Source organism: Musa acuminata, chromosome BXJ1-7, assembly GCF_036884655.1.
Source record: "Musa acuminata AAA Group cultivar baxijiao chromosome BXJ1-7, Cavendish_Baxijiao_AAA, whole genome shotgun sequence".
NCBI lineage: Eukaryota > Viridiplantae > Streptophyta > Magnoliopsida > Zingiberales > Musaceae > Musa > Musa acuminata.
Genome location: NC_088333.1, coordinates 43096225 through 43381963, shown reverse-complemented (window position 1 = coordinate 43381963; position 285739 = coordinate 43096225). Strand labels below are relative to the sequence as shown.

The 285739-nt window shown below is 39.1% G+C and overlaps 26 protein-coding genes and 1 long non-coding RNA gene across 74 annotated transcripts in view; 14 read left to right on the top strand and 13 right to left on the bottom strand.

The window, feature by feature from the left end:
- The first annotated feature begins 4269 nt into the window (after positions 1-4269).
- Positions 4270-6389, top strand: LOC103992923 (ninja-family protein AFP3). The gene is made up of 2 exons (XM_009412848.3): positions 4270-5328; positions 5943-6389. The coding sequence occupies exons 1-2, from the start codon at positions 4620-4622 to the stop codon at positions 6290-6292; spliced, it is 1059 nt and encodes a 352-aa protein (XP_009411123.2). The 5' UTR covers positions 4270-4619; the 3' UTR covers positions 6293-6389.
- Positions 6390-22962: 16573 nt separating this feature from the next.
- On the top strand, positions 22963-23372 carry LOC135679790 (uncharacterized). The gene is made up of 2 exons (XM_065193773.1): positions 22963-23029; positions 23098-23372. The coding sequence occupies exons 1-2, from the start codon at positions 22963-22965 to the stop codon at positions 23370-23372; spliced, it is 342 nt and encodes a 113-aa protein (XP_065049845.1).
- A 19059-nt stretch (positions 23373-42431) lies between these two features.
- LOC135679789 (uncharacterized) lies at positions 42432-42845 on the top strand. Its single transcript, XM_065193772.1, has 2 exons — positions 42432-42501; positions 42601-42845. Exons 1-2 carry the CDS (start codon positions 42432-42434, stop codon positions 42843-42845), a joined length of 315 nt encoding a protein of 104 aa, XP_065049844.1.
- An 8312-nt stretch (positions 42846-51157) lies between these two features.
- On the bottom strand, positions 51158-61276 carry LOC135679612 (uncharacterized). Of its 6 annotated transcripts, none has more exons than XM_065193569.1 (10): positions 61063-61276; positions 60094-60207; positions 59853-60011; positions 57206-59749; positions 56962-57083; positions 54529-56598; positions 54322-54370; positions 53980-54227; positions 53674-53781; positions 51158-51675 (listed from the first exon to the last, which is right to left on the bottom strand). In XM_065193569.1, exons 4-10 carry the CDS (start codon positions 59543-59545, stop codon positions 51450-51452), a joined length of 5163 nt encoding a protein of 1720 aa, XP_065049641.1. In that variant the 5' UTR covers positions 59546-59749; positions 59853-60011; positions 60094-60207; positions 61063-61276; the 3' UTR covers positions 51158-51449. The 6 variants fall into 6 exon arrangements, with proteins under 6 accessions (XP_065049641.1, XP_065049637.1, XP_065049640.1 ...); XM_065193565.1 differs by having other exon boundaries at positions 60094-60190; XM_065193568.1 differs by having other exon boundaries at positions 60094-60185.
- An 11024-nt stretch (positions 61277-72300) lies between these two features.
- On the bottom strand, positions 72301-75981 carry LOC135580923 (biotin carboxyl carrier protein of acetyl-CoA carboxylase 1, chloroplastic-like). Its single transcript, XM_065193563.1, has 7 exons — positions 75641-75981; positions 74812-74859; positions 74563-74729; positions 73712-74033; positions 73443-73514; positions 72728-72793; positions 72301-72641 (listed from the first exon to the last, which is right to left on the bottom strand). The coding sequence occupies exons 1-7, from the start codon at positions 75800-75802 to the stop codon at positions 72618-72620; spliced, it is 861 nt and encodes a 286-aa protein (XP_065049635.1). The 5' UTR covers positions 75803-75981; the 3' UTR covers positions 72301-72617.
- A 344-nt stretch (positions 75982-76325) lies between these two features.
- Positions 76326-82697, bottom strand: LOC135679611 (microtubule-destabilizing protein 60-like). The gene is made up of 9 exons (XM_065193562.1): positions 81764-82697; positions 81599-81647; positions 81380-81457; positions 79559-79678; positions 78146-78244; positions 77549-77608; positions 77363-77457; positions 76852-76917; positions 76326-76648 (listed from the first exon to the last, which is right to left on the bottom strand). Exons 1-9 carry the CDS (start codon positions 82558-82560, stop codon positions 76627-76629), a joined length of 1386 nt encoding a protein of 461 aa, XP_065049634.1. The 5' UTR covers positions 82561-82697; the 3' UTR covers positions 76326-76626.
- A 9485-nt stretch (positions 82698-92182) lies between these two features.
- LOC135679608 (UDP-glucose 6-dehydrogenase 3-like) lies at positions 92183-94974 on the top strand. Its single transcript, XM_065193556.1, has 2 exons — positions 92183-92340; positions 93230-94974. Exon 2 carries the CDS (start codon positions 93236-93238, stop codon positions 94676-94678), a length of 1443 nt encoding a protein of 480 aa, XP_065049628.1. The 5' UTR covers positions 92183-92340; positions 93230-93235; the 3' UTR covers positions 94679-94974.
- Positions 94975-95125: 151 nt separating this feature from the next.
- LOC135679609 (uncharacterized) lies at positions 95126-104658 on the top strand. 3 transcript variants are annotated; one of them, XR_010515307.1, is made up of 8 exons: positions 95126-96781; positions 96909-97011; positions 97249-97837; positions 100185-100320; positions 100408-100575; positions 100776-100886; positions 103674-103822; positions 103943-104079. XR_010515307.1 is itself a non-coding variant. In XM_065193557.1 (7 exons), the coding sequence occupies exons 1-7, from the start codon at positions 96770-96772 to the stop codon at positions 104162-104164; spliced, it is 1341 nt and encodes a 446-aa protein (XP_065049629.1). In that variant the 5' UTR covers positions 95126-96769; the 3' UTR covers positions 104165-104658. The 3 variants fall into 3 exon arrangements, 2 of the variants coding, with proteins under 2 accessions (XP_065049629.1, XP_065049630.1); XM_065193557.1 differs by lacking the exon at positions 103674-103822 and having other exon boundaries at positions 103943-104658; XM_065193558.1 differs by having other exon boundaries at positions 103674-104076.
- A 10877-nt stretch (positions 104659-115535) lies between these two features.
- LOC135586212 (mitotic spindle checkpoint protein MAD1-like) lies at positions 115536-124263 on the top strand. 16 transcript variants are annotated; one of them, XM_065193548.1, is made up of 9 exons: positions 115545-115675; positions 116577-116628; positions 116812-116895; positions 117023-117125; positions 117363-117951; positions 119372-119507; positions 119595-119762; positions 120505-120615; positions 123669-124263. In XM_065193548.1, exons 3-9 carry the CDS (start codon positions 116875-116877, stop codon positions 123846-123848), a joined length of 1308 nt encoding a protein of 435 aa, XP_065049620.1. In that variant the 5' UTR covers positions 115545-115675; positions 116577-116628; positions 116812-116874; the 3' UTR covers positions 123849-124263. The 16 variants fall into 16 exon arrangements, with proteins under 16 accessions (XP_065049619.1, XP_065049620.1, XP_065049616.1 ...); XM_065193544.1 differs by having other exon boundaries at positions 116577-116633; XM_065193546.1 differs by having other exon boundaries at positions 116577-116661.
- A 5254-nt stretch (positions 124264-129517) lies between these two features.
- Positions 129518-157153, bottom strand: LOC135580905 (uncharacterized). 3 transcript variants are annotated; one of them, XM_065193560.1, is made up of 27 exons: positions 156610-157153; positions 156154-156510; positions 151600-151732; positions 149110-149285; positions 148137-148210; positions 146911-146946; positions 146692-146782; positions 146090-146149; positions 142443-142671; positions 141920-142116; positions 140704-140805; positions 140253-140363; positions 139887-139952; positions 139679-139777; positions 139474-139564; positions 139289-139365; positions 138994-139164; positions 138803-138907; positions 134310-134624; positions 133471-133655; positions 133293-133410; positions 133033-133178; positions 131548-131627; positions 131297-131463; positions 130567-130690; positions 129880-130105; positions 129518-129803 (listed from the first exon to the last, which is right to left on the bottom strand). In XM_065193560.1, exons 1-25 carry the CDS (start codon positions 156907-156909, stop codon positions 130607-130609), a joined length of 3570 nt encoding a protein of 1189 aa, XP_065049632.1. In that variant the 5' UTR covers positions 156910-157153; the 3' UTR covers positions 129518-129803; positions 129880-130105; positions 130567-130606. The 3 variants fall into 3 exon arrangements, with proteins under 3 accessions (XP_065049632.1, XP_065049631.1, XP_065049633.1); XM_065193559.1 differs by having other exon boundaries at positions 129519-129803; positions 129880-130120; XM_065193561.1 differs by having other exon boundaries at positions 129519-129803; positions 129880-130120; positions 133293-133395; positions 156610-157150.
- A 1102-nt stretch (positions 157154-158255) lies between these two features.
- Positions 158256-162898, bottom strand: LOC103992912 (uncharacterized). Of its 8 annotated transcripts, none has more exons than XM_009412821.3 (3): positions 162738-162896; positions 162400-162671; positions 158256-160348 (listed from the first exon to the last, which is right to left on the bottom strand). In XM_009412821.3, the coding sequence occupies exon 3, from the start codon at positions 160286-160288 to the stop codon at positions 158435-158437; it is 1854 nt and encodes a 617-aa protein (XP_009411096.2). In that variant the 5' UTR covers positions 160289-160348; positions 162400-162671; positions 162738-162896; the 3' UTR covers positions 158256-158434. The 8 variants fall into 8 exon arrangements, with proteins under 8 accessions (XP_009411096.2, XP_009411097.2, XP_065049609.1 ...); XM_009412822.3 differs by having other exon boundaries at positions 162400-162664; XM_065193537.1 differs by having other exon boundaries at positions 162400-162664; positions 162766-162889.
- Positions 162899-163881: 983 nt separating this feature from the next.
- On the bottom strand, positions 163882-166865 carry LOC135679603 (uncharacterized). Of its 6 annotated transcripts, none has more exons than XM_065193527.1 (3): positions 166281-166865; positions 165945-166040; positions 163882-165185 (listed from the first exon to the last, which is right to left on the bottom strand). In XM_065193527.1, the coding sequence occupies exon 3, from the start codon at positions 165066-165068 to the stop codon at positions 164262-164264; it is 807 nt and encodes a 268-aa protein (XP_065049599.1). In that variant the 5' UTR covers positions 165069-165185; positions 165945-166040; positions 166281-166865; the 3' UTR covers positions 163882-164261. The 6 variants fall into 6 exon arrangements, with proteins under 6 accessions (XP_065049599.1, XP_065049601.1, XP_065049602.1 ...); XM_065193529.1 differs by having other exon boundaries at positions 163882-165106; XM_065193530.1 differs by having other exon boundaries at positions 163882-165097.
- A 148-nt stretch (positions 166866-167013) lies between these two features.
- On the bottom strand, positions 167014-167692 carry LOC135679604 (nodulin-related protein 1-like). Its single transcript, XM_065193533.1, has one exon. The coding sequence runs from the start codon at positions 167562-167564 to the stop codon at positions 167151-167153; it is 414 nt and encodes a 137-aa protein (XP_065049605.1). The 5' UTR covers positions 167565-167692; the 3' UTR covers positions 167014-167150.
- A 1066-nt stretch (positions 167693-168758) lies between these two features.
- On the bottom strand, positions 168759-174490 carry LOC135679602 (uncharacterized). Of its 4 annotated transcripts, XM_065193524.1 has the most exons (7): positions 173805-174490; positions 173411-173549; positions 172686-172747; positions 172021-172159; positions 170999-171200; positions 169798-169949; positions 168759-169377 (listed from the first exon to the last, which is right to left on the bottom strand). In XM_065193524.1, exons 1-5 carry the CDS (start codon positions 174392-174394, stop codon positions 171054-171056), a joined length of 1077 nt encoding a protein of 358 aa, XP_065049596.1. In that variant the 5' UTR covers positions 174395-174490; the 3' UTR covers positions 168759-169377; positions 169798-169949; positions 170999-171053. The 4 variants fall into 4 exon arrangements, with proteins under 4 accessions (XP_065049596.1, XP_065049594.1, XP_065049597.1 ...); XM_065193522.1 differs by having other exon boundaries at positions 168759-169949; XM_065193525.1 differs by having other exon boundaries at positions 168759-169949; positions 170999-171188.
- On the top strand, positions 169217-170235 carry LOC135679605 (uncharacterized). Its single transcript, XR_010515306.1, has 2 exons — positions 169217-169354; positions 169783-170235. It is a non-coding gene; the product is annotated as an uncharacterized LOC135679605 (long non-coding RNA).
- A 3911-nt stretch (positions 174491-178401) lies between the features above and the next one.
- On the top strand, positions 178402-183989 carry LOC135679601 (pentatricopeptide repeat-containing protein At2g03380, mitochondrial-like). 8 transcript variants are annotated; one of them, XM_065193520.1, is made up of 4 exons: positions 178402-182004; positions 183168-183425; positions 183495-183549; positions 183623-183989. In XM_065193520.1, the coding sequence occupies exon 1, from the start codon at positions 179180-179182 to the stop codon at positions 181613-181615; it is 2436 nt and encodes an 811-aa protein (XP_065049592.1). In that variant the 5' UTR covers positions 178402-179179; the 3' UTR covers positions 181616-182004; positions 183168-183425; positions 183495-183549; positions 183623-183989. The 8 variants fall into 8 exon arrangements, with proteins under 8 accessions (XP_065049592.1, XP_065049589.1, XP_065049587.1 ...); XM_065193517.1 differs by having other exon boundaries at positions 178402-178638; positions 179097-182004; positions 183168-183989; XM_065193515.1 differs by having other exon boundaries at positions 178402-178860; positions 179097-182004; positions 183168-183989.
- Positions 183990-184515: 526 nt separating this feature from the next.
- LOC135679600 (probable WRKY transcription factor 3) lies at positions 184516-192755 on the top strand. Its single transcript, XM_065193513.1, has 4 exons — positions 184516-185085; positions 187513-188213; positions 188294-188434; positions 192259-192755. Exons 1-4 carry the CDS (start codon positions 184591-184593, stop codon positions 192434-192436), a joined length of 1515 nt encoding a protein of 504 aa, XP_065049585.1. The 5' UTR covers positions 184516-184590; the 3' UTR covers positions 192437-192755.
- A 3109-nt stretch (positions 192756-195864) lies between these two features.
- Positions 195865-205865, top strand: LOC135580892 (protein IMPAIRED IN BABA-INDUCED STERILITY 1-like). The gene is made up of 9 exons (XM_065193511.1): positions 195865-196624; positions 198276-198560; positions 198683-199000; positions 201331-201558; positions 203327-203424; positions 203821-203932; positions 204057-204581; positions 204661-204790; positions 205341-205865. Exons 1-9 carry the CDS (start codon positions 196256-196258, stop codon positions 205358-205360), a joined length of 2085 nt encoding a protein of 694 aa, XP_065049583.1. The 5' UTR covers positions 195865-196255; the 3' UTR covers positions 205361-205865.
- An 811-nt stretch (positions 205866-206676) lies between these two features.
- LOC135679599 (uncharacterized) lies at positions 206677-214274 on the bottom strand. The gene is made up of 10 exons (XM_065193512.1): positions 213986-214274; positions 211571-211948; positions 211086-211169; positions 210728-211003; positions 209272-209407; positions 208998-209160; positions 208756-208884; positions 208477-208671; positions 207991-208113; positions 206677-206924 (listed from the first exon to the last, which is right to left on the bottom strand). Exons 2-10 carry the CDS (start codon positions 211923-211925, stop codon positions 206796-206798), a joined length of 1590 nt encoding a protein of 529 aa, XP_065049584.1. The 5' UTR covers positions 211926-211948; positions 213986-214274; the 3' UTR covers positions 206677-206795.
- A 4126-nt stretch (positions 214275-218400) lies between these two features.
- LOC135679598 (formin-like protein 20) lies at positions 218401-233647 on the top strand. The gene is made up of 18 exons (XM_065193510.1): positions 218401-218780; positions 219369-220072; positions 220143-220364; positions 220445-223764; positions 223871-223997; positions 225998-226069; positions 226803-226901; positions 227010-227051; positions 227487-227567; positions 227643-227693; positions 227775-227856; positions 228008-228102; positions 228647-228718; positions 228798-228914; positions 231244-231312; positions 231401-231467; positions 232712-232854; positions 232944-233647. The coding sequence occupies exons 1-18, from the start codon at positions 218708-218710 to the stop codon at positions 233031-233033; spliced, it is 5526 nt and encodes a 1841-aa protein (XP_065049582.1). The 5' UTR covers positions 218401-218707; the 3' UTR covers positions 233034-233647.
- A 3537-nt stretch (positions 233648-237184) lies between these two features.
- Positions 237185-241846, bottom strand: LOC103992903 (protein argonaute 7). The gene is made up of 3 exons (XM_009412802.3): positions 241169-241846; positions 239339-240590; positions 237185-239164 (listed from the first exon to the last, which is right to left on the bottom strand). Exons 1-3 carry the CDS (start codon positions 241503-241505, stop codon positions 237718-237720), a joined length of 3036 nt encoding a protein of 1011 aa, XP_009411077.3. The 5' UTR covers positions 241506-241846; the 3' UTR covers positions 237185-237717.
- Positions 241847-246685: 4839 nt separating this feature from the next.
- Positions 246686-250767, bottom strand: LOC135680068 ((+)-piperitol/(+)-sesamin synthase CYP81Q2-like). Its single transcript, XM_065194057.1, has 2 exons — positions 250577-250767; positions 246686-247308 (listed from the first exon to the last, which is right to left on the bottom strand). Exons 1-2 carry the CDS (start codon positions 250742-250744, stop codon positions 246694-246696), a joined length of 783 nt encoding a protein of 260 aa, XP_065050129.1. The 5' UTR covers positions 250745-250767; the 3' UTR covers positions 246686-246693.
- A 38-nt stretch (positions 250768-250805) lies between these two features.
- LOC135679788 (cytochrome P450 81Q32-like) lies at positions 250806-251500 on the bottom strand. The gene is made up of 2 exons (XM_065193771.1): positions 250993-251500; positions 250806-250930 (listed from the first exon to the last, which is right to left on the bottom strand). Exons 1-2 carry the CDS (start codon positions 251498-251500, stop codon positions 250806-250808), a joined length of 633 nt encoding a protein of 210 aa, XP_065049843.1.
- A 3685-nt stretch (positions 251501-255185) lies between these two features.
- LOC135679597 (uncharacterized) lies at positions 255186-257013 on the bottom strand. The gene has a single exon (XM_065193509.1). The coding sequence runs from the start codon at positions 256894-256896 to the stop codon at positions 255325-255327; it is 1572 nt and encodes a 523-aa protein (XP_065049581.1). The 5' UTR covers positions 256897-257013; the 3' UTR covers positions 255186-255324.
- Positions 257014-257282: 269 nt separating this feature from the next.
- LOC103992900 (uncharacterized) lies at positions 257283-264582 on the top strand. 2 transcript variants are annotated; one of them, XM_009412799.3, is made up of 15 exons: positions 257283-257609; positions 257709-257806; positions 257895-257995; positions 258081-258159; positions 258346-258406; positions 258931-258977; positions 259088-259180; positions 259327-259417; positions 260869-260917; positions 262132-262248; positions 262332-262479; positions 263310-263402; positions 263483-263551; positions 264116-264158; positions 264242-264582. In XM_009412799.3, the coding sequence occupies exons 1-15, from the start codon at positions 257552-257554 to the stop codon at positions 264340-264342; spliced, it is 1248 nt and encodes a 415-aa protein (XP_009411074.2). In that variant the 5' UTR covers positions 257283-257551; the 3' UTR covers positions 264343-264582. The 2 variants fall into 2 exon arrangements, with proteins under 2 accessions (XP_009411074.2, XP_018684062.2); XM_018828517.2 differs by having other exon boundaries at positions 257405-257609; positions 263532-263551.
- A 4486-nt stretch (positions 264583-269068) lies between these two features.
- LOC135679596 (indole-3-acetic acid-amido synthetase GH3.8-like) lies at positions 269069-271317 on the top strand. Its single transcript, XM_065193508.1, has 3 exons — positions 269069-269451; positions 269529-269630; positions 269739-271317. The coding sequence occupies exons 1-3, from the start codon at positions 269132-269134 to the stop codon at positions 271117-271119; spliced, it is 1803 nt and encodes a 600-aa protein (XP_065049580.1). The 5' UTR covers positions 269069-269131; the 3' UTR covers positions 271120-271317.
- Positions 271318-283426: 12109 nt separating this feature from the next.
- LOC103992898 (uncharacterized) overlaps positions 283427-285739 on the top strand; it is a 2593-nt gene continuing 280 nt past the window's right edge. Inside the window, exons 1-3 of the mRNA XM_009412797.3 lie at positions 283427-284119; positions 284444-284794; positions 284918-285739. The exon at positions 284918-285739 is cut by the window's right edge and continues 280 nt beyond it. Of these exons, the coding sequence (XP_009411072.2) occupies positions 283601-284119; positions 284444-284794; positions 284918-285589 (1542 nt within the window). The 5' untranslated portion in view covers positions 283427-283600 and the 3' untranslated portion in view covers positions 285590-285739. The remainder of the gene's footprint in view (positions 284120-284443; positions 284795-284917) is intronic.

Sequence of the window (285739 nt, the reverse complement as noted above, 5' to 3'; positions counted from 1 at the left end):
CATAATATGTTTCTTATACGGGTCGAGTTTTCCCAACTCTACACTCTGACACATTTTATCTTTTGCCTTTCGTGATGACGGGTTTCATCCTACGCAGGTAGGGTTTTGGTGACTCATGCATCTCAGATATATTTTATATTATGCCTCTTGTCATGGTGGGTTTCTTCCTACGTGAGTTATATTTTCTTAAATTATGTATCTCGAGGCACATTTTGTCTTATGGGTCATGGTTAGGAAAGTTGAGTTTTCCTAACCTCTATCTCTTAAGCAAGCCTTGCTTCAGGTGGGTTGGGCTTTCTTGACCTGGTTTGACCTATGCCTTTAAGGACTCTCTTTCGGTGCGACGTATTCTTTTGACTCATGTGTCTCAGATACATTTTGCCTTCTACCTCCTATTGTAATGGATTTCTTAACACATGGGTCGGGTTTTGCTGATTCATGTATCTTGGGCACATTTTGCCTTGTGCTTCCCACTATGACAAATTTCTTTCTATGCAGTTGGATTTTTTAGGCTTATGCATCTCAAACACATTTGCCTTGTGCCTCTCATCATAATAGGTTTTTTATATGGGTCATGTTTTCCCAACTCTACACTCGGACATATATTATCTTTTGCCTTTTGCTATGGCGAGTTTCATCCTACGAAGGTGGGGTTTTGCTGACTCATGCATCTCAGATATATTTTGTATTATGCCTCTTGTCATGGTGGGTTTCTTCCTACGTGAGTTATGTTTTCTTAAATTATATACCTCGAGGCATATTCTACCTTGTGCCTCCCACCATAACATATCTCTTCCAAGGTGATTTTCGTATATCGATCACTTTTATACTTTTCGAGATGGTCCTTCATCAATTAGTATCTCTTCATATTCGACCTAAAGGGACACTTATCTTCAATATGAGAGGAGATAGATTGATCCCCTTCCTATAAATTACCTTGAGCCATGAGGGTGAGGCTTATTCTTTTATTTGAGCCTTCATGGTTTCCCTTAAGAACTTCTTCTTCTTAGCATTAGCTCTTTTTTTCAAGACAAGTTAGTCCTTGGTCCTCTTCTTGAAAGTGGGTCGGTTCCCAAGTGTTTTGTCCTCTAGGCACATCAGCTTTCTAATATATCTAACATCTAGCACCTCAATCCCGAAGAAATTCTTCTATCTTTATAGTTTGAGATGTCTTTTTCTCACACAAGCTTCTCCTGATATTATAGTTGCTGAATGGTTGAGGAGATTGACACTCCATCCTCGGACAGCCTAGTGGCAGAGGAAGTTCCAACCTCTCCTTCGATGGGAGAGTTGGTGTTTGACCTATCCAAGGACAAGTCATTGTTATTCATAATACTAAAGATAATTAAACTACTAGACCCAATTCTAGACACGCCATTGTAGCCAAGATAGAAGGGCCTACAAGGAGGGAAAGGAAATATGAAGTAACATTGGAGCCACAGAGCAATACTACTAAAGGTCCCTGTGCTCCGGGGTAGCAAAGCAAATTTATCATTCCCCCTCTGAGGTTTTGCTCGACATAGTCTACTGATTAAAGTGTTGGTAAGTCAAGTCAAAGCTAACCCCTTTAGTACCTTATTGTTGTATCATTGCTAATTTCTTTATCTTCGACTTGAAGCATCATCATTATGTCACAGCCCTTTTCGATCACGTATGAGATACTAACTCTATGATTAATCAACAGTCCCTTAAGATTGACAATCTTTGGGATAAGGTGGAGGGATTGAAGAGGGATAGGAGAGATCTGGCACTTATTATTGAAGTAGATGCTCAGGGAGTCAAGTTGGCGATGCAACTAGAAGAGGTCGAGCGGTGCTTTATTGATCAAGTCGAATAATTGAAGATGATCCAAAAGAACAACTACAACATGGAAGATAAACTGCTACAACTTACCCAAGGGTTAGGCTCATTGAAGACCTACAAGCTTTGAGCTTGTCAAGCAAGTTGTTATTGCCACAGAGTGAATTATGAGTATGACTAAGCAACTAGCCACCTTGAACGAGTAGATTCATAGTTTGGACAATAAGTTGGTGGCTTTTGAAAAAGACATTAGAGGTTGATAGAATCATGATATTGAGATATCAAGAGAATGAGGTCAGCAACTACAAAGCCTTTGATGAGTTCATGAAAGGTCTAAAGAGGTTAGGGGTAGACTCGTATTAGTATGGATATTTTATCGTCTTAGCTTGTGTTAAGGTGAGGTGCCTCAAGATAGAGATTGAGGAAAACCCATTTATCGAGTACTTCAAAGACTAAAATATTTTGATGGCTACCTAGGTCCCCTTTAACATCGACCCTAACTCGCCATCTCGTCCTAATGCTTAGTCAGCCATCTTATCATATTATATTGGCCTTCACTAAGTCATTGGGTTTGTCTATCAGATAATTCTTATGTCTTTACTTTGTCACATCATCAAGCTTATCCACTCGATCAATCTTCTACTTTAGTAGGTCGAGTTCTCATTTTAGATATACAGGCTTGACTAAGTTTGTATAGTCTTTTAAAAGTAATGAAACTCTTTCCCCAACTTTTAACATCTACACCTTTAAAATATTTTTTTATAATTAACGCTAAAGACATAGAGAATAAGACTTGACGTTTAGGAGATAGTTATCTCGACCTTTAAAACATCGACCCCGAGGGATGCCTTACAAGTAGAATTTCCTTAAGTTTGCAATGTGTCAAATCCTTGGTAACACCAACCCCACTATTGAGCCCTTCCCAAATTGGTGCTAGCTTGCCCTATGATCTAGTTGGGTTGTTGACTTCAGCTTTTCAAACTATAAATCTCCCAATCAATTTCTTGAGAATACTTCGGTTGTAAAGCTTTACCATCTTTTTTTTTAATCTCAGTGCCCTTAAGTATTCTTCTACTCTACCTCACTAATTAGGTTAAGTTTAACCCAAAGTCCTTCTTCGAATGTTTTTTAATAAAAAATCTTAACTGAATGTATTGAAAAGACTATTTTGATTGACAAGATACTTTTAAGTGTCAAAGGTTAAACTAAATAATACCTGTTGCAACCTAGTTTTAGATATCATTTGAGAGTCTCAATCAAAAGATACTCGATAATTCATATATCCAAAATATCTCTTGCTTCAATATTTTTTTATATTAATATTTTTAAAATAATTTTATTAATAAATTCGACGAGACCATTAGTATGAGAATAAACTATCGAGTTGTACCTTTGCTAAACTCATTAAAATTAATAAAACTTTATATCAATATTTAATATTAACAAATCATATAAAATTTATTATATCTGCTGCTTCGTCTCTGCATTAGTACGAGAATAAACTATCGACTTGAAGCATCATCATTATGTCAAACCGGTGACGGCCGTCCTCCCGTTATCTGGCTCGGCCGGCCGACCGACGTGCGGGTGAGACGTAATCCGTCTCTAGAATTGGACCGAAGCGCAGGTGGGGTTTACCGTTCCGGCCAACCGTGCGCGAAGTCCGTGCCTGGGTTGGTTGCCCACCGGACGCTGCCCCACCTCCCTGTCGCCGTCCCGCCGTGGCGTCAACTACGGTGACGTGTCCCGGCAGGCCGAATCCCAGGGAGAGATCGCGTCCTGTCGCACGACGGCGACGTCACCCCCGCCCTCGTCCTTCCCCGCCCCTCGCGCTTCGAAACGTGTCCGCGAGCGGCGCCACTTTACCTGCTCACCCGCGTGAGCTGTCGCGCCCTGACCTCGAGTCGCACGTGCCCCGAGGTCGCTCCTTCTCCACGTGGCGACGCGTGCTGTTCCGCTCCGTCTTCCGATGTCAAGTTGGGGCCAGGTGGTGGCCTTTCTTGTGGACCCCACACTCCAGGGAATGGCACGTGGCTGGCTGGCCCAGCGATGGGCGATTCTTTTGACCGCAAGTCAAAGTTCGGCGCCACGCCGCAACTGGATCACCGTTGTGGTTGCCTCGGACGGCCGTTGATCGTTTATCTAATTTGAACTCGGGTCGCATATTAATCTTATGGGGGGAGGGGCGTCTTCGAAGCGAGAAACGTCGTGAACTCAGGGGGCCCATATGAGGTCACGCGAACACGTGTCCAGTACGGCGAGTCCTGGTCCGCTCGACACGCGTCTCACAAAGCCGCCCCCTCGTCGGACCCCCTGCGCGGCCGAAGAGTCGCGCCGATTGTTTCCAGACAACGCAGGCTCTTCCGGCCCTCGCCACGTGTGTGATGCGGGGCGGTCCGAGCTGGACGCGTGTCATGTCGCGGGGGACGATGGGGGCATATTGGGGTAGCCCGAAAGCTTCGGGAAACACTAAAGCGATGAGTTCTCTTCCTCCTCCGTTACCCCATATCCTATGGCTTCCTCCGTGGTCGCTCTTGCAACTTCACATTCCAAAACGCTCTCTTATCATCAACCTGGGAACCCTTGCTAGCCCTCGCTAAAGATCTTCCTATCGTATGCTTTCTTCCCACGGTTTGGTTTTTGTGCTCTTTTTTTCGTGTTTTCGCGAGATCTCGAATCAAACGCGACCTCACATCTGGTTCTCGAAAGTATGTCAACAAAAAGATCGAAACTGTGAGAAAAAGTTGACTTTTTGATGGAAATTTGGCGGTTTTCTTTCTCGAGTCTTCGGTTTCTTTAGTTTCGGTTCGGATCTTGCGATGGATCACGAAGCAGGGGTGGAGAGGGAGAGGAAGCGATTATTATCAGGAAAGGATAGGCTACCGAAAGATCTGTTGTTGAGGTTTGTTGGAAATGGCTGCGGCGACGAGACCATGGAGGCGACGGAAGGGGACTCCGACGAGATTGAGCTCACCCTCGGCCTCTCCCTCGGCGGGTGCTTCGGCGCGGACCCCAAGGAAAAGAAGCTATTCCGCTCTTCATCGACCGCATCCTTTTCGTCGCTGTCCTGTGTGCCTGAGTTCCAGGTCGTGGCCGCGGCCGTCCTGACGAGGACGAGCTCACTGCCGGTGGAGACGGAGGAGGATCGGCGGAAGCGGAAGCAGATGCAGAGCTTGAAGAGGCTGGAGGCGAAGAGGAAGAGATTGGTGAGGAAGAACTCGATCAGGTCAGGGGCTGCAAAGCCCGGAGAGAAAATGGAGGAGGATGCCGACGGAGGGAAGGGATCGACGGCCGTGGAGCAGACGATGGTTGATAACGTAGAGCTCACAGCACTAGGGAGCAGCCATTCCGGAGGCGCAAGAAATGGCTTTCCCCCACCCGGATTACCAGCGCGGGCTGCTGTATCGAAGAGGGTGGCTGCCGCGCCGGTGGACGTGCCGGGGTGCTTTCCGCTGGTCTCGCAGGGGTCTATTGGGTCGCAGGGGAGCATCTCCTCCAGCAAGCGCGACGACACTCGGGCAGCACGAGGTATTGATCGGTATACTTTTCTTATACTTGGATTCAGATATTTGCAATGACATTTACAGGAGTTTTCATCCTCCTAATGATCAAATTTAACCGAGTAATTGAAGTAGATAGATTTTAATTTAATGACATATACTTGATGGATAAAGAACTATGCTTCTCTTATTATTCTTGTTATTATTTGTTCTTCCAATAATTGAGGAAACATGTTCAATTGGATATTATTGTTGCTAGTCTTTTGCCAATGGATAGCTCTTCAGCTGATACTGACTACTTGTTTGCTGAGTGCCAAGTTTTCTTGGCTTGTGGATAGCATATTATCTGGTAATTACTGTTCTTGCCTGTTAAGTACTAGTCGATTAAGGACAGTGATGTTGATGAACCCTTGTGGATGTGTGAGTCCACAGTGATGCATAATTTCCCACTTGACTTCATGGCCTCCGATTCCAGCTACTAGTTAGCCGTCATCTAGTGTTGGGAGAGAACACACTTCCATGTTTTGGCTTGGCAGGAACTCTTGAGCAATTGATGTCTTTTGTTTCTCAACTAAGGTGCTATAATCTAAGAAGAGCATGTCTTCAAATTCGCCTAAACTTAGCCACCTTAAATTGTTACAGGCTTCGGCATGGCTGGCTATAGCAATCATGCAGAGACGAAGAGCGGGAAGGCTACAGTTGGAGGAGATGAAGGCATTGCGAAGAAGGTGGCGGCGCAAGCCAACTGGATGAAGGAGACGGAGAGGAGAATTATGGAGGAGATGCCGTTCGTGTCCGCCAGAGGCGATGGGCCCAACGGAAGGAGAGTCGAAGGCTTCCTGTACAAGTACAGGAAGGGGGAGGAGGTGAGAATAGTGTGCGTGTGCCACGGCAGCTTCCTCACACCTGCTGAGTTTGTCAAGCACGCGGGCGGTGGCGACGTCGCAAACCCGCTCCGCCACATCGTGGTCAACTCTTTCCCCTTCTCGTAGTGATCATGAACTTTGATCTCACGCAAAAAGAATTCAAATTTGGTTTGCTTTCGGATCAAACACTCTTCATCAATCATATGGTTTTAACTTCCCTTCATCTTTGTTGGTCTCAAGCTTACAGGGGGGGTGTGCTCCACCATGACACTTTTGATCCATTTTATCAAACCAAAACCAAATACTATGACAAATTGTCGTCAAATGTAGAACAATTCAGCTAAATGTTCAAGGAAAGAAGAAAAAGAATGAGGCATTTCTTCCTGTAGATTGCTCATTGTAAGTTAAAATGAACATTTAGCTGAATTTTGATAGCCAGCATAAACAAAGAGACAGGCATCCTACAAATACAATACCGATCAACCATAAGCAATCAAAAGGTTCCTAGATGAAGTTCCCATTGAAAACCTGTGATCCCAACGCTTAACTTTCGTGGATCCGATCACCAAAAAGTGTAGCTTTCAGATCATAGAAGACAGACTACTCCTGCCATTGGAAGCAAACCTCCGTTACTACCATCCCTGCTGCTTGTTGTTCCTGAAGGATTGATGCCTCCGATTATTTGGGGGAGAAGGGGCGCCTGCTCACAAATGGGGTCCTAAGATAGCGAAATTTCTTTGTCATGTAAGTTCTCACCCGCACGAAAGGCGTAACGATCCATCCGTCGTGTTGCCTGTTGTTGAGCTGAAAGTGTTGGGAGTTGCTGTGCTTGATGTGGTGCTCGTGCTTGTTGGTGTGCTTGAGGTTCCTGCAGCACCGATGAAAGAACCAAGAATGTGGTTTAGAAACATCATATTGGCAACTAATGAACTGAATGCAGTTCATCAGCTTGGCGTGGATCAAAGGAACATGTCTTAATTCAAGCGATTTAATCTCTTCTCTAGCAAAAGTCCAACGTTCTCTACACAGATTAAACAGAGAAAATAGGTACCTGGGAGTTGCAGGACAGACAGCCATTTGCACCTGCAAGAACACACAAAAAGAAGAGAGGATCATCTTGTTTGAGCATTCTAGTAATTTGATTTGATTGAGCAGGCTTTGCTCCGTGGATCTGTGGAGGTAAGCATGGCTGTTGCAGAGTAAGTCACGAGCTGTTTGAGCCTGGCCATTCCTCTGGTGGAAGCTATTGGCACCATAAGAGCAATCGAACAGCACTGTGTTGGGGTTATAGCATGCCCCATCTTGCAGAATAGGGTTGCAGTCAGCTCCAGCCCAACAAGCATAGTCCATTGTCTTTTGCAGTGCAGTGGTGCTCACATGAGCCTGCCAAACACACCAAGCAGCATCTGCCAACATGAAATGGAAACAGAGATGAATACTTTTGGTTCATATGTCTACTGGTGCACGAATGAGCAAAGAGCATATATATATATACAACCTTTGCCAAAAAAAATAAAGAGATCTTAAAGAGAATGTATCAGAAAATAAAGCAAGGCTATATTAGTCTCATGTTGGCCTCTTAAGAACATTATATGTCGATACTTGTGAACATGAAGCATAACAGGATGTAAAGGTTTAGACATTGCAGATCGAATGTTATTGAGGCCAACAAAGGAATTGCATAATGCAAAAGCAAAACAAGGTGGAAAGGGAAAGAAAAAGCAAAGGAAAAGAGATCATTTTCCACCAATTTGTATATAGTTCAGGAAGAAAAGCAAAAAAACCTATGAAAAGGTTGCTCGAAAACCTCACCTGAACCACCAAATATTGACACAGTAAGCATAAGGAGCAGTAAACCAGCAATGATCATTGAAAAGAAGGGGGAAAATAGGCAGAAAAGCAATGAGCTTAGCAGCTCTGAGAATGGTTGTATTGTATCACCAGGTTGTATTGTATCTTCCCTCGTACGCTGCAGGGACGAGCCTTGGGACGGGGTACGCCAGGAGAGCTGCAGTGTGAGCCCGTAAGCCTCCTCCATGGCGAGATTCTCCGGCCTCATTCCCGCCGGCAAGCTCCAGTCGAAGGCGTGCCCCTGCGCAGACCCTCCGGCCGGCCCCGAAGGGGATGAGCTCGAAGTCCTTCCCCTTGACGTCGACGCTCTCGTGTCAGCCGCCGGGGAGGAACCTGGCCGGGCGGAACTCCAGCGGCTCCGGCCACGACGCCGGGTCGTGGGTGATCGCCCAGATGTTGACCAGCAACGTGGCGCCCTTGGGAATGGAGTAGCCGGAGACCTCGCACGCCTCGGGCGCCATGCGGGGGAGGGAGAGCGGCGAGGCGGGATCGGCCGACCGCCGAGTCGGGCTCGATCTGGGCTCGCTTGAGCACGTCCGGGTGGCGGATGAGCTCAGGCAGGGCCCACTCCACCGTGCTAGATGACGTGTCTGTCCCGGCCGTGAACAAGTTCTGCCACACAAATGTCGATACATAACACTGCTGCCGAGGAGAGAGGGATTAATCGACTATTCATCTGAAATAGTATTATCAGGAAAATGATGGAAGTCTTCTTGTAATTAAAAGCGTTACAATGACAGTTGTAATGACAGTTGTAAGGTAGTCCACTTCGATTAAAAGTTAATCTCTATCGATATATGATTCTTAAATGAACACATCATTTGTCCCGGCAATGTGTCACCACCACCCAGAAAAAGTTGACATAGACAAGCCATCCGTCTGCCTATGCCGATCGATGTCATTGGAAGTAACATCTTATGTCATCCAACCGTGTGATCTGATTAATGACGTCCTTTAAACTTAAATTAATAACAATAGTAATAAACCAATTTAACTCAGTATCTTAAGCTATTATTTTTATAAAAAATAAATGATAAAAATAAAATTTATATCCAGAACTATACCATATACTATCAAGTCTTTATTAAATAAATTAACTGACATTTTCAAGTTTATCATCATCTTCAAAATATGTCAGATGATATTTTAAAAGATTTCAAACTTCAATCATTTGATAAATAAATCTATTATATCATCATCATTATAATTATATATATATATATATGTATATATATATCACTAAACTAAAATCCAAACAAACAAATGCAAAAAAAAAAAAACTATGTACATATATCTGACTTTATCAATGATAAGGACATCACTTATATATCATTTTGTAAAATATTGGAAAAATCTTCTTTTTTCCATGTAAGTTCGTTTTGTTATCTTATAACACATTATGATGTTGACAGGGTTTTGCATCAATAAAACAAGGAATTTGTGATATTTATTCTTGAAAATGGTTATATTGATTTGGAAAACACATTAGTTGTAATCTCCATTCAAGTATTTTAGCAGTAAAAAAATCTACTTTTTCATAAACAATATATATAAATTAATTAATAAAATTTGAAATATATTCAAGTAATGAAGATTGAGATTAGTTTTGGTAATCAAGAATGACTTATATATTCTTTTCCTTTTGTTGATGATGAAGCAGGAGAAATAGTAATTTATATATATTTTTTATGATAAAATGAGAGAAGTAATGACTTATGTTTAGCTTATATTTTGGATAAGAAAAATTATAATGCTTTTATAATTTTTATTTTACTTGTGCATTATATCATAATAATGATTGAATATTATTTTTTAAATTTAAAACTTAATTGAATATTTGAGCTTGAAATGATGATATCAACAAGATTGAATTTATTTAACTTGAATTCAAGACTAGTGTTGAAAAGATATATATTTTTATTTTTTAGTTCAAGTTCATGGTAGTCTTTTTAGATGACTTATATATAGGGAGAGTCTTATTAACACATTATCATCAATTGATTGTTATCGTAAAAATAAATAATATTATTAAATTTTGATAATAAATTAATTGTTAAATTATTATAATAATATATTTTTAAAATAAGTGATGCAGAAAATACTTTGATCATTTATTTGGACTATTGAAGGGATAAATATCAAGTCGAAAGATTGATCAATATGTAGAAGAATGGGCCTTGTACTAGATGTTTGGACATCATGTCGGAAGAAATGAATATCGCATTAAAAGATTAGATGTCATGGTGAAGATGATGTGTCAGACAAGTAAGCAATATTTTGAAGATAAGACGATGTGCCGACGGTTCGGACGAAAGGTCATAAGATTAGAAGATATGTCAAAAGCTTTAATGTTGTGCTAGATGAAATTGTTGAGTTAAGATCAAGGTGTTCTACGGTTATTTTGGATCGATATTGGGTAAAAATAGAGCTCACTTGTTATGATAGTCATTGGGCTTAAAACTTAATTGAATTAGGTCACTAATAAGGCTAAACTAATATCCTAAATTAGGCATGAGTAGTGGTATCGTTAGGCCTATGTGGTGATAGTCTTGTTTTAGTTTGCAAACACTTTCTAGATTTGTCAACCCTATCGATATCACCCAAATCCCGATGATATGGCCACTAAAATCTAATAGCATACTAAATTCTAATTGCTTTGAATGGCCACTAAATTTTAATCGCTTTCGTAGTAGTACCATTCAAATATCAAAAATTTAAATTTTGACTCAATTCTTGAAGACTTTTGGGGCTATAAATATCTTACTCAGAGCTTGGCTAATGGTACATCCATTAATGATCTAGGGCCATTAAGATATTTTTTTGGGTGTGGAGGCAAAGTTTATATCTTCTAGTTTTTTCCTCTTTCACAAAAGGTACATTTGAGATCTAATATCATAAATGAACATAAATGCCAAAGAAGTTGCTACCCCTTTGCTTTATTAAGTCACTCAAACTATACGATGATATCCTATGGATTCCATATATTATTATCAAATATTTAATTTTCTATAGTACTTATCTTTTACTCTTCCAGTTATTTCATTTGTAATAAATAAACTACTATAATTCATATATTGATCCTCTACTATTCATTAGTCTACACTAAAATATATCTTACGATATCTTAAAAGAACTCTCAATCATATATTTTTTTATGAATACTCATTCTTTCAATTTCATATATTCATCGATGCTATTGGACCAATAATATTGATGATATAATATCCACATAGGACTACAATATCTTTCTCGTATTAAACATAATCATTTGAAGTTCAAGAAATATATATTCATAAAATCTATCACGGAAGCTAAGTATCTAGTCATCATCATCATTGCTATAGAACTCAACTAGGTCACTCACTTTCTTTATAAATTTCACTTCCCAATCCACTCTAATAATATATTATGACAATATTGTTGAATCTCGTATTTTGATGATGAAACTACTTGATATATGTTTATGATTTAATCTGCGTTTTGAGTGACGCAGGATGCTTCGATCAGGATGAGACAATTAAAGCAGGAAAATCATGTTGTGCCGAAGGAACATGTCAGAAGATTGGACGTCGGGCCGGTGGATCGGTCGGCGTATCGACAGAAGGATTCGGGCCGTGGACTCGGGCATCGGGCCAAGAATAGCGGGTATTGTGCCAAGGATATCGGAGTTGCGGAGTCAACTGGCCGATTGGGCAATAGGCTGCACGAGAGGACGATGCGCCGAAGAATCGGACGAAGCGTCGAGGGACCAATGACATGTCGGACAACTTGGTTAATTGCTTAGGATTAATTGTCTCGATTGAAGTTTTGTTTTAATTGTGCAGGATTAACTATGATAACGATGAAGACATAAAGCGAAACAAAGTGTCGGAGTCAAGCGCGAAGGATTTGTTGCGAGTTCGAGAGTTCGACGGAAGTCCGAAGATTCGTTGGGAGTTCGCGGAGCTCGCCGAGAAAGATCGGAGCTTGCCGAAGAAGCTCGTTGGAACTCGCTAAGAACAAATCGTGAAGTCTAGGAGCTTGCCGGGAGTCCGCAGAATGGTTTCCGAGAGTTCATCGAAAGACCGCCGGAAGTTTGCCGGAAGCTCGCTAGAAGAAGTCTTGACTTGCGGACTTTGTAATAGCTTAGAAAATGTCTTTAAATTCATAGTTAGCACGTTAATTAGGGTTAGGATTAGGTGTTAATCCTATAACCCAAGTAGGGGCCAATTAGGCCCAAGTTCGGACTGGTTTGGACCAAGTTTGGAGCCAAACCAAGTGAGCTGGAATAGTGAAGAGGTGCCACCGCCAGGGTTGGAGGTAGCACCGCCCAGGCTATGTCTTCCTGCGAGGTTGGGAGGTGCAACCGCCCCAGCCAGGAGGTGCAACCGCCAGGGGTGCGAGGCTGGGAGGTGCAACCGCCCCAGCCAAGAGGTAGCACCGCCAGAGCTCAAGTTTCGAGCTCTGCCAGGCGATGCAACCACCGAGCTCAGTCTTCGAGCTCTGGCAGAGAGGTGCATCAGCCTGAGCTCAGTCTCGAGCTCTGCCAGGTGATGCAACCACCAAGCTCAGTCTTCGAGCTCTGGCAGAGAGGTGCATCAGCCTGAGCTCAATTTCGAGCTCTGCCAGGTGATGCAACCACCGAGCTCAGATTTCGAGCTCTGCCAGGTGATGCAATCACCGAGCTCAGTCTTCGAGCTCTGCCAGGTGATGCAACCATCGAGCTCAGTCTTCGAGCTCTGGCAGAGAGGAGCAATCGCCTGAGCTCAGTCTTCGAGCTCTGCCAGGCGGTGCCACCTCTCCAGTCAAGAGGTGCAACCGCCTGATCCCAGAATTCTGGGATTTGATCGATTTGATCGTTTTGAGCTCGAATTTTGAATTGGGTTGGGGCCTATAAATACCCCACCCATTCAGCACTGAAAAGATACAGACCTACACCGAAATCTTGATCTTTTCTGTGATTCTAAGAGCTCAAAAGTGTTGTAAATCCTTTAAGTCTCCTCCTTCTGTTCTTCAAGTTTTCAGTTGTAAAGTGAGGAGAGAAAGGTCTGTAAAGGTTGTCTCCTGAGCCTGTCAAAAGGAGAGAAATTGTAAAAGGGCAGTTTGGCCTTCGCCCATTGAAGGAAGGCACCTAGTTGACGTCGGCAACCTCATTGGTGGAGGAAGCCAAAAGTGGAGTAGGTCAAGGCTGACCGAACCACTCTAAATCTCTGGTTTGCGTTTATTTTCGAGCACTTTATCATTACTGCAAACCTCCCTCATTACTACTGCTCTCTGCGCTTTCACGAACAAGTTCTAAGTGCTGTTCTTCCGAATCTGCATTCAGACGTAAATTCGTATTTTCATACATTACAGTTTACGTTTACGTTTGATTCTGCAGAACTGTTTTCCGTGCTTTTACGAACGAGCTTCTTTGCAGTTTACACTTACATTTTAATCCTATTGATAACTGCAATCTGTCCTCTACAATTTTACGAACGAGTTTCAACATTTAGACGTAAAACTGCATTCAGACGTAAATCGGCTTTCCTCGCTCAATCATCAGATCTCAGTTCACGTTTACGTCTTGATTTCAACTGCATACTGCCTTCTGCGAGTATACAAACAAGTTTCAAAGTTTAGACGTAAATCTGCGTCTAGACGTAAAACTGCGTTTAGACGTAAATCTGCGTTTAGACGTAAATCTGAGTTTAAGACGTAAATCTGAGTTTAGACGTAAATCTGCGTTTAGACGTAAAACTGCGTTTAGACGTAAATCTGCGTTCAGACGTAAATCTGCGTTTAGACGTAAATCTGCGTTTAGACGTAAAACTGCGTTTAGACGTAAATCTGAGTTTAGACGTAAACTGCGCTTAGACGCAAAACTGCGCTTAGACGCAATCTGCGCTTAGACGCAAACTGCACTTAGATACAAACTGAGAATTTGCTTTTGCATCATAATAGTTTTTGAACGAACGCAGCTTTTGGTTTTTAATCGCTGTAAGATTTCCGCTGCACTAATTCACCCCCCCCCCTCTTAGTGCTCTTGATCCTAACAATTGGTATCAGAGCGGGGTATTTCTCATTTCGGATTTACACCCGAGAGAAATGACTTTTCAAGAGGGCTGTTCGGTCTTTCGTCCACCGTTCTTTAACGGATTGGACTACACTTATTGGAAAACTCGAATGAGAGTTTTCTTAATTTCTCTAAATCTGGATTTATGGAATATCATTGAAAACGGTTTTCAACTTCCCTCCAAACCGATGAACGAATGGTCGGTTTTGGAGAAGAAGAATTTTTCTTTAAACGCAAAGGCTATGAATGCCTTATTTTGCGCATTGGACAAAAATGAGTTCAATCGGATTTCTACGTGTGAAACGGCTTTCGATATTTGGCGCACTCTTGAAATCACGCACGAGGGAACTAGTAGAGTCAAAGACTCGAAAGTTAATATTCTATTGCTTGATTTCGAGCTTTTTCATATGAAACCAAGCGAAACCGTTGTTGACATGTACACCCGTTTTACGGATGTCGTCAATGGTTTAAAATCACTTGGTAAAAGCTTTTCGGATTTTGAACTCGTTAACAAAGTTTTGCGCTCACTTTCTAGAACTTGGGATTCAAAAGTAACTGCTATTCAAGAATCGAAAAACTTGAACCATTTTCCACTTGAAGAACTAATTGGTTCATTGATCACATATGAAATGACGTGCAATGCACGTGAAGAACTTGAGAACCACCTTCCAAAGAACAGGAAGGATTTGGAACTCTGGACAAATGAATGCCACTTGAGCGATGACTCAAGTGATGAGGACAATGATGAACAAACCAACCTTCCAAAGAACAGGAAGGATTTGGGACATAGAACATTTGAAGACCACTCGAGCATAAGCTCAAGTGATGGTGAACTTAAAATGAAACGAAAATTAAAAAGCAAAAAGAATGGAACTACTTGCTTTAAACGCAAGAAGAAGAACAAAAATTGGGATGAATCGAGCTCATCTGAAGACGAGAAAGTCAACAAAAGCGAGGCGACAAAATACGCCTTACCAGCCTACGATGTTGAGGTAATTAAAATGCCTTTGGTTTATTTTGAAATTACTTGATGCTTTCATGATATATTTTCTTTTTAGTTTAGAATTAATTTTCTTGAAAATTACATGTTTAAAAATAAAAATACAGAAATTATGATCGTGCTGATAATTTCAAAAATAATATTATGATAAACAAACAAAATGATTTTGATCATGGTTAAGAAGTAATAATGTGTATCATGTTTGATTAACATTGTTGAATGAAATCACGTTTGATTTAAAGTAATGCATAAAGATGTAATATGAAATGGTTATTAACAATTTTATGCATGTGATTTTAAGTTATCCATGATCATGAGCTTGTTTGATCTTCTTGACTTAATTTTAAGATCTATAGCAAAAATCATGTTTGAATATATGAAAGTGTTAATTTCATTTTCGGATTCAGTTAATAATTGGTATCCTAACAATCGGATTTTCTCATACACTTATGAAAAATATTTTTCTAAAATGGATTTGATAAAATGATTCATGCTTATAAACTCCATCTTGAAATATGAATGATAGTGTTTTTGCTTGCAAAGATTTGTTTCACATTCATATCTCCTATGATTCGTGTGCAGAAAAAGAATTTATAAATCATAACACAATGTGATTTCTTATGCAAAAATAAAGTGCTTTTGTGATTCTTTGCTAAAGAGAATAATTATTAAAATCATGATCTTGATAACATGAAGCTCTTTATAAATCAAGATCGTTCATTATGCTCCCTACATTTATCAAAAAGGAGTTTTTCAAATGAAATGCAATTCAATGAAGTGTCATTTTGATATCTTGAAACTTGGAATATTTTAAAATGTGATCTTTGATAAGAATGTTTCAAGTTGCTCCTTTTACTATATCTTTTCAAATGAATCATAAGCCTTGATATCATATATCTTATAATACAAGATTTCTTTGCCTTATGCTTATCTTAATTTGGCATATAAAGACTAAGGCATGCTTAGATGAAAAAGAATCTCTTAAAAAATGCTTTTCCCATTTGATCGAGATTAATGATTTCATGATATTTTATGAATCTCGAAATTAATTTTAATGACTTGATTATGAACTTCAAGTTAATGATTTAATTTGAATAAGTTTTATCTAAATCATAATCTTGATCTTGCAAAATTGAAGTCACAAATAATATCTTGTGGTAGTCATGAATTGATACTCACAATATGAAAACATTGATATTCATGACTTAAAATGGATTGAAACATTGTATGCTTAATTTAATCATTCTCCTATGTTTCAAAAATTCCTTAAATGCCTTATGTGATGATTGAAAACTAATCTGCTTTATGATGAATTACGAATCATGACTTGATCTATGATATAAATGCCTTGAAATGATTGAAATATTTAACACTTTTATGCTCTTCCCCCTACTTTCTTCTTGTTTTCAATGATAAAATGGGGAGAAGTTTTGATCATGCATGGTAGGATATAATTTGACAAAATTGATACCATCATGATATGAAACATTTATGATGTAAATCATGATTTAAAATGCTATGAGTGCCAAGTTACACATTTTGAGAAGAAATTGTTATATTGAAACATTAATGTAATTATGAATAGTGATATGATATCATGCAATGATGCATGTAATGATAAAATATTCATGATGAAAAATTGTCTTGACATTCATAACTTGATTATTCATCCTTTGTCATGATTTTGAAATCATTGTAAAAGGAAAAAAGATCTACAAAACCGTATTCTCTCTTTCTTTTTTTACAATGACAAAGGGGGAGATAGCTAGCTTGTACAAGTCAAGAAGATGCAAAAACTTGATTGCTAGCTTGCCTATTTTAAGTAGCAAAGTTTGCTAACTTGCTTATTTCAAAGAAGAAAAATTGTCTTCTTGAACATCACTATCTTGAATATCTCAAGAAGCAAAACTTGCAATTTGCACATTGCAATAGGAAGCAAGAATCATGAGCTTACACAAGGAAGCTATCTTGCATTTGCTTTCGAAATTTTTTGCTAGCTTATATATTGTGAAACTTATATATCATAAAAATTGCTAGCTTGTTGGTCTAAAGAGAAGCAAAAAGTTGCTATCTCAAAAGAAGAAAATGTGCGATCTTGCCTATCTCAAGAGGCAAAAATGCTAACTTGCGCATCTAGCAAAATGAGCAAAATTTTCAAGAAGCAAGAGTTGCCTTCTTGAACATCTCTAATTTGCTAGCTTGCATAATATAGAACTTGCTATCTTGAACATTACCAAAAGTGCTATCTTATATACTATAAAACTTGCATATCTAAAACTTGATAGCATGAATGTTCTAAGCATGATGTAACACTTGCTAAATCTTCTAGCTCCAAGATTGCATGATGATAAAACTTGATACTATGTTTTTCATGCAATGAGTTAAACCAATATCACACACACTTGATTGTAGTACTTCTCCTTTTTGTTGATGACAAAGGGGGAGAAGTATGTTGATGACATGACATGTGATGCATAAAGTTTATGCATATGTTCATGTTGACATGTTGCAAGTATTCATGATGAATATTGCAATGACTTGAATTCAGTTTGAATTCAAGGTTCTATCAATATGGCATATTGATAGGGGGAGTTTGTTTAAACTCCGGGAGTTAAGGTTAACTCCGTCATCAAGTAGTTGTCATCATCAAAAAGGGGGAGATTGTTGAATCTCGTATTTTGATGATGAAACTACTTGATATATGTTTATGATTTAATCTGCGTTGATGATGACATGACATGTGATGCATAAAGTTTATGCATATGTTCATGTTGACATGTTGCAAGTATTCATGATGAATATTGCAATGACTTGAATTCAGTTTGAATTCAAGGTTCTATCAATATGGCATATTGATAGGGGGAGTTTGTTTAAACTCCGGGAGTTAAGGTTAACTCCGTCATCAAGTAGTTGTCATCATCAAAAAGGGGGAGATTGTTGAATCTCGTATTTTGATGATGAAACTACTTGATATATGTTTATGATTTAATCTGCGTTTTGAGTGACGCAGGATGCTTCGATCAGGATGAGAAAATTAAAGCAGGAAAATCATGTTGTGCCGAAGGAACATGTCAGAAGATTGGACGTCGGGCCGGTGGATCGGTCGGCGTATCGACAGAAGGCTTCGGGCCGTGGACTCGGGCATCGGGCCAAGAAGAGCGGGTATTGTGCCAAGGATATCGGAGTTGCGGAGTCAACTGGCCGATTGGGCAATAGGCTGCACGAGAGGACGATGCGCCGAAGAATCGGACGAAGCGTCGAGGGACCAATGACATGTCGGACAACTTGGTTAATTGCTTAGGATTAATTGTCTCGATTGAAGTTTTGTTTTAATTGTGCAGGATTAACTATGATAACGATGAAGACATAAAGCGAAACAAAGTGTCGGAGTCAAGCGCGAAGGATTTGTTGCGAGTTCGAGAGTTCGACGGAAGTCCGAAGATTCGTTGGGAGTTCGCGGAGCTCGCCGAGAAAGATCGGAGCTTGCCAAAGAAGCTCGTTGGAACTCGCTAAGAACAAATCGTGAAGTCTAGGAGCTTGCCGGGAGTCCGCAGAATGGTTTCCGAGAGTTCATCGGAAGACCGCCGGAAGTTTGCCGGAAGCACGCTAGAAGAAGTCTTGACTTGCGGACTTTGTAATAGCTTAGAAAATGTCTTTAAATTCATAGTTAGCACATTAATTAGGGTTAGGATTAGGTGTTAATCCTATAACCCAAGTAGGGGCCAATTAGGCCCAAGTTCGGACTGGTTTGGACCAAGTTTGGAGCCAAACCAAGTGAGCTGGAATAGTGAAGAGGTGCCACCGCCAGGGTTGGAGGTAGCACCGCCCAGGCTATGTCTTCCTGCGAGGTTGGGAGGTGCAACCGCCCCAGCCAGGAGGTGCAACCGCCAGGGGTGCGAGGCTGGGAGGTGCAACCGCCCCAGCCAAGAGGTAGCACCGCCAGAGCTCAAGTTTCGAGCTCTGCCAGGCGATGCAACCACCGAGCTCAGTCTTCGAGCTCTGGCAGAGAGGTGCATCAGCCTGAGCTCAGTCTCGAGCTCTGCCAGGTGATGCAACCACCAAGCTCAGTCTTCGAGCTCTGGCAGAGAGGTGCATCAGCCTGAGCTCAGTTTCGAGCTCTGCCAGGTGATGCAACCACCGAGCTCAGATTTCGAGCTCTGCCAGGTGATGCAATCACCAAGCTCAGTCTTCGAGCTCTGCCAGGTGATGCAACCATCGAGCTCAGTCTTCGAGCTCTGGCAGAGAGGAGCAATTGCCTGAGCTCAGTCTTCGAGCTCTGCCAGGCGGTGCCACCTCTCCAGTCAAGAGGTGCAACCGCCTGATCCCAGAATTCTGGGATTTGATCGATTTGAGCTCGAATTTTGAATTGGGTTGGGGCCTATAAATACCCCACCCATTCAGCACTGAAAAGATACAGACCTACACCGAAATCTTGATCTTTTCTGTGATTCTAAGAGCTCAAAAGTGTTGTAAATCCTTTAAGTCTCCTCCTTCTGTTCTTCAAGTTTTCAGTTGTAAAGTGAGGAGAGAAAGGTCTGTAAAGGTTGTCTCCTGAGCCTGTCAAAAGGAGAGAAATTGTAAAAGGGCAGTTTGGCCTTCGCCCATTGAAGGAAGGCACCTAGTTGACGTCGGCAACCTCATTGGTGGAGGAAGCCAAAAGTGGAGTAGGTCAAGGCTGACCGAACCACTCTAAATCTCTGGTTTGCGTTTATTTTCGAGCACTTTATCATTACTGCAAACCTCCCTCATTACTACTGCTCTCTGCGCTTTCACGAACAAGTTCTAAGTGCTGTTCTTCCGAATCTGCATTCAGACGTAAATTCGTATTTTCATACATTACAGTTTACGTTTACGTTTAATTCTGCAGAACTGTTTTCCGTGCTTTTACGAACGAGCTTCTTTGCAGTTTACACTTACATTTTAATCCTATTGATAACTGCAATCTGTCCTCTACAATTTTACGAACGAGTTTCAACATTTAGACGTAAAACTGCATTCAGACGTAAATCGGCTTTCCTCGCTCAATCATCAGATCTCAGTTCACGTTTACGTCTTGATTTCAACTGCATACTGCCTTCTGCGAGTATACAAACAAGTTTCAAAGTTTAGACGTAAATCTGCGTCTAGACGTAAAACTGCGTTTAGACGTAAATCTGCGTTTAGACGTAAATCTGAGTTTAAGACGTAAATCTGAGTTTAGACGTAAATCTGCGTTTAGACGTAAAACTGCGTTTAGACGTAAATCTGCGTTCAGACGTAAATCTGCGTTTAGACGTAAATCTGCGTTTAGACGTAAAACTGCGTTTAGACGTAAATCTGAGTTTAGACGTAAACTGCGCTTAGACGCAAAACTGCGCTTAGACGCAATCTGCGCTTAGACGCAAACTGCACTTAGATACAAACTGAGAATTTGCTTTTGCATCATAATAGTTTTTGAACGAACGCAGCTTTTGGTTTTTAATCGCTGTAAGATTTCCGCTGCACTAATTCACCCCCCCCCCTCTTAGTGCTCTTGATCCTAACAAATATTGGTATGATGTATCTATGCTCCGACTATATTGGTATTATGACAATACACTAACTATATGAATACCACATCTATACTTTGACCAATTTGCTAATTCTCTCATAAATTCACTTGTTTGTTCATAAGGTGTTCCACTTACATCATTCTAAGATTGACATGCACGACATAATCTTAATTTTATGAAAACATGATAGTGAATCAATTGATAGAGGATCAAGATAATCTTGTATTTCTAATATGTCACGATCCTTAATCAAGCCCCCGGATACTAGGATCAATTACTATGATACATGTATATGATTGAGGTTAATCTCACCCACATCAAATATTTATAAATACATTGTATCTCACAGGAACATCAATCTTTTATAGCAAATCTTTTCATATGCGTCATGAACAAGGTAGCATGTGAGAGGCAAAGATAGAGATGATGATCTATACAAGCTCTTGACACCCATCGCATATGGCCATCTGCAATCAAATACCCATTACAGGGAAAGACGATTACTTGATCACAAAAGATTGATCTGCCACAAACATTCTCTTCTAAGCAAGAGAAAGAAGAGCTCCCTCCCTCTCTCTCTCACCATAGTTTCCTATCGCCATGGGCAATAACGCCAACCTCTTTCTGATGCTCGCCATCCTGCTTTTCGCTATTCCCTACAGAGGTCATCCTTCATCTTTTGATATGATATAACTATAGCTTTTACACTTAAACTTGTTTCTTGATACCTGCATGCAGGAGCATTAGAGACAGGAACACACTCCAATGATGACGACTACATACCAGTTTTCTCTGTCGAACATCGACCTCTCGGCGACCAGATTAGCGCCTTCCATGATCACGAGTTGATTACTGTGCCACTGTGCTCGGATTGCCAGTGTTGTTCCGGTAGTGACCCCAGCAAGTGCCGGATCACGAAATGTTGTCACAAAATCATCTGCGATCAGCCTGGTCGCTATTGTTCTCTTAAGCCGGTTTCTTGCAACTGCGACAAGTGCATATAAGAGCTCGGCGTGCTTTCGTGGGTGCAGACTGGTAGAGATGTAGAAGATCAAAGGAGACATTTCTCCTTTTGCGTTCACTTCGTGAGATTAGAGAAGAAGTCAAGTATGCCTTTTGTTTTTTTTCTTGCTAGAGGATATGGTTTTAATTCTGTACTGAATTCAAACTTATCTACTTCTCAATTCTTATCGTAGCACTATTTATTTTATATTTGATTTTATTAGTTCTGGAACATCTTCAAGAAATTTTCACAAAGCTCAGTGGATCTGTACGCAATCAATCGTATGTTCGATAATTCTTAATTATTATATCCGACATAGTCTATTTGGTAAGGCCAAGTTAGCCTCTTAATTAGTGCAATGTTGGTGGCCGTGCTATCCGAATGAGATTGAGGTCCCAACAATAGGTGTGTCAACAGCCATCCATGTCTCATAAACTTGGCCTCCGTCATCTCTTAAGACACAAAGCAAAGGTCAGAACACAAAGTAGATTCTAAAGAGATATAAATCTTTCTTCACTAATTATTCTAAAATTATAATTCAATGATCATTATTTATTAATCATAAAATTATGAACACAATATATAATTTTTTGAAAGATAACTAATTATTCTAAATTTATAATTCAATGACCATTATTTATTAATCATAAAATTATGAAATTAAAATATTATTATGCATCATATAAATTATAATAATTTTAATATTAAAGATTTTAAAATATAAATAAAATTAATAAGAAATGAATAAAGTATCCTAACTCTCTTCGAGAAATTCTCTACTCAGTCCTCTTATTGTCGAGCTCGGTGAGAAATAAAAAAAAAAATGGAGCTCAACTCTTTTCAAAAGATAAACAATAATTTAATTTTAATTTTAATTTTACTTTCATATACAAAGGTAGAATTATGATCTTTATTTCTTATGGTTAACATACAAACATAAAATTTAAACTATTTGCTTTCTATCATTCGTTAGAAAATAAATAAATTAATAATTTAATTTATTAACAAAATAAATTAAATAATACTTTTTTAAAAAAGTATTATTTTTTAACCGTATTATATCAAATAATAATAATTTAAATAAAATTACATATTATTTATAATAATTTGATTTATATTAAGAGGAAAGAAAAATCGATGAGTACATGTATATGCATCTCTCTCTAAGATTGTGAGACATGGAGATATTATAGATAATCCTTTTAAAGGTATTAATATCCAATAGAAACGGCCACTTCGTCTTAAAATCTCCATAATAAAATAAAGACCCACTTTAAACCCTCCTCTCTTCGAAGCAACGCATAGCGAGACGTTCCTGTACAACTAACTATATAGACACCTCTCTCTGTCTTCCCCCTTCCACAGTTTCCTACCGCCATGGGCAACCTCAACGCCAGCCTCTTTCTCATGCTCGCTCTCCTACTCTCCGCTCTTCCCTACAAAGGTCGTCGTCTCATCTCACGTCCATTCCAAGTTTATGATGATGACTCGTTTCTCAATGCTTGCATGCAGGAGCATCGGACAATGGAACTTTCCCCACCGACGATAACATACCTGTTTCTCCTGTCGAACACCAACCTGTCGCCGGCGAAGTGATCAGCGCCTTCTACGGGGGCGTGCTGGCACCGTTTCATGTGTGCTCGGAATGCCAGTGTTGTTCCGGCAGTGACAGGAGGAATTGCCAGCAAACCAAGTGTTGTCACAGAATCATCTGCAACCAGCCCGGCAAGCCGTTTAACTACTGCTCGCTTAAGCCGATCAGCTGCGGCTGCGCCAACTGCAACTGAGAGCCGGCACTCTTCCGCCGGTGCAGACGGGCGAGATGGGACAGAACAACCGTTACCTTTTCTTTCTATGTGTGAGCAGCAGTTTCCCTGTGCACGTCGATCGATAATTAATGCTACCCATGAAGGAGTTCGTACAATGTTTGCGAAGAATGGCAATTATAATTGCTTAATTGAAAATTGGGCATACTTGCATTGCTTCCGTTCTTTTCTTCTCTTTGATGTTACTAGAAAATTATCTAATGTTTCCACGTTAAATTTAGAAGAAGAACCAAAAGATAACGAAATCTTTTCACGCTGATATCGACGTTGACACCATTCATGTTCGCCAGGAGAACACTATCTAGGTTGACTGAATCACCCAGGAGACCTTACTTGGTACTGAGACGTGGAGATTAAGGTATCAATGCTCACTAGTAACGGCTACATGTATTCAGACCTCCAATCCAAGAAAAAATAAAGAGACCCACCTTAAACCCTCTCTTTAGAGAAAAAGAAGGAAAGACAAAGGGAGACGTTCCTTTACCTATATATACCTACAGTATCTGACCACCATGGGAAACCTCATTCTGATGCTGCCTCTCCTACACTCCGCTCTCCTCCTCGAAGGTCATCCTTCAGCTGTTCCTTCTAAATTTCCTTCCTTTCTTTTAGTTGTAACTTATATACTGACTCAGCTACCGGACGCTGCAGCGCAATCCAATGCCGAGTACGTACCCATTGCTCCCGTGGAGCACCGGCCTGTCGGCGATGTGATCGACGGCGTGCCGGCTGCTTACGAGCAGTGATCGGACTGCCGGTGTTGTTCCGCCACCGACCCCAGGAAATGTGAGAGCACCAAGTGCTGCTACCAAATCATCTGCAACGAGTCCGGCTAGCCGGTCGCCAACTGCTCGTTTAAGCTGGTGGCCTGCAACTGCACCAACTGCAGCTGAGAGCATTCACTCTTCCGAGGGTGCAGATTGGTGAGATGGAAAAGATCAAAAGAGGCTTTTCTCTATCCTCAAATAAATGAGGAATCAATTGTATATAATATTTTAAAGAGTTTTTATGTTAATAAATCACGTGAACCGAAAACAAATTTTAGCTAATGCAACGACGTATATAATTAAGCATATGTTGTATGTTGTGTAGGTGTACACGTATGTGATATTATTGGGATTGGTGAGGGACATTTGAGACATTATATGTGATAGAGGACATAATGTCTACTATCGTGGCATCGAACGATGGAGGATAACATGAAACTTCTTGTCATTTATGATAAGGTAATTGTAAACTTATCATTTACGATGAGAAAGCTAATTATAAGCTTACTTTTCGGTATTTATATGGAGAAATATAATCACAAGCTTTCTTCGTAACTTTTACTATCAAATATAAAAGTTTATTTTTATCTTAAAGAAAAAAAGAATCTTTTGGAACCACTCTCATTTGCACTCGAAGACTTAGGGTTACTAATTTGAGTGTCAGAGAGATCGAGTTGAGAAACTTTTTTAATCTCAGTCTTCGTGTCGATGACACCATAAGAGCTTTGTGTTTTCACCCCATAGTTACCTTGGACAATCTTGCACATATGGGTCCAAACTATGTCGAGCTGACCAAGATGTCAATGATATTTTCCCCCAACATTTTGGGGCTAGAAGGAGGACCCGATGTCACAAGAGCATTCACCTACCAACTCTCTTGATGAATGCTCAAGTGTGGAGGTCTTGCCCCCGACCCATAACACTTTCACTCAGGGGACAGCAACCACCCTTTCCATCTCGATGCAAACATTAACGCGATATTGTCATCTACTCAATGACCTGGGAGCCACCCTAAGTCACCTACTTATCTCCACTAAAGCATTCCTAAACCTCTCTCAATAGGTGCAAACACTAATGAGTATGATGTAAGCTATTGCACCGCCCTTGCCCAAACTAACCCAATAAGCAATGCCACCACCTCAATCATAGTTAGCAGCTTAACTGATGCTAGTGCCTGATTCCCCCACACCCATCACAATACCAATATCTCAAGAGCACATGAGGCCCTTTAAGCCACCGGTCGAGCAAGTACCTCATTTCTTAACTATGAAATTTAACAAACTACCACACCACCATTCTGTTCTACTTGAATCCCAAACTCAATTGGCAGATTCGACAAATGATTCTTGAGGATCCAACTATGACAAATAGACCAATGCTTGAAAAAAACACGATGAGAATTTCAACAATCCACAGAGAAAGGGTCAACCAACCCCATCTCAGGTTAGTCATCGTTTATCAAAGACATCAAAGAGGACTTAATACTTGCCAACTTATGTTTCTCATTATTGGAGACCTTTAACGATAATATCAACCTGCTATATTATATTAATACTTTTCATGCCTAAATATCACTCTATGACACTTCGGATGCCCTAATATGTTATACCTTACCAATTATATTAAGAGGCATGCCACGAGAATGGTATACCCCTCTGAAGCTGCTCTCTATCAATTTCATCATTTAGCTCATCAGGAAATTCAAGCTTCATTTCCTTAAAAATATATACTTGAAGTCATTGGCGATAATACTTCTCTGACTTAGGCAAGGAGAGGAGGAGATGCTCTCAGACTTTGTCACTCAATTCACCAATTAGATCTGAGGCATGCAAGATATATATCAATCACTTGTCATATAGACATTCATAATGGAACTCAAGCCCTATTATTTTTTTTTGTCATTGGTAAAGAGGTCACTAGCTACAGTACCTAAAGTACTCTAGTTGGTCAATCAATACATCACTACTGAGGTAATTGTCTTGGGTAATAAAAAGCAACATACAAAAGATTGAGACAATACCAGATACAATCCCTGTTAACCCTAAGGTCACTATAGCAAAGAAGAAATGACCAAACCGAACTACCTTGCTCAAGGCTCAAGTCAACTCCTCTGAATATGATTAAACTGAAGTCTTTTTATAAATAAAAGAAAAGGGACCCTTAAAAAACCCTCAACTGATAAAGACTCTATTAGCAAAGAGAGATAGATCCAAGTATTGTTGGTTCCATCGAGATTACAGATATGACACAAAATATTATCATGACTTGAAAGAACAAATTGAAGAACTCATTCATTGAGGACACCTCGAGCAGTTTGTTCGAAGGTATTTAGAACCTTCACTACAACCTCAGGGGCTAGTGGAAATACAGATTGACATCATCATTGGTGGACTTGTCTTAGGAGGAGATAGCTCCTCAAGTTATAAAGCTCACAATAATATTTGACTTCTTTCCTCGCTTGTTGGTGCTAACATGGTGGCCGGACCGGAGTTAGACATGATGCCTCGAGTGGTGGCACATTGATAGAGGCTGGAATCGACGAGGCTATCATCATGCCCGAAGAAGAGCCAGGCTCCTTCATCTTTAAAGAATGCAGATTCATATCCATAAAGGACCACAATCACAAGGTTGTAGAGGATTAAAAAGAGATATAAGATAAAATAATGAGAGATTTGAGCCAACCCCGAGGAGCTGAGCTAAGACTCGTATCGATCAATCAGTACTTGTCCATCTTTCGAATGGCCATAAAAGAAGTAAGTATATCCCTTAGTCAAAGCTCTTGACCCACCTCATTATCTGATAAGAAAGAGGGGGTGTTATCTATGTAGTGCACTGACCAACTTGAATATATGATAGTAGTCATTTCTCCCCTTACATAGTTAAAAATAAGCTGTAAAAAGTTTATGAGTCGGAATAATATTGGAGCACCAACATTCCCTGATAAACACTACTATAAAGCACAATAAGTTGGGTATCATTTGAGAATGTGATATCTTTCACTATTGTAGACAGGATATTATCATTGGATGAAGGGGAAGATGAAGTCTTACCTTGAAGAAGTTATGGGACAAGCAAAGAGACCCCGACATGAGATCAAACAGACATTGATCGGGTTGGAGGACTTGTAAGTCAAACTTGGTCGGGAAGAAATACTTAATTCATAGGTGATCGATAAGTGATGCACTCACCACTGAATTACAATCATGTAAGCTTTTCATTGACTCTAAGTCCTAAAGAATTTTTGGGTTCACAGGAACTGCCTCCCTTGACGAAAGGGAGGTCGGGACTTCCTCCACCCTTAGGTTATCTAAGGACAAAGTATGGATCTCGACTATCTAATGACAAATAGATTGAGAGAAACTTGTATAAGAAAAAAGAGACATCATGACTTGAGAAGACGAAAGAGCAAAATGGTAAAAGATCGATTTATTATTGAACCGATGCCGAGACTACGAGTGACTCAAGAATCAACTCATCCTACAAAGAACCGAGATGTATGAGTAAAAGAAAACCAACCCACACGAAGAAATCTGCCATAGCAACACAAGGCCAATGTGCTCGAAAAATATATTAGAAAATCCCAACTCATAAAAATACATCTGTCACAATAAAGACATAAGGCTAACATATCTAAAATGCTTGAGTTAGAAACCTGACCCAAGAAATCTTTGACAATATCAACACTGATTTCTTTCCATATATCCAAAACTAGATCTTTTGATTGTTGTCATGGTTATGGCAAGTCGTTGAGCGAGGAAAATCTGATTGGGATATTTGACCTAGATATGCTATTCATCTGGACGATTGACTAACCTGCACCTAGAAGAGATGTATCGAAATCCACTCCTGGGTTTCGCACGTCATCATATCGAATGGGGTGCACGTAAAAACTACATGACCGATATAGTATGGGAGATTTTTAAGAAGGTATTAATACCAATGCGCATCGCCATACGTGGGAATCACCTAAAGAACGATCGGCCAAAAACATCCTCTATATATATTCTCCCTCTCTCTGTCCCCCTCTCTCACCCTCTTTACAGCTTCCTACCGCCATGGGCAACCTCAACGTCCGCCTCTTTCTCGTCCTCGCTCTCCTGCTCTCCGCCCTTCCCCACAAAGGTCATCCTTCATCTCATCTCCATGTCCCTTCTAAGTATATATTGTCTAATTTCTCAACGCCTGCATGCAGGAGCATCGAACACCGGAACGCCCTCCAATGAAACTTTCGTACCTGTCTCTCCCGTCGCCGGCTTGATCACCGTGTCACAGGACGAGTTGAAGATGTGCTCGGAATGCAGGTGTTGTTCCGACAAGGACCCGAACAATTGCCAACAAATGAAGTGTTGTTATCAAATCAAATGCAGAGAGGGCAAGCCGTCCGGCCAGTGCTCGTATAAGCCGATAGCCTGCAACTGCAACAACTGCAAATGAGAGGATGCACTTCTTCCGCCGGTGCAGATGGGCGAGATGGGGAAGATCAAACGTTGCCTTTTTCTTCTCTTTGTAAGCAGCAGTCACGTATGATTATTATGCACTTTGATGCTCGAACACTTACTTGGTAGTATGTTGGTGAATAATAATGATCAATGAATCGTATGCTTTTGTTTGTTAAGTCCAAATATTAATGTCTGATTTAACGATGCTAACTTTTGATGTCATCTAGGTTCGTCTTTAATCTAAGATCGCTATGAATCTGCAAAGAGGAACTAGATTCTTCTTCTCTCTTTCTATCATTATGATTTAGGGAGAAAAGTTCAAAGAGACACTATAATCCCTCAATAAGATGTCTATTTATAGGCGAGAGTAGAGGGTTTAGGATAAGTAATTATGAGATTTTCTCATGTGGACTTCCTTTCTATTGGACAATATATTTCATCAGAATCAAATTAGTTATATTATATATATCTTATCCAATTATAAAGGGTCACAAAATCTAATAAGAAGTTCTAAATCTTATACAAACAAGACTTTTTCCACCAAAAACTAAAATGAAACTCGCAACACATGAATGAGTCTTAGGATGGATTAGCTTTGCTACACCCTTGTTCTTATATGGAGTAATCCTCGGCAGAAGTGAAAGTGAAAAAGATGTTTGTGATTGGGATAACCAAACCTTAAAGCGTAATTCTCAAACCTAAATTGAATTGATCAGGTTGGATATTTGGCTATGCAATTGTTTTCTATATTGAACTCTTTTGAGGTGGTTTCTAACATTAACATAAATGATTTTCTATTTTCTATAAAGAGATGATTTCCGACACTAAAAATGTTGATCCCCCAAAGAGGTGTCACTTGACACCAATGGGGTTGAACCTCACGAAGAGTTGGTTCTTTCAAAGAGGTGGCTCCTAACAGATGATCGATCTCGATACCAAAGAGGCAGCACTCGATGAGCTTGTAGGTGCAGTGTTGTAGGCCCAATGTTATCAAGTCATCAAGACACATCGACAACTCGACTTTACCCTTGTCTCCAAAAGATATAGGTCTTCACCAACAATAGCACGATACAAATGCCACAACCATGCGATAGCGAGCTACAATATGCTTCAACGTCACCGCTGAGGTTCCAAGCAAAAGCAAATAGACTCAGACATATATAAGGGAAGTATTTTCACTTAAATAGTCATTATATATTCACTACTTCCGTGGCTGATCTCCAAAGTGCGGTGGCAGCTCGATATGCTTAGGATTAACTTGGCAAAGCCCAAGATAATAATTGGGTTGACCAAAAGCATGGAGACTCCCACAAGAAGATTGGATGAGGGTGTGTATTAGCACAACACATATCATGTCGGATCATCGAATCACCTTCAACGATCATATCCATCAATCACAAAGTAGTATCCTTTTTTAACACAAGGTATGCTCAAATGATCCAAAGTGCTTCATTCGATAATAACACGATCAAACTAACCTAATGTGCTTCGACAATAATGTAGCTAAAATGACTTGAAATGCTCCATTCAATGATAGAGCAACTGAAACAGCCTGAAGCACTCTCCTTAACTACAATACGATCAAAACAGTTCAAAGTGCTCCATACGAAAAGGTCCGGAGCATTCCATTTGGTAATAACATGATCGACAAATAACACCAATGCAACCGATGAGGAATAGCAGTATATTTTATTTTTAAAGAGTTTTTAAGTTAATAATTCATGCGAATGGATTTTGTCTTACGATTTCTGTCTTTACTCAATTTGTTATTTGTCCTTGTGTCGCTGGAAGAGGTTTGAGAAGTCTAAGCATTTCTTCTTTTTTTTTAGAGAAAGAGAGGATATGTTTTTAACTCGATACTCGAGTCAAACTTACCTACTTCTCCTTTTTATCGTAACATTATTTATTTTATATTTCGATTTCACTAGTTCTGGAGCATCTTTAATAATTTTCATAATACTCAGCGGATCTTTGTAATCCAATCATGACATCATATTGCCCAAGAGATCATCAAGTTGATTGACCATATCACTCAAGATATTTTATTATATTCATGATATCAAGAGGGGGTATGTAAATTGCATATCCAATCTATAATCTATTATAAAGTAGTAGGTTATTTTAAAAATAAATATAGGATAAAAATAAATCAGTAACCACATGCTAATAAAAATCTTCAAAAAAATATAAAATAATCTTTAATATTTGTAATATATATATATATATATATATATATATATATATATATTAATAATTTAAAATAATAAAATAATAAAATATCAATTTATTATGTAACTCATGTATTAAAAATAATAATAATTTTTATATAGTAAATAAAATTATGGATGGGTCATATGTAATACATTTTAATGACATACATGACAGTCAGATAACAAAAGCGTATATCCTATTTGGTTGTATACTCTCCTAATAACGAATGGAAAAATATACTTTACAAGATGAATTCCTACCAAGAGTAGATAAAGAGAACTCCTATTACACTCTCAATAGCGGATATAGCGATTTTTCTTACTCGCTCAAGTAGGGACATGTTCCTCCCAATAGCAAATTGAGGAACCATCTAACCGTCACGTTTAATAGTTCACCAATCCCCAAAGAGAATCACTCGACTTGCCCTTAATAGAGATCCATAATCAACCATAATCATTCATTTATTTTCATTCATTCATTCATATATTCAAGAAGTAGCATAATAAAATATTAAAAGGGACTATGCTTGATGTATGATTTACTAGACTATGTCCATTGGTGACTCCACATTGTGATGAACTTATAGCTTCTTTCATGTGTTAAACTTCCAACATAGATCACTTAGTAGTCACATATACTACAAAGTAACGATCATAGTAATATTATTAATTTAAATAAAAAAGAGAAAATTAATAATCATTTTCAAATGATGTCTTAAGATAAAACTTTTAAGTTTATCAAATCATAAAAATATGATATATTAATTTTTTTAATAGTACTAAATCAATCAAAATCTTAATTAGAATAACCTAATTTACTTAAATCAAACTCAATTAAATTAGAGCATAATGACACCTATCTCAAATCCTTATCAAATTGATCTAGAACTATCCTAGATTGGTATAATATTAATTTCAATTCAGTCAAGTAGGCTTGAATCGAACAATGTGGAATCACCTTGAATCGACTTAAACTGATTAGATCAAAATTGTTTGATTTAGTTAATTAACAAGCTCAAACTAATAAATAAAAAAATAGATTATTTAGCATAGTGCTAGCCTAGATAAAATCGACCCACTTAAGCCTTGGATAGGTCATGTGCACTGAACATATCTATCCTAGGTAACAGGTCGGGCTAAGGTACAATAAGCTAGATAAAGGGGCAATGATACATCTAGCACCAGTTACGTAGCTAAGCAGGTCTAACTTCATGAGTTGGGCTAAGTCTCACTTATGAGTTGGGCTAAGCCTTAGCATTGAATTAAGCCACACATGATTCTTGTGTTAGGTTATGTATAGCCATACAAGTTAGGTCATGAGACCATATGGGTTAGGTTATGTTTAGTCACATGAGTTGAATCATATTTGGCAACATAAGGTAGGTTATGCTTGGCCATATGGTTACACCATACCTAGCCACATGGTTTATACTTAATCACATAGGTTGAGTTATGCTTAGCTACATAAGTTGAGTTGAAACTAGCTACATAAGTTAAGTCATGTCTAACCACATAGTTTAGATAATATTTTACTACGTCAGTTATATTATGCTTGACCACATATGTTAGGTCATACTTGACCATATGGGTTGAGCTAGTCTGATCGACAAACTTAACTTTGGTCTAACCCTAATTTACTCTTTTTTTATGAAATTAGATTTTAATATTTTTTTAGAGGTACTTAAAATTTTATAAAATAATAATTAACGTCAAATCCATTCCTTTTGATAATTTAACTAATTTAACTTAATGATTCTAAATTTAAAACTAATTAAATCATAAAAATTTATAAAACATAAATATGTCAAATTAAATGAATTAAATATATTATTAAATTAACTAATTATTCTAACATCATAATTCAATGATCATGATTTATTAATCATAAAATTTTAAAATTAAAATATTATTATATAACATATAAATTATAATAATTATAATATCAAAATATTAAAATTAAATTAAAACTAATAAGAAAAGAATAAAAGATCCGCCCCGCAATCCTCCACTTGGTGAGGAATGAAAATGGGGAGAGCCCCCTTTGTGAGATCTCCGAAGGTAAACAATAATTTAATTTTAATTTTAATTTTAATTTTATATAATATTTATTTTTGATTCACACATAAAAAAAATAAAATTTAAACTATTTACTTTCTGAAAATCATATCGTTCATCAAAAATAAAATAATTAATAATTTAATTCATTGACAAAATTTCTAACATGTCCTTATGATTAAAGAAATCAATTTTAATAATTTCTTTAACCCTACTACACAAATAATTAAGTTAATAATTTAAATAAAATAAAAAATTATAAATGATAATTTATTTTATAATAAGAGAGAGAAAAAAAGTTCATGGAATGTAATTATGCAGCATGTCCAATCTCGATTCTCAGACGTGGAGATATTATCGATAATCCTTTTTAAAGGAAATAATTTCCAATAGAAACCGTCACATGTTTTCAAGTGTCCATGATAAAATCCTCTCTTCGAAGCAACACATAAGTGAGACGTTCTTGTACGCCTTTATATACACCTCTGTCTCTCTCTCTCTCCCCCTGCCACAGTTCCCTACCGCCATGGGCAACCTCAACGTCAGCCTCTTTCTCAGCCTCGCTCTCCTGCTATCCGTGTTCCCTTACAAAGGTCATCCTTCATCTTAGCTCTATGTCCCTTCCAAGCAAACTGGTTTCGAAATATATATTGACTGGTTTCTCGACGCCTGCATGCAGGAGCATCGCACAACGGAACGCCCTCCAATGACGATTACGTACCTGTCTCTCCCGTCCAATATCGAGCTGTCGCCGGCGGCATTCTGTCGGAGCCGGCCAAGGTGTGCGCGGATTGCACGTGTTGTGCCGGCGGTGATCGGAGCAAATGCCAGACAATGAAGTGTTGTCACCAAATCAAATGCAACCTGCCCGGCAAGCCATTCGGATATTGCTCGTTTACGCCTGTAACCTGCGACTGCAACAACTGTGAGTGACATGATTCAGATGGGCGAGATGGGGAAGATCAAACGTTGCTTTTTTCTTCTCTCTGTGTTGCATGATTATTATGCACCTTTAATGCTTGGTTGGTATCCACTTAGTTGGTGGTATGTCGGTGAATAAAATTTACCCTATGTTGCGGTATTTTGGCACTTTTTATTCTGTCGTTACTAGAAAATTTATCTTAACATGGGTGAAATCCCAATTAAGCTATATATATATATATATATATATATATATATATATATAAAAGTCATGACGAGATTCTCCTTATATCAAATACTATATCGATTTTGATACCAAATATCAAGTTAATTGACCTATTTTGGTTCGAACTATTGATCAAAATATTTAAACTGAAGTCAATAATATACTTATCAAGTCATTATAAGTCAATCTTAATAATATCCACTTCCGATATTGACATATATCGGATTCATATTTGAGATATACTCATGCCATCCGTGTGATTTGCATACGAGGCATGAGACCAAAATGATATCCAATGTCCAATTCATGATATGGATCCATGCACAGCCACCAGAGTTGCTTTGCATGTTGTCCTGCCCAAAGAAACCATCATATTTAGAATTTGATAGGTGATGATTGTAGCACCAATGTTCCTATCAGAGTCAAGGTGATGAGTGTAGTACCTGTCTTTCCCGTTCAACACCAAGCTGCCGCCGACGTGAACAGCGCCTTCAAAAGGACGTTGAAGGTGTGCTCGGATTGCGAGTGTTGTGCCCGCGGTGACCAGAGCAAATGCCAGACACTGTAGTGTTGCTACCAAATCAAATGCAATCAGGACCAGCCATACGGCTACTGCTCGCATAATCCGATATCCTGCGACTGCAACGACTTCAAATGAGAGAATGCACTCCTTCCGCCTGTGGAGATGGGGAAGACCAAACATTGCCTTTTCTTCTCTTTGTTAGCCGCAGTCAACGTACGATTGTTATGCACTTTGATTCTTGATTGGCATCCACTTAATTGGTAGTATTTTGGTGAAGAGTATTTAGCCTATGTTGCAGTATTTTGGTACTTTTGTTACTATAAAACTTATCTTAAATATAGAGTGCCGCTTGGCATCCATATTAAGCTACAAATGTGCGATCAAAATAAGAGAAAATAAATAGCCATGCAAAATTTGATGTGACATTAAGGGAAAACCAAAAATTTTGTCTGTGCTGTTTCTCTTACGATTTCTGTCTTTACTCAATTTGTTATTTGTCATTTTGTCGTTGGAAGAGATTAGAGAAGTCTATGTATTCTGTTTTTTTTTTTAGAGAGGAAATGTTTCTAACTTGGTACTCAACTCAAATTTACCTACTTCCCATTTTTCTCTTAATATTATTTATTTCATATTTTGATTTCATTAGTGCTGGAACATCTCCAAGATTTTTCCACAATGCTCAGAGGATCTTGACCGATCGTATGTTCGATTTTGGTTATTCAGTCAACTAGATTGACTGAATCACTCAAGATATTTTATTATATTTATCATATTAAGAGGGGGCATGTATATTACATGTTTAAATAAATATATGATGAAAATAGTAACAACATGTGTGTATCTTCAAAATATCATAAAAAAAATCTTTAATATTTATGAAACATATACAAATATCAACAACAACCTAAAATGAAATGATAACGTATCATCAATTTATTATATAATTTATATATTAGAAAATAATAATAATTCTTATATAGTAAATAAAATCATCTATCAATCACATACAATACATCTCAATGATATATATAATGATGAGATAATAAATAAATAAATAAATATATATATATATATATATATATTACACCCGATGGTGGTGCACTCTTCTAACAATGGTTGGAGAGATGTATTTTGTCGGATGAATTCCTAACAATAGCGGATAGAGAGAACCCACATCGCACTTTCGATAGAGGAATGAGTGATATCCCTTACTCGCCCAAGTGGGGATATGTTCTTCATAATTGCAAATGAAAGAATTATCTAATTATCATGTTTGACAGCCTGTTAATCCTTAATGAGAATCATCCTATTTGCCCTCGGTAGAGAAATATAATCAGTCATGATCATTTATTTACATTCATTCATTTATGTATTCAAGAAATAGTATGATAAAATATTATGAGGGACCATGCTTAATATATGATTTGCTAGACTATGTTCATTGATACTCCACATTATAATGGATTTATAGTTTTTTTCATAGTTTCCACTTCAACGTGGATCACTTAATAAAGTCACATATATTACATAATAACAATCACATCAATATCATCAATTTAAACAAAAAAAAGAGAAAACTAATAATTATTTTCAAATAACATATTTAGATAAAACTTTGAAGTTTATCAAATCACAAAGACCTAACTGACTTAGACCAAACTTAATTCAAGATATAACAAAACTACTCTCAAATTCTTATAGAACTAGTTTGAATTCACCTTAGATTGATCTAATATTGATTTCAATTAGGTCTAGTGGGCTTAAATTGATTATATTGGTTTGGAATTACCTTGGATCAGCTTCAATTCATCAAACATGTCTGATTTATTTAATTAATAATCTCAATTCAATAAAAAGAGAGAAAATTATATTATGTCGTATAATATTAGCCTAGATCGATTCAACTCACTTAAGCTTTGGACGAGTCACGTGTGTTATATATACCTATCCAAGGTAGCAGGATAGGTTGAGGGATAAAGGGGGCCAACAATTAATTGAACTACAGTCACATAACTAAGTAGGCCTAGCTTCGGGGCTTGGCTAAGCCTTACCATCAAACTAGGCTACACTTGACTCATGAGTTGAGTCACATAAAACTACATGAGTTGGGATATACCTAACCATATGGGCTGGTAGTGCTTAGCTACATGAGATGAATTATGTTTGGCCACATAAGATAAGTTTGGTCACATGGGTTACGTTATACCTAACCACATGGATTGCACTATACATGATCATATGAGCTAAGTCATATTTGGCTACATGGGGTTAGGTTATGCTTGATTATATGGTTGAGTTGAAACCGACTAGGGTCATACTTAACTACATTATTTCGATCATATTTTACCACATCAATTGGGTTATGTCTGACCACATAAGCTGATTTAGTTAATCAACTTAACTTAGGTCCGAATTTGATCAATCTTATTAAATTAGATTTTAATATTTTTAAAAATATTTTAAAATATTATAAAATAATAATTAACTTCAAATCTAATTTTTATAATTTAACTAATTTAGATTAATGATTCTAAATTTAAAACTAATTAAATCAAAAAAAATTGTAAAACATAAATATGTCTAATTTAATGAATTAAATCTATTATTAAATTAACTAATTATTCTAACATCATATTTTAATGATCATTATTTATTAATTATAAAATTTTTAAAATTAAATAGAAACTAATAGGAAAATAGTAGAGGATCCTCCGATTGTCATATTCAATGAAGAATGAAAGAGAGAGAGAGAGAGAGAGAGAGAGAGAGAGAGTCCGGCTCTTCCCAAAAGATAAATAATTATTTTATTTTTATAAAATTAAATTTTTAATTATTTATTTTCTAAAAATCACATCATTTATGAAAACTAAATTAATTAGTATTTTAAATAATTAATAAATTTTCTAACATGTCCATTTGATTAAGAAAATCAATCTTAATCATTTCTTTAACCCTACTAAATAAATAATGACGTTACTAATTTAAATAAAATAACAAATTATATATGAAAATTTAATTTATATTAAGAGAGAAAAAAAATCATCGAATATAATTATGCATCATGTCCAACTTAGATTGTGAGACGTGGAGATATTATAGACAACCCTTTTTAAGGTATTAATATCCAATAGAAACTGCCACTTGTCTTCGAATCCCCATAATAAAATAAAGCCCCACTTTAAACCCTCCTCTCTTCGAAGCAACGCATAGTGAGACGTTCTTGTACGCCTATATATACACCTCTCTCTCTCCCCCACCTGCACAGTTTCCTACCGCCATGGGCAACCTCATCGTCAGCTTCTTTCTCATCCTCGCTTTCCTGCTCTCCGTCTTCCCTCACAAAGTCATCCTTCGTCTCATCTCTATGTCCCTTCCAAGTATATATTGACTGGTTTCTCAACGCCTGCATGCAGGAGCATCGCACAACGGAACGCCCCCCATTGAAGACTACGTACCTGTCTCTCCCGTCCAACATCGAGCTGTCGCCGGCGGCATTCTGTCGGACCCGGCCAAGGTGTGCTCGGATTGCACGTGTTGTGCCGGCGATGACCGGAGCAAATGCCAGACAATGAAGTGTTGTCACCAAATCAAATGCAACCAGCCCGGCAAGCCATTCGGCCATTGCTCGTTTACGCTTATATCCTGCGACTGCAACAACTGTGAATGACAGGATTCAGATGGGCGAGATGGGGAAGATCAAACGTTGTTTTTTTCCTTCTCTCTGTGAGCAGCAGTCACGCATGATTATTATGCACTTTGATGTTTGATTGACATCCACTTAGTTGGTGGTATGTTGGCGAATAATATTTAGCCTATGTTGAGGTATTTTGGCACTTTCTTTGTCCTCAAATAAATAAGGAATCGATCGTATATAATATTTTAAAGAGTTTTTTTTATGTTCATAAATCATGTGAACCGAAAACAAATGTTAGCTAATTCAAAATTGACGTATATAATTAGGCATATGTTGCGTAGGTGGGTGCCCGAGTTTAGATATTTGGCAACATCATTACTGATTTCTTTCCGTGTTTAGATATTTTGATTGTTGTCATTGTTATGGTGGGTGGCCGAGTGAAGAAAATATTGATTAGGATCTTTGACTATTCATCTCGGACGGTCGACTTACTTTAACGTAGAAGAGATTTTATTGGAACCCAACGTGGGTTATCGTATCGAGTGGGGTGCACATAGAAATATACTACTACATGACCGGAAGACGTAGAAATTAATGTGATATTTTTAAGAGGGTGTTGATACCCAATTCGTAACTCCAATACGTGGGAATCACCTCCCGTCTCTCCCTATATATTCTCCCTCTCTCTCTCTCTCTCTCTCTCTCTCTCTTTACAGTTTCCGACCGCCATGGGAAACTTCAACGTTGGCCTCTTTCTCATCCTCGCTCTCTTGCTCTCCGCCCTTCCCCACAAAGGTCATCCTTCATCCCATCTCCATGTCGCTTCCAAGTATGTACTGACTGGTTTCTAAACGCCTGATGCAGGAGCGGACGATTACGTACCTGTCTCTCCCGTCGAACACCGAGCTGTCGCCGACGTGATCAGCGCTGTCCACGAGGAGACGAAGGTGTGCTCGGATTGCACGTGTTGTGCAATCAGTGACCCGAGCAAATGCTCGACAAGGAAGTGTTGTTACCAAATCAAATGCAACCAGGACAAGCCGTTCGGCCATTGCTCGTATAAGCCGATATCCTGCAACTGCAACAACTGTAAATGAGAGGATGCAGATGGGCGAGACGGGGGGAAGATCAAACGTTGCCTTTTTCTTCTCTCTGTGAGCGGCAGTCACGCACGATTATTGTGCACTTTAATGCTCGATCGGTTTCCACTTAGTTGGTGGTTTGTCGATGAATAATATTTAGCCTATGTTGCGGTGTTTTGGCACTTTATTCTGTCGTTACTAGAAAATTTATCTTAAATATGGAGTGCTGGTTGAAATCCCAACTAAGCTAAAAATAAGGCGATATGATGTTGAACTAAGATCTCTTTTTGCAAAAAATTCACCAAAAATAACATATATATACATATTCGAAGTCAAAGTCAAAGTCAAACAAACACATGCTGACCACCAACGTTGCTTGCAACTGCACTCTTCCGAGGGTGAAGAAGGGTGAGATGGAAAGAGGCTTTTCTCCATTTTCTATTAAATGAGGAATCAGTAGTATGTTTTATTTTGAAGAGTTTTAACGTTAATAAATCATGTGAATGGAAAATAAATATTAGTTCATGCAACATTGACGCATACTATTAGGCATATGTTACACGGATTTGATTCATGTTCGTCATCTGGCTCGTGCCATCTCTGTGATTTGCATAGGATATCCAATGTCTCTACCACAAATGTATATCTTAATGATTCATGATATGGATCCACGCACTGCCACCAGATTTGCTTTGCATGTTGCCCTATCCAAAAGGAACCCCTATATTTAAAATTTGATAGGTGATGATGACAGCACCAATGTTATAATATATATGAATGAGTTTAATGTGATAGATTTTATTTGAAAGATATACATGATTCAGATGCCTAGGGATGGAAATATTGAACTCTAGTCATGGAGATAGAACAAGTTGAAGAATTATAAAAATCAGATTACATATACTGAGTTTAATCACAACTTATAAGATTAAGATTTTAGGTTGAAAACTAGAAAAAACATGCTCGCCCTCCGCTGTTACCTCTCAGGTTTCTGCTAATGACAACACCGATGATTTAAATAGAACAAGAGGTCATAAATCCCTCTATATCGTCTCGGCTACATCAATCTTTTATGAGCGAGCTTCGAGTTTTATGTGCGCAATATCACCAACGAGTAATAACGAAACCTTCCTAGGATATCGGTCCCGCAATATCTTTCTTGATTCGTCGGTCATATTTGTCAGGACTTACACTGCTGTTTGCTCCACTATGGAAATTATGGATCCCAAATCATTCGAGGTTGGTCATGATCAATCAACAGATATAGGCTTGATCAAGACGTCAATTGATTTTTTGCCATCAGTAAGTATATGAATCATCTTAGGCTTGACCAAGTTAATACCCAATTCATAACTACACGTATGACAACAAAACATGGGTTAAGAACACCAAAAAAGTATGATTAACCTGCCGGTAATCATGTAGGAGATTGTAGATGATCGTAATGCTCCAATATATGGCCACCAGTATCTAAATCTCCATTTTGAGGAAAAAGGTGATAAGTATATGATCATATAATAAGACCTACCTTAAACACTCTCATCAAAGGAGACCATCCTCTACCTACATGTATAAGTATCTTTCTCTCTCTCTCTCCCCCTCCATAGTTTCTATCCACCATGGGCAACCTGAACACCAACCTCGTTCTGATGCTGGCTCTTCTACTCTCGCCTCGTCCCCTCAAAGGTCAACCTTCTTCTGATTCCACGTCCATGGCTTTGCATCCACTGACTCACTTCTTGTTCCGTGCATGCATGCAGGAGCATCGGACACTGAAAAGAAGTCCGATGCTGAGTACGTTCCTGTCACTCCTGTAGAGTACCGGCCTGTCGCCGACGTGCCAGGCGGCGTGCGGGCTGCTTACAAGCAGTGCTCGGATTGCCGGTGTTGTTCCGCCACCGACCAAAGCAAATGCGAGACCACCAAGTGTTGCTACGAACTCATCTGCAACGAGGCCGTCAATCCAGCCGCCAACTGCTCGTTTAAGCCGACGGCCTGCAACTGCAACAACTGCAATTGAGAGCATGAGCTCTTCCGCTGGTGCAGATCGGTGAGATGGGAATGGCTATAAGAGGACTTTGGACGTGGACGCATGGTTTTTGTATCCGCTAATAAGAGGAGACAGTATAGCAATAAAAGTGAACTTTTACGGGACTTCTCTCTCAACAATTTTATTGATTTTTAAATGCTGCAAAAACCTCTGAATTTTATTTAGTAGAAAATAGACTTAATTTCCAAGGATAATATTTAGCACTACGAATTCGTGTGACTAAAAATATATAGCTCTAACATTTTCTTTTTCTGTTTCATGGCGACAACAATGTTTGTCAAAACACAATTCATTCTATGATGAAAAAAATGCCATGTATGATTCAGATCTGATACCACGTCAGAATTAAATTGAGATTAAGTACCAATTTAATCTCACAGTCGTAAATCCAAAGACCGGAGAAGAAAAAGAAAAATGCCAAAAGTATGATTAAACCAACAGTGATGAAAGGGTGAAACAATGTAGGCACTGTGAGAACATTGTCAATGACCATTTCAAGAGGTGCATGAAGATGCTACCATTCTCCAATCTTGAAACTGTGAAAGGTTCACGTAATATTCTTTGATTTGGATTTCTCTCTTTGGATTTTTCTCTGATGTGTATCTTATCCTATAATAAAGAACTGCCTTAAATGCACTCTCTTCCGATCGGTGGCGGAACAACATCGGCAGTCCGAGAGCTGCTTGTAAGCACCCAGCACGCCGCCGGGCACGTCGGCTATCGGCCAGTATTCGGCAGGAGCAATAGGTACATACTCAGCATTGGAGATCGTTTTAGTGTCGATTACACGCATGCATCCACCGAGAAATGAGTCGGTACATAAAGCTACAACCAAAAGAAACGAAGGAGACTTGGAACGGACATTACATCAGATGAAGGATGACCTTTGAAGAGAGAGCAGAAAGTATCTGAGATGACAGATGCTCCTTGTGAAGAAGGTGCTGATAATGCCCGATAGATATGGCCACAAGAGGGGACGAGTATTTGATCTTAGAACAAAGATCTACTTTGCATACTCCTTTGAAACCAAAAGAAGGAAGACAAAGGGAGATGCTTCTATACCTATATATATCTCTGTCTCTCTCCCCCTCATACAGATACCAACCAACCATCATGGGTAACCTCAACGCCAACCTCGTTCTGCTGATGCTGGCTCTCCTGCTCTCTGCTCTTCCCCTCAAAGGTCATCCTTCACATCTGATCTGATGTCTATTTCAAATCTCCTCCCTTTCTTTTAGTTGTAACATTATATACGGACTCATTTCTCGGTGTACGTATGCAGGAGCATCCAACACTGATGAGTACATACCTGTGACTCCCGTCAAGTACTTGACTCTGGCCAATGTGCCCGGCGGTGTGCTGGCCGGTTACAATCAGTGCTCGGACTGCCGGTGTTGTTCCGCCAACAACCCGAGCAACTGCGTGACGACAAAGTGTTGCTACAAGTTGATCTGCCACGAGGCCACCAATCCAGCGGCCATATGCTCGTATAGGCCGGTGGCCTGCCACTGCGACAACTGCATTTGAGGGCATGCGCTCTTCCGCCGGTGCAGATTGGAATGACTAAAAGACGACTTTGGACCGGCATGATTTATGTATCCGCTTATAAAAGTGGCTGCTAGCATTTATGGCAAAGAATGACAATAACAGAGACCATTTTAATAGGACTTGTAGCTCAAATGACATCCCAAAATATGCCAAGTTCAATGATCAAATGGCTGATATACTCGTGCACATGCAGGCCAAGACTCATACGATCTACAATCCGTCAGTTTCGGATCCCTCACTTTCTCTTAGCTCTATCCTATTTCTCCTCATAATTACATATATAAAGTATTATATAATCAAAAACTCAGATACCGCAACAGGTTGGACTGCTTTTGTTTCTTACGGTACATCGAGCTACTAATATAAGAGAAAGTCTTGACGCTCTGCTTCTGCTTTGTATCGCCCGTCACTGCTGTCTGCAACTGTTCACCTGAAGCAACTCTAAAAGGCACCGTGTGATCACAACTAATCAAAGTAGTACTATCATGAAGACACATCCACGGTGAAGTTCCTTTAGAACATCGCAAAGCAGCCATAGAAATCCTCAAGTCAATGTTAACCTTGTTTGAGCAATTCCTTCATTCGGGGAATATTGCCCAGTGAAACCGGTTAATCTGTAGATTGTAGCTTCTGTGCCTCCACTGCGATGACTCTCTGTAAAGTAGTATATGTTATCACCAAAGCACCATCTTACCTTGGAAGCAATAGAGAGACAAAGCATTAGTAGTGTAGAAAATCAACCAAAAGCACATGATCATAAGCAAAGATATGAATGAATCGATTCACTTATCAAAGTAGGAATATCATGAAAACATATTTATGGTAAAGAAGTTCTTTCTTTCCAGCCAGCACAGAGTTTTTCTTTGCACCCACCATATACAGGATTTGCTATATCTGCTGTGGTTTAAACTACTTGATGTATAATCATCTCCTGAAACCATTTGCAGATCTTTCTTGTTTTTATGGCCTGCTGCTTAGTCTTTTGCCAGTGTCAGAACTAGTTTTTGGTCTCCCACTGGATCGATTATAGTTTCTTCCCACGGTTTTTATCACCACTAGTTTCTACAGCTACACATGTATCAAAGTCAAGAATTTTTACCAAAAACCATCTGCCATGAATTGGTGATTGCTAGCTGGAAAAACACATGAGAAGCTCCACCTTGCACCGTCATCGGCCAAAAACACAATACGAAGCAACTGAACGAAGAGGGGAGGCAGACTTTTAGTTCCATTACTCCAATCGGTAAACACATGAGAACACTGTCAATGACCTTTACAAGAGGTAAATGGAGATGCTACCATTCTCCAATCTTCAAAAATGTGAAAAGTCCATATAATCTTCTCTGATCTTTTCCGATATACAGACCTATAGGAAGAAGAGACCGAAGCCAACATCTGTAGGCTACCTAAATCAGACATTATACGAAAAAAAAATCTGCTGTTTAATTACGAGTCAAAATCAGAAGGTAAAGAATGTATGTGATTCTTGACACTATACTTTGGTTGACTGAATCACCCAATAAACTTTTATAGGTTGATGTGGTCATTTATACATCAGATATGATGGGATCTACACACAACTCCCATGCATCGTATCGAGACGGGGCATGTACGCGGAGATAAAAGATGATCCTTCTGAAGAAGGTGCTGAAGCCCAATAGATATGGCTACTAGCATCCAAATCTCCGAGCTAAGGAAAAAGGTGATACGTATCTGATCATTCAATAAAGACCTACCGTAAACAATATCTTCAAAGCCAAAGAAGAAAGACAAAGGGAGAACCTCCCTATACCGACAATGGTAAGAACATATTGTAAACATAAAAATTATCTTTACAAACAACTTTAATGCTAAAATCTAAAATTAAATAATAATAAATTAAATTTATTATGTATATCTTTTGATACCTTTCGAAAACCTTTTATCTGATTTGTGTATCCCCATATTCATGTATTATATTTTTAGATCTTTAGGAGATTCTGTTTGTTTATAGGTGAAAATAGAGGTTGATAGAGGATATTTTGGTACCACCCAGCTAGTAGCCATCTCAGATCATACGTGGCACTACTCTAACCGAAGTCATGCATGCACAACCTCACTCAGAAATGACTGCATTCCAAAGTGACACCACCTCGCTCAGAAGCGATGCAAAACAAAATCCACATTACTTGAAATTGCACAAAACGATACTCGAAAATGAGAAGATAGCCCCACACAGCACAGGATCAGAACAATTGCCCTAGAATAGATAAACTGCCTGCTTAAAATATCGACGAATGCTAACAACCTATAGACGGTAGATCGCCAATAAGGTATAAAAAATAACCCCGAGCAAGAGCTAAGGGAGGCTCTCTATACACTAACTTAATCATACAACTTACATTATTGTCTTCTCCCCTTCGTTAACTTAAGTATCGAAGGGGCCACGCTGAACAATCCCTAGCGCCGGCCTATCATGTAGGATCGCTGGCCGCCTAAAGACATCTGGATGACCCTACCCAATCATCCTGAACCGAGTCCTCAGTAGCAAAAAGGCTTCTGACCGGGCAACCTATACAGTCTCACCTTACCAAGTCTCCCATGTCAATTAGGAAGAGGTACCTAGATGAGCCTACACCTTCGGTAGTAGACCAATCGTACCGAATTATCAACCGATGGTACTCATGACTCTATTATTCTGGCATTAAAAAGAGGGTCAAACGTCGCAGGCACATCTTTCTATTACTCCTCCTAACAAACGTTCGAGCGAAAAGACATTATCTCTGATCTCAAGCCCCCTCGGGAAGAGAAGGCATGTACCCCATTTCAACAGAACGAAGCCTCTGCTAGTCATATGTCATCTAAGAAAACTATAAGGAAGATTGTAATTTACATTTTTAAAATTCTAGATAGAACCCTCATATTAGTCAATCCTATTTAATTGAGCAAACTTAGAATTAGGTTACCCAAATTGGGCTCATAGATTTGGACAAATCATTTGCTCAATTAGGCCCATTAAGATTAAAATTGATTAAAATTAAAAATTAATCAAAATTTCATTTTTTTTTTCCTTGAATTCAATCAAAACTTGATTGATCGACAAGTAGTCAAAATAAAGTCATAATCTAAGTCCGATCAAAGTATTTGATTAAAATAAATCAAATTAACTAATTTTATAATTAAGGATATGAGTCAAAAATTTTAATTTTTAAAGAGTAAAACTATAATTTTAATTAGGATATATAATAAAAAAATTTAATTTCTTAAGGGCATAATTGGAAAGTAAACTTAGGGACACAGATTGAAATTATCTAATTTATGAAGGGTAAAACTATCTTTTTATTAAAAACCTTAATTGCCACTCGCTTTTTACGATCTTTGTGTGAGACGTGACCGTTGTCGTGCACGACAGTTGACTACGTGAGGTGCCACAACCATTGTTCATAGTCATTGGATGAGGCATGGTCATCACCACCAAGCGTAGTCACCGCCTACGTGTGGCACCCCTGCCCACAAGCGGTTGTATGCGTGCACTGCCCGGTGACCCCACGATTACCATGACACGGTTGTGTACACACATGCCGCCCAATGACCCTATTAGCTTAAGACATCCAATGACATGGTCTTGGCCAGCAAATGCCTTAACGGTGGCATTGCTACAATCATTGCAATCGTTATAGGCAGCCGCCACACGTAGCAACACTACACAGCCGCTGCAGCCACCACAAGCAACAACGCTATGCAGTCATCACACCCACCACGGGCAGTAGCGGTGCTATAACCATCCTAAGGTTGTCACACCCCACAGTGCTTGCACTAGGTATGTAGCCACCCAAATTGGGTTACCGACCACCAGAGGCCGTCACCCTCAAACAATACTATCATTGCTAGCAAGTTATCGATAGTGATCCATCAATCAAATACGAGGAACCTTGCATCGCTTGTAAGCGATATGATAGACCGGATAGAAAAGCAGATCGATAATATAAACAAATGGATTATGCATCGCAAATAAAAACAGAATAACAACTTTTCACAAAATAAAGGTGCTAATAAATAGACCTAAAGTATTTGATTTGACTCTAATACTAATTGTAAGCATAAAAACCATCCTTATACTTTTGTTATGTAGAAAATTTTAATACCAAAATCTGAAATCAAATTTATGATGTGTACCTTTCGATGCTATTCAAAAACTTTTTATTTGATCTGCAGGTGCATTATCATTGGATCCATAAGCTATAGTGATATCGATCTGCAAAGAGAATTAGAGTCATTATTTATCTCTCTTCTTATCCTACATATGACCACTATGAGTGATGGATCAGGGACAAAGGAGAAATGAGAGAAGATCTATAATCTTTCACTAATATCAAGTATCCCCGTTTTCTCATATCTATATTTTCTCAAATTTATATATTATGTTTTTTAGTCCCTAGGAGATGTTATCTATTTATAGGTGAGAGTAGAAAGTCTAAGATAAATAATTAAAAGAGTCCCTCCTATCAAAATCATCTCCTAAAAAATTTTATCATAATTAAATTTTAATTAATATCAAATTATATTTATAATATATCTTACTTAATTAAATATGATCGTATAATCTAACACATATGGTTCGTTGCAGAGTATATGGTAGCAACACTTGGTCCATTCGCATTTGCTCAGGTCGGTGATGCAACAACACCGGCAATCCGAGCACTTCATATAAGCAACCAGCACGACATAGCCGGCAAGTTTCATGGCCGGCCTCCGATAATTGAAGGTAGACTAACAAATTTGACAGATCAGTGAGCACTGTTGTTAGCCTCACGGAATGCATGACAGAATTTACATCAAGTAAATCCATCAGCTATACCAAATATATTATATTAAGACAACATCGTACTCTGTACTTCCAGGTTTATCTGCACTATGCAAATGAAATATCAGGGTACAGAAAATTAATTTGACTCATAATCCAAAATGAGAGGCAGGGAACTCCTACAGGAAGGTTTCCCGGCAGTGAATATGCAGTCATATAACTTTGTCGAAATGCTTAGCGAGGTGGAGCTTCTGAATTGGAAGAGCTATATATCTGTAATCATCGGATGCCAGCTAAGTTATGAAGAACGCATAATTCAAATCTAACACGAGAAACAGTCAAGATCTTTACCAGCTAAGCTAGCTGACACTTTCTAATAAAACCATAGTTGTCAACTGCAAAATCATCAGCTTGCACCGGACTGCCAATTTTAGATTCAACTGGTTGTTCTCCGCCATTTAATTTGGTCCATCAGCATTTCATCGATTGAAGGTTTTTGCTCTTGAGGGCCGCTTTGGTTTCTGCTTTGAAACTACTTGCGGTTGTCTTCTCCAGCAGACAGCTGAAAGAACGCGTCAGGAACAGCTCAACTTTGTACCGTCATCGGCCAAACACACTTTATATAAAGCAACTGGAATGTAGAGGGAGGCATACCCTCTCGTCTCTCGTTTCTCGTCTCTCTCTCTCTCTCTCTCTCTCTCTCTCTCTGCAGCTTCCAAGCAACCGCCATGGGTAACCTCAACGCCGGTATCCTTCTCATACTCGCTCTCCTAGTCTCCGCTCCTCCCTACAAAGGTAATCCTTCAGCTCATCTTCTCACGTACATTCCAAGTTTACACTGACTGGCTTCTCGACGCTCGCATGCAGGATTATCCCACGCTGGAACGCACTCCGATGACGATTACATACCTGTCTCTTCCGTCCAACACCGACCTGTCGGCGACGTGATCGACTCCTACGGCAGCGTGCTGGCGGAGCCGTTCCAGGCGTGCTCCGAATGCATGTGTTGTTCCAGAGGTGACCGCAGCCAATGCCGGCAAATGAAGTGTTGTCACCGAATCATCTGCAACCAGCCCGGCAAGCCGTTCGGCTACTGCTCGCTGAAGCCTATATCCTGCAGCTGCATCAACTGCAAATGAGTGCATGATGCGCTCTTCTGCAGCAGTCTTACCGGTTATATATTATGCTCGCCGAGGGTTGACTGCAATCCACACTAATAAAAGAAAAGTTGATAGTATGTTCTGTTGAAAGATAGCAATTATAATTGCTTAATAATAATTGGGATTATGTTTCGTTATTTCTGCAAATCCTAAAGCCACATCCTACGAAAAATACCAAAAAAATGATATATATATATATATATATAGTGACGGCTTATATCATGCTAGTTAGTGTATGCATATGTTGAGTGAAATTCAGAAACACCTCAACGAAGGCGAGTAGGTGACTTGAGATCATCCGTGGATGTGAGAGACTGTCGTTTAATAGACGTCAATATCGTATTAGCATTTGCACCAATTTGGATATATCCATGTGTGGAAAGGATGACTATTGCCCTTCTTAAGTGAAAATACTATAGGTTGGAGGCAAAGCCTCCTCGCTCAAGCTTTCATTAAGAGAGTAAATGGATGGACATTCCTACAACATCGCACACTCTATTTAGTGTCAAAAATATTCAGTGAAGAAGTTATTAACATCTTTGTCAATCTAACGTACTTTGAACACATATATATAGGGTTGTTCGAAGTGCCTCCAAGGTGAAAACGCTAAGCTACCAAGGTGCTATCTATACAAAGATCGAGGTCCAGAGAGATTTCTCGACGTGACCATTCTAATGATCAGGTTAGTAACTTGAAGTATATGAGTATATACATGAGTAGTCAAAAAAGGTAAACCTCTCCCCTCACCCCTTTCATTGTATTGAAGATAAACTTTTATACAAAATATTATATAAAATATATTACGAAAAGACAACCTCTAACTATTTCTAATAATCATTTCTTAATCTCTTATTTATGTGGGCGATAAAGAGAGGCAGCTTATAACCGTTTGTCTTGCATTTTTACCCACATGTGTAGACGATTGGGAAGTGGAATTTGTGTTCTTTCATTTCAGAGATCACATGATAATCACATGTTAGACGAAGATTGATCGATGATTACTCCCTATCAAAATAAACTACTGTTTAAATATGAGCCAAAAGAGGAACCTGAGTCATGACACTGTAGGTTGACAAGTCACCCGACAAACTTTTATAGGTTGATGTGGTCATTTACACGCTAGGTATGATGGGACGTACACGTAAGTCGCATGCACCGTACCAAGAGGGGGCTCGTATGTTGCGTGGCCGATGGTCAATCTACCGTCGTGACGCGGAGATGACAAAGGATCCTTCTCAAGAAAGTGCTGATGCCCAATAGATATGGCCACAAGCATCCGAATCGAAGAGGTAGGGAAAAACGTCATGTGTATCTGATCGTTCAATAAAGACCTACCGTAAACAATCTGTTCAAAGCAAGAGGAGGAGAAAGGGACCCTCCTATACCTATATATATATATAGAGAGAGAGAGAGACCATATCGCTCCTCGCAGAGCATATAGTAGTAACACTTGGTCCATTCGCATTGGCTCGGGTCGGCTTGTAAGCAACAGGTACGTACTCAATATTGGAGGTCATTTCGATATTTGATTGCACGCATGCATCGTGAGAGTTGGATCATACGTTAGATTCGCTGAAGAATAACCTTTTAAGAAAGAGCGAAGAGGATGAGAGGCATCATGAGACCGAGGTTGGTTCTAAGGTTGCCCTTGGTGGGTTGCAAACAGTGGTGATAAAATATTATGGAGAGGGAGATAGATCGAGAACGATCCAAGTACCCGTGCGTAACTCTTCGTCATCCTTCTATTGCTCTTAGTTCTTAAGATACGCCTTCATTCTCCGGTGATGTACTCATCATCCTTGGTGGTCATATTTATAGATCTATCTATAAATATGACGACCAGAGATGATACTATCTCATTATAGAATGATGACGTATCTTAGAAACTCCTTTTAAGAGCAATAGAAGCAGGACATAGGGGGACACTCCTGTACGTGTATCTATCTCTATCTATCTCATTCTCTTTAGTTTTTAGTCGCCACAGTTTCCAACCAGCATGGATACTCTCTGCCCTTCCCCTCGAAGGCCATTTTTCATCTGATCTTTTCATATCTCATTCCTTTCCTTTTGTTGTTGTAGATTTCTTTACTACTCATTTCTCGATGCACAGATGCATGCAGGAGCATCAAACAAGGAAAAAAACTCCAATGATGAGCATGCACCGATTACTACCGTCGAGTACCCGAAAGATGATGTGACCTGAACATATTACATTTTTCTCGAGAAAGATCATATTTTATTAGAGTAGAATAAAATAGACCATTTCTATCTCCGAAAGAAGAATGGATAGATCCAACAGGTTTGGCTAACCAGTGAACATTGTTATTAGCCTCACAGAATACAATCCATCAGCTAAACAGAAATATATTGTGTTAATCTTCTATGTATACAGACCTATGCTTCGGGTTAAAGAAACAATGCAACTCTTTCAATACAAAAAAAAAGAAGAAAATGAGCCCGTAGGCTACGTAGGCGAAGACAACGAGGGGCCAGCCCTCCCCAAACCAGGCCACCAAACTGACTCCAAATATATGCCAATACACATAAGGAGGCAGCTCACTTTTCAACATCACACCCTATACTTCCAGGTTTATGTGCTCTATGCATATAAAACATCAGGGTATAGATTTGATTTATAATCTAAAGTGAGAGGCAGGGAACTCCTTCAGGAAGATTTCCAGGCACTGGATATGCAGTGATGTAATTTTGTCGAAATGTTTTGCAAGGTGGAGCTTCTGAAGTGGAAGAACTGTCTTCGATTATCGGAGGCCGTCCATGAAACTCGCCTAAACGGTTAACGAGAGAGAACCTTTCCAATTCGTGGAACTCCATTCGGACGTTTAACACTGATGACCTCTTGTCCAATCTTACAAATTGAGCAAAAAAGTAAACTGAGTATCAAAAAAGTAATTTTTTAAGAAACATGACACGGACATCTATAATATGAAGGATAAAAAGATTGCAGTAAAAAGGAACTAAAATTCAGGCAACTGACAAGTATTGTAGGTCTATAAAGTTAACATTTGTAATTTGAATAGGTTGTACCAGCTATTCAAATAATCAAATCATATACATAAGGCATGCAATCAAAACACTGTTCAAATTTCGTGTAAATATCATAATAGGTCAGGTTTATCAAAATTGAGGACTCTCCCTTCCATTTCTAGCTTAAGTATATGCACTTTAAAATAGTATCTATATTAGATAGTTCAGATATAAATTTCCAGAAGGTTGAATACTTAGTTATAAGACATGAGACATGCAATAAAGCACTGCTCGTTTCAAGCATATGTCACAAGAGGTCAGGTATACCAAAATTCATGACAATCCTTTCCATTTATAGGTCAAGCATATGCACTTTAAAATAGGATCGATATTAGATAGCTCAGATATGAATTTCAAGAAGGTTGAATACTTAGTTTTAGTGCCAATCCCTTTACTTCCAGAAGCATTCACAGCTTCCATTCCAACTAGGTTATTCCTCACCACCCAATACAGTGACCATCATCATGTATCTCTACTATTTATTGCAGTCCTGTACTTTTTTGTCTAGGACATAAGGTTTAATCAACTACAGCCAAAACCATCTTCCACATGTGCAGCTTCACAGAAGTTGCCACCATAAATAATGTACCTTTACATCTATCTACCTGCTTCTAGCAAAGCAAACAACTACGCAATCATCACAAAAGCATGTGCAGAAATAGTTATTTGGAAAATACATTTTGTCAGATGCATCAATGGACAAACTACGACTAAATCCGAAATATGCCAGCACTCTGAAGTACTGGATCCTTCCCTACCATTTAACATTACAAAAAGGCAATTCTCATACAATCCAAGCTCTGATAGGATCAAATTCAGGATTCATAATAGGATTGAGGATCAAGACTTGGCAACATCAGATCAATGGTATCAGTCTCAGAATAAAAGAATAAAGACGAATATCAGTAAAACATCATGCATAATGTTTATCTTTTTACATAAATTTTTGTAAAGAAAAAGTTTACAGGATCTAATTTTTATGAACTTGCTTACCTGAAGGCATGCCATTCATTGAAAAATAATCTTTCTTCTGCAACTGCATCTTCACCTGCGACTCGCATAGGCTATTAGATGTAGGCAAATTCCCCATCCACTACTAGAGGCATATCATCCACGTAAAATTCTCACTTAAAAATCCAAACAATGTGCCAAGAGAGGCAGCCAGTGAAGTCCCCAAGATGACCAATGTCCATGATCCATTTTTTTTCCCCTCCTCTTACGTCTTCTGTCCTCTGCCCCTTCCCCTCTCTCTTCTCCTAGCTCCCTTTCTAACAGATGTAATTGTCATTCGTCAGAACCTGATCAAATTTGGTTGGAATCATCCGATCCTGATCAACCCAATTTGGCTCAGGTTCAGCCACAATCACAATATGCATCAGGTCCAACTAATCCTGACCATATGGCCATATTTCTGAAAAGCTTGGTTCAAGCACCATTATATTTATTCAATGACACAACAAAGTCCTACTTGCTTTTTCTCTACATCACCTGGTACCTTTAGTTTAACTGAAACCTTCTCATGTTCTATCAGTGTAATTATGGTAATAAATCTCAACAATATTGTTTGAACCAAGCTACACCTCGGATGTTACTTAAAACCAAGCTTTCAATAATCCTGATTTTAGAGTTGTCATGTAATTATGGACTGGTAAATAAGATCATCGTTGGCTGATACAGGGCTTAGTTAAACTAACTTTACAAAAATATCAGGTCAAAGCATGGACTTACATTCAAATATAACCAATTTTTTAATAAAGAACAACACATCAGAAGAAGGAAACCAATGATATTCAAACCAACCACCGGATTATGTTCATACCTTGAGAAATCACACTCAAGCTTCTTGGATCTTTGAATAAAGACTTCCATGATTTTTGAGCAAAGATGGTCTCCTGCCTTCTTACAAGAGGTAACATTATCAGAAAACCTGAAAATGTAGTTTTCCGAAAAAAGAAGAAATTAGAAAGACATGGTTCTAACTTATGAAAATAGATGTTTAAGTTGTTAATACATCCACATAATGTTTATTTCTTATATCCAGGGTAGATGTAGCAAGCAGACTCTATAGCATCTTGAAGTCATTCTATGACTTTCCCTTTATTGAGGTCACTCGGGCAACACTTACGTATTCTCTTTTTCCAAATGAATGTGATAATCTCTTCCCAAGGAAGAGATCAAGCTGCACACATCTGCAAGTGCTGATTTAGCAATGGAGAAGGTAACATTTTCATAGGCTGAAATGACCTCCTTATTAAGTATTCGAGATGGTACAGCTGGAATGAGTTGATGCATCAAGTGAGTAGTCAAAATTAGCCTTCTTCGTGGTTGAGTTGTTGATGGGCCATTCTCCAAAGCTTCAGCTCCATCATGCACCTATCATTATAAAAGCAGGGTCATAACATTCGACACCATATGTGATTCAGCACAATGAAAGAACAAGGAAGGTCAAAACAGATTATAAACAAACCTTTTCAAACAACTTATTGGTAACCCGAGCCCAGTCTAGTTCTGCAATACTGTACACAATGTGAAAACAGGTTCAATAAAAAAAATTCATTTGAAGTTCATATTGCAACGGAAATCAAAAGCACACAATCAGAATGCATCAAGTGCTACTTATGCATTAGTTCATGTTTTCTTATAGTAGTTATGGGAGTACTACTGAAACCCCCACCTGATGCTTCTTAACCTCTGCTGTCCTTGTGCGACCTTGTGCCATGGCAGAAGCTCTGTAATTGTGCTTTTCCGCTTCCTTGATCTTATAACTGCATCCTGGTCCACAATAGTAGGAAGCAGTGAATGGGTAGATGGTCTATCGGAAGATACCTCTGCGATTGATGAACTTGGCCAAGTATATGTCTGACTGTTTCGAATTCTGTGCTTGACCATAATGTTTTCGGCTGTGCTCCCAGGTATATCTGAGAAAAAATTCTGCTGAGAAGTAGGTTTTGTAATCTTCTGGCCATCATGTTCAGCAATTACTGCATCATTTTTATACATTTGATATTTTTCAAACCAAGATGGAGACACTTGAGAGTTCATACAAGTGTGCTCATTTCCTCTGATTAAATTAGCTGTTGAACATGTACTAAGAGAGGATATATCATTTTGAAGACAATGCCCTCCTGAAGAAGGTGTGCTTGCATTTTGTAACACATTTTCTTTAGAAGCAAAACTTAGCATTTTTGCATTCGATGGTAACAAACTTTGTGAACATGCACCAAGTTCACCATATGCAGGAATTTTGAAGTCTGAATCTTGTTCCTGAACATTTCCCTGATCATTGTTCCAGTACACAAAAGAAGAATTAGAGACAAAATCAGCTCCCCTTAGCCTACTTTGTACCTTGTTGCTTAGATCAGAATCAGCTTTCCTCCTAGCTTGCATCCGGTGCAGAAGGGAACAATTTTTCTGTTGAACATCTGAAGGATTTGAAGTAAAACCAGGGAACCCAATTTCACTGCTAGAAGAGGCCATTCTGTTAATGGAAGCATGTACTGCTTGAGTGTAAGGAGTTGAAGCATGCCAACTTTTCCCCTGGTCCATGCCCTTCTGATGCAAATGGACCAAGGATGGAATGAATGTATTCAAACCCTCCTCAGCATTTCCCACTAGTTCTGTCCATTGGAATTCAGTTTCTGCCTGGGTAATAGAATCTATCTTCTCAGTAATTGATGGCTTTAAGGAAAATCTCTTATTTGGATCATCTCTGTTCATCAAATGAGAACTTGTGCCTACTTCGGAAGAAGCACTCTCTCCATTACTTCCTTGATCATATGTCTTTTGCAGGCCCAAAAAACTTGTTTCCCTAATATTATGTGACTGAGGTATCTGTAGGCTGAGACTGTCAGGGAGAAGGCTAGCTTGATGTTGTTGGGTTGATATATTTGTCCACATGTATGCCAACATTGACGATGGGTCAACTTGATAAGAAATGCCTGCAGTAGAAGGCTGGATTGATATTGTTTCTGTATTAGAGTACATTGAACTACTAATCTGAGAGAAGTCCTGGACAACCTGCTTCTGCTTTGTATAATCCATCTTTGTTGTCTGCAACTGTTCACCAGAAGCGACTCTAAAAGGTGGAACTCTGCCAGCCAGAGAAGGAAATGATGTCTGAATAGATCGATCAGCTACCGACCCATCATGAGATTTATATGGTTGTTGAAGTAGTGAGGTATTTTTGACAAAAGCATTTGCATTAGCTTGGCTAAAAATGGTAAAATTCATTGACTGATCTAATGTTCCATATCCAGTGGAACTAGGAATATCTTGCTCTTTCTCCAGATAAACATTCACATTAGGATTACGTTCCTGTGACTGCTGCCCTTGTAGGTGGTTCCCCATATTACAAGAATTACGAGCTATTGCGGATAAGGTATTTTGCTTATCACAGTATAAAGCTTCTTTATGCTTTTGTTCTGATATGCTAGATATCTTACTCTGATTTTCTCTTTGAGATGTTTCATTCATGAGAGATTGAACTGATGGTGTAGAAATTGACCATATCTGGTCTTTATCTCCTGCCTTGCTGTCTAAGTTCATAGGATTAATATTTAGACAAGTATTGGAAGGTAACACAAACTTCGAAAATTGTTGAGATGGTGGGGCCAATTGCAAACCAAAACCTTGCACAGCAGATGGTTGACAAATACGAGGAGAAGCAGTATCAAAACCAACTTGAGCAGGGATATCAGTATTCCTTGACTGATCAACCTTGTGAAGAAGCTCAAGCACATTTTGACTGCACACATTCACAATAACTCAAGAATTACGAGCCAACATACAGTTGTATGGAAAATGTATAGAATTGGTCACTTGTCGTCAAACATTGCAATGGCAAGATTGGCAGTGAAAGAATGGAAAATGTACAGAAAAGAAATTAAATAGCTGGTTTCAGATGACATATAGACAAGCTCATTTAAAACCCAAAAGACAATATCAAAACCATGTTTCCTCAAAATGACTGGCAAATGAGTAGCTAAGATATGGATTAATCTATTCACTTATTGAAGTAGTCATATCATGAAAATGTATTCATGGTAAAGTTCTTTCCAGAACATCACAAAGCAGCTAAGTTCATAGAAATACATAAGTTGATGTTCACCTTGTTTGAGCAATTCTTTTATTTTGGGAATATGGACCAATGGATCCATCAAAGGAAGAAGCCGAAGCATGAGTCAAGATGTTATCTCTAGATTGTAGCTTCTGTGATTCCACTGCAATTCTCTGTAAATTAGCATATGTTAACACCAAAGCGCAATCATACCTAGGAAGTAATAGAGAGACAAAGCATTGGCAGTGTAGAAAATAAACCGAAAGCACATGATTAAAAGAAAGATGACAGTTACCTTAACAAGGTTTTCAACATTGTTTGAATCAATATGATCTGCAAACTTAGACTTTTGAGCATATATCTGTTCCTCTTTTTTATATCCTTGAATAACTGATTTGGGCATGCGCTGAAAAATAAATGGATGATTTTTAGGGAGCAAAGGTTCCACATCCATCCCCAAACTTCCTGTTAACCGCTTCATTTTAGAACCCACAGTATGTTGACCAGTTTGGATCAATGAATCTTGGATCTCGGATACAAAAGATTTCTGGTCATTAGCAGCCAACACAGAATTTTCCTTTGCACTATCTATAGTATAGCTATATCGGCTGTGATCTAAACTACTGGATGTATAGCCATCACCTGAAACCATCTGCAGATCTTTTTTGTTTTCATCGGTGCTGCTTAATCTTTTGTTAGTGTCATAACTAGTTTGTGGTCTCCCACTTAATTGATTATAGTTTCTTTCCACATTTTTGTCACCATTAGTTTTTACAGTTACACATGCATCAAAGTTCAAGTTTTTACCAAAAACCATCAGACCTGAATTGGATGCCAGCTGATTCATCTCATCATTCCACTCAAAGTTGTTTGTGTTCACAACAGAACCATAGTTGTCAACTGCAAAATCTTCAGCTTGCACCGAACTGCCAATATCGGATTCGACTGGTTGTTCTCCGCTGTTCACATGCATGTTACTACCACCAGGCTTCCCCATATTAACATCATTATCACAAACATCTGAGACACAATCCCCGCCAGGTGCCATAATATAACTACTGTTCCAGAAATTTGGTGTATCACTAAACTCCCCAGGAAAATTCACCAAGGCCTCATTTTGTTGGTAGGTCCAGCTTCCCTCAGTATACTGCATGTCTACAGAATCATTTGCACACTGCTCATATGACTGGTCCACCCACACTTCATTGGTTAAAGGTATCTGTGCTTGAGGACCACCTTCGAAGATTGGTTTCTGCTTTTGAACCTGATGAAACTGTTTGTAATTGTTTCCGCCAGCAGACAGCTGAAAAGACACATGAGGAGCTCCACTTTGTACCCTACTATTTCCATCATGTGCAAATGAGTTATGAAAACTAGGGGAAGTGCATGAATTCGAACATGCATCAGCATCATTATACAAAGGAAGATGTCTTGAAGTTAATGAGGATGCACTCTGCAGGTAGCTGTCATCCCAAGTGGTTGGCTGCTTGGCATTATCATTAGACACAACTGAATCCATTACCATTGGACGTTCCATTTTCTGGTAGCTCAAACCACTCCACTCTTCCTGGATTCCCTTATCACTGCTGCAAGCCTGTACAGCCTCCTGCATAAGAGCGCTCCAGCTTCCACTTTGCATGGAAGGAATAGCACCAAAATGGATGTTCTCCAAAGAAGACCCACAAAGAAAGTTGCCTGAACAAGTGTTCAGGCTCCCACCTAAGGGAACTTCCAAACTGTGGCCATCATCCATACCAAACAAAAGCTTCTGTTCTGTAGGGTCTAGGTTAGCAGCCACATCATCGGATGTCTCTACTTGCATTGATGGATTTTCCTGCAAGTTACTTGACAAGTCAGCTTTGTCCTGATTATCTTGGACTTCATGAACCCGAACACTGCATTTTAGATTATCTATTTGTTGAAAGTTTCCTGATGTAACATCATTACTCAGAACTTGCACTGAAGCATTATCAAGTGAGCCTTTGCCATGAAAATTACACATAGCAAATGTTCTTTCTCGTGAGAAGTTTTGTGCAGGAGAAGACTGATCACTCTGAAGAGAGTTAAATGGAACCCATGCTTTTACTGATTCATTCCTGGCTCCAGTAGTTGTCAAATCAGTGCAATTACTAGATGCCCCAAAGAACTGAGGATGTTGACATATAACCCCTTTGGCGCTTGAAACAGGAATGCCATGAAAAGTCTGGTCAAACTGTTGTGGGATGAAACCCATAGATCGCATTGTTTGAATTTGATTATTTGAAATTATGAAACTACTTGCAACATTTGGTACAGTAGGATTGTCATTTAACTGCAGCCAGTTCATGTTGTCCGCAATAAATGGTTGAGAGTTAATAGGCACTAAAGGCATGCTCGGAACAACAGTTTTTGGCCAATTACAATCGGACACATGATTAATAGGGACATCGTCTATCATTGCAGGTAACTGATCCACAGGTGCTGGTTTTGCTGAAGCGGACAATTTGCTAAGTGAATTTCGCTGTCCTGTACCCGGATCTAGCTGCTTAAATTTATTCTGGCTCTGAGGCTCTTGTATCAGTTGGCACATCAATAGTTGTTGCCATGGTTGCAGGTTATTAAGATCAGGCTGCTGCCCTCGACGAGGTTGTGACATTCCAAGTGGAGACACAAATTGTCAGTACCAACGAACAGGAGACCCAGCAACCTTCAACCCTCCTGAATATCCTTCAAGACCAGTGTAATCAAGATCACCTGTGGACAAGTATTGGTCCACCAGGAAAAAAAAGGAAAACCCTCTAATATATTCTGCTGATTGGACCTTCTTGGATATGAATGATCAGATTTCTTTTTTCTGGTTCTGCAAGAAGAAAAGCAAGAAAAATCAACAAGTATAAAATATCCAGCATCTAAACAAGCAAATAATAATAATAATAATAATAATAATAAAATTAAGCAGGTACCACTATAACGTGTCCCTCTTATACTTGTATTCTTCATCCAGAGGAAGATGCAGCATAATGCTACTCAAAAAACATGTGACAAGTTGATTCCAGAACTTGTAGTTCCATTACTAAATCTCTCAGAGTTTTGTGCTCTTCTAAGTGGGTGACAATACCTGACTGAGCAACAACAGCATCGATTAAGATCTCACAGCAACATAACTGGACAGAAACACATGAAAATCATGTGTAATTTGCCAACCTCCTATTCATAAAAGATTGGTGATAATAGGGCTACTTTCTTCCCCAACACTGTACTTCTTAGCAACTTGATTTTCAAGCACAGGATCCTGCCTAAACTGAATTGGCATTGTTACTAGAAATTTAATATGTATTAGGTATTGGGCACAAAAAAAAATGAGGTCTTGCAAGCATGATGAGATCCGTGTGCATAAACATTTCAAAAGTAATCAACTCTGAAAAGCAATCGTCAAAGTTAGAACGATAAACAAAAGATAAAGGGGAAAGTAAATGAACAAAGCATGTTAAGAAAAGTTAAGCTAAGTACTGTCAACAGAAACCTAATGGTCGTCGATCACATTCCAGGAAACCAACCCATCAAGAATCAAATTTTCACATCTCATTATGTATTTCAGGTCACAATTCGATCCTAATGGGTAGTAGCTTAACAAGAAAACAAAAGCAAAACATGGTAAAAAGAGGTTCGATGTGGAAAAATGTCATGTCTTAAAAGCCACAGTCCCACAATCCATTGAAACTTTTACTTTCTCTTTAAGCTCGTGCAAAACAGACCAAATGAAAAGAATACACTCGTACACAGCAGTATATTTCAACGCATATTCAGACGAACTAAAAACATATCTACCACCGACGTACTGAAAGGTTGCTTTTTTCGCTCGTTTCTCTCACATTTCCACAAAACCGTACCAATTGACCAAACCCTAGAACTGCAGCTGCCGTCCCAACCTTACACAGCACATCCAACTCCAAAACCAACCTCTTAATAAGGAAAAAGAAAACGATCATCCCTCCCAAGCCTCCCTACACCATTTCACGAAACTCCAAAACTCCACGAGCCACTGAACCGAGAAATCCACCAAATCAGCACGATAATCCGGGAGCCAAAGAAATCAAAACCTTAAACAGTTCCACGGAATCGAAGTGGCGAGAGAGAATTTGGGATTCTCGAGCGTGGGCGAGCGGGACTCACTTGGATTTTCATGGGCATGAGCAAATGGCGACGAAATCGGCTCCCTCTTCGGGCTAGGGTTACGGTTCCAGTGCTGGTCGATTTGTCCTCGACGAAGGCGAGACGATCCATTGGAGCTTCCTCTGCGTCTCCCACTCTTCCTCCGCGAAAAACGGGAACTTTTTTGGGACCGACGATAAAAAGGAGAGCGACGAGGAGACAGACGTAACAGCGTGCGAACATTTCAACGTACTGTCGAGGAGAAAGACGCCACCCCGCCCTCGGCGTATCTGCGAATCGGGCCGACCTGCTCCGAACCGAAACTAGTGGGCTCCACCGCTGTTTATACAATCTTTGCCGTTCATCACTTTCTTCTTTCGTTCTCGACAAATCTTGACCGTAGAGTAGATGGACCCATGTTGCCCCTCGGCGGGCAAGCTTGCTTTATCTTCTGACGGAGCTCGTAACGGACGTTAAAGTGGATCCGGAACAATAATTTTGCTACTCGACTAATCGTTACACGTTTCTGAATTTGTGTTGTCATTGGTAGGTTCGTGGGACCCAACAAATTGCAAGCCAGGTGGATTAGTGAGTGAAGTTGGTACATGAATGTATAGGAGGTAGTTGCTGATTTTTTTTGGTCCAATAATTAAACTTTTATTTATCTTTTGGGTAAATTCTCCGTGTGTATATATGTATATATATATATATATATATGTATATATATACATATATGTATGTATATATTTATATGTATGTATGTATGTATGTATGTATATATACATACATACATACATACATATATATATATATATGTGTGTATATATGTATGTATATCTGTATATATATACGTATCTATATATATACATGCATACATACATATATATATATATGTGCATATATATACATATATATATATATATATATGTATATATATATATACATATATTTTTTTTTCTATTTTTCATATATATTTTTTTTTTATTGTTTTACCCTTGGTCTCTATCCCACCATATTGTATTTTGCCTGCTTTCTACTTTTGTATTGATCACTTTATCCGCACGAGTAATCACTTTCATTCGTTTATTCTCATTCAATCAAGAGAGAAGAGCAACTCAAAAGGAAAGCATAAATGATGCTTGACGTGATGGGCTAGAAAAGGTTTCTCAATCCAATTCCTCCAATGGCCGAGTTAATAACCCGGGATATATAAGTATGAACATGAGTGGTCAAAAAAGGTAACCTCTTTTCACTGTGTTGAAGGCGAGCTTTTATACATAATCGTAAAGGGGTAAAATATTTCATCGAATATTATATTATGAAGCAACGTTTAATTACCTCCAACAACTTCCCCTTGACCTCTTGTCTACATGGGTGATAAAAGGGGACAATTTATATGTGTAGACAAGTGTGGGTGACCTCCATTTTCTCCTTCCACCCCAGACATCACGTGGTGGTTATATGTCAAATGATGATTCGCTGACAATGTACTCCCTATTATTTATCCCCCCCCCCTCTCCCCCCCTAAAGCATGCTTCGAGGCTCTTGCAAAAGAGATCCAAAATGTGATGTCTAGTTCCTCTCGCATGTTAATCTTATATCTCTTTGATCTATTATTGACTTGGTGGTACATTTAATTCATCTAGCACAAGTGCGTCTAGCACATTTGTTTGAGATTATCTCCCCTAGCGTTGTTGGTGGTGATCCAATAACAACTTGCCTCTTATATTGTTGAGGGATGCATATTGGTCAAACGAGATCACATTTCTTAACCTCCCCATCTCTTTTCGACCTCCACGCCTTAGGCGGATGCAAGGGTTGGACTTCCCAACCTTTCCATCTCTAGCGAAGGCAAAGATTGAATGTCTTGACCTTCACACCTCGAGCAAAGGCGATTCTGGCCTTCAATGCCTCAAGCAAAGGTGGGATTTAGGCTTTTTTGATTCATGTGCCTTAGATATATTTTGTCTTGTGCCTCTCATTGTGACAAACTTCTTCTAATATAGGTTGGGTTTTCTTGACTCATGCATCTCGGGCATGTTTTACATTGTGCCTCCCATCATTACAAGTTCATTTCGATGCAGGTTGGGTTTTCTCGACTCATGTGTCTCAAGCATATTTTGTCTTGTACCTTTCACCATTGTTGGTTTTTTCTGACACCCCTAATAGGAGGAATAAGAAAAAATGTCTTGAGTTAGGAAAATCCAACCCGCATTAAAAGAAATCTGTCACGATAAGAGGCACAAGGTAAAATATGCTAGAGACATATAAGTCGGAAAAACTCGACCCGCACTAAGGAAACTCATCACAACAAGAGGCACAAGCAAAATGTGCTTGAGGTGCATGAGTTTGGAAAGCCTGACCTCTGCCTCCACTTAAGGCGTGGAAGGTCGGGATCACCTCTGCTCGAGGCGTGAAGGTCGAGACTGCTACTTACATGTACTCTGCAAGCCAATCATGTGTGTGATGATACTTGTGATCCACTACACAATCTGTTTTAGTTAATAATAATAATAATAATAATAATATTTTCTTACTCTATATAGCATGATGAATATATATCATGATGTCCTTGAATTTATGCAATTAGAATTTGGATCATATTGAGATCATGAAACTAAGACCAATTATCTTTAAACACAGATCCTAAATATTCCTGGTGATATGTTACTCGAAAATGATATTGAGATAACTGAACAAACTAGTATATTATATATTGGAGGTAATTGGTCTCATAGCTACTTGTGTGGGGACACTAGAGATATAGTATAGGTGCTCATTGGAGAATGAGTTCATTGAATAATCTACTTGCGAAATGCTAGATGACTAATAATACCCCATCGTCAAAGAGCAATTATTTAGTCTTAGTTATGTATTTGGTCCTTAGACTCGAGATATAAATAATGCTTTGTTTGAGTACTCTATTCTTTGATATCAGACTTATATGTATGTAAGTTTCAAATCTAGTGTAAACTGTCATTGAAAATGATAGTCAACCTTACAAAGGCAATTATGTGTCAATAGAGGATCATCTAAGTATTATAAGAGAAATATCTAGTATGTTCTTATCTAGGCAAATCCCTAGCTAGGGTCATTCAAATTAAGAGAGGAGTTATTTGGGAGAATCCGATAAGAGTGAGACTTTGATGGATTTCATATGGGCCTGACAACACCATGCCCAATATACGATCTTTATGATATTGGATACATAAGGGACTATAGATACACAGTAATTAAGAGTAGATAAGTCTAATAGATTATATCCTCCTATGCCATCTGGGACCATGGTGTAGTGGCCTAGTATATCCATAATTGATAAGTTGAGTGAGAAAGAGTTCTAATAGGTACAACTCATGGCAACTCCATATTGAACCTAGAGGGTCACACACAATATGTGGATGATGTGACAAACAAAAGATTAGATATGAGATATCCAATAAACTCTTTTTTTAATAGATCCATAAGGTGGGACCCAATAATACTTAGCTTGGAGTGGTTATTTAATAGGGATCTAATACCCATTAAGCTATTACATGGGATCCATTAAGGTTAGCAAGAGGGATTCTCTATAAATAGGAGTTGGTCTCGATGAGTTATAGGCTAGACTCATTTGAGTTGCTGGCCTCCCATCTCCTCCTCCCCATCTCTCTCAATCGACGCCTCCCTTATGTGAGAGGACAGCAAGAGGGTCGCCCCATCCTTGCTAAGTGTCATTGCTGCCCTGCTATGTGGTGAAGCGTCGTCACGAGGAGAGAGAGTCTACGGTGAGGAGGTGTGTCGTTGTTGCCATCCACCAAGTAGACTTTTGCTAGAGAGGAGTTCACGAGAGCTTCTTCATCTAGGTAGACCAAGATATGTGTTTTAGGGGATATACAAGTTCCCTTAAGCGAGAACATTTCACTCATCGATGAAGTTTTATCATTTTGAGTTTTATACTCCTGGTTATCTCTCAACGATCCGATACATTTTGCTTAAGAAACGATTTTTGTTTTAATTTTTTTGCTACGCATGTGATACTCCCTGATGTTTCCCAACAGAGATGCCTAATCCCTACCTTCGTTAGAGAGGAAAGGTTGGAAAGCTCAACCATAGGATTTGCCAAGGCGTGGAGGTTGAAAAGAGATAGGGAGGTTAAGAAAGCTAACCTCGTCCGACCAATGTGCATTCCTTGACAATGCGAGGAATAGGTCAACAATGGATCGCCATTAGTAGCACTAGGGGGAGGCAATCTCAAATGAACATGCCAAATGAACTAAACATGCCACCAAGTCAATAATGGATTGAAGATGTATAAGCTTGACATGTCGGATGAATTAGATGTTGCACTTTGGTCCTCTCTCATAAGAGCCCCAAACACATCTTAGTAGAGGGGGACAAATGATAGGAAGTACATCGTCAGTTAATCGTCATCCAACACGTAATTATCAGGCTCACGTGGGCAAGGGTCTAATGCAGGTGGTTACGGGATGCCCCCCCTCCCTCGCCCTTTGGTAAGAGGCCATGCGATTAGAGATTGCCTCCCTATAGATTTTTTCATGAAATATTTTACCCTTGGGTGTTATCTTTTTTAACCATTTGCATCTATACTCATATATCTCAGGTTACCAAATTATGTATCGGAGAGACTAGATTATGAAACCTCTCTCGACCTCGGTCTTCATGCAGGTGGCATCTCGAGAGCTCAACATTTTCAACTCGAAGGCATCTCAGATAATCCTGTGCATGCGAGTCCGAACCACATCGGACTTACCAGAACATCAATGGCATCTTCCCTCAATAGGAAGCATATATATTTTATAGCATGTAAGTAAATAGAATTTGAGATACTTTTAAACAGATATTTTATGACTTAGTTATTAGGAATCAAACAAGAAAATGACCTTTTCTTAGAATAAACGATTTTTTTTTTATTTCTACCGATGCCATTCATAGGAAAATCTTACTAAAAATTTAAGATACCAATAAACTAACAATGTTCCAACTATTTAGGATGATTATAAAGATCCTTTCCGAGTATTGAATTTATGAAATGCAATATCTCTAATTAAATTAAGAGTATTTATATATTATTTAATTATTTCTTGAAGAAAACTCTTTAAATCTCTCATCATGTCATTAATCATGATCAATTCATATTGTCTTACTATATCATCTATAGATTAATTTTGAGTATATCCATATCATCATTTTTATTTTTTATTGGGGAAATGCTTAATTATTCTTGAACTAAGACATTCCTAGTAACTTCATGGATTCATCTCAACTCAATTTTTTTATGCATATTGTTTCTTAATTGCCTGATCTTCAGATCTATAAAGCATGATCAGACAACAATGTTGCATAAAACCCCAAACTGTCTTATAACAATTGAATATAAATTAAGAGAAGTATGTGGAATATAAGTATCTCCAAGTAATATAGCATGCATGTACCTGAGAAGTTTCAAAGCCTCGTGAATCTTATCTCGCTCAATTTCAATTCTTATTATCTGAATTAACAATTATACATATTCAAATGCCACTCTCAAACACTGCTCATAATTGTTTTGATGCTTGTTCTATCCATGCAAACCATAATAGAACAAGGAAAGTTTTGGATGAATTGTTTCTACCACACTGTCAGTGGAGCAGCTAAACCAACAAAAAGGAAACATATTGCAGCTTCATGCTCTGCATGAAATTTTCATCAAACTATCTTATTTCCTAAGTTCCATAGCCAGATCAAGTCATGGCAAGTAAATCCACACCTGAAGAGACTGCAGCATTCTCCAATTTCCTGCAACCAATGCAAGCATTTATGGTTACCACGTAAAAATAGAGTCCCTGCATGGCTCTGTTTCCAACAGCCATCACATCCCCCTCGCGGAATGTTCTTGAGATTCTCCTTCAACCGGAGCACGGCCACGAAAGATCTGCCACGTGATGCCAGTCCTCAGCAAAGATGCTCGTCTTCCTGCAGGAAAGTATAAGAAAAGAACGTGCGGGGACGATGGATCGAGAGCTACTGAGGAAGCGAGTGTTCCAAGAACTCCGGTTTCTGAGCTTTTATATATTTCCATCTATACAGTTTTAGGGGCCTAAAGATCACATGAGTTGACTCAAATCATTTTCCGAGGAGTGTCAGTTGTCAGTCATACGACAAGCTAAGTGGATTCTGATGGTAGATGATGACAGTTGCAGGGAAAGATATCGGACAGTGACGAGAATGCATCATGCAGCTAATGCTAATACTGGACCAGATGGAGATGCGGCACTCAAGGAGCTATCACATGTTTTCTCTGGGACAATGTTGCATCTTGTCCCACATAATTTGGATCAGAACAGAGCAACATCAATCTGTAATGGTGAATCCGAAGAGTCTCCAATTATCGTTTGGTTTCAGTCTGATCGGACCATCTGGGTTCGACAAATCCATGTCCAACCCGCAAGAAGATCTGGACGAGCCCAGAAGGTCCACTTCACTTTTCAAGTCAACCTCAGGAGGTCCACGGTCCAGTCTCAGTCTCGAGTCAACCTGGTAAAGCCTTCGGCTTGGATGCCGAGCGAGTTGCAGCAGAGGAAGAATGGTTTGCTGTGGCACTTCCCAATGTTGACTTGTTGATGGCCATTATTTCATCCGATAGATTGTGTTCTAATTCATGTGTCCATCAGAAAATTGATAGACGAAGCAAATAGAAGACGACAGTCAAAGTTACAGACGTCGAAGTCCCTGGTTGCCGAGGAACTAAAATTTTCATCCTGAGGAAACATCTGCTCGAACTCTGTGCAGGAGCATTTACGAGACAGGAGAGGTTCCAGCCCGGCCCTGGCTGTCACTCATGAATGCAGCTCAATTTTCTTGCAACAGAGATGGAACTGGAGCTCAACCATGGAGGTAGCTGGGAATTGGGTACTTCTCGTGTGCCGGCCATGCTTCGCAGACCACTTCCTCCATTGGAGTGCAGGTCAAAGCTTGATACATGCCGAGAGTGTGATAGTCAAACCGGAAGACATGAGAGTGAAGATGGAGGATTTAACTGCAGGAGAGCGAAGTCTTCCTTCGACAATCTTCATGGTTTTGTTGACGCCATGAATCCTTCGGATCGAAACTTGCACTGAGAAGAATTAATTTGAGTGGAAATTTTGAGACTTTAAATTGCTATGATTTGGAAAAGAATGTATAACAGTTCTAATCGATCAGAGTGCAGCAGTCGTGCAGAAGTTATTCAAACTCCAATGGCTTTTTCTTCTTAGAATCCATTTGTCCAAAGGCTGTGACAATAAATCTTCCAAAGATTGATGCATTGCTTGAAGAAATATTCCTCATTGTAGTTTCTATTCACTATGGATACATAAATCACTTTAAATCACCAAGTAAAAACCTTGGCCCAGTCCACAGCTTTCCTTCTCTCTCTTTCAGGAAAAGAAATCTTAGATTTCCTTGGAAACAAGAAACAACTAAGACATTGCACTCATAGGAGAAGGATAAGAAAATTTGATGGGGAAGGGTGTTAGCACAAAATTAGTGTTCAACACGATCTCATGGAGCATGGAGGATTGACTTGTGTGTTCCCAACTGAAATATAGATTTCTTTGGAAAATAAAAGAACAAATTTATCTTAACATGACAAAACCAAATGATACATTCTTAGAGAAGGTGCAGTACAGGACTTCCTTGTGTTCCGAAAAAGTAAAACAAGAGGAGCTGAAGTGCTGTCTAAGTTCTTCCATAAGCTATTCACTGACACGAGCAACATGGCAGTTCATACTCAAACAGCCTGAATGCTTCAGTCAACCTTAGTAAAAGAGAGGTAATATTTCTTGCAATGCTACACAAATGCATGATGCATGGTAGCAGCATTGGAGATCGAGTCAACAAGACAACAAGTGTTGGTGGAACAAGTATATCAATTTCTGTTCGGAGGAAAAATGGCTCCACTCCACTAATTTAACTTGAACATTAGGATAAGGAAGGAGATCACAAGAGAACATCACAGTTAGCTTTTCCTAGTTTAACAAAAGCCTAAAGATGAACACCAAACACAACAATGAACAAGAAGCAGCAAACAACAGGAACAAACCAAAAGCCATCCTTGTAGCCTTCACTCTTGTATAGCATCATCATCATATCATGCACTGCCGCTGCTGTTGTCAATGCAGGGGCTGTAGACATCCACCAGCCGCTTCAAGACCTCCACTTGGGTCCTCAGAAGAAGGATGTAGTCCGCCGTCTCCTCGAAGAGCCTGTCGGCGGCCGCCTCCCTCTCCTTCACGCCGTCGTTTTTAGGCGGGATGAGATTCCTGAGCGCCTCCAGCCGCTCCGCCACCGCCTTCGACGCTGCCTCCCGGCTCTGCTTTCTTCTGCCGCCTTTGTAGCCGCATCTCCTCGCGTTCTTCAGAACTCTCGTGCTTCTTCTCCTCCTGCTTATCCTCAATACCGGCCTGTAGATCTTGCGATCGAAGCCAAAGCTCGTTGGCATCGCCGAGAAGAAGAGATGAGAACGAGGCCGCCGGAGATGGGAAGCAACGCGACTCGTTCGACTCCTACCCAGCCAAACTTTAAGACTAAAGATTCAGGTGAAATGTCCTTGTTTTATCCAACAATTACATTCACACCACAACGTGGATCATTCGTAAGCGACAGCCAACGAGAACGTGATGGTAAGCTCGTAATAGTTTAATCAAAGGAGGGTTAAGAATGAACGGAAAAGTTAAAATCGATAAAGCCCAAGGGGAAGCCCTGGCACGGCGCACGTGGGAGACCGAATTCCTCACGTGCCTCTATCACCGAAGTACCCGTCACGTAAAAAAGCATCAACTATTTTTCACACCCAATTCGTTGTACACACAAATAGTACTCCGATGGATGCCGACTCCACGTGAAACGTGGACGTGATCGGTTCCGTACGTGGGTGAATTCATGGGTAAAAGACAGAATGTCGATGTAAAACGAATCGCTTTAACAGTAACCGCCATGATACCTGCACGTGGGTGTCAGCGCTGCTTCCCCCCGAATCACGGCACACGTACTGGGCGATCGATCCAACGGCTCCGATTGCAGGATGGGCACCATCACGCCATCTGCAAAGGCTGCATCACGCACGCGGTGGCAACCGTTACACGAAAGGTTTTCATGGCTCAAAGCATGGCAATAATTTCCACCACAGTGGAAAGTAATTGCATCGTATACTTGAATTAATGTTGGCCTCCACTTGATGTCTCGCTGATGCACAAATGACATGCATGTGGACCATGTGACAGGGACTCATGTGAGATCTGTCCTCCGCCTTCGCCGTGAGCCGGAGAGATGTTACATGGGAGATATCTCGATGACATGTCAGTGTCACCAAGTCATTGGAACATCTGCATGTGCATCTTGCGTACATTATTTAGCAGTGCGTTGGGTGTCTGCATGCAAGTTCCATATATAATTAGAAGAAGACAAGAGTCTCGTATACCCTCTTGAGTTGAGAAAAAGAATGACGAATTTTTAAAACAAGTTTCTAAGTTTTAGAATTTCCTATATAGCTCTTGTTTGAAAATTTTCTCCAAAGCATCTTTAATTGTGTAAAAAAATGATTTTATCTTTATCTTTTTATAAAATTCTTGTCCTAACCCTAGTCATGCCTTCATCCAATCAACGATACCCCTTTGCCTCTCGTGTGTTGTCTCATCCGCTTGTTAATGTTCAGCTCGTCATGAGGTTAAGCTGATCCTCTCCTTTCTCACTCGTGGTTAATGACAAAAAAGGATTACAAGGACATAGCATTTACGAGGAATGAGTATAAGAATGTTACACGATCCCATCAGACCCTCGATCATTATTATCATTGGCTACAAAGATATCATGTAATATCATGTGCACCTTTGCTCATACAAGAGAGACGAGGATCATTCGAGATAACAATGCAACCAAGGGTTGAGTAGAGGGTAATGATCGATGGAGCAAAATAATCATTTGAGGAAAAAAAAAAAGTTATGCTAGAATTTTCTTTTTTCAAATTTGGGATGCTATACAATTTTTTTAATTTAAATTTTCTGAAAATTCACCAAAAACAAAAATAGACAACGTGTTTGTGGTATGCATGTATAATGGATGACACCGCCATGCGAAGTGTGTTAGCGATAGGCGTGAAAACATTTTGTTAAAGATTAATGATTAATGTATCATCAAATGAATTAAATTAACGAGGAAGGATGGGTTCTCACTGCCGAGGGAGATGGGAGAACAGTTGAAGGTACAGGAAGGCCACGCACTGCTGTAGAGGGAAAGATGCCAATGGATCTGAGGACGCCACTTGGAGGAGCAGGGTGGTGGTGGTGGTGGCGGTGGGCTCGTGGGTGAGGGATGCTGTAAGGCAAGAGTGCACGTGAAGATGGGAAGCGTGGCCTCCCGCCAGCGATACATCCGCGTTGTTCCTGCAGCGAGGAGGAAGGGCGTACAGCGCGGAGAGAGAGAGAGAGAGAGGCACATGGGAAGGCGAGAGAAGGGGGGCTGCACCACCATGTGGGAGGGAGGGCGGAGAGCGAGGCGGTAGGCACGGCGTGACGTGCCCTTTTCGCGTGTCCCTGCAACATTCGATTCACTGACGCAGCACCAGAATTGACCTGCGGCATATGCACTCTGCGGTGCGTCGCTTTTCCTCGGCCACCGATCGCCCGCTGCTCCCCCACAAGGCCCGGAATACGTCCAAAACACACGGTAATAAACACCGGCCGTTACCGCTGGTCTGCAGTAATTTCGATGGACACCCACAAATTTCATTTTATTTATTTCTGAACACAATTAATTACTTAAAATCTGATTTGGGCATATAATTTTTTTAGTACTCATCGAATTATCATTCACTGTTATTAATCACGTCTCAAATAAAACTCGAATGCTTAAATCTTGATAAGTGATAAAAGACGGAATTTGATTCCCTACCCTTAACGTAGTCTATACCCTATAGCAACCTTGGTAATTCAGCCTCCATATGCGCGTATGTTTGGCACGGATTGATTGTCCCTTAAATAAGGCTACAAGCTTACAAAGCCAGGTCTCGTTATTTCAAAGAAAATAAAATGGCTGCAAGTCCAGAGTAACGATCACTCTCACAAAAGACAAGTAGAAGAACATCTTGTTCAGAACAACTCAGGTATGTCATCCTTCATGTTTAAGTGCCTGTTCTTGCCAATCAACTATTCCATTTCCCGTCCACGATTTAATGAGCATACATTTTATTTGAGTGGTAAATGGAAGGCGCCAAAGCTCGTATGCCTTTCTTCGACCATGTCCATCTTCATAAATTTTCATGCATGTAACGTATCTCATATAACACTCAAGGCAACAGAAATTACAAATTGATCTCGTCTTTGAATCTTACATAACAGGGTTTCTTTAGTAGAAGATATTTGGAACAAACTGTTTTCTTGCAGATTTCGTGAAGCTTCCACGACCTAGCTACCAAGCACATTGGACCATCATTTTACCTTAATTCTTGAGTAGATTTGACAATGAAATCAAACAAGCAATTGCGATGTGCAGAACTGCACAGCGTAAGTTGATAATATAAATGTGTGACAGATAAATGTAAAACTAAGTACGCTTCTGACCTTTCAGGGCTGAATTACAAGTAAAGGCTGCAAAAGAGCAACGCACACAACTTTCAGTAGAGTGAAAGAAGAGGGAGGGTCGGGATTCTTGAGGGAATTAAGAAAAGAGGTACCGTGTCAACGCTAACTGGCTTTCCATCCTCTGCGAGTATCTCGACTACTGTTCCAGATTGATCAGCCTGCGCGATGAAAAGGTTGTAGATATGAGACACCAAGTGCTGCATGATATGCTCATTTCATCAAAGGCCCTAGCCTGTTTCTATGGAGCCTTTGTATTTTCAGGTTACTATACGTTCGTATTTCTTTGTCTTTTCTAGTTTTTGAAACAAATATTTGTTCCAATATTTTCACAGGCTTTTCTAAATAACAAGTCTCCCTAAATTTTCAAAACTGATAGGGGAAAAGGAATCTAGTTCTGTTCATAGACCAGTTATTTCCATAGGACAACTTTCTGCGTGTATTTACAAACACCCTTGGATCATCCAAATCAGTAGAGGTAACATGGTGACTGATAAGTATAAGACTAGTAAAGTCCTGTAGCCAGAGAAAGTCGACAAATAATAAATGATAATTATCATATTTTCAAACACCCTTGGATCATCCAAATCAGTAGAGGTAACATGGTGGCTGATAAGTATAAGACTAGTAAACTCCTGTAGCCAGAGAAAGTCGACAAATAATAAATGATAATTATCATATCTTCACCAAAATCCAGAACAACTGAATTCTATTTACCACATTGATAGCTAAAGTTAGACTATCTAATTGTTAAAAACATAAAGTTCAATAAACAGACATTGGAAATTGAAGGAGTGGAACAGAGAATACCTCAATCTCATTCATCAATTTCATAGCCTCGATGATGCAAACCACCTGTCCTTTTTGGACTTTGTCCCCAGCCTATATATGATGGTCTCAGATCAGTTTGAGTCTAGGCAGGATATTTACCAAGGTAAATGTTGAACACTAAACAAGATGCACAATGGACAAAAGTGTTCATTATAATGAACCGAGATTTAAAGAAAAATGCATCAGCATTACTTAAATTAGGCAAAATGTATAGCTTTAGAAGTCAAGGGCTATTGTTAGATAGTTACCTTAACAAATGGAGGCTCCCCAGGAGCTGGGCATCTATAAAATGTGCCTGCCATGGGGCTTTTCAGGGGTGGAAGTGATGACTTGCTTCCAGTTGTTGGTGGAGGCGGAAGTGCTGGTGCTGGAGATGCTGCAACAGGATTTGATTGTGCAGAAGGAAAAACATGAGCTGAAAGCTGAGGTGGAAGCATAGTTTGTGGATACTGCATTATTACAGGAGCGGAGGCAACTGGCGGCTGAGGCAAAGCCTCCTTTTTTCGTATTAGGAGATCGCATGCTTCCGTCTTTAGATGCAATTCTGTTATATCTTTTGAATCCACAAGCCTGCTCAGAAATATAGTAAAGATTGTTATATGCAACTTGATCTAGAGTTTTATAAGCGCAATTCCTACAATGTTGAAAAATTGCTAAATATTTATTGTTGCTAGAGACTGTTGGACATCTGCAAATAAGGCTTGGGCCTGTTGCAATCTATGATTGGCCATGGTTGTAGTTCCAAGTACTTTTGACGACGGAGTTCTGATCCAGACCTTGAGGCTGGTAAGAGATTAAGCTTATTATACATGATATCTCTGTGGGATAACATTGCTTATCCACCACCTGGAGCTTATTGGAAAGGTGAATCCACAAAGACAGAAATGACCTATGGTTTTCTTATAGACCACTCTCAGTAACCTACAGGTTCAAACATCAAACAATTTGTAGATGTTTCGTACTTATCATGCAATGACAACCTTCATCTCACAGTCTTCTACTTGTTTGCTTCATCATTTATTTTCCAAATAAATTTGAGCATATGAGAGAAAAAAAGGGTAACATTTTTGGAGAAAAGGAAAAAGAAGGGTTATCTTACTTAACAAGATTTGAGACTTCAGCCATAAATGCAGATATGGTGGTATCTGTTACCGCATCTTCATTAGCAGATTCCTCCACCATACTAGAATCTTCACCTTTAATTGGTGTAGACTCTGACTTTGTTGATACCAAAGACGAAGAATTTGATGAACTCACAACAGCAACCTGGTATAATTACAGACATAAAAGCAAATGAAATATTCTTTAGTTTTGTTTAATAACCACTAGAATTATAGTCAATTAATACCTCCTGAAAATGGGCCTTTAGAATGGGAAAATGTCCATGACTAGGAACCTGTAGGAGAATTGTAATTCTTATAAGAAAAGCTTATCAGAAAAAAAATGATCAAAGGAGTTGCAACTGGATTTGCTAAACAGTAAGAAAAACACAAATTAACATATCTTCATAACAAAGAAAGAAATGTCAAAACAAGTCAAAAATTCTACAGGTGTGCATGTAATAACAATAATTGAACACATGATGCAACAGAGATTTTCCCTCTTCAACTATTACTTATGAAACCTTAAGATCACAAAGCCTATAACTGCTTTCAGATCTTGGTCCTTAATCTTCAAAACCATTGAAAGCATGGATTTTCCACCAAAAATATTGCCATTGTATCCAAGTTATCTCGACAATGTTTCACATGTTTTTACTAAAAGTCAACTACTAATATTATTGTAGTTTTCTGAAATAGGCTAAATCTCCTTTTTTCTCTAATTCTATCCTTAGAAGTTGCCCGAATCGCACTAACTTTTGGAAGAGACCAATTAGAAATGTCTTCTAATTGTAGGTAGATAAACTGCTGATCGAATTGCCAAATTTGTTGTTAGTTCTAATATAAATAATTATATAACTACGTAAATGGAAAATTTACTGAATGCTCTCAGGGCAACTGCTAAACCTCTCATGTCCATAACGATGACAAAAATTGGAAGTCCAACTGATGATGTATGGTTGATGTATGAGGCTAATAATCCTCGTACAGTTCCCTTTCGACAATAGGCCTTGAGAACAAAAACTTTCGATCGAACAGTGAAAATAAAAACCTGAAGATCTAAAAAGAGGAATTCACCTTTGACGAAAGAACCCAAGCAGATCCAGAAAGAGAAGAGGGCTCGGGCGCTGGCTTCAAAAACGAGTCCGGCGGAGTGGGCTTTCTAATCCAATTCCGACTCCACGCACCATACCGAGCAGTCACAGAGCACTTGGGGCAGGGAACAGAGATAGACGCCATCAGACCAGGGCTCCAAGATCTCAGCGAGGAACAAAAGGAATTCTGATCAATAACGCAAACCCTAACGCCAGGATCGAAAGCAGAGGGAGAGGGAAGAGACGAGTGACAGAACGGAGCGAAGAGATCGGACCGGGGGAGCAGCGGAGATTTCAAGAAGGAAATGGCGGAGAGACCGAAGTGCGAGGGGGACGGGGGTTGGGAAAGCGCTGTGTTTGGACATGATGATGAGATCTACGCCGTCCGATCGACGGAACCGATGGGAATGATGGGCCCGAACGCACTAAGTTTGTGAGCTCTCACGTGCTCAGCACGCCCCCGTTGAGAGAGACCTATTTAAACATTGTAAGAGTCACCACAATATATTTTTTAGTTTTATATATCTTCCAGTACTTGAAAGCTTTAGAAAAAAAAAAAACACACTCAAAATATAATATCTTAATATATTTGAGTCACTCATAAAATTACTTTATTGTTTAGCTGTCTTATTCTTCAATATATAGGGATAATTTTGACTATCCAACAACATCTCTTGTTATTGGAAGAATATATATATATATATATATCGTGAAACCTCATGCAATTCTGGCGAATTGGATGCAGTACATAGAGAAAGAAGATAGCTATCATTGGCTCACCTCTTTCTTTGGTTCTAGAGATAAAACCATACTAAAAATTTTGGGAAGGAACATGATTCGATCCTTTATGAAATAGTATAATTCCTATATACAGATCTGATAAAACCTTGAAAGAATTAATAATAGTTCCCCGCTGGCTGCACTCCGATCTGCTGAAACATGGACCAGCATAAACTTTGTAATTGTCCATCATCTTCCTAGCATCGGAGCACTGGAGTTGACCAACAACAGAAGTATCAGTCTTGTTGTTATGCCAAGTCATGTTTTTTTTTTTTGCCTTCAAAAAAACAAGAAGCCTAAACCATAATAATAAAAAGAATTATCACTTAGAAGACAACTAATAAGTTTCTTCATGGTACTTCAAAATGAATATAGTCAATGTGGTAATGTTATTAGGGAAAATAAAAACTATACCATGAAGACTTTCTTGGACGGATATGAAATCTTGGCTCCTTTGGGATTGTTCGAGGCCTTTCCGACCTTTCACGTACAAAAAAGAAAATCAGTTTTATTAATAAGTAATTAATATGAATAACTAAATAATTTTTAAAAAGTTATTGTATTTTAGATGGATAGAACGAATGGTACATTAAATGTCAGGGGTAATGTCACTGCTCACAGAATTGATATGACTGGGGCTCATATATGTAGGTCCCTAATCATGACTGCGAGAGACCAAATCACTCCTAAAAACTTTGATCATTCAGTCAGTCCACCTATATAGCATTTTCCAAGAGAAACGATAGACTACGAATGTACTAGATTCAGTTAATTGGTGGCAACTGTATATATAAGCAGTCACCTGTCTTGCTCTTTATGAAGCTTGGCTAACAAACAACAAAATCATTTATAAATGTCTATAAAAAATTTAAAGAACATGCTAGCAGAAATCATGGAATGGATTTGCTTTGGACAGAAAACTTACTTTTTAGGGATGAAGGGTCGATCAAAGTATGGCATTGGCTGAGCTTTAGGCACAAGCTCTCTTCTAAGCTGACGTATTTCTTCTTCTTCCTCTAACTATACAATTTGTTGAGTATGTATAATAAATCTTGATATAACATACATTAATTGACAAACAACATAGCTAATTCTTGTAATTTAGGAATACCTTTTGCCTCATCTCCCTTTCCAATCTTAGTTGTTCAGCGAAGTTCATCCGCTTGGCAACCTGAAGAGAAGTCAAATTTCGTAAGTAAGCAACAAAAGCATCTTAATGTCTTGGCATAGTCGCTAATTCAATGTCTATGGAAGTATGCTTGATGGGCAACGGGTTGGGTACCGACAGATTTCACTCAAATCTGAATAATCATCAAGTATTCATACTGGCAACCAGCATTCATACCTACTTTCCTATCAAACCCATCCCAGACCCGATCAAACTGGTACTTGAACCTGATTTAAGTGATGGATAGGCTTAACAATAAAAAATACACAATCCTATCAGTCCTAGGTCACATTAGAAATGACAATAGGTAGGTACCAAAACCTGACTACCTAGTTACCTAAACCCGAACATAACTCAGGTGCCTGCCTACTCTACCATCCAGACACGTTCTAAAACCTATCAAAGCGTTTTCAGACCCAGTTTAAGCAGGTCAGAAGACCCAACTACCTGAGAAAGTTTGACCTGCTGCCATCCCTTAGTATGGTAAAGCATTTCTACTGATTTTTCACTGATGGTAATAGAGTCGTTCAGAAAACTTACGAGTTGATCAAACTCAGCCCTTTCCGCTGCACGCACATCGCTACGCAAAACAATGTCAATTGGCTCAGTGCCATCCTTTACAGGGGGCTTCACCAAGTGCTAAACAACATTTCAGCAATAAATATGTGAGCAATAATCAAGAATGTGATGTCACAGAATTGAAAATTCTGTAATCTGTAAACAGAAACTAGTTATCCAAGTGTCTGACTTGGAAAATAAATATTCAGTTACAATTTCATATCAGTCCAAAATTATTGTAACTTGTGGGAATCCTAGTCTGATTCCAAAGATGATAAATTTTAGTACAAAATCTCTACATACTCTGACTAAACTTGCTGAAAGCTATCATATATTAGACTTGACAAATCATTCAAGTATACTATGCATATATTTGATCCCATATAGTTTAATTGAGCCGTCTGTGACTATTCTTTCTAGATGTAAATGTCTTGTTGTATATGCCAAATGATCTAGATGGAGGTGTCCTCGAGTTGGAAGATATGGCAGTGACAGTAGCAAGCATCTCTTAGGAATTTCAAAATAAAAATTGAGTTCAAATCAATGTGCTTGGTGAATGTAACAAATTCAACAAAAGAAAAAAGTACATTGGGGGTGTGTAGTTCTTCTGATGGAAAATCACTATGGTGTATTTATGATTAAGATAATAAAAATTTTTAATTTTGGCTTAAAGAGGTTATACTTTGCCATTAACTTAAAATTCAAATCCTAGAGTTAATCATAGATGTGATAGCCTTGGTATTACAAACAAATCTTCGTTGTTGAAAATTGAGAGACTTCACAACTGTAAAAAACTAAATGAAAACTGAGACAGTCTATAATTCACAAGCAAATGAAGCATTTAATCTACTATGAGTCTTAACTTCCTACGTATACAAAGTTATCTCAATTCAATTCTTCTTTTGATAAAAGTAATCACAATCACTTTGTGTGCCCTAGAATTCCCACCTGGTGTGCAAGGCCAAGCTCAATTCCATAATATATTTAAATTAGAAAAACAAAACTACATCCCACTGAAACTGGAACAGATATCTTCAACTTCAATGTGAATATAAGAATCTAAAAGCTTGTGAAATTGCAGTACATTCAAAAAACGAAGCATTATGGTAATTGGACAATCTTGCCAAGATAATTTTTTAGCCACCATATGAAATTGTCATTTAGAACTTTGTGTTAAATTTCTGAAATATAGTATACAACAAGGACACGTTGTGAACAATAAAAATGATTCAGTTTGCTAAATATAATAAACATAGAGAAAAATTAAAAATGATTTATTATTACATATAGTTGTAGCATGACCACCACAAAGTCAAACATATTGTTCTTTTTAATGAAATAGAATGTTACTATTAGCAACTATTTTAAATACTTGAAGTTAAAAGAGGTTGTCACCTCTGGTTCATCTGTGGTCCATGGAAGGCCCTGAGCAATAGGTATCTGTTGCTTCTCCTCTTCCAACAGCATTGCTTTCACTTTCTTGACAAACTGTTCTTCCTTAATCCTTCCTCTTTGCTGTAAACAGTAAAACACATTTCCTTGACTTGGATTCCTACATACAATAATAACAACAAGAAGGAAGGTCCTAGATTACTTGTGCTAGCTTATATGCTTTGGCTGAAATTGGTCAACCTCTATCAGAGATAGCATGCTAACACAAAAATGAAGGGAAGTCCGTAGTGGATACATTGACTCAACTTTCACTATTTCAGCCTTGGATATTGTGTTGTGACTGAGCTGTATAATTTTCTTGCAAGCCTAAGAATAGGAGATTGAGCATAACAAAACTCTATGTCCTTGATGGTACAAAAGCATTCTATTTAAGATTAGTTGCATTCCACATATACGATAGAAGTTGTCAAAACCATTTTATCTAGTCATCTATGAGGGTTCAAAAAGATAATGACAAATTTAGTAGAATAAGACAATATTCAACCTTGAGGATGGGCCTGTGCTGTAATAGAGTTGTTCTTTTGCAACTCGAGTGGCCAGGTTTTAACTAACAAAAGATGTCGTTTTGCTTATAGGGATAAGACTGTGTATTACATTATGTTGGCATAAGCCTTGTGCATTAAGCAGCATCTCATATTGTGTTGTGACTGAGCTGTATAATTTTCTTGCAAGCCTAAGAATAGGAGATTGAGCATAACAAAACTCTATGTCCTTGATGGTACAAAAGCATTCTATTTAAGATTAGTTGCATTCCACATATACGATAGAAGTTGTCAAAACCATTTTATCTAGTCATCTATGAGGGTTCAAAAAGATAATGACAAATTTAGTAGAATAAGACAATATTCAACCTTGAGGATGGGCCTGTGCTGTAATAGAGTTGTTCTTTTGCAACTCGAGTGGCCAGGTTTTAACTAACAAAAGATGTCGTTTTGCTTATAGGGATAAGACTGTGTATTACATTATGTTGGCATAAGCCTTGTGCATTAAGCAGCATCTCATAGGAGAATAATCAGCCATGACCCCTTGTTTATCATTCTAGCATAAATTCTACTTATGGAGGATAATGTGAAGGATATAGTTGAAATGTCATGACTCTCCATGGTTTTACTACAGAGAAATTTATTTTACTGTAGATGGCTAAACAAATAAGAATCTATGTACAAACAGTTCTATATCTCTTGAGAAACATTACCGTTCAGAAAGCCCAAACCTTAAAAATCAAAGAAAGCCATGTTATGGCCATTTCAAGCATTTAAACTTCCAGAGCTTGCAGTATCAACAAAACTCTAACACCATCAGATCATCAATGTGAATCTCATCCTGCAACTAGCTTCATATATCTAATTTGATATATATTTTTTTCATAAGTCAATCATAATACTTCTTTTCCAAATACTCAGTCCAAATTGCATCCATTTAAAGATGAATGCACAGTGAACTAAAACTAGCAGGTGAACAATTTATAGAATTTGATTGCTAGTGCAATTGTAGTACTGATTCCAGGCCTGAAGTCAGATAAGAGACTGATTATCACCGAAGGGCCTGATCAAAACCAGGTGACAATCCATTACGTGTTTACAAACTCAAGTTTCTGCCTCACTGCTTGTATAATCATGTGCATTTTATTTCGACAAACATAGTGACAAAGCTGTTAAATATTAGTTTTCATTCTTATAGTGAGAAAACTGATAAAGTAACCATGGTTGCTTCTGTAGGTAATTATAGATATGCTTTGCTAAGGAAATTAGTGTGACAGTGTACCTCAGTTCTCAATTTGAATGGATGTTGGCTGGTCACTTTAAGCTTCTTATTCCAGCTCCTCCTCAGAGATTCAGAACTCTGGCAAGTAGAAGCATTTTCGATGTCAAAGTCAATATTCTTTTGCTTGAGATCTAATTTATAAGGAAAAACAGCAAAGGAAGCTCTATTCGACATTGTAGAACTGCTAAAGAAAAAATGTAGAACTGAATATTTTCTTACATTACGTTTATTCCTTCCTCCTCCGGATGTCCTTCTCCCCCAGCTGAACCTAAATTCAGAACTTTGGCCAATTAAGATTCAATCCTTAAAGGAAGCCCAAGAATACTCAACAAAACAGCACAGAGTAACAGAAAACTCCAATCTCACAGTTTAAGTATCACTAACCTGTCACCATTACTCTCCACCGAAGAATATAACCTCAAATTCTTCTCAAGTTCTCTGGACGGAAAGAACTCAGCTGAAGAGAAAATGGACGTCGAAGAAGCTACTGCCTCCGCTGCTGCCTTGGTTGATGGTTGAAATCCCGGCAATGCCCAATTCAACACCATTGGCTTCCTATCTTCGTGCTTATCAGCCTCATCATCCTTCGAAATGGATAGGAAGTTCTCAAATGCCTTGACCAAATGTTTCACACGGCCAGACCCCGGCTCAGGCATGCCACTCATCGCCTCCTCCATCACCAAGCTCCTCATGTTTCTCGCTTCTGAACAGCCCTCCAGATCCTCGACCACTGAATCCAAGGCCTTCTCCGTCACATCCGTTCCGTCCTTGTCACCTCCATCTATGGATCCGTCGGCCTCATTGATTTCCGAGTCTGCTACCTCGGCGACATCGGAGGAACGATCTCTCCTAAAGAACTCTTCCTGCGATGCTCGGAGGGCCTCGTAGGCTTCTTTCCGGCACCTCTCAAAATCGAGGCCGTTCCCCGCCCTCTTCGAACTCTTCTTGGCGACGATAAACTTCCTGGCCCGCTCTGGCAGGGGCAGCGGCGCGAAGATCCGACCAGGGGTTTTCGGAATTGGCTTATTCGACTGAGCCGACCCAATCGACGGAGATTTAACCGGTTTCTTAGAAGGAAGAGGGGGCGAGATCGGGATGTTGGGATCGGAATTTTCGTAAATCTTCAGCATCTCCGAGGCGTGAGGTCGAGAGGCTTGCGTCTTCTTCGGGGGCGTCGCCATCTCCGGGTCCTCCAAGGCCGGGAATCGATCGGGGAAGGATTGGAGTGTGAAGGAACGGTTGAAAGATTGGTTCTTCCACCTAGGCTTTCTGACGGACGAAAACAGCGATCGGTTCCAGAAATTAAAGGGAGAGCGGTGCTCCGGGAAGGCGATTTGTAACGGCTAGTTCTCGGTACGGCTCCGATTCACTATATTTTGAATTAATGATCAATTCCCAGCCGTCGGATTGAGTTTCGAACAATTTGCAAGTAATGCAAGGGAGTAGATCTTCTACCGGATCGGTTTCATTCATGTCACATTTATTTGGTTCATTTAAAGATTTTAAATCGGCATAATATCTTGTCATTTAGATACTAGGATAAATCGGTATAATTTTACCTTTCAATAATTTTAATATTTTAAATTTTCAATCAATATAAAATGTGATCCGATCGTTATATCTCTGATTTTTTTATCAACATATGGTAAGCATGAGATTCATCAATGGTCAAAATTTTTAGATTATTGGGATTAACATACTGTCACGACCTTAGCTGGTTTTGCCTAAGGCGTGCGGCACCCTCGCGCGTCCGTCCGCAAAGGTCAGCCTCCCCGAAGCCTCCCATTGTCCCTTAGGACCAACAAAAGAGAGAACGGGTTAAAGAGAACGCCTCAATCGGGATCCACAAGCAAACATGTCCGAAAAACACTTCATAGACAATACAAATTACAAACAGACTTTACAAGCTCTGAATAGTTGCACAACAAAGGGTAAAATGGTCCATTACAGACCGAAAAGCTCTCGAACGTGTCCACATGACACAACCTTTATTTACAAGCCTAAAGAGGCCACCAACCCAACTAAAATGGGACTTATAAGCCTTCGGCCGCCCCTCTACCTGCTATACAAGGCATGAACATGCCAAAGACAACGGACAGACATAAGTATTACATCCAACATCTTGTTTAGAAGTTTGTCCGTTACATTCTCCCCCACTTATCCCTTCGACGTCCTCGTCGAAGCCTTTGTGAACACTGCAACTCTTCGCCTTTGCTGAGTCTTCAATCTTCTGCTCCAGCTGCAATGCGCCTCCTGGCTCCCAGCTGCTCTACGCTGCTGTTTTTGAGTAGTCGACCCTTTAATCCGCCATGCTGCTACAACTCACCAATGACTCTGACTCTGTTGGGGGGGTTGGCTGAGTTGTGTTGATCCTGTCGATTCTTGCGGATCCACCAAATGAAGGAAAAGACCATCTTTACTGTGCCAGTCTCTAAAAATTTCCACATGCTGCTTGAACTGGGTGGATGCTTGTTGGAGCTTTAACGAGCATCGCCTCGCAAACTTCTGAAGTTTTGGGTCCTTCCTCCACAAAATTTGCTCATTGACTCTTCTTTCAGTTAGTTGTCACATCCAAGTAGGTTCGCATCAGTTCCGCTTTCGATTGGCATTTCGTTGGGAAATGAAGCGGACGATCTACTCTCAGTAGCACTGATCACCGTTGGTGAGGATTTGACAACTATTGTCTTCCATTATCTTCGAAGGGTCTTTGAACTTGTGCAGAGCTCCTCTGCTGGATAGATAAGAGAACTGGGGTACTCGGTTTCGCCCATTCTCTTAAGAGTTGAGAAGGCAAAGGTTACTTTGACTTCGCCCGCCTCCTCGAGGTTGTACTTCATGCATCGAGCTGGTTACTAGTCTTCGCCTGCTCTTTGCTCACACTTCTGAAGCACTTGAAGTGTTTGCACTCCTTGCGTTGAGTTGGCTACTGTGATTCACCTTCTTAATGCCATCGAACTTCTGGAATGCGGGAAGTTTTCACCCCAACTTGGAGTAATTCTCTGATAGATGAGGTCGCCTTTGGGATTGTACCGTCTTCTCCATCAACCCTGCCGCCTACTCCACTGAGTAGTAAAGGTACAGCACCGCGTACTGCCTGCTTCGTTCCTTGGTCGTGCACTCTTGCATGACCCGAAGTCCTTCACTTACGGCTATCTTGATGAGAAACTTGTTGACACTGGTCTTACGAAGTTTCTTGGCCTCTGCCCTTCAGCCTTGTCTCGGTACTTGGAGATTGCCTCTGCATGCTCCACCTCCTCGGCCCCTTTCACGACCAAGCGCTCTCCCTCCATGAGAGCAAGGGATCAATGACTTGCACGGAAGTCCCGCCTCTGCGGTACCATGGCGCTGCCATGCCCATGGCCCTACTTTCCGTCGCCTCGCCTCTGTATCCCTTTTCTTCACAATCAGTAGAGATGTCTCCATGGCACTCCTCTGAGTCCACCTCCATTCTAACTGATGCTTGATTTTGGGTAGCTAAGTCCCTCTAGACTCGTCGTCGCTTCCTCGCCCCTTTCGACCCCCTGCTTCAACACCACTATGTTCTCCAAGCAGTCCGTTTGGTCGATGGAAAGACAGACTGCAACTCCCATGCATGGCCTCTGCCATCACGTTGTAGAGTTTGCAGCGATTCTGTTCTCCTTAGCTTCCTTGGTAGCAACGTTCGCTTACTCGACCTTGTCCTCTGACTTGTCGGGCTCCCTTAAGCGAATATGAGCTCTGGAGCAGTCCAACTCTCCAGCTGCTTCGATCATACCTCTGCATGATCAAGTCCCTCCCATGGAACTCACTGGTACTTGCATTCGAACTTTTCCCTTGGTGGAACCCAGCCCCCATATGCTGATGACCAAGGTTTTCATCCGATGCAAAATTCGGTGCACGCCCGGAAGACCCGCCTCTGCGGTACCATGGCCTTCACTCCTTGAATCCATAGCCCTTCTTTCCGTCGTGTTGTTCACCAAAGCGGAGCTCCCAGTAGCTCCCGATCATACCTCCATATGATCTCATCCCTCACGGGACTGATTGTGTGTATCGCATTGCCACGAACTGTTCCACCACGATCCGCTGCACCATGTCGCCTCCTGGTGACATCTCCATTGCCTTCTGATCCTTGTGGAATAAACTCGAATTGTGAACCCTTCATGTGTGGCCTCTGCCAATACATCGCAGGGTCCCTTCCACCTTCGATTTTGTTCGCTCCTCTGGCAATCGATCTTCATCCACCCACTCCTGGGTCACACCTAGATGAAGCACCGCTCTAGGACAGTCCGTCGCCTAGTAGCTCTCGAAGTCCACCGACTTCACTGATCTGTGCACCATTGTCTGGATCCTGGGCCTCTGCCCCTACCAGCACAATCTCCGCTGCGCACTGCTTCCTTCATAGCAACTCAAATGGCAACACTGTGGCATATTCTTCAAGAGTACCCGCCTCTGCGTCCTCTTGCCCCGTGCTAAGGCCTTCTGAACCCAACTTCGCCTCCGCAAGTTGAGTCGCCTTAGTTCCTCCATCAAATGCTCTTCCGAGTTAAGGTGCATGTGCCGCGAAACTCCCTTCGTCTTTGGCACCATGCAAGATGAGTCCGCTCCGTCAGAAAGAAGGACCCATGGAACAACATGATCCTACCCTTGCCTCTGCAAGAGTTCATGTCTTTGACCTCTGTCTAAGGAAAGCACTGTGCTTCTGCTCCATGTTCCAACTTCACTGCTGGCTCCCTTCATGCGGCTTGGGTACTTCGCCAAGTTACACCCAAGTTGCTCCGCTCCTCGTTCTTGCATTGAGTCGATGGTGGCCCTCGCGCCCACCATTCCACGGGTCAGCCCTCCCTTGAGTCCGATCTCTATATCGACTCTAAGTGTGCCTTCATTTAAGTTGCTTCAGGTCGCTCCCCCACTTGATCTCGCAATGCATCCACCAATGCATTCTCTCGAGCGAGATCATGCGGCAACTCCTCGTTGCTTGCTCAGTCCATTGAGCTTCGTGGGGTTGTTGTTTGTGAGGTACTCCTCCTCAATATGTGAAGTCCGTCTCACATGATTCTCCCTCTGGAGTGCCGAGACTTATCCCTCCTGGATAACTGTCTCGTTGGAGCAACATCTCTCTTCGTTTTGGAGACCACCATCCCCTTGGACTACTCCGATCTGCTGAACAAACTGTGCATTGTTCTGCCTCTTGCAAACGCACTTGCTAGATTGCGCCTCCACGTCAATACAGCCACCACTGCACCCCTCAAGGCCTAGCAACATGCTGAACTCGTTGCACACTTCAGCCTTCTACGGACGTATCCTTTGCATGCCGAAGAGAAAGTTTTAATGCTCCATTGGCGCCGAGTCTCGGCCGCCTTGGGATGGCCACGAACATTCCATTGTCCGCATACAAGCCCATGCATGAGTACCAAATTCTTCGAGTTAGCAATTCCCCTCACCTCTGTGAGCTTTGCATTACTCTTTTGGTCGTTGAGCAACTCATTCCACCTTGGATGGTCTCATTCTTGCCAAGCGCCTCGCCTGCCTAGAGCACCATCAAGTATAGTTGTCAACGTTGAGCCGTAGCTCAAACTCAGCCATCCCAACCTTTGTGCGCTCCAAATTCTTCCAAGCTTGCCTGTTCTCGTGGTGCCTCTTGCGCGAAGGGTTGGCCATTCCACTGAATGCCAATGTTAGATGCCCGCTCCTCTAAGCGACTCTTTTCCCTACATCTCCATGCCCGTTTTCCCTCAAACGGTCGCGCGTGCGCTGACTGCCCTCAACGCAGCCCCGCTAGGTCCCCCACGTTTGCATGTCAAGTGTTTCTATGAGTGCTTGTCCCGCTCTGATACCATATTGTCACGACCTTAGCTGGTTTTGCCTAAGGCGTGCGGCACCCTCGCGCGTCCGTCCGCAAAGGTCAGCCTCCCCGAAGCCTCCCATTGTCCCTTAGGACCAACAAAAGAGAGAACGGGTTAAAGAGAACGCCTCAATCGGGATCCACAAGCAAACATGTCCGAAAAACACTTCATAGACAATACAAATTACAAACAGACTTTACAAGCTCTGAATAGTTGCACAACAAAGGGTAAAATGGTCCATTACAGACCGAAAAGCTCTCGAACGTGTCCACATGACACAACCTTTATTTACAAGCCTAAAGAGGCCACCAACCCAACTAAAATGGGACTTATAAGCCTTCGGCCGCCCCTCTACCTGCTATACAAGGCATGAACATGCCAAAGACAACGGACAGACATAAGTATTACATCCAACATCTTGTTTAGAAGTTTGTCCGTTACAATACGGTAACAATTCTCATCATTTTATATTTTACTGTAAATGAAAGAAAAGAATATTTCAGTTACAAAATTCATCGTTAACGCTTGAGTTAACCCGATGTGATTCAAACCCAAAAGCACTAAATGTCTAAGGTGGTGATCGAAGTGGTTACGAGGGGAAAATGTCAAGTTTCCGAGATGCCACCTACACTAACATTAAAGTCATGAGAAAATTTTCGACTTAATCCCTTCGATACTCAAGTTAGATACCAAGATTATTTTTTGGGTATAGATTTTTCTTGAAAGTACAGCATCCCGACATAGCGCTAGAGATTATCTTTTATACCTAGTCTTAAAAGGAACAACCTATAATCGCTCTAATGCCCCTCTCTTGACGTTTTTTCCACATGGGTAACGGGGGGAGACAGTCCCAAATGGTTTGCCTTAGATTTTTGTTCACACGGATAGACAAGTGAGGGGTAACCTAGACTTTTTTTCTTCCACGATAGCTTTCATGTGGTGCTTATGTGTTGGATGATAGTTGACTGTTAATATATTCATTATCATTTACCCTCCAAATGCGTGCTTCGGGGCTCTTGTTGGGGAGTCAAAATACAACGTTTAATTTATTCAACATGCCTATTGCCAATCTGTCCCTTCGTGGCATCAAAAGGACATATGTTGGTCGAGCGAGGGTCCACTCACATGCCTCAAGTGTATTTTGTCTTGCGATGTCATGGCGGATTTCTCTTAGTGTGGGTCGGATTTTTTTGACTCATATACCTCGGGTATATTTCACCATACACTTCTACCACAGCAGATTTCTCTTGGTATAGGTTGAGTTTTTCAACTCATATGCCTCGAGCATATTTCTCCCTACGCCTTTGTTGTGGTGGATTTTTCTTGGGGCAAGTTGGGTTTTCTCAACTTATACATCTCAAGTACATTTCACCCTATACTTTCTACTGTAGTAGATTTCTCTTCGCACGAGTTAGTGGATTTCTCTTAGCGCGATTTGGTTTTCCTAACGCATACACCTTAAGCACATTTCACCCTATGCTTTCATTGTTTTGGATTTCTTTTAGAACAGGTCGAGTTTTCCTAACTTACACGTCTCAGGTATATTTTACCCCGTGCTTTTACCATAGTGGATTTCTCTTCGCGTAAGTCAAGTTTTATAGACTTACACGCCTTGAGCACATTTCACCTTATGTTTCTGCTATAGTAGATTTTTCTTGGTACAAGTTAGGTTTTCTTAACTCACCTATCTCAAGCACATTTCGCTCCACACTTCTAGGGGAGAAGTGACTACTACCTAGCTGCTCGGGGAGGATTTAAGATTAGTGGTGCCCTTCCAACCATAAAGGTTAGAAAGAGCACTTTTTTCTCGTGAGTTCAAGTCAAGACTAGGAATTCAACCTCATATGGTGGGCACATTGCATTAACAATACCCCTCCCTTCTTATCATATGACGAGGTGAGTCAAATGCTTCGACTAAGAGATATACTCTCTTCCTCTAAGGTAGTCCAAAAGATAGATGATGGCTGGCTGATTGATACAGGTCTCAGCCTAGCTCCTCGAGGTATGACCCGAACCTCCCATCGCTTTACTTCACATCTTTTTCAATCTTTAGTCTTATAATTTGAATCTTATATAGGCATAGATATACACTCCTTAAAGAGGAAGGCCCTTGGCTCATTGATGAGCACAACAGAGCCCCGCTCGACCTAGGTTGTAGCTCGTAAGTCATTAGTAAAGGCGTTGGACTCACTTCAGTTTGATCATCATCGTGACACCGACAAATCGAGAAAGAAATATTAGGTTGTCATGAGGAGCAGTCTTGGGAGAGGGAGCCTCCCCACTATTACAAATGCTTACACCTCTTAAATGTCAAAGTTCTAAGTCTTTCTCAAGGAAAAAGAGGGGCACGCTATAGTCAATGTTAGACTTGTGCAAGGGGTAGCCCTTGTCCTTTATGGTTTTACAAATGGCCAATTTGTTGGACTTGACTTGAATGCACTACTACGATCGAGGTGGGAAGGCTTAAAAGAGATGTACAAGGTGTGGGGCAAGAGTGCGACTATGGAGTAGTGCCACCGTGGGTCCCTATGTCTAGGGATGGCGAAGCAGATCTGTTACTCCTCCTTGGAGGTTTTGATTGATACTTGCTACCAAAACAAAGTGTTGGTAAATTAGGTTATGGCTAGCCCATTTGGTTTTACCTTAAGTACGTTCATTTTTTATTCATAGCACCATCACTATACAATGACCCTTATTGATTGCATTCAGGATGATAGTACCGTCATTCACTAGAAATATCTCATAATCGATGATCTCTAGATAGAGGTCGAAGACTTGAAGAATGAGAGAAGAGCCTCTTTTGTTGTCGTCGAGGTAGAGGCTCAAGTGGCCAAGTTGACACGTCAACTAGAGGACGTCGAGCAATGCTTGGCTAGCCTTGCCAAATAGCTAAAAGAGGTTCAGGGCAATAATCAAGTAATAGAGGATGAATTACTATGGCTCATTTGAGAATTGGACTCAATGAGGACGTGTAACTCGAAGCTCACCGAGGAGGTCACGGTTGCTAATGGGGAGGCTCACGAGCTAAAGGTATTGATTGCGGTTGAGATGATGGCATTACTTGTTGGCCTAACTAAAGTAAGAGCAGGGCGATCGCCTGCATCATACTCGTTAGCATCTGTACTTCCTGGGTGAGGTTCAATAATGCCTCAGCATAAACAAGTATGTGGCTTGAGATTGTCCATGAGAGTAAAAAACCAGAGTTATTGAACATACACTAATACCACATCAGTATTTGTGTCAAAGTATACGTGTCAACATGAAGGAAGGATGAAAGTTGCCTCCCATAAATAAAAGTGCTATGGGTCGAAGGTAGGGCCTCATCACTAGAGCATTCGTTGGGGGAATTGACGAATGGATATTCTTGCGGCATCAGACCCTCTTTCTAATGCCAAAATTTGTAGAGAAAATCATCGTTGACGTTTGAGTCAACTTAACATGGTCCAAACCCGAGGGTACATAAGTGTCTGAGGTGGCTTCGAAGTGGAAGTGTCGAGTTCCCAATTGATTGCATTCAGGATGATAGTACCGTCATTCACTAACAATATCTCATAATCGATGATCTCTAGATAGAGGTCGAAGACTTGAAGAATGAGGGAAGAGCCTCTTTTGTTGTTGTCGAGGCAGAGGCTCGAGTGGCCAAGTTGATACGTCAACTAGAGAACGTTGAGCAATGCTTGGCTAGCCTTGCCAAATAGCTAAAAGAGGTTCGGGGCAATAATCAAGTAATGGAGGATGAATTACTATGGCTCATTTGAGAATTGGACTCAATGAGGACGTGTAACTCAAAGCTCATCGAGGAGGTCACGGTTGCTAATGGGGAGGCTCACAAGCTAAAGGTATTGATTGCGGTTGAGATGGTGGCATTACTTGTTAGCCTAACTAAAGTAAGAGCAGGGCGATCGCCTACATCATACTCGTTAGCATCTGTACTTGCTGGGTGAGGTTCAATAATGCCTCAGCATAAACAAGTATGTGGCTTGAGATTGTCCATGAGGGTAAAAAACCAGAGTTATTGAACATACACTAGTACCACATCAGTATTTGTGTCAAAGTATATGTGTCAACATGAAGGAAGGATGGAAGTTGCCTCTCATAAATAAAAGTGCTATGGGTCGAAGGTAGGGCCTCATCACTAGAGCATTCGTTGGGGGAATTGACGAATGAATATTCTTGCGGCATCGTACCCTCTTTCTAAAGCCAAAATTTGTAGAGGAAATCATTGTTGACGTTTGAGTCAACTTAACGTGGTCCAAACTCGAGGGTGCATAAGTGTCCGAGGTGGCTTCAATGTGAAAGTGTCGAGTTCCCAAGAAACCACATACACTAAGATCGATATTGAGGGAAATTTCTCGACTTGGGTATTAAGATCGAAGTTTTTTTTTAGTATGAGTTTTCCTTGGAAGCAGAGCTCTTCGACATAGCACTGGAGATTAATTTTTATACTTAGTATTCGAGGGGATAACTTGTAACTACTCCAATATCTTTTTCTTGACGTTTTGTCCATATGAGTGATAAGAGAAGAAAGTCATGAATGATCTGGCTTAAACTTTTGTCCATGTAATGGATGTGTTGGGCGTGATATGGATCTTTTTCCTTTCATAATAATTTTCGTATACTTATGTGTTAGATAATTGATCGTTAATATATTTTCCATCAATTTTTATTTTAAAAATATTTTTTTTATTTTTAATTGGCTTGAGCTTCGAAATAATCCCATCGAATAAATTTAAAATGATGTGCTCTTTAACTCTATAGCTGGCCGATATGATTACGTGGACGGTCAACGTGATTCTCATATGAATAAATGAAAATTTATGCCCAAGATTAATCTAAAAGACGGATATTTTTTTTTCTGGCTCATCAAAATTCGTGTTTGGCAGATCTGGAGTCGTCCAGCTCACCAACGCGTTCGCTTGACTTTTCGTGCTGTCGGTGAGTTCGACGAAGGAGACGAGGGACGGCGACTCGTTTCGGTATATAAGATGGTGCAGCGCACCGCTTCTTCCGCCACGGAGACTTCCTCTCTCTTCCTCGCTGTCTCTCCGTCTCTCTCTCTCTCTAGGATCTTAGATCTCACTGTGCCTCTGCTGATTCCGATCTCTCCCTTGAAGAAAAGCATCGGGAGTCTCTCGGAAGGTAATGCTCTCACCCGATCTGAAGCTTCTTATTTTTGGTTGTATTGCCAAATCTCCATTATCCTTTGACTTCTTCCAAGTGTCAAATAGTCACCTTGTCTTGCGACAGAGCTTAGATCTGTTATTTTTGTGCAAGATTTTGAGTGGATCCAATTACCGTGCTTGATCTGGGATGGGGATGTTAGTTGGTATTTTGGATCAACAGATCTATTTGTTTCGTTCCGTTGGTTCACAACTTAGGATGATTAAGAAATGAATCAGATTCGTTAGGGAAGTATTGTTTGGTTCCAAATCTACATATATTTCAGCCTCTGGAGCTGAAGATTTGTACAGATCATGTCACTTTAAGTTCAGATCTGTGGTGTATGCTAATGTACCTTAGCAATTAGTCTCACGTGATAGGTTTGGTATGTACAATTGGTATTCGCAGATTGTCCATGTTCAGATCTGATGCGTATGCATGGTTTCTTTGTGCTTGAGTAGCTTCCACTGGGAGATCATCTTCTTGTCTTTCTTCTACAGTTATAAAATATTTTCTACTGAAAGAATTAGACCTTGATCTATCTATTCATCTCAAGATCTTCTATTCACCCAGTTCGTAACCTCCTTTTATTTTTTGAAACTTCTAACTTTTGATTGTCCTTTTCCTAATTCCAATTGTTTGGTCTTGGGAAATTAATATACATCGACTTGCTTGGATCACCTAAATTCTGGTTATTTTCAAAGAAATCAAATAAGAAGACGTTGCAGGTTTAGTCACTTGGACCTTTTGTCAACCTGATCACCTTCATGTATGATTTAATGTTTTGAGGTGAACCACCACCATGAATGATTTAATTCTGATTATCTTCTACTGTTGTTTGTTTAATTGGTTCAAACTATTTTGACAGGCAAAGATGGTGAAGATCTGCTGCATTGGTGCTGGCTATGTCGGTGGCCCAACCATGGCCGTCATTGCCTTGAAATGTCCCTCCATTGTGGTGGTTGTTGTAGACATCTCTGCCACTCGCATTGCAGCATGGAACAGTGATCAACTCCCAATCTATGAACCAGGGCTTGAAGATGTGGTTAAGCAGTGCCGAGGAAGGAACCTCTTCTTTAGTACTGATGTAGAGAAGCATATCTGTGATGCCGATATCATCTTTGTCTCAGTCAACACTCCAACCAAAACCCGTGGCCTTGGTGCAGGGAAGGCTGCTGATCTTACCTATTGGGAGAGTGCAGCTCGCATGATCGCTGATGTCTCAAAATCTGACAAAATTGTGGTCGAGAAGTCCACTGTCCCTGTAAAGACTGCTGAGGCAATCGAAAAGATCTTAACCCACAACAGCAAAGGCATAAATTACCAGATCCTCTCCAACCCTGAGTTCCTTGCAGAGGGTACAGCAATTCAGGATTTATTCAACCCTGATCGAGTGCTTATAGGTGGGCGGGAGACCCTGGAGGGTCGGAAGGCTGTCCAAGCACTGAAGGAGGTCTATGCCAATTGGGTTCCTGAGGATAGAATTATTACAACCAATCTATGGTCTGCTGAGCTATCCAAGCTCGCTGCCAATGCCTTCTTGGCTCAGAGGATCTCATCAGTGAATGCCATTTCGGCACTTTGTGAGGCTACAGGAGCAAATGTATCTGAGGTGGCTTATGCTGTTGGGAAGGACTCCAGAATTGGGCCTAAGTTCTTGAATGCAAGTGTTGGATTTGGTGGCTCCTGCTTCCAGAAGGACATTCTTAACTTGGTCTACATCTGTGAATGCAATGGTCTTCCAGAAGTGGCCAACTATTGGAAGCAGGTTATCAAGATCAATGACTACCAGAAAAGCAGGTTTGTGAACCGGGTGGTTTCCTCCATGTTCAATACTGTTTCTGGAAAGAAGATTGCTGTACTTGGGTTTGCATTCAAGAAAGACACAGGTGACACAAGGGAGACGCCAGCCATTGATGTTTGCAAGGGCCTTTTGGGGGACAAGGCCAAGATTAGCATCTACGATCCTCAAGTATCTGAAGACCAGATTCAGCGTGATCTTGCTATGAATAAGTTCGACTGGGATCACCCTATCCACCTGCAGCCAATGAGCCCAACAGCCGTGAAGGAGGTGACAGTGACCTGGGACGCATACGAGGCCACCAAGGGAGCACATGGGGTCTGCATCCTGACTGAATGGGATGAGTTCAGGAAGCTGGATTATGCAAAAATCTTCCAGAACATGCAGAAACCAGCTTTTATCTTTGATGGGCGCAATGTGGTGGATCCGGAGAAGCTAAGGGAGATTGGATTCATCGTTTTCTCGATTGGGAAGCCATTGGATCCGTGGCTCAAGGACATGCCTGCTGTGGTCTAATTGGGAGCTCAGTGGAGAGCGATATACGGTAAAAGACTCTTTACGGATCAGGGTTAGGTTTTGAGTTTCAAACTGAGGATTCTTCAAAACTATTGTCTTGTATTGGGTATTTTTCTGTCTTTTGTCCTCACATTTTAGTTAGACAGGGAATGGTTGATTGCACTGTTGTCCTTCCTCCACCACTCTTACATACTTTGTGTCGAAGTGTCTTCTGTTGCATTATCTGCTAGGGTATTGTACTCCATTCATTCTTGCTGTGAGAGGAAAACACGAATTGCTAGTTCATCTGAATGCCATATTTGGTTTTCTAAAAATTACTTTTGACCTTGTAACTCACACATTTCTGGCCTCGATGTATCTGTGCATCAGTGCGTTATTGTGGTTCATTGGAAAAAGCTTCTGAATTCGCCAAGTATTAAAGGCAATTAAACTGCTTCATAACAGGTTTTCTGCTCATACATAGTTGATTATTCTAAATGTTGGACATAATGTTGATACGTGGAACTCAAGCCTATACGAAAAGAAACTATGACCATAAACTCTACAGCAAACTGCACAAGCACAACATGTTAATATTGAGCGGAGTGTCTTAAGACTACAGGAACCTGAGAGAGGCAAATATATGCAATTTTAGCTTGAACACATTATAAAATCTAAAATAAATTTGTATCCATAATTCGAGAAAAGCTTTCTTTGCAGATTGTTTGGAAATCTCCTCAAAGTATCGATCAACGTAAAGCATATAACTGCAAAATGTAGTAGAAAAATTTAATTTTGAACTGACACAACAAGTTTTGGTCGAGCTTTAAGAATTATACAGATATAATCCTTGTAGGGATATTAATCATCGACAAAAGTCACTGGTTTTATCCGACCCGAATCGGTTAATATGACTCATATGCATTCATGGGTCAAATGTCGATCACGATCCGACTCGAGGGCATGCGGGTCGGGTTTTCCGCGGAAGCACGCATTTCCGTCACTGCGCGCCGCGGTTCAATTTCAACCCGACCCGGTTGGTTAAGTTGGTCTACAAGCCTTATTTACCCTCATTAATACTAATCATCCACCAATCTAAACGCCGCACGGCATCCCAACAAGACGTGGATTGAACTGAAACGATCCATTCTTCTGTGCTCGGACGAAACTCCTAAATTCGTCGAGTGAGTTTGGGGATTCGTCTCTCCCCGATCTTCCTGCATTCTCCCTTCAGTTTGCACTCGCTCTTTGCCGTCATCTTTGATTTCAGTTGTTTAGACGTGAGTAATCGCCCGATTGATCGTTTGATATCCCGTTTGTAGTCAGGTTATTCTTTCCCTTTTCTTGAATTTATTATATTTTTTTCTCTTCGATTAAATTGGGCGTGTTGTTTGATGAGTTCCATAGTGACTACTAATTTCATGTTGCCGTTCTCCTTTTCGATCTAGGCGAAGAGTCGCAAATGTTTGTTTCTAGGTTTCTCCCCAGTTCCTTTTGATTGTAATAGCTATTCGTTTCGAGGAGGAAAGCTGTTTCGACCGATGCAGTGCTATTACGTTTGTAGTCTGCTAATTTGTTGAAATATGTAAACAACTGCAGATATTTTTACTCGCGCTTTTGCATATTTTGAGTGTCAAATGAATCGCTCTGTTACTGTACATGCTTATTTCTCTGTGTTTTTTCCTTTCCTTTATCGACAAATGCATTTATTTTTCATTTCTGTGATTTTTATTGAGTTCATCATATAAGTTCTTTATTGATCCAAAAAGTTGGGCTATTAAACTTGTATGTTATTCTGATGTTAGATAATTACGATCTTCAGACCCAACTCTAGCCATACATAATTAGCTTATCTGGGTAAGGTCAGCGCTTTGCTGGTTCTCTAAGCTGGTTTGTATTTAATCTGCAGAATTTATTTTCTAAGTTGATTCTTGTTCGTGCGTCATATTTGCCATTTGGTCAAGTTGATTATCTTTGGATTTAGGACCAAAACATTAAGAACTAAGCAAGTCATTTCTGTTTATGTTCTCTCATATGCAGTATATTCCAGATATCCCATAGTTTCGAAAATGAATACAGTGGCAATGCTGCTTAACTTCAGTGACGAGGAAGATGTTTAACAATGTAACTCACCCCTTTGACAAGTTTTCCATTAAGATTAGAGCTTATTGTGATGTTAGCAGCACAATATGATTGCAATATTATTTACTTGAGCACATCCTTATTTTAGTCCAAGATTTTGTCGTTACAGCGATCAGGATTGGATGAAATAGGAGTATCAGCAGCCTGTAGCCAGGACAGGATGCACATTGAGAAATTGGAAGGGGAGTTGAGGAACTGCCACCAAGAGATAGGTAGCTAAGAAGCATCTACCAAGCTCTTCTTTACTAGTTATCATCATATTCCATCAGGATAAAAATTTATCTGTTGCTTGTATGTTGATAGATAGGTTAAATGCTATTAATTTTAAACTACCAACAGTTGATCAATGATACTTTTTTAGCAAATTTTGTGTTCAGAGGTCAATATTCCTGGGTTTTGTGTTCTTGTGGATTCTCAATTTAGTGTAGCATTAACTAAAAACCATACAGAATATTTGCAGGATCAATTGAATTTGCGAAATGTAGAGGCAAATTTTATGGCTGAACATGTAGAGAGCCTTGAACTGAAGCTTGCAGGAGCTGAAAGATTAAATGATAAGCTAAGGCTGATCAGTGAGGAATTAGTGCAAGCTGATTCTCGGTGCATGATTTTGATGGAGGAATTGAAATATAAAGAGGATGAGTTGAAAAAGTCTGACTTGCAAATAGAGAACCTTGAGACATCACTTCTAGATTCACAATGTGAAATTGAGAGTTTAAAACTTGACATTACTTCTCTAGAGCAGAGATGCATTGAAGCAGAGAGACTTGGGCAACAACTTGCTGAAGAAAAAACCACGGTGGACAAGCGGTTGAACATACTTGAAACTCAGCTTCAGGAGATGCAACAGATGATTAGTTGTTTGGAAAATGAGAAAAAAACTCTGTTTGAGAGAAATGCTAAACAATATTCCCTTATTGTTGAACTTGACAAGAGACTGAGGCAAGATAGCAAAGTGGGTATCCATTTAGACAATCAACTTGATTGGAGTTTCCTGCTTAAATTAAGGGAAGAGCTTCCTTTGTCAAGAGACATGTGGTATGATTGTTTTTCTTTTGAAGGAACATTTATTTGTTATTGTCTGTCTTTTGTATATTATTCATTTGACAGCAATTGTCATCTTAAAATCTTATCACTTAGCAATAATTTATTATCTTCTATGTTTGCATTTTGAAACCTGATTACATGAATTATGTTCATGTTGATATTGGATGCAAGTTCATATTTATGATAGTTGTTCTCTTTCTCTATTACATCACTAGAAATTTGCTTAAAAATGGCAACCTAGAGTAACAATCTAATCCTTTGAAGAGTGCATTTATATCAGGTCGTGTGAGTTCATAATGCCTAATAAAATTCAATCCATGTTTGGCATGAAACACAATTTTTGAAATAGATCGACATATAGCAACAAGTGAAAATTGTTTCTATCATATGGTCAGTAAAGTTTTAGCTGGTTGATGTTGAAATGAGAGATATATGCAAAGCTTGTATTGGTTTCATAGAAATTTGTTCTGATGTCTATTGCTCTCTGTTTCTTCTTGAGGGTTCTTTTTATTCTTTTGTAGGATTTAAGATTATCAAATTTCTTATACATTAAATTGCTGCATGTTTACAATGTATGGCAAAATAAACGTCTCTAGACCAATATAAACCAAATTGAGTTTATTGAGTGGGTTGCTCTATATATGATTACATTTTTAAGGAGTCTATTTAGGTACATTATCATACGATAATCAGGCCATGCCAGTGAAAGAAGTTATAAGAATATACTGTTTGCATTTCCTTCCTTTTAGTTTGCACTTGCTATACTTTTTGTCAACATCATTGTTAGACAGAAAAAAGAGGTTAGTTGTAACACCCCCAATTAGTCCCACATCGGAAGTAGGCAAGATTGAGATTGACTTATAAGGGTTTGATGAATGTACTACTATCAACTTCAGCTTAAGCATTTTGGTCAATGGTTTAGATCAAAACAAAGTTGATAGGCCAGTTAGCTCATCAGACTTGGGTCGTGACATTTAGTATCAGAGCCGACCTAGCATTTGGGTAGGGTGAGAGAGCTTGAGTAGGAAAGGGCTACCTGTGGATGGAGTCAGAGAACTCATCACGACATTGAGCCACCACTGGGTTAAACCTCACTTGCACAATGCTAGGGTTCGATCTGGGTTATGTTGGGCCTTGACGAAGACGTCAAGCTAATTGAGTGGGGGATAGTGTAACACCCCACTTAGTCCCACAACGAAAGTCAGCAATGACTATGATTGACTTATATGGGTCTGATGAGTGCACTACGACAACTTCCGCTTAAGCATTTTGGTCCGTGGTTGAAGAACCGAAATGAAGTTATTGGCCAATTAGCTCATCAGACTCAGGTCGTGACATTAGTGCTCGGTGACTGAGTCGACGCTTGTTGTGTCACGGGGCATGTGGCATGTGTTGTCACTAATGAAATGTACTGTGCTCGAAAGGTATTGATACAGTCTACGCTGACCATTCTGTAGGTGTTGGTTGATATATAGCTACTCTACTCTTTGGCTTGTACTGACTGTTCCAAGGGTATCCCAACTGGCACAACATGAAATGATACCATATTGGAATGGTATCAACACATTGTCATACCATTAAGTAGGTGATCCTTGATTGAGATGTCATTCCATACTTGTATGATTTTGTGAAGTATAATTCAACAGCTAAGAAGGGTTTTTTACTTAACATTCATTCAACAGCTAAGAAGGGTTATTGGCCAATTAGCTCATCAGACTCAGGTCGTGACATTAGTGCTCGGTGACTGAGTCGACGCTTGTTGTGTCACGGGGCATGTGGCATGTGTTGTCACTAATGAAATGTACTGTGCTCGAAAGGTATTGATACAGTCTACGCTGACCATTCTGTAGGTGTTGGTTGATATATAGCTACTCTACTCTTTGGCTTGTACTGACTGTTCCAAGGGTATCCCAACTGGCACAACATGAAATGATACCATATTGGAATGGTATCAACACATTGTCATACCATTAAGTAGGTGATCCTTGATTGAGATGTCATTCCATACTTGTATGATTTTGTGAAGTATAATTCAACAGCTAAGAAGGGTTTTTTACTTAACATTCATGCATATATATGCAATGATCCGTTAATGCAATTGGTGTTGGGAATATTTGTAATCTTGTAGTACGCCACGTAGTTGTGTTTACATCACTATGACTGACAATCTTGGAAACTTTATTATTTATGTTGGTGCTAGTGCCTTGTTCTGCTTCTCATTGTTTTTTGGTTGACATTTACTGACATCACATTTTTCTCGGTCTGATGCATCTAATGAGATTGAATCAATTTTCAATCATTAAATTCTTGTTGTAACAAAAATGCTTTTCTTTTAAAGCACTTCTGCAGAGAATTTGGGTCCATCCTCTGCGAAACTAGCTGCTGTAACATCTCAAGATGAACATGTGAAGACTGAAATAGAGAAGATGGCAAAACAAATTCATGAATCTGATCTTCTAGTCAATCAGCTTAAGGTCTAATGATAAATAGATGGCACTCTTTGTCATCTTTGCAAATGAAGAAAGTTCATTTTGCTGATGCATTTTACTTTAATATTCTAGGAAGAACTAAGGGAAGTAAAACTTAAGGCCATGGAAGAAGCAGAAGATCTTACTCAAGAAATGGCTGAATTGAGATACCAGTTCACAGACATGCTCGAAGAAGAATCCAGACGCCGAGCTCTTGTTGAAGAAGCATCTATTAGGAGAGTTCAAGATTTGGAGGAACAGGTATAAACTATTTATTCAGACTGGCAATCCCTGAACAATTTTATATCTCTGCCTGATTAATGTGAAAATCTGGTTTCCGACTGGCTAGTTTTAGTATCTACCTATGTAGAATTTCGGCTGAGCTTCTAAACGCATTTAAGAAATTATGCTGAATTTAAAGATTGTAAGATGGATAACTTTCTTTTGTTTGAGTATTACAGGTGCAGAAAGAACAACAGAAATCTATTACAGCCCTTAGGCACTTCCGGGAAGTAAATAAACTAGCTGAAAAGCAGTCCATGGAAATTAGGAGATTAAAGACTGCACTGGAGGTATATTTCTAGTATCCCTCTGATATATATTATTTTCAGAGAACAATATTACCTATTTCTCGATTTAATCTGGTGTCCTCTGATACACTTCCTTATTTTTTTCTTCTATATCTCCTTTATTATATAAATAATGATAACATTGATTTGCAAGATGAAAATTTTCTCCTGCATGATTGTTACAGGTGAGAACATAATTATTTAAAAATTGAAAGGATATTATGTCTAGTTATAAACCTGAAGACTATGTAAATAGGGCAGCCTACTTTATGAGGAGGCTCCCACCATGTGGGAATTGGGGAGGTTTAATGTGTGTAGGCTTATGCCTCATAGCAAAGTGGTTGTTTTCATGGTTGGACTTCTAGTCACCAATACTCGCCAAATTATCCTAAAGATCTGAAGAATACTTGGCTAAAGTATCAATATATTTTATTTGTCCAAAGTAGGGATTTATTTTATGTTTTCTACTTGTTGATGTCCCATTTCTATCATGCTACCTTTTTCCTTATGCAACTTCAGTTTTTTTTTTTCTAATTAATTTTCATGCAAATGTATCTCCAACATAGTCTGCTTGCATTTGTAGCCTATGCTTGTCATTCAAATTGTTTACTGCTGGTCGTTCAAATTGTATACTATGGGTTTAATTATTTTAGAATGTTGGGTAATTATAAAATAGCATATCTAGGAAGTTATTACCATTGAGTTGAGGTTTTAGGTCACTAGGAAACATAGAATAAAAATGTTTATATCGTTAAATAATTAATGAGTTATTTTGATTGAAGTTAAAATGATAAAATTCATCTAATGTGGTTTGGACATGCCGAAAGGAGTCTCTCTATGAATCAGTTTGGTCTCAGGCCTGAAAGATCAACCACAATACTTAATTATTTATTGAAATTTTAAATGAAAAATATAGAGAAGAAGAAAGATTCACATATACTACTAATGGATTTAGAAAAACTTATGATAGAGTTTCTAGATATTTATGATCATGGGTTTTATAAAAGAAAAGTGGTAATGGTAATTATATTGACATGATCTCATGATATGTATGATAGAGTATTTAGGCTTATAGGGGTTAATGATTACGACATCAAGGGTCCACCATAAGTCCATATATTTTAACATAGGTAATGGATAAAATTACTGATTGTATACCAGGTTATACCCTTACCTTGTATGTTATTCGCTGACGATATTATTTTTACTGATAAAAAGTGTAGCTGGTATAATTTTTGAACTTGAGTTATAAAGATAAATATTAGAAACTAATGCTTTCAGATTAAGTGGGACTAAACTGAATACATAGAATGTAATTTTAGAAAAATAATAAAAGAAAATAAGCCGCATTTAAGATGGATGAAAAAGTTCCTACTAGTAAAAATTTTAACTGTCTTGTATGTGTCATTCAAAAAGAAGAAAATATTGATAAATATATTATTCATAGAGTAAAAGTTGGGTAGTGCAATCATATTTTTTCTACTAAGGGAAAAAAAAGTGGGATTTCCATGTTGAAGAATAACAAATGTTTTGATTTGATAACAATTAGGTACTTGTCCCAATAAATGATAAAACAAGAGAATATCTAAGGTAGTGATGTGAGGTGTGGTAGATGGGGACCCAAGAGATTTTGTTAGAAACAGTAAGAAGATTAGGATCAGTTGCATAAGTTATAGGATAACACAAGACTCTTAGAAATAAATAAAAAGAGATTTGAATGCTCTTGATTTGACTAGAGATATTGCGTTACCGAACTCATTGATGGCTAAAGATCTATGTAATGGACCCTAAATAGTTGGGATATCATGGCTTGTTATTCTTGTTATCATGGACATGCTGATAGGAGATTGTAGATGCACATAGTGGGTGAGGTGAGTCAAATTAATTTGGAAGATGAAGAACTTTGTTGGTAACATGAATGAAGGACTTGAAGGCTCTTAGTTTGACTAGTGATGTTCCATCAACAGAGCTCAATGACTATTATCAAATCTGCTCATTGTCTTGATTTCCTAGTGATTGAACTATCACCTCCATCATTCATGCTCCACGTTATGCACCAAGGGAGGTACAAGAACATAGAAGGGACATGGAAGGAAGCATGAATTGATTTTGTTTAATTCACTCTTCACTCTAAGAAGTCGATGCAATTTTGTATTTGATGATTTGTTGTTAGGCATTGTGTGAAAAATGTTCAATTAAGCAATACCTGTTCAGTCAAAAGGTTTCAATCTGAATTCCAGATCTATCAAATTGTGGAGGTATTTCATCAGTCCAATATGGTTTGCTTAGGATTTTTGTCATTTCAGTTGTTTCTTCCCACTATAGACCTCAGTAATGTTTGCAATTTTGCATCACAAAAAAACTTTACTTATACGAATAGTAGTTATTGTCTAATTAATATGTAAATCCAATACTGTATAGGAGTGATTCTTTTGATAAATCATCAATTTGACTCGGGTTTTTGTTTATAAATTAGTGATTTCATTATTTTAGTCAGTGCTGTAAGTGCTGCAAACACTGAGTCTTCCTGTGCTTGTTGTGGCCTGAATTAAGTGATTGACACATGAACCAACATGAGTTGAGTGAATCACATTCATTCCACTTCTTGTGAGCAAAACCTGTGCTGCTGCACAAGGTGTTTCTGGAATCCACTGCTAGGAAAACACCACATAAGCCCCAAAAGCAACCCCACAGTTCTTCACAAAGTACAATTGGCATTGAATGCTAGGAAAATACCACAAGCAACCCTACATGAAGTGGCCTAAATCAATTGATTTACTCATGAACCAGCTTGACGCGCCTGAACCACCTTAATTTTACGCGGAGTGAAAACTGTGCTGCTACACAAGGTATTACTGGCATAGAATGCTAGGTGAACACCACTTAAGCCTCAAAAGCAACCCCACCAGAAAAGGAGGCACTGGTCACTAGGATACAAGGTAATGATGTTCTTACTCTGCATATTTTACATTCAACAATCTTTTGAATAATTAATTTGCTCCAGGATCTCTAGTTGCTTTATTTACTGATTGCCTGCTAATTTGATCCGCTAAAATCAGAGGCTTGACCAGGCCCCCGGTTTGGAACCAAGTTTTGAGTCCTGCTCTTCTGGTTGTTGCAATATCAAACAGAATATTTTGGACACCGAAGCACCCAAGGAGACTGAAGCTTTAGGTGTCGTCTATGCCAACACCGAGGTAGATCACACTTTAGAGTGGCATCCTAGTGAAGCTACTAACGATGTTGAGAAGGATAAGAATGTTATCAAGGAAGATTTATGAAGGCCGAAAAAGCCCACCACTTGGTCTAATTATTGTTGTCAGTGCAGTTTGTATCTGAATCTGTGATGATAATGATCGCTGATTATTGTTCTCATGGGCACAAGGTTTGAATATAATGCTTGCAAAGGACAACGATGGTTACTGAGTGCAAAATCCTACAGATGGCTTCCTATCAGCAAATTGGTTTTGGTCGGGAAGAGGTTAGCAATTGTTTTTTCTATTGTTACCTTTTGTGGTGATGCATTATTCTTGAAAAGTGGTTGATACAACTCAAATAGGAAATCTGTTTTGGTAGAAAATTGTGTTCGTGTTTTGTATATCCTGCAAATGTTGTACATCTACTTACATGAAATGGTATTTTTAGTTAAGAATTGGATTGGGATAGAATGATTCATGAAATGGTACATCTACAAATGGCCTGACCTTATGTTAGGTGTGATCCTATGGTCGGGCTGTAGTTTCTTAAAATATAACCTGTCCAGGCTTTCAATGAACCGAGTTTATGAACTGGTATTATTCTTGATTACGTGCGGGTATGACTGCTTAAACATTTTACCGCTATTTTATGAAATAACTAATTCATTAATATATCCGAATGATGATCTAACGTTGTTATGACTTTCTAATCTTATTCAAAGAATTAATTTTTTTTACTTGAGTCTCTTATGTCTAAATGCTTGGGTCTAATATTATTTGTCATGATTTATAAACAGCCTATTAACTTTATTGAACTTCGAGAATCATCCCAAGGTATTTAAGCTCAAACTAATAGTAATATATGCATCTAGCTGTTATAAATTTATTTTGGGACCTTGCTCACTTTTGTAGTTGGATAATGAGGAGGCACATTATCAAAAATACTATTTGATCCATAATTTTTACCTCAATTAAATGTCAAATTTTTACGATCACAAATGTCATAACATATTATATTGCTCTATTATTTTGGAACGCAGTTTCTTGCTCTCCATGATTGTCTTGAGCAATTGGTTATAATATTGTTTGCTAATTATATTCTTCACAAACTTTGCTGAATATTCAAAATAAGAAAGGCTCACTCATTTTTGTTTGTTGGATGATTTTATACTCATGAGAAAACAAAAATTCTTGGAAATCAATTGATGTTCATAAAAAAATGCTTACGTTCTTTAATGATGTAAACAACAAAATTATTTTTTTAATAAAATAATTATTAGGGAAAAAAATTGTTGACATTTTTGTTAGTATGACATGGTCTTGATTCGTACGTGCGAAGTCGTCCGAAGTGGAGAGTGCTTTCTCTTGAGTCGTTACATACATGAAGATCGGAGTCGAGAGAAGCTTCTTGAGTTGATTTCTCTAACACTTAAGTTAGTACTGAAGTCCACTTCTTTAACTTTGAGTCCCTCATTTGGAGCTGAGGGTATGTTTTTATACAAGAGACGGAATGTCCCATAACGATTTTGTAAGGGATGCATAATTGACTCGAGTTGCCCCTTGAACTCTCGAGAATATTGCTATGAATATTGTACAATGGAAGTAGTTTGTAATCATACCGAACTGCTTCTCGGACTCTCGCGAATATTCTTGTGAATATTTCGTAAAGGAGGTAGTTTGATAATTAACCTGAGTTGCCCTTGGACTCCCGAGAATATTCTTGTGAATATATCTTAAGGCAGACAGCTTGGTAACCTACTCGAGCTGCCTCTTAGACTTCTATCCACGCAAGCAAGCGAGTGTTGGGTCGTTTGAGCCTTTTCCCCTATGAGCCTTATGTGGTGTTTGCATGGCGGGCAGTGGCTAGCTAATTATATATTTTCTATCATTTGTCCCCCCCCCCGGAAGGTGTGCTTCAGGACTCTTGTGTTTGAAGCATGTCGTTTAATTTTTTTAACACAGGATCATTCGGGATCTTATCTTGTGGGTTAAGTTTTTTCAAATTAGGTGTCTCGAGTATATTAGGTTTTGCCCCTCCGTCATAACAGATTTCACTTAGCGTAGGTCGAATTTTTCTGGACTCATGTGCCTCATGTGTCATTTGGCCTAATCCTCTATTGTAGCAGGTTTCTCTTCATGCTAGTTGGGTCTTCCCGACTCACACGTCTTAGGTGAATTTTGCCTTGTGCTTCCATGCTAGTGGATTTTGCTTGGTACGAGCCAGATTTTTCTCAATTCATGCGCCTTGGGTGCCATTTGGCCTGACCCTCCGTTGTAACAGATTTATTTTCATGCGAGTTGGGTCTTCTCGACTCATGCATGTTGGGCGCATTTCGTCTTGTACCTTTGCCATAGCGGATTTTGCTTAGCACGAGTTGGATTTTTTTTTACTCGTGCGTCTCATGCATCATTTGGCTCGACCTTCTGTCATAGCGGATTTCTCTTCACGCAGATCGGGTCTTTCTGACTCATACATCTCGAGCGCATTTCACCTTGTGCATTCGCCATAGTGGATTTTGCTCAGCGCGAGTCAGTTTTTTCTTGACTCATGCGTCGTAGGCGCTATTTGGCCCAACCTTTTACCATAGTAATTTTTTTTTCACGCAGGTCGAGTCTTCCCGACTTATGCATCTCAGACACATTTGGCTTTATTCCTATGCCATAGTGGATCTTCTAGTGTAGATCGTCTTTCCAACTTATGCGTCTTCTTCAGAGTTGTCCCGAGGGGACACTTGACTCAATCATGGAGGGTGCCTCCATCATAAGAGGGGAAAGTCTTCTTTCCTCGACCAGCATCTATAGTGGGAGGAGAGAGAGAGAGAGAGAGAGAGAGATTTCTCTGTATCTTCCTCGATTGGCACCTCAACAACGGTGGAATGCCCCTTCGATATGATCTTGAAGGGACACTTATGCCAATCGTAGAGGAGAGAGGTCATCCCATGTTTATAAACCTCCTGTTTAGTGGGGCTCATTCCACTGCTCGAGCCCTAACATTTTGGAAGCTTCCTTCTCGGCTCTAGTTTCGAAAGGTGAGTCAATCCTTAGGTCGTACACCATTTGGTTTCTGCACCTTAGGTCGGGATGAAGCTCTCCTCTGGCACAAGTTCTTCCCAATCCACCGATCGCTAATCGGTCGAGGTCCAAACCTTGTCCTCCTATAGTTTAGGGTAAAAGGGGTCTTGGCCTCTCCCTCGTCTAGGGGGTAACTTCTATAGACCTCAAGTTTCTTTAGGATTTAGAGTCGATGAAGAGTTCACATGATTGCAACTCAATGGTGAGCACTCCACTCCTGGAGCACTTGCAAGTCAAATCTTCTATCTCGACCGAGTTCGACCTACAGGCTCCTCGTCCTGGCCAGCGTCTGTATGATTTGACACTTGGGTCTTTGTGTTTGTCGTACGACGCCCTCGAGGCAGGACTCCGCCTTCCTCTTCACTTAGTGATAATGTCCTACCTTGAATGATGGGGCATATCATCGTGTGCACAATTCCTAGTGCTATTTGGTAGTGTTCATCGGAGAGTGTAAGCGCACCAGTATCTCCCCGACCCATAAGCTTTTTATAGCTTACTTTCGATTGTGCAAAAGGAAAAACATGAACTACTTGACCTCGGGGGGCTTCAAAATCAGTGGTGCTCCCTCGAATAATAAGAGTTGGAAGGAGCATTTCTTTTTTGGAAGTCTAGGTTGGGATTAGGGGTTCAACCCTGCCTAGTCGGCATGCTCTATTGACAATACTCATCCCCTACTGCGGATGAAGAGGGGGCCCAGGTGCTTCAACTAAGGGACATACTCTCTTCATCCAAGGCCACCTAGAAGATGGACGAGGATTGGCTAGTTGATGTGGGTCTCAATCTGGTTTCTTGAGATACGACCCAAACCCTTCACCACCTCCCTCTTTGATTTTCTATAGTTTCATGATATCAGCCCTCTTTGCAGATATGGACTTACATTCTATGAAAAAATAGGGGCATGACTCATCTTCAGGCACGACGACTACCTTAGTAGTCCTGACCTTTGTCCGTGAGGTGTTGCCTAAGTAGTTGAGTTCGGCTTGGCCCGACCATTATGCTAGCGTCAACCGATGGAAGAAGAAGTACAAGATCATTGTGAAGAGGGCACCCTGTCCCTTGAGGGGGAGAGGGCTATAGGAGCCAACTGCATGTGGAAGTCTTATTTCAATAGCATCGGAGGCTTCAAAGGGTCCCAAGAGTTCAAGGTCCCCCTCGGGACAAGGAGGGGAAAGGTCAAGGTTGATGATTAACATGTGCAGGGGGAAATCCTAGCCTTTCGCGACTTTGACAATAGCTGATCTGTCTGATCCGACCTCGGGTGCACCATTGTAGCCAAGTTGGGAGGGCTTGTAGGAGGGGCAGAAGGTGTGGGGCGATAGTGAAGCCTCATAGTAGTTTTATTGAGGATCTCTGTGTTTGGGGGTGGTGAAACATATTTATCTCTCCCCCTCGAAGGTGCTACTCAACCGAGGCTATCACAATGAGGAGCTGGTAAGCTGGGCCATAGTTGGCTTTCTCGAATGTTTTTTTTTTTTTGTTTAACTTCTCATCGCTACTTTGGTGGCACCATTTCTATGTGACGACCTTGCTTGATCAGGTATGAGATGTCAATGTCGTTATTGACCTGTAGACTCAAGAAAATGATGACCTTCAGGTAGAGGTCGAGAAGTTAAAGAAGGCAAAAGTTGACCCTTCTATCACTGCCATTGCTAAGGCGAATGCTCAGGGGGTCGAGTTGGCGTGGAAGTTGGAGGAAGCCGAGTGAGAGCTTGCTACCCTTACTAAATAGTTGGAGGTCTGGGGCAGTAACCAGGTTATGGAGGATGAGCTATTGGGGCTCGTCTGAGAACTGGACTTGGTGAAGGCACACAACTCAAAACTTGAGGGAAAGGCTATTGTGATGAAGGAGCAAGCTCGAGAGTTGGGGGAGATGTCGGAGGCCGAGCTGGGTAAGGTGCTGAGGTATCGGGAGGAGTCGGTCATTGATTACAAGGCATATGTAGGATTAGAAAAGGGCTGGAGAGGTCATGGGTTGCCTTGTACAAGTTTGGATATATGGTCGCCTTAACCTGCTTTAAGGCGAGGAATCCCAAGTTGGAGCTTGAGGAGGATTTGTTCACCGACTACCTCGAGGACCAGAATGTCCAGATGGAAAGCAAGATGCCTTTTGATGATAACCTGACTCATCGCCTTGTTCGGATGCTTGATCCATTGCCAAATCGCTTTTGAAGTTGTGATGCTAGTTCCTGGTTCTTTTTCTGTTTATATAGATCGATATCTTATTTTGGTTGTAGAGATCCAATCTGTTTAATGTAATGCTTCTTGGAGTAATGAAGTAGCGCATTCCCTTTGTTTAACATGTATTGCAAGTTTGAAGCATACCTTGACCGAACCCCGACGGGGGCCTTAAGGATAAACTTCTTTAAGTTTGAGCTATGTCATGTTCTTAGTAATGCTACACCTTCTGTTGTCCTGAGGAGATATGTCCCATCTCGGATGACTTTGATAACTTAGTATGATCATTCCCAATTTGGTGTCAGCTTACCTCAGGATCAAGTTAGGTCACTTATCTTGACCTTGCAAAGCACCAGGTCTCCCAACTAAATTCCCCAAGGGCGAATGTCTCAATCGTAGAGCTTGGCCATCACCTTCTTATATCTCAGTATTCGTAGGTGTGCAACTGCTCGGGTCTTATTAACTAGGTCGAGTCCAGCTCGAAGTCCTGCCTCATAGGTTTTCTCATTGAAGTTTTCGACATGAGGGGTCAGGAAGACTATGTTGGGTGGCAAGACAGCCTCGATACTGAAGGCTAAGCTGAATGATGATTCTTCCAATTCGGTCTTAGGTGTCATTTGGGAAGCCCAAAGGATGCATAGCAACTCGTCGACCTAGGTACCCTTTAATCCGATGACTTGCTTTCTGAGATATTTGAGAATAACTCGGTTGGTGACCTCAACAAGACCATGGGTTTGAGGATAAGCCACCGAGTTGAATCTTAGCTGAATTCCATAAGACTGATAGAATTCTCTGAATTTCAAGTTGTTGAACTAAGTCTTATTATTTGTGATGAGGGCCTTTACGATCTCATGCAAGTGATGATATTCTTTCATACAAATCCCTCAACTTGTTTCTCAGTTATTGATGCCAATGACTTGACTTCTATCCACTTCGTGAAATAATCAACCCCCATGATAAGGAACCTTCGTTGGCCCGAAGCCGATGGGAAGGGCCCTACCTCATTTGGGTGAATCACCGCCCATAATCAATCGGGCTCAAGGGGACTACTAGTTGACGTGGTATCTGTTAGAGCTAGCCCCAGGAAATTTATCACAAGGTAATTTTGGCAACCCAACAAGACAATAAAATGGAAAGAATAAAAGCGAGACAAGAACATCAGAACACCATATATACGTGGTTCGATCAATTGACTTTGACCTACATCCATGGACGAAAGAGGAGCAAATTACTACTACAAAAGAGAGACAATTACAAATGCCTTAGGAAGATGTTCCTAGGCCATAAAACACCCGAAACTACTAAACAAGAAAAACCAAACTATAAGTACCAAACTATAAGTCCAAACTATTTACTGAGTATGGACTTAAACCAAAGCAAACACTTAGGTTTTTCTTGTGGTGCCACTTATGGTACCTCTTGTGGTGCATCTGTGATGCCACTTGTGGTGCCTCTGACTTTAAAGCCCAAGCCCTTATTTATAGTTCCAAGACGAGACAACAAGTCTGATTTTCCCGATGTGGGACTATGGGACTTGCCAAACTAACAAATCTCCACCTTGGCTTGTCCCAACAAAACTTGCTCCACCTTCTTCACAAAAGCCCCAACGGGCAATCATCAACAATGAATACCAACCAAGTCCAAGCACTGCTTGAACTTGTAAACCGGAAGAGGCTTCGTAAGCATATCAACCGAATCGTCCTTCGTATGAATTTTCTGAACAAGGACCTTTCCCTCAGCAATAGTGTCCCATCTGCATCCAACAATTTTCTTATCCGAAGGCGGCTTCACAAGATCCCAAGTTATATTCTGATGAAGAGATTCTATTTCTTCATTCTTCGCAATCAACCACTTAACGAAATTATCATAAGAAACTGCATCTGAGTAGGTAGTAGGCTCACCAACTTCACTTGTTTCTTCTGCAACAGACAAAGCATATGCAACCAAATTTGCATACCTTTGTGGTGGTCGAATATTTCTCCGTGGTCTATCCTTGGCTATGGAATATTGCTCTTCCTCTGGAACATCTGTGTCAGTAGACTCGGGACCACCTACTGGCATTCTTTGAGTAGAAGAGTTCGACTTAAAAGAATCTGAACTACCAATCTCAAGCTCCACCTGCTTCTGCGTACTATCATTTGTACAACTAGTAGAATCCTCTTTGGAAGATAACATAAACAATTCATCAAAATTAACATCTCTACTGATTATAAATTTTGGGCATTTAGGATCAGAACACCATAATCTGTATCCTTTCACCCAAGAGGCATACCCAAGGAAAATGCACTTTTTAGCCCGATGCTCTAATTTTCCTTCATTTACATGTATGTATGCTGGACACCCAAAAATTTTAAGATCAGAATAATTAGCAGGAGTACCTAACCAAACTCCATTATTGATGCCAACACAGATATAAAGTAACGTTGCTTGGTATCTACGTCGACATCAATGTAGATGCTGAACGATGCTCTACGTATGCATTAGCGTCAACACAATTGTTGAGTAACATTAATACAGATGCAAAGCGTCGATATCTACGTCATCCACTTCCTCCTCTTCCTTTGTCTCACCGTCGTTCTCTCTCTCTCTTTATCCACAACAACCACCCATGACCCCCACCAACATCATCATTCACCACCACTAAAAACATAATTATGACATTAAAATTATTATTTTTATCTATTTTTATACTTTCATCGATAAAATCAATAACATTAGAGTAAATAAAATTATGTTTTATTTTTATAACTATAAGAATTTCAATATAAATTTTTTAAACCCAACAATCAGAATGTTCAAAATGTCTAACTACCTAAGATAATTTATAATTAACCCTTGAATTTATGTGAAATCACATTACTCATCATCAATTTCAATAGTTATTCTAAACTTAGCAAGAAGAATCCTTCTTTAGAAACCAATCTTGGATCATCAAATTGAAAATGCATACACCAAACTCCGAAACATAAAGAAACACCACAATATTCATCTAACCTCCCCTCCCCAAAAGAAAAGAATAAGACGGAACAGAACAACATATCTCATCTTCAATGGCGTCAACGTTTTAAATTTCATTTTTTTACCCTCCTGGTGTGATCTTTGCACTGGATGCTCATGGAAGGCAGCGGACGTAGTCGAAATCAGATAAAGCTCTGTGGGGACACCACGACCCAGGTCACAATCATGGCTGTTTCTATCGTCTAGGAGACGCTATAAACATTCCTCTGGAAGTAATTCCATCTTGTTCTACAGTATATTTTCCTCCCGCTTCTCCAAGTCTACTTCCCTAAAAAGTCCTTTGAACAACAGAACTAATAAATAATGCATGGTAAGTTATGAATATAATACATGACAAAGTTGCTTATGCTCAAAGTGAATTTTAGATCAAAGACATCAGAATAGATATTTCATTCACATAGCCAAAAGAATAAAAATGAGGAAAAGAAACTTGTATTTTATGATTGAATTGTTCATAAAAGCTATGGTTCTTCAGAATTATATAAAGTAAACAAAAGACCAAGGGAAGCATTGAAAATAGAGAAAATTCTATCCAGTTGCCTACATCAGCAGCCTGCAGTTTAACTTTCTTTCTCTCTTCATATTCTTCGGATTACATCAAGAAAAATAGCTATTAGGCCATTTATGAGGTTTACAATGAAATAGTTAAGTCAAGCCGCTTAAAATGATGTTCCTGAAATCATACAGCATTATAAATGATGCTACAGAGCTAATGGCTGAAAAATGTTAGAACGCTGACCAGCTCTAGGATGCAGCATTTCAATGAAGTTTTCCGATCTTCATTGCTCGTTTCTCGAATAAACACTACTAGGGTAAGTCAAATGCTTCGACTAAGAGATATACTCTCTTCCTCTAAGGTAGTCCAAAAGATAGATGATGGCTGGCTGATTGATACAAGTCTCAGCCTAGCTCCTCGGGGTATGACCCGAACCTCCCATCGCTTCACTCCACCTCTCTTTTCAATCTTTGGTCTTATAATTTGAATCTTATATAGGCATAGATATACACTCCTTAAAGAGGAAGGCCCTTGGCTTATCGATGAGCACAATAAAGCCCCACTCGACCTAGGTTGTAGCTCGTAAGTCATTAGTAAAGGCGGACTCACTTCGGTCTGATCATCATGGCAACAATGACAAATCATGAAAGAAACATTAGGTTGTCATGAGGAAGGTCTTCTAACCTTAGAGGAATGATGCACCTAAGGAGCCATCTTGGGAGAGGGAGCCTCCCACCATTACAAATGCCTACACCTCTTGAATGTCAAAGTTCTAAGTCTTTCTCAAGGAAAAAGAAGGGCATGCCATGGTCAATGTTAGACTTGTACAAGGGGAAGCCCTTGTCCTTTATGGGTTTACAAATGGCCGATTTGTTGGACTCAGACCCCGGATGCACTACTGCGATCGAGGTCGGAAGGCTTAAAAGAGACGTAGAAGGTGTGGGGCGAGAGTGTGGTTAGGTCATGGCTCCCTATGTTTGGGGATGGCGAAGCAGATCTGTTACTCCTCCTCGAAGGCTTTGATTGATACTTGCTACTAAAACAAAGTGATGGTAAATTAGGTCATGGCTAGCCCATTTGGTTTCACCTTACTTACATTCATTTTTTATTCATAGCACCACCACTATACGACGACCCTCATTGATTGTGTTCAGGATGATAGTACCGTCATTCACTAGCAATATCTCATAATCGATGATCTCTAGATAGAGGTCGAAGACTTGAAGAATGAAGGAAGAGCCTCTTTTGTTGTCGTCGAGGCGGAGGCTCGAGTGGCCAAGTTGACACGTCAACTAGATAATGTCGAGCAATGCTTGGCTAGCCTTGCCAAATAGCTAAAAGAGGTTCGGGGCAACAACCAAGTAATGGAGGATGAATTACTGTGGCTCACTTGAGAATTGGACTCAATGAGGACGTGTAACTCGAAGCTCACTGAGGAGGTAACGATTACTAATGGGGAGGCTCACAAGCTAAAGGTATTGATTGCGGTTGAGATGTTGGCATTACTTGTTGGCCTAACCAAAGTAAGTGCAGGGCGATCACCTGCATCATACTCATTAGCATCTGTACTTGTTGGGTGAGATTTAATAATGCCTTAACATAAACAAGTATGTGGCTTGAGATTATCCATGAGGGTAAAAAATCGTAGTCATTGAACATACACTAGTACCACATCAGTATTTGTGTTAAAGTGTACGTATCAACATGAAGGAAGGATGGAAGTTGCCTCCCATAAATAAAAATGCTATGGGTCGGAGGTAGGGTCTTATCGCTAGAGCATTCGTTGGGAGAATTAACGAATAGATATTCTTGCGACATCATACCCTCATTCTAATGCCAAAAATCATAGAGGAAATCATCGTTGACATTTGAGTCAACCTAACATGGTCCAAATCCGAGGGTGCATAAGTGTCCGAGGTGGCTTTGAGGTGAAAGTGTCGAGCTCCCAAGAAACCACATACACTAAGATCGATATTGAGAGAAATTTCTCGCCTTGGGTATTAAGATCGAATTTTTTTTTTAGTATGGGTTTTCTTCAGAAGCAGAGCTCTTCGGCATAGCGTTGGAGATTACTTTTTATACCTAGCATTGGAGATGATAACTTGTAATTGCTCTAATATCTCCCTCTTGACGTTTTATCCATATGAGCGATAAGAGGAGAGACTATCCTAAATGATTTGGCTTGAATTTTTATCCATGCAATAGATAGGTTGGGCGTGATCTGGATCTTTTTCCTTTCATGATAATTTTCGTACGATGCTTATGTGTCATATAATTGATCGTTAATATATTTTTCATCAATTTTTATTTTAAAAATAATTTTTATTTTTAATTGGCTTGAGCTTCGAAATAATCCCATCGAATAAATCTAAAATGATGTGCTCTTTAACTCTATAGCTGGCCGATATGATTACGTGGACGGTCAACGTGATTGGATGATATCATATGTTTTGTCAACGTGTGTGGACAGTGGAATGACATGCGTGCCCTTCTCATATGAACAAATGAAAATTTATGCCCAAGATTAATCTAAAAGACGGATATTTATTTTTCTGGCTCATCAAAATTCGTGTTTGGTAGATCAGGAGTCGTCCAGCTCACCAACGCGTTCGCTTGACTTTTCGTGCTGTCGGTGAGTTCGACGAAGGAGATGAGGGACGGCGACCCCTATCGGTATATAAAATGGTGCAGCGCACCGCTTCTTCCGCCACGGAGACTTCCTCTCTCTTCCTCGCTGTCTCACCGTCTCTCTCCCTCTAGGATCTTAGATCTCACTGTGCCTCTGCTGATTCCGATCTCTCCCTTGAAGAAAAGCAGCGGGAGTCTCTCGGAAGGTAATTTGATTGATATTGATTCATGGGTCATATGTCGATCACGATCCGACTCGAGGTGCTGACAGATCGGGTTTTTCGCGGAAGCACGCATTTCCGTCACTGCGCGCCGCGGTTCAATTTCAACCCGACCCGGTTGGTTAAGTTGGTCTACAAGCCTTATTTACCCACGTTAATACTAATCATCCACCAATCTAAACACCGAACGACATCCCAACAAGACGTGGATTGAACTGAAACGATCCATTCTTCTGTGCTCGGACGAAACCCCTAAATTCCTCGTGTGAGTTTAGGGCTTCGTCTCTCCCCGATCTTCCTGCATTCTCCCCTCAGTTTGCACTCGCTCTTTGCCGTCATCTTTGATTTCAGTTGTTTAGACGTGAGTTATCGCCCGATTGATCGTTTGATCTCCCGTTTGTAGTCAGGTTATTCTTTCCCTTTTCTTGAATTTATTGTATTTTTTTCTCTTCGGTTAAATTGGGTGTGTTGTTTGATGAGTTCCATAGTGATTACTAATTTCATGTTGCCGTTCTCCTTTTCGATCTAGGCGAAGAGTCGCAAATGTTTGTTTCTAGGTTTCTCCCCAGTTCCTTTTGATTGTAATAGCTATTCGTTTCGAGGAGGAAAGCTGTTTCGACCGATGCAGTGCTATTACGTTTGTAGTCTGCTAATTTGTTGAAATATGTAAACAACTGCAGATATTTTTACTCGCGCTTTTGCATATTTTGAGTGTCAGACGGATCGCTCTGTTGCTGTACATGCTTATTTCTCTGTGTTTTTTCTTTTCCTTTATCGACAAATGCATTTATTTTTCATTTCTGTGATTTTTATTGAGTTCATCATATAAGTTCTTTATTCATCCAAAAAGTTGGGCTATTAAACTTGTATGTTATTCTGATGTCAGATAATTACTATCTTCAGACCCAACTCTAGCCATACATAATTAGCTTATCTGGGTAAGGTGAGCGCTTTGCTGGTTCTCTAAGCTGGTTTGTATTTAATCTGCAGAATTTATTTTCTAAGTTGATTCTTGTTCGTGCTCCATATTTGCCATTTGGTCAAGTTGATTATCTTTGGATTTAGGACCAAAACATTAAGAACTAAGCAAGTCATTTCTGTTTATGTTCTCTCATATGCAGTATATTCCAGATATCCCATAGTTTCGAAAATGAATACAGTGGCAATGCTGCTTAACTTCAGTGATGAGGAAGATGTTTAACAATGTAACTCACCCCTTTGACAACATTTCCATTAAGATTAGAGCTTATTGTGATGTTAGCAGCACAATATGATTGCAATATTATTTACTTGAGCACATCCTTATTTTAGTCCAAGATTTTGTCATTTCAGCGATCGGGATTGGATGAAATAGGAGTATCAGCAGCCTGTAGCCAGGACAGGATGCACATTGAGAAATTGGAAGGGGAGTTGAGGAACTGCCACCAAGAGATAGGTAGCTAAGAAGCATCTACCAAGCTCTTCTTTACTAGTTATCATCATATTCCATCAGGATAAAAATTTATCTGTTGCTTGTATGTTGATAGATGGGTTAAATGCTATTAATTTTAAACTACCAACGGTTGATCAATGATACTTTTTTAGCAAATTTTGTGTTCAGAGGTCAATATTCCTGGGTTTTTTGTTCTTGTGGATTCTCAATTTAGTGTAGCATTAACTAAAAACCATACAGAATATTTGCAGGATCAATTGAATTTGCGGAATGTAGAGGCAAAATTTATGGCTGAACATGTAGAGAGCCTTGAACTGAAGCTTGCAGGAGCTGAAAGATTAAATGATAAGCTAAGGCTGATCAGTGAGGAATTAGTGCAAGCTGATTCTCGGTGCATGATTTTGATTGAGGAATTGAAATATAAAGAGGATGAGTTGAAAAAGTCTGACTTGCAAATAGAGAACCTTGAGACATCACTTCTAGATTCACAATGTGAAATTGAGAGTTTAAAACTTGACATTACTTCTCTAGAGCAGAGATGCATTGAAGCAGAGAGACTTGGGCAACAACTTGCTGAAGAAAAAACCAGGGTGGACAAGCGGTTGCACATACTTGAAACTCAGCTTCAGGAGATGCAACAGATGATTAGATGTTTGGAAAATGAGAAAAAAACTCTGTTTGAGAGAAATGCTAAACAATCTTCCCTTATTGTTGAACTTGACAAGAGACTGAGGCATGATAGCAAAGTGGGTATCCATTTAGACAATCAACTGGATTGGAGTTTCCTGCTTAAATTAAGGGAAGAGCTTCCTTCGTCAAGAGACATGTGGTATGATTGTTTTTCTTTTGAAGGAATATTTATTTGTTATTGTCTGTCTTTTGTATATTATTCATTTGACAGCAATTGTCATCTTAAAATCTTATCATTTAGCAATAATTTATTATCTTCTATGTTTGCATTTTGAAACCTGATTACATGAATTATGTTCATGTTGATATTGGATGCAAGTTCATATTTATGATAGTTGTTCTCTTTCTCTATTACATCACTAGAAATTTGCTTAAAAATGGCAACCTAGAGTAACAATCTAATCCTTTGAAGAGTGCATTTATATCAGGTCATGTGAGTTCCTAATGCCTAATAAAAGTCAATCCATGTTTGGCATGAAACACAGTTTTTGAAATATATCGACATATAGCAACAAGTGAAAATTGTTTCTATCATATGGTCAATAAAGTTTTAGCCGGTTGATGTTGAAATGAGAGATATATGCAAGCTTGTGTTGGTTTCATAGAAATTTGTTTGATGTCTATTGCTCTCTGTTTCTTCTTGAAGGTTCTTTTTATTCTTTTATAGGATTTAAGATTATCAAATTTCTTATACATTAAATCGCTGCATGTTTACATTGTATGGCAAAATAAACGTCTCTAGACCATTATAAACCAAATTGAGTTTATCGAGTGGGTTGCTCTATATATGATAACGTTTTGAAGGAGTCTATTTAGGTAAATTATCATACGATAATCAGGCCATGCCAGTAAAAGAATTTATAAGAATATACTGTTTGCATTTCCTTCCTTTCCTTTTAGTTTGCACTTGTAATACTTTTTGTCAACATCATTGTTAGACAGAAAAAAGAGGTTAGTGCTCGGTGACTGAGTCGACGCTTGTTGTGTCATGGGGCACGTGGCATGTGTTATCACTGATGAAATGTATTGTGCTCGAAAGGTATTGATACAGTCTACGCTGACCATTCTGTAGGTGTTGAATCTGTTGATATATAGCTACTCTACTTTTTGGCTTGTACTGACTGTTCCAAGGGCATCCCAACTGGCACAACATGAAATGATACCATATTGGAATGGTATCAACACATCGTCATACCATTAAGTAGGTGATCCTTGATTGAGATGTCATTCCATACTTGTATGATTTTGTGAAGTATAATTCAACAGCTAAGAATTTACTTAACATGCTTGCATATGTATGCAATGATCCGTTAATGCAATTGGTGTTGGGAATATTTGTAATCTTGTAGTATGCCACGTAGTTGTGTTTACATCACTATGACTGACAATCTTGGAAACTTTATTATTTATGTTGGTGCTAGTGTCTTGTTCGGCTTCTCATTGTTTTTTGGTTGACATTTACTGACATCACATTTTTCTCGGTCTGATGCATCTAATGAGATTGAATCAATTTTCAATCATTAAATTCTTGTTGTAACAAAAATGCTTTTCTTTTAAAGCACTTCTGCAGAGAATTTGGGTCCATCCTCTGCGAAACTAGCTGCTGTAACATCTCAAGATGAACATGTGAAGACTGAAATAGAGAAGATGGCAAAACAAATTCATGAATCTGATCTTCTAGTCAATCAGCTTAAGGTCTAATGATAAATAGATGGCACTCTTTGTCATCTTTGCAAATGAAGAAAGTCCATTTTGCTGATGTATTTTACTTTAATATTCTAGGAAGAACTAAGGGAAGTAAAACTTAAGGCCAAGGAAGAAGCAGAAGATCTTACTCAAGAAATGGCTGAATTGAGATACCAGTTCACAGACATGCTCGAATTAGAATCCAGACGTCGAGCTCTTGTTGAAGAAGCATCTATTAGGAGAGTTCAAGATGTGGAGGCACAGGTATAAACTATTTATTCAGACTGGCAATCCCTGAACAATTTTATATCTCTGGCTGATTAATGTGAGAATCTGGTATACTTTTGTCCTTTATTTATTTGTACATCTGCAGCTATCATCTAAAGATCATGTTTGCATCGTAATGATTCGGCACATGCATCCCATTGTTCCGCATTTGCTTTCGATATGTGCCTCTTCCAGTTTCATTTCTTTGGACATTGAATTTATCTAACTTTCTTATTTCAATTGAGATATATATGATTTCTTGAAATCCTTGTATGCTCTTGCTTTTGTTTCCTTTCAAATCTGAATACATTTGTGAAAGATTATGTTTGTATCGTATTGACTCGAAAGGCATATGTATATTTCATTGTTCTGCATGTGCTTCCAATATATGCTAATTTCATTATTCATACTATCCCTTTGTACTCCGGTGTTTGTGGGATAAATGTGAACCTTTGCCCGAAATGGTAAAGGGAGTTATGCTTAGAGCCCGCGATGCTCTGCCGGCCCCCTATGATTTCACTTAGACGTGGGTGGATGGAGCTCCCAGACGTGGGAGACTTATGTTTGTTGGTCATTCAAAAATGGATGGACCATATTATGTTATGATCCTACTTCACCTTCTATGTGTTTGATATGATATCCAAAGCTTTGGCTATGTTTCTATGCATGCTTTGGATAAGAATAAAATGAATGCAAGATTGTAAGATGGATAACTTTTTTTTGTTTTTGAGTATTACAGGTGCAGAAAGAACAACAGAAATCTATTACAGCCCTTAGGCACTTCCAGGAAGTAAATAAACTAGCTGAAAAGCAGTCCATGGAAATTAGGAGATTAAAGACTGCACTGGAGGTATATTTCTAGTATCCCTCTGATATATATTATTTTCAGATAACAATATTACCTATTTCTCGATTTAATCTGGTGTCCTCTGATACACTTCCTTATTTTTTTCTTCTATATCTCCTTTATTATATAAATAATGATAACATTGATTTGCAAGATGAAAATTTTCTCCTGCATGATTGTTACAGGTGAGAACATAATTATTTAAAAATTGAAAGGATATTATGTCTAGTTATAAACCTGAAGACTATGTAAATAGGGCAGCCTACTTTATGAGGAGGCTCCCACCATGTGGGAATTGGGGAGGTTTAATGTGTGTAGGCTTATGCCTCATAGCAAAGTGGTTGTTTTCATGGTTGGACTTCTAGTCACCAATACTCGCCAAATTATCCTAAAGATCTGAAGAATACTTGGCTAAAGTATCAATATATTTTATTTGTCCAAAGTAGGGATTTATTTTATGTTTTCTACTTGTTGATGTCCCATTTCTATCATGCTCCCTTTTTCCTTATGCAACTTCAGTTTTTTTTTTTCTAATTAATTTTCATGCAAATGTATCTCCAACATAGTCTGCTTGCATTTGTAGCCTATGCTTGTCATTCAAATTGTTTACTGCTGGTCGTTCAAATTGTATACTATGGGTTTAATTATTTTAGAATGTTGGGTAATTATAAAATAGCATATCTAGGAAGTTATTACCATTGAGTTGAGGTTTTAGGTCACTAGGAAACATAGAATAAAAATGTTTATATCGTTCAATAATTAATGAGTTATTTTGATTGAAGTTAAAATGATAAAATTCATCTAATGTGGTTTGGACATGCCGAAAGGAGTCTCTCTATGAATCAGTTTGGTCTCAGGCCTGAAAGATCAACCACAATACTTAATTATTTATTGAAATTTTAAATGAAAAATATAGAGAAGAAGAAAGATTCACATATACTACTAATGGATTTAGAAAAACTTATGATAGAGTTTCTAGATATTTATGATCTTGGGTTTTATAAAAGAAAAGTGGTAATGGTAATTATATTGACATGATCTCATGATATGTATGATAGAGTATTTAGGCTTATAGGGGTTAATGATTACGACATCAAGGGTCCACCATAAGTCCATATATTTTAACATAGGTAATGGATAAAATTACTGATTGTATACCAGGTTATACCCTTATCTTGTATGTTATTCGCTGACGATATTATTTTTACTGATAAAAAGTGTAGCTGGTATAATTTTTGAACTTGAGTTATAAAGATAAATATTAGAAACTAATGCTTTCAGATTAAGTGGGACTAAACTGAATACATAGAATGTAATTTTAGAAAAATAATAAAAGAAAATAAGCTGCATTTAAGATGGATGAAAAAGTTCCTACTAGTAAAAATTTTAACTGTCTTGTATGTGTCATTCAAAAAGAAGAAAATATTGATAAATATATTATTCATAGAGTAAAAGTTGGATAGTGCAATCATATTTTTTCTACTAAGGGAAAAAAAAGTGGGATTTCCATGTTGAAGAATAACAAATGTTTTGATTTGATAACAATTAGGTACTTGTCCCAATAAATGATAAAACAAGAGAATATCTAAGGTAGTGATGTGAGGTGTGGTAGATGGGGACCCAAGAGATTTTGTTAGAAACAGTAAGAAGATTAGGATCAGTTGCATAAGTTAAAGGATAACACAAGACTCTTAGAAATAAATAAAAAGAGATTTGAATGCTCTTGATTTGACTAGAGATATTGCGTTACGGAACTCATTGATGGCTAAAGATCTATGTAATGGACCCTAAATAGTTGGGATATCATGGCTTGTTACTCTTGTTATCATGGACATGCTGATAGGAGATTGTAGATGCACATAGTGGGTGTGAGTCAAATTAATTTGGAAGATGAAGAACTTTGTTGGTAACATGAATGAAGGACTTGAAGGCTCTTAGTTTGACTAGTGATGTTCCATCAACAGAGCTCAATGACTATTATCAAATCTGCTCATTGTCTTGATTTCCTAGTGATTGAACTATCACCTCCATCATTCATGCTCCACGTTATGCACCAAGGGAGGTACAAGAACATAGAAGGGACATGGAAGGAAGCATGAATTGATTTTGTTTAATTCACTCTTCACTCTAAGAAGTTGATGCAATTTTGTATTTGATGATTTTTTGTTAGGCATTGTGTGAAAAATGTTCAATTAAGCAATACCTGTTCAGTCAAAAGGTTTCAATCTGAATTCCAGATCTATCAAATAGTGGAAGTATTTCATCAGTCCAATATGGTTTGCTTAGGATTTTTGTCATTTCAGTTGTTTCTTCCCACTATAGACCTCAGTAATGTTTGCAATTTTGCATCACAAAAAAACTTTACTTATATGAATAGTAGTTATTGTCTAATTAATATGTAAATCCAATACTGTATAGGAGTGATTCTTTTGATAAATCATCAATTTGACTCGGGTCTTTGTTTATAAATTAGTGATTTCATTATTTTAGTCAGTGCTGTAAGTGCTACAAACACTGAGTCTTCCTGTGCTTGTTGTGGCCTGAATTAATTGATTGACACATGAACCGACATGAGTTGAATGAATCACATTCATTCCACTTCTTGTGAGCAAAACCTGTGCTGCTGCACATGGTGTTTCTGGAATCCACTGCTAGGAAAACACCACATAAGCCCCAAAAGCAACCCCACAGTTCTTCACAAAGTACAATTGGCATTGAATGCTAGGAAAATACCACAAGCAACCCTACATGAAGTGGGCTAAATCAATTGATTTACTCATGAACCAGCTTGACGCGCCTGAACCACCTTAATTTTAAGTGGAGTGAAAACTGTGCTGCTACACAAGGTATTACTGGCATAGAATGCTAGGTGAACACCACTTAAGCCTCAAAAGCAACCCCACCAGAAAAGGAGGCACTGGTCACTAGGATACAAGCTAATGATTTTCTTACTCTGCATATTTTACGTTCAACAATCTTTTGAACAATTAATTTGCTCCAGGATCTCTAGTTGCTTTATTTACTGATTGCCTGCTAATTTGATCCGCTAAAATCAGAGGCTCGACCAGGCCCTCGGTTTGGAACCAAGTTTTGAGTCCTGCTCTTCTGGTTGTTGCAATATCAAACAGAATATTTTGGACACCGAAGCACCCAAGGAGACTGAAGCTTTAGGTGTCGTCTATGCCAACAATGAGGTAGATCACGCTTTAGAGTGGCATCCTAGTGAAAGCTACTAATGATGTTGAGAAGGATAAGGATGTTATCAAGGAAGATTTATGAAGGCCGAAAAAGCCCACCACTTGGTCTAATTATTGTTATCAGTGCAGTTTGTATCTGAATCTGTGATGATAATGATCGCTGATTATTGTCCTCATGGGCACAAGGTTTGAATATAATGCTTGCAAAGGACAACAGATGGTTACTGAGTGCAAAATCCTACAGATGGCTTCCTATCAGCAAATTGGTTTTGGTCGGGAAGAGGTTAGCAATTGTTTTTTCTATTGTTACCTTTTGTGGTGATGCATTATTCTTGAAAAGTGGTTGATACAACTCAAATAGGAAATCTGTTTTGGTAGAAAATTGTGTTCGTGTTTTGTATATCCTGCAAATGTTGTACATCTACTTACATGAAATGGTATTTTTAGTTGAGAATTGGATTGGGATAGAATGATTCATGAAATGGTACATCTACAAATGGCCTGACCTTATGTTAGGTGTGATCCTATGGTCGGGCTGTAGTTTCTTAAAATATAACCTGTCCAGGCTTTCAATGAACCGAGTTTATGAACTGGTATTATTCTTGATTACGTGCGGGTATGACTGCTTAAACATTTTACCGCTATTTTATGAAATAACTAATTCATTAATATATCCGAATGATGATCTCACGTTGTTATGACTTTCTAATCTTATTCAAAGAATTAATTTTTGTTACTTGAGTCTCTTATGTCTAAATGCTTGGGTCAAATATTATTTGTCATGATTTATAAACAGCCTATTAACTTTATTGAACTTCGAGAATCTTCCCAAGGTATTTAAGCTCAAACTAATAGTAATATATTCATCTAGGTGTTATAAATTTATTTTGGGACCTTGCTCACTTTTGTAGTTGGATAATGAGGAGGCACATTATCCAAAATACTATTTGATCCATAAGTTTTACCTCAATTAAATGTCAAATTTATACGATCACAAATGTCAAACATATTATATTGCTCTATTAATTTGGAACGCAGTTTCTTGCTCTCCATGATTATCTTGAGCAATTGGTTATAATATTGTTTGCTAATTATATTCTTCACAAACTTTGCTGAATATTCAAAATAAGAAAGGCTCACTCATTTTTGTTTGTTGGATGATTTTATACTCATGAGAAAACAAAAATTCTTGGAAATCAATTGATGTTCATAAAAAAAATGCTTACGTTCTTTAATGATGTAAACAACAAAATTATTTTTTTAAGAAAATTAATTATTAGGGAAAAAAATCGTTGATATTTTTGTTAGTATGACATGGTCTTGATCCGTATGTGCGGAGTCGTCCGAAGTGGAGAGTGTTTTCTCTTGAGTCATTACATACATGAAGATCGGAGTCGAGAGAAGCTTCTTGAGTTGATCTCTTTAACACTTAAGTTTGTACTGAAGTCCACTTCTTTAACTCTAAGTCCCTCATTTGGAGTTGAGCGTATGTTTTTATACAAGAGACGGAATGTCCCATAAAGATTTTGCAAGGGATGCATAATTGATTCAAGTTGCCCCTTGAACTCTCGGGAATATTCCTATGAATATTTTACAATGGAAGTAGTTTGTAATTATACCGAACTACTTCTTGGACTCTCGTGAATATTCTTGTGAATATTTTGTAAAGGAGGTAGTTTGATAATTAACCTGAGTTGCCCTTAGACTCCCGAGAATATTCTTGTGAATATACCTTAAGGCAGACAGCTTGGTAAACTACTCGAGCTGCCTCTTAGACTTCTTTCCATGCAGGCAAGCGAGTGTTGGGTCGTTTGAGCCTTTTCCCCCATGAGCCTTATGTGGTGTTTGCATGGCGGGCAGTGGCTAGCTAATTATATATTTTCTATCATTTGTCGCCTCCCCGGAAGGTGTGCTTCAGGACTCTTGCATTTGAAGCATGTCGTTTAATTTTTTTAACATGGGATCATTCGGGATCTTATCTTGTGGGTTAAATTTTTCCAAATTAGGTGTCTCGAGTATATTAGGCCTTGCCCCTCCGTCATGACAGATTTCACTTAGCGTAGGTCGGATTTTTCTGGACTCATGTGCCTCAGGTGTCATTTGGCCCAATCCTCCATTGTAGCAGGTTTCTCTTCATGCTAGTTGGGTCTTTCTGACTCATGCGTCTTAGGTGAAATTTGCCTTGTGCTTCCATGCTAGTGGATTTTGCTTGGTGCGAGCCAGATTTTTCTCAATTCATGTGCCTTGGGTGCCATTTAGCCTGACCCTCCATTATAACAGATTTCTTTTTATATGGGTTGGGTCTTCTCGACTCATGCATGTTGGGTGCATTTCGCCTTGCACTTTCACCATAGCAGATTTCGCTTGGCACGAGTTGGAGTTTTTTTTACTCATACGCCTCAGGCATCATTTGGTCCGCCCTTCTGTCGTAGTGGATTTCTCTTCACACAGATCGGGTCTTTTTGACTCATGCGTCTCGAGCGCATTTCGCCTTGTGCATTCGTTGTAGTGGATTTTGATCAGCGCGAGTCAGTTTTTTCTTGACTCATGCGTCTTAGGCACCATTTGGCCCAACCTTTTACCATAGTAAATTTTTCTTCACGCAGGTCGAGTCTTCCTGACTCATACATCTCGGGCGCATTTGGCCTTATGCCTATGCCATAGTGGATCTTCTAGTGTAGGTCAAGTCTTTCCAACTTATGCATCTTCTTCAGAGTTGTCCCGAGGGAACACTTGATTCAATCATGGAGGGTGCCTCCATCATAAGAGGGGAAAGTCTTCTTTCCTCGACCAACATCTATAGTGGGAGGAGAGAGAGAGAGAGAGAGATAGAGAGAGAGAAAAAAAGAGATTTCCTTATATCTTCCTCAATTAGTACCTCAGCAACAGAAGAGAGAGAGAGAGAGAGAGATTTCTCCGTATCTTCCTCGATTGGCACCTCAACAACGGTGGAATGCCCCTTCGATATGATCTCGAAGGGACACTTATGCCAATCGTAGAGGAGAGAGGTCATCCCATGTTTATAAACCTCTTGTTTAGTGGGGCTCATTCCACTGCTCGAGCCCTAACATTTTGGAAGCTTCCTTCTCGGCTCTAGTTTCGAAAGGTGAGTCAATCCTTAGGTCGTACACCATTTGGTTTCTGCACCTTAGGTCGGGATGTAGCTCTCCTCTGGCACAAGTTCTTCCCAATCCACCGATCGCTAATCGGTCGAGGTCCAAACCTTGTCCTCCTATAGTTTAGGGTAAAAGGGGTCTTGGCCTCTCCCTCGTCTAGGGGGTAACTTCTATAGACCTCAAGTTTCTTTAGGATTTAGAGTCGATGAAGATTCTTCCAATTCGGTCTTAGGTGTCATTTGGGAAGAGTTTCTTTAGGATTTAGAGTCGATGAAGATTCTTCCAATTCGATCTTAGAGTCGATACTAAAGGCTAAGCTGAATGATGATTCTTCCAATTCGGTCTTAGGTGTCATTTGGGAAGCCCACAGGATGCATAGCAACTCGTCGACCTAGGTACCCTTTAATCCGATGACTTGCTTTCTGAGATATTTGAGAATAACTCGGTTGGTGACCTCAACAAGACCATGGGTTTGAGGATAAGCCACCGAGTTGAATCTTAGCTGAATTCCATAAGACTGATAGAATTCTCTGAATTTCAAGTTGTTGAACTAAGTCTTATTATTTGTGATGAGGGCCTTTAGGATCTCATGCAAGTGATGATATTCTTTCATACAAATCCCTCAACTTGTTTCTCAGTTATTGATGCCAATGACTTGGCTTCTATCCACTTCGTGAAATAATCAACCCCCATGATAAGGAACCTTCGTTGGCCCGAAGCCGATGGGAAGGGCCCTACCTCATTTGGGTGAATCACCGCCCACAATCAATCGGGCTCAAGGGGACTGCTAGTTGACGTGGTATCTGTTAGAGCTAGTCCCAGGAAATTTACCACAAGGTAATTTTGGCAACCCAACAAGACAATAAAACGGAAAGAATAAAAGCGAGACAAGAACATCAGAACACAATATATACGTGGTTCGGTCAATTGATACGAAAGAGGAGCAAATTACTACTGCAAAAGATGGACAATTACAAATGCCTTAGGAAGATGTTTCTAGGCTATAAAACACCCGAAAACAAGAAAAACCAAACTATAAGTCCAAACTATTTACTGAGTATGGACTTAAACTAAAGCAAACACTTATGTTTTTCTTATGGTGCCACTTATGGTACCTCTTGTGGTGCATCTGTGATGCCACTTGTGGTGCCTCTGACTTTAAAGCCCAAACCCTTATTTATAGTTCCAAGACGAGACAACAAGTCTGATTTTCCCGATGTGGGACTATGGGACTTGCCAAACTAACAAATCTCCACCTTGGCTTGTCCCAACAAAACTTGCTCCACCTTCTTCACAAAAGCCCCAACGGGCAATCACCAACAATGAATACCAACCAAGTCCAAGCACTGCTTGAACTTGTAAACCGGAAGAGGCTTCGTAAGCATATCAACCGAATCGTCCTTTGTATGAATTTTCTGAACAAGGACCTTTCTCTCAGCAATAGTGTCCCATCTGCATCCAACAATTTTCTTATCCGAAGGCGGCTTCACAAGATCCCAAGTTATATTCTGATGAAGAGATTCTATTTCTTCATTCTTTGCAATCAACCACTTAACGAAATTATCATAAAAAACTGCATCTGAGTAGGTAGTAGGCTCACCAACTTCACTTGTTTCTTCTGCAACAGACAAAGCATATGCAACCAAATTTGCATACCTTTGTGGTGGTCGAATATTTCTCCATGGTCTATCCTTGGCTATGGAATATTGCTCTTCCTCTGGAACATCTGTGTCAGTAGACTCGGGACCACCTACTGACATTCTTTGAGTAGAAGAGTTCGACTTAAAAGAATCTGAACTACCAATCTCAAGCTCTACCTGCTTATGCGTACTATCATTTGTACAACTAATAGAATCCTCTTTAGAAGATAACATAAACAATTCATCAAAATTAACATCTCTACTGATTATAAATTTTGGGCATTTGGGATCAAAACACCACAATCTGTATCCTTTCACCCAAGAAGCATACCCAAGGAAAATGCACATTTTAGCCCGATGCTCTAATTTTCCTTCATTTACATGTATGTATGCTGGACACCCAAAAATTTTAAGATCAGAATAATTAGCAGGAGTACCTGACCAAACTCCATTATTGATGCCAACACAAATATAAAGTAACGTTGCTTGGTATCTACGTCGACATCAATGTAGATGCTGAACGATGCTCTACGTATGCATTAGCGTCAACACAATTGTTGAGTAACATTAATACAGATGCAAAGCGTCGATATCTACGTCATCCACTTCCTCCTCTTCCTTTGTCTCACCGTCGTTCTCTCTCTCTTTATCCACAACAACCACCCATGACCCCCACCAACATCATCATTCACCACCACTAAAAACATAATTATGACATTAAAATTATTATTTTTATCTATTTTTATACTTTCATCGATAAAATCAATAACATTAGAGTAAATAAAATTATGTTTTATTTTTATAACTATAAGAATTTCAATATAAATTTTTTAAACCCAACAATCAGAATGTTCAAAATGTCTAACTACCTAAGATAATTTATAATTAACCCTTGAATTTATGTGAAATCACATTACTCATCATCAATTTCAATAGTTATTCTAAACTTAGCAAGAAGAATCCTTCTTTAGAAACCAATCTTGGATCATCAAATTGAAAATGCATACACCAAACTCCGAAACATAAAGAAACACCACAATATTCATCTAACCTCCCCTCCCCAAAAGAAAAGAATAAGACGGAACAGAACAACATATCTCATCTTCAATGGCGTCAACGTTTTAAATTTCATTTTTTTACCCTCCTGGTGTGATCTTTAAATGAAATCGCAAACATCCTTCGGCTGGCCACCAGATTGTTTCTTCTTTGATTTCTAATTCTTCAGCTTCCAGAAATTTCTGCAAAAATATCATAATCGATAAAGAAGAGTGATGCTATGTACAGAATGACCACAATGACTATAAAGAACAATACCTTGTGAATACAAGTGCGTGCCAAAGCTGTAGCACTGGATGCTCATGGAAGGCAGCCGACGTAGTCGAAATCAGATAAAGCTCTGTGGGGACACCACGACCCAGGTCACCATCATGGCTGTTTCTATCTTCTAGGAGACGCTATAAACATTCCTCTGGAAGTAATTCCATCTTGTTCTACAGTACGTTTTCCTCCCGCTTCTCCAAGTCTACTTCCCCAAAAAGTCCTTTGAACAACAGAACTAATAAATAATGCATGGTAAGTTATGAATATAATACATGACAAAGTTGCTTATGCTCAAAGTGAATTTTAGATCAAAGACATCAGAATAGATATTTCATTCACATAGCCAAAAGAATAAAAATGAGGAAAAGAAACTTGTATTTTATGATTGAATTGTTCATAAAAGCTATGGTTCTTCAGAATTATATAAAGTAAACAAAAGACCAAGGGAAGCATTGAAAATAGAGAAAATTCTATCCAGTTGCCTACATCAGCAGCCTGCAGTTTAACTTTCTTTCTCTCTTCATATTCTTCGGATTACATCAAGAAAAATAGCTATTAGGCCATTTATGAGGTTTACAATGAAATAGTTAAGTCAAGCAGCTTAAAATGATGTTCCTGAAATCATACAGCATTATAAATGATGCTACAGAGCTAATGGCTGAAAAATGTTAGAACACTGACCAGCTCTAGGATGCAGCATTTCAATGAAGTTTTCCGATCTTCATTGCTCATTTCTCGAATAAACACTACCAGGGACCTTGACGAACAGAGGGTCTTCTTCAGCAACCTGTTTATCTCCACCTTCCTAAAATAATCATTAAAACAAAAGTTTAAACAAATCTGGAAATTAGATGACATAATGTTGATCAAACATAGTTGATAATTAAAAGGAAAAGAAATTACACTTGACATGGAAATATGAATATTGTAAAAATGAACATATTGACCCTGAACAGGCTAGAACAAGATCTTAGTGCATTATTGTTGATCAAGAAAAAAATAGTGACATTTATATTGAGAGCTATAAACTGTACAATTTAATTAGGACTAAAGTAGATACATATAAGTTCATTACTTGATGGTGGGACTTAGCTTAGTAGCAGCATGCAGTTAGTAGTTCATTCTAAGTCCCACCATCAAGTTCATTACTTTCTGATAAAAATACCTGTCTTTGCAACAGAAACAAAAATTGGAAGTCCACTCTAGAAGTATATTCCTACTTCCAGTGCCATGTTTGATTTTCTGTAATACAGTCCCTATTTCTAAAATTTCTCAATATTTAGCTTATGCAAAATGGAAGCAGAATTTACATAAAAATTCATAGGCTCTCGATTAATCCGGCTGTTAACAAAATGAAAAAAAGAAAAGAAAAAATAAATTTCCAGATCAGATTCAATAATCTAATACTAACATCAGCAGTAGAGTTAAAAGGTTTAATATTTTCCAGTTCCTTCATGGCTATTTTTAGTTGCTTTTTGGCCTGCATCCTTTCTAAGCGTCGTTCATCTTGTTGAGCCATGGTGACCTCCGAATGACAGGCCACACACAAGGTTCTCATATTTTCTAGGCTACATTCACCTGTCATTTACAAACACTTAAAAGATTAGCTTTCTGAAACAATCACAGGAGGAGCAAATAAAAATGGTTTAATTAGTATTCTACCTCCTCCCTTGTATACCGGAATTATGTGGTCTGCATGCCAGGCATTCCCCTCAGTTGGTTCATGGACAAGCTTATCAAGCCTGAAGTGGTACACACAACATGTTCCAGAAGTCAGACCATATGCCCAAAAAGACCCAAATCGAACAACTAGTAGGAAAGCTTGTAAAGGTGCATGTCAATCACTCCAGAATCTTCTTCATATTTTGTTTGTTCCTCACTCCTAGCCAAGATCCATTCTTATAGTGCTTTAACTTTATAAATTTCTTTTTGTTTAGTAACTAAGAAACTAGACAAAAATATCCCAAGCAAACAAAATGACACAACAAACCTATAGTCCCAACTTCCAACTATTTGGGATTGGATACACCAATGATTCACATCATTTAGCTCTACCTAAGGCGACTCCTAAGGAGGAGTTGGATTATTCATCCATTACCATAATGTGCCATTGTTTGTGCAGGGTTGATAACTACTATGTTGGTTTCAGTACACTAAACCACGGTTCTTTTTGAAGGAACTCAGAGTGCAAACAGGACATTGACTTCTATCATTCTGGAGACTGACTCAAGAGTTGCTAGCTAGAGTCCTGAATTGTCACATGCAGCTCACATGAAGGACCAAGTCAATTGTGCAGACCATTTTGAATTTTTCGAGAACTACGAGAGGGTGCAAATCAGATATATTTAAAGACAAGCTAACCAACCAGCTGATTTTTAGGTTAACTAGCCTGGCCTAGTAGCCAGTTGGTTTTTTTAATTTTAGGAACCAATGAAATTTACAGATACTTATGCTAAGATATGTAAAGATGACTTATCTGGACACTATTTTGTTAAACCAATTTAGATTTTGAAGCAATATTGTTCGCAAAATAAATTCCTGCACTCAATCTAGATAACACAGTCTACATCATGATTCATGTCCATGTTCACTAATAAAGTCCAGAGAGAAGAACCATTTGCAACCAAATGTAGCTATAGCCTAATAAGAGAATCAATGAAATTCCTCATTCGTGTTCAGTGGACAAGGTCAAAGACTATAGGCATAGGAATTAATTTATTAATCAAAGCCAAGTACCAGACAGTAATTCCATCCAGGTAGTATGAAGCAAGCTGAAGGTCGAGTGGAATAGGTGCTTGATTAGTCCACAAAACATAACAAACATACAGGACAGGAGAATTAGGATTGTCATTACCTTCCAGTAACATTTAGACATAGCAAAGTTGCATAAAAAATAGGATATATTATGAAGGACCAACTCTATTTATAGCATTGACACTAGAAACATCAAAACTAATTGACAAAAACAAATAAATCCAGGAATCATGGCACATCTCGACCTAGCAACTTCAGCTACAAGTTCTCGAGTTAGATGGATTGTAGTCCAGTTATAACTTCTTTAGATGGATCATACACTGTTAAAAAAGTAAAAAACAAACAGCTAAAATCACAAAAGGAGTGAAACTTGTTTTACACAGGATCACTTACAACTTCTTCTTTTGTGCCAACTTTGGAGCAACTTTTTCAATGTATTCCTTCCGCCGAGATTTGGATAAAGGTCTTATACATTTGACTAGTTCGTGACAATCCAGCTTGCAATGTGTACATACACCATTTTCTATTTGGAAAAGTGCCTGATGTACCACCAATTTCAGATAATTGCACGTCATATGTTTATATGTGGCATAAGAAAAACAATTTTGAAAGCCCTAACTTATGCATAGTTCTAGCTAACTGTAGTCACTGACCTCCCGAAGGGCGCTTCGACTAGTTCTTATCCGGTATTCTTGAAAGCAACTCAGGTTACAAAATAGATCTTCAAAGTATTCGGGTGCTTTTGCAAGCTTTCCACTGGATACAAGTAGCCTTTGATCACCAGATGATAGCAGTGCAAATTCAACTAAATTCATAGCTAACATAACTTACTTGCAAGGGTCTTGGCAAAGTTTACAAAGAGGTACATCTTCTGTGGTCCAGGCCTGCTTGTACTCTCTTTCCTTTGCAGCACCATGATGTAGAGTAATCTTCTTCCAGAATGAATTTTCTGGTAAAGGACAGCTAATATCACTTAAAGGGGTAACCCGTCTATTACTTCCACCTCTCAGCAATCCCTGCAACAATTTTTTCCAAACATCTAACGCAAGTAATAATACTGACAAATTCAGATATTTTATTAGCGGAACATGAATCAAGGCCTATTCCATAACATAATTTACCATAGTGGTGAACCATATCCTATTAACATAGTCAATCCTAACATTATCAAACTCAAGCTCAGGATGTGCAAGAGACATTTATTGATTAAAGATGAACAGCAGTGAGCAAATGATCTGTAACCATCTGAAGCATGTTAAAGGTCTAGTCCACGCTGGTCATGTGGTTTGGTGCATGGCTGAAAGGCGCACCAGTGCTGTAGGCCTGGAGTGATGCGAGCATGTACAAAGGATAAACCAATCCAAGACATTCACCACATATCATGCTAATACATTATCATCACACTCCCATTATGCAAAAGTTTAAAACATCAGTATGCTGTCATTTCATGTTGATATCAGACATCTGACATCTCTACCTGCTTTCCCAGTGATCCAACTATGTTCCTCTAATAAATAAGAAAAGAAATTGTCCTTTAAAAGAGTTTGGGAGTTACTCTAGTATGTCCAGGTAAAATATAATTTTCAGGAAACTTCTAAACAAACAACACCAAAATCAAAATGGCAGAGCATATGCATTTTCTTAAAAATGGTGAAAGTTAAGCTACATACTCCACGAACATGGTTGATGCTATCTTTCAAATAGCAAAGCTCAGCAATAAGAGGAAGTTGTAGAGGCTTTCCAAGAAGTTTATTCCGCTCAATAGGCCTTAAACCATTCCATTCTTCAAAAAATTTCTTGATAACATTCCAGTAAGCAGGATTTGTCTTCAGGGTTTCTGGACTTGCTTCCTTAAATGTATTACCAGCAGAAACTAAGATTGACTTTAATTCCTCTGGACGAAAATTTTCAAAAATTGGTCTAGGTCTTTCATCCGTTCCCAGAATGCAAATGTACAAGTGAACCCGCCCTGTATATTGGCTCACCTAACAAATATCATTAAAAAAAAGAAGAATATGATTTAACTGATTACTGGTTGAATTACTGAAAACAAGAGTAACAAAAATATGAGTTTTAACAATTACAATAAACAGAAATAGTAGTTCAGTATACTGATTAGACTATCAAGATCTGCTTGTGCCTATCCCACCAGCAAATTGTCCCAATGCCAAATTGCCAAACAGCTCTCTACTAAATGAGAAAAATGGAAGTTTCTTGGCTAAACTACAGAAATGTAATTATAACCATAAAGTTCGCCAAAAAAAGAGAGCTCAATGCATGATTACCTACCAAAATTTGTAAAAAGGCTTGGTATTTCAGATCAACGACATCTGCATATTAAAAATGAAAAATATAATAATTGCATCCATAGAACATATTAAAAAAATCACTGTGAAGCCGCAATGCATAAACATTGCCAAATATGCATCATGTCTATGTATATCAACATCGATCTGATACTTGCAAGACCTATCATATAGTTCAAATCAACATAGAAGTGCATCCTCACACATATTTCTAAGGATATTGCTTTTACAGAATTAAACGACATCAATGTTAATCAACCCCAAATAGTTGCAATTTATAGCTTTTTTTTTTTTGGTAAGTGCAATTTATAGCTTTGTTGTTGTTATATATAATATAGATGAAATATAGATGAAAGATACAAATTAACTATAAGGCTTCTAGACATGTTGAATAATGGCAATACATATAGCCAGGAATCTTAGATTACTGGGAATGTCAATATGTTCTCACTATTCTGTACAAGCATACCATACATTGTTCATTGTTCACTATTCTGCACAACAGTACAGGCATACGATGTTAAGATACCGTAAATCCCTTTTCTGCTGGCCTTAAAGATATTGGTTTTCAAGGACCCTGCTTTCCCTGCAGCAACAACAGGTATGGGAGTTCCAGAACTTTAGCAGGACTTGACCATGCTTTGATGAACGCTTACTGGCTTTCTGTTTTTCCAAACTCTTGTTAAACACCTACCCTGTGTTACATCTGATAATTCGCCATTCTTGTAGATGTCAATCCTCTTGGGAGGTCTGTCAGTATGATGAGGTCTCCCAGATTGTTGAGAATGCATAGAATGATTCTTCAACTACCCTAATACTTGGGGCTCCATCGACTTGAAGCCTCCCCACCTCTCTCATTCCCTATCCAAATGGTGAAAAGTTAATGGGGCAAACTTGACTACAAAATAAAACAAACCTTTAGAGGAAATCACTTCTTCAGAATCCAAGGACACCAACTGTATCTTTCTGACTTGGACAAAATCAAATTACAATCCCTCAACAACAAGCTCATCGCCTCAAACAGACATAATCATCTTTACTGATGGAATAAGGCTTAAAACTCAAATGGGTCGAAGATGGCGATAGAAACAGTAAGTTTTTTCACCAGCTTTCCTCCTTTAGGAGAAGAAAGAATGTCATTCGCTTTCTGGTTCTTGAGTATGGTCAGACTATCTATGATAATCATTGTATTGTCAACCAGTTTGCCTCTCATACCTTAGCCTCTGGACTCAAAACAAGAAAGCTACAAAGGATGTTTGAACCAAATGCTCTGCCCTTCCTCATTTATTCCCCTCTGATCAATTGGACTTAAACCAACCTTTCACTCTACTTGAAATCCATAATGCTCTCTTGGACATGGACCTTGGAAAAAATCATGTCCTGATGGCATTACTGTTGAATTATATAGATTCTTACGGGACAAGATCAAACATCAAATATATGATGCTGTTCTAACATTCATGAAAATTTTTGTCTTCCGAAGGAATGGGGCAGGAGCTTCCTCATTTTTATCCTAAGAAAAATAACCCCTTCACTATTGAAGATTTCTGTCCAACCTCTCTCTGCAATGTCCTTTACAATCTCCTTACTATAGTTCTCTCCAACCATATCAAAAGTAAACTCAACTTCCTCATAGCTCATGAGCAATTCACTTTTGTGAAAGGTAGAAATATCCAATAACATATTCATCGCTAATGAGCTTGCTCATACAATGGCTAAGTCCACTAGCAAAAACCCTCTCGTTCTTATAAAGTTCGACCTCCCAAAAACTTTTCATTCTATCTCATGGACTACCATCAACAAAACCCTAAGGAAAATAAACTTCTCCACAAAATATACTGACTAGATTAACTCATGCATCTCCTCCCCCAGTTTGCATGTCTCATTGATGGTATCCTCTCTCACTGGTTCCCTAGCAAAAAAGGCATTAAGCAAGGTGATCCTATTTCTCCGTATCTCTTCATCATCATAATCCAAATTTTATCCTCTGTTTTTTAAGATTTTGTGGCATCCAAAGAGCTGACCCCTTCCTCATTGCAATTTGTGCTACTCACACCTCCTGCAATCTTCTCTAAGCTCTGGATCTGTTTTCCTCTTTCACTAGCCTCAAAATCAATGTCTCCAAGTCTGAAATCCTTTTCCCCAAAAAATGCTATCCTAATATCAAACATGTCAGCTTGACACTATACCGGGTGGCACAGGGCTGGATGGGGCTTTCGGATAACAGGGAAGGTGTTGCCCCTCGCTTCGCTTGCTGTCCGCCGCTCACCCATGCGACCAAAAATGGCCAGTTTTGGCCTGTTTTTGGGCCGTTTTCACGTGCTACGACGACCGCAGCGAGCGGCGCTAAACGTCAACCATCTCAGCACCCTGGAACCCCCCGGGTGGCACAGGGCTGGATAGGGATTTTGGCCTCCGCCGTGCTAATCAACTTTGTCATCAACTCTATCCTCATTCATTCCCTCATGAATATGAACGTATTCGACAAAGTGCTTAAAAGAGTAGTTCGTATATCTAGGAGGTTTTTTGGAATAGATCCATGGATAAAAACAAGCTTAATTTAATAAGCTGGGAAAGAGCCACTTCTCCTGAAGTCCTTGGAGGTTTGGGCCCAAGAGACCACTTGACAGTCAAAAGAACCATTTCTGCTAAAAGGATTTTGCCTCATCAACAATGCTGATTTTCTTTGGGTCCACATTCTTAGGGCTAAATATGGTGATTTAAAACCTTGAAGCCCTATCTGTCACTCAAACTGCTCTTGGTCTATGAAGAACCTTTCCTCCTTGCTTGGGTTTCCCTAAAAGGGGTTGGTACAGGCACCAACATCAACATATTACATGACTCCTAAATTGACAACTTACCAGTCTCTATCTGGCCTACTTTTATGAATATTAATGAGATGAACAACCTTTTTGTGGAACAGGCTTCCTACTTATGATCTTGCCTTCCATTATTCTTTATTGCCAAAGAGATCCTTGCCCTGTTTCTAAATTGGATTCTGATTCTCCAAATCATATCTTCTTCTATTGCGGGGTTGCTCAGGAACTTTGAGACCTAACCACTGCTAAACTTGACTATAACTTCAAGTCATTTGAGGAAATGGGGCAACACTCTGTGAGGGTCAAGAGCAGTGTAAAGACACTGCTTGACATATGCTACGTATTATGTCACCCCCTTTGGTGCCTTTGGCTCGACAGAAATGACTCTATATCACAACCACTAGGCCAGGTCCTTCTCCATTCATTAGGTGTAAAGTGGTATCTACCACTAATGACTATATTGCAACCTAAAACCATTCTGAGGGACTACCCCACACACATGGCTCTCCTAGCATTTGTTCTCCCCCAAATTTCTCCTCCTATAATTGCATCATGAACTATGATGGTTCTTTTCACTTGGATGCTAGTGATGCAGGGATTTCGTTAGCTAATTGAACAATCAGGATCATTTCGTGGCTGTCCGATGTGCCTTCATTGAGCTTCAGAATAGTTCTCATGCTGAATGCCATGCTATGTACAAAGGAATACTTTGTGCTTCTTGGCTAGGATTATGACAGATTTGGGTCAAATTTGACGTTGTTGTTTTGAACAGATCCTCCAATGCTCCTTGGCACCTTAAGGCAATCATCAAACATATTTTGCGTCTTGAATGCCTTGTACAAGTGGTTCAATTCAGCTATGTAAGCAGGACTGAGAACTACATTGCACATCAGTTAGCCTTTTTGGTCAGGTTTGAAAGCTTTGTCAAAACAAGGGGGAGGAGTTTAACACCTTGATCACTTGCAACAATGTAATCAAACTTTAGTCTACTAATCGAAAGGTTACCTTAAAAAAAATCCAAACATAAAGTATTATTACCTCAAACCGAAGCCACTCTGCTTGAGTATTGTAATGCTCATCAACTATTACTGGCTCGGGTACTACAACCTCAACATCATTTGACATTCCAGAGAGTAGCTTCTCCTGTGAATTAGAGGAGGCACAATTTATTTATCACTATAAGAATTCAAGCAGTTGAATTGCTTAAATTAAAGTTATCAAATACACACCTCAAAGGCACTATTCTCCAACAAATCAAACTGTGTGTCATTGTATGATTTTATTGTTTTGCAGATAGAATCGGTGTTAGACTGTTCTGCATGTTCTCCATGGCCATCGATATTTTGATTTTCATGTATCAAAGAATGCTCCTCGCCATTCATATCGTGATCCTTGGTAGTCTAAAGAAAGAGATTTGAGAACTTAAAAACCAAATAATAATTCATGATAACCAAGGAAATTCTGAAACGAGATAAATAATATGAAAAAATAAAAAACCATCTAAAAACAGATGCATATTCATACCTGATTATGTTGAACACTGCTTTCATTGCCTTGAGCTGTTATGTTGTACATTTCAATAGCTTGCATAGTCTGCTTGACTGTGCCAGTGTCAGATTTATCAACTTCTTTTCTGTGAATAACAAATCCATAGTATGCTATGTCTAGTCCTCCTTAATTATATTCCCACATTTTGAAGAGAACAGTACCTGAACTTCTACTCAGGTCAACTGTGGAAATGCCCATAGAAGAATCGCTCAGAGAATTATCATTATATTTCAGGTGAAGAACTGAGCCCACCTGTCAATTCAGTTAAATTAAGGAGAGAGAGAGCCATGGAGTTCAATTAAAGATAAACGTGATACTAGATTCATCTCAATATTAAACACTTATCAGAAGAAGTTGACAGATGACCTCTATCTGTTTTATGGCATACTTTTTCCCATTAGTCATGGATGAACAACAAAAGAAACTCTTATTTAAGTGCAGCCACCGTGATTCATCAGATGTACCCTGATGCATGTTAAACTTATCAGTTAATAAATACCATTTGAGGAAATAAAACAAATACATTCATGTGAACATGTTGAGAAGTATGCTTGCACATTCTGAAAGAAGATACCTTTGCACAAAAAATGTAAATGTTGACCGCATTATTTTGCCCTTGCCTATGAGCTCTATCTTCAGCCTATAAGACATTGTAAGTGTATAGTTTATGATGATAAAGTCTGATATAAATTTTCTTAATACACCCTATGTAAGTTTCTGATAGACAAGGATTTTCCTTCTCTTCCCTCCTACATAAAAGTTATTAGTTTTTTCTATACCTGGTCAGCAGAGCCTTGTGATGGCAGTAAAATAAGGAAGTTATTTATACAGAATAGAAAAACAAAATAATAAAAATACAAATTTCTCCCCGGCACAACATAAATTCCAAGTCAGATATTCTTTTTACATAATGTTACTAATGTAAGCTGAAAAGACTAGCCTGAATCATTTCTGCTGAAGTTTCTGGCAGCTCTAAGAAGATGACATTCTGTGCCGATGAAAAGTCTAGCCCACAGCTTCCGACAGTTATTCCAATTATTGCAATCATCACCTAGTATGGGCACAAGTAACAATAAACATCTAATTGTTACAAAAAAAAAGAAATTATCATAATAATTTTATAAGAAAAAGAAACTAAGAAGCATTCCTCCAAATACATCTATATATGGTAATGAATTCCAAAGAAATCATCATCACTGAACTAATAAAGTTTCATCTTTGCCAATATTGGTGACAAATAAGCTGCAAAATAAATCTCTGTCAAGAAACAAAATGATTTAACAATAACATTCCTCTCTCTACCAAGTGTCTTGCCATCAAGGTGAACAAATATTTTTTACCCTTGCCACGTATAAATACCTAAAAGATTCAGCTAGGAAGAATAAAGTTACCTCTGTTGAGAAACGAAAAGCTTCAACAGCATGTTTCCTCTCTCTACCAAGTACATTGCCATCAAGTCGAACGAATTTAATCCCTTTCTCACATATAAATGCCTAAAAGATACAGGTATAAAGAATAAAGGTAAAAAGCACATAATTCTACATCAAGCTTCATGTTTAAAATTTGTTAGAGGCTTCCACAAAGGGAAAAAAAAAAAGAACATAACATGAACAACACTTTAAAGCTGGGAACAAGAACCATGATATCATGATCACACCCTTACAATTGGGCTATCATCAAGTTTGAGAAGATCAATGTCAAATAAAAAGCCAAGGGAGATACATAGTTTCTATTGTTGGAAACTGAAGATTTGACAATTCCAGTCAAGAACTGTTATTTATGTCTTATACATTACCCTGAGTTGCAAGGTTGCTGTTATAACAATTAACAATAATACAAGGATGAGTGTCTTATTTATGCAGTCTTTAGTGGCATACTCCATGCTTCTTCAAAATGAATAAAAAAATCAAAAGGTCTGTTGTCTTTTTTCACAATATGAACCCTAGCCATTTTACTCATAAAGGAAAAAAATCATAAGGTTGTAGATTGTCTATTTCAAAATGATTTTTTTAAAGAAAAATCACTTTCAGTGACTATGTTCAGAAACTAAGACAAGCACTGAAAAGCATATATCATATGACACACACACACACACAAACAAAAGAATACATTTGAGTACAAGCACACTGCGACGGAGATTCACTAAACTTCTAAGTAAAGAAGGCAGTGATTTTTATGAACCAAACACCGCTCACGTTAATTTTTTTCTTAGTAAATTATCGCCAATGAAATATTGATACTTCAAATAGCCAATCAAATATCGATACTTCAAATATTGTTGTAACCATACTGGATATGTGTTGGACATGAAATTGACAGAATACAATTTGACACATGCCAGAAAATTCCTTGAAGTATCTACAAGAATGGTTGTTCCGTTTCTTATAATTCTCACATATTATGATCTCTGTGATATTTATCAGAAAAAATTACAATACTATACAGAAAAAACACATCTATCAATTGCCTGTAATGCCAGTGTATCCATATTTCCGTATGCTGTGTCTGTGTCTGTTCTTCATAGTTATTAATAATTTCTTCAAATATCCAATTTTTTCATATAGAACAATATCAATAATAATAAATGCTAAAAAGTACATGTCTCACCTGTATTCCATCTAGAACCTTTAAATGATGAGCAAATATTATTGTTTTCTGAGAACAAAGTCCCATCTCTACACTATCTACATCCTCTGATTCTCTAAATATGAAATGATTGGAGAACCACTCACGAAATCCAGATAATTTTGCGATGCCAATTTCTTGATGGGAAAGATGCTTTTGAGATTTCTTGCACTCAGTGCCTGAAAAAAGACAGAGAAATGAAATAACTGAAACACATCAACATGTCACCAACTCAGTGAAACTAAAGAATAGTTATGATCACTTGAAATCAACAAAACAGAAGATAAGCATACTAATGGCTAATTAGAGTCATCAATAGTAACGTAACATCTGAACCAACAACGATCACATGGATAATAAATTTCGCATACATGATGACTGCTACTAAGTGAAATAAAAATAACTCAAGCAACAAGCTAGCTGGTGCTTCATGCAGACAGATGCATGTAAAACAGCAGATAGGAAACAAAAACAAAGAAATCCATGTACTCAAGAAAAATTTCACCTGGACAGGCATCATATTTCTCCAGTTTCTGATCTCCATCATATTTATCTTGGTCAGAAAAACAATCTACAAAAGATTCCTTTCTGGATTCTCCATCCATGACCATTGTGCCACTTGTAGAACATGATGATGTTGCTAGAAGAATATCAGCTGCCTTCAGCACCACCCATACAATTTGGCGACGCTTGGGTGGTAGTTGTGTTAATACATGTTCCTTCAAACGCCTTACCTATAACATGAACAGAAAGAGTTGTCAGTAAAACAACATTCAAATTGTTAATAAAGTAAGAAATGTAAAATGAAAGAAAAAAGGAGCAATTGATCCTCCAGTCGATGGGCCATGACAATTCATCAAATGAACTAAAGGAAGCATGGTCAAAGGCAGGTTATATCTTAATTAGATCATAAATTTGGTTACAGATAATCTGCAGGACTCTATTAAAGCACATTATCATTAATCATTCTGGAGTATGCCAACCAGAATTTAGAGCCAATCCCTATCCTAGAAAACTCAATCTGTGCAACCAGATTTTACAGCCAAACCCTAACCTAGAAAACTCAATTTGAGCTTCACACAGAAAAGCTTAATTAATAAGCCATAGTCAATTCACAATAAAAGACCAGATGGATCACCAGATTCAACCTGAGATCAACTCATACCAACCTATCTAGATGGATACCAGCCAATCTAATTCAATCTGGTAAAATACACAATTCATTTCGGTTCAATTTAATCACATAGTTCAAGAGAAGTTACAATCAGTAGTCCAAAACCCAAATCTATTCAACAGCAACTGAGCAAAAACATACTTGATTTTCACACATTTCATGTAATTTTAATTTGATCCAACAAGAATCCACATTTTGATCAAGTTTGGGACTTGCAAGTAATCCAATAGATCCAATCTAATTATAAACCCTGTGTATACAATTAATCGAATGCTGATTCAGGTTTGTACAATCATAATTTAACATAAACTTACTTATTCTGCCATCAATCATCAAACTTCAAATCAGCTATATTTTAACAAGGTTTGATCAACTCGAAGTTATTCAATAGAGTATTTGAACAATTATATTTTCATTAAAGTTTTTGTTGGCTACCAAAGAGATTTATGGCACCGGCTAAATTTGTTAGTTCTCAATTTGTCTTTATTTTCTCTCTATTCTCTTTTTTTTTTCCGGACTGAAATCTCATCCAACAGTTTGAGCTAACTGATCATGTCTATCTAATATGACCCATCACCATCTTCGTGGTGACCTAATATTGGTCCCAATATATGGAACATGCTCAGCAATATAACCTAAAACAGAATCTACAATGAACATCAAGTTTTAAAAAGTTCTCCACTGTAAGTCCACCAACATCTTTAACATTAAAAGTAGAAAATCGGTTGCCATGTTTGAAAATACTTTGAGAAACCAACTCACTAGATACATGCTACAAATGGAAACACTTTGAAGTGAACTACATGCGGCACAAAGTCCATGTTTGTTTTCTTTTAATGTTTGTGCTAAGACTTTGTTTCTAATCCTTAAAAATCTCAAGCAAGATATAATGTTAGATACATCATTTCTTTCCCTAAAAAGAAGAGACATACCAAGAGGTGTAGCTGCAGGGGGAGGTGGGCAGTGCTTAGCCGCAAGTCAGCAAGCCTACAATGTGACCATGTGGCTTTCCGAGACCAGATTGCCTGGGTCTGCTCATATACCCTAAATTGATGGGTCAACAACCAAAAATCAGAAAAAAGAAAACAAACCCCAAAATCAGACTAGATTGCCTGAAAAGGGGTGGTCCATGTCCCAATCCACGGGCAAACAAGTATTCGCCAAGTGGTGCATATCGGTCTACAGTGATTTAAATAGGCGCTCAGGCGCTTGCCTAAGCCCTCGGGCGAGGTGAGGCGAGGCCCGAGCGCCTCATGTGTGGACCAGGCGGCGCGCTTCAATGAGGTGTCGCCTGGGCGCTCGCCCAAACCCAGGTGCTGCGCACTTCAAGCAAGCGCCCAGTTCAATTAAGCGAACCGAACATGTTTAAGTTTGGTTCGGTTCATAGTTTCTTACCTCAAAAGCCATGCTTCACGCTCACACGACCCTAAGGAACCCCAGTTCTGCTTCTGCCTCCGCCATCGATGCTTTTTGCCACTTCCTCCGCCGTAGACGTAGCATACAATGCCTTCCTCTGTTGTCGTCAGATGAGTTTTACGGCCCCCGTAGCTTCCTTCTATTGTCGCTTCCTTCCACTATCGAGGGAAAGGATGGTAGGTTCCTCCACCACTTACGGATGCCCTCTAGAACTTCTGTCATTGCCACTGTTGTTGTCTGTAGCTTTCGTCGCTACTGTCCGTAGCTTCCACCATTGTCGCTATTGTTGTCTGCAGCTTTCGCCACTGTCACTGCTACTGTCCGTAGCTTCCCTCGCTGCCGCTACTATCATTTGCAGCACTGTCGTAACTATCTTAAACCAATCCTTCGCCACTGCTACTATCTCCCTTTGTTACTGTTAACATTTTTTTCTCCCCCCTCTAACTTTAAGTAATATACTATTAAAAGTATATTTTAAAATTAATATCATATTTTATTTAAATAATTATATTTTTAATTATATAATATATTTTTATATTTTTTTATTTTAATATTTCAGAGAATTTTTTTTCTCCCCCTCTAACTTAAGTAATATACTGTTAATAGTATATATTTAATTTAATATCATATTTTTATTTAAATAATTATATTATATATTTTAATATTTTAATATTTTAGAGCACCTCGCTTTGCTCAAGCGATCGCCTAGGCAAGCACTTAGCGCTTCAGGCGTTTTGGGATCTTGGTGTCTTTTAGCGCCTAGCGTTTTTTAAATCACTGTTGGTCTGCCCATGCATACTTATCTGCCTTGGTTTGTTGAACAATGTGCATTACAACACTTGTAAAGTTCGATTATATTGTGTTTTATATTGTGTATTACAACATTCATCCATAACAATTCTGCCATGCTCATATGTTTTATATTTTGTTTAATAATCAAATGCATTATACTAGTATTTATATTTTTTATGTTTTTTTCTCCCATTAAAATTCAACTCCTGTGAAGACTTAATCTATTCTTCCAAGTCTTTTCTGTAATCCTGTTTTCCACTAAGCCCACACAACTGACCAGTCAGACTATTTCTTCATTCTCACAATTGCAAAACAAAATGGGAAGTCTTTCTTTGTTTAAAAGGTCCAAGAAGATGCTTAAATGTATTAGCCCAGTTTACTGGTTAAAAGCTAAACTTTGAGCGCCTTTATGAGAAAAATGAAGGCAATGCACCACAACCAAGCGCAATGCCATCTGTTTTGCAATCAATAGTACAGTAAACTACAGACAAAAATAACTAAGTGGCTTGGCATGTTCGAGCATCTAACAAGTTAAGCTTAAAAATAGATCACATTTTTTTAGATTGCACAACATCTAGAATAAAGTGTAGCAAGAGAACATATTTGCTTTTCATCATCTTATTTACAGCTACCTTCTAATCAACATACCACATTAACCTATACTTACCAGCTAGAAACTTTATTCTTCACAGTAATATATCTGGATAAAAATTGATCAGATGATTTTAAAATAACTACACCTACAAGAAGTTAGTTGGGTAAGAACTAACCATCACGGTTTGCCCAAGTAGTATATTTAACTCTCCCAGTCTGATACCCTTTGAAAAGTCCTGCATGAAAGTGAGAAGATGAGGCATAACAAGAAAAAAATGCAAGAACTTATAATCAAAGTATCAAACTACAATGAAATCAAAAGGACACAAAAGAGAATATAAAAAGAAGTTATATTTGATAATATTTAAACTAATACTCTTGTACAAAGATCATGATTATAAAAAAACTTTAAAATTTTTGCACTTTACTGGCTTGTTCAAGCCAATTGAAGATTCGTGCATGTGTAGTAAAAGGCAAAGTGGTTTTATCACACATGATCATAGCATATGTTAATGTAATCTACATAATAGTTTTGAATTTTTCAGAGGTAAGCACAATATTGGCAAAGGCTCTTGTACTGTCCGAGAATGAACTGAGACCCCATAAAGTTGTGCCAGCTGACACAGATACCATTGTGAACCATGTTGGTGAGTACATAATGTACCGGCATGTTATCAAAATGTGTGCTAAAGGAAATAAAATAATCTATCTACACCAACAACAAAAATTGAATTCCAAAACAACGCAAGTCTAATGGTACTGAATAAATGCCAGGTACCTTAAAAACAACCCCATGAGAGCGCTGAACAAGTTTGACTGAGCAATAACTCTTTGCAAATTCATACTTATCCTTTCCAAGCAACCCAGGCCTGAAGTCCAATATTGAGAAATGGATTGCAAAGAATATATTATGAGGATGAAAACTCCAGGAAGCTCATATTATCTTGTACAACTCAAATTCAAAAATAGATAAAATCACTATCAAAGATAAACGCACCATAACATATTGATCTGATGGTAAATGTCATAGGGCCTATGATCACCTAGCAAAAACCACAAGTAAGAAACTAGAAACTCGATAAAAGATAGAACAAGAAAAAAATCGATACCAAGCAAAAGCAATAAAATTAGCAACAAATGTAGCGAATATAGGAAATGGATAAGGCTACTGTCTATGCTGATTGGAATAAGCTAAGTGTGACAATCATCATACGGCAATGCTTAGAATAGAATGCACTTGCTGCATGTCTCAAAGTTTTGTAAGATCATGATCCTGTCTCATCCTTCATTTTGATCTTAAAGATTTTAAACCCAGACAACCACAAGAAAGGAAATGTTTGGAATACTGCTCATGATTGTCAATTTGCTTCAAAGCAAAGATTGTTTATTACCAGGTCTTGAGTAGACACAGAAGAGATTAGCTGTAACTGTCACAAAATGAGATTACAAATCACGTTTTTGTGGCTATCACTAGCACTTAATCCTAAAAGAAATCAAGAAGAATGAGATTACAAATCACGTTTTTGACTTCACGAATGCTCTCAATGAAATCAAATAAACCTATATCCTCGACATCTTCATATTCAGGGCCTTTGACAGGAAATAACTCTCTCAGGTTACATCCTAAATCTTATGAGTGCTTCTCAAGTATTAACCATGTAACTTATTTGATCAAAGGAAAGGTCCAAGGCAAGGAGATCCCCATCCCACCTAGCAACCTTACTTATGTATGTCCTCACCAACATAATTGATCATGGAGGGTTAAATATATTTCAAATGAGATGCCTCAGCTGCATCTTCACATACCTCGATCTTGCAGATGATATCCTTCTCTTATGTGGAATAATTGCTAAATCAAGTCTCAAACAGATTCTGTACCATATCAAGATCACTTTTAGCCTCGCTATTACAGTAGTGCACTCAACTTAGGAAGCAATGTGCCATATGAAATCATATTGGCCAATCTTCTGCATTGACTTTTAATGATGTTATTCCTCATAAAATTTCTTTGACGCCCATTTTTTATCAACGCTCATGGTCAAATAGCCACTACTATGACCAAAGCTTACTTGTAAAATATAATTCAATTTCAATGAAGTATGTGATTTTGTCCCATGGTGTTGGAGGATTATAGATTACTAAGTTTAAAGATATGCAATCAAAAAAGCAATCATGAATTATAGGTTGCACTAACAAGGGATTCAATTTCTATTGAAATATAACCTTGACAAAGAAGGTGTCCCTGAAAGTAAAATGATGCGCTTGATCTTTGCTGCCAATGCAAGTACAGATTTTGTCTGTCATATAAACAAAGGAAGAAAAAGTCAAGTTAAACTATGAACAATCTTCCATCGGATCAAATGGTGAGGAACCAAAAAGCTAAATCTTCCATGTTTGCACAAAAAGTTTAAGAATCTCAACCATGAACACAGACTTCAGGTGCCGATTTGCCACTTACATTAAATTTCAACTTTGACCATGGCAGTTACAGTGACTAGATATTAAGTAAAGACAAGATAAATGGACCATGGTTTGACATTTTGCATAGCAGACCCATGACGATCCCTGGCCAAATTGACGTGGGTCTGGTATGTACTGGGTGTCGTGACACATGATTTATCGGCATGACTTGATACCCTTTCAAATGGCCAAACCCTTAAAATGTCCTATCTCATGAGTGTTTCCTACCTAATGTTATTAAGATTCATATAGCTTAAGTGGTTCAAGTTCACAAAACAACAGATATTACATAGTTTGAGCGTTGATCTTTGTGGATCAAGCACTAAATTAGGTGTAATCAAACATGCATCTTAGATCATGCCTCTAAATTAAGTCATCAAGCTAAGAAATAGGAGTTTGGACTTAATTTCGAAGACATTAGCCGTTGCATCTTCAATTCAAATATTCTTCTTGAGAAATTAGACTTCTCTTTTTAACAAACTCGTAAAAATTGGAAGAAATTTGCGTAGGAGGGAAAGAGAGATGGATGAAGGGAAAGAGGGATGATTCTACAGATTCAAGACAACCACACTCTTTTTTTGTATTGCCTACATACAGAATACAGCATAAACTCTTGATATGAAAAAAATTCAAAGCAATTAACCCAAAGCTCAATAAAAGCTGAACATCAAAATTAGAAGCTATGCTACCGAAGAATTAACTGCAATAATAACCCAGTAGATTCAAACTAAGGTACCTCTTCTGACTCCATTTGTTTCTTTGTGCAGCGTACATTATGTGATTCATCGACAATCATAAGTGACCAATTTCTTTCCAACATAGTCTTCTGCAAACGATTCAACATTGTATATGAAACAACAACCACCTTTGGATGCCTTTCCAAGTAGTCAAGATTATCTCGATGACCAAATACTGAGAAAAGAAAATAATAAAGGAATAAGCATCTTCAAATTCTTACTGGTTTTCAACAAGCATCTTAAGAGGAAATCTCAAAACCCTGAATTGTCCCCAAAAAAAGAAGAGAACTCAATGCCCAATGAATTAAATATCCAGGGTACCTTATATGAATCAGGTCTGTTTTGAAAGTTCAAGTACTACATCAAATTCTTAAATGAAATAGCTCCAGTACAAAAAATATAACCATTTACATAATGCATCAATTTTTAAGTAACTCATATAGAAAGTATAATCAACACCAAAGAGCAAACGAGATGAAAGGTAAATCACAGCATGACACTTGCTGCTCATCACTTTTGTTTTTCTTTGCTATGGTTGATAGTCATAACATGTGAACTAAAGTTTCAGATATTCCTTATTCATCACATTCATGTTTCAACCATCAAATGGAGCACCAAGCAAAGAACATCTCCTTCCTTACTAATTAAATTACAAGATTTATTTTGGTCGAAAAATAAAAGTAGTGAATGAAGCAATCACAGATGATAAACTATGATGCATGAAAAAAGTAAAGGTAACTGTGTTTCTTTCTTTTCAAAAAAGAACCCATGAGAGAACAATATAAGAAAGAATTTCAGAGAACAAAGCATGTAATATGTTTCTTTCTCTTTATAGAAGTCATCACATCAACCATTAGCATATAAAATCACATGATGAATCTAGAACATGAGATCTCAAATCACACTAGTATAATATTATCTAAGTCACATATTACACTTGCAAGACAAACTTCATATTCCACCAAATGTTAAGCACATGATAACTTAAAATGAATATCACACTACCACGTAAATAATATATAGGTCATGTGAACCCATGCTAAGGTTGCCTACATAAGCCAATCAATTTTTTTATTTGAGCCAGCAGAAGGGCACACCAATAAACACAACACAAGAGTTGTACCATGTTCAGAAGGCATCATTGCAAGTCGGCACCACAAAACGACAATCCTTTGTGTTGGTTATGTTTACGAGAATTTTAGGAATAAGTTCTTTTAGTTAATCCTAAATTTGTAAAGAATTTCATTATCTATTCCTTGACAGTAAAAATTCCTAAAAATAGGAATGTAGAAGGATAATCAACCAACAGGTTCACTGCACCTATGTGTACATACCATAACATATGGTGGGAGATTCTTCAACAGAGTAAACCAAGTTAAGAAAGAGATGAAAGTCAAATAATTACTCTTTTTTTTAACATCAAACTGCACGCAAGATTAAGCATCCTGCTAGGCTTACAGATAAATATGATTGGAGTGAAACACAGGCTCAGTAGCTCAGGAGTCTAAACAAAGATGTGTGGTTAACTTTAAAGTTAAGAAATATTTAATCTAGTAATCACCCCAAATTCAGAGTTGATTATAGTGCTAGGCACAAATATATTTTTTTATCTGCTGATTCATAACTTATCATGAGCATGCAATAAACAAAATGCAGCCTGCCACATCAGTAGAAATGAATTTGATTCGAGTAATTAAGAGCATAGAAGAACTATAAATCATCTACTTTTGTGCCTCATAATATTCTTGAGTCCAAAATTATCCTTTGTTTATTAAAAACCTATGAAGCCTGCAAAAACAAATCAAGTAACAGCCAAAACTTGTCATGATAAAGTTAATAATATAAACATTGGCAAAGAAATTTTGCTTAGGGAAAAATATCCAGATTACAACTGCCATAAGGCCCACAGAAACAAAAGAAACCTATGTGGCAAGAAACCAATTTTTGCATATTTCTATCTTTCAAGAGATCCTTGGCCACATTGGCAGTGTCAAAGAGTTTCAACGATTAGCATCTTCATAGACACATTATTCCTAAAAACACACAAGAAAAATAAAGAATTAACAATATGTCGGGTACCAATACGTGATAAGAATTAAGAACTGCAAATTTGAGTAAAGAAGAAAACTGAGAGAAGCATACTGCAACCTAGAGGTCATATATTTGTTTCATCGTAAAAATCAAACGAACCTCCATATGAAAGAAAATAAAGATACCGAGGTTTATTATATATAACTTAAAAGCAGGAAGCAGAAGAGAATCAGAAAATAAAAGAAACCACTGTTGCAAATTGCAATTAAACATACAAAGCAACATTCATGTAAACCAAGATGCTCAAACTTTTCAAAGACATGATTTTAAATTTGTCATGCAAAAAGTGAAAGCAAATGGTCATAAAACCAAACCAGGCTAACCAAACCCTTGATTGCACTTTGTGCTCCTAAAAAACTACTAATCTACTTCATACATGCATGTTCTTTGGAAAGTACCAAGATGGATATCCTTTGGTAAAAGGGTGGGAAGCCAGTGCTCTAATTCCTCAGCCCATGAAAATCGCAAGACAGCTGGACAAACAATTAGTACAGGGCCTTCATCACTGAAGCAACTTGCTACTGAGATTGCCTGCAAAATATTCAATGAACACATAAAAATGTTAAAAAATTCAGCCAATAGCAATATCATGCAACTCGATTCTGTATCAAATACCATAAATACGGCAATGTCTTACGAACATGGATAATGTTTGTTGAATATTTGGGCAAAACAACTAGTAAATGCATTATAAATTTGAATTGTTATAAAAGTTTTGCGGCAAGACTCTTTCCCATACTTTCTGCAATGTAATCATAACTCGGTCGTACCTTACCATCTTAAGGTTCACACGAAACTTCCAAACACTCTTTTAAGTACTATATTTGCATCTAAATCCATGTTCCAGCTGTCAATTAATTGAGCAATTCCAGCTGTCAATCCATGTTCCATATCACAAGTACATGAGCTCAATCAAGTTGTCTCACAGTGATTTAAAAAACGCTAGGCGCCAAAAGGCGCCAAGGTCCGAAAACGCCCGAGGCGCTAGGTGCTCGCCCAAGCACTCGCCCAAGCGAAGTGAGGCACTAAAATATAAAAATATATAATATAATTAATAAATATAATTATTTAAAATTTTAAATAAAAATATGCTATTAAATTAATCTAATAAATACAAATACTATTACTAGTATAATGTATACTGTTAACAGTATACTATCGAAAGAGAAGAGTGTAAGGGAAGAGTCAGAAGACCGAGAGTGTTGACTGAGAAGAGTGAGAGCGGCAGCTGCGAGCGACGACAGTGAAAGCGACAGTAGCGAACAGCAGTAGCGACAGCGGGAGCGGCAAGCGGCGACAGTGGCACCGGCAACAGCGAACAGTGGGAGCAAGAGCGGAAGCGGCGAGCGGAGACAGTGGCAATAGTAGCGGGAGCGGCGAGCGACGACAGTGGGAGTGGCAACAGCAGCAGCGGCGACAGTAGCGTGAACGACAAGCGGGGTTAGAGTTGGGGAAGTCACGCTGATATCGGTGCTTTAGTTGGTTCGATTGAACCAGACTTCAAACGCTGGTTCGGTCGCCTGGTTTAACCCAAGTGCTCGCCCGAAGCGCTCGGCGCTTGGGCTCGGGCGAGCACCTAGGCGACGCCTCTTTGAAGCGCGCCGCCTGGAAATGAAGCGAGGCGCTCGAGCCTCGCCTCGCCCGAGCGCCTAAGCGAGCGCCTTTTTAAATCACTGTTGTCTCATAAGGCCATAACTGTGATCCAGGGTTTGGAAAAATCACAACAAACAGCAAATTCCTGCATAAGAGTTTACTATTGAAGATAAATATGAATAACAGAAACCAATGACATCCCACAACAGGACCTCAAAGGGTCAAGACTATCTTAAGGCATTGGTGGAGCAATACAATCTAAGCTAATTAGAGATCAATAAACTGACTCAAAACACTAATACCAGCATGAATTAGAAATCTGAATAGGACTCTCATATCATGGTGGAAAAGGAAGCACAAGGTTTTCTTTACACATGCCAAGTGAGTCATTTTTCTTCTCCTCCTGCTTCTCCTTTTTCTCATCCAATGATGGACTATAATAAGCAAGTAGATCTTTTCCTTTGGCACCATTCAATCAGTATGACCAATCCCGATCCAAATTGGCCGATCCTAATCCAGATTGGTGGATCCATATCAGAGTCAACCAGTTTTTCAAACCTTGGTTGTAAGTAAACTTATGATATTCTAGTCATAAAAAATGCAAGGTAGTAAATTGAAGTAAAAATATATTAAAGAAAACAATAAAAATAATTAAAAATAGTATAAATATATGGGATGTGATAGTGATGGTAGCAGAAGAAACAAAATATAAAAGGTGCAGTACAATGAAGATACTACATAATGTTCTACAATAAAGGACACGGTTGAAGGCCAGCAAACCCTCATTTCATTAATTCACACGGTCATAAATATCTAATGTCCTCTGATGATTCTATAATGTACAGATTTTTTCAACCCAAATCCCAATGAGGTCTAAATTTTACACTAAGCAAACTTGTGGGATAAGAGTTTCTTCTCTTGGGAAATTTGTCATCCCAAATACAGAAACAGTTAATCTGAAAAGGAATTAAACTCCCCAAATCGACTTGATAATTTTCCAAATCATATCCTAACTGGAGACAAATATCAAAATAACCTAATGTCGAAGTTCAGAGACTTCCTAAAAATGCTCATTAAAAAAAATTCTAAAAATAATCAAAATAAAAAATACCACTAGAACTAAAACTTCACTTAAGTAGAACTCAACCAAAACCTAATTTAATCCTGCTTGATTATTGATTGCATCAAATCACAAGCTTAATAACTCTTAGAACTTAGAAGGACTTCAATGTATCAAAAGGTGCATTACTGAGAACATTGATTTTGAATATTAGAGGCCAGAGAGGAATTTCAGATCAAAATCAAACTTCTGAATCTTTGTTTACTGAACAGAATGGAGATTCGAGGTTGATTCTTTCATTAATTTTATAACCTGAAAGATGGCTGCAAATTCAAGAAAGAACATTTTCTCAATATGGGATCTCAAAAAAATTTTATCTCATATTGATCAGATATCTAGAAATCCCTAGATCTCAAGAACCAATTGATGTGAACTTTGGTGTGTCCTTTGGCACAGAAAAGAAGCACAGCTCCATAAGAATACTACCCAAGAACACTACCAAATATCATGCATGTGATTCCTTTTGATAATATATTCATGTAGAACAATGTGGCACTATTATATGCAATAAAAGTCAAGGAAAAAAGGAAGAACCTGTGGATCACAATAATCTTGTTCAGGTACATGGACACAACCAAATATCCCCAGTAATAGCATATGCTCTGTTAAGCATAAAGACATGCCTGGTATATCCAGACCTTTCTCCCTTCAGAAGCACCTATAGTTTCAAACAATTTATTTCACCTAACTGATGCATAATAATCTTTGGGCAGCTATGGATGATCGTATACCTATCACTAATTTATCAAACAACTAACTTATAAGAAGTGCAACAGTTGCTTTTTCTGTAAAAGCATTGCTCATCCATCACCACTTAAACATTGATTTACCAATTAAGCATAAATAGTCTCTTTATGGCAGTGGTTCCACCCTAAGAAGCAGACACGAACACAGGACACGGACCATGGACACAACACGACACGACACGAACATGGTGACATGTCATTTTTTCAAAAGTTAGGATCCAGACACAGCAAGGACATACATATTTTTAATATATATATATATATATATATATATATATATATATATGCATTTTATAATATTTATATTTAAAATTTATAATACATTTGGTTTTTTTAATAAATTCCTAGTATATATCCACGTAACTTACTTCTGTTATAAATTTTATACATGACTTATTACTAATAAAAGACAGTAACATAATTTACCATCAATAGAGTTATTAGTATAGTTATGTGGCATTGTAATTTAGGAAATATAAAAGGTCATCAATTTCTTTAAAAAATACTAAAAAGATACAGAAAGCCTTTAGAAGGCTTTCTGAGGTCGAGGTCACAGGTTTATTGTTGGTCGTGCGTGGGCATTGATAAAGTCGCTGATGGGTTGCCAAGGGCACGACCACACAAGTCGTGTGATGGAAGCTAGTGAAGTCGTCGATGGGGGTTAGGTCGCCAAGGGTGTGATCGCAAGTCATGTGTGGGGGTTGGTGAAGTCACCGATGGGGGTGAGATCGCCAATGGGTCATGGTGCATGTGATGATGGCTTCAACCTTTCCGTGGTTGATGGATGCAGATGGACTCGATTTCCCTCAATTCCATGCTTCCCCATGATCACGTGAAGCCCATGCAACTCATTGTCGCACGCAAGCGTCACGCGAGGAAGGGGAAGGGCATGGAAGAAGCGTTCGACACAGATATGCCATGCCCCAAATAAAAAAGAATAAATAAATAAAAATACACATGTCGGACACGTGTCCAATCATGTTGGTGATGTTTCCATGTCTGACATAGATACGTCCACCAAATTGATGTGTCTATGCTTCCCAGGTTCCACCTAAACTTAAGTTTCACAATAATAAAATGCACCACAGCCATCCATTTTAACCATGTCTCATCATCCATCTCAAAATTCATATTACGTTAACTAAAAATAAGACTTCCGAAGCAGTTCCAAAAGCATATATGATAATGTAGATAATTTATCACAGAAATCATATAAACCAAGGACTGCGAATTATTTGTTGACATAGATATTAAGCGGAAGACTTGAAATTTGAATATTTCATCAACCACAATCAATAAATTCAAATTTTAAAAACTGTCCACAAAAATTTCCAGTTTCAGGCATCTAAGGCAAATCACATAGAAAATAGACAGTAAACGGTAACACAATATAATTTGATAATACAGCATGGATAAACAATATGTCTGTTTAAATAGTAAATTTCCAAGTTAACAGGACAACTGATCAAAAACAATAATCTTCAATTAACAACCTGTATAGTCTTTCCTAGACCCATTTCATCTGCAATGAGGCATCGCCCACCCCTTCGAAGTGCAAATCTAACACCTTCCAGTTGAAAAGGAAGAAGTGCATTTCTTAGAGACCTGGGTAGTTTCCCAAGAAGCTCATCAACTTGTTCCTCCGTGTAGTGGCCCTCCATGCAAGGTACCCACCAACTGCCTACCGACTGTGAGAACTTCTCAACGACCAAACGTGTCGTGTAAGGGATTTCTTGCAGTTCAACCACTGCTAACTTCTTTATGCATCTCAACACTGAGTCATAATCCGAAAGCTTGAAGACAGAAGTCCTTCGACCACCCTGGCTAAGCGTGAGGTAGAAAGGAACAACCTAGAAATCAACCATAAGCCCGTCAAGAATTTGGCAAGTCACTGACCGGCACGAGAGCAAAGAGATCATCTGCTTGGATGTGAAAGATTAGGCGCAGACCGATGAGACGCAAGTCTCGATGATCTGGAGACAATCGGCCTCGCCGGGGAACCAAGAACCCTGTAGAGGCTCCGGGGTGACAGAGAACTCGTCAGGAGAACAGATCTCAAAGACGGCCCGAAACGGGGAGAGCGGCCGCAGCGTGACAGCGGCTTCCACCGTCGCTGGGCTGGGCATGTTGCGGCACTTGGAGAGCTTCCAAGATTCGACATCCGCTACCTCCGCCGCCCGCTTCCGCTTCTCGAGGGCAGCTAGCCGGTTCGCCTCCGCCCTCCTCCTCTGCTCCTCGGTGATCTGCATCGAATCGCCGAAGGAAGCGAAAGCGAGTTCCAAAATCCACCGAAAGAAAGGGAAATCGATTATGAGATGAGAACGATGGAAGGTTGGGGTTTCGATCGGAGATTAGGGTTTCTGTAAGGGTTGATGTTCTCGGGGCGAAAGACGGCTTCTGGGAGGGAGGAGACGCGATTCAAAACAGAGATTGAGACACGCCACGGTCGAATGGTAGTTATTTAATCGATTTAAGAGAAATGACGATGTCCGAGAATCTTTGTGGGATCAATTCCTGTAAAAAGTTCTTAATTTTAAAAAAAAATTTATATGGTGTTTCAATTTTGAAAATTTTTCATAATATTTTTTTTTATAAAATAATCCTTATACTTTTACCGACTATCGTCTTCTATCCAATCCATGGTCATACCTTCATCATACTAGTTATCCTTTTTCATCGGAGTCATTCAACGACGAAGACTACGAGCGAAGATAAACCAACCCCCCTCCGCCCTTCATCTTTTTCGCTTGAGAAATCCGACATAAAGTCTCGTTTAAAAATATGGATAATAGGTTTAGTAATGAGTCCGATGAAAATAAAAATAAAATGATCTTTTCACATCACTTTAAACACTACGTCAAAATTCATCTATTTTATTTTTTAAAAATAAAAGTAAATCTATTACTTTAAAAATTGAATATTACTTTGGAGATAGAATCCAAAAAAAGAAAGAAAAATTAAAAAAAGGGCCAAGGCCAATTTTCTCTTTATACAAAATTAAACTAGAGCCTATGAGACTAATTAGTTAGTACACGGATTATCTTCTTTAAAAATATATAATATATAATAATAATAATAATAATAATAATAATAATAATAATCACCCTTGGGTAATTAGTTTTCCTCTTCAGAATATGCAATTCAGGCATCCATCTCAAGTTGGATATGCCTCAGCCTTTCCTACTTAGCCAACAATAGCCTCTCATGGAGTGAATTATGGAGCCAAACAAGAGTCCCTTGTGCTCCTCTTGAGCTTTGAACCAACAAGATCAAACATCATCACCAAGATGCACCGTAAATTTGGGCCTAAAACATGTAAACAATGTAACAGGGAAAAAGAGGAAAGAAGCTATGAGTGTATTTAATAGATGCATTAACTCACAGATTTGACACAAACTAGTCAACAACATGAAACATATCTACTTGCTGAATTTGAATCAGTATGTGTCCATCTACTTAAGTGGGTCATTTTTATTTGGTACATAACACCATAGACAGCAAACCAGATAAGAGAATGAAATCCTTCTCGCAACAGTCACAGTTCTCTCTTAAAACTAATCTCTCTCTTCAACCAATTTACGTTGACAAATATAAATGTCACCACACTTCATATATATATATATATATTAGTGAAACCATGTTATGATATACATTTTCTTCCCGAGGAAAGCTCTCAACACTTGGTTATGGCCAACAACATAACATAGACTTTGCGCTTTCATGACGAGCAGCTAATTAGAAACAACAAAAAAGAAAGGCCCTTCAACTGAAGACTCATATTCCAGATGCTGGTTTCTTGTCTTGGAGAGAGATCACGGTCTCAAAAGCACCCACCAGAGCTTTCACCTTGCTCTTTCTGCTCTCAACAAGTTTGCTTGCAGTTTCTTCGATCACGTTATTGAATAGACCTTGGGCGTCTTTCTTCTCTTGCATATCTTGATGTCTCAGCACAATGGTTGGAGCTTCATGATCAGGATCCTTCAGAGCTTCATCATCAATTACAATCCTCCGAAAGCTTTTCCTTCTGACATGACCACCATTACCATTCATGGCCACAACTCTCCCTCTTCGGAATGTAAGCCTTCTTGGGCCATTGCTTTCTGGTTGGCTCTCAATAACCTTACCTCTTCTGAACCTTAACTTGTAAGGCAAGGAATGGTTGTCTTCGGGATCAAAACTAGGAGGTTGTTTTGGCCTCATTTCAGACATTAAAGATTTACTGTCGCTGCTGCTTTTTATTTCCTCAGTTTCAGACTCCGATCCAGTTGATTCAGTACAAGAAGACTCAGATTCTTCAGTGTCTTCCTTATCAGATGACACAGATTGGGATGACCGATCATCTTTAAGTATCTGATGAAGGCAATTCAAATCAACAGTCTCTGCCTTTGGTGATTTTTGCTCCGGGAAATACAAGTCAACACATTTTGATTTTGGAGAATTATGCTGTACAGAATCTAGATTGTCATTCTCTGGCTTCCAGGATTCCTGTGTCGTGGCAACAAAATTCACATTTTCCACATCCAGCAATATCAGTTGTGAGCCATCTGAGCCAACACTCTCTGCTTTTGCCTCAATAACATAAATTGCTTTTTCCTCATCGTTTTCTTTATCAGGTTTGGCCGTTCCAGTTTCTTGGTTCTTCATGATAGTTTGCTTCTTCCGATGGCGATATGTCCTAGACTTCAAGCTCAAGACACCATCGTCAGCAGGCTTAGCAGATAGAGAAGGCACTTGTGGTTTCAATATTTTCTTTTCTACCATCTTCATCTTTCCTTGACTGTTACTTACCTTGCATCCCTCATTTCTGCTATCATTTAAGCCCAGTGAAGCAGTCAGTGGAGATTCAAGCCGTGCTGGTGGAGTCTTATTTGTCTTCAGCGGCTTTGCAGGCTTCGAAGAAGTATCTACCACCTTGGATGGCACCAAAGGCCTTTGCTTAAATATTTGGTGCATAACAGGTTTAGTTTTGCTTCTTGTCGGTGTTTTCTTAAGAATCTTTGCTACAATAGGATGTGCTTCATTTTCATAGACTGGAGATGGATGCTGATCAGCAAACTTAGGCTTGTGACACAAATCTTTTGTGTGAGATGAAATCTTTGGTTCACTTTTTTTATTAATTACTGAATTTTTTATCTGCTCATTCTCCAAGGACCTTGAAAGAGTTACCTGATCAACAGCCGCGTTGCTTTTACGGGACGCTGATGGACACTGCAAATTTAAGCTGACTGGTTCCTCCACCAATCTGGATTCCTTCAATTGTGGCAAAGCTTTCTGCTTGGTGACTTTTGGTTTAACTTGGGATGATGATTTCATCTTAATAGCAGGACTCTTTCTTCTGCCTTCTGAATTCGAGTGGTTCATCTGATATGGATCCTCATGGTGCGATTTTTTACCCAACTTATGAAGAACTGGTTCCTTATTCTTAGCTTCAAAATCATGCTTCGTTCCATACTTGCAATAATCATGACAAGAGGTTTTAGGTGCTCTGAGGTAATGAGGGAGAGATTTTTCATCACCGTTCGAAGGAGATACTGAACCTCTAACAATCATTCCACCAGTTGAATATCTTCTCGTTCCTCCTTTAGGTTCAACAATCCCTGGATTTACTGAGATCACATACTTGTCCATCCTTCTGGTTACACGAACAAGAGGCTAGGATCTCCAGTCGGCAACTACCAATGCATGCCACTGCAAAGGTGTGAAAAAAAATTACTATATACAAGAGAACATTCTGTGGCATAAAGGCAGTCATTAGACAAATTCCGTGATACCAACTGTCATAAACTGAAGTGCATGTCATACATAGATTACAACACAGTTCAACTTGAGTCATGGGGATCGATGCTTACTTGGTATTTTTATGCTAGAATCTATTGCACAATCTCAAGCTGACTGAACGGTGTGCTACGGAGTTTGCGAACCTCATTTCATTTAACTACATAAGCAACTTCATAAAAATGACAAACTTCAACAAGCTTCAGAATCTTATTGACAAAATAGCAGATCGTGTGGTGCATTCACATTTTCTTTTTCGGAAAGAAAATCACAATTAGAGAGGTAAATAGCAGATACTCATTTCCATTCTCTTAGTAGGCTTATGAATCTAGTGAACCAGAATGTTCCAAACTAGAGACACTATACACACACACACACAAATAAGTTCCATATGGTACCTAATGATTTATTTTAAGATGGAATGAAGATTAATGCCATATCGCGAATAACTTGTTCTCAACCTGGTAAAAGTTTGGGAAAAAAAAAACACAAGCACAAAAGTACAATATTGAAATTTGTTCACAAATTTAGCAAACTCCACTCTTTTACCCAAAAACATCAAGAAACATGATCGTGTTCAATCACAAAATACTTGTTTTGGATGGCCATCTTAAGAAAATAGAAACAAGACGACAGTCATAAACCAGAAACAAATATGCACAACTATATGCTAATACTTTAATATGTTATTAAAACTAATTGTCAGCTGGGTGAGCCAACATGTCACTAAAACCAGATAAGTGCAAACGAATATCTTCAAAGATGTAAGAGATCCAAAATGGCACTGATTTAGCAGCCAAAAATAGTCTATAATGTGATTAAAAGGATCAATTCACATACTAAATTGTATCTGATGCTGAACATAAAACATAAATGTTCCGAGAGATAACTTTACAATGTTGCATCTCTGGGACTGATGAAAGGAAATCATGAAAACAACAGCAGTGTCAACTAACAGGTGCAAACATGTAGGCTTCTTTAAAAGTCAATTACTTATGATATTTGCAACCAAACAATCTTCGAAAACGAAAGGCAACTAGTACAGACTAGGTTCATCCTTTATGTTCTACAAATCCCTTTCATATGTGGACTGGAAAAATCACATTAAAATGTTTCTGGAATACATAACAAGATTAATATGGAAGGGAAATTAAAGGAACTAAAGAATCACAATACTAAAAAGCGTAAGGTAGAAAACATATAACCAACCGAAGAAAGAAAAATGAGGGAAGAGGAAGAAAGAGTCGAGAAACAAGGAGGGGGGAGGCAATTTCATTTTCATACTGTATACTTTTTAGATCCTTCTTCCTTGAAGCAACGCATCTAACCCACTAATCCATACCGATGAACAGGAGACAAGTATTGAAATTCTTAGGAATATCGATAAAGACTCACATAATGTCCATAATGGAACATCGATTGTAGGGTGGATTGTCTTGTAATGAAACCCTTTTTGATGTAAGAGGGAAAAAAAATCCCACTGAGATCATCGACACCATGACTCACTTCGCTATTAACATCAGAACAAAGTACAAACTATACTAGAATCCACAAAAACAACAGCAAGAACAGCGTATAAGCCTATCAGTTTCGCAACTCTGAGAGAGAGAGAGAGAAGAGAGAGAGAGAGAGATAGAGAGAGAAGGGAAGAACTATGGAAAGGATCCGTACAAATCAAAGAAAGCTGCTGAGGACAAAAGCTATCCGAAGAGCGAGACGCATGGGAGTGGAACAAAAACAATATCCTCTCAATAAAAGACAACTTTAAGCATGCATCACGGTCACACCTTTCCACACTTCTCGCTAAAAGCCAAAGAAATCATCTTCAACGGAGAATACAAACAAGTGACCTAAAATCCGAAAGATCTCTTTGAAGAAAAATCTTACGCATCGAAACGCCAAGAAAGGATCGACCTTTCATCTGAAAAAAGAGAATAACAATAGAAATAAAATCTGTAACGCACCGTAAAGACGATAGATTTAGGCGGATCCAAACATCGGAAGACAAGATCTTTAGAGATCGTGCAAGCAGGCAAGGCGTTCTTTAAAGATGGCGTGTGGATGGTGGAAGGAACGGACCACATCTGAAGCCAAAGGAGCGAAGCGAGAGGGGGGAGACGTGGCGTGAAGGACAGGTCGGTCAGCAGATATCACCGATGAAACAGTCCGATTTGGCTGTTGGAGATCTTCGTAGATGAGACTTCCAAATTCCAAACTTCGCAGTCCAAACTGCTCTCTGCCAATAAAAAAGAGTATATAACGCAGAAAAGGAAAAGGAAAACAGCACTGGAGCATCAGTTACGCTGCAAGGGATCGAGCGCAGGACCCACGGCAGAACGCAGCTTCAAGGAACAGGAACGCGACATTGGACCCGCAGCCGAAGGTCGTAAGAACCCAAAGCTGGACCAGTCTTCCATATTTGTTCTTCCCGTTCTGGATTGTGCTAGAACATGTTTTAGGAAAGCACTTGTTTGACTTGCATTGATTGATAAGTGTGCTTAGAGCGATTTAGTTGACTTTTTGTCGTCTGCGACACGAATCCAGATCCGATTACAAAGCAACCTTTGTTCGACATGATCTAATTGGTTGTGCCTGTCAAATCTTCGTATCTAACCTTGTCAAACCATCGTATCTAAGCAATCTCTTAACCGATTTAGATGAGTGACGGTGAAATCTCATCTAATTTGGCAATGGAAAGTAGTTGCAGACGTTCACCTACCAACTTAATGAATTGGTGCCTAAGAAGTAGGGATGTCGATTACTCCTTCCATGCACTGTCACAAAATCTTCGAATACCATTAGGTTGTAAGATGATGACTAGAACCAGTTTCCTAAATTTCCTCCCTCCTGTCTTCCGATTAAGAGAGAAAAAGTGGCAAGAACAGCGACTGAGCTACTGAGCTAGAATTCTCGCACAAGGAGTTCAGAGAGTAATAGTAAAGAAATTAGATGAACGATGATCTTAAACACAATTTTATGACGTAATATATGATTATTAGGTTTGGATAATCAAATTCAACTAATACTGAGTGGTAAAGAAAAATTAAACTACAAGAATTACGAAATTATTAGACAACAATTTGCTCAGAAATCAACTGCCAACTCCTTGTTTTGCACTTCAGAATTCACGGAGACTGATCTATTGGTTCCACCCGCAAGCTAACTGTTTGAAGCTTCATTCCAAAAACTATCGATGAAGAAAACCGAAGAAATGGTAACCAACATTCCACAGGAAGTCACCAACAATTGCCATCTTGGTTGGATAGAAGGAATATTGCCATTTACATCAAAAGTGTTACTAATAACATGTGAAGAAATTGAATTACCACATAGAGTTTCTATTGTCAAGTTTAAAGTTACAAGGAGCTCTGAGAAGGCCATTAAAAAGCCAAAACACAGGCAATGCCATGAATTGATAGCACGCTAAATGTAATAAGAAAACAAAGGAACCGAATGTGTCTCATATGTCATTAATAAAATAAAGTTCAAAATATCTCAAAAATGGAGATGATATAAGAAGACTAGCACATCAAGTGACATAATGAAAGGACTCATGCATTAAAGTCAACAAGAATTGGGACTCTACCATGAAGTAGAAAATTTAAATGTCCAGCAATGTGATGGTGCTGCTACTGCCTGTGATATAGATTTGCTGTCAAGGTCAGACTTCTCATTGTAGACTAACCTGAGGTGCAGCAGAAGTTGAAAGCCAATACATTCAGCAAATGACCAAGCACTAGATGACTGTTGTGTGAATCACTACAGCAGATAAATAAACCTTCGATAATTGAGTCGTCGTGGTGTGGGTTGATCAGAGGAATAACAGTCAAGTGAATATTTCTCTAAGAAGCCAATCCAAGCCAGGGTATGCAAAGTATAGCATCAAAAAGGAGGGCAACCCAAACAAGACAGTGATTAGGATATAAAGGGCTAAGATGATAGCACTGGCAGGAATGGCATAAAGGACTATGAGAAGGAAAATTATTACAAGGGGGAACTTGGCAGTTAATTGTATAAAACAAGCCAGAGACTTGCGGAAAGAAGCATGAATCCACTCGGTGGTGAAGTAGTTACCTAAAAGATGCACATGAAATTGGCTAGAGTTGGAGTGTTCTGTATGCGTGTGTGGAGATCTTTGGATGTGCTGGTAAGAAGCATGACTTCCCCCCATCACATTGCTACTGGAAGTCCATACAGGTCGGCGTTCCCCATGGATTGAGGACTGAGATTTCAGCCTATCACCATTCATGCTCTCAACCATCCACAGCAAGAAATAGTTTTTCCGGGGAAACATGAGATTACCATTGTAGACCAGCCGGAAAGATGAGAGATTACACCATGGGCAGGATATGAAGAAGGGAAGCTGGATTGGCAAGGTTGGGATTTTAACTGCAGCCCACTGAAGCCCCATAACACAACTCTTGCATAGAGTGTGACCACACCATAAGACGTAAGGCACATTCTCAACAATGTTAAATGACTCCCAGCAGATTGGGCATTCCAAACCTTCTTCCTTCCTCATGCATGAAGAAACCTCATCATCAGAACGATCAGGATTTGGGTTGCTACTCCTCGAACAGAAAATCTTTGAGCCTAGTTTTCCAGCAATGGCACGTGATGCAAAACTCCACATCGTGAGATGATGGTAGAATCCGACAGCGTCTGTGCTTACTGGATAGTGGTGAGTTGAGACAGTCAAAATATCCAAATCTAATGTTATTCAAACTTCCAAATGTCTGGCAAAATAAACCTGAAACCAGAAGTGACCATTTTAAACGTATTTTGTTTCTTATTATATCTCATGCACAGGACCTTGCACACCGAATATAGGTGTGGATATTACAGATAACTTAGTGAGAATTGCATGTCAAGGAAGATATTTAAGTTTGCAAATATGGACATGAATAATGTAAAAAAAAAATTCATGATAATGACACTATTTTGAACTTACCATGCAACCACAGTACCTGGAATACCAAATATGTATCCAAACAAAACTTAGGATCTAGTATAACCCTTTAGTTGTAACTTCTAAAGTTCTAAGCTTATGTATTGACAATTGATTCTATGAAATGTGCATTCTATGAAAACGATGTCAGGTAAAATGAACTTGGTAAAGAAGACATGAAACTTGAGACCCTTAGACATTCTGAATGAGAAGACATGCATTGTGGATGATATCCAAGGAAGCAACACAACCAGAAGAGGTCATTCAGGTGTCATCACCCAAAGAAAAAGGAAAAAAAAAGATAAATGAATGAATGCATATCATATTAGGCTAGATAATATGCAACATGAAGCTAGAATAATACTAGCTAAAGTTACAATGAAGAAATGAACCGTTCAATAAGCCACTGTCATCGACTGATCCGACCATATTATAAGGAACAAAATCGGACTGTTTTCTTTCTTTCTAACATACCAGCAGCTACAACACTATATGATCAAATATCTCTCGGCAACTGAGAAATCTACAATAAGTTAGGAACAAAAAGCTCAAAATGTATACCAATTCCATATCACATTCCAACAAAGGCTTGTTGCCGCTTGTGCATCCATCCCGAAATCATCAAAGGAAACGAAAAAGGGCAAACAAACCCTAACCCTACAATCCCAAACGGGAGACCAATGAATTGATGACTACATGTAATTCAGCTTTAAAATGTAGAATCCACGAAAACTTTCACAAAACACCCACATCAACAGTATAAAAATCTCATCTTTGAATAAGAATAGAAAAAAACAGAGTAAATTCCTCCATAAAAAAACGAAATTTCGATATAAAAAGCATTTGTTTTTGGCGATAAAAGAAGCAATTAACGAATAATAGATCGGAAGTACTGACTTGCTCGCCAATTGCCGCGATGCAGTTAAACGCAGAAGCAAGAGGGGAGGAAGAAGGATCGAAGAAGCCAGACGAAGAGCTCCGAATCCCGCATCTCTCACCTCAGAATCGAATGATATCCCTTGGCTCATCATTCAGGATCAAACGGAGAACATAATTACTGAATTAACCCTACAACTTCACTTGCAAACGAGAAGGTCCTTATCGACGAACTAATCTCCCATTTATTCGAGATCTGATGGTGATTGGAAAAAGGGCGAGAAGTGCCCGCGTCGGCTTCTTCGGTCTTGTTCTTCGATTGATTTGAGCATCGTGTTCGCCACATTGCTGCATTCTTCGTGATTAATTAGAGCTTTGAGTTCGCGATCCTCATCTCGCGTTCGGGGGATTTGCTTCTTGCATTTTCTGTCTATTCTTTTGCTTTACATTATAGATCTTTCAATTGAGCCATCATAAACTGTGTCTTCATCATCTTAGTTGCAACCATACATTTAAGCATCCGAATAATAAGATTTTATAATTATTATTTATAAAATTTATTTTTAAGATTGCTATGAATAATCTCTAAAACTAATAATAAACAATCATAACTTTGTTCCTACACCTCATTAATTCATCTATAAAAACCCTACAAATGTTTTTTCTTCATCTCATGTTATCGGATATTGCTCGATAACATAGTTCTTCATCTCATTAAAAAAAGGATTGAAATAAAATAATAATTATCAAGAAATTGAACCAAATCAACCACCTTGATGGCAATCTTCTTTAGACTCATTCAACAGAAGTAAACACACGGGCTAACGTGTCATCCACGCCAGTCCAAGAAGAAAAGCTTCTTCACGTTCCAAGAAAGTACACGATGAGAAGTCAACGCTTCTTCAAGAAGCCTTGCGCCATCTTCATGTAGTCCTCCAGGCCGCCGCCGCCGCCGTGATGAGCCTCGCCGGTGGAGTGGGTCGACGAAGAATGGGCGGCCGCGGAGGTGGTGGAGGAGTGGGCGGAATGGGATGAGTGGTACTGGTGGAGGTAATTCTCCGCTTGCCCGACGTACTTCCCCAGCTTCCCTTCCTCGAGCTTCGCGTAGTGAGAAGCCGCGCCGAGGATGTCGCCGGCGGCGCCGGCGACCTTGGCCTTGTCGACCTTGTCGGTCTCGTGGCGGAGCGCAGACTTGGCCGCGTCGGCCACTACTTTGGCACTGGAGAGGAGCTGGGTTGGTTTTGGGTGAGCCTTGTGGCTCTGAGAGCTGTGTTTGCCGCTGTTGTCGCCATGATCGGTATCCATGAGATCGATCGGCTGTCGAGAAGTGATTTGAGATGGAGTTTGTGGTGAGGAGAGGCGAAGATTGAAGGTTTGGAGTTGGCTGAGAGAGGATGAGAGATGGTGAGTTATTGATGGTTCTTCCTCCAATGGGTGATGTGTATATATCAATCCTAACTTTGAGTGGAAGACAGCGACGGAGACGATCCAAGAAGCTTCTTTAATCAGCGTAATCAGCGTGTTCTGACGTCTACACGGTTTGGACACGTATGCAGTGAAGCAAAATTACACTTTGGTACAATAATTTTTTGGAATATTTTTGCATCATTAATTTTTTTTTTTTTTTTTTTTTTTGCCCGGTCCATTTTTTATTACCAATTACGTGATCAAGAATTTAAGTTTCATGGACATGCTAACATTCTGATTAAATGGAAATAATAAATTATATATATTTTTTCCATCGATGTAATTAATTCATTATTTCACTACAGAGTTATTGTATGCTGCAAACGGTAGGATGCTATGCAATTTTTTTGCTTTAAATCCTGACATGTATATCTTATTTTATTTATTTATTCTCATCGATTTAATTAAGAGCAAATTTTTAAAAAATCACTAAATTTGATATTTTCTTATATAGAAAAAAATTCACATAACATTATTTCTTTCTTAAATAATCATTCTACCCTCGTTGCCCCCATCGATCGCCCTCCTCACCTGCCCAACTATAAAAGCGCAATGAACCTCGTTGAACTAACAACAAGAGCGTAACCTCTGCGGCCCCTCCGTGGCTAACAACAAATATTATGAAAAAGGACAAACTATTGCTATACTTCTCTTTTGTGTCCACCACCAACAACGAGAGCAAACTACCACGAGCGACCCTCTTTGATGATGATCGAGAATGAGGAGATCGCAAAACTATCTGCGATTAGCAAGAGCCACTACTACACCTCCATCGCTAGGTCCGGTGGAGGGATCCACTTAGAAAATAAGGACAGCTGATGAGCAAAAGTAACAATGGTTTAACGAACGTAAAAATGGAGTTCGCGTAAGCAAAGGTAAAATAGTCATTTTACATGATCACATTCTATTAAATTTTTTTAAAAATTAAGATACTCTATGAAAAATTCTCAAACTTACAGATTTTTTCCTGAAATTTCTCCTTTAATTAATTCTTTATATTACTAAAGTATTGCTGTATATTGCAAAAAAAAATGCCGAGATGGAAATTTTGATTTATTTCAGATCGTATTTTCTTTGTTTCTCTTGGAAAGTGACGACACCTTCCGAGTGTCGTCAATATGTCAACACTATGACAACCCAATGATCTGTCAACAGCCTTTATATAAGGGGGATCAGGAAAGACCAAAGAAGAACATCCACCGCAAGTAACTAAACAGATTATGTGTCGAGAGAGAGAGAGAGATCTGTCAAAGTTCCTTCTCCATGACCATGGCCAGCGTTGTTTGCACAGATGAAAGAGGTAGATCGCAAAGGAGTGCTACCGGAGAACACAGAATCAAGTGCCAAACCGAGACTTGCCACTTCGTCTGTGTTCTCAGGTCACCCCTTTGTGTCACCTGGTTCTACCAACTACCCTTCTTCTCCTCGTTGCATTGTGGCATTGTCTTCCTTAATTAGATCACGGGTCATGACAGGCTGCTTCAGTTTGAAACCTTTCCCTGGTTTTCTCTTTGGACGTGATGCTTGTTTAAACTGACTTGACCTTTCTTATTCTGCATCTTCCATGGTCTCGTGCAGGGACAGGGCTCTTTTGGGTGGGCAATGTTGGAACAAGCATGGGCTCTCAGGTCATCGTAAATTGTTGGAGTACCTGTCTTCAATATATGTAGAAATTTTAGTCAAAGAATCTTCTTGAAAACATAAAGAACACAAAATCCATTGCTATAAAATGGTGTATGATTCCTTCATTGTATCTAATCTTAAGAAAGAGAAATAAGAATTTTGAGAATAAGCTACCATTGAAAAAAGAACAAACAACCAATCTGCCTTCAGGCAGTTAAAATGATTGAACAAGTCACATCTGGAGCATCAGATATGGGAGAATATTTCTTGTTCATAATTCAAACCAAGACAAAGAAAGCTCCCATGAATTGGTGACTTTCTGGTTTTTTGCAACAGAAATTTTCACAACATGCTAATGCATATATTGATGATTGATGTAATAGAAGGGAATATAACATTTTTGTTGAAAAAATGTACTTGTTGCCCGTTTCAGGAGCAAAATTTTGACCTCTGGTAAGTGGAATTTGCATACATAGTCATGCTTGCACAATCAACAGATGCCATATGGAAGCCTCTCACAAATCCATGACATCAGTAGCTCCAAATAGAGATTGCATCAACACTGCGAGCTTGGAAGAATAACTCTAGCGGAAGGTAAATCTGTGACAAATTGTAGATGATAAGAAAAGGTAAGAGTATGTTAGAATCATGTCCCTATATGTTCAAGAGAAGAAACTTTGGGGATGCCCACAGAGAATCTTGCATGTCAATGTGGCCTTGCAGTATACACAAATTCTAGCAACAAAAAGGTATGATTAAAAGTGAGAAAATTATATGACAAGGCAAAAGCAAGATATCTCAGGGTATCTTTATATACCTTGTGCAAACACTGATGTGTAATTATCTACAACCCAAGCACAATGACAACAGCTTCTTATGGGTGCAACTTCGTGGTTCTATCATTATACTCTCAGCACGAAGTATGTTCAACAATAGCAGAATATTATTTGAGCATATCCTGGCCGGTTCAACTAACCCGTGCTTTCTTTATATATTTGAAATGTTCAACAAAGTCTGCATTCGCAACATTATATGAAGTTTTATTTGGAATTCCATTTGCTACCCATAAAATTCAAATTAATCATCAGCACTTAACTCAAGCAGGCTTGCAAACAAGGTTATCAATGATAATCTGTGATGCTGAAGTACCTGCCTACATGGAATTGGCTACATAAATTTTCATCAAGGATGTTCTAGTCACATGAGCATAAATTTCAAGGAAATATGGGCAGATCATTCTATTAGCAGACTCAGCTTCTATATTAATACTAGATAGGTCTATCCAGGTTTTCCTTTGCTAGACCTAGCAAAAAAGATATATATAGTTGTTTTGAGGTTGACAAACAGTAGTATGTGCCAAGTTTTGAATAAATCCTTTTTTATTTTGCACCGGTCTTCCACAGATCTATACTTACCGAACTACAAATTCCTCAAGGCGAGAACTGTAATATACACAATATGAAATCATCAATTTCGATAACCTTATGCTTCCTTTCTGCTAATGGTTTCAAATATGATTTTTTTTTTAAGAGTCAATGGAAAAACAGGAATTTGCATTAGTCTCCTTAAGAGACAAAAAAAGAAAAGGGATATTGGAAGAAATAATGTAGCCATTCAGGTGAAGTACAAAACAATGAAAGCAAATCTACCTGGGTACTTGTCCAGTTCAAGATTAAGTTCCATCATCTTGCTCAACTAGTGCTTTCATTTCTTGCCTAGGAGCCCTTCCATCCTTTTTGCATACTCATGAACAATCCCAATGGTAGTTTCTCTGTGGCGCAAATAAAATTCTGCTTGCAGAATCTGACTTTCCTCATATGTCAAATCCCCATGGCAACCCTGCAGGTAGTACTAGGATTCAGGATGACAATAATTTAGTACTCATTCTATTTAGAGTTATATGACCAACAAATGTGTAAGATGTGTGAACAGAAATCCATCCTTCAGCTCTCATTCACATCTCTGTTGATGTATTTAAGTGTGTTCTACAACAAAGCCACAACACTGCACAAATGGCACAAGCTTTCATGTATGGAAGATTGGCAGTGATGTAATTAGGTCCTCACTTTTCAGACAAGTTAGTTTATAGTTCACATTACCTAAGTTCAAAAGAAATCTTATAGTTCACATTACCTAAGTTCAAAAGAAATCCTAAGAATATCACTCAAACAAAGAGCATGATCTTATTAGTGCAACCCATCTCCTGCCTCTCCTACTCTTTCTTGCCAGAACTAGAACCCTGTAAAGATTGCTCATGACAATACATTCAATAGGTTCACAACTCTAATCAACATACAGACTTGTTGCTTGCCAACCGATCTTCCAGGTTTCCACACGGGCCCCTCCCTTATGAAGGTTTTATCAAGCACAAATTTGGCAGCAGTCAAAAGATTACCATCAAACCATGTACCCAACTTCAGAGTTTCTTAATTTGAATCAATTGAGATGGACTGTCACATAGGTTCCAGTAAAACCAACTTTTGAACAAGTGGTAAGAAATCCCTATTTTGTTGACTGATCCACGGAAGCATATTCAAAATCATCAATCACTTAACTTGAGTTCATCATGAGTAAAAGATATGAAAACAACAGAAAAAGTCAAAAACACACATATTTCTTATAGTGGAGAACCAAAAGTTGTAATTTATCTGGCAGGTATACCACAACTTACCAGACGAGAAATTCTATCACAAACAGCATGGTGCATGAGTATGCCTGCTGCAACTGAAACATTGAAAGAATCAACCATTCCTTTCATCGGAATGCTACAGTGCATGTCAGATAGCTGCAAAGCCTCTTCAGTTATACCCCTATAGTCAGACATGTGAAACTATCTGGTTACAGTCAAGTAATGTAGATAATTGTTGATTCAAATATAGTCACTATCTATGTTGCCAAAATGAAAACTTCATCATAATGCACATGCACTGACTCATTGCTGATGTCTAGGAAAAAAAGGGATATCCGACTTAGCAGAGCTAATAAAAAAAAGAAAGAAAGGACAATGTTAACAGTTACACACACAACATTTAAATTACAACGTTATGGAACTATGTAAGTTCGACAATTGGAATTGCGGAGTGAAATTTAGACCACAGAATCTGACAGATCATATCATGATGGATGTTGATTATTCTCAGTGTGTAAGCTAATGTTCTAGGCTCAGCTAGAAGATAAAAGAAGCATTACTAGGAAAATGCAGCAACATTCCACATTGCCACCAAGAAAAGATGTCCACAGTGTCATCAAGGAAGCAAGGTAACTGAGACTATTGATCTTAACCAAAATTTATTTTGAAAAGACAGGGGCAATGATCGATGTGCATGGTGTACTTACATGTGTTCATTTCCAACAACTATTGCGACTGGAAGTGACCAATCCATCTCATAGATGGAAGCCTACAAAACCAGTTCAAGTTATTAGATAACTGGTAACAGAAAAATCAAATAAGCTCTAAATAGAAAATGAAGTAATCTACTTCGGTTCATTAAAAAAATGAAATTAGAGAGATATTCATGAAGTTGTTTATAATTTGAACCAGTTATGGACACCAGCAAATCTCTTAGCAATATTTCCACTTATAAGTTAAAGCAGAATTAGTCTTAAAGTTGGTGGTTGTAAAAAGGAAGCAATATATTTTCCAAACAATCTTTGACAATAATCCTAGCTAATTAAATGTGGATAACAAAACAAGTTTTCAAAATTCTTATTCAAATATTCATACACACACACACACACACATACAAGAAAAAATATATATACTTGTTGCAAGGCTCCAGAACTCAAACAGAAAACTGGACTTAGACTAGTGTTTCTTTTGGAAAATAGATGTTGCCAGTGTTGAAGAAAACATGGTACATTAACCATAAACAAGGGAGCAAACAAATCCTGGCAATTGTGCTATGGTGTTCTAAAAGGCATAACCATCCGCTGAAGAATCATCAAGCGTAGCCAATTTACTCTTTTTGTCTTCCCTCTATATTAATTATTAAAATAATAAAATTGGAGATGAGGGTAAGTTCCATTAGAAGTTCAAGCAAGAGGCAAGAAGTTACTTATACCGCATGAATCCCCAAATGAGTTGCCACAATTCGATAACCACGATTTTTCAAAGCTGTAAAGCAATCCGTAGGTGAATTCCAGAGCTCAATGTCCAACCATTTCTCAGCACCCATGCTAACATGGCGATTGTCTCGATACCTGTTCAAGTATAGACAAGAAATCTGGACATGATCAACCACAAGGCACAAATTTCACGAAATACAAGTACCTCAGTCCCTTAAAATCTTAATCTTTAGCTTAAGATGCAATCGATAAGTTTTACGACAAAATCTGAGGCTCATCTTGACACCACTCACTAGTTCAAGAGATGATATTACTCAGGACTGTATAGATAATATTACAACATGTATCGGTTAACAAAAAAACGATCTTTCACCTCAGAACTGGTTGCACCTTTTCCTGCTGTCCTTTGAAATAACATGAACCGACTGGATTCCAAGCGCATCCGCCGACCGGAACGCCGCCGAGACGTTCCCGAAATCCGTAAGCCCTTCGACCACCAAGCACACGGAATAGCTCCGGTTCTCAACCGCCCTACGGATCCTCTCCTTCCTAGCGTCCAGGATGTAGGGGTCGAGCGCCGCTATCACCTCGCGGCTCCCGAGTGCCGCGTTCCCGGATTTGAAGAGGTCGCGGTAAGGGAACCACCGGCCGCGGTGGCTGCCGCCCTCGGGTTCGGACATTCGTTCCATCTTCATCAGCTGGTGGATGCGGTCCTCTCCTCGGTTAAGCAACTCCTCGACGGTGTCGTCCGAGGAGTCAGCGGGGTCCTCGGCGGCTTCGGCAGCTGAGGACCATTGGGAGGAGAAGGGTTTGCAGAAGGACGGATTGGGTCCACGAAGGCCTAATCCCAGAGAGCGGAGAGGAGCAGAGGCGGTGAAGGCGAGAAAGGAGGGACTCAGGGAAGGGAATGGCCGCTTGGACCGTATGGCGGAGCGGAAGGAGGAGGAAGCGGAGCGAGCTATTAGGGTTGAGGTTCTCATTTGAAACACGGCTACGAGCCCCGAGAAAGAGGAACCGCGGAAGAAGAATGACGGGCCGTCGCTTGTGTTTCTCGGAATTAGATAGCGTCTCCGTTCCGAAAGAGGCACATGTATACAGCTCAATGGTTCACTTTTGCAATATTAAAATACTTATTTGACGATCAATTGATTTCTTAAATAAAAAAAAAGAGTCTGGGCATTTTACCTTAAAAAAAATTTACTATTCAATTTTTCTCCGACGGCACCCTTATTGGTTTTACATGGAGATTTTTTTTTAGTGATTCCCTTCCTACTATTGATAATTTTTTACTATTCATTTTTTTCTAAAAAATTAATAAAATAATATTTTATTATTTTTTAATCTTATTAGTTTTAATTTTATCTTTTTTTCTCCATAATTCTTATGATCGGCCCTATACATCCTACTGTTGTCCATGCTTCCCTGTCTGCACTCATTATCGTCAATCATCACTCCTAACTCATACTTTCTATCACTAATCAGCATTCATTCCGTATTATCTCAACTGAGTATCGCTCGATGTCATCTAACCATGTTCATTGCCCCATGATAGGGAATACACTATCGATTAATCATCATTGTAATTATCAAATGATGTGCAAAAAGAGAGGAGAAGACAAAGGTCATATCTCCGCTCATCTACCTGCATGGACGAAGTTCCAAATAAGACAATCATAACTTTATTCTTACCCTTAATGATTAGAAAAATAATCATAAGTTTCATTTTTATCTTCTATGACCATATATAAATACTCATTTTGAACATTATAAAAGGGGACAAATATACCCTTTTAATGAAGCTTACTTGACTACTCATGTCCACATTTACATACCTCCGGTTACTAACTTGGACATCATATGGATCGGGTCAAGAGACATCTCTTGACCTTGGTTTTTATGCAAGTGATACTCCAATAGCTTGACATTTCCACCTTAAACAACTCTATGTATACGAGTTAAGATAACATCGAGCTGACTAAGATGTCAATAACTTTTTTTCATAATATTTTTTACGCTAGAAGGAGGGCCCGATGTTATAGGAATATCTACCTACTAACCCTCTTAACAAGCACCCGACGAGGAGGCCCTCCTCCCGACCCATAGTACTTTCATTCAAGGGGATAGTAGACAACCTTTTCACACGTGGATGTGTCCACCTTAGCGCAAACACCAATGCGATATTGGTATATGTTCAATGACCCAAGGGTGACCCGAAGTCACAACTCATCCCCACTAAGATGTTCACCCAATAAATGCATACAATAATGTGCATGATTGCTCAAGTCTTGCCCTAATTAGCCCAACAAGTAATGTTGTCATATCAACCATAATCAGTAACTCAACCACCATAAGCATCGATGTACGTTGGGGTCCCCCTACTCGATACAATACCAATATCTTAAGAGCACCGAGGCCCACTGAATCGTCGATCAAGGAAGCACCTCATTCTCTAATCGTAGAGTTCAACGAACCATGACACCACAACTCTACTCTACATGAATTCTATACCTAGTCAATATATTTAACGAATGATTCTCTTATGATCCAACTACGATAAATAGATCAGTGCTTGGAGGAGATAAATGAGAATTCCAATGATCCATATGTGAAGGGCCAACCAACCCTACCTCAGGTCAATTGTCATTCACCAAATATATCAAAGAGGAGTCGATTATGACCAACTTCCGTCTCCTATCATTTGAGGCACTTGATGGTATTACCAACCCATTAGAGCACATTGTTGCTTTCTACACTCAAATGTTATTGTATGACACTTTAGATGCTCTAGTATGCCAGGCTTTTTTTACCACATTAAGAGGCCAAACACAAGAACAGTACCTTTTTGAAGTCGTTCTCTATCAATTCCTTTGCTCAGCTAGCTATGAAATTTGAGCTTTACTTCCTCGAGAGTATATACCCGAGGCTATTAGTGATAATGCTTTGCTTGGTTCATAAATAAAATTCGAGACATGCAAGATGCTCATTCATCACTTATAAAACATACATTCATGATAGGACTCAAGCCCTCTTGCTTTTTTTGATCTTTGGTAGAGATGACTCTAGTGACGGTACATAAGGTATTCTAGAGGGCCAACAATATATTATCGCTAAGGTAATAGTATAAGATAAACATGAGGAGACACACAAAAGACCAAGACATGAGTAGTTTTAATTTGCCTCGACCCTAAGGTCACTACGACGAAGAAGAAGCAAATGACTCGAGTTGCCTCGCCCGGGGTCTGAGTTAACCCCCTTGAATATAACTAGAACTAGAGTCCTTTTATAAATAAAAGATAAGGGACTCTTAAAAGGTTTTCTACCGATAAAGACTCTGCCGGTAAAGAAAGATAGATCCAAGTACTATTACTTCTATCGACATTATGGCAATGACATAAAATATTATTGTGACTTGAAAGAACGGATTAAAGAACTCATTTGTCCAAGACATCTCGGGTAGTTTGTCCGAAGGTATCAGGAAGCTTCGACCTGATCTCAAGGGTTGATAAAGAGACATATTTAACGTTATAGTTGGTGGATCCGCCTTGGAAGAAAACAAGTCCTTGGGTCATAAAGCTTACGTTTGAGCTACCATTGAAAAGTGCCCATGGATGGAGAATAACTCGAAAATTATCTTCAAAGAGGAAGAGATGGAGTACTTTAACTCGAACCACGATGATGACACATGAGTCGAGAAAACCTGACCTGCATGAGAAGAGATCTGCTACAACGAAGCACAAAACAAAATGTGCTCGTGGTTAGAAAACCTAACCCGCATGAGAAAAAATCCACTATGATAGAGGCAAAAGGCAAAATATACCAGAAGCGCATGAGTCAGAAAAATCCAATCCGCATAAGAAGTTTGTTATGGTAGAGGTATAATGCAAAATATGCCATTGGAAAAACTTGACCAACATAAGAAGAAATTTACCATAATAGAGGGAAAAATATGCAAAAGGCATTAAGGTCGAGATGGCCGACCCCGTCTTCGTCCGAGATCAAAAAACCTGATTCTTCCTGACCAACATGTGCCCTTCGATGCCACGAGGGACAAGTTAGCAATGGATTGCCACTAACAATACTGGGGAGGCAATCCCAAATGTACTTATGTCGGAAGAACTAAATGTTGCACTTCGAACCTCTCTCGCAAGAGCCTCGAAGTATGCCTTGGAGAAGGGTAATAAATGATGAAGACTACACTATCAGTTAATCATCATCTGCCACATATGATAACAAAGAGATTTTCTCAACTGCATAGCAGATGAGATTTCCTCATCTACACGAGGAAATCTCGCTGCTCAATTGAGGAAATCCTCTCCTTCATTGTATATAAACAGGCACCTTATGATACTAATTGAAATGAGCTTTTTTCTACCATTTCACTCTTTGCTTCTTCAACATAACCATCATGTGGAGTCCTTGATGGGAGGAAAAAATTCAGGTCACCTTCCATCCGTCTATCTGCATATACAAGAGTCAAAACAAGTACAAGATAAGCGGTTCTGGGTTGTCCCTCATGTTGCCGATATGGATAAAAAGCCGAGAGGAAAACCGTCAGGGTGGTTAGAGATTAGTCCCCCTCTACGGCTAAATATAAAACATTCTCAACATAATGAAATTAGGTTAAACCTTTTTTAACTAATCGCATTCACACTCTTAGATTTCGGGTTATTAATTTGGGTGTCGGAGGGTTCAGATCGGAAAATCTCTATTGACTTCGGTCTTCATTAGAACATCAGGAAACCTCTATTAGTACCTTAGGAATTAAATAATTTTATCTTGAAGGCATCTCGAGTAACCCTGTGCATATCGATTTGATTATAATGTAAACCACTTTTTTCTCAAACACAAAATAAGAGGTTTTTGATAGTAAATTTTTTTTTATTGAATTAGAGCTGATGATAAAAATAAATAAAAATATTATAATATTTCAATTTAATCGATTTATAAAACAAAATTCACATTTAAAACCTAAACCCTAACACCCGTAGCACCACCACCACTGCTCCACCGACTGCTTCCGCCCAGGGATCTGCGCGAACCCCCCGACGACGGGGATCTGCGAGAACCCCGTACGGCGAGCGAGCGGCTCGGCTGCTGATCCTGTCGGCCTCGCGGATCTGGCCCAAGATTCACGAGCTGCGGGATAACCGTGGGAAGTGCCTGGGCTTTCCTCCCGCTGCAGCGGGGTGAATCATCGGCGCGGGGTCTCATCTGATTTTTTCAGGTACGACCCCCTACGCTACGCCCTCAACGTCGAGATGGATCGGAGGGTAGCTCCGTCTCCTCTCCTTGTCAACCCGGGTCCCGGCATCGCCGCCACGCGACGGTGACGGCGGCGGAGGTGGATTCAATGACCTCAAGAGGGTTCACGGAGTCGATGGGATGGAGGCACCCCTTTAATTATCATGATTTGACGGTTATCTAAACCCTCCGATCCGATTTAATGGTAAAATTTTCACAGTCTTTGCCTTTTATTTCTTCCAAGGTAGATATATAATTAGGGAGCGTTGGTGTTCCAAATTTAAAGGTCTCCTATTTCTCTGCTTTTATACGTATATGTAGATGTTTATGAAGGAAACCTTTTGATTGGTTCAATTTTGTTCTCTCTTCTTCTGGTTTTGATCTGTTCGTAAAGATCGGGCTTTTCTTTTCTACATTACTAAATAAGTCTTTTCCAATCAGATTCGTTTGGTATTCTCTTTGTTGTTTGATGGCAACAACTTAATGCTTTCGAAGGAAAATAAACCAGTTCAATTTAAATCAGAATGGTCCATTTTAAATTAGAAAACAAAATGCTGCCTTCTTCTATTGAGTTCAGATTACCACTGAAAAAGATTCTCCAGTTCTCACCCATTGCGACTTGTTCAAGGAGACTATGTGGATGTACTAGTGAAAATTTGTCATTGCGCAAGTTCTATGCCACAGAGAGGTTCGTGTCTTGTCTGCAAGCATGCACGGATATCAGATTGCTAAGAAAGATTCATGCTCGCATTTTCACTCATGGACTTGTAGATAACAGTTATCTTCAATCCAAGCTCTTGAATTGTTATGCTAAGTTTGGTGGTTTAGCTGAATCTAGATGGGTATTCCATAAGACTGTGAACAAAAATATTGCTCTTTGGAATTCTGCTATTGTTAGCTACTTTAGAGCTGGCCATTTTGAGGAAGTTCTTATGTTGTATTTAAATATAAAGTATAAAGGAATTGATGTTGCTAGTTCAGCTATTAATTTTGGTTTAAAGAGTTGTATGGAACTCATGAACATAGAGTTCGGAAGATCTGTCCATGTAGATGCCGTCAAGGTTGGTCTAAATGATGATAGGTTTATTGGTTCTTCACTAATTGCTTTATACTTCAAATTTGGAAGTACCAAGGATGCAGAACGAGCATTTATAGAGATCATAGATAAGGATGTTGTTGTTTATACAGCAATGGTTACTGGATATGCAGAATTTACTGATTTCAATGCATGGGGGGCATTTGAAATTGTTTCTTTCATGCACAGGGAAGGGCTAAATGCAAACAGGGTGACCCTTGTGAGCTTGCTTCAGGCAGCAGGGCAGTTACGAGAACTTGAACAGGGCCGTTCAGTCCATTGCTATGCCCTCAGGAGAGGGATTGGTGTCTCAGATGAGGTCCTGCTGACCAGTCTCGTGGATATGTATGCTAAATGTGGTGCCATTTCCATAGCAGCTTCTGTTCTTAGGCAAACGAAGAAAAAGACTGTTGCGTCATGGAATGCACTGATAGCTAGGCTTAGTCAACTTGGGCAGAGTTCTGAAGCTTTAAAATATTTCTGTCTTATGATGCAAGACAATAATCTTTTTCCAGATTCCATCACCTTGGCAAATGTGCTGTCAGCTTGTTCTAATTGGAATCTGGTGCAGCACACCACAAGTCTTCATTCCTACATAATGAGAAGAAATATTCAACTTGATGAAGTTCTGACCACCACTCTCATTGAGCTGTACTCCAAGTGCTATAAAATGAAAAGAGCAAGGATATTGTTTGATCATCTGATCTGCAGAGATACAATAGTGTACAATGTCATGATTTCTGGTTATCTCCACAATGGGTTAGTTGAAGAGGCTATTAACATGTTCAGCGATATGATTAGGGAAGCTGCAAGACCAAACTTTGCAACAGTGGTGAGTCTATTATCAGCATTTGCTGATGTGGGAGATGCAAGAAAAGGCAGGTGGGTTCATGGTATTGTGATCAGATATGGACTTGAATTAGATTTAGATGTTTCCAATTTGATCATGCACATGTATGCAAAGTGTGGGCAAATTGAGAATGCGAAGATGATTTTCGATTTGATAACAGATAAAGACTTGGTTTCATGGACGGTGATGATGATGGGTTATGTAAATATTGGTCTTGCTGATGAAGCTACTGCAATGTTTCAGAAAATGCATAGAACAGGTGAAGAGCCTGATTCACCTGTCATTGTAACTCTACTTAAGGCACATGCTCAACTGGGTAGTTCAGAACCAGTTCAAGAAATTCATGGGTATATTTACAGAACTTGTCTGGTAGAAGATATTGCCACCATGAATTCTCTGATAATTACATATGCAAAGTGTGGAAGAGTAGATGTTGCAGAAGCTGTATTTAAAGGTATGACAAGACCTGAACTGGCATCATGGAATACGATGATTGCTGCATATGGCATTCATGGCTACTGTACACAAGTGCTTGAGATGTTTAGTCAAATGCAAAGGGAAAATCTGAAGCCGGATGAGTTGACATTCAGTTCTGTGCTTTCAGCTTGCAGCCATGCTGGGCTGGTTGAAGAGGGTTGGCGCATCTTTAGTTCCATGAATTCAGATTATTTGGTTACCCCACAAGAAGAGCATTACAACTGCATGGTTGATTTACTTGGTCGAGCAGGTCAACTTGAAGAAGCATACAATTTGGTGAAGTGCTCTCCATTAAGAGACAGGGCCAGTGCAATGTGCACTCTACTTGCTGCTTGCAAGGTCCATAAGAACACAAAACTAGGGGAACTGATTGGGCAGGAACTCCTAGACCTAGAGCCCCAGGTGTCAGGTACTTATGCTCTCATGTCAAATGTATATGCTCAGTCTGGTAACTGGAATGAAGCTGCAAAAGTGTGGACTACAGCTAGACAAAGAGGATTGGCGAAGATACCTGGCTATAGCTTGGTTGAACTGAATGAGTGTGCTTGTGGCGATTGAAGCCCTTGAGGAATCTTTCAAGTTACAATTAAGAATTTCAATTGACTCTTGGATTTTCTTCGATGGAAAAGAATCTGCTGGTCATTCGGTCAACTCTCTAGTAAAGCATGCCATGTAGGAAAATCGAGTTATTGAAATTCTATGGAACTAAGATTTTATACGTGGAAGATGGAGGTGGAGCAGGATGCTGAATAACCTCAAGCATCAAATCTGTCAAATTTGTGTCTACTTGTCAATGACATTCATGATATATGGTGATAGAAAGAGCTCCTATGAGTTGTTCAGTTGATCAAGTGATTCAGACATGTTCCTATTGCACTGGCTGATCTTTACTTGGGGTACATCCAAAGGATTTCTTGTTAACCAGTTTGTGGAGCACTTCTGACACAGTAAGTTACTCCATGGTACAGTAAGTTACTCTTAAAATGGACTGGTTTTTATCATTTTCTCATAACAGAAAATTTGTCAAAGAATAAATAAGATCTACGATTAGATGTACAAATTCTAATATTTTTGTAGTAATCTTAACTATCTTGCTTCTACGAAAGGTATATTCTATCTGTGTCCTTTGATGATACAAGTAATTTAAAAATGTTTCATATCTGGTTGTGGATTTTGGATTTTAGAAACTCCATACTGTTTGATAATGTAGAGCAAAAGGTCCCCAGTTTTGTTAGATTAGTATCGAGTGCCAGTATGTGCTGGGTACTACCATTGGTCGTTCTGTGTGTGTTTGAGAGAGAGTGAGAGAGAGAGGTGGAAGAGGAGTTGTACCATAAAGTGGAAGAAAGATGGCTACGCAGATAAGCAGTGGAGGAGGGTAGGAGTGTGACAGTGGCAACTGGAAGGAGGCGCCGACATGGTGGAGCAGAGCTGAAGCATGACATAAGAAGAGGAAGGAGAAAAGAGAAAGAATTAAGTGGGGGTATGCCAGCAAGGAATGCAACTTAGGGTACTGAACTTGTGTCATTCCATGGCCGGATTGGTACCCATCGGGTTTGCATACCAACACATGGTACACCGGACTGCGCCACGGTTATCGTCTGCTGAGGGGGAGTGGGGTAAGGAAGAAGGAAGTGGAAGAAGAGGAGGGAGGAGGAAGAGGAGGTGGAGGAAGTAGAAAAGGAGAAAGAAAGGGGGTATTTGCTTATTTTTGTTGATGGTTTGCCCTACTAGTTCAAAGATATTAAGTTTTTCAAAAGATAATGTGAGGCATCGAGGATATTTCCCTTCTTGCTGATTTTTCTGCTACTGCTCATATCTTGGAGGATATTAAAATGACTCTAGGGAGTTTTGGTCTTTCTGCATTACATTTCTCAACTGCTGGGCGTAGTGGACAAATTATGTTGTTCCACAAAACACCAGATTGATCTTTTTTAGGTGACATTTCTTGAAGATGACTTGCTATTAGGACTAAGCAACGATCACCTGCTGCTATCAGATAATATAAATGGATAGATGATAGATCTTTATTTGAACAAAATTTTGTTTGAAAATTTTAATTCTTTGAAGTTACTTTTGATGCAAATTCTTATTTCATTGTTCTATGTAGGAAGTTACGAGATTCAGAAGTGATCAATAAGAAGAAAAAAGTTGAAGCTCTGATAGCATTTTCTTTCACATTGGGTCTGGCTGCAAACAAAATGAAAATCAAGTGTTCTTCTGTGAAATTCCTGCAAATCAGAAACAACAGGCTTTGGATATCATCTTTCATTCTGCTGAAGGATGCTTAACAGTTAATTACCTAGGATCATACTTTACCTCCGAGGCTAAAGAAGCAAGATTATCAAAGCTTGTTCGACTGAACCAGGTAAGTGCTGGCCAAATAAATTATCTATTCTGGGAGAGTCCAGCTTATTATAAAGTCTTTCTTGCTCAGCACCCAAGTGTTCTCCAGTGGCCGCTTTATTCCAAGGCAAGCAGTAAAAGATATGGTACGACTATGTGAAAAATTCTTATGGTCTCTCTCTGAGCTCAAGGGGAAATGCCGTTTAATTTGCTTGGCAGTGTTTCTGCGAACCCTTCTTTAAGAAGGAACGGAGCAGCATCATCGAAGCGTTTAATGGACATACTTTCCTGAAGTGCGTTGAGCATTTGGAGTCTGAAGCCACCAATGATGGATGTTAACATTTATGAGAACGAGAGCTGACTATATGGAAATGGGTTGGCATTCGATTGGGAGATAGAGAACTGCAAGTGTTGTTCGGACTTCGGAGATGGACTGAGATGATTAGACGCGCCACCGTTACATGATTATTCTTCCACCAGTTGTTTCTGGATGTAGGTAGAATACAGAGCGAATTCAGGTACTAATTATCATGTATGACCTTGCAACTTGTACCTATTACGATAAAGAATATTCTGTTATTTTCAAGATCTTAAATTTTAATTTTTGTTGTATTTGGATTGTTGGTGCTGTTGTTAGAACGCAAGCGTCGATAGCGTTGGGTTCTAATGACAAGTATAGTTCAGCGTCCTGCGATCGTGGTAAACGTGTTTCATGCGATCACCATTGGAACACCACCGACCCGAAATCTCAAGGAGAAGAAATCTTTTGCTTTTCCCCTCTCCTTGTCGCTTTGTGTTTTTACCGATCAAATCAATATAGTATGTGTCGTGATCAAGAATCCAACGAAGTGTTCGGTCACTGTGCTTGTGCCTCTTCCTCCGGGTGATCGCGCAACCTCACAGCCACCCCGCCGCCAACGCATTTAGTGTAGTTCCCAGAACGCCCTCCACCATCGTCGTTTAATTGGAAGGCACATCATAATTGGCGTCACCTGCAAGGGTAGATTCGTTAAGAAAAAGATGGTGATGGGTAGTATTGTAATTATGATTCAGTGGCGTCTGAAGTCAACTTTTCCTTTTTTACTCCATTCGATCGTTAATTTGGAGGGAGTCTCCATTCTCCCATTTGTAGCTCTCGTTTATAATTATCGGTAAGAGAGTGAAGGAGAGCGGTTTTGTACGATCTGATGAAGGAGGAGAACGGCGGCGGCGGCGAGACAGTCCGTGAAGGTGATGCCGCGGCGCCGGTGGCTCCAAGGGCGGGGGCGCCACCGCGGCCCACCATAACCCTCCCTCCCCGTTTCGCCCTCGAGAGCTTTTTCCACTGCGGCGGCGGGGGCGCGGGCGCCTCCGAGGTGAGCCCCGGCCCGTTGACGCTGGTGTCGAGCTTCTTCGCGGATGACCCCGAATCGGAGTGCCGGTCCTTCACTCAGCTGCTCGTCGGTGCGATGAATTCTCCGGTGGCAGCGGCGAGGAGGATGGTGGGCTCCGCGGGGGAACAGGGGAAGGAGGTGGAGAAGCGCTCCAGCGGTGGGGAACTGGAGAGCGGTGGCGGGTTGGTCGTGTTGGGGCAGAATAGGCCGCCGAGTCTGGCGATTAGCCAGCCGCAATATTTCACTGTACCGCCAGGGTTGAGCCCTGCGAGCTTGCTTGATTCTCCTGCGTTCTTCTCATCTGGCCTGGTACGTGATTCACCAAAAATTTCATCTTGTTGCGAATTTGTTTCCTGTGTTTCGTTGATGGGGAAAATGTGTGGATGTCTGGTGCATGTTGGGATGGTAGTGATAAATATGTGTTGAACTTTGCCGTTCAAGTTTCTATCTATTACCACGAAAGATTGCTACTTCCTGAGTTCCCTAATTACCTGTGGTTTACTAATAATTTTGAATATCTATTTTTTGCACAAATTGAATTTATTTAATTTCAGTTACTCTGTCATGTTGGAGCTACAATTGGTATTCATAAAAGATGATATGATGTGATAGACTCCTACTCAACTCACCTTGTTTTCTTTAACATAGCACTCCTCTTGTCGATGTAGACTATCAGCAGAACTGTCTTGGTCTACTGCTTCAGGAAGGTATAAGCATTTAGGCCCTAGAGAAGAATGCAAAGTAGGGTTCTTTATTTTGCAGTAAATGGTACTTGATCTTGATGTTCTTTGTTGCTGAGGTTGTTGAATGCTGAGCATGGTAAGGAACTCTAAAGTGGTTAAATTGTTAGCATAGATGGCCTGCATAGGGATTTACAATAATGTTTACAAAAAAGTAAATGGCAAGAATATCAAGGTGATCGATTGAAGTAATGTAGCATTGCTGGTCAGCATAGGGATTTTAAATAATGTAAGGTATATGGCAAGAATTTGAACATTGTCAAGGTGATCGATTGAAATAGTGAATGATTTTAATCTGTGTCAAATGATGATTATTTGAAATAATAAAATCAGATTGTTTGTTTGGTCAACTATGATAATTGTGGCCGATGAAGGCAAGGTTTGAAATGGTCTCCCTTTTGGCAAGTCATGTCTTTGGTGGTTCATCAAGCAAAATGCATTAGACTGATAGCAAGAAATCCTCTTCTTTCTAGCTTAAGACAAACATATTCCTTGCATGAGCATAATGTAACGTCGGATTTAGTCCCACATAAAAAATGGACAATGATTAAGATTGACTTAAAAAGGGTTTGATGGGTGTATTAGTAATGACTTCGGCTTAAGTATTTTAGGCTAATGGTTTAAGTTATCTCATTAGGTCAGGTTATATGATACATTGAGCCTCAATGACACAACGTTTGAAGTAATGTTGATTGCTTGGTAGAGCTTTAGCTAAATAATTATGCTTGTAGATGTCATAATAGACAGAGACACCTTTCTATTGATGTCACTTTGCTATTTAGAGGCTTGGGAAGGTCTGTTCCAGTGTCACTAATGTAATGGAAGGGGTCACCAACACAAGTGTTATGTCATGAACCTTTTTAATGATATTGGCCAAATTTTGTCATTCATGGTTCTGCTCTGCAGAGAACTTTCTCTCAACTTGTTGCAATATCATTATCCTTCCCAGAAAGTTGCATGAGTAGTGACAAATCAAATAAACTTCTACCAAGCTACTAAAAAGATTAAGGTTTCTTGTCTATGTGCTTGATTCAATTAACTTAGTGTTGGCAATATTTAGAGTGCACTTTAGTCAAAAGCATTGGAAGACACTTAGGAACAAGAACAATTAATTGCAATGAAGATCAAATGAGGAATCCTTTCATAAGGAAATAATTTAGGTACAAGAAGCCCCCACTAGTTAACAGTGAGCAATGGCTCGACAATCATTGTTTCTTCAGGTTTTACAGTATTGTTGGCCTTCCCTTGCTCCCCTCTCCTGTCCCCGTGCACTCTCCCCCCATCTCCCTCCCCCCCCCCCCCTTTTCTCTCTCTAAAAGCTGAATTTAATGGGATCAAGAAACCATCTTCAAAACCTTTGCATCTTTAGGCATCTTGCAGTAGAACACATAAAAAGAATCGTTCTGCAGCATTTAGTAGAGATGATCGTCCTTACGGACAAGCTTAAGAAGCATTATAATTTGCTTCTTTTTGGTAGGTAGATATAACTATTATATATGGAGAAAAAATTTGATTTGAATAGTTAAACTTGATGTAGAATTTATGTTTTACTGATTATAATTGTGTTGGTTGTTTTACGTTTCAGCCAAACCCTCAAATCATATGCAAAAGTTGTAATACGCAACCTAAATAAAATTGTGCTTATTTAGACAACTAGCTGGGCACATCTTATGATTCATCCTGGAAAACCAATATTTTGCTCAAAGTAGATGTTCACACATCTTTTTTTCTTTCTTCCACTTTACTTAAGAAATAAAAATTGGCATCGTGTTTTTCCAGCTTCGGAACTTCACTACTTCACTATTTCAAGATATCTTGAACTGCTAAAGTATTGTCTTTGGAGTCATGTTATTATTAGGCTATGACTTGTTTGTGAAGGTTAAGGTACATGTGAATAAACTTTATACGGATTTGTTAATGGTGTTCTTCTCTATGAAACAATTTAGTTTATAAATTCATCAATTGCTGATTGCATCTTACACTACGATCCCTGTAGGGGAATTTTGCAATGTCCCACCAAGAGGTCCTTGCTCAAGTCACAGCCCAGGCTGCACAATCTCAGTTTAGAATGTCAAGTCAGGCAGAATTCCCATCACCTTTCTTAACAACAGCAGCAACTACTTCCTCACCACAGCAACTAATCCCAAAGATACCTACTCTTAAACCAATTGATACTGTATTAGAATCTGCAGAAGGTTTCCAATCTGACCAAAGATCCCAACCTACTACAACCATTGTTGATAAACCTGTGCATGATGGCTACAATTGGCGGAAGTATGGTCAGAAGGTTGTGAAAGGGAGTGACTATCCTAGGAGTTATTACAAATGCACCAATCCAAACTGCCCAGTTAAGAAAAAGGTAGAACGCTCAGTAGATGGTCAAGTAACCGAGATAATCTACAAGGGCCAACATAATCATCAATGCCCTCTACCAAACAAGCGTGCCAAGGAAGGTGGCAGTTTGCCTAGCGGATCACATGAGACAAATGGAAACCTTGATAATACTAACCTAGGCTCTCTGGATCATGATGGAAATTTTGGCAAACTAAACAACATAAAGGTTGTTCCAATTACCAGAAAAGATCAAGAATCTGGTTATGAGATGCCTGAACAAATATCTGGGTCAACTGATGGCGAAGAAGTGGCTGATGTTAAGGCAGATGTGGGAGATGATGGTGAACGTGATCCTAAAAGAAGGTATATATGAGATACACCCTAAAACTATATATATTCTCATTATTCTACATCTCATGATATTATCTTCGGCTGATTCTCAGGAACATGGCAGCTTCTTCTCAGAAGACATTGACTGAGCCTAGGATCATTGTGCAGACAAGAAGTGAGGTTGATCTTTTGGATGATGGGTTTAGATGGCGTAAATACGGGCAAAAAGTAGTGAAAGGAAATCCTCATCCAAGGTAATATCTTGACTATACAATTTTGTGATGTACTTTCAATGTAATATTATGCTTTATGTGTACACTAGATGTATATTATGGTATTACTTCTGAATTTTTGTCTTTGAAGTTAGCTCTTAAATTGCAAGTGCTTGCAGAAAGTTGCCATATTAAATGAGCATTTTGCAAAGTATAAAGTTTTGTCATATTTGTATAGCCATCGGAGTTTCTTTGTTCTTAAAAATTACAAATATGAAAAGAACTAGGGCACTAAATTGCTTAAAGAGAAAAGGCCTGACAAATATCCTAGGTTTTTTATGCTTTTCTTAGTATAATATATGTACAAGGTAGTAGCTTAAGCTTCAAAGATTTACAGCGGGACATGAAACACCATTCCTGGGCAGGGTTCGCTATACCGAGTTGTACCACCTGGTATGGGTGGTACGTATCGATTTGATAGGGGATCGATACACAAACGACCATATATTGGGTGGTATCCATTATATGACCCTGTATTGGGCGATATAGGGTTTATATTGATCGATAACAATTGGATTTCGTCTATTACTAATTAAGAGCTGAGATTGCCCTGTTTCAAATGGTTAATTTGATCGTTTGAACCATAAGAAAGAGTTTTTGAACCTTTACCTTCACCATTTTTCAACCCATTTGACTCTTTCAATCTCTTTAACTCTCTCAGAGAATCGAGCCGGGCGACGAGGCACATTCTCAATTGCATTTAACAACCTACGCACTCCAGATGTGGACAACAATTTCTCGACCGATGATGGAGGTGACGCTAGGGAGTCGATGATCCCATCTACACAATTTGAGAGTGGTTCATAGATTGAGGAGTTGTATTTTACACGTCACCTAAGATTCAGATTATAGAGCTGGACGAGGTACTGGTCAAGTTTATACGCATAAGGGAAAGGGGAAGGTAGTAGATGGTTTTGAGTAGATGCAACAGAGCCTACAAGATTTAGACACAGAGCGAAGCTCATCGTATTCACAACCGTCATATTATAGAGAATCTTATGACCAACAACAGTACGGTAATAGTTGGTCATTCTTCTTTGAGCAGTAGTTGATGATCAATTTTATGATATGGAGTAGTAGATCAATGGCGAAAGCAGAAGTTCTAACATTTTTTATACTCTGCACCAATATATGCCATAATCATCCTTGCCTCAGGAGCCACCTCGAACACGTGGTTCACGATGATCAGACTTTGGCTATCGTCATATTGATGCACCAATGACATACGATGTACTAATATTTTATGTCGTGGGATTAATTTTAGGATTGGGTTCGACAAACATATTAAATTGATATACAGATACATAAGATCGAGAAACTCGATTCATTGGCCGTGGAGTCTCATTGTTTTTTTGGTGGTAGAACCAAGTGTATCCATCGATTGATTACTTAATTCATTTGAATCTTAAAGTTTAAGTTGTTTTAAAAAATAATCTAATAATTTAAATTATTTCTTTGTAGATAATTCAATGTTAACGGAAGTATGGTCTGAAACATACCACAAAGCTACTCCTTAAAATTTGAAAAAGATATGTGTCATTATTTTTTCTTAATTTAGATTATTTTTGCTAAATTTTATTAAATTTATGTTATTTCTAACTTAAAAACCCTAATATAATTTTTTAAAGAAATTTTTGGAGCTATTTTTTATTATTTTACCATACCATCCGTATGCCCTTGTCATACTAATATATGGTATGTTAGTACGCCTCGGGTACATATCATACTGATGGTCGATTAGTACACCGATTTGGACCGGTAAGGCGAACATTTCTTAAAAGTATTCGACACATCTAAAATGACATGAGAAGCATATAATATACAACTCGAAGCTTGTGGCTGCCTGCTAAATCATGGTCTGGGACTGATAATTTCATTTTTTAGATTGGTGCACACAAACTTCTTTCAGAGCAAACGATGTGCAATGTGATTTATAAATTTTGAATAACAAGAACATAAACATTTTGCAAGAACTATGACAATTGACAACTTCCTAGAGCAATGGACTGGAACACCTTTTGGGCACCACAAAAGTTACAAAACCACCAAAAACAAAAAGAGTGTACTCGTGCAGTGCATGAGGCTTTCTCATTATTGGGTCTGGTAAGGGTCTTGCCACTAAAGATAGACAGGTGGTTTCCATGACTCGAAATCTGATCTTTCATGTTGCAAAGGAGCAAACATACCAATGTATTGAGATTGGCCTCAAGTTACTGAACCACCAAAGTCACAAAAATGGTCTAAATTAAGTTGAAAGCAGATGAGAAACTTAGGTGTCTTGATATGATTAGACATGACAATAAGAAATTTAAAGGAGGCAGTGAGAATTTTCAGAAGAAGATTAAAATGAAATAATTCAACAATAAAAAAAGGGCAATGGAATGAGAATGTAGCAATTTTTGATATTCGTGATCTCATTTTTCTCTGGAGATTTCATTTTAAGGAAAAATGTTTCTGGAAAAAGAATGTTAGACATGATTATCTAAATCCAGTTCATGAACACCACCATAACTACAACTGAGTAAATGTTTTTAGATATTTTTCTTTTAGCAGTATAAATCACTTGAAAACATTTCGTTTAACAACTATACAGTTTTAGCTTTAGTGACATAATCCATTTATCTTTTCTTGTTTTACATCCTGACACTTTGATGACAATCTGAGGTATTTTATCCATCGATTTGATTTTTTCCCATATTGAAGTTATTTATATTCCAGTTTCCTTGCAGGAGGATGAAGACATAGCTCATATAGTTGCACTAGCTGCAGTCCACCACTATACCATATGGCTTCTAGCACCATGACTGCTATTAGCCTGTGTTTTGCAGACATTTGTGTTGCCAGTCAAAAGCCAAAAGAACAAATAAAATAGACTACTTACCTCTATCATGGGGACTGTATGAGATATGTATATTTGTGTTAGACACTGGAAAAAGAAGACAAGACCTTATAAAGGGTCTTGCCAAAGATATTGATTCAATGAGGGAAGTACCAGTGCTGATTCCATGTTCACCATGCTGGCTGATAACGGTCGGTGTTGCTCAAATGATAGTCATTGCTATAACATATATGACTAAAATTTATATTAAGAACTCATGAGTTCAGAAACTAGATAAATTTATTAAAATTCCTCAAAATAAATAATTATGTCTCTGATGGTCTCTTACCCATACATCAACCAAATAAAAAGTGCACGAAATGAAAATGAACCAACATTTAGGCACACTACATGTTTTGGTTTAATTTATGATTTAGAAGCACCACCCATATCAATAAATTTTGCTTTCTATGTGTTCAAGAGAATCAATATAAATATCGGAATTATGGAAGATGAAAGTAAACTCCACATGATATGTTCTAGCACACTAGTTCATATTGGCACTGTAAATTTTTTGTTTTTCCTTTAAACTATAGGTACTAAGGCATAAAGCACTTGTAGTTTCTAGGTTTTTTATCTCCTAGGTCTGAGATTAAATGTCTTACAGCACAGGGGACATGCTGATACCTTTCTGCCACATAGGCCAAAAGTTGGCCTATCTAGAAATCAACATCTCTAGCGTGGGTCAACATACCACATGTCCATACATTCCTAGGATGATACTTTGTCCGATAGCAAGTTTCAATTTGGATCTCCTAATTTGTTTTCAGTCATTATGTTCAATAGTGTCTTGCCTCGATGTTGCTATTTTTGTCTGTTAAATTAGTTGTTGCTTGTCTCATAAGATTTGAAACTGTTGCTCAAGCATTTTTAAAATGACTATCCTGCAAGGCCTTCATATAGTTTAATACTTCTTATTTCAATGCAGGAGCTATTATAAGTGCACTTTTGCAGGATGCAATGTCAGGAAGCATATTGAGAGATCACCAACAGATCCCAAGGCTGTAATAACAACATATGAGGGAAAACATAACCATGATGTGCCAGCTGCTAGAAAAAGCAGCCATGACACAGTAACTTCTGGTGCTGCTTTAAAAAATGCATGATCTGATCAAGTTTCCCTTGTGTCTATGAAGCTGCAATTGTCCACCTTGAAGAAAGAACACGAGAACACCTAGTTTCTTTAGCTTTTGCTGTTATGATCTTAATTTATGGAGCAAAGCTCACACTGTAATGTGCTGCATTTCTTGGTCACGATGGCTTAAAAGTAAGTTCAGCAGCACACCTACATTGTGCTTATCAGGTTCTTATGTAACTTTATGTGACCTAGCCCTTACTTTTTTTCTTTGTGCTATTTATGTACCCACTCATGTCCACCCTTGATGATTATTGCTTAATTGTGCATTTCTTTTGGTTCCTGCTCAAGGAATTGACATCCACTGTTGCATATCTTTTGTACAACATAGAAAGAAGCAAATTGTTGTATATTATTTTTCCTTTAAAGTCCTAATTCTTGCAGTGGAAGCTTGTGTGTAATGCTGCACTATCTCTGTCACTAATTTTTAAAGCTAATTGAGTATAGTATTTGTAATTGTTACATCCATAGCATCCGTATCTTGGGAACAGTTACTTTCAGGAAGACAGACTGCATTGTTGAAGAGACTCCTGGTACTTGTATTTTCCTTTGACATCTCATTCTGGTTCGTTTGTATTTGGTTCTAAGTGTTTTATTCAGTACTCTGTCGTCATCAACCTGGTTCTATAAATTTATGTTTCTAAGATCACTTGTAACTTGCAGTGTAAATTCTCCAACATAAGCAGCAAAGCTTAGTTCCTTGATCAAAGGAAACCTCTGGTAAAGATGAATGAATATGAATCACGATTCGAAGTGATACCGGAGGCAAAACTCTGTAGGTATGAATAAGCTTTTCCTGAAGAGAGAAGGATGGAGTAATAATTTCTACCACTGTATTTCAGGTTAGTTTCCTAACCTTGAATTCTTGAGATTATATTGTTTTATGCTCCCTCAATGCAACTCTGCAAGCTTTATGGCACTCTGGTAAAAATAGTAGGATAATGGTTGAAATATACTTGGGCAAGGTAGTGTGCACAACAAGAGGGACATTATTTTTAGGACTAGTCAGAAACAGTGGAGACAATGATCTGATTCTTTATGTTGAGGAAGGGAATCTGCACATATTTTGTGAAGTAAATATCCTGTTTATGGGACACACTGACCACCACAAGGAACATCATCCATTAGGTTCTTTGCCCATTGTTTACATGCTTTGCAGTCGTTGGACAATGATTATGTTGTTGGTCCTCCCAATGAATGAATATCTGCATCTCATATCCTGCAAACTATTTTGCAATCAAACTTTACCCTTTGGGGCCTTTATCTGTCTTTCCCTTTTGAAGAGAGTAATGACATTAATTAGTCCTTTAAGATGAGAGCTTCATATGACTTTTCCCCCTTAGTCACTGGTTCTTTTTCTTTTCTCTTTGAATAGAATAATGACATTACTTAATTATACAAAGATAGAGCTATACCCAACCTTATCCCCTTATCACTAGTTTTCTACTAGTATATATCTTCATTTTCATTTTCAGTTAATTTTGAGTTTTACAAGTATGACTTACCTGATCTTTTCTGATCATATTCTTGGGTTAAGTTTATTAATATGTTTTGCCTAGAACTCATTGTGGATAACACTGATTGTGGTACTAAGCATGACATCCTCCAGTTCTGATGAAAGAGCAACCTTGGTGGTGCTTGAAACAACCTGGAGGACCTAGCAAAAGAGTAGAAGACAACAAAAGAAAAAAAAGAAATAAAAGATGCAACATGTGATGAAAAGGACCAAACCTGACCATGAGGAGAATTTGGCTTCTCCAAGGACATTGATGAACACAGATGGGACTTCAATGACTTGTCCTGTCCATCCTAGTATTGTGAGGATGTTTGAAGCCATCGATCCAATTCTATTGAACTCTAAAATCTCATTTCAGAACCACAGGCATGTCTCCATGCTTCTCAATCATAGAGATATGTGAACACTCAAATGAGATGCCTTAAAAGTGTTTCACATGACAAAAGAGTGTCTTCTTCCTTTCCTTAAATAAAAGGAGAAGATATGATGATGAAAAGAAGCTGTTGGGTAACAGGTGGCCACAATGATGCCTATACATGAAGATGCAAAGGTAGAGCTTAAGACATAATCTTAAAGCAATAACATGTTAGTCTTTAAGCACCCTTTCTATTCTCTGTTTTGTTGTTTCTCTGTACTCTGTTTTTTTGTTTACAGACTAAAATTGCAAACAATTTGATGCTCATTGCTTTCCAAAGTTTTTTATCATTTTTGTTTGGACCAGATATAATCTTTTGTCCTCTTATAAAGAGTACTGATTGTCCATGGCACAAAAAAAGAGTTGTTCTTGTTATCAGATGAAACAATGGGAGGGTTTGATTACTTCTTCACCTAAAGAATACATCAAACAAGGGGACACATGTGGCAAACCCCAAAGAGAATTACCAAGTCTGTTCTATTCTTCTTCTTCTTCTTCTTTAATTCTGACTGCCATAAACTGATGAATCAGGAGGCAGTCAATGATTTTCAACTTTTTTATCTCAGAAAAAAAATTTCTGTCAAATTTCAATACTTGCCTTGAAAGTTAAGCAGCAGAAATATCACCCTCATGACCTAACTCCTGTTTGAGGCTCCACAATGGACTGACTCCAAAAGAGTGAATGGACTCCTCATGAAACTTTCAACATAATTAAGCCTGTTTAATGTTGATACCCAAAGTAATTGTGTTGCCTTGGTCCCACCAAAGCTTGTGACCAAATGTGGGCCCCAACTCATCTCAAGCCCCATCTTAGAGAGAGAGAGAGAGAGAGAGAGAGAGAGATCCACATTCAGTGGAAAAAGATCTGCCTCTGGCAGTTCTCACGGATCACATTCTCTGATAGAGATTTTAATTGATTTACACTAATCCTAAAAAAATTAAGTTATCAAAAGAATTGGATCTATATTAATCCCATTTGACATGTGAAACTGAATCCAAATGTCTGAGGCACAATAATTTAAAATGATATGATCTCCAAATATTAATGAAACAAAAAAAATTGAATTACATATTATCTATTATAATTAGTTATTCTTAGTATTTTGATTCTTATATTTTTAAAATTTATATTAAGATTTTTATATTTATAAAAATAAAATATTTAATTTTCACCGATTCTACTGATGAAAATATTAGAAAGTTTATCATTTAACATCATTGAACATAATTTTAAAAAATAAAAATAAAAATATCGAGATGCCAAAGATAATTAATTATAAATTAATTTATAATTAACTCATGATCCGATAAAGATGTTAATTAGGTCGTAATTAATCTCCACCGGTCAAAGGCAATAAAAATTCCCCCCTCATTTTTGACTCGTTGCCATCCCCACCGTTGCGTCAACAGAGATTGCAAATTAATTGGGCACCGTAAGAAGCCGCGAGAGATGACCGATGAATAACGGCTACAATTCTCCACCATCTCCCACACTTTCTCTCTCACTCGTTCCCGCGTTGATTTCGGTCGGTCGCTTTTGCTCATCCACCGCGAGGTCCCCCAGATCTCCCCATCTCCCGCTAATCTCGCGAGAAAGAAGTGCCCCGAGAGAGTTTGTGGAGAAATTAGGAGAAGAGGGGGCAGAAAGCTCGCTCCTTTTTATGCTTCTAGGGGTGCTTACGGCCATTTTGGATCTCCGGGCCACCCGATCTTGCCTCATCGTGGTTTCGGGCGATCCCCCTCCCCCTTTTCCCCTGTCCGAAGAGCTTCTTGCCCTCCCGAATTCAGCCCCCGATTTCCCTGAACCCAGGCCTTTGTTGCCCCCGGAGGCCTGGCCGATGCCATAGCCTCGGCCAGGGATGGGCTGCGTCTCGTCGAAGAATGCGGTCTCAGTGACCCCGGCGGTCGATTCCTCCGGTTTCCTACGTGACCACCGGGAGCGGTCGGGACCGATCTTGGCGTGCTCGCTGCGGCATCAGACCGGACAGGGAGCCGAGCGGGGATATCCGGAGAGGAAGGTGGAATTGGATAGCCTCGAATCGAAGGAATATGAGAAGCTGAACTCCGATAGTACGAGATTACAGAGTTTTCGGCTGGGGAACCTTCACAAGCACATAGAAGGGGAGCAGGTTGCCGCCGGATGGCCCTCTTGGCTCAGTGTCGTCGCTGGGGAAGCAATTCACGGTTGGGTGCCCCTAAAAGCTGACTCTTTTGAGAAGCTGGAGAAGGTAAATTCTTAGATCCATGACGGCCTAAAAATCTGCATATCATTTTCTTTCTTTTTTTTTCTTTTTGTTTTTTTTGTTTTTGGGCTGACGATAAGCATTGTCTTTGTAGCGCAATTAAGAATGTGTTGCATAGGAACCTTGTGTGGTCTGTTTCGTGATATGACTAATGTAGATTTGTGCCATTTAACTATGTAATTATCTTTTGATATTATTTTTGACCAAAATTTCTCTCAATTTGCTTCTGTTTTTGTTGCTTGATGAGTGGATTATAATAGCTTCTTTGATTCTGCAACCTGGTTTCAAATTAGATCAATGAGGTGATACCATAACAAATTGCTTTTGCTTGGAATTTTAGTATCGTACCCTCAAGAAACAAATATTGACCAGCGCATGTATCTTAATTTGGCAACTTCCATTTGTTTCTTGCCACATTCTCTCATTTATCCTCATCTCGTCACTAAAGCTCAGGACAAGATATAGTGTATTTTTTGTTAAATGTTCCATATTCCCTGTAGGATTATATATTTTACTATTTTAAATCAAACATTTATGTTATTTAATGTTGGTGTTTTCATCTTCTTGCTTTTTGTGGAGAAAAATACTGGATTGCTTTTTCTTTTTTCTTTTTTAATTTTTTTGGTGGGGGATGCATGTGTGTGAGATGTTCAATCTCATAGCCAATTTGATCTTCTGAGAGTTGTTCAATCTCATTTTGATAGAATAGTTTTCTTTCTTAAAAGATTCCCTCCTGTACTTCCATTCTTTAGGTTCTTGTCCTTTGACACATTAAAATTTTTTTTTAATCTTCATACTAATAACAAAGTTTCATCAGCAATTTTGTCAAGTGAAAGAAAAAGGAAGCTTTTAGCGATCCAACATCAGGGAATTACTAGATGGTTCTGCATCTAGTTTTCTACTTCACAAGCTAAATTCTGCTCACAAGCAGAGTTTTGTTATCCTTTGATGTTATGTAACTTTCTTGAGTTAAGATTAGATGCATCAAAGGGGTTCAATCTTTCATTCAACTCAGGCCTTCAAACTTCTAGGTTATCACAATTTGAGCTTATGTATCATGTTTTTGTTTGGAATCTGAAAATCTTTTATTTTAGGAATGATATAATTGCAGTGATAACTGTTACCATCCCAGGAGAAAATGTTTCTTCCATTCTCTATAACCGAGTTGGAACCTGTAGGCACCACTTTCATGTTTTCCAATTAACTGAGAAATTGGCCTAACGAAAGTACCATATTAATTTGACTCAGATCGATGGTCTAGCTACTTTTGCTATACGGTTCAATTGTTGAGGACAATTTTCTTTTAAATACTTTTACACGTGATAAGTATAATTAAGTTTGTTATTAATCAAGTGCTAAGCTCTATTAGATAATGTCTATGCCATTATTATCTCTATCATACTCATTGTACTAAGAGCGCTTCAGGTAAAAACATCAGAAACTTAGATTAGGCATTCATCGGCTTGGAGATCTTGAGACATTCAGCCAATTCACAACAGCTTGTTGTTTGAGTGATCATATATTGGCTCTGGATAGTTAAGTTTGCTAAATTTTCTTTAAAAAAACTTGGTTGGTTCCTGCATGAGTATTTTCTGGCTTAATTTGGTTTAATGTTAATTGTCTTCTGCATGTGAAGATTGGACAAGGTACTTATAGCAGTGTGTTTAGAGCACGTGATCTCGACACTGGCAAGATTGTTGCCTTGAAGAAGGTCCGCTTTGACAATTTTGAGCCAGAGAGTGTTAGGTTCATGGCAAGGGAAATAAAGATACTACGAAGGCTTGACCATCCAAATATTGTGAAGCTGGAAGGTTTGATTACCTCTCAGTTATCATGCAGTCTCTACCTTGTATTTGAATATATGGAACATGATCTTTCTGGTCTTTCGTCCTCTCCTGACATTAAATTCTCTGAATCACAGGTTTGAACATATTCTCTGAATGCCTGTATGAACAATGTGCCTTCAATTTGCTTGGGATAACATATTCAAACTTGTAAACACTTCTGACCAGAAAATTGTTTTTCTGTGTCCCTAAATTGCAGATCAAGTGCTATATGCAACAGATGTTATCTGGACTTGAGCATTGCCATTTGCGTGGTATTATTCATCGTGACATAAAGGGAGCAAATATTCTAGTTAACAATGAGGGAGTTCTGAAAATCGCTGATTTTGGTCTCGCAAATTTCTTCAGTCATGGGCATAAACAACGATTAACTGGCCGTGTTGTGACTCTATGGTACCGGCCACCTGAACTATTATTGGGTTCAACTGACTATGAAGAAACTGTAGATTTGTGGAGTGTTGGCTGTGTATTTGCAGAAATGTTTATTGGAAGACCCATCTTGCAAGGCAGAACCGAGGTAATAACCTTGAATGCTCAAAGATTGTGTAACTGTTGCCTGTTACCATCATGAAACAAGGAGAAAAGAAAAAGATCATGTAAATCGAGACAATGAACGAGTAAGTTTTATTTATTAGAAACCAGCTTTAATTATTAATTACTTCACAAAAGCAATAAAAGGAAATGGTATTAGAAACCAACTTTGTCTAGGATGATATTAAACATGATCATTGTCTTTAGTTGTAAAGTTAGCATCCAGTGGGATGATCAAATGATATATCGCATTCTTCTTATGCAGTTTTAGTGGTTCTTGTGATTGTGTGTTATCCTCTAGGGTGTGGAACAAAGGTCTACTAATCAGAAGAGAGAGAGAGAGAGAGAGAGAGAGAGAGAGAGGTTTTATAATGGATTCGTTTTTAAATCAAAGTAGTAAATCAAGGTGGCATCAAAACTGGATCATCTAAGGTGCATTCTTGGTTCTACTAAAGTAAATATGTTTTCCTTCGTGAATAATTAGACATAGTTCTGAGAGAGGATAAAATAAGATAAAATTATTGAAGATGGTATGAACATGTTCTAAAGGAATCTATATGGTAGTTAGAAAATGTGACACGATTAGTGTGAGTTGTTTGTGGAGAGATTGACAGGAACCTAGAAAAACTTTATAAGAAACAACATATAAATATTTGAATATTCTTTATTTTACTTATGAAATTGTTTTGTATATAGCTCAATGGTGAAAAAACAAACATGTGGCCAGGCCCAAATAGTTGGAACATTATGGTTTCTTTTTCTTGTTGTTGTTGCATGTAGAAAGTGAACATGTAATATTAGAGAGGTCGGTAGCTGGGAGGAACATTTTAGAATGAAACTTCCTTTTTCCTTGTATGCTTGTGGAAAGTTAATTATACCAAAAATGTCAATGGGGAGATTAACTTATTTTTACTTGAGTCTTCTTTAATGTCAAATCCTTCTCAAATCCTACTGCTAGACTACAAGAAGACATAATATCTCAACTATTTTTTTTCTACCATTGATATCAACGTAGCAGAATCTCACTAGTCAAGCTAAGAGTGACAAAATTTCCTTTTCTTTTTATGTCTCCCTCTACCTCTTCTCATGCTATCAATATTCATTGATTCTTCTTGTCTAGGTTATCCAAATCCTTCCTTTATACATGTCATACCATTTAAATGGTCATCTTGTCTTCTATAGAAGATACACCTAATTGTTCGTGAATGTAAATATTTCTTGTTTATTTTTGGTCTTAGTCTAAAGTTCTTTTTTTCTAGTGTATCTTCATCTCTTCACAAATATCATTAGTGTATGTTCTTTCTTTCGTTCTTTGTTGTGTTAAACTCCAGATATAACAACAGTCCTGAAGAGCAACAGAGACCTCTGGTAACAGAGTTTATGGTTGTCTACTATAAGTGCCTTTAATTTTTCTGGAGGTAGGGGTGAACTGGCAGTGTTTTTCATGTTATGTGTAACATACTGGCTGACTCTTCATGCATCCCCTTCAGAAAGTCATGAGGTATGAGATTGTGGTATTAGGTCTTAACTGGTTATAAAACCTCAAATATATATTTGTGTAGATGCGTGTGGAAGACATCTGGAATTGTTATATATTACCAATTTTTTTCTTAATGGGTCTAAGAAAAGTTGGCTGGCTTGTGTTAAGAGGTCTTTTGAAACTGCTTCCTAGATGTCATCTCAAAATGGCAGCCTTGAGGGCACTAGTCTCTTTTGAGTTTTATTTTGAATAATGAAATTTTGGGTGGACCAAGAGCTGATAAATGTGTTAGAACAGCAGCTTAGGAGTTATTGCTTGAGCCAAGCAACAAACAAGTCTCTTTTATAAAGATCTCCTAATTGCATATTGCACAAACAGTGCCAAATCCTCTTTTCTGTAAGATTATACACTAGAATCCATTACACATGCATATGTGAAGAAATTAACATATAATGTCAGTAGCCTCAGACACGAGTGACTAGTACAGCTGCACGTCTTCAGTTTCAACTAACATATGCATACAAAGATATCATTCTGTGTTTCATTCAGAACGATCAGCATATGTTAGTTCCTCATCTCAGAAGTATGTTGACCATATGATGTTACACGCTAGTGGAAATGTCTGTTGATAGAAGATTCATCGTCATTAGAATATCTGGAAATGTGCAGAACATTTTATACCTGTCATTTGTGGGATATACTCATTTCTCACTTGCAGCTTGTTGATTTGAAGTATTTTTCTCATTTATTTTTATGGTAAATGTCTAATCATTTACTCTCAAAGTTATGGAAGATTTATGTCTTGTTTTTCTCAGTTGAAGATGTATGTCTTTCAGGTTGAACAATTGCATAAAATCTTTAAACTTTGCGGTTCCCCTCCGGATGAGTACTGGAATAAGTCCACGTTGGCCCATGCTACGATCTTCAGACCTCATCATCCTTACGAAAATATTCTCCAGGAGACATTCAAAAGTTTACCAGGAAGTGCCATTAGCTTGTTAGAAACTTTTCTGTCTATTGAACCTTATAAGCGTGGTACGGCCACCAGTTCTCTTGAAGCAGAGGTGAGTATATGCCTTAAAAGTTCTTAAAATTGAATTCTTTTGAGAAACATAGCCCTTCCATCATTTGCTGTTAGCTCCTTCTGTGGAATGTTTTTCGTCTTCATTTCTTTGTCAATAGATTTCTTTCCTTTTTTAGCTTTATTTGGGTTGAAAAGAAAAATGCAAAACCAGTAACTAAGATCGTAATATGGAGTGTATAGAAAAACACAAAATTAGCAATTCCAAATTACATGTATCATGTAGATGTTTGAGACCAAGATTCTCTGTCATAGCTAAATAACTAAGTGTAAAAAGGAAATAACAAAGGAACAGGTGGTTAACCATCAGAGACAACCTGCTTAGGATCTAGGCTGCAATATAAAAAGAATCTGTAAAGTTCTTGTGTATCATAAATTAAGAATAACATATATGCAAAACAATTGGAAGTTGCCCTTCATTTTAGGTCATTCAAGGCATCAAATTTTTGTATGGTGGTCCCACAACATATTCTACATATACATGTTCTGGAAACTCCTTAAGTTGGTAGTTTATTTGTCAAATGAAAATTGTGTCATTAAAAACATTTATATTCATACAATAACAACAACAGCAACAAAGCTGTAAGTCCCAGCTATTTGGGGTCGGTTACATGGATCTGTTATCGCTATTGAGATTTATAAAAAGCCATATGCTTAGTTAAGATTAGAGTACTTAAATCTTTATTTATAGTTTCTATTAAAATTCGTTTAGGTCTTCCTCTATCTCTCATTGTATCACGGATATTAATCATTTCACCTCTTTTGACTACCGTATTCAGAGGTCAAATCTTAAATGATTTTCTCTCATTAATCATGCCAATACCATCTTAAACAATTTTCTCTCATTTCATCATCTATTAAAACGATATCTAGTTGTTTACAAATAAAAGTATTTCTTTTTATATCTTTCCTAGTAACTTTGCACATCCATCTCAACATTCTCATCTCGACAACACAATTTTTTTGTACATGTTTCTTAATTGCCCAACATTTAGATCTATAAATTATTATTGGTCTCACAATCATTTTATAAAATTTTTCTTTTAATCTCAAAGATACATGATGATCACATAAGACTCCTGATGCTTCTCGCCATTTTAACCATTATATTATTATTCTATGAAGAATATCTTCATTGATCTCTCCATTTTGTTGAATAATTAATTCAAGATACCTAAGACTTTTACTTAAAGGAACTTTTTATCCATCCAACTTAACTATATTCTTTTGTATGTTCCTAGATTTACTAAAATTGCATCTCACATATTCAGTTTTATTTAATCTAAAACATTTAGTTTCTAAGAATTTTCTTCATAGCTCAAGTTTATAATTAATTCCACCTAGGCTCTCATTAACTAAGACAATATCATCAACAAATAACATACACTAAGGAGGCATATCATGTCAATGATTCATAAATTTATCTATTATCAATGTGAAAAGGTATAAATTTAATACGGATCATTGATGCAATCCTATGCTAATAGGAAACTCACTAGATACACTCCCTATAGTTCTAACACTAGTAGCTATATCATCATATATATCTTTAATAACATTAATATAATTAATAGATATACCTTTTTTTTCTAAAACCTACCATAATAAATCTCTAGGAACCCTATCATAGACTTTCTCTAAGTGGATACACCTTTCTTTTCTAAAAACATTCATATTCATGATAACTATATTTCACCTTTTGCAATTTAACTTGTCTTTACATTTTATGTTTCCTCTATGTGTTTTTTCAGTATTTCAGAACAAAGCCTTATGCTTGTGAGCCCTCAAGTTTGTCAAAATACCCACCGACCAAAGAGATAGATGCAAAGAGTCGTGATGAGACTCGCAGGTAACTCTAGCCAGCTATGGTTGTCAATTAGATGTAGAAGAATCTACAAAGTTATCCTAAATGTCATGTTTCTCTGCATATTTTCTTAAGGTGCTAAGAAAAAATTTTATGACATATGCTTCTTCACAAAATTGTTAATGCCCATGCAAACTTGCAAAAACAGAAGTTTTTTTTTCATGTTAACACGAAGCCATAAAAAAAATCAAACTGTTTCTTTCTGTTAATTACAAAAAGATGGTATCCATTTCAGTCATTAACTGATTTTTAAGCTTTTTAAGGTTCTTGGAGGATCTACTCTTATGTTCTAAGACCTGATATTCTAAAGGAGACCTATATATTGAAGCATATGGCATCTAGTTATTCTGCAGTCAATTTTGATAGTTTTTGTCGCCTCAGGATAAGAGGTGCTAGTAGAAGCCGAGGATCGGAAGCCACAAGAAGACCATTGAGAGCAAATAGAGCTTCGCGGGCAGCAGGTGGGCTCAGTAGGATAACAGACAGCAAAGAGGTAATTTGCTTCTTTCACACTCGCAAAATCTTTTAGAAGTTGATGGAGGAGAAAAAGTTATGATGGATTTTAATTTTGGGAGAATACATGTTTTGTTTGTCTTGTGTTTGGTTTTATTTTTCAGGAGTCACAGATCAATGCTGTAACCAGTAGTGGCAATGTAAAGAAAGATTGTTTGAGAGTAGATGGTGAAACTGGATTGTTTGTAGATCTCCAGCCATTGCCATTGATCAAACATCCAAATGAAGGTCACAGTGTGTGCAACTCCCAGGAGGATTTTGCTTTATCAGGGCCTTTATGTGTTTCTGCTTCTAGCGGCTTTGCATGGGCAAAAATGCAGGGAGAAGGTCATGCATCTGGTAGATCTGGCAGTAGGTGTAGCTCAAAAAGCCATCTCTCTTATGAAAGAGATCCATCCTGTATTGAAAATGTTAAAAGTAAGCATGAGTTCAAGGGACAAGAAAATGGTGATGTGCATGTTGTTTCAAAAAGCCATGTGCCCCATGAGTTGGCAAAACGTGCAATGCTGAAAAGGTGGACACAGTTAGAACATCCAGACTCACTTGACCCTTCTGACGTATACTATTCTCAGGAGTTTTCAGGAGCCCTATATAAGGGAGATCCATTGTCAATGCGGCATAACAACTTGGTACAAATTGTTTGGCAGGTTTTATGTTTTACACTGCATTGTCTTGACTCGTAACTTAGCTTTTCTTGATAAATCTCAGGGTTTCCATGATCAAGACAGAATTGAGTTTTCAGGACCTTTATTGTCTGAATCTCACAAGGTTGATGAGCTTTTACAGAAGCATGAACGCCACATGCGTCAAGCAATTAGGAGATCATGGTTCCAAAGAGGTATATAGAGATCCCATTTTTCAACATCTCTTGTGCAAATTTATAGTATTTATGCGGAGAGGAAGTGAATTAGAACAAGCCTTAATCTCTTGAACCTCAGATTGTTATGTGCTTCCGAAAGGAGTGTTATTATATGCCTCGCCAATAGCTCGAGTAGAATCCTTGCTCTTGTTACAGCTTTTATAACACATCCAGTTTTTTCTCTCAATTGTTATTATTAATAATCCTAGATTGACCACATATCTGTTGCCAAAACATCCTTGATCTAAAAATAAAAGAATAATTGAATAACACTTGAGAAAGTTGATGATCTGTTAAACTCTTTTGAAATTTACACAATCTACTACTGGTGCCATTTCAGCATTGCACCTGATATTTGGACATAGTATTCTTGTAGTTCAGTTAATTGGATTTTGCTATGCTTATAATTTTAGTCTCAGTTTAATTAATTGTCATGTAAGGCATAAGAAATGTTTCCTTTAGACTCTTCATTCAGTTTTATGTTTCTACAGAATGAAATTGGTTCTGATTGGCTGGTTTACAATGGCAGGGAGAAAGCAAGGAAAATAGAGAGCCAGGGTGGGTTCTTTTTATTGGAGTAGGAACATACTGAAGCAAAACAAACACCTTGGATCAAGAAAATTATGTGACCAGCATCTTTCCAGACATAAAAGGATTTATGTCTGGCTGATCCCAACAGTGATATCTGATATAATGGATAAGCTGCTACATCAGGTTCCATGCGACTAGTGAGAGAAAATTAAGTCAGTTAACAAAGTCTACTACCTGCTGATAAATTGCACCTATTGTGGTATCTGATTCATCTAACTTGGTTGCTGGCAGGAATCAAAGCTTTTCTGTTCAAAAAGTTCGAAATATGATGAGACAAATCAATTTTTTGGATGTGAATCCAATTGCAAAGGCTCGAATGGAGCCAATTTTTTGTAATAATCAAATATATAGAGCCATGATTCCTTTGTGCATTGATGGGATTAGTTCAATTTCCATCCACTTTTGATGTAAATGATCATGTATGCTGGATGTTCAACAGAGAAATCAAGCATTATTTTGCCAATGGTCTAAATTTTGCAGTTGTGGATCATATTGTATTCACAACTTTGAAATCGTTAGCCTAAGACAAGTTATCCTTCTCGGATTTCAAGAGATCTGTAAATGGAAGATGGCAGTCTTTGGTACTGAACAAGTACTTGCAAACAAACAAAGTGCCAACTTGAATATGGTTCTGTGTCCTGTTTCTGTGATCACTCTGTATATCTTCATAAAGGCATGATCGAATAGAGGCAGCAATGCTCAGCCATTGCATTGGATGGTTTGTGACCTGTCCGGTCCACTATAAAAGCATTCCTTTTGTTGGTCATGCAATATGAGCTCAAGACTTGCGACACATATATAGCTAACAGTTTGTCCTGTTTGAGATGGTCTGACCATCAAACAGTTTCTTGAAGAAACATAGGGCTGTAAATATCCAGACAAAGTTCTCTATTTATGCTGTCACATTGGGACTAATACCAAATTAGAGTGGTGTCAACCCTGAAGATTCAAAATACTATCGCGAACTCGAGATATTTTTTATACTTTGTTAAGTAAACAACAGGCTTTGCTGAAATATATATACGCCGTCGACAGTATTTTGATACATCAATATAGCTGATTGGCTCTTTTAACCACAACCACAAAAACAACAACAAAAAAAGCAAAGAACCGTTTCAATGAGACTCAAAGCTGGCTTTGTGTTCTTTTCTTTGATTTATTATTTACCATTTATTGTTCTATTATACAGTATGCATAATTCATGTAGGCTTATTAATGGCTGGTTATCAACTTCTCACATGTAAAAGTACGCTGGAAGAAAGAAAAAAAAATAATGGAGTTCTCAAAGTATTTATTGGTTTATTGAGAGTTAGGTAAAGAGGGATTACAGATAGGTTGCAGTCTTTACTAAAAGAGAAAACTACTTTGTTTTGCACTAGCACATTCCATGTGATCAAATGGATCTGGATCGATCATCATCGAGCGCGACGATGGTTGGAATCTGCCCATGATTGACGAAATCAATCTTGTTTAGTCTCAGACAACAAAGGATCTGCTCCGGGAGCTCCTCCGGCTTCTGTGCCTGCATTGTTTTAGATGTAGTTAGTTCATCATAGTAGAAGAATGAGAATACCGAACGGATAAGTTCAATTTCCAGATTACATGAAACTATGATCTTAATTTTTTCGATCAAACTGAAATTTTACGGTTAGGATCCTCTTCACAGTGCAGTTTCCTGCACTGGACTGCTGGGTCTTGAAATCATTCCATTTTAGTTCAACATCATCCCTCACCAAGAGTTCCAACATAGCACCTGCCTCTTGGTTTCCTTGATTGACTTTGATCAAAAGATTTGAAGTTATGTGAACCACAAAATTAGTATGCAATCATCTCCCTAGGCAATGTTCTCTCCTAGTTTTGGATGTGACAACACAACTGTTGAGTGCTGACCAACCACCAATCCTATGATATGGATGTCTTGGAAGACTTGGATGGTGATCACCAATTCATGGTTTTAACATGATCTTTCTAGTACTCTTATGCAAGGTTTCAAATACCGGTCCGAACATATCGGCTGGTATTTATTAGCCCTTACCAAATGCCGATATTGATATTAGACCATAATGATCAGTACTAATTGGTATTTAATTTTTATTTTTATTTTTATTTTTATAATGATATCGAATGATAGGCATTATCCTGTCTACCAATAGCTTATCGGTCCGATTGGTTTTGCCAGTTCTATCATATAAGGAGTAGCTTGCACAAAAGTTTCTACATATGGTGTTTGACCATTGACACTCGAGATCTAGTAGTACTGACATAACAAAGAGCCACCTCAAGCAAATCAGAGATGCTATTTGGGGCTCTGGATTAAGCTCAACGCATGTTTCTCTTGTGGCACTTATATTCACCTATGTAATTGTGTCTAAGCATGGCATATCCAAATCACATTGTGTTAGATTGCTGAAGTTTATATCAAGAAACTCCGAAGCAGCTGATCACTAAATCAAGAAATCCTTCATGGCATAGACAAGTTAAAAGTTGAGGCAAGACTAGTGTGTCATTAAAAAGTCTTGCAAGAAAAGTAAAGTCAAACCAGACATAGATGTTTCTAATCTCTGTGAATATGCATTTAATATTATTACCTGGATTGTCAGACCCAAATCAAGGATCCCATGTTTAAGACGTTCTCGAAATGATTCAAGCCCCTTTCTTGATATATAGCTAAAGCGATGTATATCGAGATCAATCTCAAAGTAGTTTGCTCCCTGTAATGTAAAGCGTATGACGATCATTGCTTAAAATAGAAACATTTCTATCTTTGTTTTTCAAAACATTTTTGATGCATATCAAACAATAAAATGTGCACTTTTGTGTGTGCTGGTGCAAACAGGCATTGCCAACATGACCAACTTGCAAAGTGAACGGTAAGTGCTGCAGTAACATGTTCATATCGAGTTGAAGCCTTGGAGTAGTAGCGAATATTTATCAAACAAATATAAGAAGTAAAATTGGTAAATTTATTTAATGGTCATTACTAATTGCAAACAATAATCGATTCAATTTGGATATGACATCTACCACAGGTTTGGCACATTAAACAAAAAAGAAGAACCGTGTGCTTTGCTTACCGAGTAAAAATTGTGCTGAGGGCGTGAAAGCACTGGCTTCCCATTATATGCTTGTATCAGCTTCTTTTCTGCTGCACTCAAGAGAAGATCCTCTGGATTAGCCACCCCAACCATTATTTTCAATCGCTCTCTAAATGGAATGCTAGACTCCATTGCAAACCCTTTAACCTTTTCGGTTTCATCATCAATAAACCTCTGCAGAAGGCAAGAAATTATAAGGTGTAAGTACTTAATATTGCCAACTACAAAACATCAAGTTACCAATGAAACAAATGTTACCCTTATTAAATCTTGGAGGCTAGAAGAAACTTCTTTATCATAACATTCAGAAATTTTAAAATACAATACAAGGCTCATCCCCTCCCCATCACTATCGCCGAGAAACATTGCGGCTGGATAAGTAGGCATCTGCACGAAAGTATAAGGTGTCATACCATTTGCTGCTAGCGAAGACAGACTATCGGTCAAGTGAATATGCAGCACCACTAACAATAAACTCCTGAGAAAGTTGCCAACTGCACCTGAATATTGGCAATTAGGAGTGAAGGAACTTTCTCATGAGGTTTAACATATGGAAGCTCAATATGTTGGGCAATGTGATGTATCTTTTGTGGACATACAAACAAGTCTACACCGATTGGATAATATGGTGCATAGTTTGGAGCAGGACATTTCTTTTTATCTCTGTATAAGATTTTCAAATAAGGTGCAACTCAAATTAGTAAAGTAGAAAAATGTTGTTACCAACAAACTGTTACAAATTAATGCAAAAGCAAGAAATCTACATATTCATGCCTGAAATAGCTTTCTCCACGAAGCTTAAAAGTTGAAGGTTCAAGAAAGGACCAGCATCCAGGACTTAATTTTCCACTGGGAGAACATGGAATGACTAATCCTCCTTTCGGATGATATAGGAATCTTTTCGATGCACCTAATAAATCAAAAAGCCAGAAAGAGCAATGGGTAACATCACTGGAGAACAAAATGAGGAAACATGACATTGATGCCAATATTTCCACATTGCAAAGTTGCATAAGAGAGTCTAACTTAAATAATATGAATTTGGCATATGAGAGTACATGCAGTAGCTAGCAAAGAATGGAAAATCACAAAACTTGACATGTAGGAAATTAATAACACATGTAACCAAGAAGGCACTAGCGAGCATGTAAAGCCACAAAAGAGATATTTGAATTGTGCTCAAGATATCAAATCACTACAGTAATGCCTCCAATTTACTTAAGCAGAGTTCTGTATCATGTATAACCCAAAAGTTCACAAGCACCAGATGGGGAATGGGGGGTAAATAATACCCATCAACTATGAATCTTTCATTTGAGAAGTCATCTATGGAATAAAACAACCATTTTTATTGAGGTAGATTCCAAGCCATATTTGAAATATTCATATTAATGATCGAAAAAGAAAACAACTAACATAGGGCAGCACGTTTATTATTAAACCTTCAGGATACCATGAGCTCAACATATTTCATGTCCAATAATCAACACTGGTAGACAGCCATGCAAATGCCTCCATGCCTCTTATTTGTGGAAGGCAAAATAAAGAATTAACATTCAAACACCGGTTGAGCTACGTGGAAATCAGAAGTGTGTTACTTACAGAATTCAGTCAGCTCTTCTCCATCAAAAGACTTCCATCTATGGAATAAAACAACCATTTTTATTGAGGTAGATTCCAAGCCATATTTGAAATATTCATATTAATGATCGAAAAAGAAAACAACTAACATAGGGCAGCACGTTTATTATTAAACCTTCAGGATACCATGAGCTCAACATATTTCATGTCCAATAATCAACACTGGTAGACAGCCATGCAAATGCCTCCATGCCTCTTATTTGTGGAAGGCAAAATAAAGAATTAACATTCAAACACCGGTTGAGCTACGTGGAAATCAGAAGTGTGTTACTTACAGAATTCAGTCAGCTCTTCTCCATCAAAAGACTTCCATCTATGGAATAAAACAACCATTTTTATTGAGGTAGATTCCAAGCCATATTTGAAATATTCATATTAATGATCGAAAAAGAAAACAACTAACATAGGGCAGCACGTTTATTATTAAACCTTCAGGATACCATGAGCTCAACATATTTCATGTCCAATAATCAACACTGGTAGACAGCCATGCAAATGCCTCCATGCATCTTATTTGTGGAAGGCAAAATAAAGAATTAACATTCAAACACCGGTTGAGCTACGTGGAAATCAGAAGTGTGTTACTTACAGAATTCAGTCAGCTCTTCTCCATCAAAAGACTTCCTCTTGTAAGAAAGGTTGATAACTGCTGACCTTTTCTTTTGACACGGTAGGCACGTGTTTGGCTGTTGTATTTTGTCATTAAAACTGACAGAAGGGACTAACTTGCACACACAAGATGATGTCTTGTTGACACGAGATTTGTCCTCTGTCTCATGTCCTTCTTTGGAATGTTTGTTAAAGCGTGAAGCATTTCCATACTGCAATGTTTGTGTCCCAATTGGATTTACTGATGGAATCGAGTCTGCAGACAATGGAAATTAACTCATGACTAGCTGGAAAGGCTGCTAGATGCAGCCATAATCTATAACTTAGATATACACTACCTCCATGGACACTGACAACATCATCATCAGACTCAGATTCTAAAATACTGACAGAGTCAAACCATGACTCTTCTTGGCAAATCCCTACAAACACAGTTAACTATTCATCACATAAAATTGTATGGAATATAAAGTTTAGAATGTGAGCATAAATGTGGAACACTGAGATTATTAAGAGAAGCATATGATCACTGGTCTTGCTTAGATATATCATTAGCAAATGCTGTCAGGACATCTAAATTTCCCTCGAGATACTGTCATTTCATATAACTAAACGGACTATGTTTGTCAACAAATGAAAAACCTAATGCAAGGCAATTGCTTTGTTGGTTGATGGAGTTAATTATACTCATCAATCATCCGTGTTTATGTTTCTATATCTGATTTGCAATACTAGATAAAGGAACATATATCTCCAATGTCTACAGGAATCAATAGTGTAGTTTTTAGATCAAAACAGACGTCTATGAGCTGAAGAAGGGTACCATTAGCATCCATCTGATTGTGGTGCCACTGTAACTGGGTGAGATGGAATGTCAAATTGGAAACCTCAGATCTTTTATAAGTTGTCGCAGCAGTCTCAACATGAACAAATTCACTAAAAGCGAAATCAGTCGAGCGATTTTCAGCATCAGCAATGTGAATTTTAGAAGCATCAGGAATGGGATCCAAAATCTTTCCATGGCATTTTCTGGATCGAAGAGAGCATTTTCTGGAACGAAGAAAGCATTTTCTGGTTCGAAGAAAGCATTTTTTGGATTGAAGAAAGCATTTTCTGGATCGAAGAGAGTACTTCAGAGATCCGGATCTATTTCTTGATTTTGATACACATACGCCCATGATATCACTCAAATATAGGGTGCCTGATACCAAGGAAGAAGCCTTAAGAAATATTCAAATTTTATATGAGAACCTCAAGATATACTATACAAACTGCAAGAGAGAGAGAGAGAGAGACCAAAACTAAAAGTCATATGAATATGCTTTAAGGACGATAGGATGAAAACCAGCCAATTTTAAATTGAGAGTTGAATCATCTGCAGACAAGTTACTAATAACTGATCATTATTTTTAAAAATCTTAAATATTTTCTTTGCAAAAGGTTAGTTGTACATCCACAACAAATGCGATAGCATTCGGTTGGTCCATTCAAATATAGTTTCAAAATTTGTAACCTAAGCCATAAATATCTTCAACAGCAGGCACTTCAATGTGTCAAAGCTACTTTGTCACTTCAAATCAAGAGACAAAAAAAAAGAGGAAAAAACAAAAACCAAATAAAAAAAAAACAGTAGAAGTTTCAAGATCTCTTTCAGTAGTAAAAGGAAAGGAGATTTACCCAGATTTTTAGAAAGCTAACTAGCATAACAAACTTCAATTAATGGAGAAAACCCAATCAGGCAACATCAAGGGGCTGCCAGGTTGCGTTTCTTTGTCCTTTTACATGAAAGTGTGAAAATTAAAGTTATGGAGAGCTTTTAAGAGGCTTCGTCTTGTAAAACAGTCGATAACACTGAGTTTTAGACAACCTTTTTAGATGAGGTGGTAGAATTTTCATAGAATCAAATAAATCAATATGATCAATTGAGATATTTTTATCCTAGTGTAAGGGATGGTATCTAGCAGTGTAAAACACTCATGTCTACAGTGCCTAGGTTCAGAGGATCCAAATCTAAAGGAATCAAGTCTAGAGTTGGAATTAAGATCTTATAAGTATCATGAGAAGTACAATATAGTCTTTCTTTTATTATTGTCTTGGTTTCTTCTTTTCTGATTTTAGATCTTGAGCTGATAGTACTATGTTACTACTATATGCATGTGATTTTTTCTTCACATAAAGTTATAACATAACTGCGTGATTAACCTGGTTTAATGCATTGTTTCACTGCACGTAACTCCAAATGCAACCAAACTGTTCCAACAATGAAATTTCAAGAATGGGAAGTTAAAAAAGAGAAAGAAACTTTAGCAAAGAAAATGATGATTTGGTTTGTCACCACATGGCAACAAAATCATATTCCGATTATTCAAGAAAGATCGAACACTGTTTTAGTTTTTACAAATAAAGCGTGTTAACTCCAAGAACTTCTTACCTCACTTGGTGGGTTTATAAAGCAAAGCTTATGGCTGTTTCAACAAAAGAGAAAAAAGGACTAAATTACAATATGAGAAAGCCAAATAAAGCAGTTGTTCCACCAGTTATTGCCTCATGGCGAAAGAGAAGCGGTCTGGAACTAATTATTAAAGAACTCTCAAGCACGAGACAAACAAGTACATCAGAATCACACACAACAACTAGAGCAAAGTGGAAAGACTTTGACTTGAAAAGAAAAAGAAGATTAGCACAAGAAACGCAACAAGACTCCATAAGAAGAGAAGGAGAATTATAGTTTTAAGACATAGAAATTAACGTAACCCAGAAAAAGAAATGCTTCTTCGCAGGAAGAAGGAAAAAAAAAAACGAGGGTCGGAAATTAATGTCAACGAGATTAAGGAACGACAAATGTAAGCATCAAATAATGACCACAACCCACGAAGGACATAAAAGCATTTAATTGATTAGACCGCACAACTGAGACTTAAAAAGATGAAGAGGGAATAGTATATTGTCGATGGAAAAAAATATGAACAATCCCTCGAGAGACAAACACAGCTGGAGGCCACGGGGTAGCCAATGTTTCGCCCACAAAAAAAAAAAAAAGATGATTTTGATGGTTGCTCTCCCCGAAATTTGTCATTTTTAGCTTCTGCTCTTAATCCAACGACGAGGTTCAAACCATAAACAACTCACATCCCAGCTACCGACAAGACATATTTTAGCCCCAAAAAACAGGGGAATATGATCTATCGACTCAAGTAGCACATACGAGAGGCAGAGGTTAAGTGATAGAGGGAGATACCTGTGAGGCGCTGGTTTGAAGCCTTCTATCATCCACAACACATTTGACGGAGACGAAGCACGATCCAGAGACGTGCGATACAGATATGCTCCCGTAACACGAAACTACATCAATCTAGATACACTGTAAGATTCACAGAGGTGGCAGAAGTTCCAGAAAGATGTTCCCTTTCTGCAACTCCGGGCGACGAGGAGAGGAGACGGGAGAAGAGAATGGCTCCGCTTCTTCTTCATCTATTTATAGCTCGCAGCATCGCTCGAGCAAAGCTTGCAGGCGTCCAACTCCCAAGTCTCTCTCCACACGTGCAACGGGAGATGCAGAAACCCAGAAACCAACAAAGAACAAGGTGACGTGGTCCGTGTCCTTTCTTCGATACATCGTCTTCCTCCCTCCGTCAAATGAATGGATGTTTGCGTACATCGAATCATCGTATATGTTTTTGATACATGCATTTTATGCATACATTCACGTCATAAAAGCCATAATTTCGCCCAAAAAACAAAGAAATTAATGATACTTTCTGTACAACCAAATGCAAAAGGCCAATATAAAAGCTATTTTACATATCGGTGTAGAAAGATTCGTAAACTATGCATTCTTCACGAGACTCAAAAACATAAAACAAATAGTTCATAAGCATTTTTACATGACATTAAATCTTTTTCTCCTTCACATGTCGCGTGAACTGTGTGCATTTACTTGTTGTGATGCCTGTAGTTTCGGAAACAATCTCTCATTGATCGGAGTCTGGTGCACTAGAATTTTATTTTCTTTTTATATAAAGGAATTATGTTGCAATTGGTCATTCCCCTCCATCCGGATCACTTCAAAGGCTCAGCTTCCTTTCATGGCTGTGTTATTGTGTTGGGTGGTCCTCTCTGTCGGCTCCTCTTGTCTGTTACCACTTCGTTTTCTTCGTTGGATGGAGATGGCTGCACGCTTGGGGGTTGCCTTTTTGTTATCTTTAGCTCTCCCCGCCCTTCGCTTTCCCTTGCCCTCCTCGTCTGTTGGCTCGTCCCTGTCATTGATGTCTGGGAATGAATAGTTCCTGGTGGCTTTGCAATGACTTTGTAGTAAGACAGCGACTTGGTCCTCGCGTTCCTGGTTTCCATGATGAACTAGGACATGAAATGACCACAGGCACCACAAGCTGCGACTCCATGTAAAGGAGCTCCTTTTTACGTCAGAATAGTGAAACATGGGCTCATGGCCTCTTCCACTCTCAATGCCAGAACATGGCTTCATGATCATCTGTTGGTGGTGAGACTTGCAAGTATCAAGATCGAACATAATTGGCTCAGAAGAGAAAAGTAAAAGGAGGTGATGCAGATAGGATTTCTGTTGGTATATCTGAAGGACGTCAAATTATATGGTAGGAAGTCTATCAGAGCCAAAACCATTGTTACAGGATCACTATCCGAGCAGGTCACCTTAAACATATCATTGATTCTGCTTATGAAAAGGTAAAGCTGATCATGCAAAGACACTGATGCATGATTCTCCTAAAACCGCTCATAAAGCAGTGGCTAATAGTGAAGAAAAGAGCTGAGGACAGCATTCTAAAGGTGCTTCAATAATTGGGACTGGCTGAATTCAATGACATAGGGCCACTTGCCTTGTGGTGGTAGTGGCAGTGGGAATCAAAGCCACCTAAAACCACAATTTTGTGAGAAGTAGCTAAGTCCTCACCTGCATTGCCTAATTTGATTATGGGCTATCATTGGTTTGATGATGAGCTGGGCAGATAGCTCAATGCCACTAAACCATTGGCAATGCAAATCTAAGCTATGAGTGAGCTGTGTTGACTACTAATCTTGACATCTGATAGCAGCTTAGATGCACAAATGAGTGTGTGTCTTGCAGCTAACCAGTAGTCAAATGATATATGCCATTTACAGTGAGTCACCTGTAGAGTTCCTTCTACCTAACTTGCTCTTCAGTTCATGTCTCATCCATGTCTTTGATTTGGAACTGTCAGGAATAGTGGTGTTAGGTTGATGGACAAAACCAATAAGCACTATTGCTTGGTACAAAAAGACTTCTGCTACCGTCGGTATGAGGATAGATGAGCAGACTTCCTGCATGCCTAATAATGACTATTTAATTTTTAGCAAGTACAAAGAACTCAGTTCACCATATTAACTTCATATAACTTTAAATCTCTCGATTAGGATGGCCTTATCACTTGCATTATTCATGAAATATCGTGATCATAGCACGCATGAATGACAAAGTCATGCAAAGAAAAAAGCTGAACAGAAGGAACTGTGAAGATGAAAACTTGACGTATATCCCTATGATTGCTTTCAGCCAATGGTTTGCAGAGTGAGAACTATGGTCAGTAAATCCAACCACCCAATCAAAGTGCTTACCAACTCCATGCTGGCTTCTTTGGGAGCGCAAGGATACACATGGAGGACACCTTCAATTCCCTGGCATCAGCCATATAACTAAGCTCTCTCTCTCTCTCTCTCTCTCTCTCTCTCGCCTGCTTTCAAGTACGCTTGGAATGAGTCAATGGCTGTGGTGGCAATTCATTGGCAACATTGAATGCATCCAGTTGTTGCTTGTAACCTACTGTTGTTTTCTTGCACTTGCCACCACCTGTTCCTATTCAAACTTCCCTAGCATCGTGCATTAGTTTATCGTCATCATGGCATTGAAATCAAGGCTGCATTCTGAAACCAGTGAAATGAAATCGAGCCTGGCGATTCAAAATTGTAGGGAATATCCCCTGTTGCTACCTCGACAAGAACCATTGTCTGCTTTCCCAAACGTAATGCTGCTTCCGTACTTGGCGCCATTGGCCTCTTCCTTTTCACAAAACCATGGGACTTGCAGGATAATGAGATCAATACTTCAATTGTTAGGGAGGCAAAGTTGAGAATGGATACAATTGAATCTTCTCACATTTCTATGATATATTTTTTTCCCTAATTAGAAATTTATTGACTTGGTCAAACTATAGAAGACTACAAGTCAACAAATCTTTGGGACATAAAAGGCTCTAATCTATGGTCAAACTATAGTGTTGGCTTTGGTGAACCCCCAAAGCAGCCCATCCCAATTAAGGCCCATATCCCCAAAACACACACCCCGTAAATGATTTTGTTTGGCTTCCGACAGATAAGCTTTAAAATTCGCAGACATAGATCAAGTTCATGATTCGCGAATCTCAAAGCAACATCAGACGTGATGAGCTCCCATCTCCATGAAGAAAGCAGAAGAACGGCAATATCGATCCTTAGCGGTTCCTGCAACTTTATCACGTGCATATGGCCACTTGTCATCGACTCAGGAACAAGGCGATCATGTGTTCCCACCTAAAAGAGATCGCGGCATGATGTGAGCACATGTTGGATACGACACACAGCAGACTTCTGATGTGAACGGTTGGGGATTGAGATTCACGGAGCACGATTCCTAAAGCATTGCTACATCAAAATACTTGTGGTGAAACCATTTATGATCGTCCCACAACACAACATTTGGCGAACGAAATGATTCAGTTCTCGACATCTATGATGGTTTGGTTCGCACTCTGATATCTCATGATGAGCAGCCGTTGCCTTCGACAAAGAAGACTTGTCCCCTTCAGCACCCACAAATAACTGATCGATATAGTTCCCTTCGCAGCAGGGGTGAGTCACCCCGGGGTTTGTAAAGGGGATGATGACGTGGCCACATCTGACGTGATGCGTGAGTCATCATGTTTTGGAGACGGTCCACGTCATCCGATGAATGACAAGGACGGTTCCCACGTAAGTATCCTACGTCGAGTATAGCATTACCGTATCACCGATGGCAAAGTTGTCGAGCGTGATGTGTGACCACGTACACGTGGCCCTCCACTGGGGCGTACACCACCTGCGGAATCCTTCACGGGTGATTCAACCAGTCTGAGCGACACACACAGTTCCTTGTTGGGATGGATAAATCTTGATGACCGGATCATGATTTGCCGGGGACGGTTTCCTCTAATGGAAGATGCGCACGGCATGATCCAATCAGAATAAACGTGTACATAATAAGGATTCATCGATGTGCGAAGATCAATCGTGATTAAATAATCCGATCCGCTACCGTCTAAATAAAGACCCGTTAAGACAGCGCATGATTCGTTTGGCCGACTTTTACGCCCGCAGTACATCACTCCGCATAATCTAATGGTCGACTTGTCCGAACCACCTTTTTATTTTTCTCTAACTCACCGGCACGTGTCCGTCGCAGTCTCCAACGTCGGGAAGTTCCCAACTCAACCGCCATATCCACCGTCCGATGCGCCGTCGACGCGGATCCTGACCATTCATCTACCACTCGTCAGCCCAAAGCAAAGCTTGGACGCTTCCCGTGACGCCGAGCTACCGGCACAAAACCCCGTTCCCCTCCCAGACTACTACTGCAGCTTCGTCCGTCTTCAAAACAGTAAAAAACGAAAAAGAAAAGGGGGCGGAAGAAAACCCAAAGGAGTCGGTCTCTGATTATTCTTTGTTCTCGCCTTTCCCTGTAGTGGTGAGGGCGAAACCCTCGCGATCGACCGATCTCGACAACGATCTCGCCCTTGGAAGAGCTGCTCGATCGGAGGGGTAGCTCGCGGCCGCGATCGGATTTCCGGTCGCGGTGAGGTGGAGCGGGCGATTGAATTGATCGGTTGTTGGTCGAGGTCTCGGGTTTGGATCCGACGGGGGGAGCAGCGTTGGCTGCCGGTGGCAGCGCCGGCGGATGGCGTTGTTCAGGAGGCTCTTCTACCGGAAGCCGCCGGATCGGCTGTTGGAGATTTCGGAAAGAGTCTATGGTATATCCTCTTTCCCTTGACCTAAAAGTAAAATTCATCTTTAGGAAATTAGTGGGTTTTGCGGGTTGATTGGTTTTTGAGGGGTAATTTGAGGAATCTGGCGGGTTTGCTTCACAATTTGAGATTTCGATTAGCATTCGGTTCTTGAATTTGTTTGATATGGCTGATTGTCGGACGTTTTGGGCGTAATACTCTTCAGCTACTTCTTTCCCCTCGGCAAACGCAGAAGCTCTTGAAGACAGTTGAATCATTCCGGAGAATTAAAATGTACTGCGCTTTTAGCCATCGTACTCTGGAGGATTTTTAAATTGATAAAACTTACTAATTTGATCTTAGAAAACAAAATGCTGCAAAGTCATTGAAATATCAAACTCCAAAGTTTTTTTAGTTAGTACTGGATTTCCTTTTGGGCGTTATAGTCTTATCTTGGTTTTGCAATTAGCGTGGCCTTCTCAATCCTTTTTATCTTGTTATACACCCTTCTCTTCAATTTCTTGATTACTCTTTCGAAAAGATCAAAGTTTCGAAGTGTATGTTTTTTTTATCTTTATGAATACGTGCTGAGATTTTTGAATGGCTGTGTTGTAGTGTTCGACTGCTGCTTCTCAACGGAAACTCTTGGTGAAGATGCCTACAAGGTCTACATGAATGGCATAGTCTCTCAACTGCAAGATTATTTTCCAGATGCCTCCTTCATGGTATTTAATTTTAGAGAGGGGGATCAAAGGAGCCAAATTTCAGATATTTTAACTGAGTATGGTATGACGGTCATGGACTATCCCCTACAGTATGAAGGATGTCCTTTGCTTCCTTTGGAGATGATCCACCACTTCTTGAAGTCGAGTGAGAGCTGGCTGTCATTGGAAGGGCAACAAAATGTGTTGTTGATGCACTGTGAGAGAGGAGGCTGGCCCATGCTAGCCTTCATGCTTGCTGGCTTACTTCTTTATAGAAAACAGTACACTGGTGAGCAAAAGACTCTTGAAATGGTGTATAAACAAGCCCCTAAGGAGCTACTCCATGTTTTGTCGCCCTTAAACCCACAACCATCTCACCAAAGATATCTTCAGTACATATCTAGAGGAGGAAATGCACCAGAATGGCCTCCAAAAGATATGCCCCTAATTTTGAATCGCTTGATTCTTAGGGTCATACCTAATTTTGATGGAGAAGGAGGTTGCAGGCCGATGATTCGCATTTATGGTCAAGACCCATTGGTTCCCAATAGTAGGAACGCGAAGATTCTTTTTGCAACACCTAAGACCAAGAAGCATGTTCGGCACTACAAACAGGTAATACTCATTTCTTCCATCTCAACGACATTGCTCTTCGAATTTACTGGGTGTTGGACTCTCACTGCAGGCGGAGGCTGCACCAGTAAAATTAAATACTCGTTGTCGTGTGCAAGGAGATGTAGTTGTTGAATGCATCCATCTGGATAAAGATCTGGAACATGAGGAGATAATGTTCAGGGTTATGTTCAATACAGCCTTTATCCAATCTAATATTCTGATGCTGTCTCGTGAGGAAATTGACGTTGTGTGGAATACGAAGGTTCATTTTTCTAGAGATTTCAAAGCTGAGGTAGGTGCCTATTTTTCCCTAGTTTGTCCATTTCTACCTAGCAGGATTTTGAATTTAAACACACGTTATGCATGAACCAGGTAATATTTTCAGAATTTGATGCTTTTGAATCTGATTCAAGCACGGAATCGCTGATTGAAGATGGTGATGAAACAGAAGGTGCTTTCACAGAGACAGAGGAGTTTTTTGAGGCTGAAGAGATATTTACCAATGCTGACTGGCAAAATGTGAATCGAGATACTGAAGCTACTACATTTAGAAATGCAACATCCGTTGATGATGGGAGTTCAATAGTGGAAATCTGTAATTTGACTGGTGAAGCAAGGAGTAGGTTTGAGACAAGCAAAGCTGAAGAGGATTCAGAGACAAGGGTTTCCCAAAAGTTGACAGAAACAGATGGCAAATATATCATGATAGAAACCTGTAGCATGCATGGTCCAGCTAAGACTAGTTCTGAATCTGACAAATGTGAGCATGATGATGAATTTGTAATGGTGAAATCAGTCACTTCAGAATGTATGGTTCAGATCGAAGAGAAGAAAATGATAGAATGCAGCACATTGCAACAGGACAAAAAAGGAACTGCTACTTCACTGGGTGAAGAAAACGATCTAATGAAGATTAACAATCTTAAGCAGGAGACTGAGACTGTTACAGGTTTGGTGAATATGACACATAATTTTGTTGATACAGAAGCTCCAGATACAACTGAAAGAAAATGGGAAAATGGTGACTATAAACATGGCTCAGAGAACATTTCTGAAACAAGATATAATTCTATTGGTGAAATTCCCAGTCTGGCCAAACATCTTCCTGAAAGAGAGACTGACAGTAGCACCTATCAAGATAAAGTCGAACATTATAGTGAAAGTGCATTGAGAATTCCAGGTGTGACAGAAGAAACAATGACCAAATTTCCTCCCATTGCTAGCAGTAGTACTGGCAAGATTATCAGCAAAGAGTCGACATATATGGATTACACAGTTACTTGTGAGGAGAAGAATATAGTAGAGGTCAGCAACTCTGAACATGAAGTGAAGGATATTATTGCACTTGATGTTGAAGAGAAGAATATAGCTGAAACATACAATATTGAGCAAGATGCATCAGACCTGGCCTCTGAGAAGACAATGACCTCATGTACCATGACTTGCAAGATACAAATTTTGACTTCGACACATGATGCTGACAACAGACCTGAAAAAATAAAGTCAAGGTTCAATCAAGAGAATATTACTACCAGGAAAACTCTGCTTGACAAGGGTCACAATCAAGGAAACCAGGGTATATCACAAGAAGTTAAATTGGAGTGCAAAAGGGAGCTAGACAAAGTTGTTGCTCAAAGCAAGACACAGCCCAAAATTCTCAATCAGAAATTTGGAAATGGTGAAGAGAAGCAGACTCCAGAAATATCTTCGTATACCATGCCAGAGAAACCATCATCAGGCACAAAACGACCTGATTCCCTAGTATCTAAGACAATGGTTAAACAGCAGGAATCTGCAGCAGATCAACAAAGCTCGAGACAGGCAAAGACAGTCGCTAGGTGGATCTCACCAAGAAAAGACTCTGATGCTACTTCAGTGCATTTGCCTTCTCACCCTCCATCCAGGTATAACAGTGCACCAGCTGCTCTAGCCATTTCTGCAGCTTATCAAGGTTATATAAGTGGTAAAGTTGCAGTGGTGTCTGAAACTCCAGCTTGTGCAGATAAAGCTGCATCTTCCCTGCAGTTGTCAGTTCAATCTTCTATATGTCATGTGTTATCTCCAATTGAGGAAGCACCTCTATCTGCTTTGGTGGTACCTCCACCTGCTTGTGGCGAGCATTCAACCCCTCCTAAGTTGCAAGCTCATAATACCCGCACCCCACCCCCACCCCCACCTCCACCCCTTTCTATTAGTACTCGAACAAGTTCATATTTTGCTAATGGCCATTTTAACCCTCCTCCTCCACCACCACCACCACCGTTGAAGATCGGAGGAGCTAAAGGCACATCTGCTTACTCCACACATCATCTATTACTACCGACCCCACCAGCCCCACCACCACCACCACCACCACCTTCCTCATCTGGAGTCTTATATAGTTCATTTCTGCAGTCTTCCCAAACTTCAGCTTCACAAACCAAAGCCACTGTCAAGGCTCCTCCACCACCTCCTCCACCTCCGCCACCACCTCCTCCACGCAATAAAATTGACTTATATGCATCACCTTCCTCACCTCCATCCATCCCACCACCATCTTTGCCCTCAGGAGCATCAAGTAGAGGTCCCCCTCCACCGCCTCCTCTTCCTCCACGGCTCGAAGGTTTAGTGTCTAAAATTCCTCCTTCTCAACCTATGACAGCAAGAACATCCACTGAATCTTTACCATTGTCACCACCACCACCACCTCCTCCCCCTCCTCTGTCACCACCTTCTATCATGTTTTTAGGAACGTCAGTTAGAAGCTCACCTCCACCTCCACCACCACCTCCTATGAGAAATACATCATGTGCCCCTCCTCCACCACCACCGCCATCACTGCCACTAAATCGCGGAGGAAAACCATTAGTTCCTCCTCCTCCTCCACCTCCTCCATTGCCAAAGGCTTCTGTTAAAAGTCCTCCATCAGTACCTCCTCCTCCACCACCACCTCCTATGCCTTATTCAAGTTCATCAAAGTTTCCCAATGGTGCCACCACCCCACCACCTCCTTCAGTTCGTGGAACTCCATCTCCACCCCCTCCACCACCTCCTCCTCCTGGCCTTTATGGTCGTACAACACCTCCACCACCACCACCACCTCCTCCTCCTCCTGTACTTGGTCCATGTAGTGGTGCTCCTCCTCCACCACCTCCACCACTGCATCTTGGCCCACGTAGTGGTGCTCCTCCACCACCACCTCCGCCAGGTCCTCCACCTCCTCCTGGCTCACGAGTCAGTGCCCCACCACCACCCCCTCCTCCAGTTCTACGTGGTGGTGCCCCTCCTCCACCGCCTCCTCCTGGCTCACGAGGTAATGTCCCACGTCCACCCCCTCCTCCAGGTCCACGTGGTAGTGCTCCTCCTCCACCCCCTCCTCCAGGTCCACATGGTAGTGCCCCTCCGCCACCGCCTCCTCCTGGAGGACGTACACCTCCTCCACCGCCTCCTCCTGGAGCACGTACACCTCCTCCACCAGCCCCACCTAGAGCACCTGGTGCTCCACCACCTCCTCCATCCAGTTCTCAAGCTGACGCTAGAGGATTATCCCCAAATGGGGCAAGAGGACGTGGACTTACACGTTCTGCAGCCTTAAATTCATCAAATTTGGCACCGCGTAGGTCATTGTTGAAGCCGCTGCATTGGGTGAAAGTAACAAGAGCTGTTCAAGGAAGCTTATGGGCTGAACTACAGAGATCTGGTGATGCTTTAAGGTATTTAAGTGCACAAGTTTTATATTTTTCTTGTAACATTCATCTTTTCTATAGTTGCTTTTATTTTGGATATTCTTCCTCATTCTATTTAATCATATATATGCAGTGCTTCAGAATTTGATGTGTCAGAACTTGAAAGCCTCTTCTCTGCAGTGGTCCCTAAAAAAGATGATAGCTCTAAATCTGACGGGCGTCGCAAATCTCTTGGATCAAAATCCGATAAAGTTCACTTAGTAAGTCACTGTTATCTGAAACCTGAATATTGCACTTTAAGAGATGGAAAGTTTTTCATTGTTCATTTATAGTTTTTCAGTTGCTTGTTCAACTTGTCGTTGTCCACTGTAATGCTTCTCCATCTAAACATACACAAAAAAAGAAGCATCAATTCATTGGGGCACATGGAGACAAATGGGAGAAGTGGGATGAAATCAAGTCGACAAAGAAAAGGATTTAATAAAGATGATGTTTATGCCATGAGACTTGAACCTGAGACCTCTACCTTGCAAAATTTGCTCTAGATCTGATACCTTGGTGAGTCACTAGGTAATGCCATAGGAATTTGGTAAAGACTGCATGTTGGTTGTATTATGAGCAGAAAGAAAGAGGAACTGGTAAATCAAGTTTTTAGTGTCAAACAATAGTTATTTGGGTCATGGTCTACTATGGTACACGGTTTAGTTATATGGTCTGATAGCTGGGTGGATAGGATCAGGGTGGGTGTTAATTGGGTCAGCATTTTAGGTTGGGTTTGTTTCAGTTGTTTGTCCATTTTTATATATGTTAATTGTAATATATATATATATATATAGATATTTCAAAACCAAAAACAGGATTATCTATTTCCAATGCTATTTTGAAAATATTTTTGTTTCTCTTTTTTCTCCTTTTGTCTTCTTCATCTCTCCTCTCCTCTTCATTCACTCTTCTACACTTCTCTTATGCTCCTTTTTCTTCTCATCAAATAGTATAATCAGAAGAGCTGCACATGACCTATGGGATTCAGATCTTGTAACTCCTCACAGCAAAGGAATCTGTGATGAGAGAGTGAAACATGTTTCCTTCCATGCAGTATGTCACTGTGAAAATTGATGCAGAAGGGCAGTGATAGAGGGCATGGAGTCTGATTATGCCAGACTCATGGTCTTCTGTTGTCCTCTTCTCCTTATTTCTTTTCAACTGGACAGGGGCTGTAGACACATCCACCCCCTGCTTCTCTTCTTCCTCTTCTTTTTTCTTGATGGATACCCCTAAGATTGCAATGTGGGATGAACAAGACCAGTGAACCAATACATGAGACATGGATTTTCTTTTGGGGGTTTTGGTTGGGGGTTTAATGACCTTGGCGACTATTTTCCAAACTCTTGAATCTTATAGTGCTTGTCCAAAATTTAGGTGTTGTCATGAGCAAAATACAGGTAGAAATTGCAAATGGCCAAATCTTTAAGGTGTCAATCTTTTGTCGACTATGATATATGTTCTGTGTTAGTAATTTGCCACTGTCACTTGAACTTTGTAATTCTACTGTCTGATTATAAACAAAGGACAGAACCACAAAGTTTTTGGTTCTAAATCTTTGTGTTAAGTAAAATATTTCTTTCTTATACTACATTCTCACTTTTATTAATAAATTATGGGTATGATGGCAGTTTCTTGGTGAAATATGCAGCACTATTCTTCCATGGAGATGGATCTGATATAAGGATAAGTATTCAATGTGATACTTTTCCTGAGTTCTTTAAATGATTCATACATATATTTCTGGCACATGATAGGGGCTTAGCTTGTCAGCAAGTGCGTTAGGCATTGTTTGGGATTATCTCGGCATATGAATGCAAGTTGCGCAACAGCAGGCACACGAGGAGAATCACATGTGGATGAGAGAGAGAGAGAGAGAGAGAGAGAGAGAGAGAGAGAGAGGCATCAGGGGTCTCTTTTGGGATAAAAGGAAAACCATGCAGTACACCCTGTATCACATGTGGACGGTCCAAAATTGGACAATGGGCCATGTGTGGTATTTATTGGGTGATACGTATCAGTCCTCTCTGTTTGTCAAAACTTGGCTTAACATAACTAACTAAAATTAGACCTTGCCATTATCTTAGGCCAATTGATGTTCTGGACTTGATTACAGTACAAATTGAGAGCTTGTTCAGTGATTTCAGGCCACTCGCATACATTTCTTCTTCTGTTTATCTTTTAATTAATGAGCTCTTTGTATCGACTTTGTTTATAGATTGAATTAAGGCGCGCCAACAATACTGAAATCATGCTGACAAAGGTCAAGATGCCTCTTCCTGATTTGATGGTACGTTAAAGGTGGAGTCTTATGTTATGTTTATTTATTTTGCCTTTTTTGCTCTTTTAATATATTGTTGATACAAATTTCATGATGCACCACTCTTGCTCTTGATTATTTTCCATCCATTACTTCTAACCACAAGACATCTGATTATGCATTTTGGACAAGAGCTTAACTCAAGGTTACACTGGGTCTGTATGTATTAATTGTTGACCACACTAAGCATGAAATGTACTTTGGTACTTTATCTTTGATATAACATTAATATATGGGCTTTATGCGATTAGTATTTAATGGAAATTTGTTCTACCTTTTAGTCTTAGGGGATAAAGAAAGAAATTTGCAGAGGATTTTATAGGTCAAATTTTACCTTTTTGTTTCAGTAGGTACTGAAATCTGTTACCATCTCCCGATAAAAAGTAATTTATTCCGTGCAGTAATAAATGTTCAACAGCAAGTATTTCTTACATAATGAATTTGTTGCAAATTGCAAGCAGAGAAATGTTCTTCAGTACAGATTCGAGCTCATATTAATGCATTTTTTTTGTAAAAAATGCTACTCAGTAGCTAAATACATGCACTATTTATGCTGGCATACATCATCCATTCTTACAAGCTTGCATAAAAAACTGAGTTATTGTCTTTTATCATGATTTCCGTCAACAAGCTAGGCACAAATATTCAACATATCGGTTGTATTGATTTGGAAGTGACACTAATGTTATAGCTGTTACCTCAGAGTGCTGCTTTAGCATTGGATGATTCCATTTTAGATGTTGACCAAGTAGAAAATCTCATTAAGTTTTGTCCAACCAAAGAGGAAATGGAGCTTCTCAAGGTGCATGTTACAATTATTCCATTCACAATTTTCTTAAGATATTTTCTTTGCTCCTTCAATTTAGGTTATTATGTTTTATTTAGTTTTTTTTCTGGTTTTGGTTGGTAGGGCTATACTGGTGACAAGGAAAAACTTGGAAAGTGTGAGCAGGTAAAGTACCCGGCTGCTGTCAGTTTGGTCTTGGTGTATTTTCACACAAAGTTAACTATAGTCCCACTTATGTAGTAAAGTTCCAAACATCTTCTGTGTAGAAACTAAATTCTGATTATCATATGGATGAAATAATATTCTCCCTAATCTCTATTAGTTTAAACTTTAAAGATTAACATAAACTTATGAAAAAATGTTGTATTATGTCTCCAAAATTATACAAATTTGTAATGACTGATTAACTCAGTTTAGATTAAGGCTAATTATAGATTAGCTGTAGCATTTAGGAGAAGCGGCATCATATTAACTGGATTCCGACCAGGGTAATGCTGTTTAGTATTATTGTTTATCCAAATATTTTATCCAATGCTTGTTGAATCTTTCTTTGCAAATTATGTCATAAAAATTATTCATTTTGAAATTTTCATGGTGCAGTATTTCTTGGAGTTGATGAAAGTTCCGCGAGTGGAATCTAAATTAAGAGTTTTTTCTTTCAAGATTCAGTTCGTCTCTCAGGTTGTACTTTATCTATTTTGTTTTTGTTGTTAAGTAACTTGATGGATAAGGATCCCATTTCCCCACCTTTTCCAGGTTTCTGATCTTAGAAAGAGTCTGAACACCATAGACTCTGCTTGTGAACAGGTGTGTCTTGAGGAGTTCAATGCATTTGCTTCTTGATTTATATGATTTTGGCACTAACCTTTATGACAATTGGCTTGTTAGATTCGCAACTCTATCAAATTGAAAGAAATCATGAAGAAAATTCTTTTCCTTGGTAATACCTTAAATCAAGGAACTGCAAGAGGTATCTTTCATGTACATCGGAAGTTATCTGTTTCTTGTATATTTGTGGTTGGTTTGAGATACTAAGAGTCTGTGCAACTATAAAAAGCAAAAACTAAAATCCATTCTCTAATATACCTTCATTTAAAGCAACGTTTTGGTTTAACTTGCAGGCTCAGCAATTGGCTTTCGTTTGGACAGTATTCTTAAACTTACTGATACTCGTGCTACTAATAACAAAATGACGCTTATGCACTATTTGTGCAAGGTACAGCACATATGATTTCTTTAGTATTTTTCATTTTGTTAGCATTGTTCTTGCTTTTTGTATGATTGGACATGCTTTCAATTTTATTGAAGATACCCACTGACTGTTCATATCTAATTTTTATTTTGCTGCTTTATTATTATTAAGGAAAATGTCTATATTGTAATATTTTCTTCTGCGATGATACTGCAGATGCCTTCTTTTGAATATGTTAAGATAGATATGCATGCTAGTTTATTTCCATAAATGGAAGGCCTTGCTAATGTTTCTTTCCATTATCTAGACTAGTAGTTAAGACTATTATTGAAAAATATCACGGCCACTGATTGATTTAAAATACTTAACCACAAGTTTATTTTTGCATGGCTTGGGTTGCTGGTAAATGAATGGAGGTTATATAAACATAAATCAGTAAATGATATAACACTGTCAGAAACCTTTGGCTTTGGTTCTGTTGTCCTTATTTTGTGATCATATTTTTCATCCTGTCAAAGTGAATTTAAATTCTTTTAGATTGTCAGAAAACTTCTTTTTATGAAATCAGGTGCTTGCTTTGAGATCTCCACATCTTCTGGATTTTTATGAGGATCTTACTAGCTTGGAAGCTGCATCAAAGGTTCTACTTTGCTTTTTCCGTTGTTGTTGGTGAGTTGCAGCATGAGAGAATACCTTTGACCAAAAGTTGCTATATACAGATACAATTAAAATCCTTGGCTGAAGAAATGCAAGCCATTGTCAAGGGTCTGGAGAAGGTTGAGTTGGAGCTGAATGCATCTGAAAAGGATGGCCCTGTTTCTGAAATTTTCCGTAAAGTATGGCATCCTTCAAATCATCATCGTTTAATAATTTTAGTTATGTTGTATATTTTGCAAAATTGTTCATAAGCATTTAAAACGTCAAATACCTACTGTCGTTTTTAAAATTTTACTCCCTGAAATAATTCTATAATTTTCTGCTTTTAATTACAGAACTCGTGTGAATGCTTGTACACATCTCAGTGCACATGCCTTTTCTGCTTAACAAATTTCTATCATATATCATTATGTCAGTGCCATCTGAATAACATTTCCATTTATTTGAGCATGTTGGGCATATTGATTTTCTGTTAGATGTGTATGCAGATCTGCAGTCAAATTTTCTGTTGATCGGTGCAACAGATGAACTGGCATATCAGGAAGAATAGTCCATCGTGAGAAGGAAAATATTTTGTGTAATATGATACATTGGAGAAGTAAAAATTTGTTATGCTATCAAATGGAGGATTGACTATTGATGGTCAGAGCCAAGTTCTAATGTTACTTTGCTGCTCATGTTTAGAATGCAAAGTTTTTCATTATTAATTGGTTCTTTTCTCCGATTTGAAGAATTCATTTATAAATGCATGTTGGGGAGTCAGATACAAGTCTATGAATGGAATCAGTGCCAGCTGAGGAGCGATTGAGGACAAAATGGTTGGAAATTATTAAAATTGCTCTGGCATGCTTGTTTGAGACCATGTTTTTGGACAACTAAGGTGGAGTGAGAGAGTTGGAGGTTGCAACAGTCACAAGGATGTTAAGTATCTTGGTAGTATAGATAGGAAAAGATAATGAGACATGAAATCATGTGGCCATATATAAGCTTGATGGTAAAACAGGATCCATGCAACTGGTCTGGAATACTTGGGAGATATGTGGTCCAATCTTGTCTTAAGTTAGTGATCTTAAATAAAATGAAGTAGAGAGTTGAGTATTTCAGTTTGGTAAATATTGCTTCTTTGATTGATTTGTGGAGTTTAGGCGGAACTATTTTAAATCTGGAAAGTCATTTATATCTGTAAAGTTTCACTAGTTATATGTTGTCTTCTTTTGCACCTTTAACGTGTTCTGTGATGGTTGTATCTTGTGCCTTCAGCTATGAAACAGTTTTTTGTTTTATTTCGTGTGAGAATTAGTGGGATTAGTAGCCAATAAATGAATTCTACATGTTTATTTTTGGCCTCACACCAAGGCTGCCAAGCCTATTAGGCTGATCTATAGCTACTATGGACTAAGTCAAATGGTTACTAAATTTTATCCTCGAGAGGTGCTTTATTATTTGCATTAGATTTATGGAACTGGTAATCTAGTATGCCACTAAGAATGTTGAATTGTACTTTAAATGGTGATGCTTCAAATGGTTTAGTCTCGTTCAGGGGCCATGTCACCCTTGCCTGGTGCAATGCTGTCTAACACTTGGCATGTGCCAGTTTACCAACAGCATGCCAAGGCACAACTGGGAGACCATATATACAACATTGAACAGAAAATATAAAAAAAATCAACTAGGCCAACATTAATGGCTAGATCTGATCAGATTAGCATGGGGCACATGGAATCTGTTGAGACTTGCGGTGGGCCATCTTGCCAGGCTAGATACCCCTAGGTGACAAATAGTGAATTGATATTCCAAGGGAATGGTGAAAAGAACTCTCACTGGGAATGAAATAAAACATGGGAACATGAGCTCCCAAGTGCAAGGAGAATGTGATTTCTGACAGTGAGCCTTATTGAAGAATGAGATAACTGCTATGGTTAAAAAGCTCTGCACCCATACTTGCAGCAAGGCTACTGTATGGCAATTCATGTTAGAGATGCCGAGGAGGTGAAGAACAGAAGACTTCTCTATTAATCACAAAGATATATATTTTTGAAGGAAGGTTGTGGCCCTTGATAGAGCTATAATGCAATGTTCTGTTGTTTTGCTTAAATGTTATAGCACTTGATAGAGACAGAATGCTGAGAATTGCCCTAGTAGCCTACTAGTTGGAATCAAATTTATTGTTTTTGGCTTTAATTTGACCAATTAGCATTTCTCTTTAAGTAGTGCTTAATGGTACCTTATTTCATATCCATTGTTGCATTTATCACTCAAGCAACACATGTCAAAAATCATTCATTGCTCACGTTTTAGCTTATCAAACAGCTAACTTTATTTTGCTTTTATATATATCCAGCTAAACTGTATGCTTTATATACATGATGACAATAGTGATAAGTCATTATTAAATTTGAGTCTGATTTATGAAGGTTGGTTGCTTATTTCCCATGTCTTTTCCTGATTGGACCGGATTTTCATGTTTGTCAAATTTTGTTGTAACTCGTTGCTCTTTTGATTGAGTAGACCTTGAAGGAGTTTGTTGTTGTCGCTGGAGCTGATGTGCAATCACTAACGACACTCTATAAAGAAGTGGTGGGTTGCCAGCTAGTCACTAACAACATATATGACTGATCTTCAATGTGTATCATGTCATGTATCTTACATATTTGAGTGTTGACAGGGTAAAAATGCTGATGCCCTTGCCATATATTTTGGTGAAGATCCTGCACGTTGCCCTTTTGAACAAGGTCTTCTAGCTTCTTTCTGAATAAGTTCCATTATATAAAAGGCTCCAATCTTTCTTTTTAAAGCATCGAAACCTATTTGCATGATCTATGTTCATAATACCTTCTTCTGATGCATGTTAGATCTCTAAAATTGTAGGTTTATCCTCTTCTACATTTGTGCTGGTATGTTTAGGCAAATTGTGGGATTGCATCTCCAACATCATGATAATTGTAATAGCCAAAGGCCATCAATATTCCTTGAATATATTGTTGATATACCAATTATTTTTAACTTTTATGTGTTGTCTGACAGTCTAGCGGTGACCGGTGATGCCTTTTTTTTTTCTGTGCGGAATTGAATTTAAGAGTTGTCTTTTCATTGGTTCATTCATCAAAGTTGTGTTTTCATTGGTCATTCGCTTTAGTTTTCATTACTGCCTCATTGCTTATCAATGCCTTTTGGGATGAAAATTGATCCTCCCAAAAAAATTTTGGCATTTCTACTTTTTCTAGGAATTTCCCAGATCTTTGGAAATTTAGGAAGGTATATCAAGAGTTGTTTTCAGAAAGGTATAAAATGGTTCCTTGACTATTAGTGTTATGAGAAGACAGAAAAACCTTTAAAAAGCAACTACAAATAAAATTTAAAGACTCTAAAAACTAAAGACACGACTCTTTAAAGATGTAAATGACGGTTAAAAATCCATGTAGTTGACCCCAAAGAGTTGGAACTTCACAGGTTTGTTGTTATATAACATGGTTTCTTAGATCTGACTGTCTCATAATAAAAAATAGTCATGTGAGAACTAAGTGTATGTATCAAATTCCTTAAAACTCTACACTTCCACCAAGAATAAAACAAGAGTAAAGTTACAACGAGGCTAAGTTATTAAAGAAGTTTGTGATATATCAGTGAAATATTATGTATAAGCTGTTCTGACATAGCAGCCAAACATGAGTTTGAGGTAGTGAGAATATCCTTGGACTTCCATTTCATGGGAAATGACATTAATAAGAAATATACAATGTGACAAGAATCTTATGTTGATTATAATTTGGCATGCTTGATTCTTTTCTTTCCATAATGATGGTGTGTGCCTAGCTAAGTTGGCTCTTTTGCGATCAGCTCTACTCAATCTTAATATATTTGTGCCATTTCACAATTTGCATTGTGTTTGCAAACAAATATATCCACTTATTACTCAAGTTCTTTATGTGCCTTTCCTTTCCAAGTTAAAGTGATATTCAGATGATTATTAATGCAGTCATCTCTACACTTTTGAACTTTGTCTTGATGTTCCGACGGGCACATCAGGAGAATTGCAAGCAAGCTGAGCTTGAGAAGAAGAAAGCTGAGAAGGAGAGAGAGATGGAAAAGTCTAAAGCTTCAACACCAAGTAGTAAAAATGTTGGTGCTTGACCATTTGCATTCGAGATTCCTGTGGTTCGTGAGTAGTCCACTATTTCCTCACTCTGCTACCAATTATTTTTCAACAGGATTCAAAGGAAACAAGCTTGAGCCAGCAGCTGCTGGAAGCAAAGACAAGAACCGAGTATACAAACAGGCGTGAAAAAGATGTTAGATGATATCTAGTTTCCTCATTTTGGCTTACATCTCATGTGCTACCTTCCTGGGGATCTGTGCATTACCACCACGCAAGATCCCCATTCAGATTGGGAGAAGATGGTGCTGCAACCAGGCACTGCTTCAAGCATGAAAGACCAGATGGTTCAAGCCTCGGACTGAAGTCGTGGTACTGAGTCACAATAGTGATTACTCCATCGTGGTAAACTTGACCTCTATGTCATCCGCAAGCCTTTCAGCTTTTTGCTGATCTTACATGCCAACAGGTGACTTGGAGATTAGAGGTCAGATCGATCAATTACTCCTGACCGGTCAAGCATCCCCAGATTATGTATTCTAATTCTTGTACAGACCTAACCCCTTGGTTCATTTGATTCCTTCTCCTTTTTTTTTTTTCTTTCGGTTTTTAAACCCACCCCCCACCCCCCCCCCCCCCATTTTTTCTTTTTGAGAACTCGTGTGATTCTTGTTCCCATGCTTACCATTTTCTCACTTGCAGTGTCTTGGGTACGTCCAGGCGTCAGAAATTATGAACTAGGTGTGTAAGAAGTAAATATTTGTGTAGAGCCCAATTTTAATCAGATTGGTTCTAATGGAGCCCAGTTTTCCTGACTAAGATGCATGTGACTATGTATTGTCATCATCAGTAAATTTGTTCTTCTGCCTGAAGCACAGAACTCCGATGGCAGCTACATCTGTTGATCGGTGTGCAAAGAAGCTACAGATCAACAAGGTGGGCCTCTTCCACTGTGTACAACATTTTTTCTGCTTCGAGAGTAGTGAATGTGAAAACAAAGAATCTGTAATCTCTTTCGCCTACAGAAGAATACTTCCAAGTTCAGGGAATTATGAAGCACATCATGGTCTTCTTTTTTCTTCTCTTCCCAAGCAGGAACACAAGGAGTCTTTAGATGAAGAAAACGAAGGTAAATTTAAACTTTGCTTTCGCATTTGATTCCTAATCTTGTATTTAATTCTCAGGAGAGTACAGGATTTTTTTTCTTGACAGGAAGAGTCACTGATTCATACGAATAATATGGCCATAGTCCGACGAACCATTTCAAGCAGATCATTGAAAACTTCACGGACCGAGCCCAAAGAACTACACATGCAAAGCTCACGTACGTGCATGCGTGTGATGCACATGTCGTTGTCGTCGTACTTGGCATGCCGTGCGACACATCCCTTCCACCACCACCCTCTGCCCTTTTGCCACGTACTGTTTCACATGCTTCATCAAAGCGAGCCCAGCAAGCTTTACTTTCTGCGGCGACCTTCAAAGGCAACCTGCAAGATGAATAATTCCCAGCACGGTACAGGCGAGGAAAAGGCTGGGACAGGGACAAAGCGGGCGGTCCAGAAGGCACGGCTCGAGTGGTCACTGTACCTCTGCCCTCAAACCGTCTCAAGAACGCAGCAGAAGAGCAGAGGAGGTGTGTCAGCTGCTGGGCTGTGAAGAAGCTGTTGTTTCTCGCTGAGCGGCTCCTTCAACGTATCACTGTTCCTCGGGCATGAGTCGGTAACAGTTGCAGGAGGTAATGATGGCCACTGTCTCTCTCTCTCTGCCACCAGTACCCTCCACTCACATTTCCATATCCTGAAAGGCACTAACAAGAGAGAGGATGTTATTGTGTTACGTTGCAGACACCGGGACGCTGCGGAGAGAGAGAGAGGTTGAGGGAGAGGCTTTGGGTTGCATTTAATGCAGAGCGATGGAGGAGTTTGGGTCATAGATCGAGGAACGCAAGGAATCATGAGAGAGAGAAAGGAGACGAAGAAACGGTGGCACAAGACTCGACAGGCTGCTGTTGCTGCTTCTTCCGTGATTCGGTGACGAAGGGACGGCATTTATGACACTGCATCGGGGAGACAAAGCGGAGATTTTTAATGCACATGAAACGTCGTTGTCGCGCTCTCTCTCTCTCTCTCTCTCTCTCTCTCTCAGTTTGAAATTGCCTCTAAATTTTTTAATATAATATATTTATATCTTTTCAAATATTTAGGTATTTAAGTACTTAAATATGAATATATTTTCAAAAAAATTATATTTTTATTTTTTAAAAAAATACATTTAATTCTATATTTTTCTAAGCCAACCTTATTTATCATGATTAAGGAAATACCTTCTATCAAGACAATTGAAATAAGTATGTTGATCGATGCGGTCCATGAATCAAACTAATGCTAATTACATATTATCTTAGCTAGATATTTTTATCATCTTAGTTTTTATATTTTAAAAAATTATATTGATATTCTTATAATTATAAAAATAAAAATCTATATTAATTTATTCTAACGCTATCAATTTTACTAATAAAAATATAATAAAATAATAATAATTTTAATATTCAAGTTGATAGTGACGGACGACAACGTTGATAAAAACCACAAATATTTATTATGGATGAGAAAAACGATGATGAGAGATGAAGATCACTTTATATCCATTATATCCACGAATAATTTGAGACGACGACGACGAGAAAAGTAGACGAGAAAGAGGGTAAGGGCAAAAACAATAATGATAAAGGTGAGAGTGGAAGTGTCATACTAGAGGACAACAATGTCAGGCGAAGAGGAAGGATAACCTCATCTTCTAAAATAATGCTCTAAAATAATGAATAAAAAAAGACAACACAGGAAAAGTTAAAGCTTGACCATTTATTTTAGAACTTACCCAAAAAATATGCATTTTTAAGGATACTAACATCAATTGATGTTTAATGTCATTATATCGACCACCAATTGATAAAAATAAACGAAAAATACAAAATCTAGAGAGAGAAACATTAAAAAAAAAATCACTTACTTTAAAGGAATAAACATTCAAATTGCCAATCTAAAATACTAGTAAATATCAATTCGCTGTCACAACATGTAAGTCGTCAAGCTGAGATGAGACATACGATTGAATCTGTCGCGTGCGATTTGGCGTATCACTTCATTGATACCTAATTAAATTCTTGATGATCCATGTTAAAGCTTAAACCGATCGACAAGCGATATTTCGTGAATTTTTATCATTGATATTTCAGAAATAAAAACCACGTAATTCTATAATCACTCCGTTCTATAAACTGTTATGATGCAATTAATTACGTATGGGGCAAAACACAATACAATACCTACGTGAAAAGACCTACGTAGAGCTCTCTTACACGCTAACACGGATGTGCAGGCGACATCGATCTCTCATGTCATGAAACAACAACACAGCTCGAAGGCCTTTCTTTCGTTGTCCTCTTTTTCTCTTCGGGCGATGCACAGTGTTGTGATCAGAGTCTCGATGGGTATCGGATAGTCACGAATCCCAAACCAATATCAAACAAATATTTCCAACTAATTATGGCTAAATTTAATGTATTAATCCATCAAAATAACAAAGGCTGTCATTTTTCTTTAATCTTTTGTAAAAGAGCAAATCATCTTTAATATCTAATTATATGTCTATGGTGGAGACCTCGAACTCCCCTCTTCTTCTGCTGTGGCAAGTCAAAGATATCCGACAGAATGCCACCACCTCTCTCTGCATCATGCAATGGAACCGTTTCTAAAGAAGCCTAAGGTGGAGTGTAGATTGGTGGTCAAATGGGCAGCTGCTACATTGAGAATGTTGCTCGACTTGCCGGGTTGACAGTGCAGGATGTGATTCCTGTGGGTATTTATTTCTATCAGCTCACCAAAGCTGTTGCATTGAAAGAGTCAAATAGCCTACTTGCGCTTCAAAAGAGAGACACACAGGGGGACAAAGAGAGAGAGAGATGGTTGAGATTAACTTTGGTGATAACCAAGCAGCAAGCAAACTTTAAATCGATTTAATAGCTGAGGGAGGGTTGTTAATTGTTGAGGTTCTTCATCCATAGAGGTAAAAATAGTAAAGCAATGCAGTTGATGATTGAATGCTGAATCCACAGTAGACAAAGAGTCTTTGCTGGTACATATATTCACAGCTGGGATAAGATGGGATTTGGAAGTATTGTATTGTTGGCTAAAGTTGAAATCTCACTGAAATCAATGTTTCTATCATTTACTCATCAATTTATGTGCAACTATTCTGGAAACAACATTCGAGCACAAGCAATCGATGAGGAAAAAAGCTTGCAAGTCCATGGATCATAAATACCAGTTTTTACACACACAATGACTACTTTAGAGGCTTTTTTATGTGTCAAAGGAGCCGAAGAACCATTTTATCCACAACGGCGATGGGATTTACAAGAAAAGGGATTTTTCGATTGAGGCCAGCCACTGCTAGTGCTTTTGGGTTTTAAGTTCTCATGAAAGGGAAACACATGTAGAACTTGTAATGGAGGAGGACCACTTAACACCCAACTTAGTATACTTTTATTGCAATCTAGGCAACAAAATAAAGCTTGTACACTTGACCATAAATATGCCAGCTTAAAGAAAGATAATACAGTTCACTATATCAAAATATCACAGCAAAATCAGCAAACTACAATGTATTAGCACAGATGGAAATTGGGAGTACCTTTTTGGTGTTTGAATATCCTTTCGTTCCTCGGACAAACTTCTTCGATATTGAATTACCAGTAGATACAGACAGCACCACAAAATGAATGCTGCTTGCGCTGCACATTGCCACTCGAAACTGACCAGCCATGTGATATCTTCACACGTTAACCGGTTGTCAAAAATGTATCAGCATAACGGAAGAACTACTCAGCAGTAGAACATCAGCTTCTTGACATTGTCTCTGAGCTTTGGCAGCGGTGCCGTCTGTAAAGGTCCAGCTCTAGATAGTGTCGATCTTGTGAATGTCGTGGAATCAGACCTGTCTAGATACAATCTGCCTCTATACGCAGCAAGATGAGCATAATATGCAGGGGGTGCAAGAGAAACTGGTTTGGTGCACCTGACAAATGTATAGCAGAGGTTGTGGATCAGTTTCTGCACTTCGTCAGATTTGAACTGGTTCTCATCCCATAGAACATGATAGTGGGTGGGTCTACTTGTCCCCTTCATCCCCCAGTGACTACATAGGTAGAAATCGAATTCCCTTGGATGGGTAATCACCGTATCCACGACGGTTCCTGGTGGTATGTTTTCGTCAGAGAATTGGCCATAAGAAGCTTTCTTTTCATTGAAGAAGAGCCTTGTGTGGTGTCTTTTCTGGACTACAAGAAATGTAATGGTAGGCTTGTAATTGAAAAATCTCAAGCAAGCTACTCTAATGGCCTGCAGTTCTTCCTTCAGCACCTTATGAAACATGGTCTCGCTTACGCCATCTCTGAAGAAAATAATTCTTTTGGGAAGTTTTTTGACTGCAAAAAGGAACTCCTCAATTAGCTCACCAACCATAGCCTCGAGGTCTTCGATGATTTCTTGCCGATGAGTCTGTGATCTCATCCTCGAAATGTACTTATTTGCTGCAGGCCAGTTCATACTTCCAACGACAGCCGCGACGGATGGGCTAACATCATCCAGTGGATGCGGGTGTGTAACATCTGCACCCATAAAGATGGCAGGCTCATCCTCTGAGAAAATTCTAGGTAGTTGGCAGGGTAGAGTATTATATAACACCACATTGCAGCCACCAAGCTTAGCATTGATTTTCAGGGATAAATTGGCCAGGAATTGTGAACTAAGCTTAGTCAGATTGGAATATAAGCAACACTGACTTATGACACCTATAACTGTCTCGGCAATTCTCTTTAAGTCAGCATATCCTCTATGCTTTTTTTCCATTATACAGATGACCAGTTGCAGGTTTCCTGAAGCAGCTTCATGGAGTTTTTTGAGTTTATTTTCCAGAGCGGACACGTTGTTCAGAACTTGAATCTGCTCAAATGATGGGTTGACAATAGTTTTCTTATTCAGAAATATTCCAAGCTGCTCGCATCTGTATGAGAGTTGGCTTATGAACTTCGGAATGCAGGACCGCTGTTCTGGTGTTCCACCAAAACTTATCAAAGCCCACCTTCTGATATGGCTGCCTTCAGCCACGTGACTGTCGAGCAAGTTCCACTGTCGGTCATATCGAGATGGAGTTATATCTCTAACCTGCCCACCATCACCGAGCTTGAGTTTGGGAGGTTCAAGAACTCTTCCGCAAAGTTGTGTCATCTCGCGAGAAACTTGAAGCTGGAACTGAGCTGCATAAAGCCCACTGCGATGAAGAAAATTAAACTCGCATTACACATTTATGTAATTATGAGCCAAATAATTGATAGATGTTATGACGTCCAACAACCTCCACAATCTAGCCAACTTTTGAAGGTCCAGCAATCATTCTATTCACCCTCAATAAGAGAAAAGAAATTTTCATGTCCACATAATTTACCTTGCTGGGCCAACTCTTCCCCCCATGACGCCATTGATCATGTCCTTCCGTTCACCAGGTCGTTGGCAGCCCATCTTCAGAATCCTCGAAGCCTGCTCATCAGAAAGTTTTCCGAGGAACTTCTGGCCTTCACAAACCATACAGAGCTCCATCGGTAGATAACATGGTTTACTTTTGCTGATCTGCAAGCATGGAAGGTTTCTAAATTGTATGTCATGGTTGTATTGATCCTTGAAATAATCAACCAACATCAGGTACTTTCCATCTCTGTCTCTGAACTTGAGATTCTCCGTCACTTCATCGGTCAGGCTATAAACTCGGTATCTCTGATCTGTTTCCCGGTGGCAGACAAAGATTCTAATGTTTTTCAAAGCCTTCTCCACTTCCTTTTTCTCTTCTCCTATCAATCCCCTGGTTTTCTTATGCGAGAGATCTCGTAAAAAGTCGCAACGCTTTTGTAGGTAAGGGATGATGCCAATGCTCTCATGAAAAGCTGTCACACAGAAATCAACATTGAGGGAGAGGCCTTGTTTTGTTGGTCTAAGACTCTGAAAGAAGCCTCTCATTCCGACAACACCACCACCAATGTCTTTTGCTCCAGCCGTGGTGTTCGAGTACAATGATCTCTCCATCTGAATGCAATTCTCTGTTGCATTCTCACGCAAGACAACATCCAACGCATGGAGATAGTCTTGAGGAAGAGAAGCTCCATCTTCCTCTTCTTTCAAAAATTTGCTCAGTTCCTCTCCATTCAACTTGGAAGCTAGTCTTATATTTACCCTGAACAGCTTAGATTTCTTGTTTTCAAGGAGCACACTGCCACCTTCATCACGCACGTGCTTTGTCACCGGGATTGGTAGACTTATGAAGAACTCGAGCTTGTGCTCTTGGAATTCGACTGGACTGTACAAATTCTTGCGGCCATCAAAAACCGGCAGCGCACCAGAAAGAATGTCTGAGTTGTCCTCTACGAGTTTCCTCTTGATCATTCGAGCGATTTCCTTGGAGGGGCGGGGAGAAATATTCACATCATAATGGTAGATTTTCTGCAAGGGATCAAACCGTACCAGAAAGTGATTTGCAAGAAGGTGAATGACAGGCCCCTCCGCACCACCGGAATCAGGCCTCCTGGTGGCAACCAATGCTTGTGGATCAGCCACCGGTTTCGAGTGACAGTCTACGCATTTTCCACCCATGTCGGAGATCTTAATTTCAGGCATCAAGTCGGTTTGCGGTCTGATCAACTTGATATCTGCTGAAAAAAATTCATGGTTTGAATGCTACGATGTATCACAAGAACAGGAAGTAGACGCCAACAATAAGCAATGTGTGTACTCAAAAGAAATCCAATGACAAGTCCATGAAGGATTGGGGAAATATAGAACCAAGATTATACATCTGAGGATAATTAATTCCATTAGAGAAAAGTTTTTGCTTTTTGGGAAAAAGAAACATGATGAGAGCAGAAGTTGAAGCTTTTAAGGTAAGTCGGAACTGTTTTACTAACTTTCTTTCCCTATTACTTGAAGAGACAAACCATGCTCTTAACACTAATGTCCTCTTGAAGAAGTGAAAGGATTGACATGTACAAATGCATTGTGGTTGTCCTACAAGAGTTGCAGGTGTGCTTGTTTTTGTTTGCTTTGCGACCTCCCCCTCCCCCCCACCCTTCTCGTGCACCTCAGTCAAAAGTTTTTGTGGCTTGTCATCCGATAAACAGGAGCTACGGATAACAAAAAGTGCAAGCATGGAACAGTAGAGAATTCCCAACCAACAAGTATGCATCAATAGCCATGAGTACAAGCGAGAAGAAGAAGAAGCAGAAAATACCTGGAGGAAGCGGTAAGACTGCAACCTGTGCCTCCAAAGGTTTCTCCTTCCGCCAGGCTCGGTGGATGTGAGCTCTTGGTTTGGGGTTTATGCTATGAGGGAGAGTACATATCGGAGGGATGTGAAGCAGCACCGGCGGAGGCAAAGGGAGAGGAAGAGGGAGGGGCAGAAGAGCCGGGTAAGCCTGGTATTTCCTGCTGTGGCAGGAGCCATCTTGGAGGTGGGTAAGCTGATGAGGGTTGCACAGCTCCACAAGCTTGGTGGGATGAGGCCTCCCTTCCATTGGGCTACTGCATTCCTTCCTGTTAGCCCTCTTGGCATCCTTGGCCTCTTCCATTTCCTCTCTCTCTCTCTCTCTCAGTTGAGCTATCTCCCAGTCCCTTGTATCCTTTGTTTGTCTATGTAGGATGGGAAGAGCATGAAGATGATGAAGAGACAGACAGAGAGGATGTAAGCAGAGATGCTGAACTCAGGACAACAAAAGGTGGAGCCATGGGGAGCAGAAGTGATTATTAACATGTCAGGAAGGGATGAGAGAAGATCCATTGGGTCTTAAAAGTATCTTCACTCTGCTGCTGCTGCTGCTGCAGCTGCTGCTACTCTCCTGTACTAAATTCTCAAAGTGGGTATATTTTTCTTTTTCTTATGGCTGCAGTAAATACCAAGGCCAAGGAAGGGCCTTTGGGTTTCCTTAAAAGATTGAAAGAAATGGCAGCATTGATTAAGGGGCAGTAGTTTATTCTACTTGGAGGACACTTATTTAATGCCTACACAACAGACACATTGGTCCATCTCATGATATAAAGGTATCCTTGGGTAAACTATGTTTGAAGTCAAAGGGGAAGTAGGAAAAGAGAGTGTAAGAAGAGCAAATGGCAAAAGGACATCATTATCCTGCTCTTTCCCTGTTGCTGTCCAGCTCTGCTGTGAGAGCTATTAGGTGCTCTAAAGCTCATTTTGCCCAAAGTGAATGCTCCTTCCTTCCTACTGCCATTTGGATTAAGAGCTAATCAAATGATATCAAGAGAGTGGGCTCTCTCATCTTTTCTAGTTTAGTGTTTAATCAAGAGCTAGCCAATGTCACCTTTTCCAATGCTAGTTTTGTGGATCCTCCCTGGCCAACTTACTTACAACTGTTACTGTCAGTCTTTTCATCTTTCCTAAACCTTGGACCAACTAGTCATTGCTTACTTAGTAACTCTATATTTCTTTGTCCCTCTTAAACCTTCCTGTAAAAAACATTTGCAATATTTATCTTTTTGGAACATATATTTGGCATTGTTCTCATGTTTTCCTGAGTATATTCACAAAAAACAACATTGTCCTAAATGTTCATTTATTATATAAATTTTAATTCCAATTTTAGTTTACAAAATTCAGTACAACTGGCTGAGATTAGTTTTCTTTTGCTGCCTTAAATTCAATCCATGGTGGCATTTTGCTCCTTTTCTTTTCCTCAGGAAATATCAGATGAGGGCTAACGTAAATAAAATAAATAAATGCTAATAGTTGGGCCAAAACCCACCTAAGTATTGTCCTATCCTTTGATATATAAAGGATATAGAATATATATATATATATATATATATATATATATACAACTTAATTAATAATTTTCTCATCTCCTCATTTTAGCTCATGTCATCGTCATGAATCACTTAAGTCATTTATGATTTAATCGTGTCTAAAATAACTCTTACATTTTGAAAAACATAATATATACGCTCCTCACACGTTATCTCTGAGTTAATAGACATTAGAATATGCTTACGTAACATGTTAACTTATAATAAATTATTAATATAATGATATATATAATTTAAGTTTAACAAACAGTTAAGATTTATCTTATCGAGGAAGATGAAGATGAAGCAATGGATATCGTAGCGATGAACGAAGGTAGAAAGATAAAGGTAAGAGAGATCGAAGACAAAGATGAAGAGAGCTAGACCGCCATGTTATAAGCACGATTGATAAGAGTGCAAGAGAGGACGAAGTAGAAGACAATGAGAACGAATATGTCCAAGAAAAGAAAGAGGGGCTAGAAGACTACTGTGTGTCTAACATCGACGCACATTTATATAAAACAAGACCGAAAGCTCCTTAGCTCGTCATTAATACGAAAGAGGCTACATGAGTATGATGTCTTGTTAGGCATCAGTGGCTCGGTACTGCTATTGGTGATCACCTCCGCAACGACACCTCCTCCCATCATCGATGGTGATATCAATTTTTTTAAAAAAATACTTAAATTATATATCATTATATTAATGATTTATTATGAATCAACGTATCTAACATATATTAACTTAGACATAATGGATAAAATTTATATATTATATTTTTAAAAAATATAAAAAAAATTAGATATAAATAAATTATATCCAAAATTATAAGGGTTAAAATAGACTTTAACCCCAATTAAAAAGCATTACTATCGCTACTGTCATGCATGTTCCTTTCTTTTTGTTTGCTTTGAGCATCGTGCATAAAACAAATACCAACCATCGCCACTTGCTCTTACCCCTCACCATCATCACTACCAGTGCTACTGCCGACTTCAGCATCACCATCATAATTACTTCTGCCATCGCTTTGAATTCCACGCTTCCTATTTTGACCTTCATCACCGAAGAACAAAAGAGAAGGAAGAGAAAGGTAACGGCATGCTTCATTAGAATCACGCAATGAAATAGTGCAAGTAGGTCACATCACAAAACGAGTTGAATCAAACTACTGATGCAAAAAAGACTTGTGATTATATATGAAAATAGATTTTGTGGTTGCTCCAAAGGATCTCTTACAAGATCTAATAAAGAAATAGCAACAAAACAGGGGGGAGATCATTGCAAGCATCCATAGGCATGAGTTTGAGAGAGGACACATCATATCATTCTTGTCCCTATGCCATCTCGCCACACATTTCATTCATCTCTGCCTAACTTCTATCACTTCCATGTCTCATTTTTGGCAAACAGAGTGGGCATCTGATGGGACATACACTGGGGCAATGCACTTCTAGGAAACCTATTCCATGTTGTCCCAATTAATTCAGTAGTTCTTAGGTGTTTATGAACGTATGATTGTCGCATTCTTTCTCTCTCAAAAAATGGTGACTCTGTCATCATTTCAGTAGCTATGTTGTCATCTTGCACTTGACTAGGCTCTACCAGCTTGGCATATTAAAAATGACCACCAAAAACTAACACAAAGGTCAAACATACTCTTTGCATTATCACATTGACATTTAGGCAGATATCAGCCAAGGTAGGTTCATCAAAAGTATTCTGAAAACTTCAAGATAACAGTTAGAAAGTGGTGCTACTGAGGGTTTTATAAACATAGCATTGGAGGAAGTTCTACCATTGTAAGGGCATCAGACAGAACAATCCTATAAAATCAAGTAATTATGCTTTTTAATTCCCACATTCTCAATCGTAAATTACTTTCCTGGAATCTCATATGACAAACTTTGAGCCACTAAATTCACTTACCTAAAAGAATTTATTACTCAAGCCTTCATCCAGCTGAGTGAAGATACAAATCTCCCTTATTTTCCCTTGAATTCTATATGACAAATCTTTTAAGTCCCTCCAGTTCTCTTCCAGTGAAGTGACAACTTTTTAGCATAGCAATCGAAACCTTGTCCAGCTGACTGAAAGTAGGAACAGGACTTTAGCCCCAGCCCAAGGCCTTGACCTGAGCCCAACCACAGCCCATAATTCATGAGCCCATATCATCTTACACAAGTGATGTGTGATGACATATTGTTTAGGTAGACTTGTGTTTATTAACATATTTTCTGGTTCGATCACTTTTCGACTTGAATAGTTCGATCAAGGAACGAATCCATGGGGCAACAACAAAGAGTAAAACTTTCTACGGCAAATCAAAGATGCCCTGGGCTCGCTTATACCTCTAACACTAGGATGAACAATAAGAAGCAGCAAACAGATGTATGTAAACTCATGCATAAATCTGAATACCAAGTCTCGGGTCACTAAGATGACTATCCACCTACCCGACATTACAGCAAACAGATGACAGATGTGTGACTAGAAGAATCAAAAGAAGCGATGTTACCAACGGAGAAGTGATCGGAGGCTGAACTTAACCAGACGCTGGTTCGACGGACGCGGCTTCCTCGCCAGCACCATCGGTGATGGAGGCGGTCACAGCTGGCGCCGAATCCACATCGCCAAAGGAGGTAGATGAGACGACGGAGGCCCTCGACTCGACGGAATCGATCGCGCGATTGCTGATCTCCTTAGAGTAGATCTGGAGGACCGTCAGCCCAGTGGCGTCGGAATGGGAGACGGCGAAGGCCTTCTGCTCGATGAGGCGGCGGATGCCTCCTCGATGGGGACAACGCGGTGGCGATTGGTGAGGACGGAGGGGGAGGAGAGGGTCCCGGCCAGGAGCCGGATCACGGCGTCCAGCGTCCGCTGAGACGGCGGCCAGATGTTGAAGGAAACGGCGTCAATCTTGGCACCGTCGCGTACCTTGGCGGGATTTGCCGCTTCGCCGTCTCCCGCCATGTGTGGTCTGCGATGTGTTTGATCGAGAGGAGGGTTATTTATAGTCTTGAAACAAATGTGGGCTATTAATGGGCCGTCATTTTAACTTGTTTGCCTAGTAGGATCACACTCTTCAGATCATGGAAGGCATTGCAATATAAAATCTTTTATGTTTTGAGCAATTTTAAAAAAAACTCCTTGAGATTTTATTAAAGAGACATCATATTTTTTAAAAAATTATATAATAATACCTTTAAATTGGACTATTTTAAGCCACTAATTTGATTCGATATGAACAATTTGAATAGGGTCTTGTCTGATCACAATAGATCGGGTCAGAGTTTATTAAATCTATGAGCAAGTGTAACCCGAGTGTAATTTAAAAGTAACCAAGGTATTTTTATCAAAACAATTCAAATTTATTTAGAACTAATGATACATCATTCTAACATATTTAGCATTATTTTTTATTATTCTATGATAAATAAATTTTTAAAGATGATATTTTTGGATTGAATCAAATGTAACCCATTGAATTTTTATCAAATATATGTAAACTTCTCTAAGACTACTAAGGTGATATGATAATACATTTAGTATCATTTTTTTTTTTGTAAGAATTTACAGTAATTAATTTTATAATAAGATATTTTAATAAAGTGTAACTCTTTCAATTTTCATCAAACCTATTAAAACTTCTTACGAACTACTAGAGCGAGATGTTAATATGTTTATTATTATTATTTATTATTATTATTTTATATATATATAAATTTATGATAATTAATTTTTGAAATAAAATATTTTTTGTTAAATCTATAATCAAATGTAACTCTTTAAATTTTCACCAAACCTACAATATCTATAAAACTATTACAATGAGTTATAATATATTTATTATCATTGCAATGAGTTCTATTACAATGACTTTTTATTTTAGTAAATCACCCCCATGCAAAATAAGTTAATAAGAGGAAGACTGTTGCATGAAGTTTAACTCGGGAACGCTCAAAGCTGTGGTAAGACATCCATCATGGCTTGGCGTGGCTTGCACAAGACCTCCAAGGGAATGGCTTTGGGCATGCTGAGCCCCTCGCCTTCATTGAGATCCACCTCCTCCTCTCCGAGTCTCTTCCACTCAAAGCACTGGACCAGCGACGCAATCACTAGTCCAACAGCCTTCATAGCCATTGCTTCCCCTGGGCATCGTCTTCTTCCAACCCCAAAGGGGACATACTTGTACCCTTCTCCTTCTCCGCTCTCGAACCTCTCCGGCTTGAACTCTGCGGGATCCGTCCACAACGCGGGATCTCTGTGCATCTTGTAGGCATTGACTATCAACATGGTGCCTCGCGGGACGTGGAAGCCTCCTATGCTGCACTCCATTGTTGACTCGCGTGGAACCAGAAGTGGCCCTGGTGGGAACAGCCTGAGGGTCTCTCGGATGACATTGTTGAGATAGCAAAGCTGAGGGAGGTCGGAATCAATCACCAGGCGCTGATGCCCCACATGAGCCTCTATCTCATCGTGAACCTTCTTCAGGGCCTCAGGATGGTTGAGGAGGAGTGACATCGCCCACTCCATGGTTACACTTGAGGTATCAAACCCGGCAAATATGAGAACCTGGACACAACAAAAGAAAGAAGAAGAGGAAAAACATATCATGCTGAATGGTTTTGTTGAGTTTTTGGTTTAGTACCGAAGCAGATCAATTTAAATGATTCTTTTCATTTATAATAAAAATACAATCAGTTCATGTGAGCATAAAAATCATAATATGTTACTGTAAAAAATTTTAATATCAAAATATAAAATTAAATAACAATAGAACTAAATTTATGATACGTATCTTTCGATGCTATTAAGAAAATATTTATCTTATTTACGAGCGCATCGTCATCGGATCCAAAAGCTATAGTGATACCGATCTAAACTCGGTATCGCTATTACTATCCTTCATAAAAATGAAATAAGAAAAAATCTATAATATCTCATCGAGTGGTTTACGTGACTAAAGAGAAAGGAGAGAAAATATATAATCTCTCAAGAATAATAATAATATCATATATTCATATATCTATTTATCCCTTTTGGGTTTTGTCTTTTTATAGACGAGAGCAAAAAGTTTAGGATAAATAATTAGAAGAGTCCCTTTCATCATCTCCTAAGTAATCATATCATAGTTGAACTTATTTCTATTAGCCAATAACCATAATCAAAATTTAATTATATTTATAATATATCTTACCTAATTAGATAAGATCATATCATCTTATGATCTCTCACTTTGACCCATTAATTAAAGATATAAAAGAAATTTAAAATCAATATAATAAAATAAAGTTTATTTAAAAATAATTTTATTTAGTTATATTCTAAAACTTAAAAAAAATATTTTACACATGTGCACAAATTTTATAAAACAAGTCAATATGTCAAATAAACATAATATTATATTAAGTTTGATTACCAATATGAGTCATAGCAATTTTATACCATCAATACTATACATCTACCATAATAATATTAGCCCTTTCTAATATAGTATAAACTAATCCTTGTAATTTATCTTGTAAGTCAATGTTGTTAATAAATTCAACCATAATATGTATATATGTAAATATAAATAAAATAGTAAAAAAAATAAATTATTTTAAGTATATAAATAAGATTATCAATTATAACATATATTCAGACATGCATCACCATATCTTTTATAAATTGCTCACAAAATTATTCATAAAAATAATTTTTTTAAACATTTTAAGTTATAAGTCCTAAGTGAATAGATTAATAATTAATATAATAAAACTTAAGTTTTTAGTCGATATTAATTGTTTATGGGCTTCTTTTTTTTCAACCATCAAGTATTTTATACCATAATACATATAATATATAGAGCTATAATAATATTTATGATTCTTAAATAAGAAAACTACTGTAATATATCATAAAATATTTTCAATAATTTGGTAATTGAATTTGACCGCAAGATAAAATTTTACAATCATAAAGCTTGATTAGTAACCTATGTCACAAAATTAACTTCTATTATTATTACTATAATAATATATTACTTTATATTTTTCTCATGAATTAACCCTCCAACTAATATAGATATAAACCATAAAATCTATTGTCCTTAAGCAGACAATATGATAAACTAAATAGAAAAACAGATAGGCATTACAGATAAATTATTCATGCGTCATAAATAAAAATCGAATAACACCTCTTCATGCGTAAAAGATACTAATAAATAGATCTAAAATATTTAATTTCATAAACATAATTTTGATATCAATTGTATGCATAAAAATTATTATATACTACTATTATATGAAAAATTTTAATGCTAAAATATAAAATTAAATAATAATATATCTAAATTTACTATACATACCTTTCGATATCATTCAAAGAGCTTTTATCTGATCTATAAACGTACCATCATCGGATCTGAAAGTTATAGCGATACTAATTTACAAGGATAATTAGACTCGTATTCTTCTTTCTTTTTATCTATGACCGTTATAAGAAATGGATTAGGGACATAGAGAAGATAAGAAAATCTATAATCTCTTATTGATTGATTTATATGACTACTGAGAGAAGATAAGAGGATATGTAATCACTCGATAATATCATATATCTACAAATCTACTTATCAATATATCATTCTCTTAGTCCCTACGACGTCATGTCCTTTTATACATAAGAATAAAGTGTATAGGATAAGTAATTAAAAGAGTCATTATATCTACGTCATCTCCTAAGGAATCAAATTATAATTAAATTTTTTTTTTCAATTAGTTGATAATCATAATCGGAATCCAATCATATTTATAATATATTTTATCAAATTAGATAGGATCATATAATCTAACATTTTAATATCTAATAAAAATAAGAAAAATATTTTCTATTTGCACAAGATCTTCTAATTTTCTTGCAAGCAGTACACTGAAAAAGACTAAGTAATTCAAAATATTCTTCGTCAGCTAAAAAAAATAAGGATGCAAATCGACATCAAAAAAATATAAATCGAAAAATTGTGAGTCCTCATATATTATATATATCTCTTGTGCATCTATCTCTATTTATCTATCTATTTTTTCACCTAGCTAGTGGAGCAACGCTCCCAACTTTGTGGTGCAATCTACCGCCAGCTATCTACTTATGCACATCTAAGTCTTCCATTCTAAATTGATCGTCCCTAGAATGCTTACATCCAATTAAACTTGATCGATCGATCATCTAAGAAATTCTATCATAATTAAATTTTATTAATTAATAATTATAATCATAATTCAATTATATTCATAATATATCTTACATAATTAGATAGGACCACATAATTTAACAGTTTAATCATCTATAAAATAAAATTTATATATTCTCCATTTTCACAAGATCTTCTTATTTTTTTGCAAGCAGGATACTAAAAAAAAATATAAAGTAATTAAAAATATTCTTCATCAACTAAAAAAATAAGGGATGCAAATCCAAATAAAAAAAATATAAGTCAAAGAATTATGAGTCTTCATATATTATATATCGAACCTACCATTACAAGTGATGCCTCTTCATATATCTTTTTTCTTTCTTTGTTTCAGCCCAATCTATCTATATGCATATCATATCAAATGGTAGCTTTTTTAGATATTATATACTTTTGTAAGGAAGGAAAGTACTATTCTGGAGTCCAATAATAACAACAAGAGTCCTACTTATGAAAGACCTTAAATTCTAGACATGGTTAGATAGCATGTTTATTTAAAGCTGTAACATGATACCTTAAATTATGATACAGTTATATTATCTTATAATATTCATATTTATTAATATTAACCACCACTGATGAAGCATGAGATCATGTTCTATTACTTACCAATATCATTCCTTTGATGATATTATCCGTGTAGTACCGAGGATCCTCCTCTTGAAGGGAGAGCATAACATCGACGAGAGTCTTGTTTGCATCATTCCTCTCCGTCCTCATCCCCTTTCGCCTCTCATCCACCATCCCCTGCAACAAAACATCCACCTCTTTCCGCATCCTTATCAGCTGCTTCTCAAGTCCGTTCAACCCTATCCACTTCAAGAATGGCAGGAATTCCTCAGGGCTCGTTGCGGCGCTCAAACGAAAAGCCTTCTTGATAACGAACGCAAAACTTTTGCCCTCCTCGTCTAACAATTCTGTTGCCGCTGACCCCCCGTTGCACTTCTTTCCGACGATCATCTCCTGCAAAGTATTCAACGTCAGCTCTGTGAAGCTCAGCCTCATGCTCACCGGCACAAACCCACGCTCTTCAGAGCGGGAGTGGAAGAAGAGGCCCCGGAGTAGCGATCGGACGTTTGCAGCGCGTATATGTGCAAGCCTGGACAAGCTGGCCAGGGAAAACAGCTGAAGGGTGGCGATGGAGCGAAGGTTGCGCCAGCTAGGGCCATAGGGGGCCACGGCAAAGGTGGTGCCGTCATAGTTTAGGTGTTTTCCGGAGAGGAGGAGGGGGCGGTTGAGAAAGGAAAGGTTGTGGCTGGCGAGGCACTCCTCCACGGTGGCGGGGGAGGAGATGACGAGAACAGGGCGAGAGCCGAGGCGGAGGAAGAGGTCGTCGCCGTGGCGATCGGCGAGGCGGGCGAGAGAGTGGTGGAGAGGAGCTCGTAGCAAGTGGACGTGACCGATGAACGGGAGACGAAGGGGGCCGCGCGGGAGCCCAAGTCCTCGTGTTCCGAGGAGCAAGCGACGGGCGATGAGGAGCAGAGGAACAACGAGGAGGAAGAGAGCACAAGCAATGCCACCAAACGCAGACATGTTGCAGTACTGTGGAGTTCGGCCTCCACCATCCTCATACTTATATCATCCAACACGTAAGAAAAGTCAACCAGCCTTGCATCTACTGTTCCAAGTATATCCACTTGGTGAAATACGTACAAAAAGACATGGCTGATTTCTTTCACGAGTTCCATCGACGTCGAGACGAGATACACGACCCTCTTCCCCGAGTAACACGGTTCACATAGCTGTGATCCGACGTGGGGTCGAGAACAACCATCCAAGCCGTGAGAAAATACGATAAATGATAAAATCATTTAGTTTATATTTTTTGAAAGGACAAAATGATCTCTTATCACTAGCAAACGTGGAACGGAGAGACTGATGGAGTCAGAAGGTTGCCGTCGCCGTCGCCGTCGGTATAAGATGACCCGGATGTGATAAATATTCGTGTGAGAAAGCGATTAATTACATACAAATATGTGAAATAAAAAAAAGAGACAAGGCTTGCATAGCTGGCAATTTAAAATTACACATGAGATCACTTTTTTTTGTTTTGCAAATAGTAATTAGTGAGGATGATTTTTTATCCTGGAATTTTGTAATGATCTAAGAAATTTTTTATTAGTCAAACTTGCTATCATCTTTAATATAAATATGTATATAATACTTTTAAATCGAATATGATTAGCCGATCAATATACATTTTAGTATTGGGCTTTGATATCCAACTCAGGATGCGTCTCAATGACTTGTGGTCCGGGCAACGAGAACACTCGTTCACTCGGGTTTCGGGGAATCCAAGGGCAGAGAGAGAGAGAGAGAGAGAGAGAGAAGAATGGCGTACACAGCGCCTCATTTCTTTTTCGTTACCTCGTGTTGCATGCATCGTCTCTTCTCTTGCTCTATCCCTATCACACAGTCCGACCCTCCACAATGCGTGACGAAGTGTTTCGAGGAGTTCGAGCTCGGAAACCGGCGCTTCGGCTCTTACTCGTCTTCTTCTTCTCCCTCCTCGTGTTCCTCGCCTTCTCGTTGGCTTCCCGAGGGAAGGAGAGCGAGAAAGCGACTGGCGCCGCGGGAGGTGGGAAGGAGGAGCTTGGACGGGTGTTCCGTCTGCCTCCGGTGCGGTCGCGGGATGACCCCGGTAAGGCTTTGCTACGTGGCAGCGAGCGGAGAGTTCCCCACGCCTCTGACCCTCTCCACAATCGTTGAGGCTCTTCTACATGTCTCTCTTTTGTGACCGCAGGCTTTTGATGTATTCTCTTTTTCTCCTTGAATCTCTTGCTGCTGTTGTTTTCCTTCTTGCCTTCAACTTCGAAAAGATCATCACCATCAATGGCGTTATATCTTCTAAGTTCTATTTCTCATCTACTTAGTGGTATGAACTATGGAACTCCCGTAGCAATTGCATTGCAGCTAAATGGGTAGACAATCAACGTTGTTCTTCCAAGTAACCTAAAGTTCTTGGTAGATTTCAGTAGCTTCGATGGTGTATACCAAATCAGGGGAGTTTAGCAGTTCATTCTTCCCACGACGTCCTCCTTTTGTCCGACTCCTTTTCCCTACAACGAGGGGAAAAGGTGGTGCTATGTGAGAGGCCATGCAGCAGCAGCAGCAAGTCAAACTGTGGGAGTGCACGGAATCCTGACTTTGCTTTCTTTTCATGCCTTTCCTTTCCGATACGTAAAAGAGGGTTGACTGAGGGCCGCTTTTAACTGTAGGATTGGTACTAGCATGACCAGAGAACCACTCTTCTTCTTTTCACCCTGCATGCATGCATGCATGGGAATGGGCAAAAGACGAGAATACAAGTAGCAAAGGGACCAGACAGAAACTGCAGGATGGATGTGTGTGTGTGTTGCAGAGAGAGAGAGAGAGAGAGAGGATGTGTGTAAGGAGTTGTATCAAGCGATGATGAATTTGACTGGTTAGGGAAATGTAAGCACATTTAGCGTATGTGATGCTTGTTTCCTAGGAATGAATACAGCCTGAAGATTTGGTGTGAAGCTACATCACAAGGCTGCAGAGTGGATTCGACAGTATACAGTATTTGAGATCGCAATCTGATTTAACTAAGAAGAGAAAGGGATATCCCACTTAGACATTATGATTTAATTAATACTGCTATTGGAGAATATGATGCAGAACTAAAGAATTTTATTTAAAATTAAATAGGATTAGACAATATGATTTCTCTAAATGTGCATTTTGTTCCTTGAATTTTATTGGGCGATTTTCCTTAAAAAATATAATATTTTATGTATTTTTCAATCGATATTTTTTTTATAATATTTTTTATTTAAAATTGTCTGAACTAACATTTATTTTTTATTTTTATAATATTTTAATCATCATAATAAAAAATATTATAAATTCTGCATGAAAACAACGAGTCAAACAAAAATTAAAACACACTAAAAATCATTTGATATATCATGATTCAAATAGATACTTTAAAATAATTTAAAAATAATATTATAATAAAAAAGACTATTATATTATTTTAGTTATCACAATGAACGATCCAATAAAATCTACTCGAAAATACTGTAAATAATTTAAATAAACTCATAATTTCAATCAAACTAACTTAAAATTTAAAAATATGATATTGTAATGATCTATAAATAATAACAATTAGAGAGACATAATACGATATCATTTACAGTTTTTTCAATAATTTTTATATCATTCTTAATAAAAATACTAATAACACTATAAATGTTATATAAAAATTTATAAATAAGATAAAAAATTATTATAATAGTCTAAAATAGATTTAAAAATTGATAAAAAAATTTTAAATTTTTTAAATTATATATATTATTTAAAAAATACATATTGAAAAATATATAATGTTGTTTAGAAAAATGGCCTAATCTTATTTGTATTAGAAGTCATATTTCTGTTAAAGATACATGTTATTAACGAACTCTCAAATCGTGGTCGAGGTGTTAGCACGATTCGGTACGACCCTCGATGCGCTGGATCGTCGATGCGGTTGGATGTCAGATGAGAGTCTATGTTGGGTCGGGTTGAGTGTTGGCCTTATCTCTCGAGGTCGATCTCCCCATTTGACAAGTGACTTACTTCTTCATTATTGGACTCCTACACAAGTCAAGGTCGGGAGGGAGATTTTTCAACTCGATCCTTCCGAAGGTTAAGTCTGTATCAAGTGAAGTATTTTGGAAAAAAAGAATCCCTTTTACCTGATGTCAGTTAGAAGGCTTTTATATATACGAACAAGGGTCAATTGTATGTGATCTGATGATGACGGTCGACTCCTCGGGCAATTTGCTTGTACCTCTATGCAAGCGTTGATCAATTTGCACGGAACAATGCTGTGCGATGTCGTTTCAAGCTTTTCGGAACAACTTTGTACCTTACTACGTTGTCTCGTGTAGCTCCAGATGACGTGGGAAGGGACGATCGTCCTCTCGAGTTCGAGATGACACATCCGATGAAATGCTTCATCTCAGTCTCGAGGCTCCATGTCCGCACTAACATATTTGTGACCACGAGAGCGATACCAGAATACGCCCTACCACATCTAATATCAAGAAACGAAGCAATTACATGCAAATGTCTTACCAATTAATATTTGAATATAAATTGAGGATTGCAAAGTATTAGATTTTGATCGAGGGCCAGATTTTTTTGCGAATATACCTACCGTATATAATATGATAATATTAATGGATCTAAAATGAAGATCCATGCCTGAAATAAGACACTTTACTTCATCTTTCCACGACAATAAGAGATACGTGACTAATACTTCGATACTTTTGACTGAGGTTACAATTTTGACTGACAAATGTACGATGACTGCGATAATTTTGACTTCATACGAACGACGGTCATGTTATTATTGGAAGCTCGTTTGTTCCTGCGATTAAAGCCAAGTCCACGTCCTCCCTCCATTCCACACTCCTCGTCTCGAAGTAGCCCGTCTTCACGTCATTGGCGAAGTAACTCACCCACACCCGGCCCGCGAGCCTCCACCTCACCACCCTCCCCTCCATCTCCCTCCCCACCCTCCACTCCACCGCCTCCGGCACCTCGTCCCCAGCCACCACCACCCCGCCCGCCTTGCTGAACGCCCTTCCCCATCCGCTGTACCTCCGCCTCATCCCGCCCCTCGGGTCCCCTCCGCCGACCACCGGCCTCCACGCTGCCACCTCCGTCCCCGTGGCGCCGTCGTGGAGCACCCCCTCGAACACCCCCGCCCCGCCCTCCGCCTCCTGCTCCCAACGCCAGCTCCGCGCTCGCACCCTCGTCGCCGTCCTCGCCGCCGCCTTCACCCCGGCTGTCTTCCCGCCCCCAAACCGCCCCTTCACCGTCCGCATCGCCTCCGCCTCTCGCTCCGGGTTCCCGCTCGACCGGCCCAGGCTCGGACCGGTGGCGTAGCTCGATCCCAGCTCCGGCCCCACCCACACTCGGGCCCGCGACGGGAAGTGCCGTTCCCCCACTACGTCGTCTTCATCATCCCCTGCCTCCTCGCGGTCCTCCCCGTCCTTGCGCCGCCCGAAACGGAGCCGGACCACGTGGAGCCGTATGTTGTCGACGCGAACGCTCACCCGGATGAAGCGTGGGTCACGCATGCAGACGTTGTACTCTAACTGGACCACGGCTTCCAGCTGCTGATGGGCCAAGGCATAGCGCAGCACAGAGTCCTTTGCCTCCAGTTTCGGGCCACCGGTCGATCCAGTGACGCCGACTCGGGCCATGGCCGGCACCGGGGCGAAGCCCCTCAGGACCCAGAGCCCGTGCCTCTCCGCCGCGTAGGAGGGGCAACAGCCGGGCGGGAGGAGGCGGCTGGAACCGCTGCCCTGCAGCTCCCGGAGGATACACCACTTACAGAGCATGTAACCGACGGACCGCATGAAGCTCTCTTCGACGTCCGGCCCCAGCGCGAGGAGGACGCCGCGCAGGGCGAGCTGGCAGCTGAGGGCTTGTTCGAGGGGGGCGTCGAGGGCGCGGAAGAAGAGGAAGCCCGCGTCGGCGGGGGCTTCAGTGGCGCAGAGCCAGAAAAGACGGAGAAGGAGAGCGAGGGAGAGGAAAGCCCGGGCCTGCTCGTCCTCGCCGAGGGCACCCGAGACGGCTTCTTGGTCGAGCTTCATTGAGGACAAGGAGAAAGAAGAGGGAGAGATGGAGACGGACTCGCGGAGGAGCTGGAGGAGGAGAGGGATGTGAGGGGTGGAGGGGGAGACGGGGTCCGAGAGCCAGAGGGTAAGAGAGGGGCTGGAGGTGTGGAAGCCATAGAATGTGATGGAGAAGGTGAGGAGGGCCTCGGCGTCGGAGCCGGCGGTGCGGTCGGCGGCGAGGCAGATGGACTTGCTGTCGGCGGACGCAAGAGCAAGAGAGGGAGGCGTGGAAGGCCATTGCGATGGCTCAGGGAGCGTAGCGAGCCAAGACCAAGCGTCGTCCATTGCGGCTCTGAGCTTGTGGAGGTGAGAGGCTGCTGCCGTCCAAGCTTATCTTGGGATATCAGTGACAACGTCCAACTTAGCTACAGGGGAGGGGACGTGTGGTCGTCATAGAAGCCGAGTTCGTTTCTTCTCATATTATTACAAATGTAATTGAGGCACAATCCAAAGGCTAAGATTTGCATGATTTACGTTATTAGTGATGTGAAATTGATCATTTCTGGAGCTTTATTAGGATAATTGTATAAGGCGATCTTGAATTAGAAGTTAATAACGTGTATTATTAGAGTTAATCTTCAGTAGCTACTAAGGGTACACGTCAGGCGCGATGATTAGTGTTCCTCCAGTCATCGGTACCCATTTAATTTAGACACTCGTTGACTGGAAACCCAAAACCTAACACTACTTCACGTACACGAAGAACGAGAGAGACGTTAGCGCCGGAACAATCCCGTCTTCCCGTTCTTAAGCGAAGGGAAACGCGAGTCGTGCGCTTTCTTGGATCACTCAACGCCCCAGTCACCACCGCTCTGCTCTCTCCTCCCTCCCCCACCCCCCCGCCCGTTGTTCCGATCCCGCATTGCTCTATATCTAGGGTTTCGCCTCTCCTTAACGATTCCGTGAGTTGCTTCGTATCTGGGACTTGCGTTTATTCGAGATGGGAATCTCGGAGGAGAGGGTGGTGGCGGTGATCATGGTCGGCGGTCCCACAAAAGGTGCGATCTTGGAGCTCTTTGTTCTTTGTCTGTTGGAAAGGTTGGGGTTTTTGGTGAATTGTACGGGTTTGTGGCTGAAAAGACGATCTTATGCTGCAGGAACTCGCTTCCGGCCTCTTTCTTTGAACATTCCGAAGCCGTTGTTCCCCTTGGCTGGTCAGCCGATGGTCCATCACCCGATCTTGGCTTGCAGAAGAGTGTGTTTCGTGTTTATTTGCTACTACATCCTGCGTGCGTTCCCAAATTCTGAGTACTTCCGTTTGCTCTTGTTGATTTTTGTCGTAGATCCCCAATTTGGTGCAAATTTATCTTATTGGATTCTACGAGGAGAGGGAGTTTGCGCTTTATGTGTCAGCCATCTCGATTGAGTTCAGAATCCCTGTTCGGTAGTTACTTCTCGATGCCCACATGAATTTCTAAAAGATGAATACGTGTGTTCGTTCTTTTGCTTACTTCTTTCATCTGCTTAAGGTATCTAAGGGAAGACAAGCCGCATGGTTCAGCGGGAGGGCTTTACAGCTTTAGAGATTTTATCATGGAAGAGGACCCGGTTTGGCATCTCTTTGTCTCGTCCATTCATTTATATATCTGAAACCAACTATTCATTATATGATTGAAAATCTTTGTTCGTCGTTATGGTGTCTTATTCTCATACTTAAATTAGTTTTTTTAATAGTTAGTTTTCAATGTGGGCTTTCGGGTGCTTCTAGTTTACCTGTTTCTTTTTTGTTCGCAGTCCCATATAGTTCTTCTGAACTGTGATGTTTGCTCAAGCTTCCCATTGCCAGATATGCTTGGTAATCCTCAGATATAGCTCTTTCTATACTGATTTTTTTTACTTCTTGCATCTTTTATTGTCCGGGATGGTAAAAGTTTTATAAGCTTAATTGGTAATTGTCACTATCATGTATCTATCTATCTACCTCGCCCACAATCACACACACACATCAGTGTTAGCTACTCTTACTTCAGAGGTGAAATTCCTCCCTGTTGTTTTTTATTATACTAACACTTTTCTGTCAAGAAGTTCCTTTCTGTAGCTTGTAGGACAAAGCCCACAACTCTCTATCGCTGCCTGTTTTCGAGCTACCTCATGTTTACTTATTCTGCATATAAGTTCAGAAATTTGCTTGATCTTTGAATCTATGGTTCGATGATATAGACATTAATTCTTTTAGATATCCATTTGGCCTGTTGTCATGTTAGAAAACTGCTTCCACGATGTTAAAAGATTTCAACTACATATCTTTTAATTAGTACTTCTTGTTTTATTTTTCTTGTATATTGATTTTAAAGTCTATTTTGCCCTTTGTGGATGCAGAGGCTCATAAAACATATGGTGGGCTAGGAACAGTATTAGTAATTAAGGTGCTGAAACTCTGCCCATAACTAATCTAGCTATTTCTAGGTGGTGTTATATTGTTATTGGCAGGCTGTTATCTACAATGCTAAAGTTTTCTGTTTTTGTTTTTCTCTAGGTATCTGCTGAATCAGCCAATCAGTTTGGTGAGTTGGTTGCAGACCCTGTTACAAATGAGCTGCTCCACTATACTGAGAAACCAGAAACTTTTGTAAGTATGCAGTTTATTCTTCTTTTATTTCAACAACATATTAATTCTTCTGTTTTATGCATGCCATTTTTATTTTCTCTGATCTCCAAGTGTGGTATGTCTTTCTAGCAAGTTAGTATGACAACCATAAATATTCTGCTTTGTAGGTGAGTGACCGAATAAATTGTGGTGTGTACATATTTACACCAGATATCTTTACTGCCATCCAAAGTGTCTTTACACTAAGGAAAGACACAGGTAGATATTTTCCATGTTTTATTTGTATCTTTGAAATAGTTGTATCACAGTGTTAACCGTCTATTTTGTTTAGCAATGTGGATGTCATGAAACTTGATCCAAAACAAATGCCTTTCTATCATTCATGAATATTTTATTACATCTTGAAATTGAATTAGTTTTCTACTTGTGAAGTTTAATCTATTTTTGTGCAAGTTTTAACATAGATTGAGATATGTTACACAGATCATTTTCCTCTGTAATGCATGGCCTTCTTGTGTTTGGAGATAATTTTATCTGTTATACAAAAGCAAATGCAAGTCATTTTAGCCTGTAGTATATGACTGGTAGTGTCTTCTGCCTGCTTCATTTTTTAATTAAGCTCCGAAAAGTGATCTACTTTAACCATTGTATTTCCTTTTCAAGTGCTGTTGGTGGTGCAGAAAAAGAAAATACACAAAGTGATTATTAGATAGAAAGATATATAAAGGCAAATAAAAAGGATGGTAGAGTGGTTCAGCATGATGAGCTCAAACCATATGGGTCTCCTACATGTGAACACTAAAACAAAAAAGGGAAACTTTAGTTTCTTGTGAATAGCATCTGCTACTTGATCATTATATTGTGTTCAGTTATTTTACTTATAATTATGGTCCATATGAAAGCAGAGAGCATTAATATGGTTTGATGTTCAAATAGTAATTGACTTTGGTCTTGTACAAATGGTGACTGGTGGCTACAATCATAGAGATACTTGCAACTGCAAAGCATTTACTTATGGAAGACGTCAGATAGGCTTAAAGGTCTTAATAGGTGAACTCATGGGACAAAGAAGACACAGAGATATAGAAATCAGGAAGTGCTTTAGCTAATAAACTATTTCATTCATATCGTTGGTAATGCACTTATGCTTGTTGCTGAGTTTGTAATACTTCTATTATCAACAAGAAAAATCCATGTTACCTTAAAATTTTGTTTGGGGGAGATGGATCATGTGTGTCCAAAGATAGAACATAGATCTGGGTCACATGTGCAAGCCGCTTGGATGTCATCATGCTGCCAAGTGTCAATTAAATTGATATTGACAGAAAATAGACTGACAATTTCTTTCTCTGCTCAACATACTGCTTTAGAAGAACGTAAATTTAATGGAATATGGCCAAAGCATAAAAGAAAGAAATCGACGGCTGTTTATTCATACAACCAATTAAGAGCTGTTCTTTTTTAGTAACATCTATTACATAGTCAATAGACCTTTTTCCTTATGATTGTGGAAAATTGTATGATGTTGCTGCAATAGAATAATTGATGAGCTTTTGGTGTTTGCTCGTGTATTCCAACTTGGGACTGTCTAACTCACAAGAATATTGTAATAGTTCCTTAAGTTTATTCTGTGCTTGTAGGTTTTCTGATTTACATTTTTATATAAAAAAGAATGCTTAGTTCGCTTTCTGACCGTTTCATTTTTTCAGCTAACTTGCTCCGTATGAACAGCTTTGAAGCTCTCCAATCAGCAACAAAGTATGAACAGTGCTATTTTTGGACTTCTACATTCAGTTTGCATCTTGAATTCCTTCATTTAATTAGATCAGATTAACCTGTTGTAATTAATTAACATAGTAATACCTCTCAGTGAAATTGAAAAAACACATTGAACACATTCATAATGTTTATGAGAGAACAGTAGCAAAAGATGATTCACAAAGGTATTTTCCAGCTGAGGTTTGTTTTTTATTTTAAAAGTAAAAAAAGGAATCATTGAGATCAAAATTAAGTAATAAACCATAATGTTATGAAGCAAAAATTTTTCCCTATAAACAATTTTGGCGAGCGAGAATTATGATTCGGAATACCTAGTTTCATTATCATTAATCAATTAGGAACAATGTTGTGACCTAGGTGCCTGAGCTAGATGACCAGGCTCTTGGAGGGACTTAGATGGTCACAAATTCTTTTATTTGCTTAAGCAGCTGCTTAAGTATTTCAAATAGTTTTGACTAATAGGATGAGGAAAGTCTAGTTATTAAGCAATGAATATTTACAAGTAGTTCTTTTGCTAGTTTGTATATGAATACAATAATTTCAGTGGCTTGTCAAGTGATTTTAGCACTGATGCATGGAATTCTTCTTGTTCTTAAGTATCATATCTTATATTTTCACTTTCTTATAAAAGTTCCAATGTTTGATTCTTCCTCTACTTATATTATGCTACTATCTTAAGAGGCATTTCCCAACAAAGCACCCATAAAAGACTCATGGAAATGAACACCTAACAAGTCTTAGGATTGTGGTCAGAAGTTTGATCAATGTGAAACTAAGGGAGATGAGCACTGTTCCTAATATATTTTATGTTGAAAATTCACTATGGTAGAGCTGAAACTTATGTTCTCTAGGAATTTACCAGCCATTTGGCACATGTTTGGGCAATGAATACTAAAAAGAATGCAAAATCTATACCAATTGTTTCTAGACATCTTATGCCTAGGTCTTCTGCCTAGGCTTTTCACGGGGTTTCCATGTTTTACTGCCTTGGAATTCTTACTAATTAGTAGTACAATAATCATATTTGTTCCAACAATCTGTCATACGATCAACAGTACTCAACTTGGAAGCTATAGTTTTCTTTTCATCTAGGCAACTCAGCTTTGGTAGGCTGACATTTGTTTCTTTTCATCTCGGTAACATCCGTCATTTGATGAATGTTTCTTCAATATGCTGACATTTGTTTTAAGCAGAACACTTCCTGCAGACTATGTTAGGCTGGATCAGGATATATTGTCTCCTCTTGCTGGAAAGAAGAAACTCTATACATATGAGACGCTTGACTTTTGGGAACAGATCAAGACCCCAGGGTGAGGAAGTGTCAACATGTGAAATTTCTTTTGTTTCAGAATTGTTTTTTACTTACAGTTTCTGCGTTCATATAATGTTTCAGGATATCTTTGAGATGTTCTGCCTTGTATCTGGCCCAATATCGTTGTATTTCTCCACATCTTCTTGCTACAGGGAATGGCAGTAAAAGTCCCTCCATCATTGGTGATGTTTATATTCATCCATCAGCAAAAGTACATCCAAGTGCAAAGGTTATCTTTCTTTATGGTCCTCCACTGTTTTACACTTCTCAATGTGCTATAATATTAAAATCAAGGATTGCCTTTTTGGGTACTGAACCCATTTCGACAATTTGTTGGATCGGTACTTATCTGTCCGTACCAGTATACCATCACAAGGTACACCGGTGTGTACCAGTGTTTTGATGAGGAAGAAAAAAAGGATGAAGAGAAAGTGGTGGTGGAGGAACAGAGGAAGAAGGAAGAAGAAAAAGCGGTGGAGGAAGAAGAAGAAAGAAGAGGAAAAGAAGCAGCAGTGAACGAAGTGGCAGCAGCATCACAGCAGCATCGTACCCGAGAAAAGGGCTTGTGAACTTTTGTTTTTTTATGCTGAGTTGGACAGGGGCCCACCACTTTTTTGAATTTTTATTATATTAACCAGACTGCCCAAAATAGGGGTGGTCCGACTATCGGCCCATGCCTAGACCAATACATACTGCCCATACCATACCGTTTCAGACGGTATGTCAGTTCATGATTAAGACCTCTGGTATTATGGTTGATGATGACCAAGGCTTGAAATTGATATTTTAGAGGTCTATAAATAAGATATAATGCTTGAGTCTGGCTCCAATGACTAACAATAGAATTTTCATATGATCTTGAAAGAGGCAAGGATTGAAATATCATGCAGCTTTTTAAAAAAAAGGCAGCAAGAATCTATAAGGACAACTCTATATGTCCGATAAAAAATATTTGGCTAAGACAACCAAAGATTCATCTTTTTAGAATTGAGAATAAAACAAGGATATATATGATAACTTAGTATTATATACTGATATAATTCTGGTTTGGTGGAACAGATTGGTCCTAATGTCTCCATTTCTGCAAATGCTCGTATTGGAGCTGGTGTGAGGCTCATCAGTTGCATCATCTTGGATGATGTTGAAATTAAGGTCTGTACTGAAAGGTGTCGGAGCCTTGGGTAGGAACACTGATGTCCAAGTATTAGATGTGATTTTTTTTTTATTAACAGGAAAATGCTGTTGTTATGCATGCTATCGTTGGCTGGAAATCGTCTATAGGGAGATGGTCACGAGTACAGGTAGGTTTCATTCTCTTGTCACTGTATTCTCATTTGCCCTTACCTTTTCTAGAGTGCAAGCAGAAGTACATAATTGCTCAACATTGTTTTCTTGGTCACCATTTGAGTGTAAAGGCTACTTTCTGTACATAATTAGTTAAATATTCATTTTATATAGATCTGCAATTGTTGAGGAGATTTCATATCCAAGGACCAGACAGTTGTCTGCTACAGAAATTCTAGCAGAATTTCATCTCCCAATATAGTGCTATATTTCTCATCTGAACCTAGAAGAGTATTATTCTATGATTTAAGCTCCCAAGCTACTGATACAATCTGTAGATCCAGCCGATATCATTGTTTTACCACTGGTCGATCCCAATCCCAATACTAAATTTACAACTCATTGTTTTCTGTAGTTGCTGGAGAACCTAACAATTATCACTAAAGGAATTGAGGTTTATATTCAAATACTATGAATCTTTGAAGGGTTTTATACAATCTTTGTATGCATTGATGGCATTCTTTGTATATTTCAATGAACTCTTTGTCTTAATCATCTTATAACTTGGGTGTGTATTTCAGGCCGAGGGAGACCACAATGCCAAACTTGGAATCACTATCCTCGGTAGCTACTTCATATACTATTGCCAATCGCATTACTTAGGGGCACCCTACTGACCAATTATTTTATCTACTTTTGAATTTTAGGAGAAGCTGTTGCAGTTGAAGATGAAGTTGTGGTGGTTAACAGTATTGTCCTGCCAAATAAAACCCTTAATGTTAGCGTTCAAGAAGAAATCATCCTATAATCTTCTCAATTTTTTTGAAGCAGATCCACCTTTCTGCAATCTACCTTTTCCCCTTTTTTTTTTCCTGTAATATCAATTATGTCTATGAAAAAAAAGAAAAAAAAGAGAGATGGACATTTTATTGGTGTGGTACTGTACAAAAAGCTGCAACTTCATGCTGCTTATGTAGTACTAGACATGTTTAATTGAGCATACATTTCATTGTATTGACATGCAAATAAAAGTAGGTTTTTGTAGTTACAGCTGCTTTTCTTCAAATAAATGGCTATCTGGTGAGCTTAATGTTGCTAGATGAGTAGGCATCCCAAATATGCTGGACTTTTGGGGTGTTATGTTGTCTCTTGCTTTCTTTTCTCTTTCCATTTGCTTTGGAATACTATCTTTATGCTGGATTAGATGTGTTATATGCCTTATACTCTTTCCCATTACTCATTTTTAGCTAAAATGTGTGTATGTGAAGCCCCACTCAAGGCTATCTATCCTTAGATATCATGCTTAGATACAAGGTTGGGACTGTAACATTCTCAACATGAGACCAATAAGGCTACCTCTCAATGTATTGATTCCTGACACAAATTTTAGAGCAATTCCATAGCTATTATAGGCTAATCAAACACATATGTAGATAAGAATTTTCACTTGTAGCTCCAACATGACAGGTGCACTATGCACATGACACATGGCTAGATGCATTTCCATGTACCCTATGAAGTTAACATGGTTATATGTCCATTGACTGAGGCAGGCAGGCATGCAACCAAAGGCTATTTATCTTAAAACATGTAGGATTCTAGAGGAATCTAGTTAGGTTTCACAGGCACACAGCTTGACCAAAGGGAGTCACATGACCTGCCAATGAAGACAAAATGCCATCCTCTTTATCTGCTCACATCTAGTCATCTCTCCCAGTTCTATCTCTTCTCTCTCTTTCCTCCCACTCGCTTTTGTCATTGTTATGAGTGCTTTGTCTCTCCAAACCTTCCAATAAATTTTCCTTGGTTAGGTTGGATATCATTACGTTTCTTGCAAGATAGATATATTCCAAAATGATACCTTCGTCATTTGATTCGTAATCGTCCTGAAAGTAGTTGATCTCAGGAACATATTCCTTAGCTTGACATTTCATAGAAGCACTTAAATCATATTATAAGAATATATTCCTTGTTTTCTGCTTTCTAAAAGATGGGGATCCGTGAAGATTTCCCACCATAAAAAGCCACTAAACCTCATATTGGTAACAGAGAAACCAACATCGACACACCATAATCCTTCTTCTTGGGGTTATCCATTCCTCAGATCATCACTGTGAACTCACTGACTCCGGTAGATGAGAATCTAATATTTATATCATCTCTTTTGTTTGGAACTAACTGACACCAATAATCAATGAGGATGATGTCGTCACCCGCACCTTTTATTGTCTTCTCTGTGATCTTGAGACGATGAGCATGATGATTCAAAGCCTCGACTCATCGAAAGAGACTTTGTTTACACAATCACCGATGAGTGAGTGAGCCAATTCATGACCATGTCGAGCACTTAATTTAGGCCGACATCTCTCATTTTTCTGGTGGCAACATAATTCCACTACCCAGCATTAATCCAAGCCACGTTAAGCTGATCGCATCAGAGTCGGATCTCAGATGTCGTAGCCACTCAATCCCCGCCGGGGAAGACGATGACATGCCTTTTGGCCTAAAGGCGACCACCATTGCCGACGCGGGTCCGTCCACAGTTCATTAGTGCTGCACCCTGTGACCTCACAGAGACGACAGCTGATGCTGATCCACTGGGAGAAGGTGTACCGAAACTAACATGTCCCTCAGCTTCTTCTTCCCACTTGCCTCTCCACTTGCCACCGAGTACAATCCCAATTCATCGCCCTTCTCTGAGATGACCTTTATCCGAAACGTTAAAGATACGTCATCGCTGCCCAATGCTTAGCAGTTGCAGAGAATCTTCCACCAAGCATGACATCGCACCAACACTGGCTTCCTCGAGAAGCACAGCATCAGTCTTTTGAGCCTAAACCTCTGGAATCTCCAATTACGGATGACCGAGTATCATCATGTGCAGAATGCACAGGCCACGATGTGTGGGAGAGAGGAAACTTCGAGGAGAGAGCGAGAGAGAGAGACAGAGAGTGAATGCCTTGGGAAAAAGTTCAGCTTTTTTGACACAGAGAGAGAGAGAGAGAGTATGGATGCCTTGGGAAAAAGTCCAGCTTTTTTGACCCTACGAGCTCGGTAAACACTTTGCATCCTCTCGGTGCGTGCCAATGAGATAAAGGAATGGATAAACAGAGGACGGAGAGGACGCATCGGCTTCAGCTATGCTTCCTTCCGACAAAAATTCCACACTTTCGCAAGATGTGAAGACTCACCCCACGTGCACTGCTGTGGCGAGACAGCAGCGTGGACTCTGGACATGGATCCACACATTTGTACTCCTCCGATGGAATGTAGAGGAGCACGGTCCCCATCTATTGATCGGATGACGAGAAAGGGAGGCCGCAGTTGATGGGTCCTCCATGGCGTCCACCAACCCTACATCTCTGCTCCGCCATCGACGGTGGTGGCAAGCACGGAGCCCCATTCTGCAGCTAAGAGGATGCCAGCCGCGTTTATGATCCGAAATGTCCCTTCTTGGATTACCGTTGCTCCAGTGCAACCCACCATGAACAGATCTGATCCAGGTCCGAATCACTCACATTTCCATGGAAAAACACTTGAATCAATTGGAAGGATCCCCTGCTGCAAGTAGCAGGCAGCCACTGCAGGATGTCAATCTCATTTCAAGGACCGAGGACAGTGGCTCGTCCGTGACTATGGTGGTCAGCACTTGGGGAGACCAATGAAGAGCTGTCCTGTTCCAAGTAAATGCAAATGATTAAACAATTGCTATCAGGCACGTTAATCCCTACGTGAAAGCCATGGATTTTTTTTGAGGTTGCATATATGGTGACAGACAAGCATGGAGGTTGTGGGGGATATTGCGTGCATCGACATGGATCATTGTCCCACGCCCTCTGTAGACATGGACCATGGTCTCTGACTCTCTGCAACACGCAGAATAAGACATGGACAGTGCACGGTTTTGTTGAGCTACTGCTCTACGTATCTCCTAGATATAATCTGTCCTACACTGTTTGTACTAGCTTCAGCCAAGAACATATGATATATATATATATCTATCTGTCAGTGTCTGGAATCACTAGTTACTTCTACCAGTAGGCATTGACTGCTTTAGAGCAGTTGGAATGCTACGATGGCACGAAGAAGCTTTCATGATTTTGCTTTTGAATGTTTGGAGATTGAAGCAGATGGAATCGAAGATTTGGCAAGATTTTAGTGGAGAGAGAGAGAGAGAGAGAGAGAGAGAGAGAGGAATAAGCTCAGCATCTCTTTCGGCCATCAGACTAGTCTGTCTTCGTTTCCCACGTAGAGCTCTGTTTTTGAGGTCTCACCTCCGTATTGCTCGCCACGAACCTCTCTCATGCACGGAACTCGTACAGCATCCTTGATTAAGCCAAACACTACAACTGCGATCCTTCCATGATCGGATCGAATACCTTCACTAGGCTTCAAGCTGTGTAGCTTTCGAGGACGTCGTCCGATCGGCTTCACGTTACATGATGACCGGGACGTCTCATGAGGAATTCATCAAGCCTGCTTGCCGATCGCAGAGACATGTGGAGTTGAACGATGAGTGTGTTGTTGAAGGGTCACTGTCTTTGGTGACACCGTGACCACATGCAAATCGAACCGTAATCAATCGACTGCTGGTGTCAAAAGAATGAAGAAAGCTAAGCAACTTGATGCGAAAGAGAGAAGTCAGATCCTCTGTAGACGTTCGTGTATGGATCTACTGCAATCATGAACACGATCAATAGGAGATGGTGGATAATGGCAGTGTCAATGATGGACCCCCAGCATGATCTCTCTGGATTCAGAAAGTCGACATCTTTCTTGCCACAAACAATTCATCGCGCATGTGCATTGTCTCTGCTGCTCATCTCCCAATTATTCTCTCCTCCGGATTAATTCAAGCAATCGAATCATGCAAATCATCGTTCCACTGCAGCTCTTCTTCTTGGCTCTGCTGCAGAGCAGACATTTTTACCGATCCATGCAGCAACAGGGGATCGACTCCTCGCATGCTGAATCGAGATGTTCATTGCTCCTGAGGCAAAAGATCTCAGTTCCGGCTTTAACAAGCCTCTGCTTCATACGACATACGTGCACTCCAAAGCTACTGCTGCTTCTGCCCTCTAAATCCTTTGAACGATTCCACTTGGGACATCCAATTCCGAGGTGGATATGGAAATCCTCTTCTATCAGGGCAAGGAACCGAAGACGTCTAGCGCCGGATAAGCTGATCCCGTCGCGGTGCCCGCCCGAAATAATGACACGTGGATTCCGGCGGCGGCGGCGCTTGGGTGATACGCCCAGGCGAACGGTGCCGTTGTGGACGGCGACTGGTGCCGGCCTGTCGCTCGCGCCTCACAGGGGTCCGCGTGTCGGGGAGATGTCCGGATCTGGACGCGACCTCAGGGGCCCACGGTGTCGCCCCTGGTGCAGCCTCGGCCGTCCGTTGAGCGGGCCCAGCTGTTATCTGACGATGGGCTTCGCCTATAAATTGCCCACGCAGTGGCCACACCGCTCTCCATCCCGGTCTTGCATTCCTTCCCATAGAGCGATCTCGGGCTTCCTCCCTCCCCGGCTCCCCCCCCCCCCCTTCTGCTTGCTGATCCCCCACTGCGGCTTGCGACACTGTGAAGAAGACTGAAATGGCCGTGGAGACCGTGGTGCCTGCTGCGCGCGCGAACGTGGCCAACGAGAAGGACGCCGAGAAACTGAGGTTCATCGAGGAGATGACCGCGAACGCGGACGCGGTGCAGGAGAGGGTGCTGGCCGAGATCCTGACGCGCAACGCCGACACGGAGTACCTACGGAGGTACGGACTCGACCGGGCCACCGAACGGTCCACCTTCAAGGCCAAGATTCCCGTGGTCACCTACGAGGACCTGCAACCGGAGATCCAGAGGATAGCCAACGGCGACCGCTCGGCCATCCTCTCCGCCCATCCCATCTCTGAGCTCCTCACCAGGTACATTAAAGCTTAGCTTAATAAGGTGCTTGTTGTGTGCATGTAAGATTGAGATCTCATTCGGCTTTAATGTGAAGCTCCGGAACGTCGGCTGGCGAGAGGAAGCTGATGCCCACGATCAAAGAAGAGCTCGATCGCAGGCAGCTCCTTATCAGCCTTCTGATGCCAGTGATGAACCTGTGAGTATTTGAGCTTTTCATCTTTGTCATCTCCTTTTCGAATGAATTGAGGTACTGATATGTTAGATTTGATCGTCTAATCGTAATGGCTTCTCGCCAATGGAACAGTTACGTGGCAGGGCTGGACAAGGGGAAGGGGCTCTACTTCCTCTTCGTGAAATCGGAGACCAAGACCCCCGGCGGGCTGACGGCACGGCCGGTGCTGACGAGCTACTACAAGAGCGAGCACTTCCAGAGCCGCCCCTACGACCCCTATAATGTGTTCACCAGCCCGACGGCCGCCATCCTCTGCGCCGACGCGTTCCAGAGCATGTACGCGCAGATGCTCTGCGGCCTCCTCCAGCGCATCGACGTGCTCCGCGTGGGCACCGTCTTCGCCTCCGGCCTCCTCCGCGCCATCCGCTTCCTCCAGCTCCACTGGCAGGAGCTCTGCAATGACATCGCGGCCGGGGCGCTCACCCCCAAGGTGACCGACCCCTCCATCCGCGGCGCCGTCGCTGAGCTCCTCAAGCCGGACACGGAGCTCGCCCGGTTCGTCGCCGCCGAGTGCTCCAAGGGTGACTGGGCCGCGATCATCACCAGGATCTGGCCCAACTCCAAGTACCTGGACGTGATCGTGACGGGCGCCATGGCGCAGTACATCCCCACTCTGGAGTACTACAGCGGTGGGCTCCCCATGGCGTGCACCATGTACGCGTCGTCGGAGTGTTTCTTCGGCCTCAACCTCAAGCCCATGTGCGACCCCTCCGAAGTCTCCTACACCATCATGCCCAACATGGCCTACTTCGAGTTCCTGCCGCACGGCGGCGACGGGGTGGACAAGGCTCAGCTGGTGGACCTGGCGGACGTGGAGGTGGGGAAGGAGTACGAGCTGGTGATCACCACCTACGCCGGGCTGAACCGGTACCGGGTGGGCGACGTCCTGCGCGTGACCGGGTTCCACAACGCGGCGCCGCAGTTCCGGTTCGTCCGCCGGAAGAACGTACTGCTGAGCATCGAGTCGGACAAGACGGACGAGGCAGAGCTGCAGAAGGCGGTGGAGAGCGCGTCGGCGCTGCTCCGGCCGTACAACGCGAGCGTGGTGGAGTACACTAGCCACGCCGACACGAAGGCCATCCCGGGGCACTACGTCATCTACTGGGAGCTGCTGGCGAAGGACGCGTCGCCATCGGCGGCGGAGGCGGTGACCCAGGACGGGGTGATGGAGCGGTGCTGCCTGGCGATGGAGGAGGCGCTGAACTCGGTGTACCGGCAGAGCCGGGTGGCGGACGGCTCCATCGGCCCGCTGGAGATACGGGTGGTGCGGGGGGGCACCTTCGAGGAACTGATGGACTACGCTATCTCCAGGGGGGCGTCCATCAACCAGTACAAGGTGCCGCGCTGCGTCAGCCTCCCGCCAATCCTTGAACTGCTCGACTCCCGCGTCGTCTCCGCCCACTTCAGCCCCGCCCCGCCCAAGTGGACCGCTCACCGCCCGGCGAACCAGTGAGACCCAGCGGGGCTCGCGTGTCGACCAACCTTCCCTGTCGTCTGGCTTCGTTGGTCAACCCGATGGAGACGCCTATTTCTTCCCGATAACCCAAAAAGAAAATAAATAATAAAAAAAGGTCAATGTTTGACCGTCTCTTAGTTGTGATCGGTTAAATAAGAAACATGGAAGTTATTGTCCCAACGAGGATTATTTTTAGTAGGCTTGCGATAATGTGTTTATAATGTGTTTATATATATATATATATATATATATATATATATATATATATATATATATATACATATGTATAATTATAAATCATATAAGATAATGATATTGAATTAATCTTGACCAGTCATAGGTTGACGAGTGGTTTCATCGATTGGTGATCTCAAAAGTGTGTATAAGAGATACTTATGATTTGTTTTTTTAGAATATTCATTGAGTGAGTCTATATTTCAAGCGATATATGATTAAATATACTAAAAGTGTGTCATGGATTCAGACCCCCTCATGCATCTGATTCTGACGAGACATCATTTGTATGAATACATGAGAATTGTTTGTTCTAACAAGTCTCTCTATGATTTTGTCCTTTCATGGATCTCCTTGGCTTTTTTTTTTCTAATCTCATTATGAATAGACACAAATTTTATTATATAAATTCAAATAATCAATCTCAGTTAAAATAATCAAATAGGTCTTTTGTAAGTGGTGCAATCGAAAATTCGGAAAATGGAAAATGAGATAGGTCAATCATAAATTTTGTTGAATTATGTATATATAAAATTTTGATAGTTAATGAGATAGGTCAATCATAAATTTTGTTGAATTCAATATATATAAAATTTTGTTGAATTTTATAGGGATTTCTTTGCAAATCATTGATAGTTATAAATGAATTAATGAGCCCAATAATACCTACACTTAGAATCCCATGTTCAACGACATATGACAGAGAAGATATATCAAACGTCGAAGAGGACAAGGATAATAATAAAAGAGAAGCTGAACTCAATATTTTCATCACATATCTTTTAATTTTATAGTAAATAAATATTTAATATTTTTAATATCAGAATAATCTAATCAGTCAAGTTGAACTCATCATAGAATTCATTCTCGATTTTTTTTATATCCGATCGATCAGCTCGATCCAAATTATATAATTATATCCGATAGCTTAGTTAACCAATGCATACATTTTTAATTACGTTCTTCTTCGATTCAAAACGACTCGAATAGAGTTCGGGATTATTTTAGGGTTTATAGGGTATTGAAGCCTTGATCGACAATTAATGCTCGTAACCTTAGGTCACATGTGCTTATATGACTCAACTGGCGTCACAATCGGGTTGGTCGAATCGGATCAAAAGTGATTAGTATTAGAAAATGTCGAGCTTGAGTTTGATCCAATTTGATGTATCATCATGCATCATGGCAGCTGCATGAGCACCTAATTGGGCCTCGGTGCATTAACCCCATTAGGGGATTGCTTACCAATTGAACATTTGGATTTGACTTTGATGCTTTGATACCGAATGGAGTAAACTTAGAACATGGTTCGGTTCGGTTCGAATGGGCAAGAACAGAACAGGAATCGACTTTGGGCAGTTCGATTATTGTAGCTGAAGTTTGGGAGTCTGATGAACCGATGGTTCAAGTTCTAGGATTGTTTAAACAAATATAAATGATCAAATTAGCAAGCTTTGGATGCTTCCTTAATGAAATTTGTTTGAGTATAACCCTCGAATCAATTGAGGCTCAATCAAGCATGATAACGTAAAAATGAAAATAAGAGATTATCGGTGAACGTAACAAATACTTATTCGATGTATCAATCGAATTAACAATCAAAACATTTCATATCTGAAGCTATTAAAAATTTTATAATTTTTACTAATTTTATATTATTTTTTAATGTCATTAGATTCATTATACAAATCTTAAAATAAAATTATATATATTTTTTTATTTTAACTTATTTTAATTAAAAAATTTAAAATAGATTGTTTGGAATTAAAATTAGAATTAGTCATATCTGATTTGATTTTGTTTCTTAAATTTTATGTCAAGTCTATATTTGAGTTGGTATCGATGGAAAATCATGATATAGATAAATATAGAATGATAATTCTGGATTCCTTACGTGTTCTAATTCTTAATTAATATATTATTTAAGAATCAATCATAAATTTTAAGTATATGATTGAGAAAAATTTCTCCCTTACAACCTATATAAATAGTATTACCTCAATAAATGAAATAATCTTCTTCGTAATAAAACTCTTCATGGTATCATCTTGTTTCAAGCAAAAGGCTTTCTTTTCTTCCCCCTTTTATCCCTTTCTCATTAGAACTAGCTAATATACTCAACGATAGTAATCCCCTTGCCATCTACTGCCACTATTATCATTGTAACAGCAATCCCTTTTCTCGATTATTTAAACCAATATTGGGGTTCCTCATTGCCACTACTTCTCTAAGGGCCCCGATTGCAACCCCACCTTTTCGCCTCTTCCTCTCTTGTTGTTCCAACCCCATCCTTGCTCTCTCTCCAACTTTCACTCATGGTCAGAGCTCATCGATCGCTCTGCCTTCTCCCACCTAAACTTCTTCACGGACGTCGATCGTATCTTAGATTCGAGGATCGCTCGATACTTTTATAAGAACCTCGCCTACTTCCACATCAACTACATGACTATTATCATAATCTTCCTCGCCATCTTCATAGTCGATCATCAACTTTCTCATCGATAAGGGATGAATATAAGCAATTTATAATAATAATTCGAGCACATGACTCATTAATATTATTTGAAAAATTATAAGACGAGCTGATTGATAATGAAACATATCTAAAATAAGAAGAGATGAAGATATGACCAACTATCATAGCTCAATTCAATAAAAAAATCTAAAAGAAAATATAATCAAAACAATAAAAACTTCAATAAAAGACTGAATAAGAACTTCAATAATAGCTCTATGGGTAATACATAGAGCTATTATCCTCTATTGCACGTTCAACTCTCTAACCATGGTGATAACTTCAACTAAATAACTAAGAAAGTAATTTTAATTATAACTAATAATAATTTTAGCAGCTCAATAATAATAATCAATAAAAAGTCATCTTCTAGCTTTATGATAAAATTACATATATAACAAAAGTTTATCGATCTCGATCCAAGCCTACTACTATACCTAACTAGTTTCAAGTAAACATCATAACTACTCTAACTACTTATATAAGTAATTGAATTATTGACTCATATGTTTCTTATTATATCACTTATGATTTATAGAATTTATCTATTCATATCGATTATAAAGGCAATAAAGACATTGGTGATGGTAATAGAATCTCTATCAGTTACATTACATTTAATTATACAAATATTTTTACACTTGATGATATTTATGTGCATCCCATATTAAAAGAAATTTTTTTTCTATTTCTTAATTTTACAAATAAAATAACATCTCTGTTAAGTTTTTCTAGACTCATTTATTGTAAATGATCCAAGTACAAGAGCATTCTTAATCTGAGGCTAGAATAAAAATAACATTCCAATCAATCGCTCTTACTTCAATTACTACTCCTGATGTGTGGTATCGCCACCTTGGTCACCAATCATTCTCCATTTAACAATAGTTAAATTTTTATTACTTCCTTATAACTTCCAAATCGAGTAGAATTATAATTTATTATGATGTTTGCTTTAGTAATAAAAGTCACAAACTATCTTTTAGAATATCTTCAATATCTTGCTTCAGACCACTTGAAATCATTACACTGATGTCTGGGGCCCTATCTTAATCACTTTCTTTGATAATTTTAGATTTTATATCATTTTCATATATTACTTTACTAAATATACATGGCTATATCTTCTCAAATATAAATATGAAATCACTATAGTCTTTACTCATTTTAAAAAGTTGGTCGAGAATTTCTTCTAGCCTACCATTAAAGCAATTTACTCTAATGGAAGAGATGAATACCAAGCTTTAACAACTTCTCATTCATCATATAGCATGCAACATTTTAAGTCACCACTATACACACCTCAACTAGTTGGCTTTACCAAATTAAAGCACTCGTATAGTAAAACTATATATTATTAGCCTTTTGGTCAACAACCTTTCAAACTACAATATACCTCATTAATCACATACTTACTCTAATCCTACAACACTAGTCATCATTTGAAAAATTATTTTATAAAATTATAAATCTTTATAAACTTAAAGTATTTGATTGTTTATGTTATTATTGGTTACACCTCTATGCTTTGCATAAATTAACACCAAATTTTAAGCATTACAACTTCATTAGGTATTCCTTTAAACATAATACTTTTCGATGCTATGATCTTCAAACTTAAAAAGTCTTTATATCATGTCATGTTATTTTTATTGAGCCTATCTTTTCCTTCTAAAATTTTTCTCCCTCGGTAAAGTGAGCCACTATAAGAACCATATATTACTGGGTTCATACGAGTACACCTCAAACCCTATTATGTGCATATTTCACAACATCAATAAATAATTCTCCTCTAGACCCATACTCTCTTATTACTTTAGTTCAACTGCACCTTATCTCCTTTGCAACTTCTCTATCTACCTCTTCACCAACTAACTTTGCAATGCCCTCGACACCACAAATGATGCCTTTGTATCTTTCTCGCCAAGTGACATCGAAGTGCATCAACTTGATCAAGTACATATCACTGACTCTTAACCAATTCTCATACTTTCAATATAACTCAATAATACCACTAAGACTAGATATCACATGACAATATGCTCCAAAAATGATATCTTCAAACAACATCAAACTTTTTATCTTCATAATACCACAAGCTCTCCACCTAAGCTTACTAAACTCACAACCATCACTCAAGCCAAAAAATCTCTATATTAGCATAAAGTCATGTGTGAAGAATATGATGCTCTACTCCATAATATCACATAGAGCCTTGTATCATCTCACCCCATAGAAAATGTCATCGAGTGTAAGTAGATATTTCAAATTAAATAAAATTCAAATGAATCCATTGTTAGATACAAAGCACGTCCAATGGCTAAAAAGTTTTACAAATTGCTAGATGTTGATTTCACATAGACCTTCAATTTAGTTGTTAAATCGACGATAATTCAACTCATTATGATTTTGGCTATCACTCAAGGTTGGCATATGCAACAAGTAGATATTAACAATGATTTTTTATAGAGAACCTTAATTAAAGATATCTTTATGCAGTAACCCCTTGGCTTTATCCACCTTTAGTATCCAAATCATATCTATAAACTATAGAAAACTATTTATGAACTTCGCCAAACTCTAAGAGATTGGTATATTGAACTTGATTCTTTTTTATGTTAATTGTTAACTTCAAGTCGAACACCTCCTTATTACTCCGATAACAAAAGGGATGTATTATATATTTATTTATCTATGTGAATGATATTATTACAATAATTATATAGAGATTAAATAATTTTAAAAGTAATTAGCAAATTGATTCTCCATCAAAGACATAGGAACCTTAACCTATTTTTTGGGAGTAAAAATAACATTCATATCTTTTGGACATTTTTTATATCAAAATAAGTATATTCAACATCTATTTTTAAAGACGAATATATAGAATACCCAAAGAAGTCGCCACCCAAGTCAGTCAAATTATATGAAAGCAACCCTATTATAAATCACACATAGTATCAATAAATACTTTGTTCCTTATGGTTGTTATCTCTCGCATGTCCAAATATTTTATTTGTAGTCAAAAAATTATCACAATTTATGCATCGACCCTCTACCGTGCATTGGTATGCATTAGAACATATTATATGATATCTTCAAGGGACTCTTAATTATTAATTTTTTCTTTGTAAACACTTATTGTTTCATCTTCATACGTTCATCGATATTGATTGGTAAGCAACACTGATTATAGAATATCTACATCGATCTATATTATCTTTCTTAGAGCAATCTAATCATTTAATTTTTTAAGAAATAAAATACAATAGTAAAATCTACCATTAAAGTTGAATAACGAGTCATCGCTACTATCACTATAGAACTTAATTAGGTCACCAATCTACCATACGAACATAACATCATCTCCCAATCCACTTCTATAATATATTATGATAATGTTGGTGCCACCTACTTATGTGCCGATATTCTGCTCACACATAAAATATATTATTATTGACTTCTACTTTATTAGAGATTAAGTTATCAGACATCAACTATATAATTCTCACATTCATACTTTTGATCAACTAGCAAACTCCCTTACAAAGTCACTCATTCGTAGGATACTTCAATTACATCAATCTAAAATTATCATCATTGATAAAAGTTAAATCTTGTAGGGCATAATAGAAGATCATAATATAGATAAATATGGAATGACAACTTTGTATTTTTTTTATGTTCTAATCCTTTATCCATCTATGATTTAGGGACCAATCACAAATTTAAATACATGATTTAAGTACATAATCGAGGAAAATCTCTTTCTCACAAAACCCTGTGTAAATACGTATTAAAATCATCTCATTCACATCAAAACTCTTCAGGTATTGTATTGAGAAGTGCACATGTAGCAAATTTTAACATCCCTCCAAATATAAAAATGTTTATATCACTGTCATTTGTATATTTAAGTTTATTAAGCATATAAAAATATAAAATACTTCTAACAGTATTATTATAATAATAATAGAATTTTAAAGAATATTTATATAAATTAAATGAATATTAACTATTGTGATGACATCTTGTGGACAAGTTCATCTGATAAAAGGTTTAAGTTTCTTGATGGCCCCAAAACAACAATGGATTTGTTTTGGGCCTAACTACTGTCCATGTTCATCTTGTGGGGGAATAACTACTACTGCTTCGATCATTAGTTTGGCCCAACATCTTCTTCTTTTTTTTTGTGAACATGGAATAGGCAAAATAAACAAACTTGGTGTGATTATTTATAAGATCATCATTCATCTAAAACCACATATATGAATCAATTCTTCTTAGATCATAAGGATATATGAATGGTGCCTAAGGGAATCAGAAATATTAGATATAGGAACTGATAGTTTTTTTCTCTTAAAAATTGGATTCGGTAAGAATTGTTTTCCTTTTAATAATTTATCTAATATGCATGAATAAACATAAAAGTCATGATAATTTAAATCTATATTTGTTGAGATATCATAATGATTAACACGTTATTATACCGATGAGTTAGCACTACTTGGTCCACTGGTCGATGTCGGGAGCTCGCAATCGATTGGAAGAAGTGCTGAAGTCGACTTGTATTGGGAAGGTTGGGATGCGGACGTCGTCTAAGGAAAGGCATCTCTTGGTCGGGATGCTGACACCGTCTTCCCGGAAGGCGTCTCTTGGTCGAGGTGGTCGCTCCTCCGGGGGTGGCTGAGCTCTTGCACAAAAGGCTCTTGTCAGGGGGTTCCCGATTTTGGCATCTCGTAGATTAAGTCAGTAGTTGCCTCTTTTTCTCTTCTCTTTATTCTTTCCCTGGCTATATGCCGGTCATGGGCTTTTATACTATTGCACGACGATCGGTTGTATACTGATTTGGCGCGGTGACCGATCCCCGAGTGATGAGATGGTACATTCGTGCGACTACCACCCGAAATGCATGGAATGACGTCATACGATGTTGTCCTGAGCTTTCCAGAATATAACTCGCCGAGAGGTGCCTTGGTATGGATTTTGACTTGGCGCGGGGAAGTACCCCCTCGTGCTTATTTGGCAATGGTGTGATGCGACGTGGGTTGTGACGTGATTGGAGTTCAAAATATGTCTTATCATATATGTATCAAATTCAAATTCACACGGAAGAAAACACTTACACAACCTCTCACCGATCATTTTGATTTGAATGATTTACGAGATTGATACAACCTTTTCAACCTTTCTTTTAAACCATCTCATGTTTGAATGGATTTTAATGTCCTCTGTTACTTCCAACTTGGTTAATGAATCCATTGCCATTGGGCTCTTTTTGGTCTCTGTTTCAGTTGCCTGCTTGGTGTCTATATAGATATCTGGGCCAAAGACCATACAGAGAACTCGAAGAGAACGAAGAGTATGTTGAGAGAGAGAGAGAGAGAGAGAGAGAGAGAGAGGATGAATTTGATCTGCCTTTTCTTCTCCTTGAACTACACATTGCAATAGATAATGCATTCTTTTCTGCTGAAGCGGTAGGTGTGATCAATGATCCAAGTACTTTTGTTTCATGATCTTCCTTAGTTGTGGCGACAGTAGGCGAACTGGAGAGACTCTCCACCACCTTAATGCCATGAAAGCTAGCGCTGAGCTCGATCAAAGAGCAGCAGGGAAAGAACTTGGTCTCCATCACGAGCCCGCATCTCTCCTGATCGCTTCCTTTTGCTTTACGCCAAGTTTCCTCTGCCTTTGCTTTCAGGCGGAATCCGGACGGAAGCAGACAAGTGGAAAGAGGAAAGTGACAGGCCAAAGTGTGCTCACTCTCTCTCTCTCTCGATGAGGGGGGGCATGTGCATGTGCCTCAAAAGAGCAAAGCCATGGTCGTCGGCACTGCACGACCACTTCTTCATGGGTCCTCAGGGAAGACTTCCTCCCTTTCTTGACTTATCTGCCATGTTTGAGTTGAAAAGGCAAGCTGATGGATTCCAAGAACAAAAGCTTGCTTCAAAATATGGGCCTCATGCAAGACTTGTCTTTCCATTCTTCTTCTTATCACTCCATCTGCTACACTTCATTTAGAAAAAGGCATTCTAATGGATTCCACTCACCCAATTCTGCTCCAAAATATTTTCAGTGCATAAACACACACACACACTCTCTCTCTCTCTCTGGATTCCACTCACCCAATTCTGCTCCAAAATATTTTCAGTGCATAAACACACACACACACACACACACACTCTCTCTCTCTCTCTCTCTTTAATGAGACCAACATTGCATTTCATAAAATTTTCCTTCAGCAATGAATGAAACTTTTCAGCCACTGCTTCTCCCTTAATGCAGCTGATACTAAACTGTTGCATCTCTGGAAGAAGAAGAAGAAGAAGAAGAAGAAATAATTCTCCTTTTTATTCAGCTGGCCTGACAAATTATTGATTGGCTTCATAGCAAACTCAGCAAGCTTATCTTCCTCTTTTTGTTTTAATTATTAGTACTTTTCCTGCCCAAAGGAAAAGGACTTGTTGGAGAACAGCTACAAACAAGTTGTATGAAGCAGCAGTAAGGTCCACATCCAGAATCTTATCCATATGCCCATGAATCTTTTCTGTGCTCCCACCATCTTCTGTTCTAAGCTCCCCTTCATTCAAATGTGACTGAGAGGGACTTAAAAGCATTGCTTTCATAGACAAAGATTGATTGATGTTCTCATTTGTGATAAATATCTATTAGTCAAAATAAGAATTTCTTTTCCATTATCTGATCTGAAACCCTAATCATGAAAATAAGCACTTTAGTACCTAATGCTAATGACATGGGTATATATATATATATATATATATATATATATATATATATATGTGTATGTATGTATGTATGTATGTATGTAATGATAACGTAAAGAGAGAATGTGAACTGTGATATAGAGAAACACTAAAAAGAAGAGAACAAAATGTATGCATGCAGCATAGAATATAAAACCCTAAAACCCTAGAAATGTTCTTAGCCCCAAAACAAGTACAGCAACGGACAAGTCGAGACATGGGGGCGGGATTGGGTTCCAAATTACATGGCCCAATTTTGCTCACATAAACGTGCGTCACGCATGTACGGCTCAAAGTGGTTTGGTTCGACCAAAGGGCCGCGGTCGACTTGGACCAGATTGCGCTCCTTTCGAGGTTTCCGGTTCTCGATCTCGGATGGCATCGGACCAAGCGAGCGGCCCGCAGATCGGTGGCGCACGGAGCCGAGCCGCCATAGCGGTCGCGGCACGTGGTTGTCCAGCCCGGACCCGGTTCGATGAATTAAATCATTTCTCGGGTCGAAGAACTAATAATCCATCGGCTTAAATGGTAGCTTTTTTGGGTGTCTTAGTCAGCCAGTTGGGGGCAGTGGCGTTGACTGAAATATTTATTAATTGTGTTCGAATTAGACATAAAATAAGAAAATAGATATCTGAATCGGATTTATAAAACGTCGAAAGATCCAATGAGTCGAGATGGAACCTAATTGGTCTGATTATTGTATTTGATGTAGGAAAGAAATAAATCTTAAAGAAGGTGGAAACATAAGTCGCAATCAACGCTGTCTCGCATCTCGTTGACCATGTGTATATATATATATATATATATATATATATATAATTTAAAAAAAATAAGTTTTTTTCCTCCAAAGTATTTTTTTAATTTCTAAACGATGATATTAATGTTAGCATTTGCCCTGTTGTCACATCATTATCACCTCCTGTCTGGTACCTATATGGTCGTCTTTGTATTATCATCTTTTTTCTTATCTATCATTATAATATTTAGCCTCTTCATCAATTTAGTTAAGTTATCGAATCTCGATATTATGGACTTCCCATCAAGTTAGTAGTCGTGTCTTTATCATTGTGGTAAAAACAAACTCGTTATCAACAACGAGCCTCGTCGCACGCTCTTTGACCATTAGGAGTGGTGTCAAGAGACATAACGAGGGAGATGAGAAGTTGAATGAAGTTGAGAGAGATGAAGTGGATGATATAGGGCTTGTTGACAGAGAAAAGTGGGGAAGGGAGCTGAGGGCAATGATAATCCTGACAATGGAGTGAAAGAGATCGATAGATGAAGAAAAAGAAAAAATTGAGTCACGATAGTGGAGGCTACCTCAATGGGAGCTAATAGTGCTAAAAATAATCAAACACATTGAGTCAATTCAAACATAAACTTAGGTGTTAAGTCAAAATTTGATTGTCCAATCATATATTCATTTGAAGTCAATCAAGTTCCTTCATTCATACTAGTCCCAGGTCAATTTCGATCGATATCGCACTCGTTCGACTTTGATGATGTTGAACTCTATAAAACTACATCAAGGATGCCTACGATAACATCCTTCGATGCTTAAGTTAACCTTAGGGTTGAAAGGTTCTATGCTTTAAATAGTATTATGAGAAGGAATGTGTGTAAGGAGTCTTTTTATAGTGGGCTCTTTTCTTAGGTTTATTATTTCCATGATCCGAGGAATAGTTGTTTGTTTCTCCATCACAATTTTGCCATATCGATTATAATAATATCCAATCAATTCGACATATGCCAAGGTGTTGATCATATGCTAACATATAGTATTTAAATGTTCATATTAGAATACTTTTCTTATATCCGATCAATTGCATGTCTAACTTTTCTTATGCTCTTTACATATTAGAATACTTTTCTTATATCCCTTCCCTTACCAAATTTTTTTGAGATACCTAAGTTATGTATTATCAAAATTCAAACACTGATTTCTTTTCCTACTTTTAACTATTTATCCTCTAAATAATATTTTTTTAGTAATTTAAATACTACCAATACTTAAAAATACTTATCAACCTAACATGTACTTACTTGTCCTTAGCTCATAAATTCCTCAAAGTGAGATCCTTTCACGAGCCCATGGCTTCCAAATGGACATTAATGAATCATCTTCAGCTCAATTTCGTAAGCCATCACAAATAAGTCTGAGCTCAGGTTGGATTAACACGGTCAAAGCTCGGACCACAAAGACATTAATGCTCTCAAAATTTAAAGCACGCCCCCACGTATTCATAATCCCTCGGTACCTCCTTGTTCTCTTGCTGTTGGTGATCTTAGAGCTCCACGGTCGTCTGATGTTAAATTGACGGTGACGATCCGTCGTCACCGTCCCGATGATTAGACTTTGTTGTTATTACTTCACCGCCCTAATTAAAACATTAATGGACGGAATCTCACACCGGTCACGTGCCGCGTCCTTTGCGACCCCCCTCCGCCGTCTCCTTTCCGTCACCCTTCGGTCAAAGTCCACAACGAACCTTCTGCTAACGGCGCCGTCAACTGAGGCGCTGCACATGCGCTGCTCCCCGCTTAAGGGCGCCACGCGTCAGCCGGCGCGGCCTGGAATAACTACGCTCGCTCGCGGTGCGATTACCAACTTCCTTTTAACGGTAGGACTAAGGCGCCGGGAGGTGACGAGATCCACACCAGAGACTTGGGTGACCGCGCCCACCCACCGTTTCCCTCAAGTTTCACCTTACGAAGGTAAATGACTGATGTACCCTCTAATTTACGTCGTTATCGTTTCTTGTTCTTTTGGTTGTTCCCCGTATTACCCTTCTCCGCAAAGCCCGCAGTGGAGCGGAGTGGAGTAGCAGCGGTTACTGCTCGAGTCCTCGAAGGAATATAGTTCACATTCCGGTCCCTCCCTCTCGCTGCTTGCTCCACCGAGTTGGTGCAGCGATAGGTTACGGACAGGTCTGAGCGGGGGGAAGGGGTTTGAGGCATCGATCCCATGGAGAAGAAGCAAGGGTTCTTCTCGGCGCTGGAGGGGGTGGTGCGAGGGCTGTCGCCGGCGCGGTCGAGGGCCAAGAGTCCTGCGCCGAGGAGCCAGTCGCCGTCGGCGGCGCTGCTGCTCCTCCCGCGGCGTAGGAAGGGGCACAGTGGCGGGGGGCACCAGCACCAGGAGCTGGCGCAGGTGCCGGAGGCGCCGGTGATCGCGAGATCCGCGAGCTTCCGGCCCGTCGGGGAGGCCCTGGCGCCGCTCATGGAGGGCCCCGACGGCGACGCGCCGGAGGAGGGCGGAGGGCCGCGGAGGGAAGGGTGGGGCCACTGGGTCCGCGGCCAGCTCTCCCGGGCGCCCTCCGTCACGCATTCCTCGTCCTCCTCCGCTTCCGCCGCCGCCAACGGTTCCTGCTCATTCCGCGGCTCTGACCTCCGCCTTCTGCTCGGGGTCATGGGGGCGCCGCTCGCCCCCATTCACGTCGGCACCGCCGACCCTCTTCCCCATCTAAGCATCAAGGACACTCCCATTGTGAGCCTCGGTCTCGATCCTTCTTTGATGCTCTGTTCTTCTGTTTCCAGTGCCAAAGTTGCAGTCTTGCCTTGCAAAATGCCATTCTTCCATGCGGTGTTTCTGAACATTAATGTCTCTTCTGTACCTCGCCATTCTCGAACTCCTTCGTTTATTCGCTTTATTTCGTTTCGTGGGCTCGATCGATTTAACCATTTTTGGGATAAATTCTGTGACTACTTCTCGTGCAGCTCTCTGGATGCATCTGGATTTTGGTGTCCCTAAGATGGCATTTTGACGTAGCTGCCTTCCGACATTAATTCGTTCTTCATTTCATCCTTGCAGGAAACTTCATCAGCTCAGTACATCCTGCAGCAGTACACGGCCGCATCGGGCGGTCTGAAGTTGCATAGCTCCATTCGCAACGCTTACGCCATGGGCAAGGTGAGGATGGTGGCATCGGAGTTCGAGACGGCGACCAAGGTGGTGAAGAACCGCGGTGGCTCCACGCGTGCCGCCGAGTCCGGCAGCTTCGTCCTCTGGCAGATGGCCCCCGACATGTGGTACGTGGAGCTTGCTGTCGGCGGCAGCAAAGTCCACGCCGGTTCCAATGGGAAGCTCGTCTGGCGGCACACCCCCTGGCTCGGTGCGCACGCCGCCAAGGGCCCCGTCCGCCCTCTTCGCCGCGCCCTTCAGGTATAAAAAGCACTCCATTCCACAACAGCGACAGCTTCCACATCCGGCATTGCCTTACAGTGAAAGTAACTGCTTGATAAAGACTCCAGCTTTGGATTAACTTTGAGCTAAATGTTTGAGCAGGGCCTCGATCCGCTGACCACGGCGAGCATGTTTGCCAGCGCGCGTTGCATCGGGGAGAAAAAGGTGAATGGGGAGGATTGCTTCATCCTCAAGCTATGCGCGGATCCGCAGACGCTGCGAGCCCGGAGCGAAGGCCCGGCCGAGATCATTCGGCACGTCCTGTTCGGCTACTTCAGCCAGCGAACAGGGCTCATGGTGCACATGGAGGACTCGCACCTGACGCGAATCCAGCCGAACGCCGGCGGCGATGCGGTCTACTGGGAGACCACTATCAACTCCTTCCTGGACGACTACCGCCCCGTGGAAGGTATCATGATCGCCCATTCGGGGCGCTCGGTGGTGACTCTTTTCAGGTTCGGCGAGGAGGCGATGAGCCACACCAAGACGAGGATGGAGGAGGCGTGGACCATCGAGGAGGTGGCCTTCAACGTCCCCGGCCTCTCCGTCGACTGCTTCATCCCTCCTGCTGAGATAAGATGCGGTTCCATCGGCGGGACCTGTGAAATGCCGCAAGCCGAAAGGAGCAGGGCCAGCGTCGGCAACCGGGTGAAGGTCGCGGCGGAGAAACGACAAGCCGCCGGCGACAACAAAATCGTGTGGAGACTCGAAGTGCCTCAACGCAAACAAGGAGGAGATCGAATTGTCCATACCGCTAGTTTCTGTGCTAAGTGACTGACCGACCATGAACTATGGGTTACCGGATACTAATTTCTTGTGTTATCCTCTGTACATAGGAGCATAATTGTTCTCAGGTCTCAAATATCACAGGCCTGAATGAATCTTTATACTCTGAATGCAGAAGGGTATTGGTAAAGCATTGGT

Bases quoted from the DNA above. Each gene is read 5' to 3' on its own strand.
- LOC103992923 (XM_009412848.3), top strand. From the start codon at position 4,620: ATGGATCACGAAGCAGGGGTGGAGAGGGAGAGGAAGCGATTATTATCA. The intron at 5,329-5,942 runs GTATTGATCGGT...AAATTGTTACAG, and splicing joins CGACACTCGGGCAGCACGAG to GCTTCGGCATGGCTGGCTAT.
- LOC135679596 (XM_065193508.1), top strand. From the start codon at position 269,132: ATGGCCGTGGAGACCGTGGTGCCTGCTGCGCGCGCGAACGTGGCCAAC. The intron at 269,452-269,528 runs GTACATTAAAGC...TTTAATGTGAAG, and splicing joins ATCTCTGAGCTCCTCACCAG to CTCCGGAACGTCGGCTGGCG. The intron at 269,631-269,738 runs GTGAGTATTTGA...CCAATGGAACAG, and splicing joins CTGATGCCAGTGATGAACCT to TTACGTGGCAGGGCTGGACA.
- LOC135679603 (XM_065193527.1), bottom strand. From the start codon at position 165,068: ATGTGGAGTTTTGCATCACGTGCCATTGCTGGAAAACTAGGCTCAAAG.
- LOC135679600 (XM_065193513.1), top strand. From the start codon at position 184,591: ATGAAGGAGGAGAACGGCGGCGGCGGCGAGACAGTCCGTGAAGGTGAT. The intron at 188,214-188,293 runs GTATATATGAGA...GCTGATTCTCAG, and splicing joins GAACGTGATCCTAAAAGAAG to GAACATGGCAGCTTCTTCTC. The intron at 188,435-192,258 runs GTAATATCTTGA...ATTTCAATGCAG, and splicing joins AAAGGAAATCCTCATCCAAG to GAGCTATTATAAGTGCACTT.
- LOC135586212 (XM_065193547.1), top strand. From the start codon at position 116,875: ATGAGGAAGATGTTTAACAAT. The intron at 119,508-119,594 runs GTCTAATGATAA...TTAATATTCTAG, and splicing joins TTCTAGTCAATCAGCTTAAG to GAAGAACTAAGGGAAGTAAA. The intron at 120,616-123,668 runs GTATATTTCTAG...CGCTAAAATCAG, and splicing joins GATTAAAGACTGCACTGGAG to AGGCTCGACCAGGCCCTCGG.
- LOC135679609 (XM_065193557.1), top strand. The intron at 100,576-100,775 runs GTATAAACTATT...TGAGTATTACAG, and splicing joins TTCAAGATTTGGAGGAACAG to GTGCAGAAAGAACAACAGAA. The intron at 100,887-103,942 runs GTATATTTCTAG...CGCTAAAATCAG, and splicing joins GATTAAAGACTGCACTGGAG to AGGCTTGACCAGGCCCCCGG.
- LOC135679788 (XM_065193771.1), bottom strand. From the start codon at position 251,500: ATGTCTGCGTTTGGTGGCATTGCTTGTGCTCTCTTCCTCCTCGTTGTT. The intron at 250,931-250,992 runs GTGGGTTTGTGC...AATACTTTGCAG, and splicing joins CCACTCCCGCTCTGAAGAGC to GAGATGATCGTCGGAAAGAA.
- LOC103992912 (XM_065193534.1), bottom strand. From the start codon at position 160,288: ATGGACAAGTATGTGATCTCAGTAAATCCAGGGATTGTTGAACCTAAA.
- LOC135679602 (XM_065193522.1), bottom strand. From the start codon at position 174,394: ATGAGAACCTCAACCCTAATAGCTCGCTCCGCTTCCTCCTCCTTCCGC. The intron at 172,160-172,685 runs GTAAGTACACCA...GTCTGACTATAG, and splicing joins GTTGTTGGAAATGAACACAT to GGGTATAACTGAAGAGGCTT. The intron at 171,201-172,020 runs GTAAGTTGTGGT...CCTGAATCCTAG, and splicing joins GTGATAGAATTTCTCGTCTG to TACTACCTGCAGGGTTGCCA.
- LOC135679790 (XM_065193773.1), top strand. From the start codon at position 22,963: ATGGGCAACCTCAACGCCAGCCTCTTTCTCATGCTCGCTCTCCTACTC. The intron at 23,030-23,097 runs GTCGTCGTCTCA...GCTTGCATGCAG, and splicing joins CTCCGCTCTTCCCTACAAAG to GAGCATCGGACAATGGAACT.
- LOC135580892 (XM_065193511.1), top strand. From the start codon at position 196,256: ATGGGCTGCGTCTCGTCGAAGAATGCGGTCTCAGTGACCCCGGCGGTC. The intron at 196,625-198,275 runs GTAAATTCTTAG...CTGCATGTGAAG, and splicing joins CTTTTGAGAAGCTGGAGAAG to ATTGGACAAGGTACTTATAG. The intron at 199,001-201,330 runs GTAATAACCTTG...TATGTCTTTCAG, and splicing joins TCTTGCAAGGCAGAACCGAG to GTTGAACAATTGCATAAAAT.
- LOC103992900 (XM_018828517.2), top strand. From the start codon at position 257,552: ATGGGAATCTCGGAGGAGAGGGTGGTGGCGGTGATCATGGTCGGCGGT. The intron at 258,160-258,345 runs GTTTGGCATCTC...TTTTGTTCGCAG, and splicing joins TTATCATGGAAGAGGACCCG to TCCCATATAGTTCTTCTGAA. The intron at 263,552-264,115 runs GTAGGTTTCATT...TGTGTATTTCAG, and splicing joins GGAGATGGTCACGAGTACAG to GCCGAGGGAGACCACAATGC.
- LOC103992903 (XM_009412802.3), bottom strand. From the start codon at position 241,505: ATGGAAGAGGCCAAGGATGCCAAGAGGGCTAACAGGAAGGAATGCAGT. The intron at 240,591-241,168 runs GTATTTTCTGCT...TTTTTTCAGCAG, and splicing joins AGTCTTACCGCTTCCTCCAG to ATATCAAGTTGATCAGACCG. The intron at 239,165-239,338 runs GTAAATTATGTG...TCTTCATCGCAG, and splicing joins GGAAGAGTTGGCCCAGCAAG to TGGGCTTTATGCAGCTCAGT.
- LOC135679612 (XM_065193569.1), bottom strand. From the start codon at position 59,545: ATGTCACAACCTCGTCGAGGGCAGCAGCCTGATCTTAATAACCTGCAA. The intron at 54,371-54,528 runs GTGGGGGTTTCA...CATTGTGTACAG, and splicing joins CAGAGGTTAAGAAGCATCAG to TATTGCAGAACTAGACTGGG. The intron at 53,782-53,979 runs GTAAGTGTTGCC...CTACATTTTCAG, and splicing joins CATTTGGAAAAAGAGAATAC to GTTTTCTGATAATGTTACCT.
- LOC135679598 (XM_065193510.1), top strand. From the start codon at position 218,708: ATGGCGTTGTTCAGGAGGCTCTTCTACCGGAAGCCGCCGGATCGGCTG. The intron at 228,719-228,797 runs GTTCTACTTTGC...TGCTATATACAG, and splicing joins GCTTGGAAGCTGCATCAAAG to ATACAATTAAAATCCTTGGC. The intron at 231,313-231,400 runs GTGGGTTGCCAG...GAGTGTTGACAG, and splicing joins CGACACTCTATAAAGAAGTG to GGTAAAAATGCTGATGCCCT.
- LOC135580905 (XM_065193560.1), bottom strand. From the start codon at position 156,909: ATGCAGATCACCGAGGAGCAGAGGAGGAGGGCGGAGGCGAACCGGCTA. The intron at 146,783-146,910 runs GTGCGTTTATCT...ATTGGACTTCAG, and splicing joins CATCAGATCAATATGTTATG to GCCTGGGTTGCTTGGAAAGG. The intron at 131,464-131,547 runs GTAGAATACTAA...TGTAAATGACAG, and splicing joins TCCGGTATACAAGGGAGGAG to GTGAATGTAGCCTAGAAAAT.
- LOC135679789 (XM_065193772.1), top strand. From the start codon at position 42,432: ATGGGTAACCTCAACGCCAACCTCGTTCTGCTGATGCTGGCTCTCCTG. The intron at 42,502-42,600 runs GTCATCCTTCAC...GTACGTATGCAG, and splicing joins CTCTGCTCTTCCCCTCAAAG to GAGCATCCAACACTGATGAG.
- LOC135679599 (XM_065193512.1), bottom strand. From the start codon at position 211,925: ATGGGCGTATGTGTATCAAAATCAAGAAATAGATCCGGATCTCTGAAG. The intron at 211,004-211,085 runs GTAGTGTATATC...CATTGTCTGCAG, and splicing joins TGTTGTCAGTGTCCATGGAG to ACTCGATTCCATCAGTAAAT. The intron at 208,114-208,476 runs GTAAGCAAAGCA...TTTACATTACAG, and splicing joins CTCAGCACAATTTTTACTCG to GGAGCAAACTACTTTGAGAT.
- LOC135679604 (XM_065193533.1), bottom strand. From the start codon at position 167,564: ATGGATACCGATCATGGCGACAACAGCGGCAAACACAGCTCTCAGAGC.
- LOC135580923 (XM_065193563.1), bottom strand. From the start codon at position 75,802: ATGGCGTCTATCTCTGTTCCCTGCCCCAAGTGCTCTGTGACTGCTCGG. The intron at 74,860-75,640 runs GTGAATTCCTCT...ATTCTCCTACAG, and splicing joins CTTGGGTTCTTTCGTCAAAG to GTTCCTAGTCATGGACATTT. The intron at 74,034-74,562 runs GTAAGATAACCC...ATTTCTGAGCAG, and splicing joins GAAGTCTCAAATCTTGTTAA to GCTTGTGGATTCAAAAGATA.
- LOC135679608 (XM_065193556.1), top strand. From the start codon at position 93,236: ATGGTGAAGATCTGCTGCATTGGTGCTGGCTATGTCGGTGGCCCAACC.
- LOC135679597 (XM_065193509.1), bottom strand. From the start codon at position 256,896: ATGGACGACGCTTGGTCTTGGCTCGCTACGCTCCCTGAGCCATCGCAA.
- LOC135680068 (XM_065194057.1), bottom strand. From the start codon at position 250,744: ATGCGGAAAGAGGTGGATGTTTTGTTGCAGGGGATGGTGGATGAGAGG. The intron at 247,309-250,576 runs GTAAGTAATAGA...TGTTGTGTCCAG, and splicing joins TCATCAAAGGAATGATATTG to GTTCTCATATTTGCCGGGTT.
- LOC135679611 (XM_065193562.1), bottom strand. From the start codon at position 82,560: ATGGCGACGCCCCCGAAGAAGACGCAAGCCTCTCGACCTCACGCCTCG. The intron at 81,648-81,763 runs GTTAGTGATACT...TTCTGAATTTAG, and splicing joins GTGGAGAGTAATGGTGACAG to GTTCAGCTGGGGGAGAAGGA. The intron at 79,679-81,379 runs GTACACTGTCAC...TACTGTTTACAG, and splicing joins CATTCAAATTGAGAACTGAG to CAAAGAGGAAGGATTAAGGA.
- LOC135679601 (XM_065193517.1), top strand. From the start codon at position 179,180: ATGGTCCATTTTAAATTAGAAAACAAAATGCTGCCTTCTTCTATTGAG.